Raw genomic sequence first — 283,240 nt, 5'->3', positions numbered from 1 at the left:
TCTGACAGCAATGAGCTTTTTCAGGCAGGCATTTTAAGCGGGGGGCTGAGGTCCTCCTAGGGACAAGGCCTTGAGTTGCTAGAAGCCGTGCTAGAGCTTGGTTAAGGAGAGTCTTTGTTACCTGGCACCTCTCTGCAGTGCCGTTTCAGTGCCTTGGAACAAGAGAGTGGTGGATGGCCAGTGACAGGGATTCATGCGTGCAATTCACAACTTGCATCAGCAACCAGGCAAAAGCAAGCGCTGCTTTTAGAGGCCTTGGGAAGAATTTCCACAAGTTGCCGGCCATTGGGATACAGGGGAAAAGGGACTGGAGGGAGGCTCATCGGGAACAATACACTTAGGTAATGTTGGGGTTTATAAATCGATACCCCCAAATGTAGTACATTGACATACTGAACCGAAGAAGCAAACTGAAGGTCTCTCTGACCTTCCCCGCTCCACACGGTCTCTCCCAAAAAGCTGAAGTTCCTTTATTTGCCTAAGATCCAGACCCTCCAAGGAGAACAGTAGGTTTCTTTTCCTCCTGTAAGACCAAAAATGTAACCACACCTGAACAGACCTTTTCATGAGTTAATGCCTGCTTCTCATAGTCATCTAAATTCCAAAGAAAACTATTTACAAGTTAATTTGTTTCCGGATCCAACCATTCTCTTTAGTAATCATTTATTGCCCATCAACAGAATTCCTTTTCTCCCGCAGGATCCAAACTCATTCTTTCTGTAACCTCACGATGGCGTATAAGCTTTTGCACCTCACTGGGAGGTTGGGTCTTCATTCTGAAGGCTTCTATGTATACATATTAAATAAATTTGTATGCCTTTTTTCCTATTAATCTGCCTTGCGTCAGTGATTTTCAGCAAACTTCAGGGAGCCAAAGGCCTTGGCTCCCACAGTGATAATAAGCAATATGACTTTTGGCTACCAAAATTCCTGCTGTTAGCTAAGGAAAAATTGTGACAGTTTCTGAAATGGACAAATACAGGCTTCCTTCCAGTGGATTACCAGGATTTGTCTAGACTAGAGGAGAGGATGCTTCTGGGGGTTTTCTGATTCTCTACAGGTCAGTATCCTTCCTTGTCTTGTACTGTTTTGCAACTCTAGAAAGAAAAGTTAAATATGTAGAAGCCTGACAGTGATACAAATGGTCCCTGTTCATATTAATACAAATGCAAATTGTTTGTCTGGTAGAGATACAATTGATTTTCTCTCTGTAGAAAAAAAGATGATCCCAGCCAGGCGCGGTGGCTCACCCTGCAATTCCAGCACTTTGGGAGGTCGAGGCAGGCAAATCACAAGTTCGGGAGTTCAAGACCAGCCTGGCCAATATGATGAAATCCTGTCTCTACTAAAAATACAAAAATTAGCCAGGTGTGGTGGTGGGCGCTTGTAATCCCAGCTACTCTGGAGGGTGAGGCAGGAGAATTGCTTGAATCTGGGAGGCGGAGGTTGCAGTGAGCCGAGACCGCGCCATTGCATTCCAGCCTGGGCAACAGAGTGAGATTACATCTCAAAAAAAAAAAAAAAAAAAAAAAAAAGAGTCCCAGAAATTAAATGTTTTATATTTTTGCCACAAGAAAACACGTGCAAGTATGAAACTTTTTGTAAGGTCCTCTGAGCTGGCTGCACTATGGTCAAGCCACGGTGACATTCCCCCACCCTTGTGATAATGTACTTTGTGATATTCCTGTCCTTGTGAATGTACTTTGTAACATTCCTCCCCACCCTTGTGACAATACATCCTCCCTGCCCTTGTGACAATACAGCCTCCCTGCCCTTGTGAATGTGCTTTGTAACATCCTCCCCACCCTTGAGAATGTACTTTGTAATATCCATCCCCTGCCTGTAAAAAATTGCCCCTGACTCCACCGCCTATCCCAAAGCTATAAGAACCAATGATAACCCCACCACCCTTTGCTGATCCCTTTCTCGGACTCAGCCCACTGGCACCCAAGTGAATAAACAGCCATGTTGCTCACACTAAGCCTGTTCAGGTGGTCTCTTATATGGACACGCATAACACTTTTATTTTTATTATTATTATTAAAAAAGTAATAATAAAAAGAGACAGAGTTTTGCTCTTGCTGCCCAAGCTGGAGTGCAATGGCATGATCTTGGCTTGCTGCAACCTCCGCCTCCTGTGTTCAAGCAATTCTCCTGCATCAGCCTCCCAAGTACCTGGGATTACAGGCACACACCACCTCGCCTGGCTGATTTTTTGTATTTTTAGTAGAAACGGGGTTTCACCATGTTAGCCAGGCTGGTCTCGAACTCCTGACCTCAGGTGATCCACCCGCCTTGGCCTCTCAAAGTGCTGGATTACAGGCGTGAGCCACCATGCCCGGCTGAAACTTTTATTTTTTATTTTTTTATTCGTTTGAGATGGAGTCTCTTGTTGCCTAGGCTGGAGTGCAATGGCATGATCTTGGTTCACTGCAACCTCTGCCTCCTGGGTTCAAGCAATTCTCCTGCCTCAGCCTCCCGAGTAGCTGGGACTACAGGCGCATGTCGCCACGTCCAACTAATTTTTGTATTTTTAGTAGAGATGGGGTTTCTCCATGTTGGCCAGGCTGGTCTTGAACTCCTGACCTAAGGTGATCCACTCGCCTCTGCCTCCCAAAGTGCTGGGATTACAGGCGTGAGCCACCTCACACAGCCGACTTTTATTTTTAATTGAAAAATACTAATTGCATCTATTTATGAGGTACAAGTGATATGTTGATACATGTGTACATTGTGGAATGATCAAATCAAGCTAATTAACGTATACATCACAGCAAATATTATTTCTTTGTGGTGAGAATAATATACCTTAAAACAAATTATCTTTCAACTACCTAATGGAAGCTGTCAGAGCTAGCAGTCAGCAGCAGGGTTCTCAGAAGACAGGTTTGGCTGGCCTGAAGTTCATTCGATTGAAGATTTATTTTTATATATTACATATATTTTGCATATGTAATATATATTTATTTTATATATATTATATATATTATTTATATATATTTTATATATATAATATATATATAGACACCATCTAGCTCTGTTGCCCAGGCTGGAGTGCAGTGGTGTGATCTCCGCTCACTGCAAACTCTGCCTCCCAGGTTCAAGTGATTCTCCTGTCTCAGCTTCTCGAGTAGCTGGAACTACAGGCACACGCCACCACGCCCAGCTAATTTTTGTATTTTTAGTAGAGACAGGGTTTCATCATGTTGGCCAGGCTGGTCTCGAACTCCTGACCTCAAGTGATCTGCCCACCTCGGCCTCCCCAAGTGCTGGGATTACAGGCGTGAGTCACTGACCCCGGCACCGATTGAGAATCTCTTTAAGAAAAAATACAAAATTGGGTACAGGACCTTGGATGGGGGCCTGAAGCTTCAGTTACTTTAATATTGCAGTTATTGTCCCTGGAGCCGTGGTTCACACCTGTAATCCCAGCACTTTGGTAGGCCGAAGTGGGAGACCCGCTGGAGTCCAGGAGTTCGAGCCTGCAGTGAGTTATGATCTTTGCCACTGCACCACCGCGCGATAAGAGCGAGACACTATACATTAAAAAAAAAAGGGGGGGGGGGAATCGTATTCTGCCTCTAATCATTGTTAAAAAATTAATTTTCAGAAAAGTCAAATCATGAATAAAAACAATATAGCGACATAAAAATGAACGCAGATGAAGGACCTTATTTTACTTGTGTGAGATAGCCAGGTAAATGTTATAACCGATTCAAGGGAGAACAGAAAAAACACAAATTTATACGGAGAGTAAAAGAATGTTGAATTGCGAATGGAGGCAAAAATTCGTTGGGGCGTGGGAAAGGAAGTAATACAAATTAGGTAAGTCACAGAATTTACTATCAATTACCTACGACTTAAAATGCAGTACCTCAAAGAAGGGACCTGGAAGGATGTAGACAATGCATTGAAATGCAGATTCTTTTCTACTTCAGCTTGAGACTGTCCCCGGTACCCCAGGGTTGTGGGTGTCTTCGGGATCTGGGAGAGACTCAGGCCTGACCTGGCTCGATTCCCAAAAGACAGACGAAGCTTCCATACCTGAGGTCCCTGCGAGTAGATTCGAGGGCGTTCTTTTTTATTTTTTTTGAGACGGAGTCTCGCTCTGTCGCCCAGGCTGAAGTGCAGTGGCGCGATCTTGGCTCACTGAAACCTCCGGCGCACTGAAACCTCCGCCTCGCGGGTTCACGCCATTCTGCTGCCTCAGTCTCCCAGCTGGGACTACAGGCGCGTGCCACCGCGCCCGGCTAATTTTTTGTATTTTAGTAGAGACGGGGTTTCGCCATGTTAGCCAGGATGATCTCGATCTCCTGACCTCGTGATCCACCCGCCTGGGCCTCCCAAAGTGCTGGGATTACAGGCGCGTGCCACCACGCCCGGCCTCGAGGGCATTCTTAAGATCCCACGGGGATCGCTTCTCACGGAGCTAGCGGAGCCTGGGGCTGGAGACTACGTCAGCTAATTCGCTTCCTCCTAAGGGAGGAGACCACCCCTCATATCGTCTTATGCCCAATTTCTGCCTCCAAAAAAAAAGAAGTAAAAACTGAAAGGCAGAAATGAAATCCACAGACAGACAGCCCGGGCGGCACCCTGGGCCTGGTAGTTAAAGATCAACCCCTGACCTAATCGGTTATGTTATCTATAGATTACAGACATTGTATAGAAATGCATTGTGAAAATCCCTATCCTGTTTTGTTCTGATCTAATTACCGGTGCATGCAGCCCCCGATCACGTACCCCCTGCTTGCTCAATCAATCACCACCCTCTCACACGCACCCCCTTAGAGTTGTGAGCCCTTAAAAAGGACAGGAATTGCTCACTTGGGGAGCTCGGCTCTTGAGACAGGAGTCTTGCCAATGGCCCCCGCTGAATAAACCCCTTCCTTCTTTAACTCCGTGTCTGAGGAGTTTTGTCTGTGGCTCGTCCTGCTACACTCGGAGGCCAATCTGGCCCTAAAGGGAAGCGCTGGGGCCAGGAAGCCTGCTGTGCCGCCCCACGGCCAAGTTAGGGAGGAACGAACACCAGGACCTCGCGGTCTGGCTGAGCCCCCCGTGGCCCTGGATACGGCTCAGGGGGACACCGAGTGGCCGCTCGTCTTCTTGCTCTTCCTTCGGGGCGGAAGACCTAATGGTGGAGGGGCTTTAATCTTCAGGCTTTGATTCTAAGAAGGTGTGGGTTCCAAATCTTTGTGCGAGGAGGCTCAGCCCCGTGGCGTCTTCAAGGCACGCGGAGGAGCCATGCGCTGGGCTTGAAGCGGGGCAGCGGGGACGCGCGGGGATGTTCCCTGCGCAGGGTTTGGAGGTGTGGGTGAGTGCAGGGGCGCCGCGGCGTCCCTTCCTCCAGGCTTCCCGATCCCATTTCTTTTTTTTTTTTTTGAGATGGAGTATCGCTTTTTCGCCCAGGCTGGAGTGCAGTGGCGCTATCTCGGCTCACTGCAAGCTGCGCCTCCTGTCCCCGACCCCATTTCTGATACCTTGCGGCGACTGCGTCCCACTTCCCATCTCTGGGAGAGTAGATTCCGGCCAGACCGGTTCTGAACTTTTGTGATGCAGAATTATACAAAGGGCAGAACTGAAAAGGCTGGGAGAGGCCAGCGCAAGGTATTTACGGGGAAGCTGACTTAATTTACATTACAAAGAGCGGGGGGCTGGGGACCCGCCCTGGGAACTAGGGTGTGAAATTGGATTTTGTGGGTTGGGGGAGCGGGATTGGAGAAAATGAGGGAGAAGAGAAAGGGGATTATAAAAAGTATTACTGGCTGGGCGCGGTGGCTCACGCCTGTAATCCTAGCACTTTGGGAGGCCGAGGCGGGTGGATCACCAGGTCAGGGGACCGAGACCATCCTGGCTAACACGGTGAAACCCCGTCTCTACTAAAAATACAAAAAAATTAGCCAGGCGAGGTGGCGGGCGCCTGTAGTCCCAGCTACTCGCGAGGCTGAGGCAGGAGAATGGCGTGAACCTGGGAGGCGGAGTTTGCAGTGAGCCGAGATCGGCCACTGCACTACAGCCTGGGCGACAGATTGAGACTCCGTCTCAAAAAAAAAAAAGTATTAATGAGATTAAGGATTTACCCCCTTTCAATGTCTTTTGGGAGGCAGTGTAAAGAGGGCTTTTTCCCTCTAATTATTTTGTGCTTATTTGGAACGTGATTTTCCCAATGGGATCCCTCCAGGAGACTTTTACACTTTAATGTCAAAAATTGTAACAAATATTATCACTAACACTGGTGTTTTGGGCTGAATTTTGTCCCCTCAAACCCTTAGGTTCAAGTTCTAACCTTCCAGTACCTTTGAGAGTGTGACTGTATTTGGACATGGGGCCTTTAAAGAGGTAATTAAGGTTAAATGAGGTCATTAGGGTGGGCTCGAATCCAATGTGACTGGTGTTCTTATAAGAGATTAAGACACTAATACAGACCAAGGGTCGACTGCATGAGGAATAGCAAGAGGATGGCCATCTGCAGGCCAAGGAGAGAGGCCTCAGAAGAAACCAAGCGTGCTGACACCTTGATCTTGGATTTCTAGCCTCCAGAACTGTGAGACAATAAATTTCTGTTATTTAAGCCACTCAGTCTGTGGTTGTGTTACGAATTGATACAGCTGTACTTAAGGATGACACCTATTGAATAGGCTTTTAATTTGTTGTTGTTGTTGTTTTTTATTTCTCAAAAAAATAGAGACGAGGTCTCACTATGTTGTCCAGGCTAGTCTCAAATTCCTGGGCTCAAACAATCCTCCTGCCTCAGCCTCCCAAAGTGCTGGGATTACAGGAGTGATCCACTGCCTGGCTGAGTATGCTTTTATTTATTTTAATTAATTAATTGATTTAGAGACATAATTTTGCCCTGTCTCCCAGGCGGGAGTGCAGGGGCACCATCTCCGCTCACTTCAACCCCTGTCTCCTGGGTTCAAGCGATTGTCCTGCCTCAGCCTCCCAAGTAGCTGGGATTACAGGCATGGGCCACCATGCCAGGCTAATTTTTGTATTTTTAGTAGAGATGGTTTTCACTCTGTTGGCCAGGCTGATCTTGAACTCCTGACCTCAGGTGATCTGCCTGTCTTGGCCTCCCGAAGTGCTGGGATTATAGGCCTGAGCCATGGCACCCAGTCTGGTTGAGTATGCTTTTAATTTGTATAGGAAATATAATCTAGGCATTACTCCATATTTCCATTAATCCTTGACAGTTTTACTCATAACTCGGTCTTACTTTACCCACAGTCTCTTGTGCCCCTTTGGATTTCTGAATCTTGTCTTGGAGTCAGAACCTACTGGGTCTCATACTTTACTTTTCTTTCTTCTTTTCTTTTTTTTTTGAGACAGAATCTCGCTCTGTTGCCTATGCTGGAGTGCAGCAGTGTGATCTCAGCTCACTGCAACCTCAGCCTCCTTGGTTCAAGCGATTCTTCTGCCTCAGCCTCCTGAGTAGCTGGGACTACAGGCGCCCACCACCAAGCCCGGCTAATTTTTTTTTTTTTTTTTGTATTTTTAGTAGAGACAGGGTTTTACCATGTTGGCCAGGCTGGTCTTGAACTCCTGGGCTCAAGCAATTCACCCGCCTCGTCCTCCCAAAGTGTTGGGATTATAGGCGTGAGCCACCACACCCGGCCTGGGGTCATACTTTTCTCAAGGACTATAAAGTTCTTTTTTTTTTTTTTTTTTTTTGAGAGACAGGGTCTTGCTTTGTTACCCAGGCTGCACTTCAGTAGTGCAATCATGGCTTGCTGCACCTTCAGGGCTCAGATGATCCTCCCATCTCATCCTCTTGAGTAGCTGGTAGTACGGGCACATGCCACCACAGCTGGCTAATTTTTTAGTTTTTTGTAGAGACGGAGTCTCGCTAGCTATGTTGCCTAGGCTGGTCTTGAATTTTTCGGGTCAAGCAATCCTCCCACCTCGGCCCCCCAAAGTGCTGAAATCATAGGCATGAGCCACTGTCCGACCTAAAGTTCTTTTTTTCCAAGTCAAAATCTGCAGCTCACATTTCTACTAGGCTGGTCTCATGCAGTTGAGAGTCATGTAGCAGTTCTGCTTTAGGAATCATTCTTACAAAGAAAGATTTCCTTTATTGAGATACAGATTTCACATACAAAAGGGTAATTTCTATGTTTGCAGTTCTCAAAATAATCAGCTCAAAATAATCCTTATGCCAAAAAGGCATGTTTGGGTGGCATACTCCTACAGTCATATTTTGGGGTGGCATATTTTCATCTCCTCCATGAGATTTTCATCTCCTCATGAGAATAGAGGTTTATATAGTCAGAAATGGCATGCTGAAATGTCAACTAAGTGTAGGGAAGGAAAAATGCCTTCTTCACCCCTCTAGATTCTGTAGCTGGTCTAAGAATTAAATTGATATTAGATTAACAGAAGAAAAACTATCTTATTTATTTATTTATTTATTTATTTATTTCGAGACAGCGTCTCTCTGTTTGCCCAGGCTGGAGTGCAGTGGTGGGGTCTTGGCTCACCGCATCCTCACCCTCCGGGGCTCAAGTGATCCTCCCACCTCAGCCTCCCAGGGAGCTGAGACTACAGGTGTGTGCCACCATGCCTGGCTAAGTTTTATATTTTTGTAGAGATGGAGTTTCGGCATGTTGTCCAGACTGGCCTTGAACTTCTGAGCTGAATCGATCCTCCCTCCTCGGCCTCCCAAAGTGCCGAGATTACAGGTGTGAACAAATGCGCCTGTCAGCCATGGCACCCAGCCTAAAAAAACAATCTTAGGGGAAGAAAAATAATCTTCTCTCTTAGTTACATATATATAAGTGGGAGTCTCACGAAAATATGAAAGGCCGGGTGTGGTGGCTCACACCTGTGTAATCCCAGCACTTTGGGAGGCTGAGGCGGGTGGATCACTTGAGGTTAGGAGTTCGAGATCAGCCTGGCCAATATGGGGAAACGCCGTCTCTACTAAAAATAGAAAAAGATTAGCTGAGCATGGCAGCACATGCCTGTAGTCTCAGCTACTCTGGAGGCTGAGGCAGGAGAATTTCTTCAACCTGGGAGGTGGAGGTTGCAGTGAGCCAAGATCTTGCCATTGTACTCCAGCCTGGGCAACAGAGCGAGGCTCCTTGTCAAAAAAATAAAATAAAATAAAAAGAGATTCAAAGTAGCCAGATGATTGAGGTTTACATGCCATCCTGAGCTACAGAAAGATATACGGGCTTGGGCTTCTATAGGGTGGTGGAGGCAAATTATAGGAGGGTGAGGAGAGGAAATGTATGGTGAGTAAAAGTTGCTTGATTATGCAGCTAGAAGTCTCTCAGGTGATTAAAGTTGTGTCAGATTAGCTCTCTTCCTGATACAGATACTTTTATTAATGGACATTTCTTCTCTTGCCCAGGGCCTAGTCTTGAACTCCTGGCCTTAAGCGATCCTCCTGCCTTGGCCTCCCAAAGTGCTGGGATTACAGGCTTGAGCCACCACAGCTGGCTGGAAATTTTCTTTTTAAATGTAAATTTCTCTTACTTAAGGGGAAACTTACACTTTTTTTTTTTTTGAGACAAAGTCTCCCTCTTGTCCCCCAGGCTGGAGTGCAATGGTGCGATCTCGGCTCACTGCAACCTCCGCCTCCTGGATTCAAGCGATTCTCCTGTCTCAGCCTCCCGAGTAGCTGGGATTACAGGTGCCTGCCACCATGCTTGGCTAATTTTTGTATTTTTCGTAGAGACGAGGTTTCACCATGTTGGCCAGGCTGGTCTTGAACTCCTGACCTCAGTGATCCGCCCACCTCAGACTCCCAAAGTGCTGGAATTACAGGCATGAGCCACCGTGCCCAGCCTTTTTTTTTTTTTTTTTTTTCCAGATGGAGTCTCGCCCTGTCACCAGGCTAGAATGCAGTAGTGTGATCTCAGCTCTCTGCAACCTCTGCTCCCAGGCTCAAGTGATTCTTCTACCACAGCCTCTTGAGTAGCTGGAACCACAGGTACACACTGCCACGCCCAACTATTTTTTAATATATTTTTTATTAGAGATCGTTTCACTATGTTGCCCAGGCTGGTCTCAAACTCTTGAGCTGAAGCGATCTGCCTGCCTTGGCCTCCCAAAGTGCTGGGGTTACAGATGTGAGCCACCGCACTCAGCCCAACTATTTGTACTTCTATTAGGTTAAAATTTACAAGTTAATATGCAATTTCAGAGTGTAGGCCATAATTAATAGTAAATAGCAAATAAAAAATATATACCTTAAGGCTGGGTGTGGTGGCTCGTGCCTGTAATCCCAGCACTTTGGGAGGCTGAGGCAGGTGGATCGATTGAGGTCAGGAGTTTGAGACCAGCCTGGGTGACATGCTGAAACGCCGTCTCTATTAAAAATACAAAAATTAGCCAGGCGTGGTGGTAAGTGCCTGTAATCCCAGTTACTTGGGAGGCTGAGGCAGGAGGATTGCTTGAGCCTGGGAGGTCCAGGCTGCAGTGAGCTGAGACAGAGCTGCACTGTAGCCCGAGTGACAGAGCGAGACTGTGTCTCGAAAAAAAAAAAATATATATATATATATACTTAAATATACATATAAACATATGTTTATATCACAGCATTCCTTTTTTTCTTACTAAGTCTTCAAAATCCAGTGTATATTTAACACTCACAGCTCATCTAAATTTGTATCCTAAACTTCCATCAGAAATAGTGATATAGGAGTTGAAAAGAAATTATTTAGGCAGATAGTGAGGGTAAGGAAGTCCTGGGTAAGGGTTCCTTTTAATGAAAAGCAGCCCCTAAATCATTTCTTTACTAACAAAGAGCCGCCTGTAAAATTGAGCTGCAGACACAGATAAGCAAGCTGCAAGCTTGCACGGGTGAATGTCGGCAGTTGTGCCAATAAGAAAAGGCTCCCTGGGGGCCAGGCTTGTTCAACATGGAGGTTCCATCTTCCCTTTTCTTTGTCAACAACGTGTACAGTAAGGAGCAGACAACATGGTGCCGGCCAGGTAGAAAACCATTTGCATAATAAAAAGATTAGGGTGAGGCTGGGTGCAGTGGCTCACGCCTGTAATCGCAGCACTTTGGGAGGCTGAGGCGAGCGGATCACCTGAGGTCAGGAGTTCGAGACCAGCCTGACGAACATGGAGAAACCCAGTCTCTACTAAAAATACAAAAATAGCTGGGTGTGGTGGCACATGCCTGTAATCCCAGCTACTTGGGAGGGTGAGGCAGGAGAATCGCTTGAACTCTGGAGGTGGAGGTTGCAGTGAGCCGAGATTGCACCATTGCACTCCAGCCTGGGCAGCAAGAGGGAAACTCCGTCTCAAAAAAGAAAAAAAAAAGAAAAAGATTAGAGTGGCTTGGCCAGCATCTTCCATGGCTATGTAAACATCACACCTGGTCCAACCAATCTTTGGGCCCTCCTCCTCAAGCTCGTCTGTAAAACCTGTGCATTTCTCCAGGAAACCAGAAGACCCAGCCAGGCGCCCCAAGACCTGTTCTCTTTTCTCTTTCTTCCGCCTATTAAACCTCTACTCTTAACCTCACTCCACACGTGTCCGTGTCCTTGATCTCCTTGGCATGAGGCAACAATCCTCAGGTATTACCCCAGACGAACGAGACTGCTTCAATAATTGATCTGCATTTAGATTTCATAAAATTTACAGTAGAAAAAGTTGTTCCAAATAAAAGTAAAAACATACTTAAAACTTTTCCAATAACTGAACAGAGTATTGGTTCTTAAAATAAAATATTTGGTGCCTTATCCACATTTCACGTGCTCAATAATCACAGGTGGCTGTGGCTACAGAATCAGACAGTGTAGAACTAGAGAATTCCATAATCCGTGGGCATCTCTGGGACCACACTTCTGTATGACATTGAAACAACATTCATTTATCCCTTTGCCTTTTTGCCAAGTTTAGGATAATTTTTTCTAAGAGTTCTGAGGGTATGTTATTTACCTTGATTTAAAAAAAAAAAAAAACAATTGGGATATAATTCCCATACCGTATAAAGCACCCGTTGTAAGTTACAACTGAATGCTTTTAAGTGTATTTACAGAGTTGTGTGACCATTACCCCAATCAATTTTAGAACATTTTCATCACCCTAAACAGAAACCACCTCCCCATTAGCTGTCACGCTCCGTTTCCCTTCTCTCCACCACAGTCCTAGGCAACTACTAATCTTACTACTTTGTCTCTGTGATTTGTCTATTTGTCTATTCTGGACTTTCACATGAATGTTTAGTCTGTTTTGTAGCATGTATCAGTGCTTAATTTCCAAATAATATTCCATTATATAGATTTGCCATATTTTATGTGTCTGTTCCTCCGTTGATGGACATGTATGTTATTTCTCTGGATTCTGTATATTGACTGCGTAACACACATTCTCAGCTGGGGTCACTCATGTGGCTGCATTCAGCTAGAAACTGGGTGGGGGTTCCTCAGCTCTCCACCACATGCCTCTGTCCATACGGTGTCTCGTCCTCCAGGGCCTCATTACATGGCCCCTCTTTTTTCAGCAATATAGCTTGGACTTCCTTACAGCATGGAGGCTGGGTTCTAAGAGAGCCAAACAGAAGGTACCACTTCTTATGGGCTGAACTGCACCTTCATTATTGCCATGACATTCTATTGGTCAAAGAAGGTCACAATGTCAGCCCATATTTAGGGAGAGGGAAAAGGACTCCACTTCTTTTCCTTTTTGAGATGGAGTCTCACTCTTGTTGCCCAGGCTGGAGTGCAATGCCAGGATCTCAGCTCGCTGCAACCTGCACCTCCTGGGTTCAAGCGATTCTCCTGCCCCAGCCTCCCAAATAGCTGGGATTACAGGTGCCTGTCACCACGCCTGGCTAATTTTTGTATTTTTAATAGAGACAGGATTTTGCCATGTTGGCCAGGCTGGTCTCGAACTCCTGACCTCAGGTGATCCACCTGCCTCAGACTCCCAAAGTTCTGGGATTACAGGCCTGAGCCACTGCGCCCAGCATGGACTCCATTTAATTTTTTTTTTTTTTTTAAAGACAAGGTCTCACTCTGTCACTCAGGCTACAGCCTCAACCACCTGGGCTCAAGCAATCCTCCTGCCTTAGCTCCTTGAGTACCTGGAACTACAGGCATGCACCACCATGCCCAGTTAATGTTTATTTTTATTTTTTGTAGAGTCAGGGTCTCACTATGTTGCTCAGGTTGTTCTTGAACTCCTGTCCTCAATCGATTCTTTCATCTCAGCCTCCGAAAGTGTTGGGATTACAGACGTGAGCCAGGGCACTGGCCAGGATCCTTCTCGATGGGAGGGAAGAGTGTTATGTGTGTATAGGGAGGGGAGAGATTGTGGGTGACATCTTTGGATTCCGTCTACTACATCGACATTTACCATTCCTCCTGCAATTAGGCGGGGACTTTCACTAGTTTTGGACAATGAGCTGTGAGCAAAAGCGACATATTTCATTTCCAAGCTGAAGCCAAAAAAAAAAAAAAAACCTGCACAATCTTCCAGATCTATTATCTCCTTCTGAAATCAAAAAGGTTTGATGGTAAAGTTACTGAGCTGCTCTATGGGAGATAGTTACCCTGGGAGTCACTCAGACCTGCAGCAGAGTTTGCATAAGCAACCAATAAACCTCTGTTATATTAAGCCTCTGGAGTTTTGAAGTTTTTGGCTAGGGCAGCATCACAGAGCCCATTTTTTTTTTTTTTTTTTGAGACTGAGTTTCGCTCTTGTTGCCCAGGCTGGAGGGCAATGGTGCAATCTTGCCTCACCGCAACCTCTGCCTCCTGGGTTCAAGCGATTCTCCTGCCTCAGCCTTCTGAGAAGCTGGGATCACAGGCATGCGCCACCATGCCCAGCTAATTTTGTATTTTTAGATGAGACCGGTTTCTCCATATTGGTCAGGCTGGTCTCGAACTCCCGACATCAGGTAATCCACTTGCCTCGGCCTCCCAGAGTGCTAGGATAACAGGCGTGAGCGATCGCGCCAGGCCGCACAAAGCCCATCTTGATGAAAACACATGGCTTATGTCCTTACTTTGCCTCTAACCCTGACATTGATGCTCCTACAGCTCTACAGTTTGGCTCCTTGCCTCACCTGTTGCCCCTTTATGCTGTTGCTTCCGACTTCTCTGGGTGAACTTTTGCCTAATACAGCTTGGTCCTGGGACTTTACACCCCTGGTGGTTGGTATACCTGCTAGGTTGGCCCTGGATTCTCTCCAGGACCTGTCATAGAGAACAGAGGGAAGTTGCAGCCAGGTAGTTGAAGGTTCTTATGGCTGAGTAGGCAAAGGGAGGCTGCCAAAGGTTTTTTAATTTGAAGAGGGATTTGAGGGAGAAAAGAGTTTGAAGAATAATTTGCTAATGAGAGCAGGATATATGGCAGACTGGCGAAGTTGAAGAATTATCAGTAGGTTCATGCCAAAGGTGGTAATAATTAGATTTGCATAATGCTTTTTATCTAAATTTTCACTTATAACATTCCTTATTTATCTTCACAGTCCTATAAGATAAGCATTATTCTCTCTTTGTAGCTTGAAAGTCAAGGGTTAGAGAGGCTAGTGTTTTGCAGTATGTAAGAGGCAAAACAAGTACTTTGATTACACTCATCAATTCATTTATGCAATCTTATTTAATTTAATTAACATCCCTTTTTTGAATCCTGCTAGACTAGAGCTCCCAAACCTTTGCATCATGGGACACACAGGAGGATACTCTTTGCCTGGTATTTCCAGGGGACATGCTCTTTGGCGTAGCCCATAGAGAACACTCTCTGATGGTGGGTGTTATGCCTAAAGTCTTTTGCCAAGATAATAACAACTGAATTTAAGAAGTATACAGAAGGAGCCACACAAATAATGTTTAAATATAATTTTAACTGGAGGAAAAATCTAAATGCCTATGAAAACACAATTTTAGATTCTGTATCACTATAAAAAATTTACAATTATCAGCATCTCCCGGGACACCTGTAACCTGTTTATGCCATACCAGGGTGCTATGATACATGAGCTCAGAAGATCTAGGCTAGGCACTGTACTCTGAGCTGACAGCACGAAGATGAAGGAGACAAAATCCCTATCCAGCAGAATTAAGTCCAACAGGCAAAAGACCAACAAAACAATTCTTACAATGGAGTTTAATAAATCTGGTGATAGAAATGTATTTAGGGTGTATCTACCTCAGTCTATGGGGGTGAGGTTGTATTAGCTATTCCTTTTATTTTCTGATACTTTGACATCTTCACCTTAAACCTTGCTGACCCTGGACAATCTCTCCTAGGTTTGGCTGATTCTTAGAGATAGCAAACAACTTGCCTGTGAGCATGCCTTTCATATGAAAAACGACCAATCCAGAGCCCATGCAACCACCTGCTCCAGCGGGGCTCATATTCTGGGTTGCTATGCATCTGCTCTAATCATCCAGTGCCAGATACCAGACAATGAGGGACAGCCCCTGTGCCCCAGAGCCTGATGAAATTATTCAAACTAGCCAGGCCTAAACTTGCTTACCCTCCCTTGCCTGTTCCTTTCTTCTTGTGGAAACCACAATAAAGGCTCTAGCCCACTTTTCCCCCTTGCTTTTGCTGCCTCCTGACTCACCCCAGTGTTTCCCATGTAGCTCTGCCTCCTACCATTTGCGTGGCATGGCCCCTTCCCTTGGGAACTGTGAGTATGACAATCTATCTTTCAAACCGCCGTTGTCCCCTGATCTATTTATCTTTCCATACCTAAATAATCATAAAAACCTATATTTTAACACAACTTGGCCGGGTGCCCTGGCTCACCCCTGTAATCCCAGCACTTAGGGAAGCCGAAGCGGGTGGATCACGAGGTCAGGAGATCGAGACCATCCTGGCCAACATGGTGACACCCGGTCTCTACTAAAAATACAAAAATTCCCTGGGCATAGTGGCGTGTGCCTGTAGTCCCGTCTGCTCAGGAGGCTGAGGCAAGAGAATCGCTTGAACCAGGGAGTCAGAGGTTGCAGTGAGCTGAGTGCAGTGGCGGGATCTTGGCTCACCGCAACCTCCACCACCCGGGTTCAAGCAATTCTCCTGTCTCAGCCTCCTGAGTAGCTGGGACCACAGGCATGCACCACCAAGCCCAGCTAATTTTTTATATTTTTAATAGAGATGGGGTTTCACCATGTTGGCCAGGATGGTCTCTATCTCTTGACCTCAAGTGGCCCTCCCACCTCGCCCTCCCAAAGTGCTGGGATTACAGGCGTGAGTCACCGAGCCCAGCCAAGAGGGGAAGGTTTAAGACTTTAAGTGATACGTAGGAAGCAGAACCAACAGGATTTGAACCTGAGCCTTCCAACTCATAGCTTGAACTGGTGGTCAGTACTATTCTTTTTTTTTTTTTTTTTTGAGATGGCGTCTTGCTCTGTGGCCCAGGCTGGAGTGCAGTGGTGCAATCTTGGCTCACTGCAAGCTCTGCCTCCTGGGTTCATGCCTTTCTCCTGCCTCAGCCTCCTGAGTAGCTGGGACTACAGGCACCTGCCACCACACCAGGCTAATTTTTTTTTTTGTATTTTTAGTAGAGATGGGGTTTCACTGTGTTAGCCAGGATGGTCTCAATCTCCTGACCTCATGATCCTCCCACTTTGGCCTCCCAAAGTGCTGGGATTACAGGCGTGAGACACTGCACCCAGCCAGTGGTCAGTATTATTCTTAGGCCCAGACAAGAAGGGCACCTGATTTGGGTCCTGTGCTTTAGAGGGCACTGCTCTAGTGTCCCTGGCCAAGCTCCTTTTCATAGAGTGAGGAGTGCATCCAGGTCCATCTTCTCTGCCACCTGGAGACAGCCTGCCTGCAGAAGTAAAGAATGGACAAGATAAGCAAAAAGAAGAGCTGGAGGTGGAGGGGCCTGATGATCTCATCTGAGTCTTGTACTTATCCCATCACACCCTGACTTTATTGCCAGAATGCTCAGTTACATAGCTAATTAATTGTGCTGTTTTTGTTTATGGTGGGGTGACATAGATTTATATTACAGATGTCTCCAGTGGTTCAACCTATGATTTTTTGACTTTATGATGTTCTGAAAGCAACATGAATTCAGAATATTCCTGGACTTACAGTGGAGCACTGTCTAAATAAACTCATTATAAGTTGAAAATATCATAAGTCTAAAACACTCCTTTGACTCATTATTATTTTTTTTTTTTTTTTTTTTTTTGAGACGGAGTCTCGCTCTGTCGCCCAGGCTGGAGTGCAGTGGCGCAATGTCGGCTCACTGCAAGCTCCGCCTCCCGGGTTCACGCCATTCTCCTGCCTCAGCCTCTCCGAGTAGCTGGGACTACAGGCGCCCGCCACCACGCCCGGCTAATTTTTTGTATTTTTAGTAGAGACGGTGTTTCACCATGTTAGCCAGGATGGTCTCGATCTCCTGACCTCGTGATCCACCCGCCTCGGCCTCCCAAAGTGCTGGGATTCATTATTATTTTTTTTTTGAGATGGAGTTTCGCTCTTCTTGCCCAGGCTGGAGTGCAATGGTGCGATCTTTGCTCACCGCAACTTCCACTTCCCGGGTTCAAGCGATTCTCCTGCCTCAACCTCCCAAGTAGCTGGGATTACAGGCATGTGCCACCACGCCTGGCTAATTTTGCATTTTTAGTAGAGATGGGGTTTCTCCATGTTGGTCAGGCTGGTCTCGAACTCCCAACCTCAGGCGATCTGCTCACCTTGGCCTCCCAAAGTGCTGGGATTACAGGCATGAGCCACCGTGCCCAGCTGACTTATAATATTTTCAACTTCCAATGGCTTTATTGGGATGGAGCCCCATGGTAAGTTGAGGAGCACCTGTACCTTTGATGAAAATTTCCTGACTACATAATCATTCAGTGGGTTCTTCCTGTCCACTGCACAGGCAAAATCAATTCACTGGAACCACAGCATTGCAGTAAAGAAAGAGTTTAATTGATGCAAAGCTGGCCATGCCACACGGGAGATGGAGTTATTACTCACATCAATCTCCCCCAAAATTTGGAGGCTAGGGTTTTTCAAAGATAGTTTGGTGGGCAGGGGCTGGGGTATGGGTGGGTGCTGCTGATTGGCTGGGGATGCAATGTGGAAAATGGTTCGTGCACTGAGTCTGCTTCTGGGTGGGGGCTATAGGACCAGTTGAGTCAAGAGTCATGAGTCCAGGTGGGGCCATCTGGTCATCAGAAATGCAAAATTCTATCCTAGGCAACACAGTGAGGTTCTCTGTCTACAGAAAAAAAAAAAAAATTAGCCAGGTATGGTGGTGCATGCTCGTAGTCCCAGCTACTTGGGAGGCTGAGACTGAGGTGGGAGGATCACTTGAGACTGGGAGGTTGAAGCTGCAGTGAACCATGTTTGCACCACTGTACTCCAGCCTGGGTGACAGGGAAGACCCTGTTAAAAAAAAATACATAATCATAAACATAAATTATTTTCATTATTTATTTATTTATTTATTGAGATGGAGCATCACTCTTTTTGCCCAGGTTGGAGTGCAATGGTGTGATCTCAGCTCACTGAAACCTCTGCTGCCCGAGTTCAAGCAATTCTCCTGCCTCAGCTTCCCAAGTAGCTGGGATTACAGGTGCCCACCACTATGCCCAGCTAATTTTTTTGTCTTTTTAGTGGAGACAGGGTTTCACCATGTTGGCCAGGCTGGTCTCGAACTCCTGACCTCAGGTGATCTGCCTGCCTTGGCCTCCCAAAGTGCTGGGATTACAGGCGTGAACCACTGCGCCCAGCCAAACATAAATTATTTTCCATAAGAACTTTTTATTGTGGTAAAAAATACATAACAAAATTTATTATCATAGCCATATTTAAGTGTAGAGGCGTTTTTTGTTTGTTTGTTTGTTTTTTGTAGAGTCTCACTCTGTTGCCCAGGCTGGAGTGCAGTGGCATGATCTCAGTGCAGTGCAACCTCTGCCTCCTAGGTTCAAGTGATTCTTGTGCCTCAGCCTTCCAAGTAGCTGGGATTACAGGCATGCACCACCATGCCTGGCTAATTTTTGTATTTTTACTACAGACAGGGTCTTGCCATGTTGGCCAGGCTGGTCTTGAACTCCTGGCTTCGAGTGATCCACCTGCCTCAGCCTCCCAAAGTACTGGGATTACAGACATGAGCCACTGCTTTAAGTGCCTTAAGTGTAGAGTTCTATCTCTTGAATCTGGGAGGCAGAGGTTGCAGTGAGCCAAGATCACACCAGTGCACTCCAGCCTGGGTGACAGACTGAGACTCTGTCTCAAAAAAAAAAAATATATATATATAGAGTTCTATGGCATTCAGTACATTTACATTGTTGAGCAATAATTACCAGTATTTATCTCCAGAGCTTTTCATCTTCTCATACTACACCTATTTTTTGAAAAACTGGGTATATTTTACCTCCAATCATACTATATCCTTTAATCAATAACTTCCTATTTCTCCAACAGTCCCACTACTAGGTATCTACCCAAAGGAAAAGAAGTCATTCTATCAAAAAGACATCTGCACGTGTATGCTTATTGCACAATTCACAATTGCAAAGACATGGAATTAACCTAAGTGCTCATCAACTGATGAATGGATAAAGAAAATATGGTATATGGGCCGGGCACAGTGGCTCATGCCTGTAATCCCAGCACTTTGGGAGGCTGAGGCGGGTGGATCACCTGAGATCAGGAATATGAGACCAGCCTGACCAACATGGTGAAATCCCATCTCTACCAAAAATACAAAAATTAGCCAGGCGTGGTGGCGGGTGCCTGTAGTCCCAGCTACTCAGGAGGCTGAAGCAGGAGAATTGCTTGAATCTGGGAGGTGGAGGTTGCAGTGAACCATGATCATGCCATTGCACTCCAGCCTGGGTGACAAGAGCAAAACTCTGTTTAAAAAAAAAAAAGAAGAAAAAGAAAAAGAAAAAGAAAATATGGTATATGTTTTTTTTTTTTTTTTTTTTTTTGAGACGGAGTTTTGCTCTGTCACCCAGGCTGGAGTGCAGTGGCGCGATCTCGGCTCACTGCAACCTCCTCCTCCCGGGTTCACACCATTCTCCTGCCTCAGCCTCTCCAAGTAGCTGGGTCTACAGATGCCCGCCACCACGCCCGGCTAATTTTTTTGTATTTTTAGTAGAGACGGGGTTTCACCGTCGTCTCGATCTCCTGACCTTGTGATCCGCCCGCCTCGGCCTCCCAAAGTGCTGGGATTACAAGCGTGAGCCACTGCGCCCGGCCTGAAAATATGGTATATGTATATAACATATAGACGTATACACTGTGGAATACTACTCAGCCATAAAATAGAATAAAACAATCTCTTTTGCAGCAATTTGGAGGGGACTAGATGCCATTATTGTAAGTGAAGTAACTCAGGAATCGAAAACCAAATAGTGCATGTTCTCACTTATGAGTGGGAGCCAAGCCATGGATACACAAAAGCATACAGAGGGGTAAAATGGACATTGGAGACTCAGAAGGGTAGAGAGTGAGAGGGGGTGAGGGATGAAAAACCACCTATTGGGTACAATGTACACTACTCAGGTGATGGGTACATTAAAATCCCAGACTTCACCACTGTACAATTCATCCCTGTAATAAAAAACCACTTGTACCTCTAAAGCCATTGAAATTGAAGAAAAACACCACACCTCCCCATTCCTGCCTGCCAATTCCAGCCCCTGTAATCACTGTTCTAGTTTCTGTCTTTGTGTATTTGATTTTTATAAGTACTTCCTATAAGTGGAATCATTCAGTATTTATCTTTTTGTTTCTGATTTATTTCACTTAGCATAATCTTCAAGGTTCATTCATGTTGTACCAACTGTCAGACTTTCCTTCCTTCATTGGCTGTACATGCCACATTTAAAAAAAATTATTTTTGGTTGGGCATATTGGCATATGCCTGGAATCCCGGCACTTTGGGAGCCTGAGGCTGGCAGATTGCTTGAGCTCAGGAGTTTGAGGCCGGCCTGGGCAACATGGCGAAACCCCATCTCTTTAAAAAAGCATATTCATGTTTATATTTATTTTTATTTTCTGTAATTTGTGAATCAAGGAACCTCCAGAACCAGAATATGTTCAGAGAGACTCCTAATACCATGCTTTGTTATCCATTCATCTGTTGTTGAATGTTTGGGTTGTTTACACTTTTTGGCTATTGTGGAAAATGCTGCTATGAACATGGGTGTACAAATATCTGTAAAATTGAAAGCCCTTGCTTTTAATTCTTTTAGTACATACCCAAAAGTAGGATTGCTGGATTATGTGGTAATTCTGTTTATTATTATTATTTTTATTTTTGGGACAGGGTCTTGTTCTGTTGCTCAACCTGGAGTGCAGTGGCACCATCAGAGCTCACTGTAACCTAAAGCTCCTGGGCTCAGGTGATCCTTCCACCCTCAGGCTCCTGAGTAGCTAGGACTATAGGCATGTGCCACCACACCTGGCTAATTTTTTTCTTAAAAAAATGTTTTAAAATAGTAATAGGGGTCTCACTACATTTCCCAGGCTGGACTCCAACTCCTGACCTCAAATGAGTCTCTTGCGTTGGCCTCCCAAAGAGCTGGGATTATGTGCATGGGCCATTGCACCCAGCTGAATTCTGTTTACTTTTGTGAGGACCTGCCATATTGTTTTCTGCAGAGGTTGCACCATTTTACATTCCCACCAGCAATTCATAAGGGTTCCAATTTCTCTACCTTCATACCAACATTTCTTTTTTTTTTTTTGAGATGCAGTTTTGCTCTTGTCGCCCAGGCTGGAGTGCAATGGTGCAATCTTGGCTCACTGCAACCTCTGCCTCCTGGGTTCAAGTGATTCTTCTGCCTCAGCCTCCTGCGTAGCTGAGATTACAGGTGCACACCACCATGCCCAGCACATTTTTGTACGTTTTTAGTAGAGACGGGGTTTCGCTATGTTGGCCAGGCTAGTCTCGAACTCCCGACCTCAAGTGATCCACCCACTTCGGCCTCCTAAAGTGTTGGGATTACAGGCGTGAGCCATTGTGCCCGGCCCATTCATATCAACATTTCTTTTTTTCTGTTCACCTCCCTCCCTCCCCGTGGTAATAACCATCCTAAAGGGTGTGAAGTGGTATTTCACTGTAGTTTTGATTTGCATTTCCCTAATGATGAGTGGTGTTGAATATCTTTTCATGTGCTTGTTGGACATTTGTATATCTTCTTTGAAGAAATGTCTATCCAAGTCCTTTGTCTATTTTTTTTCCAACAACATACTGTAAGTCCTACTTTGCCCAAATTTTTAATTGGGTTGCTTGCTTTTTTGTTGTTGAGTCATAAATATAAGTTTATAAAAGTTAAATGCAGGCCGGGCGCGGTGGCTCACGCCTGTAATCCCAGCACTTTGGGAGGCTGAGGCGGGTGGATCACGAGGTCAGGAGATCGAGACCATCCTGGCTAACATGGTGAAACCTCGTGTCTACTAAAAATACAAAAAAATTAGCCGGGCGTGGTGGCGGGCGCCTGTAGTCCCAGCTATGCAGGAGGCTGAGGCAGGAGAATGGCGTGAACCCGGGAGGCGGAGGTTGCAGTGAGCCGAGATCACGCCACTGCACTCAGCCTGGGTGACAGAGTGAGACTCCGTCTCAAAAAAAAAAAAAGTTAAATGCATGTTTCAATTGAATTTGTTTATATTGTTTGGGCAGTCTTCCAAACATTTTAATTTTGAGAAATATTTTTAAAATTGCAACAAAGTTTTGAAACAATTTTTGAACTCCAGTCAAAACATTTTTGTTTTTTTTTCTTTTTGAGATGGAGTCTCCCTCTGTTGCCCAGGCTGGAGTGCAGTGGCATGATCTTGGCTCACTGCAACCTTTGCCTCCCGGGTTCAAGGATTCTTCTGCCTCAGCCTCCCGAGTAGCTGGGACTACAGGCGCGCATCACCACACCCAGCTAATTTTTTTTTTGTATTTTTAGTAGAGATGGGGTTTCACCATATTGGCCAGGCTGGTCTCAAACTCCTGACCTTGTGATCCACCTGCCTTGGCCTCCCAAAGTGCTGGGATTACAGGTGTGAGCTACCGTGCCTGGCCCTTTTTTCTTTTTTTTTTTTTTTTTGAGATGGAGTCTTGCTCTGTCGCCCAGGCTGGAGTGCAGTGGCGCGATCTTGACTCACTGCAACCTCCACCTCCCAGGTTCAAGCAATTCTCTGCCTCAGCCTCCTGAGTAGCTGAGATTACAGATGCCCGCCAGCATGCCCGGCTAATTTTTTTGTATTTTTAATAGACATGGGGTTTCACCATCTTGAAGAGGTTGATCTTGAACTCCTGACCTTGTGATCCACCCGCCTCAGCCTTCCAAAGTGTTGGGATTACAGGCGTCAGCCACCGCGCCTGGCACAGTCAAAACATTAAAATTTTTTTGTTTTTTTAAGACGGAGTCTTGCTCTGTCACTGAGGCTGGAGTGCAGTGGCACCATCTTGGCTTACTGCAACCTCCACCCCCTGGGTTCAAGCGATTCTCCTCCTCAGCCTCCTGAGTAGCTGGGATTACAGGTGTCCGACACCATGCCTGGCTAATTAAAACAGTTTATTACTAACAAGATACTGAACTATTTTTACACCAAACCCAGTCTTGGTGAAGATCTGGCATTAATTAGCAAACACAAGGATCAATAAGTGATTCCTGGAAACAGGACTTTTCTGAACTACAAAGGAGAGCAGGAGAACCTAGGCCAGCAGGACACCTGCACAGGTCCAGCTTATCGCCTGTGCCCTTTCCCTCCCTCTCCTTCCTCCCAAGACTATAGCCCGTTTGACAAAGCAAGGCTCATTCAGGTGAGTTTGGGTTGGCTGAGGATTCCCTTTGATGCCACATTATCTGGGGAGCAGACATGAAGGAGCAGATGGTATGTTCCACAACTCCAAAGCGGTTTAATGTTATCTAGTATTTGTGCGGTGTTTTATAGGCTCTAAAGTATTAACACATGTCATTCCATTTGATGCTCATAATAACCCCCTGAGAGGCCTGAATATCTTCACTTTACAACTGGGGAAATGGAGCTTCCCCAAGGGAATGGTAAGTGTTTTCTTTCCTAACCATGCTACCATACTGTCTTGGTCCACTTTTTACTCCTGGGCCTTTATTTCTGGGTCTTTATCCCTGTTTGGGTGTGTGCTCAGAGGAGTCTCTTGGATCTGGGCTTTCCTTTGCTTGTGAGCCCAGGAATGGGTGCTTCAGTTCTATCATTCTTCCCCCGGTGCTGGATCAAGGTCCTTTGCCAGAAGGCTGCAGGCTCCACTGTGCTCTGTGGATAAGATGAATTTTAAAGGTCTTTGGCTGAGAAAAGTTTCTTCCAGCTTGGAGTAAAAATGGAAAATGTGTCTCCCAAATGCACTATGATGTTGCTTGAGTAAGAGTAATAAGAAGGCCGGGCGCAGTGGCTCACACCTGTAATCCCAGCACTGTGGGAGGCCAAGGCTGGCGGATCACTTGAGGTGGGGAGTTCAAGACCAGCCTGGGCAACATAGTGAAAACCCACCTCTACTAAAAATGCAAAAAATTGGCTGGGCATGGTGGTGGGCACCTATAATCTCAGCTACTCTGGCGAAAACCCACCTCTACTAAAAATACAAAAAATTAGCTGGGCATGGTGGTGGGCACCTATAATCCCAGCTACTCAGGAGGCTGAGGCAGGAGAATCGCTTGAGCCCAGGAGACAGAGGTTGCAGTGAGCCGAGATCACGCCACTGCACTCCAGCCTGGGCGACAGAGTAAGACAAAAAACAAAGAAACAAACAAACAAAAACAAACAAACATAAAACACAGCGAGAAAAGAGTAATAAGCATTTTTGGAATAACACTGAGAACACACTGTCAAATTCCTGCATTCCCTATCTTATCCTTAAAGGTTTCCTCATCTCACTTTGGTTTTCAGCAAACCCCTTATCTCTACTTAACAGGTGAGAATAGTAACTCCTGGAGAAGTAAAGAGACCAGTCTGAATTCATACGATTAACCAGAGGGAGGTATAAATCTTTTTCTCAGGCTCCTCTTTCCATTTCAACCACCAGTGGAAATGCACAAAAATTACAAGTAGAATAAGCTTTCACGGTGATTTGTTTTCCAGGAGAAATAGAATGGGTTCCATTTCCTGAATTTTCAGGGCACATTTTGTAATTTAGTACAACAATTAGCATTTCCCAGTTTTATCACAGCTAAATAAATAAATCAATAATATTGGGGTGGCTGGGCACGATGGCTCACACCTGTAATCCCAGCACCTTGGGAGGCCGAGGCAGGCAGATCACGAGGTCAGGAGATCGATACCATCTTGGCTAACATGGTGAAACCCCGTCTCTATTAAAAATACAAAAAAATTAGCCGGGCGTGGTGGCGGGCGCCTGTAGTCCCAGCTACTCGGGAGGCTGAGGCAGGAGAACGGTGTGAACCCGGGAGGCGGAGCTTGCAGTGAGCCGAGATCACGCCACTGAACTCCAGCACGGGTGACAGAGTGAGACTGACTCAAAAATAATAATAATAATAATATTGGGGTGATACTGAAACACATTTGATAACAAATATACTTCATTGAATCCTTTTTGCATGCTGTAATAATTTTTACTTATTTTTCATGCAGTTGTTGTCACTTAGTGTTTTTTCTTTTTTGTTTTTTTTTTTGAGACAGAGTCTTGCTCTGTCGTCCAGGCTGGAATGCACTGGCTCACTGTAGCCTCAACCTCCTGGGCTCAAGCAATTCTCCCACCTTAGCCTTCCAAGTAGCTGGGACCACAGACATGCACCACTATGCCTGGCTGGTCTCAAGTTCTGCTCCTGGCTTCAAGCAGCCCTCCTACCTCAGCCTCCCAAAGTGCTGGGATTAGAGGTGTGAGCCACCATGCCTGGCCATCACTTTACTTTTTAGAAGTTGTTTTTTTTTTAGATGGAGTTTTGCTCTTATTGCCCAGGCTAAAGTGCAATGGCGCTGTCTCAGCTTACTGAAACCTCCGCCTCCCAGGTTCAAGCGATTCTCCTGCCTCAGTCTCCTGAGTAGCTGGGATTGCAGGCGCCCACCACCACGCTTGGTTAATTTTTATATCTTTAGTAGAGATGGAGTTTCACCATGTTGGCCAGGCTGGTCTTGAACTCCCGACCCCAGGCGATCTGCCGGCTTTGACCTCCCAAAGTGCTGGGATTACAGACGTAAGCCACCTCACCTGACCTAGAAGTATTTTATATCACAGAAAAAAACTATAGAAATTTGTTTTATTGCCAGGGAAATATTTAGAAATTTGGATTTACATCACCATGATAATTTACAGTAATGGGAAGGCATTGACCTCAAGAACTTAGGGAACAATTGGTGATTCCTGGAAACAGAGCATTTTGTGACATGCAGAGTAAACTTTGGGCTAGCGGTGTTTTCCCCAGATCCTACTGTAATTTGACCCTTCCTTCATCCCAAGCCCACAGCCATTTGACACAAAAGGCATATTCAGGAGGGCTTCCCTTTGATGCCACAGTATCTGGGGAGCAGGCCTTAGGGAGCAGGTGGTGAACCCAACAATGATAAAGAAATTAATATGATCTAATGTTTTCTTAATGTTTTATAGTGTACAAAGTGCATGGTTATTTGAACCTTACAACAGTTTTATAAGGTCAGTGTAAGTCCACGATTCCTCATCCGCAATTCTAAAATTCCAAAAAAGCTATACCATATTCTATTACAAGGTTTGCCTTAGATTCTCTTGGAGATGTTAGCTCTATATGGTATGTTCAAACTGTTTCTTTTGCAAATCTTTAACTTTTTGAATTCTAAAACTCATCTGGTGCAGAGTTTTGGATAAGGAAATGTGGACCTGAATTACTACCCCTATTTTACCTATGAGGAAACACAGACTTCTTGAAGGGACAGCCTTTCCCCTAGGGCTCTTGGGCAGAGTGGGGATGATGAATTGTAAGTAGGTGGTAGTGAAGGTTGTGAAGGTTCCAGGTGAGGGTAACTTCTGTACACCCTGCCTCACTCTTTCTCTCCTGGTCTAACACAACCTCTAAAGACCAAGGTGCCTGTAGTTTAGGCACTCATGGGTTACTCCCTCTCTTAGCCTCTCCAACGATACGATTTCCAGCAGGAATGGCCTGCATCTGCAGGTGTGGGCTCTTCCTAGGAATTTTGCATTTCTCTTACCAAACAATTGAAACACCACCAATGGAGGAGACACTTAGCACAAAAGAACATAAGATTTATTTTTACAATCAAAGCAGTCCCAAATGGAATAATTAGTCTCGGGAGGCAGATTATTTTATTTATTTATTTATTTTGAGACAGAGCTTTGCTCTGTTGCCCAGGCTGGAGCAGTGGCATGCTCACGGCTCACTGCAGCCTCGACCTCCCAGGCTTAAGTGATTCTCCCGCCTTGGCCTCCTGAATAGCTGGGACTACAGGTATGCACCACCATGCCTGGCTAATTTGTGTGTGTGTGTGTGTGTGTGTGTGTGTGCACGTGTTTTTTTTGAGACAGTCTCCCTCTGTCACTCAGGTTGAAGTGCAGTAGCATGATTTTCACTCACTGCAACCTCACCTCCCAGGTTCACGCAAGTCTCGTGTCTCAGCTTCCTGAGTAGCTGGGACTACCAGCACAAACCACCATGCCCGGCTAATTTTTGTACTTTCAGTAGAGATGGGGTTTTATCATTTTGGCCAGGCTGGTCTCGAACTCCTGACTTCAAGTGATCCACCCAACTTAGCCTCCCAAAGGGATGGGATTACAGGTGTGAGCCACCGTGCCTGGCCGGATTTATTTTTTTTAACAAATTTATACAAAGATTCTACTGCAGACCAGGTCTTGTGATAGATTCCAGGAGGAGGTGGGTGGGTGGAAAAACAGAAGAGAATAACATTGATACCCTTCGCTTGTCTTCCAGATCAGGGGTTGGCAAACTCTAGACCATGGCCTGGTCTTGCACGGCCAGTGAGCTAAGAAGGGTTTCACATAAAAATTGTTAAAAATAAGCAAGCAAGCAAACAAAAAAGAAAGAAGAATATGCAACAAAGACTTATGTGGCCATGAAGTCTATTGTATTTGTTATCTGGTCCTTTGCAGGAAAAAGGTTGCTGATGCTTGTCCAAGATGAGCAAATGAGGAAATTAGACATATAAGGAAATAACTAGCTCTGAACTATATAGTAAAAAGGGTTATTATTATTATATATATTTTTTTGAGATAGAGTCTTGCTCTGTCACTCAAGCTGGAGTGCAGTGGTGTAATCTTGGCTCACCGTAACCTCTGCCTCCCAGGTTCAAGCAATTCTCCTGCTTCAGCCTCCTGAGTAGCTGGGACTACAGGCATGTGCCACCACTCCTGGATAATTTTTATATTTTTTGTAGAGATGGGGTTTCACCATATTGCCCAGGCTGGTCTTGAACTCCTGAACTCAAGTGAATCTGCTCACCTTGGCCTCCCAAAGTGCTGGGATTACAGGTGTGAGCCACCACACCTGGCCTGGTCTTTGATTTTTAAAGTTAGTCTGAAATAAATATACAAGGAAGAATAAAAAATAAACTTTTTTTTTTTTTCTGTGGCCCAGGCTGGAGTTTGGTGGCACAATCATTACTCACTGCCACCTAAACCTTCTGGGCTCAAGTGATCTTCCTGTCTCAGTCTCTTCCTGTCTCAGACTGAGATCTTCCTATCTCAGTCTCTTGAGTAGTTGGGCCTACAGGTGCAAATCTCCACACCTGGCTGATTTTTTTTTTTTTTTTTTTTTTTTTTAGAGACAGGGTCTCACTATGTTGCCCAGGCTGTTCTGGAACTCCTGGGCTCAAGTCATCCTCCTACCTCAGTTTCTCAAAGTGCTGGGATTACAGTTGTGAGCCACTGTGCCTGGCCCAAGTAAACAATAAGGTTTTGCATTTGATAAACAACTATTTTATATGTACGTGTAAATGTAGGCATTAGCCTTCTTGGAATCACAATATGTTGTTAAGCTGTAATAATTTTTTTTTTTTTTGAGACGGAGTCTTGCTCTGTTGTCCAGGCTGGAGTGCCGTGGCGCAATCTCGGCTCACCGCAACCTCCGCCTCCTGGGTTCACGCCATTCTCCTGCCTCAGCCTCCCGAGTAGCTGGGACTACAGGTGCCCGCCTCCGCGCCCGGCTAATTTTTTTGTATTTTTAGTAGAAACGGGGTTTCACCATGTTAGCCAAGATGGTCTCGATCTCCTGACCTCGTGATCTGCCTGCCTCGGCCTCCCAAAGTGCTGGGATTACAGGCGTGAGCCACTGCGCCCGGCCTAAGCTGTAATAATTTAAACAACATAGTACTGGTACAAAAATAGATGAATTGACCCTAAATAAGAACTTATTTAATGCCTACTAAAAGCACTAATTGTGATGGAAGGCCGGGTGGAGTGGCTCATCCCTGTAATCCCAGCACTTTGGGAGGCTGAGGTGGGTGGGTGACCTGAGGTCAGGAGTTTGAGGCCAGCCTGACCAAAATAGTGAAACCCTGTCTCTACTAAAAATAGAAAATTAGCCAGGCATGGTGGCGCATACCTGTAATCCCAGCTATTTGGGAGGCTGAGGCAGGAGAATCACTTGAACCTGGGAAGCAGAAGTTGCAGTGAGCTGAGATCGTTACATTGCACTCTAGTCCGGGCAACCAGAGCGAAACTCCATCTCAAAAAAAAAAAAAAAATTATGATGGAAAACAATCCATAAACAATGTTGGGAAAAAAAATTTGCAAGATGAAGAAAGATCACTTTAGATGTTCACCTCAGATTTACATGAAAATTAACACCAGAGGTATTAAAAATGAAATTTAAAATATCCAGAATTGGCCAGGTGTGGTGGCTCACACCTGTAATCCCAGCACTTTGGGAGGCTGAGGCAGGCGGATCATGAGGTCAGGAGTTCAAGACCAGCCTGGCCAACATAGTGAAACCCCTTCTCTACTAAAAATACAAAAATTAGCTGGGCATGGTGGTGCATGCCTGTAGTCCTAGCTACTCAGGAGGCTGAAGCAGGAGAATCGTTTGAACTCGGAAGGCGGAGGTTGCAGTGAGCCAAGATCATGCCACTGCACTCCAGCTTGGGCAACAGAGTGAGACTTCGTCTAAAAAAAAAAAAAAAATCCAGAATTTACAAAGAAAGTTACTAAGTGGATAATAAACATTTATGAATATGTAATGGAAGCCTCAGGTCCCCTTTCTTCCAGCTACATTTTCATTGCCATTCCCAGTAGTTCTGGTACTGCGGGAAAAATCTACTGTAGGAAATTACCCAATTCAACTGAAGAGTGCCAAGGAGACCTATTTTTCTCCTGTGTGTTTCTGCATTTCAACCAGTTCATCCATCTGTTTGGGGCTGCCATTGTTTTTCTCTGGTTTCCTTCGTCCTGTTGTTCCTTCCCAAACAGAACACCACATCTCTTCCCTTTTTCCTCCAAAGCATTGGTAAACAGCAAGCTGTTGCATGCATTCTAACTTTTATTGAAAATTTGATGGTGGAAACATGGCTTACAGTAATTACAACAAAGGGGAGAAAACTGTAAAATTTTGCATTGGCCATTTTCATTCCTAGAAATTTCTTTGGATTGGAGGAAGCGTTCATGTGTGTTTTTTAGTACCACCTGGAGTCAATTTCTTTCATTCAACTAACGCATATTGAAGGCCCACTGTGTGCCAGGCATTGTGCATAGGCCTGGACATCTGGTGGACAACCACAGAAATAGATTCTGTCTTTATAAAGAAGGAGACAGGTATTAAGCAAATACCCATATAAGTACTCAAATAAAAAAATTCAAAAGTTTCATGAGAAGGAGCTTACAAAATCTTTCCAATAGTAGCATCTTCGCATTCAGAGACAAAGGTCCATCAGAGTTGTATGACATCTTCCAAGTTTGTCCTCTATCCTTGTCTCCTTAGATTCTTGTCTGAGTCCGAGAGAGAGAGACTGCAAGAGACACTGAAAGAGCAGTGTCACTGAGGTCACTGAGACACTTGGAGACATGTCCCGGTCTGGTGCCCATCATGCAAGCAGTGAGGCGTTTCCCTTCTCTGGCACCCTATGAGGTGGATGACTTCCATGCCTTGAATAGCAAGAGATGTGCCGGAGGCCTGGGAGTGAGAGGAAGCAGTGCCTTAAACACCAGCAACTTGTCCCGACACCAGGTCCGGCATCAGAGGCAGCAGGGATGCCAAATCATACGGTTGGCGTTCAGCTGTGGTCTCAGCAGTAGGCAGTGCTGAAAGGAGTCAGGGTGGGCTGGGAGTATGTGTGGAATGGAGAAATGTTTGTTAGCACACACAAGATGTCCCTTGGGATTATGGACTTAAAAGGGGACCAGAAGTCTCCTTACAGTGGGAGGGCATGAAAGCCAGAGAAATTCCTGTCTCATTAATGCTAACTCACTATGACCCCTGGGCTGATGTACCAGTTACATTAAACAGAGTTAACAGGCTGGCTCGGTGGTTCACGCCCGTAATCCCAGCACTTGGGCAGGCTGAGGCAGGAGGATCTTTTGAGGTCAGGAGTTCAGGAGTAGCCTGGGCAACATGGGGAGACCCCGTTTCTATAGAAAAGAGTTTTTTTTTTTTTTTTTTTTTTTTTTGAGATGGAGTTTCACTCTTGTTGCCCAGGCTGGAGTGCAATGGTGCGATCTTGGCTCACTGCAACCTCCGCCTCCTGGATTCAGGTGATTCTCCTGCCTTAGCCTCCCGAGTAGCTGGGATTACAGGCATGCATCACCACACCCGGCTAATTTTGTATTTTTAGTAGAGACGGGGTTTCTCCATGTAGGTCAGGCTGGTCTTGAACTTTTGACCTCAGATGATCCACCCGCCTCGGCCTCCCAAAGTACTAGGATTACAGGTGTGAGCCACCACGCCCAGCCCAAAAAAAGAGTTTTTAATAATATGATGTTGATAATTGTATTGTGGTTATGCATGACATATTCCTATTATTAGAAAACACACAGTTGGCTGGGCATGGTGGCTCACACCTGCAATCCCACTTGGGAGGCCGAGGCGGGTGGATCACGAGATCACGAATTCAAGACCAGCCTGGCCAAGATGGCAAAACCCCATATCTACTAAAAATACAAAAATTAACTGGGCGTGGTGGTGGGTGCCTGTAATCCCAGTTACTCGGGAGGCTGAGACGGGAGAATCGCTTGAACCTGGGAGGCGGAAGTTGCAGTGAGCTGAGACCACGCCATTGCACTCCAACCTGGGTGACAGAGCGAGGCTCTGTCTCAAAAAACAAAACAAAATAAAAAAACCCATACACACTTATTTAAAGGTAAAACCCCATGATGTATGTAAATTACCCTCAAACGGTTCAGAAAAAAATTTTGTGTGTGGGTTGGTGTATTTTATATACATCTCTCTCTCTCTATATATATATAGAGAGAAAGAACATGAATGATAAAGCAAATAGGGTGAAATATTAACAGTAGTTGAATCTAGGTAAAGGGCATATGTGTGGTTTTATACTATTGTTATTTTTGCAACATTTAATAAACTTTAAATTGTTTCTAAACAGAGTTAATAAAACAATAAAATTACAGCAGGATGCGTACAATAATTAGTGTTTGGACAATGTATAGTGGGACAAAGGAAGGCTCCATCAGCTTTGTCTGGGGGTGGGGGTGTCAGGGAAGGCTTCATAGAGAAATTGGAGGAAAGATTGGAAGGATGATGTCTTCTTTTCATTTATTTATTATTATTATTATTATTGTTATTATTATTATTATTATTATTATTATTATTTTGAGACGAAGTCTTGCTCTGTTGCCCAGGCTGGAGTGCAGTGGTGTGATCTCGGCTCACTGCAACCTCCACCTCCTGGATTCAAGCAGTTCTCCTGTCTCAGCCTCCAGAGTAGCTGGGATTACAGGTGCATGCCACTGCACCTGGCTAAATTTTTGTATTTTTAGTAGAGACACGGTTGCACCATGTTGGCTGATCTTGAACTCCTGACCTCAGGTAATCCGCCCACCTCGGCCTCCCAAAGCGCTATGATTATAGGCGTGAGCCACTGCGCCCGGCCAATTATTATTCTTAATTAATTAATTTATTTTTCATGAGGTGTCACCTCAGTCTAAAAGGATGATTTCTTGACAGAGCTGTGTCTAGGGGGCTAGGGCATCTGGGGAAGGTGGGAGAGGGAGAACGCAGGGGAGGATTGTGACCTATCCATGAATCTGATTAGATACTGCTACATTGTATGGCCTGCCCTGGCAAAGCAGGACGTCCCTCCCCAGATGGCGACAGTCACCTGTGTGGCCAGGAACGCAGCTCCCTGCTCCTCCAGCCAGTTGCACGTCCTTTCTCATTTCTAGGGTCCCAGGCTCAGGTACCCTCAGAGGGAAGGGCATCAGAGGGAGGGGCTGGCAGCCTAGGCTGTTCAGGGCTGGGCTGGGCAGGGCTCAGGTGGTTTGGCTCTCCACAGCTCTCCACATAAAGGGACCAGCACTTCACCCCTCATCAGGATCCTCTGCAGGGGAGCTCTGAGTGTCCACCGGAAGGGAACTATCAGCTTCTGGCACCTATAAGGATGCTGTCCATGTTGGTGAGAAAAGTGTTTTTGATCCATGTGTGTGGGAGCAATGATGCCAGCTCAGGTCTCAGTTTTAGAGATTTAGAGTTTCAGGGAAATGAGCCCATGGCCCCTTGGGTATTTGTAGTGTTGGACAGCCGTGGGGGATATTCCAGGAGGTTCTAGAATGCTCATAAGCCCATCACTTTGCATTCGAGGATTCCTGACTCAGAAAGGTCAGGAAGTAAGAATGAGAGGATGACAAAGGAAGGGCCAGCCAGTGTGACCTTGTGCATCTTGTTTTTCCTTAGAGGACAATGACCAGACTCTGCTTCCTGTTATTCTTCTCTGTGGCCACCAGTGGGTGCAGTGCAGATAAATCGCTTCTGAGAGTAGGAGCTGCAGTTTCCTGGGCTCCCCTCTGCTGTGCAGGGCCTGGAGGGAGTAGAGCTGGGCAGGGCTCTGAAGTCAAGGGCCAGCGGGGATGTCCTGGAGGGGCATGGAACCCAGGCTAGGCAGCCAACTTGAGGTGTGGACTGGGTGCTGATTTCTGGCCTCTCCTGGGGTCTGGTCTGAAGCAGTCAGGATGTTAGCTCAGGCATTTCCCAGGGCTTGATTCTCTGCTTCTGTGGCTGTGAGGGGTTCATGGGGTGAGAGAGTAAGAACTGTGTCCCTGCTCAGCTGCTCTCGTGGCCTTGGCCTTGGGATCTCCAGAGGGAGCTGGGTGATCAGTGCTGTGTCCAGGGTACACCCTCCTCTAGTCGCCATCCTCAAAATTCTATTCTTCCAGCAGGCACAATAGTGATATTTTTTCATTGATACTGGGTTTATTGTTTATTTCAATCCATCAGTTTAAAAAAGCACATATACATATGTCATCTCATTTGATCTCCATGAGTATAAAGAAGTTATTAATGACATCTTAAAGATGAAGAAAAAGGATCAGAGATGTTAAGTGTCTGCTCAAGGAGGCACTGTCATCAGGGGTTGTCTGGGTTTTACCTTGAGTCCTGTAATTTTTTTTTTTTTTGAGATGGAGTCTTGCTCTGTCGCCCAGGTTGGAGTGCAGTGGCGCGATGTCGGCTCACTGCAACCTCCGTCTCCTGGGTTCAAGAGATTCTCCTGCCTCAGCCTCCCCAGTAGCTGGGATTACAGGTGTGCACCACCACACCCAGCTAATTTTTGTATTTTTAGTAGAGATGGGGTTTCACCATATTGGCCAGGCTGTTCTTGAACTCCTGATCTTGTGATCCACCCTCCTCGGCCTCCCAAAGTGCTGGGATTATGGGCATAAGCCACCGCGCCCGGCCTGGGTCCTATAATTTTACACTTTTTCCCACTCTTCCCAGGATTTTGGAATAATTTCTAGGCTTTTAGACTAATATACATGGCCCTTCATCCACTGGCCTCTGTTAATTTTTCAGCTTTGGTTTCCAGACCTGTTTGTATTACAATATATGTTCCAGCCACACTAAGTGACTGACCTGTAGTTTTTGGCAGGCTGGGCTGGGCTGGGCTCTGCTATTGCTTCAGGCCATCTCATGTGCTTTCTTCTCTTCCTGGGGTGTACTCTCTCCTTTCCTTCCTGTCCTGTAGCCAGCTCCCATTCTCCCATCAAAATCAGCCTGCTCTGAGTTACAGCTTGTCCCTTCCCCAGCAAGTTCCCAGGCCTCACCCCCGTCGGTGGGTTTGCCCTCCCATCTCAGTTGGGTCCCTTTCCATGTGCTCCTTCCCTGTAGAATGTAGTCTCTTGAAGAAATGTGTCAAATTGTCTTTGTCCGGTGTTTAGGTAGTTCACACAGTAGGTATTTAATTAAAGTTAGTCGAGTGGAAGATTCCAGGTGTTTAACCTGTGCCAGCTGTTGGATCAGACCGTCTTAGCATAGGGAATCCCTGACCTCCTGGGACTTCAGAGTGATGAGTTGATACAGGGGCAGAGGTTGGCCAGGAAAGATGGCCTCAGTGGTCAGACTGTTAATGAGAATCATTCTCACATTTTCTTTTCTTTTTTTTTTTTTTTGAGACGGAGTCTCGCTCTGTCACCCAGGCTGGAGTGCAGTGGCGCAATCTCGGTTCACTGCAAGCTCCGCCTCCCGGGTTCACGCCATTCTCCTGCCTCAGCCTCTCCGAGTAGCTGGGACTACAGGCGCCGCCACCACGCCCGGCTAATTTTTTGTATTTTTAGTAGAGATGGGGTTTCACCGTGGTCTCGATCTCCTGACCTCGTGATCCGCCCACCTCGGCCTCCCAAAGTGCTGGGATTACAAACGTGAGCCACTGCGCCTGGCCGACCTAAGATAATTTCTAACAGCACAGACTCCTTGGAAAAATCAGAGGAAGTGCCACAGACCCCATTTTGGGAAAAACCTTTTTTCCTCATAAAACCCCAGGAACTGAAAGCAGATAAATCCCTTGTATTTGTCCATTTTCTTGCTGCTGATAAAGACATACCTGAGACTGGGCAATTTACAAAAGAAAGAGGTTTGTTGGACTTACAGTTCCACATGGCTGGGGAGGCCTCACAATCATGGCAGAAGGCAAGGAGAAACAAGTCACATCTTGTGTGGATGGCAGCAGGCAAAGACAGAATGAGAGCCAAGCAAAACAGCTTTCCCCTTATCAAACCATCAGATCTCATGAGACTTATTCACTATCATGAGAACAGCATGGGAAAGACCTGTCCCCATGATTCAATTACCTCCCACCAGGTCCCTCCCATAACACATGGGAATTCAAGATGATATTTGGGTGGGGACACAGCCAAAGCATACCATTCCTCTCAAAATCTAAGGCTAAATGTACTTTTGGATATCCTAGTATATCCAGATACACTAGCCTAGGAGCTTGGTGTCCTAGGCTCCATACCTAGTTGGGTGTCCTCCTACCCCCCCCAAGAGGTAAGATTCCCATGGGGGATGGACTGATCAAAACTGGGTTGATTGGCTTTGGGTTGCTTTGCAATGAAATGTACAGTAAAACCATTGCACTCTCTTGTTCCACAGCATTTCTCTTTTGGGGATCCAGAATCCAGTATAAAAATGGGACCCTGAATTTTTGGAGATCTGTTTGCTTTCCAGCTGTGCCTGCTTATTAGGCCCTAGAAACTGCATGTTTTCCTAGCCCTGTTCCTCAAAGGACTCCACCCTGAATCCAGTAATCCAATTAAGAATCTTAAAAATGGGCAAATAAAAAATCTTACAACTACTGGATCTTCTTCTGTCTATATATTTATGTGTTGTGTGTGATGTTTATATGAAAAAGTTCTGATTAATTGGCTTAATAATAATGGCATTTAAATCAAATATTTTGTCAGAAAAGTTGTTTTAGTCCGTTTTCATGCTGCTGATAAAGACATACCCAAGACTGGATAATTTATAAAGAAAGGCTGGGCACGGTGGCTCATGCCTGTAATCCTAGCACTTTGGGAGGCCAAGGCGGGTGGATTACCTGAGGTCAGGAGTTTGAAACCAGCCTGGCCAACATGGTGAAGCTCCATCTCTTCTAAAAATACAAAAATTAGCTGGGCATGGTGGCGCATGCCTGTAATCCCAGCTACTCGGGAGGCTGAGACAGGAGAATTGCTTGAATCCAGGAAGTGGAGGTGAGCCATAATTGTGCCACTGCATTCCAGCCTGGGTGACAGAGATAAGACTTTGTCAAAAAAAAAAAATTATAAAGAAAAAGATGTTTAATGGACTCACAGTTTCACATGGCTGGGGAGGCCTCACAATCATGGCGGAAGGTGAAAGACACATCTTACGTGTTAGTGGGCAAGACAGAATGAGAATGAAGTGATAGGGTTTCCTGTTATACAACCATCAGATCTTGTCAGATATATTCACTACCATGAGAACAGTGTGCCCCCATAATTCAATTATCTCCCACTGAGTCCCTCCCACAATACATGGGAATTATGGGAGCTACAATTCAAATGAGATTTGGGTGGGGACACAGCCAAGCCATATCATTCCACCTCTGGCCCCTCCCAAATCTCATGTCTTCACATTTCAAAACCAATCATGCCTTCCCAACAGTTCCCCAAAGTCTTAAGTCATTTCAGCATTAACTCAAAAGTCCACCGCCCAAAGTCTCATCTGAGACAAGGCATGTCCCTTCCACCTATGAGCCTGTAAAATCAAAACCAAGTTAGTTACTTCCTAGTTATAATGGGGGTGCAGGCATTGGATAGGTACACCCATTCCACATGGGAGAAATTGGCTAAAACTAAGGGGCTAAAGGCCCCATGCAATTCTAAAATCCAGCAGGGCAGTCAAATCTTAAAGTGCCAAATGATGTCCTTTGACTTTGTGTCTCAAATCCAGGTCACACTGATGCAAGAGGTGAGTTCCTATGGTCTTGGGCAGCTATGCCCTTGTGGCTTTACAGGGTACAGCCCCTTTCCTGGCTGTTTTCACAGGCTGGCATTGAGTGCCTGTGGCTTTTCCAGATGGACGGTGAAAGCTGTTGGTGGATCTACCATTCTGGGGTCTGGAGGATGGTGGCTCGCTTCTCACAGCTCCATGAGGCAGTGCCCCAGTGGGGACTCTGTGTGGGGGCTTCAACCCCACATTTCCCTTCCCTAGCAGAGATGCTCCATAAGGACCCCACCCTGGCAGCAAACTTTTGCCTGAACATCCAGGTGTTTTTGTACATCCTCTGAAATCTAGATGGAGGTTCCCAAACCTCAATTCTTGACTTCTGTGCACCTGCAGGCTCAACACCACGTGGAAGTTGCCAAGGATTGAGGCTTGCACCCTCTGAAACCACAGCCTGAGCTGTACCTTGGCACCTTTAACCATGGCTAGAGTGGCTGGGATGCAGGGCACCAAGTCCCTAGACTGCACACAGCATGGGGCCCCTGTGTCCTGCCCACGAAACCATTGTTTCCTCCTAGGCCTTAGGGCCTGTGATGGGAGGGGCTGCTCCAAAGGCCTCTGACATGCCCTGGAGACATTTTCCCCATTGTCTTGGTGATTAACATTTGGCTCCTGATTACTTAGGCCAATTTCTGCAGCTGGCTTGAATTTCTCTTCAGAAAATGGGTTTTTCTTTCCTTTTTTTTTTTTTTTTTTTTTGAGATGGAGTCTCACTCTTCTCACCCAGGCTGGAGTGCAGTGGCACAATCTTGGTTCACTGCAACCTCTGCCTCCTGGGTTCAAGCAATTCTCCTGCCTCAGCCCCCCAAGTAGCTGGGACTACAGGCACATGCCGCCACAACTGGCTAATTTGTTTTGTATTTTAGTAGAGATGGGGTTTCACCGTGTTGCCCAGGCTGATCTCAAACTCCTGAGCTCAGGCAATCAGCCCACCTCAGCCTCCCAAAGTGTTAGGATTACAGGCATGAGCCATCGTGCCTGGCCAGGTTTTTCTTTTCCATTACATCATTGGGCTGCAAATTTTCTGAACTTTTAGGCTCTTTCCCTTTTAAAATTGATTGCTTTTCACAGCGCCCAAGTTACTTCTTGAATGCTTCACTGCTTAGAAATTTCTTCCACCAGATACCCTAAATCATCTCCCTCAAGTTCAAAGTTCCACAAATCTCTAGGGCAGGGACAAAATGCTGCCAGTCTCTGCTAAACATAACACGAGTCACCTTTACTCTAGTTGCCAACAAGTTCCTCATCTCCATCTGAGATCACCTCAGCCTGGGTTTCATTGTCCATGCATGTCATTATCAGCATTTTGGTCAAAACCATTCAACAAGTCTCCAGGAAGTTCCAAACTTTCTCACATTTTCCTGTCTTCTTCTGAGCCCTCCAAACTGTTCCAACCTCTGCCTGCTATCCAGTTCCAAAGTTGTTTCCACATTTTTGGGTATCTTTACAGCAGTGCCCACTCCTGGTCCAATTTACTGTATTTGTTTGTTTTTACATTGCTGATAAAGACATACCCAAGACTGGGTAATTTGTAAAGAAAAAGGTTTAATGGACTCACAGTTCTGTGTGGCTAGGGAGGCCTCATAATCATGGCAGAAGGTGAAAGGCATGTCTTACATGGTGGTGGACAAGGACAAAATGAAAGGGGTTTTCCCTCATAAAACCATCAGATCTCATGAGATATATTCACTACCATGAGAACATTATGGGGGAAACCACCTCCATGATTCAATTATTTCCCACCTAGTCCCTCCCACAGCACATGGGAATTATGGGAGCTACAATTCAAGATGAGATTTGGGTGGGGACACAGCTGAACCATATAAAAATTAAAAACTGTAATTAATGCCTTTTAGTTAATGTGACTTTGAGAAATGAAGAGTTTTTTTTTTGTTTTTTTGTTTTTGAGACGGAGTCTCGCTCTCTCACCCAGGCTGGAGTGCACTGGCGGAATCTCGGCTCACTGCAAGCTCCACCTCCCGGGTTCACGCCATTCTCCTGCCTCAGCCTCTCCAAGTAGCTGGGACTACAGGCGCTCACCACCACGCCCGGCTAATTTTTTTGTATTTTTAGTAGAGACGGGGTTTCACCGTGGTGTCGATCTCCTGACCTCGTGATTCGCCCGCCTCGGCCTCCCAAAGTGCTGGGATTACAAGCGTGAGCCACTGCGCCTGGCTAGAAATGAAGAGTTTTAAAGATTATTGGTAAAATAAAGCTATTTGGTCTAAATTAGGCACGTCAGATATTAGGTTTGCTAAATGCTTTAAGGTCATAAACTGTTTTGTCATTTGAAAATTGTTCAACTTACTCGCTTTGGAGCCATTACATTCTAGGTAAGCCCTGGGGACATGTGGAGTTAGCCATGCCCCCTGGCTATGCTGGAATAAATCAGACTTTATCTGCATTTCTTTCTGGTGTCCTAGGCTCCGTACCTAGTACGTAATTAAAATCACTTACCAGGTTTTTCAACAAAAATAAAAATTGCTAAGAGTTAACATTGTACCACATAATTGAGACTACTGAAAAAACAGTTTTACATGCGAGGTGTGTGAGGAAAGTAAAATGTGATTTTGGCAAAAGATTATAAGAAGGCAAGGGAATGTGGGTTTTGTGTGTGCCTAAATTAAAGGATTAAAGTATTGTTTTAAGTTAGATAGGATAAAGCTGAAGGTTTGAGCAAGTTGTGGAAGTTTTATAAAACATTAATATTGTAAAAGAAATTCTGTGTGGGAACATATCAGCTAAATTTAAAGGGGTATTATTTGATTTTTCCATAAATTGAACATTGGAATAAGCACAACAGGGTTTTCTTAGAGAACTGATCTGCTCTTCAACAAAAATTTGTAAAGGGTTTTAAGAGGCTTATGAGACTCTTACCTTATGGTCAAACTGATTAAGATTAGATAGATTTGCCTATAAGGTTTTATTAAAAATTGATGTTGACATTAATAGTACACAAATGCAAGGGTGAAATTTGACTTTCTCACACATGCACACTTATGTTTATTGCAGCACTATTTACAATAGCAAAGACTTAGAACCAACCCAAATGCCCATCAATGATAGACTGGATAAAGAAAATGTGGCACATATACACCATGGAATACTATGCAGCCATAAAAAAGAAGGAGCTCATGTCTTTTGCAGGGACATGGATGAAGCTGGAAACCATCATCCTCAGCAAAATAACAGAGGAACAGAAAACAAAACACTGCATGTTCTTACTCATAAGTGGGAGCTGAACAATGAGAACACATGGACACAGAGAGGGGAACATCACACACTGGGCCTGTTGGGGGGTGGGGGAAAAGGGGAGGGAGAGCATTAGGACAAATACCTAATGTATGCATGGCTTAAAACCTAGATGACGGGTTGATAGGTGCAGCAAACCACTATGGCACATGTATACCTATGTAACAAATCTGCATGTTCAGCACATGTATCCCAGAATTTAAAATAAAAAATTAAAGAAAGAAAAGAAATTTGGCTTTTCTCTTGAGTAAGATATTTATGTATATGAAAGAATAATGAAAGTTTTTTTTTTTTTTTTCGAGATGGAGTCTTGTTTTGTCACCCAGGCTGGAGTGCAGTGGCACAATCTCGGCTCACTGCAATCTCTGCCTCCCAGGTTCAAGCAATTCTCCTGCCTCAGCCTCCCGAGTAGCTGGGATTACAGGTTTGTGCCACCACATTCTGCTAATTTTTGTATCTTAGCAGAGACGGGGTTTCACCATGTTGCCCAGGCTGGTCTTGAACTCCTTAGCTCAGGCAATCCACCCACCTCGGCCTCCCAAAGTGCTGGGATTACAGGTGTGAGACCATGGCTGGCCATTAAAGATTTTTTTTTTTTTTTTTTTTTTTTTTTTGAGACGGAGTCTTGCTCTTTCGCCCAGGCTGGAGTGCAGTGGCGCAATCTCGGCTCACTGCAAGCTCCGCCTCCCGGGTTCACGCCATTCTCCTGTCTCAGCCTCTCCGAGTAGCTGGGACTACAGGCGCCCGCCACCACGCCCGGCTAATTTTTTGTATTTTTTAGTAGAGACGGGGTTTCACCGTGGTCTCGATCTCCTGACCTTGTGATCCGCCCGCCTCGGCCTCCCAAAGTGCTGGGATTACAAGCGTGAGCCACCGCGCCCGGCCTGATTTTTGTTTGTCTTTTGAATAAACTATAGGAAAGGGAAGAGAAAGACAACAGACAGAGTTTGGGAAACTAAGTCTTCCCTCTATCAATGAGTAGAGGTTTTTGCCTTTTAAAAATTGCTATCATTTTGGCTAAATGAATGACTTATAGTGACCTTGATATGGTTTGGCTCTGTGTCCCCACCCAAATCTCATCTTGTAGCTCCCATGATTCTCACATGTGGTGGGAGGGACTCGATGGGAGGTAATTGAATCATGGGGGCGGTTCTTTTCTGTACTGTTCTTGTGTTAGTGAATAAGTCTCATGACATCTGTTGGCTTTAAAAACGGAAGTTTAATCCCAGCATTTTGGGAGACCGAGGTGGGTGGATCATGAGGTCAGGAGTATGAGACCAGCCTAGCCAAGATGGTAAAACCCAGTCTCTACTAAAAATACAAAAATTAGCCGGGTGCAGTGGAGGGCACCTGTAACTCCAGCTACTCGGGAGGCTGAGGCAGGAAAATCACTTGAACCTGGGAGGTGGAGGTTGCAGTGAGCTGAGATTGCACCACTGCACTCTAGCCTGGGCAAGAGAGCAAGACTCTGTCTCAAAACAAAACAAAACAAAACAAAACCAACAACAACAACAACAACAAAACCCAAAAACCAAAAAAAAAAAAAAAAAAAAAAAAATGGGAGCCTGCACAAGTTCTCTGTCTTTGCCTGCTGCCACCCATGTAAAATATGACTTGCTCCTCCTTGCCTTCTGCCATGATTGTGAGGCTTCCCCAGCCACATGGAACTGTGAGTTCTCCATTAAGCCTCTTTCCTCTGTAAATTGCCCAGTCTCGGGTATGTCTTTATCAGCAGTGTGAAAATGGACAGATACAGACCTGCAATTCTATTTTATAACATTAAGTCTTTTAAAACTTTAACATATTTGACAGGCTTCCCAAAATCAAATTTTATCTTCAAAATTAAGTCTTTTTAAACCTCTAAATTTGGGATGCTACAGAGTACCCCCGAAGCATCCAAAAGAGAGGAAAACAGAATTATTTGACAAGTTACATAGGAAGCATTGTTAAAACAAGAAATGTCTATCTTTCTTCAGCTTATATTTTAGTGAATTTATTAATACATGTTCCCAAATCATACAGGATTTCTAAAATTCTAATATGTCTGAGTATATGCTATCAATAATAATTATGGTTATTATATTAAGATATTGTAGACCACAGAAATTTCCCTGTGAATTTTCTCTTTATGACAATTTAAAGTCATTTCCATAGTTAACTGCTTAATTCTGATGCAGTTTCTGAAAGCTTCATAAGCAGGCAAAATCCTAGAATATAGTGTCTTTTAGGAGGTTCGTGAAAGGATGAAAAGGACCCTGAAAAGCACTCTTGAATACAGGTTTCTGATGACTTTAGAATCATATCATTTGGACTGAATAAGAATTCCTGGCACTTTAATGAAAAGACTGACTGGTTTATAAAACTGCTAATCCAAGTAGAACAAAAATTATTTGAAAACCAAGAAAATACTTTGTCAGATTTTCATGCTAAATCAGCCAATACTGAAATTGTTTAAATATACAATTTGAATGAATTCCATGGCCTAAGTCAAATTACTTATGATAACCCATCAGTTATCAGTGCTATGTCCCTAAATTGGAGAAACAACTAGTATTTAAGGGGATATAAGTCCAGTTAAGCATGGACTCATGGAGAACTGGGACATCTGCCTTGTCCTTTCTGAGTGCTTAAAGCTTTTGTTATTAAAAGCTCTTCATTCCATGACTCATTACGGAAAAGATAAAATGATCCAAATTAAATACATATTGGTGTGGTGACTTCTAAATTGCTAAAATAGTTTATGACCAATGTTTGGTTTGTCAAACCCATATTCCTGGGAAGACAATCAAAGCTTCAAGCACATTCTGCTACCTGATGGGGCCACTTAAACATTTATGGAGAGAATTCATCTTGCACAGCCTTTAATCTATTTAACCTTGAGTTGACACAGCACATGTTTCAGGGAGCACAGGGTTGGGGGTAAGGTTACAGATTAACAGCATTTTAAGGCAGAAGAATTTTTCTTAGTACAGAAAAAATGGAGTCTTCTATGTCTTTATTTTTTATTATTATTATTTTTTTTTGAGACAGAGTCTTGCTTTGTCACCCAGGCTGGAGTGCAGTGATGCAATCTTGGCTCACTGCAAGCTCTGTCTCCCAGGTTCACACCATTCTCCTGCCTCAGCCTCCCAAGCAGCTGGGACTACAGGCGCCTGCCACCAAGCCCGGCTAATTTTTTTGTATTTTTAGTAGAGACAGGGTTTCACCATGTTGTTGAGGATGGTCTCGATCTCCTGACCTCGTGATCCACCCGCCTCGGCCTCCCAAAGTGCTGGGATTATAGGCGTGAGCCACTGCGCCTGGCCTCTCCTATGTCTACTTCTTTCTACACAGACACAGTAACAATCTGATCTCTCTTTCTTTTCTCCACAGGCTCACACCTGTAATCCCAGCACTTTGGGAGGCTGAGGCGGGTGGATCACCTGAGGTCAGGAGTTCAAGACCAGCCTGGCCTACATGGTGAATCCCCATCTTTACTAAAAAAAATACAAAAATTAACTGGGTGTGGCAGTGCACACCTGTAATCTCAGCTGCTTAGGAGGCTGAGGCAGGAGAATCACTTGAACCTGGGAGGTGCAGGTTGCAGAGAGCTGATATTGCATCGCTGCACTTCAGCCTGGGCAACAGAGCAAGACTCTGTCTCAAAAAAATTTTTTTTAATTTTATTAAAAAAATTGAGATGGGGTCTTGCTATTTTGCCCAGGCTGGACTCAAACTCATGGGCTCAAGCAATCTTCCCACCTCAGCCTTCAGAGTAGCTGGGATTATAGTTCTGAGCCACCATACCTGGCTCAGCAGTGGGCTTTTGAAGGAAGAGTTGTGCTTTTTCTTTCATTAACCGTGCCGGACTGCATGATTGGAGGATGTATTCCTGGTTGCAGGAGTCCTGCATGAACCTCTTTTTAGCCTTAGTTCCCCTGCAAGCCTTCCTGGACTCCAAGGTTAGCTCCTGAGAAGGGCCTTCACAAAGCTTCACAAAGAGTTACAGGCCTACATTTATTTTGATTGCTCTAATTTTCTAGACATTTTCATTTTTCTTCCTCTTTATTTTGAAAATGTTCAAATCTACAGTAAAGGGTATGGAAGGCGGAATAATGGTCTCCCAAAGATGTCCACATTCTAATTTCTGGAACCTGTGGATATGTTATCTTAGATGGCAAAAGGGACTTTGCAGATATGATTAAATTAAGGATTTTGAGATGAGAGGAGTGTCCTGGATTATCCAGGTGGGCTCAGTGTAATTACATGGGTCCTTTAAAGGCAGGCAAAGGGTCAAACAAGGGTACAGAAGGCAGGCAGAGGATACAGAAAAGGAAATGCGATGATCAGAGCAGAGGTTAGACTGATGTGTTTTGAAGATAGAGGAAGGAGCCACGAGCTAAGGAGCGTGGGTGGGGTTTGAATCTGGAAAAGGAAACATTCTTTCCTGAGCCCTGAGAAGAAACAGCTCTGCCAACACCTCTCAGCTCCATAAGGCTCATTTTGAATTTCTGACTTCTAGAACTTTAAAACAACAAATTTGTGTTCTAAGACACCATGTTTATGGTAATTTGTTAAGAGCAGAATAAGAAACAAGGTCTGCAGCTTGTAGCTGCAGCGAACGCGGAGAATGAAGTACTCAGACAATTCTAGCTAAGCAGGGCAAGTAGCAGCTCTTCTGAGAGAGTGCTGCTTTAAGATGGGTAAGCCAAGTATTTATTGAGAGGGCTTGTTAAACTACAATTTAGACAAACAAGAGACATCCGCTAGGTAACGATTTGCGGTCTGGTCACGAGGCACATATAGCCTTGTTTGTTACGTCTAAAAGCACTCAGAACACATTCTTAGGAGGCTGTTCTCAGCCCTCCTTATCACACAACTCCTTATTACACAGTTCCTTATCACACATTCCGTTCCTTGCCCTGTTTTCAGGGTCAAGGAATTTCAGTCTCATGCACAAACAACATACACACAGTGCCTCAGTATTTTTCCATGTCTCGACCTCAAATGCCTTGTACATAAGCTTGAATATGTTGCTGTGCACCCCCCACATCTCCCCCTTCTTTAATTCTTAGAGTATGTTTGTTATCTAATGCAAGGTAAGCTTCTATCGTTCTTCCCTGGTCGTAGATGCTTGGGCGGGGGGGCAGCACAGAGCCATTTGCAGATGCCTAGCAAACAGATACAAAAAAGAATAGGTATAGTGGCCATCCCCCAAATGCGTATGTTTAACCCAGACAACTAAGTGTTCAGGTTCAACCATTGAAAACCTTCTTGTAATTGCTGAAGGATATTTGTAATTGCTGAAGGATATTTGTAATTGCTGTGATTATTCTTTTTTTTTTTTTTTTTGAGACGGAGTCTCGCTCTGTTGCCCAGGCTGGAGTGAGTGCAGTGGCGTGATCTTGGCTCACTGCAACCTCTGCCTCCTGGGTTCACACCATTCTCCTGCCTCAGCCTCCCGAGTAGCTGGGACTACAGGCGCCCATGACCCGCCCGTCTAATTTTTTGTATTTTTCATAGAGACGGGGTTTCACCGTGTTAGCCAGGATGGTCTAGATCTCCTGACCTCGTGATCTGCCCGCCTTGGTCTCCCAAAGTGCTAGGATTACAGGTGTGAGCCACAGTGCCCGGCCAGCTGTGATCATTCTTTAAGTTGTTTCTTTAACTCGCACTCAAGAGTAGAAATTTGAGAGGATAAGTAGTCCTGAAAAGCCCCTTGTAGGTGTGCCTTCACTGTCTCCCAAGTATTTTGGGAGCTATTATATGGCAGAGGTGTGACACAGATAGAATTATATTGCCAATCACAATGTAAATTTTGACAAGTAATGAATACCTGCTGCTGATCCCCCAGCCATTCAACAGCGGCTTTAAGAGCCTCCAGGTGAGACAAAATAGTTTTATCAATATTTACTTGTTCTTGAAATCCATGGGTTACTTTGTATACCATGTGGTTCACTACCGAGGCTGTGTGAATAGATTCTGTCAGAGAAACAGCTGTAGTAGTGAGAGGTGACAGCGTGCTGGCAGTCCTCACAGCCCTTGCTTGCTCTCGGCGCCTCCTCTGCCTGGGCTCCCACTTTGGCGGCACTTGAGGAGCCCTTCAGCCCACTGCTGCGCTGTGGGAGCCCCTTTCTGGGCTTGCCAAGGTGGGAGCTGGCTCCCTCTGCTTGCGGGGAGGTGTGGAGGGAGAGGCGCCAGCGGGAACCCAGGCTGCCCGCGGTGCTTGTGGGCCAGCCGGAGTTCCAGGTGGGCGTGGGCTTGGCAGGCCCCACACTGGGAGCAGCCGGGTGGCCCTGCCAGCCCCAGGCAATGAGGGGCTTGGCACCTGGGCCAGCAGCTGTGGAGGGTGTACTGGGTCCCCCAGCAGTGCCAGCCCACCGGCGCTGCGCTCGATTTCTCACCAGGCCTTAGCTGCCTTCCCACGGGGCAGGGCTCGGGACCTGCAGCCTGCCATGCCTGAGCCTCCCACCCCCTCCATGGGCTCCTGAGCAGCCTGAGCCTCCCGGACGAGCGCCACCCCCGATCCACAGTGCCCAGTCCCATCAACCACCCAAGGGCTGAGGAGTGCGAGCACATGGCACAGGACTGGCGGGCAGCTCCACCTGCAGCCCCAGTGCGGGATCCACTGGGTAAAGCCAGCTGGGCTCCTGAGTCTGGTGGAGATGTGGAGAACCTTTATGTCTAGCTCAGGGATTGTAAACACACCAATCAGCACCCTGTGTCTAGCTCGAGGTTTATGGATGCACCAATCGACACTCTGTGTCTGGCTGCTCTGGTGGGGCCTTGGAGAACCTTTGTGTCGATACTCTGTATCTAACTGATCTGATGGGGACGTGGAGAACTTTTATGTCTAGCTCAGGGATGGTAAACGCACCAGTCAGTGCACTGTCAAAACAGACCACTCAGCTCTACCAATCAGCAGGACGTGGGTGGGGCCAGATAAGAGAATAAAAGCAGGCTGCCCAAGCCAGCAGCGGCAACCTGCTTGGGTCCCCTTCCGCACTGTGGAAGCTTTGTTCTTTCGCTCTTTGCAATAAATCTTGCTACTGCTCACTCTTTGTGTCCACACTGCTTTTATGAGCTGTAACACTCACCGTGAAAGTCTGCAGCTTCACTCCTCAAGCCAGCGAGCCCACGAGCCCACCAGGAGGAACGAACAACTCCAGACGCACCGCCTTAAGAGCTGTAACGCTCACTGTGAAGGTCTACAACTTCACTCCTGAGCCAGCGAGACCACAAACCCACCAGAAGGAAGAAACTCTGAACACATCCGAACATCAGAAGGAACAAACTCCGGACACGCTGCCCTTAGAACTGTAACACTTACTGCCAGGGTCCACGGCTTCATTCTTGAAGTCAGTGAGACCAAGAACCCACCAATTCCGGACACAGTAGTGGCAGTTGCTGGTATTGAGAAGTGAAGCCAGCTGGGCTTCTGGGTCCGGTGGGGACTTGGAGAACTTTTCTCTCTAGATAAAGGATTGTAAACACACCAATCAGCACTCTGTGTCTGCCTAAAGGTTTGTAAATATACCAATCAGCACTCTGTAAAATGGACCAATCATCAGGACGTGGGTGGGGCCAAATAAGGGAATAAAAGCTGGCCACCAGAGCTAGCAGCCACAACCCGATTGGGTCCTGTTCCACTGTGTGGAAGTGTTCTTTCCCTCTTCACAATAAATATTGCTGCTGCTCACTCTTTGGGTCCGCACTACCTTTATGAGCTGTAACACTCACCATGAGGGTCTGCAGCTTCACTCCTGATGTCAGCAAGACCATGAACCCACGGGGAGGAACAAACAACTCTGGATGTGCCACCTTTAAGAGCTGTAACACTCACTGCAAAGGTCTGTGGCTTCACTCCTGAAGTCACCGAGACCACGAACCCACCAGAAGGAAGAAACTCTGGACACACCATCTTTAAGAACTGTAACACTCACCACAAGGGTCTGTGGCTTCACTCCTGAAGTCAGTGAGACCACGAACCTACCGAAAGGAAGAAACTCTAGACACATCTGAACATCTGAAGGAAAAAACTCTGGACACACCATCTTTCAGAACTGTAACACTGACTGCAAGTGTCTGTGGCTTCACTCCTGAAGTCAGCGAGACCAAGAACCCACCAGAAGGAAACAATTCCGGATACAGTATAGTAATAGCTGAGACAAAAAAGGCAATTAAAGTGGCCAAAAATCTTTTTTTCGAGTATGTGATAGTGCTTTTCTAAATAACTGTAGGGTGGAATTCCCTTCCCAGCTCCAGGTTAAATTTACAGGAAGCCACAATTCTACAGGCCATTTTAGGATCATGACATAGGTTATATTTAACTGTGTAACATTTTGATGAGACAAGCATGTAGTGTACCAACTACTGGAAGAGAAAGTAATACTATAAAAGGATTGATTCTGTTCTATGTTAGGATTACCCTGCCCAGACAAAAGTATATAGGGGTCTGTAGTACAAATCAGGACTGTATCAGTAACATTATTGTGCAAGGAGAGAGTGTAGTTGCCACTGCTATAAATGTAATCACCATGAAAAACAACCCATTCAAAAAAGGGAAGACCTAGTCTCCAAATTTGGGTATGAGCAGGGCTTAAAGCTTGCTTCCCTTTTAGTTGTAATATTGTTCCTGAAAGCCCATAGTCCGACCAGGTGATGGAACCATTGGAGGGACTCCCAAATCCAACAGTCTGATTTGCAGACATAAGATTACCATGGGGACCCCAATCAAGTAAGGTGCCATTATTAAGCAGAGGCCCTTGTCGTGGCACAGGTTGTCTGCATGGGGATCACACTGGACAGCCCCAAACCTACATTGCCAGTCCCTTCTCAGACAGCATATAAGAAGATCAGGCACTCGTGTAGCTTCATTAGAGACCTTAGTGAGATTAATGGTAACAGCAGAAATAAAGGTCAAGTTTGTGGGCTTGGCATCCCTTTTGAGCTGACAGTAAAGATACTCCAGAGGAATAAGAGTAATGTGCTTATTATCATGGGCAATTGTAGAAAAACAAAGAAGAGGGTTGCTAGACAATAAAGTCAAGGAGTCATTGAGTTTAATCCATCCCAAATTTTCCATTGATGGGTAAGACAGGGGCATCCATTCACCTCCCATCCAAGAAGTATCATTAGATGACAAAGGTGGGTCAGCATCCCACCACATAATAACATTTAAAACAGGGGGATTCAGAATATGATTCCAGTAAACATGTTCTTGAGCTGATCCCATTTGGAAAAGGACAAGAATCACCAGCCACCCTAGCATCTATGTCTGTCTTACTTTCTCAAAACTTCCCCAATTACTGCCAGATACATAAGAAGCCAATTCTCTGCAATTGCAGGGGCTCCCATGGCAACAAGCCGGATAGTTGCCTGTTGATCCAATTTCTTTAGCTGTCCTCAGGTAATGTCAGGTGCCTTCCGAGTCATCACTATCATTGCTGGTTGATTCTCCAACGACAGGTCTTTCATCATCAGGAGGGGGTTGTTCAGTGCTCTCCTATCTGTTCTTGAGGAGAAAGCCCCATATTCCCCCTTTTTTGTTTATTAAGACATACTTTAAGAGTTTGATGAGCTCACTCAACATTGGCCTGACTGGTTGAGTTATAAGGAATGCCAGTCTTGTGTTGTATGTGCTACAGTTGTAAATACATATGTAAATCGAGCACTAAGATAGCAACGTCTATTATCAGTTTTTGTAATTTGTGGAAGGCCTAAAGTCATAATAGATTGAAAAAGATGAGCAATTGCATCTTTAGTTTTTTCTATAGTCTGGGGAGTAGCATATTTCAGGCCTGTATAAGTGTCTACAGTAACGTGGAGGAATTTGAAGCATCTAAAGGGTGGATGCTGAGTAATATCAGTTTGCCAGATAGCATTAGGCACCAGACCTCGTGAGTTGGCACCAAGTCCTAACGAAAAAGGGGAGAGAGAACGCCATTGGCAGTCAGGACAGATTTAATAATCATGCGAGCTTGAGCGAGCACCAAATAAAACTGTTGTTTAAGACTGTGGTTGTTCTGATAAAAAAAGGAATGATCAGCTTGAGCTTGCAAAAATGTAGGAGAGTCTTAAACCACTGAGCTTAATGTTAATATGTGACTTTAGACAACAATGTTTTTATATTTTAGGAAGCTTGAAGCTAACAATATATTAAGACAATGATCTCTTTATAAATTACAATAAAATAAAGTGAAAGTTTATATTTTATATTGTTTAAAACATAAGAAGATTTTATTTGAAAAGACTTTTAAAAAATATGAAAGCTTTCTCTTCAGGTAAGAATTATGTAATTATGTTGCCCAAGTAATACAGTGATGGAAACAAGACAATCTTTTATCTTTCTTTTCTTCAGTTAAATGCTAATTGACAATAGTTTTTTGCTTAGCTAGGAGCTTAAATACTGTTTGGGAGAAGTGGGATATTTATTAGTGGGTTGCAGGGAATAAATGAAATCACCTTAGTAGAGGATGCTGCTATACTTTTATCAATGTCCACTGACATTGGTTTGAAAGTGGAAATCTTTTGTGTAAAGGCCTGGGGACGTTTTGCCTATATCTTAAGTATATCTCTGGGCTGGCAGCCCCTTAATATCCTCAGAAAAGTAAAATATAGTTTACAAGATACTTTAAAAATTTATTTTGACTAGCGAGTTTGTTTCTAGTTGATTCACCTAATTAGAGATGTTACCAATCATTTTATATGATTAAACACATGTGAGTGTTGTTTTCCTGGAGACAGGGTTTCATTATAAGCATTCTAATTTGGGCCCCATTGGAGTTTTTCTTTGTCTAGCCCTTCTAACTAAGCTTTTTGGAACTCACTCACAAGTTGTATGAATTTTGACAGACTTTTATTTTGTTTATCTTCTTATTTATTCCATGTGCAGTGGATTTGAATAGCAGATTTTTTTAATAGCTCTGCTGATGTGATGTTGGTCACTACTTGCAGCTTGCAATCGGTTGATAAATTCAACGTATGTTTCTGTGGCACTCTGTTTAACTGTTATAAAGGAACCCTGGGATTGTCCCATGGGTATCCTCTTCTATGCCTGTATTGCTAGCTGCAAGCATTGTGGAAATAGATGGCTGTTTATCTGAGCTTGAGCCCGAGCTCAAGCAAAAGGCCCTGTTCCCAATAGCATATCAAGCTGTATCGGGATATTATTATCCAAATTTTGCAAGGGCTGCTGCCTGGATAGATCACTGTACTCACTCCACCACACAGTATATTCTGCAGCTGAAACCAAGACTTTTACTAAAGTTTTCCAATCATGCGGAGTCATCTTACAGCCATTTCCCAGAGCCTCAATCATCCCCTGGGTAAAGGGTAAATGTACACCCTTTTCACAGATACTTCTCTTTATCTCTTTAAAAACAGTAAAAGGCAAACTCTCCTGCCGTCTCCTATTGTTTTGAACAATGACAGGGAATGCGCCAAAAAGTGCCTAAGAGTCTCCCTTTTTAAGTGCCTCCTGGGGGCACCCCTCTACTAGGGAAGGTTGACAAGGAGTCGTCACTGAGAACACGTTCACCTGATCATATATGTCAGGTCTCTGAGCCCAAGCTAAGCCATCATATTCCTTGTGACCTGCACATATACATCCAGATGGCCTGAAGCAACTGAAGATCCACAAAAGAAGTGAAAATAGGCTAAACTAAACTGATGACATTCCACCATTGTGATTTGTTCCTGCCCCACCCTAACTGATATGATATATTCTCCCCCGCCCTTAAGAAGGTAATTTTTAATATTCTCCCCGCCCTTGAGAATGTACTTTGTATGCCTATCCCAAACCTATAAGAACTAATGATAATCCCACCATCCTTTGCTGACTCTCTTTTCAGACTCAGCCCACCTGCACCCAGGTGATTAAAGAGCTTTATTGCTCACATAAGCCTGTTTGGTGGTCTCTTCACACGGACGCGCATGACAATATAGATGTTCACTGACAGGGGGTCTTATCCAAGAACCGTCCCTTGGGTGGCCTCCAATCTCCTCCAGAGGGACGGGAGGCACTGTTGCCTGAACAGGGCCAATAGATCCAGATTTTTTTAGGGGTGGAGGAAAGGAGGGCAATGGCTTTTCTGTTGGGGGAGGAAAAGCTCCGGTCTGTCCTCATCATCACTAGATAGTGTCCTCCTTATGCCCTACAGAAGGGAATGAAGTAGGGAGAGGAGCCCCTCCCTGTTGTTCTGGTTCCTGTTTTTTTTTATATCTCCTGAATTCCCTTCAGGTGGAGCTAATGGGCAGTCTGACTCACCACAATCTGGCATATAAAGAGGGTACAATACAGAGCGTACCAGAGCCCAGGTGGTCAAAATGGTAACCTTAGTAAAGTGGCCCTGCTTAAATCCTCTTTTCAGGCAGTGATCCACCTGCTCCTATAACTCTAAGTCTAATGTTCCTTGATCAGGGAACCAAGGGCATTCCTGCTGAATAAAAAGCATAAGCTGATGCAAATCTTCAGACTCTAAGGTGCAGTGGATAGCCTTAAGTAATTGTTGCACCATTTTAAAAAATACTTTCTGCTCTTTGGTCAATTCCTGACCCATGATAACCCAACCCATGGTATTATATGCATCGGTTCCATCTTCCTGAAATGGGTTGGGACTGTTCCTTACTGGTATTCCCCGAAGGCTGATGAGTTTTCGTACTCCACGTGTAATTTCAACGCAGTTATGTCGGGGTCACCACTTGCAGCTTGTAGCTACAGTGAACGCCAAGAATGAAGTACTCAGAGAATTCCAGCTGAGCAGGGCAGGGAGTAGCTCTTCTAAGAGAGTGCCACTCTAAGATCTGTCTGCCAAGTATTTATTGTGAGGGCAACAATCCCTCTCTAAATTGTAGTTCTAATTGTAATTGTAATTGTAATTGTAATGGTACAAGAACTACAATTTAGACAACCAAGAGACATCCACTAGGTAACGATTTGGGGTTGGGTCATGAGGCACCTGGGACTACAGGTGCCTGCCACCACACCCTGCTAATTTTTGTATTTTTAGTAGAGAGGGGGTTTCACCATGTTGGCCAGGCTGGTCTCGAACTCCTGACCTCAAGTGATATGTCCCCACTTTGGGGCCCCAAAGTGCTGGGATTACAGGTGTGAGCCACCATGCCTGGCCTTGTTTTCTATAATTTCAATTACCTGAGGTCAACCATGGTCCGAAAATAGCTGAGTACAGTGCAATAAGGTAATGACAGACAGAGAGAGAGAGAAACCACATTTATATAACTTTCATTACAATATGTTGTTATAATTGTTATATTTTATTATTAGTTTTTGCTGATAATCTCTTACTGTGCCTAATTTATTTTTTATTTTTATTTTTAATTTATTATTATTTTTTGACACAGGGTCTCACTCTGTTGCTGGAGTGCAGTGGTGTGATTTCGGCTCACTGCAATGTTTACCTACTGGGCTCAGGCAATCTCCCTTCCTCAGCCTCCTAAGTAGCTGGGACTGCAGGTGCAAGCCAGCATGTCACGCTAATTTTGTTTAGTTTTTGTAGCAACGAGTTCTGACTGTGTTCCTCAGGTTGGTCTCAGAATCCTGGGCTCAATCTGCCCGCCTTGGCCTCTCAAAGTGCTGGGATTTCAGGTATAGAGTCACTGTGCCTGGCCTCTGTGCCTAATTTATAAATTAAACTTCATCATTGGTATGTGTATATAGGAAAAACACACTACGTATAGGGTTGGTACCATCATTGGTTTTGGGTATCCATTGGGATCTTGGAACATATACCCTGAAGATAAGAGGGAATGACTGTATTTCTTCTTTTACTAAAATAAGAGATAAGAATAAAATTATGATATTGGCTGGTGTGGTGGCTCATATCTGTAATCCTAGCACTTTGGGGGACCAAGTGGGAAGATTGTTTGAGCCCAGGAGTTTGAGACAAGCCTGGGCAATATAGTGAGACCTCATCTCTACAAAAAACTAAAAACACTAGCCAGGCATGGTGGTGCGTGCCTGTAGTCCCAGCTACTTGGAAGGTTGAGGTGAGAGGATCGCTTGAGCCCAGGAGGTTGAGGCTGCAGTGAACTGTGATCACACCACTGCGCTCCAGCCTGGGCAACAGAGTGAGGCTCTGTCTCAAGAAAAAAAAAAATTATGGTTTTCACTTTGGCAGAAGATTAAGATGTATAACAGTGTACAATTGCTTCACACTTTTGTCTAGTTTTTCATAAAATTTTGACTGGAAATATTGTCAATATGGGGTTCCTTTGAGATTATTTTTTCTTGTGGTCAAGAATTTTAGATCTCTCTCTCTCTCTCACACACACACACACACAATTCACTGAAGCAAAAAGAAATTTATTTTAGAATCTCAGAACTATTCTAGAATCAATGGAAAGTGGGAAGGCTGGCATGGCATCCTAGGCTTGGAAAATGGGCTGGAACTCAAAGGAAGGAGAACTTCAGGGAACACAACTGTGGTTGGTTGCAGCTCCAATCTTGTCAGGATGCTGCTGCTGGCTCCGTGTCTGTCAGGCTCTCTGAGGCTGCTCTGGGCTGCTGATGCTGCCACTACTGTGGTCATTACCGAACTGACTCTCTGACTCTGCTTCTCTGTCTCAAGATTTAGAATTCTGGGCTGCAACGCTGACGAGCCAAGCCTAGTCATCATCAGCCAAGCCTAGGTCATCAGCCTACATCATGGACTGTCCGGAGGGGTGCAAGGGAGAATCGGGACCTTCAGCTTCCTTAGTTAGCGATGGGGCTCTGCCTCCCTCCAAGTCTTACATGATACAGGGTGTGAGAGAGATTCCTCCAAAAGAAGAACAGTGTTCTGGTGTGGGGTAGCCAGAAAAGGCACAGAGGTCCACTCTACTCAGCCTCTAAAGGAGAAGGGTGCAGGCTTTTCCATGAATAAAGTAATTCTTCTAATTAATAGTATCTCCAGATAAAGGATCTCTGGCTCTGGGAAAACTGCAAATGAATAGTGAACATAAAACAGGTGCCATCTCACTATTCTACCAGTAAGTGGGAATTAAAACAGGAAGATGCCCTGAGAGGATTTTGAACAGGGGATGGATGTAGCCAGAATGCTCAGTTTCCAAGGGAGAGCCCCTTCATTCAAAGTGAAACTTTGACGCAGCGTATAACCTACTTGAAATGTCTCAACTTGTAAGTGATGTGGATTACAAAATAAGAAAATTTTGAAGTAATGGAAGTTTTATTTTTAATTTAATTAATTTTTTTTCTGCCAAAGGTTTTATTTTTTATTTTTACTTTTAAATTTTATTTTAGATTCAGGGGTACATGTTCAGATTTCATGTGTAGGTAAATTGCATGTTGTGGGGGCTTGGTGTACAGATTATTTTGTTACCCAGGTAATAAGTATAGTACCGGATAGGTAGTTTTTTGATCCTCACCCTTCTCCCACCCTCCACCCTCCAGTAGGCCGTGGTGTCTGTTTTCCCTTCTTTGTGTCCATGTGTGCTTAATATTTAGCTCCCATTTATAAGTCAGAAAATGTGGTATTTGATTTTCTGTTCCAGTGTTAATTTGCTTAGGACAATGGCCTCCAGTTCCATCTATGTTGCTGCAAAGGACATGATCTTGTTCCTTTTTATGGGCTGCATAGTATTCCATGGTATGTATGGGCCACATTTTCTTTATCCAGTCTACTGTTGATGGGCATTTAGGTTAATTCTATGTCTTTGCTATTGTGAATAGTGCTGTAATGAACATATGTGTGCATGTGTCTTTAGTAGTACCATTGATTTTCCTTTGGGTATGTACCCAATAATAGAATTGCTAGGTCGAATGGTAGTTCTGTTTTAAGTTCTTTGAGAAATTGCCAAATTGCTTTCCACAGTGGCTGAACTAATTTACATTCCCACCAGCAGTGTATAAGCATTTGCTTTTCTCCATAACCTCAACCACATCTATTATTTTTTGACTTCTTAATAATAGCCATTCTGACTGGTGTGAGATGGTATCTCATTGTGGTTTTGATTTGCATTTCTTTAGTGATTAGTGATATTGAGCATTTTTTCATATGTTTGTTGGCCACATGTATGTCTTCTTTTGAAAAGTGCCTGTTTATATCCTTGCCCACTTTTTTTTTGAAGAGAGATTTTATTCTTTGAAAGAGAAGAACTGCATCTGAATTCCAGTATAGCTCAGTAAATATCAAGTCACTACCTTCAACCCCACCCCAGGTTTCTGTTTTTTGTTTGTTTTTTTTTTAATTATACTTTAAGTTCCAGGGTACATGTGCACAATGTGCAGGTTTGTTACATATGTAAACATGTGCCGTGTTGGTGTGCTGCACCCATTAACTCGTCATTTACATTAGGTACTTCTAATGCCATCCCTCCCACCTCCCCCCACCCCATGACAGGCCCTGGTGTGTGATGTTCCCCACCCTGTGTCCAAGTGTTCTCATTGTTCAATCTCCACCTATGAGTGAGAACATGTGGTGTTTGGTTTTCTGTCCTTGTGATAGTTTGCTTAGAATGATGGTTTCCAGCTTCATCCATGTCCCTACAAAGGACATGAACTCATCCGTTTTTAAGGCTGCACAGTATTTCATCGTGTATATGTGCCACATTTTCTTAATCCAGTCTATCACTGAGGGACATTTGGGTTGGTTCCAAGTCTTTGCTATTGTGAATAGTGCCTCAATGAACATATGTGTGCATGTGTCTTTATAGCAGCATGATTTATAATCCCTTGGGTATATACCCAGTAATGGGATGGCATGGTCAAATGGTATTTCTAGTTCTAGATCCTTGAGGAATTGCTACACTGTCTTCCAAAATGGTTGAACTAGTTTACAGTCCCACCAACAGTGTACAAGTGTTCCTATTTCTCCACATCCTCTCCAGCACCTGTTGTTTCCTGACTTTTTAATGATTGCCATTCTAACTGGTGTGAGATGGTATCTCACTGTGGTTTTGATTTCCATTTCTCTGATGGCCAGTGATGAGGAACATTTTTTCATGTGTCTGTTGGCTGCATAAATGTCTTCTTTTGAGAAATGTCTTTTCATATCCTTTGCCCACATTTTGATGGGGTTGTTTGATTTTTATTGTGAATTTGTTTAAGTTCTTTGTAGATTCTGGATATTAGCTCTTTGTCAGATGGGTAGATTGTAAAAATTTTCTCCCATTCTGTAGGTTGCCTGTTCACTCTGATGGTAGTTTCTTTTGCTGTGCAGAAGCTCTTTAGTTTAATTAGATCCCATTTGTCAATTTTGGCTTTTGTTGCCATTGCTTTAGGTGTTTTAGACATGAAGTCCTTGCCTATGCCTATATCCTGAATGGTATTGCCTAGGTTTTCTTCTAGGGTTTTTATGGTTTTAGGTCTAACATTTAAGTCTTTAATCCATCTTGAATTAATTTTTGTATAAGGTATAAGGAAGGGATCCAGTTTCAGCTTTCTACATACAGCTAGCCAGTTTTCCCAGCACCATTTATTAAGTAGAGAATCCTTTCTCCATTTCTTGTTTTTGTCAGGTTTGTAAAAGATCAGATGGTTGTAGATGTGTGGTGTTATTTCTGAGGGCTCTATTGTGCTCCATTGGTCTATATCTCTGTTTTGGTACCAGTACCATTCTGTTTTGGTTATTGTAGCCTTGTAGTATATTTTGAAGTCAGGTAGTATGATGCCTCCAGCTTTGTTCTTTTGGCTTAGGATTGACTTGGGAATGCGGGCTCTCTTTTGCTTCCATATAAACTTTAGTTTTTTCTAATTCTGTGAAGAAATTCATTGGTAGCTTGATGGAGATGGCATTGAATCTATAAATTACCTTGGGCAGTATGGCCATTTTCACAATATTCATTCTTCCTATCCATAAGCATGTAATGTTCCTCCATTTGTTTGTATCCTCTTTTATTTCATTGAGCAGTGGTTTGTAGTTCTCCTTGAAGAGGTCCTTCACATCCCTTGTAAGTTGGATTCCTAGGTATTTCATCTCTTTGAAGCAATTGTGAATGGGAGTTCACTCATGATTTGGCTCTCCGTCTGTTACTGGTGTATAGTAATGCTTGTGATTTTTGCACATTGATTTTTTATCCTGAGACTTTGCTGAAGTTGCTTATCAGCTTAAGGAGATTTTGGTCTGAGATGATAGGCTTTTCTAAATATATGATCATGTCATCTGCAAACAGGGACAATTTAACTTCCTCTTTTCCTAATTGAATACCCTTTATTTCTTTCTCTTGCCTGATTGCCCTGGCCAGAACTTCCAACACTGCATCGAACAGGAGTGCTGAGAGAGTGCATCTCTGTCTTGTGCCAGTTTTCAAAGGGAATGATTCCAGTTTTTGCCCATTCAGGATGATATTGGCTGTGGTTTGTTATAAATAGCTCTTATTATTTTGAGATACATCCCATCAATACCTAGTTTATTGAGAGTTTTTAGCATGAAGCACTGTTGAATTTTGTCAAAGGACTTTTCTGCATCTATTGAGATAATCATGTGGTTTTTGTCTTTGGTTCTGTTTATATGCTGGATTACGTTTATTGATTTGCATATGTTGAACCAGCCTTGCATCCCAGGGATGAAGCCCACTTGATCATGGTGGATAAGCTTTTTGATGTGCTGCTAGATTCGGTTTGCCAGCATTTTATTGAGGATTTTTGCATCAATGTTCATCAAGGATATTGGTCTAAAATTCTCTTTTTTTGTTGTGTCTCTGCCAGGCTTTGGTATCAGGATGATGCTGGCCTTGTAAAATGAGTTAGGGAGGATTCCCTCTTTTTCTATTGATTGGAATATTTTCAGAAGGAATGATACCAGCTCCTCCTTGTACCTCTGGTAGAATTCGGCTGTGAATCCATCTGGTCCTGGACTTTTTTTGGTTGGTAGGCTATTAATTATTGCCTCAATTTCAAAGCCTGTTATTTGTCTATTCAGAGATTCAACTTCTTCCTAATGTAGTCTTGGGAGGGTGTATGTGTCCAGGAATTTATCCATTTCTTCTAGATTTTCTAGTTTATTTGCGTAGAGGTGTTTATAGTATTCTCTGATGGTAGTTGGTATTTCTGTGGGATTGGTGGTGATATCCCCTTTATCATTTTTTATTGCATCTATTTGATTCTTCTCTCTTTTCTTCTTTATTAGTCTTGCTAGTGGTCTATCAATTTGGTTGCTCTTTTAAAAAAACCAGCTCCTGGATTCATTGCTTTTTTGAAGTGTTTTTTGTGTTTCTATTTCCTTTAGTTCTGCTCTGATCTTAGTTATTTCTTGCCTTCTGCTAGCTTTTGAATGTGTTTGCTCTTGCTTCTCTAGTTCTTTTAATTGCGATGTTAGGGTGTCAGTTTTAGATCTTTCCTGCTTTCTCTTGTGGGCATTTAGTGCTATAAATTTCCCTCTACACATTGCTTTAAATCTATCCCAGAGATTCTGGCATGTTGTGTCTTTGTTCTTGTTGGCTTCAAAGAACATCTTTATTTCTGCCTTCATTTCCTTATGTACCCAGTAGTCATTCAGGAGCAGGTTGTTCAGTTTCCATGTAGTTGAGCAGCTTTGACTGAGTTTCTTAATCCTGAGTTCTAGTTTGATTGCACTGTGGTCTGAGAGACAGTTTGTTATAATTTCTGTTCTTTTACATTTGCTGAGGAGTGCTTTACTTCCAACTATGTGGTCAACTTTGGAATAGCTGTGGTGTGGTTCTGAAAAGAATGTATATTCTGTTGATTTGGGGTGGAGAGTTCTGTAGATGTCTATTAGGTCTGCTTGGTGCAGAGCTGAGTTCAATTCCTGGATATCCTTGTTAACTTTCTGTCTCGTTGATCTGTCTGATGTTGACAGTGGGGTGTTAAAGTCTCCTATTATTATTGTGTGGGAGTCTAAGTCTCTTTGTAGGTCTCTAAGGGCTTGCTTTATGAATCTGGATGCTCCTGTATTGGATGCATATATATTTAGGATAGTTAGCTCTTCTTGTTGAATTGATCCCTTTACAATTATGTAATGGCCTTCTTTGTCTCTTTTCATCTTTGTTGGTTTAAAGTCTGTTTTATCAGAGACTAGGATTGCAACCCCTGCCTTTTTTTTGTTTTCCATTTGCTTGGTAGATCTTCCTCCATCCCTTTATTTTGAGCCTATGTGTGTCTCTGCACGTGAGATGGGTTTCCTGAATACAGCACACTGATGGGTCTCGATTCTGTATCCAATTTGCCGGTCTGTGTCTCTTAATTGGAGCATTTAGCCCATTTACATTTAAGGTTACTATTGTTATGTGTGAATTTGATCCTGTCATTATGATGTTAGCTGGTTATTTTGCTCGTTAGTTGATGCAGTTTCTTCCTAGCCTCGATGGTCTTTACAATTTGGCATGTTTTTGCAGTGGCTGGTACCGGTTATTCCTTTCAATGTTTAGTGATTCCTTCAGGAGCTCTTTTAGGGCAGGCCTGGTGGTCACAAAATCTCTCAGCATTTGCTTGTCTGTAAAGGATTTTATTTCTCCTTCACTTATGAAGCTTAGTTTGGCTGGACATGAAATTCTGGGTTGAAAATTCTTTTCTTTAAGAATGTTGAATATTGGCCCCCACTCTCTTCTGGCTTGTAGAGTTTCTGCCGAGAGATCAGCTGTTAGTCTGATGGGCTTCCCTTTGTGGGTAACCCAACTTTTCTCTCTGGCTGCCCTTAGCATTTTTTCCTTCATTTCAACTTTGGTGAATCTAACAATTATGTGTCTTGGAGTTGCTCTTCTTGAGGAGTATCTTTGTGGTGTTCTCTGTATTTCCTGAATTTGAATATTGGCCTGCCTTGCTAGATTGGGGATGTTCTCCCGGATAATATCCTGCAGAGTGTTTTCCAACTTGGTTCCATTCTCCCTGTCACTTTCAGGTAAACCAATCAGACGTAGATTTGGTCTTTTCACATAGTCCCATATTTCTTGGAGGCTTTTTTCATTTCTTTTAATTCTTTTTTCCCTAAATTTCTCTTCTCACTTCATTTCATTCATTTGATCTGCCATCACTGGTACCCTTTCTTCCAGTTGATCGAATTGGCTACTGAAGCTTGTACATTCGTCACGTAGTTCTCGTGCCATGGTTTTCAGCTCCATCAGGTCCTTTAAGGACTTCTCTGCATTGGTTATTCTAGTTAGCCATTCATCTCTTTTTTCAAGGTTTTCAACTTCTTTGCCATGGGTTCAAACTTCCTCCTTAAGCTCAGAGTAGTTTGATCATCTGAAGCCTTCTTCTCTCAATTCATCAAAGTCATTCTCTTTGTTCCATTGCTGGTGAGGAGCTGTGCTCCTTTGGAGGAGGAGAGGCACTCTGATTTTTAAAATTTTCAGTTTTTCTGCTCTGTTTTTTCCCCATCTTTGTGGTTTTATGTACCTTTGGTCTTGCTAATGTTGATGTACAGATGGGATTTTGGTGTGGATGTCCTTTCTGTTTGTTAGTTTTACTTTAACAGTCAGGACCCTCAGCTGAAGGTCCACTCCAGACCCTGTTTGCCTGGGTATCAGCAGCGGATATTGGTGAACAGCAAATGTTGCTGCCTGATCATTCCTCTGGAAGTTTTGTCTCAGAGGAGTACCTGGCCGTGTGAGGTGTCCATCTGCCCCTACTAGGGGGTGCCTCCCAGTTAGGCTACTCAGGGATCAGGGACCCACTTGAGGAGGCAGTCTGTCTGTTCTCAGATCTCAAGCTGCATGCTTGGAGAACCATTACTCTCTTCAAAGCTGTCAGACAGGGACATTTAAGTCTGCAGAGGTTTTGGCTGCCTTTTGTTTGTCTGTGCGCTGCCCCCAGAGGTGGAGCCTACAGAGGCATGCAGGCCTCCTTGAGCTGTGGTGGGCTCCACCCAGTTCGAGCTTCCCGGCCACTTTGTTTACCTACTCAAGCCTCGGTAATGGTGGGCGCCCCCCCCCAGCCTCTCTGCTACCTTGCAGTTTGATCTCAGACTGCTGTGCTCGAAATGAGTGAGGCTCTGTGGGTGTAGGACCCTCTGAGCCAGGTGTGGGATACAATCTCCTGGTGTGCCATTTGCTAAGACCATTGGAAAAGTGCAGTATTAGGGTGGGAGTGACTGGATTTTCCAGGTGCCATCTGTCACCCCTTTCTTTGGCTAGGAAAGGGAATTCCCTGAACCCTTGTGCTTCCTGGATGAGGTGATGCCTCGCCCGGCTTCGGCTCATGCTCAGTGCACGGCACCCACTGTCCTGCACCCACTGTCTGACAATCCCAGTGAGATGAACCTGATACCTCAGTTGGAAATGCAGAAATCATTCATCTTCTGTGTCGCTCACACTGGGAGCTGTAGAGTGGAGCTATTCCTACTTGGCCACCTTGGCTCCACCAACAACCTCAATTTTCATTTTCAATGCATGTTTCCTGGTTGTGTAAGAGCTTTCCCATGGAAGAGGGCTGATGTTACAACAGTAGATTATCATGCCACAGGTAAAGAAAGCTTTTTATGGGAACAATCAACCCCTTCACAATCTAAAACCCGAAGATTGGATCTTCTGAGAACGTTAGAGAAAGACTGCCCTTGCCATCCATGCTGCAGCAAAACTTCGGGACTTCGAATCTTGGTTTCAGAATCTCACAACTGAGAAGGGTCCCTCCACACTCTTGGAACTGTATAGCCATTGGAATTCAATCAGAGAAGTTTCTTCCCAGAAGAAGATGGCATCCTTGATGTGAACAGCTTTTCCCAAGATCACGGATCCAGACTTCTCTACTATCATGAGACTCTGAATATTTTTTCCCCTCGCTAATGCCTCTATGAACAACAGAAGTGAAAAGAGCAGCTGGGCATGGTGACTCATGCCTGTAATCCCAGCACTTTGGGAGGCCAAGGCGGGCAGATCACTTGAGGTCAGGAGTTCAAGAGTAGCCTTGCCAACATGATGAAACCCCCATCTCTACTAAAAATATGAAAACTAGCCAGGCGTGGTGACACATGCCTGTAGTCTCAGCTACTCAGGAGGCTGAGGCAGGAGAATCACTTGAACCCAGGAGGCAGAAGTTGCAGTGAGCTGAGATCACACCACTGCATTCCAGTCTGGGTGACAGAATGAGACTCTGTCTCAAAAAAAAAAGAAGACAAAGAAAAAGAAAAGAAAACAGGGTCTGTTTTGTACACTCATGGGGTATACTTTTATTTGTGAAGGATTTTGTAGCAAGCCTTATATATGGATGATCTTATACCTTGATAGATGGAAGATGAAGGCCCAATATAGGTGAGAAATTTTAATGGTACATATGTTGCTTCATAATCAGTCAGAAACAGAACATTTGTTCACCCCTCTTAACCTACATCGTGGGTTAAAGAGAACATTGCCAGGAGGTCTTCACTCTTCTAGAAGGGCATCATTCGTTAGGTCCTTTTTTCCATCGTTTGGATTAAAAGAGGCATTAATTAGAAATGTATCCCTCATGATAGGCTCTACAGCAGATTCTACTGTAATGGATATGGTTATGCAACAGACTTTAAATTATCTCATGAAAGTTATGCTAAATAATAGAATCGCTCTAGATTGCTTACTGGCTAAACAGAGAAATATCTGTGCAGCTGCTGACACTTGTAGCCTATGGAGAAATACCTTGTCTTGGGTGTGATAGAGATTCGGTTGTAGGGGATTAACGAAGAGACTGCTTAGTTAAGCAAGTAGACTGTATATCTAGCTCATTCTTTGATCTATTTGATTTTAGGTGTTGGTTTATAGGGACCCTGAGTAAAGAATATACTCGAAACTCTTGGTATTATCCTCATGATTGTCATAATAGTAGCCTCCCTGGTGTGCTGTATTCTCTCAAAAGTTTTAAATGTTTGCATGCAGCCATCACTAAAATGTCAAGTGGTCTTGCTTCAACTGGAATGACAAGGGCTGAAAAAAATGTGTGACCACAGGCCAGGCATGGTGGCTCATGCTTGTAATCCCACCACTTCGGGAGGCCAAGGTGGGCGGATAGCTTGAGTCCAGGAGTTTGAGACCAGCCTGGACAACATGGCAAAACCCCATCTCTACAAAAAGTAGAAAAATTAGCAGGGTGTGGTGGTGCACACCCTACTCAGGAGGCAGAAGTGGGAGGATCACTTGAGCCCAGGAGGTGGAGGTTGATGTGAGCCGAGACCGCTCCACTGCACTCCAGCCTGGGTGACAGAGTGAGAGCCTGTCCGAAAAAAAAAGAAAGAAAAGAAAAGAAAAGAAAAGAAAGAAAAGAAAAGAAAAGAAAAGAAAAGAAAAGAAAAGAAAAGAAATGTGTGACTATGAGGGCACCATGACCTTTGAATGACATGGTGATACTGGAATCCAAAATGATGGCAACTGAGAGTGATGCTAAGTTTTGGTCACACTCTCACCTAAGTGAAGACTGAAATGGGGGAATTATTAAACAAATTTATGGGAGGCCATTGTTTTGGACTGAGCTCATGCACTAGGCCCAAACAGACCAGACCAAACCAAAATGGAGTCACTCGTGCTAAATGTGACATAACCTAATTAAGATTTTAAGGAAACACATAGATCCTAGAACAAACCAGGTTTTGTTTTTTTCACCTGTAAACAGGACATCTCAGCATAAGGAAGTGCCCTTTACCCTAACCCTTAAAAAAAAATAACCCGAAGTCCCACCTTGCAAAACCCACTGTTGTACTGTTTCCCAGTGGGTTTCAAGATCAAATAAGTACTTTTTTGATGGTGATTGTGACATCAATGACTAAAGTTTCAGTAAATCTCTCAAAATTGAGAGGATGACCAAAAGGGGGGAATTGTTAAATCAAGTTTAGCCTAAAGTGGCTTCCTTACATATTTTAAGTTCAGCCTAAAGGTTTCATCACGAACTATAGCCTAAGTGGAAATGTAAACAAACTGTAGTCTACTCTTGTGCCAATCACTAAGTTTTGACCAATCAAATGTGACTAAATGTTCAAACCATGTTCAAATAAGAGAAACGCCAAGCTATAACCAATGCAGCTGTTTCTGTACCTCACTTCCATTTTCTGTATTTCACTTTCATTTTTCTGTATTTCACTTTCATTTTTCTGTATTTCACTTTCATTTTTCTGTCAGTAAATCTTCTTCCACCATGCATCTGCGCTGGAGCCTCTAAGCCTACTCTGGCTCGGGAGGCTGCCCATTTTGGGAAGCATTCATTGCTTAATTAAACTTAAAAAAATTTAATTCAGGCTGGGGATGCTGGCTCATGCCTCTAATCCCAGCACTTTGGGAGGCTGAGGCGGATGGGTCATTGGAGGTCAGGAATTCAACACCAGCCTGGCCAACATGGTGAAACCCTGTCTCTACTAAAAATACAAAAATTAGCCAGGCATGGTTGTACGTGCCTGTAATCCCAGCTATTTGGGAGGCTGAGGCAGGAAAATTGCTTGAACCTGGGAGGCAGAGGTTGCAGTGAGCCAAGATAGTGCCACTGCACTCCAGCCTGGGCAATGCAGTGAGACCACGTCTAAAAAAAAAATGTAATTCGGCTGAAGTTTTTTAAAATCACCCTTCTGCCCATAATTCTTGACTTTTTTAAAAAAGCAGTTTACTCACCAAAGTAGGGTCCATATGTCTGTTTCAATCAATGATAGCAACACATTTATGGTGAGAAAGGCCTGCATTTATGCTGGAGTGGTTATTTTCTGAGGACGATTATTATTGGCCATTTTGTGCAGTTGTTGTTTTATGCACATCATATCAGTTTAACTAAAGAGCTTGAAACAAATTCACTATTTTCCCATCCTGTTCTGACTTTCATTTTTATTGGCTGATTAACATCAGCTTCCTTAATGCCATCAAAATAAAGTCTCTGAATTTTCTTTTGGCAGCAGTGGGCTTTAAAAACATTTTTAGGCTGGGCACGGTGGCTCACACCTATAATCCCAGCACTTTGGGAGGCTGAGGCGGGTGACCACCTGAGGTCAGGAGTTCAAGATCAGTCTGGCCAACATGGTGAAACCCCATCTCTACTAAAAAAATACAAAAATTAGCCGGGAGCTGGGATTATAGGCGCACACTACCACTGCCCGGCTAATTTTTGTAGTTTTAGTAGAGACGGAGTTTCACCATGTTGGGAGGCTGAGGCAGGAGAGTCGCTTGAATCGGGGAGGTGGAGGTTGCAGTGAGCTGATATCGCACCACTGCACTTTAGCCTGGGTGACAGGGCAAGACTCTGTCTCAAAAAAAAAAAAAATTAAAAAAAAATTTATTAAAAACATTGAGATGGGGTCTTGCTATTTTGCCCAGGCTGGACTCAAACTCCTGGACTCAAGCAATCTTCCCACCTCAGCCTTCAGAGTAGCTGGGATTACAGTTTTGAGCCAACATGCCTGGCCCAGCAGTGGGCTTTTGAAGGAAGAGTTGTGCTTTTTCTTTCATTAACCGTGCTGGACTGCATGATTGGAGGATGTATTCCTGGTTGCAGGAGTCCTCTGTGAACCTCTTTTTAGCCTTTGGTTCCCCTGCAAGGCTTCCTGGACTCCAAGGTTAGCTCCTGAGAAGGGCCTTCACAAAGCTTCACAAAGAGTTACAGGCCTACATTTATTTTGATTGCTCTAATTTTCTAGACATTTTCCTGATTTTTCTTCCTCTTTATTTTGAAAATGTTCAAATCTATATAAAAAGGTATGGAAGGCAGAATAATGGTCCCCCAAAGATGTCCACATTCTAATTTCTGGAACCTGTGGATATGTTATCTTAGATGGCAAAAGGGACTTTGCAGATGTGATTAAGTTAAGGACTTTGAGATGGGAAGAGTGTCCTGGATTATCCAGTTAGGCCCTATAGAATCACATGAGTACTTTAGAGGCAGGTAAAGGGTCAGACAAGGGTACAGAAGGCAGGCAGAGGATACAGAAAAGGAAATGAGATGATCAGAGCAGAGGTTAGACTGATGTGTTCTGAAGATAGAGGAAGGAGCCACGAGCTTAGGAGCGTGGGTGGGGTTTGAATCTGGAAAAGGAAACATTCTTTCCTGAACCCTGAGAAGAAACACAGCTCTGCCAACACCTTTCAGCTCCATAAGGCTTATTGCGAATTTCTGACTTCTAGAACTTTAAGACAATAAATTTGTGTTGTTCTGGTAATTTGTTAAGAGCAGAAATAAGAAACAAGGTGCAAAAGATTGGCAATGAACTCCTTCATCTAGACATTTTGCTACATTTGTTTTCTTTCTCTCTCACTATGGTTTGTTGAAGAATTTAGAAATGAGTTGCAAGTGTGACACCTTTTTTTTTTTTTTTTCTGAGAAGGAGTCTTGCGCTGTCGCCCAGGCTGGAGTGCAGTGGCACCATCTTGGCTCACTGCAACTCCGCCTCGTGAGTTCAAGCAATTCTTCCACTTCATTCTCCCAAGTAGCTGGGATTACAGACACCTGCCACCATGCTTGACTAATTTTTTGTATTTTTAGTGGGGAGGGGGTTTCACCATATTGGCCAGGCTGCTCTCGAACTCCTGACCTCAGGTGATCTGCCCACCTTGGCCTCCCAAAATGTTGGGATTACAGGTGTGAGCCACTGTGTCTGCCCTGTGATACTTTACCTTTAATTATTTCAATATTAATCTCCTACACAATACAAATATAACTAAGGACATTTTACATTAATAAAATACTAGTACTTAATAGTAGCTCATATTAAATGTCACTAATTATTCCAATAATGTTCTTTATAGCTTTTTGTTTGATCCAGAATCCAACCAGGGATTATGCATTGCACTTAGTTGTCATGTGTACCTAGGCTCCTTTAATCTAGACTAGTAACTGAGTTATTTTTGATCTTTAATGGTATTATCATTTTTGAAGAGTCCAGGGGGTCAACTATTTTGCAGAATGTTCCTTAATTTGGGTTTGTCTGGCTGCTTCCTTCAGGTTAAGTTCCAGGCTAAATATCTCTGGCAGGAATATATGTTGTTGCTGTTTTGTCCTTCTCAGAGCATCTAGGGGACAGACAATGTTGGCTTGTCCCACCCCTGGTAATTGATATAGGACCTTACCTAGCACATGCTCTATACTGGAAGAAAGAGGGCAGCCTGCTTCAGGAGAAAAGGTGTGTGCATTATACAGAGAAGTCTTGGGACAGTAACTGGAGTTTCAAATTCTTCTTTGATTTTCTTTTTTTGAAGCTGTTCTCTCTGACAATGGTGTCAGTAGCACAAAAAGATTGACTTAGCAATGTCATTTGAGCATCATCAGCAACTTTTTGTGCATCCACAGGTTTGTTTATACAAATAGTACCCCCTTATTTACAGTTTTGTTTTCTATAATTTCTTTCCTTTCTTGATTCTTTCTTTTTTTTTTTTTTTTTTTTTGAGATGGAGTCTCACTCTGTTCCCCAGACTGGAGTGCAATGGTATGATCTCTGCTCACTGAAACCTCCGCCTCTCGGGCTCAAGTCATTCTCCTGCCTCAGCCTCCCAAGTAGCTGGGACTACAGGCAACCACCACCATCCCCAGCTAATTTTTGTATTTTTGGTAGGGACGGGGTTTCACCATGTTGGCCAGGCTGGTCTTGAACTCCTGACATCAAGTGATCTGCCACTCTTGGCCTCCCAGAGTGCTGGGATTACAGGCGTGAGCCACTGTGCCTGATCTTGTTTTCTACAATTGCAATTACTTGAGGTCAACCATGGTCCGAAAATAGTTGAGTACAGTGCAATAAGGTAATTTGAGAGAGAGAGAGAGAGAGAAACCACATTTATATAACTTTTGTTACAATATATTGGTATAATTGTTCTATTTTATTATTAGTTTTTGCTAATAATCTCTTACTGTGCCTAATTTATTTTTATTTTTAATTTTATTATATGTTTTTGATACAGAGTCTCGCTCTGTTGCCCTGGATGAAGTGCAGTGGTGTGATTTCCGCTCACTGCAACCTTTACCTACTGGGCTCAGGCAATCCTCCTGCCTCAGCCTCCTGAGTAGCTGGGACTGCAGGTGCAAGCCACCATGTCTGGCTAATTTTGTTTAGTTTTTGTAGCAACAAAAGAATTCTGGCTGTGTTGCTCAGGTTGGTCTCGAACTCCTGGGCTCAAGCAATCTGCCCGCCTTGGCCTCTCAAAGTGCTGGGATTTCAGGTATAGAGTCACTGTGCCTGGCCTCTGTGCCTAATTTATAAATTAAACTTTATCATTGGTATGTGTATATAGGAAAAACACACTATGTATAGGGTTGGTACTATCATTGGTTTTGGGTATCCATTAGGGTCTTGGAACATATACCCTGAAGATAAGAGGGAGTGACTGTATTTCTTCTTTTTCTAAAATAAGAAATAAGAATACAATTATGATATTGGCTGACGTGGTGGCTCATATTTGTAATCCTAGCACTTTGGGGGACCAAGTGGGAGGATTGCTTGAGCCCAGGAGTTTGAGACAAGCCTGGGCAATATAGTGAGACCTCATCTCTACAAAAACCTAAAAACACTAGCCAGGCGTGGTGGTGCGTGCCTGTAGTCCCAGCTACTTGGAAGGTTGAGGTGAGAGGATCGCTTGAGCCCAGGAGGTTGAGGCTGCAGTGAACCGTGATCGCACCACTGCACTCCAGCCTGGGCAACAGAGTGAGGCTCTGTCTCAAGAACAACAAAAAAATAATGAGATTCACTTTGGCAGAAGATTAAGATGTATAACAGTGTACAATTGCTTCACACTTTTGTCTAGTTTTTCATAAAATTTTGACTGGAAATATTGTCAATATGGGGTTCCTTTGAGATTATTTTTTCTTCTGGTCAAGAATTTTAGATCTCTGTCTCTCTCTCTCTCTCACACACACACACACATACACACACACATACACACACTTCACTGAAGCAGAAAGAAATTTATTTTAGAATCTCAGAACTATTCTAGAATCAATGGAAAGTGGGAAGGCTGGCATGGCATCCTAGGCTTGGAAAATGGGCTGGAACTCAAAGGAGGGAGAACTTCAGGGAACACAACTGTGGTTGGTTGCAGCTCCAATCTTGTCAGGATGCTGCTGCTGGCTCCGTGTCTGTCAGGCTCTCTGAGGCTGCTCTGGGCTGCTGATGCTGCCACTACTGTGGTCATTACTGAACTGACTCTCTGACTCTGCTTCTCTGTCTCAAGATTTAGAATTCTGGGCTGCAACACCAACTGACAAAGCCTAGGTCATCAGCCTGCATCATGGACTGTCCAGAGGGGTACGAAGGAGAATCAGGACCTTCAGCTTCCTTAGTTAGAGATGGGGCTCTGCCTCCCTCCAAGTCTTACATGATACAGGGTGTGAGAGAGATTCCCCCAAAAGAAGAACGGTGTTCTGGTTTGGAGTAGCCAGAAAAGGCACAAAGGTCCACTCTACTCAGCCCGCAAAAGAGAAGGGTGCAGGCTTTTCCATGAAGAAAGTAATTCTCCTAATTAATAGTATCTCCAGATAAAGGATCTGTGGCTCTGGGAAAACTGCAAATGAATAGTGAACATAGAACATGTGCCATCTCACTATTCCACCAGTAAGTGGGAATTAAAACAGGAAGATGCCTTGAGAGGATTTTGAACAGGGGACAGATGTAGCCAGAATGCTCGCTTTCCAAGGTAGAGCCCCTTCATTCAAAGTGAAACTTTAATGGAGCATATAACCCACTTGAAACGTCTTAACTTATAAGTGATGTGGATTACAAAGTTAAAAAATGCTGAAGTAGGATATCGAGACCATCCTGGCTAACACGGTGAAACCCCGTCTCTACTAAAAATACAAAAAATTAGCCGGGTGTGGTGGTGGGCACCTGTAGTCCCAGGTACTTGGGAGGCTGAGGCAGGAGAATGGTGTGAACTCAGGAGGCGGAGCTTGCAGTGAGCGGAGATCGCTCCACTGCACTCCAGCCTGGGTGACAGAGCAAAACTCCGTCTCAAAAAAAAAAAAAAAAATCCTGAAGTAATGAAATTTCTATTTTTAATTTAATTGATTAATGTTTTATTTTTTCAGCCAATTTTAGTTTTTATTTTTATTTTTATTTTTTAATTTTTATTTTAGGTTCAGGGGTACATGTGCAGATTTCATGCGTAGGTAAGTTGAATGTTGTGGGGGTTTGGTGTACAGATTATTTCATTACCTAGGTAATAAGTATAGTACCGGACAGGTAGTTTTTTGATCCTCACCCTTCTCCCACCCTCCACCCTCCAGTAGGCCCTGGTGTCTGTTCCTTTCTTTGTGTCCATGTATACTTAATGTTTAGCTCCCATTTATAAGTGAGAAAATGCGATATTTAGTTTTCTGTTCCAGCGTAGTTTGCTTAGGATAATGGCCTCCAGTTCCATTTATGTTGCTGCAAAGGATCTTGTTCCTTTTTATGGGCTGCATAGTATTCCATGGTATGTATGGGCCACATTTTCTTTATCCAGTCTACTGTTGATGGACATTTAGGTTAATTCTATGTCTTTGCTATTATGAATAGTGCTGCAATAAACATACGTGTGCATGTGTCTTTAGTAGCACCGTGGATTTTCCTTTGGCTGTGTACCCAATAATAGGATTGCTGGGTCAAATGGTAGTTTTAAGTTCTTTGAGAAATTGCCAAATCACTTTCCACAGTGGCTGAACTAATTTACATTCCCACCAGCAGCGTATAAGCATTCCCTTTTCTCCACAATCCCAACCACATCTATTATTTTTTGACTTCTTAATAATAGCCATTCTGACTGGTGTGAGATGGTATCTCATTGTAGTTTTGATTTGCATTTCTTTAATGATTGGTGATATTGAGCATTTTTTCATATGTTCGTTGACCACATGTGTGTCTTCTTTTGAAAAGTGCCTGTTTATATCCTTTGCCCACTTTTTAATAGGGTTTTTTTTCTTGTAAATTTGTTTATCTTCCTTAGAGATTCTGGATATTAGACCTTTGTCAGATATATAGCTTGCAAGTATCTTCTCCACACTTGATCTTAGCCAAAAGGCCGAGAAGCGATGCTTGCAAGTATCTTCTCCAATTCTGTGGGTTGTCTATTTACTCTGTTGATAGTTTCTTTTGCTGGGCAGAAGCTCTTTATTAAATACTGTAATTAGGTCCCATTTGTCAATTTTTGTTTTTGTTGCAATTGCTTTTGGTGTCTTCATCATGAAATCTTTGCCAAGGCCTATGTCCAGAATGGTATTTCTTAGGTTTTCTTCTAGGGTTTTTATAGTTTTGGGTTTTACATTTAATCTTTAATCCATCTTTAGTAGACTTTTGTATATGGTGTGAGAAAGGCGTCCAGTTTCAATCTTGTGCATATGGCTCTCTAGTTATCCCAGCACCATTTATTGAATAGGGAGTCCTTTACCCTTTGCTGATTTTTGCCAACTTTGTCAAAGATTAGATGGTTGTAGGTGTGTGGCTTTACTTCTGGGCTTTCAATTCTGTTCCATTTGTCTATGTGTCTGTTTCTGTACCAGTACCCTGTGGTTTTGGTTACTGTAGCATTTCAGTATAGTTTGCAGTCTGGTAATGTGACGTCTCCAGCTTTGTTTTTTTTTTTTTGCTTAGGATTGCTTTGGCTATTTGGGCCCTTTTTTGGTTCCATATGAATTAAATTAATTAATTAATTAACTTTTTTGAAATAGAATCTCCCTCTGTTGCCCAGGCTGGAGTGCAGTGGTGTGATCTTGACTCACTGCAACCTCCGTGTCCTGGGCTCAAGTGATCCTCCTACCTCAGTCTCTTGAGTAGCTGGGGTTACAGGCATGCACCACCACACCCAGCTAAGTTTTGTATTTTTGGTAGAGACGGGGTTTTACCATGTTGCCCAGGCTGGTCTCAAACTCCTGACCTCGGGTGATCTGCCCACCTCAGCCTCCCAAAGTCCTGGGATTACAGGCGTGAGCCACTGCACTCGGCCAAGAATGTCATCAGTAGTTTGATAGGAATAGCATTGATTGTGTAAATTGCTTTGGGCAGTATGGCCATTTTAACAATACTGATTCTTCCTATCCATGAGCATGGAATGTTTTTCCGTTTGTTTGTATTGTCTCTGATTTCTTTGAGCAGTGCTTTGTAATTCTCATTGTAGAGATCTTTCACCTCCCTGGTTAGCTATATTCTTAGGTATTTTATTCTTTTTGTGGTTATTGTGAATGGGGTTACATTCTTGATTTGGCACTTAGCTTGGACATTGTTGGTGTATAGAAACGTTACTGATTTTTGTACACTTATTTTGAATCTTGAAACTGCTGGAGTTGCTTATGAGATCTAGGAGATTTTGGGCAGAGACTGTGGGGTTTTCTAGGTATAGAATTATATCATTTGCAGAGACAGTTTGACTTCCTCTTTTCCTATTTGGATGCCTTTTATTTCTCTGTCTTGCCTGATTGCTCTGGCTATGACTTCCAGCACTATGTTGAATAGGAGTGGTGGAGTGGGCATCCTTGTCTTGTTCTGGTTGTCAAGGGGAATGCTTCCAGCTTTTGCCCATTCCATATGATGTTGGCTGTGGGTTTGTCATATATGGCTGTTATTATTTTGCGATATGTTCCTTCAATGCCTAGTTTGTTGAGGGCTTTTAACATGAAAGCATGTTGGGATTTTGTTTTTTAAATTTGGTTCTAGCAGTCTCCTAGAATACCAAACACTTTCATTTAATCATTTAATCTCTAGAAGACCCTGGTTATAGATCCACTCGAGGTCTATTCGGGGAGTTGTAAACATTTTATCATTTTTTTATTTCAATAAATATCTTCTGAATCCTCTCATAAGCAATGCAGTGTGTAAGTATACCTTAGTATGTAGCAGAAGGGCTTATGTAAAACAAGGGGGCTTTTGCACAGGCCAAATAGGAAAGTAAAAAATCCATAAAGAATAAAATATGGGTGCTATACACACTTGTTGATTGAGTTTAGGGCTTCCCAGCTGAGGTGAGCTGCTGATGGCAGTGGTAGTAAAGAGAAATCCAGGTTTTTGAGATAATCTTTCTTAATGATAATCACACAGAGAGGTGACAGCGTGCTGGCAGTCCTCACAGCCCTTGCTTGCTCTCGGCGCCTCCTCTGCCTGGGCTCCCACTTTGGCGGCACTTGAGGAGCCCTTCAGCCCACCACTGCACTGTGGGAGCCCCTTTCTGGGCTGGCCAAGGCGGGAGCTGGCTCCCTCAGCTTGCAGGGAGGTGTGGAGGGAGAGGCGCCAGTGGGAACTGGGGTTGTGTGTGGCACTTGCGGGCCAGCTGGAGTTCCAGGTGGGCGTGGGCTTGGTGGGCCCCTCACTCACAGCAGCCGGCAGGCCCTGCCGGCCCCGGGCAATGAGGGGCTTAGCACCCGGGCCAGCAGCTGTGGAGGGTATACTGGGTCCCCCAGCAGTGCCAGCCCACTGGCACTGTGCTCGATTTCTCACCGGGCCTTAGCTGCCTTCCCACGGAGCAGGGCTCGGGACCTGCAGCCCGCCATGCCTGAGCCTCCCACCCCTTCCATGGGCTCCTGTGCTGCCCAAGCCTCCCCGACGAGTGCCACCCCCCCGCTCCACGGCGCCCAGTCCCATTGACCACCCAAGGGCTGAGGAGTGAGCGCATGGCATGGGATTGGCAGGTAGCTCCACCTGCAGCCCCGGCGCATGATCCACTGGGTGAAGCCAGCTGGGCTCCTGAGTCCGGGTGGAGATGTGGAGAACCTTTATGTCTAGCTCAGGGATTGTAAATACACCAATCAGCACCCTGTGCCTAGCTCAGGGTCTGTGAGTGCACCAATCGACACTCTGTATCTAGCTGCTCTGGTGGGGCCTTGGAGAACCTTTATGTCTAGCTCAAGGATTGTAAATACACCAATCAGCACCCTGTGTCTAGCTCAGGTTCTGTGAATGCACCAATCGACACTCTGTGTCTAGCTGCTCCAGTGGGGCCTTGGAGAACCTTTGTGTTGATGCTTTGTATCTAACTGATCTGATGGGGATGTGGAGAACTTTTATGTCTAGCTCAGGGATGGTAAACGCACCAATCAGCGCCCTGTCAGAACAGACCACTTGGCTCTACCAATCATCAGGATGTGGGTGGGGCCAGATAAGAGAATAAAAGCAGGCTGCCCGAGCCAGCAGCGGCAACCCGCTCGGGTCCCCTTCCACACTGTGGAAGCTTTGTTCTTTCACTCTTTGCAATAAATCTTGCTACTGCTCACTCTTCGGGTCCACACTGCTTTTATGAGCTATAACACTCACCGCGAAGGTCTGCAGCTTCACTCCTGAAGCCAGCAAGATCACGAGCCCACCGGGAGGAATGAACAACTCCAGATGTGCCGCCTTAAGAGCTGTAACACTCACCTCGAAGGTCTGCAGCTTCACTCCTGAGCCATCGGGACCACGAACCCACCAGAAGGAAGAAACTCTGAACACATCCGAACATCAGAAGGAACAAATTCCAGACGTGCCACCTTAAGAGCTGTAACACTCACCGCGAGGGTCCGTGGCTTCATTCTTGAAGTCAGTGAGACCAAGAACCCACCAATTCCGGACACAACACCTTTCACATATTCATGTACATTCTCATTTTGCTCTTGTCATTTCACTCCTCACAACAGTCCTGTGAGGTAGAGCTCATTACTCACATTTTTATTTTTATTTTTTGAGATGGAATCTCGCCGCATTGTCCAGGCTCATTGTAGTGGCAAGATCTCAGCTCACTGTAACCTCCACTTCCTGGGTTCAAGCAATTCTCCTGCCTCAGCCTCCCGAGTAGCTGGAATTACAGTTGGGCACCAACACAGCCACCTACTTTTTATATTATTTGGTAGAAATGGGGTTTCACCATGTTGGCCAGGCTGGTCTTGAACTCCTGACCTCAAGTGACTTGCCTGCCTTCGCCTCCCAAAGTGCTGGGATTACAGGCATGAGCCACCGCACCCAGCCTTGTTATTCACATTTTACTGCATGAAAACTGAAGTCCAGAGGGATGAAGTGGTTTGCCCAATGTCACATGTCTAGTACATGATCTTGGTTTGGAGCTCAAGTCTGTGGGCTTGCAGGAAGTTCTCATTCCAGAGTACCAACTCTATGCTAATGTCAGAGCTAGCATTTTTTCACCAAATCTAAGGTGTCATTAATAAAATGCACCATTGTTTTATGTACCACTCAAGATGAAATACAAACTATGATATGCCATTGAATGAAGGATGCACTCAATATCAGAGATATTAAAGTGTTAGACATAGTTTTATAGGAAGCATAAATTTTATTTGGACTGGGCACAGTGGTTCACACCTATAATCCCAGCACTTTGGGAGAATGGTGTGGGAGGATCACTTGAGCCCAGGAGTTAGAGACCAGCCTGGGCAACATAGTGAGACCCCATCTCTACAAAAAATTAGAAAATTATCCGGGTGTGGTGGCATGTGCCTGTAGTCTCAGCTACTCAGGAGGCAGAGGTGGGAGTATTGCTTGAGCCCAGGAGGTCAAGGCTGCAATTAGCCATGATTGTACCACTGCACTCCAGCCTGGGTGACAGAGCAAGACCATGTCTCAAAAAAAAAAAAAAAAAAAACCGAATATTTGTCTTGGACCTAGATACAGTCTATTTCCTTTTGTTAATATATCTGAGAATATATAGTTCAATATTTCCTCTCCACAAATAGATAAAGTATTAGCTTAACAAATATGGTGCCTCATAAACCTTTTCTTAAGAACTGCTGTGAGAAACATGTAAACGATGAAAAGGTCATGTTGTTGTGTTAAGATAATAATGGGCACAAGGGATGTGGCAACACCGAGGAGGAAGTGATCCATTCCATTATTGAGGGGGAAGAGGCATGAGGGACATTTATGCTCAGGAAATTGAGGAATGACACTGGGACAGAAATGGCAAAGCAGGTGTTGAAGCATCAGAGGAAGTTTGTCCTGGATCAGTGATTCCAAAATATAGCCTGGGGGCCAGTGCTACTCTACAATGACCCCCCCCACCACAAGACTGTTTTCATTGGTTTGTAGCAAAATGAGAAAAGTAAGAAAAAATATTATTTTTCATAAAACTAAATTTATTCAAGCTGAAAATTTATATTTATTTTGAGACTATGTCTTTCCTGTGCTGTCATTTATATATATATATATATATATGTTTGTGAAATCAGTTGTATTTCTATATATAAGCATCAAACAATTAGAAAATAAAATTTCAAAAATATGGCATTTATAATAGCATCAAAACTGTCAAACACTGCCAGCGTGGTGGCTTATGCCTGTAATTCCAGCACTTTGGAAAGCCAAGGGTGTGAGGATTGCTTGAGCCCGGGAGTTCGAGACCAGCTAAGGCAACATAGTGAGATCCCATCTCTACAAAAAATAAAACAATTAGTTGGCCATGGTGATATGTATCTGTGTTCTCAGCTACTTAGGAGGCTGAGGTGGGAGAATCACTTGCCTGGGTGACAGGGTGAGACCCTGTCTAAAAAAAGAAAAAAAAAGTCAAATACTAAGGAACGAATAACAAATCATACACAAAATCCCTATAAGGAAGCTATAAGATATGAAAAAGCAATAAAAACACAAATAAATGAAGAAACAGGCCACACTCAATATTTTAAAGACATAAATTATTTCTAAATGATCTATAGATTCAATGTAATTCCAATAAAATCCTAAAGGGTGTGTGTGTGCGTGTGTGTGTGTGTGTGTGTGTGTGTGTAGAGGCAAAGGACCAAGAATAACCAAAAAAGAAGAGCAAAGTGAGAAGCCTTGCTCTGCTGGATATCAAGACATTTTATCAATCTAAAATATTTGGAACAATGAGGTATGGGCACAAGGAAGTGCTGATTTCCATCACAGTCAGGCCAGTAATTACCTTTTGGGAAGGGAGAGGTCTGTTATCTGGAAGCAGCATATGGGAAGCTTCTGGGTGCTGCTAAAGTTTCATTGCTTAACTAGGATGATAATTACATAGGTATTTGCCTCTTTTGTAATTTATTAAACTGCATATTTAATGTCTTATATCTTTTTCTGTATGTGTAATTTTACAATAAAGCTTCTCCAAGTCACTTGGAGATGCAGATGTGGGGCTGGAGTGAGTTGGTGGGGAGGGGCTTTCTTCCACATTCTTCTATCTTCACGCACATCCATACTGTCACATACATACCTATACTCTCAGCACTTTGGGAGGCTGAGGCAGGAGGAAAGTTTGTGCCTAGGAGTTAGAGACCAGCCTGGCCAACACGGTGAGAACTCGTCTCTACCAAAAATACAAAAGTTAGCAGGGTGTGGTGGTGTGTGCCTGTAGTCCCAGGTACTTGGGAGGCTGAGGTGGGAGGATCACCTGAGCCTGGGAGGTTGAGGCTGCAGTAACCTGAGATTGTGCCACTGCACTCCATCTAGCCTGGGCAACAGAGTGAGACCCTGTCTCAACATAAATAAATAAATAAAATAAAATAAAATAAAGAGAAGCTGCTGTCAAGCAAGCCTGGATCTTGCCCTCTCTCTCGATTTTCTATTTCATGAGGTAATAGATTTACTTTTTAGAAAAGCCACTTTGAGATGGGGTTTCTATTAGTTACAGCTAAAAGGTACCGGACTGAACTAAATGAATGTCCAGAGCAGTGGGGTTTGGAGGAAGTTGTGTGGGGAACAGATTCAAGAGGAAGTAGGGGTAGACTCAATGGGACGCAATCATTGATTGGATGATGATGGTTAGAAGGGGTAATGTCCCTAAAATGGATGTAACGTTTTCCCAGTCTATTAGATGGCATCATGTACCATTAAGGATGAGATGCATAATGATATGAAAGATGTCAAAATACAAAAAAAAAAGTGTCTTAGAATCAGCTAAAGAAAGTAGTATAAGTATAAATTTTCTTTTTTTTTTATTTTTGCAAATATGTTACTGTTTTATTAAGCCATTAAGTTTTCAGGTGGTTAGTTACACACAGTAATGAACAACTGAGGGGATGTTTAATTTTTTTCTCTAGATCTTGGGCCCTTGGTGTTAACTTTTTTTTTTTTTTTTTTGAGATGGAGTCTCGCTCTGTCGCCCAGGCTGGAGTGCAGTGGCGCAATCTCGGCTCACTGCAAGCTCCGCCTCCCAGGTTCACGCCATTCTCCTGCCTCAGCCTCTCCGAGTAGCTGGGACTACAGGCGCCCGCCACCACGCCCGGCTAATTTTTTGTATTTTTAGTAGAGACGGGGTTTCACCGTGGTCTCGATCTCCTGACCTCGTGATCTGCCCACCTCGGCCTCCCAAAGTGCTAGGATTACAAGCGTGAGCCACCGCGCCCAGCCGGTGTTAACTTTATATACATGTATTTACTCTTGTGAACTGTAAACTTAGAGACCTCTTTTTTTTTTTTTTAGACGGAATTTCACTCTTGTTGCCCAGGCTGGAGTACAATGGTGCGATCTCAGCTCACTGCAACCTCTGCCTCCGGGGTTCAAGCCGTTCTCCTGCCTCAGCCTCCCAAGTAGCTGGGATTACAGGTTCCTGCCACCGTGTCCGGCTAATTTTATATTTTTAGTAGAGACAGGGTTTCACCACGTTGATCAGGCTGGTCTTGAACTCCTGACCTCAAGTGATCGGCCACCCTCGTCCCCCCAAAGTGCTGGGATTTTTTTTTTTTTTTTGTATTTTTAGTAGAGACGGGGTTTCACCGTGGTCTCGATCTCCTGACCTCGTGATCCGCCCGCCTCGGCCCCCCAAAGTGCTGGGATTACAAGCGTGAGCCACCGCGCCCGGCCTAAAGTGCTGGGATTACAGGCGTAAGCCACAGTGCCTGGCTGAGACCTCTATTTCTAAGAGGTTGTTGTTTGTAAATATGAAAGCTGAGTATGTTCATTTTGTTACTTATACTGATGAGTTAATTTAGTTTCTAATAGATTTAATTTTATTTAATTATTTTCCACATACACAGAGCAAATAGCTTCTAATAGATTTTAAATTTACAAAAGTATAACTTTTTTGCAGTTTTTCTTCTTGGGTGCTATTTTATTTTCTTCTATCAATATGTGAGTATTTTGTGCAAATCAGTACTTTGAACCAACAAATAGGAAATATTAGCTTAACAAAAAAGATATTCACAATCTTCGTAAGAAAAGATTGCAGTATCATTAATGCTATAATGACATTATGTATTAGGTGTATGATATCACTGGGGAAGAACCGAGCAATTCTATTATAACTGCAGGGTAGCATTTGAGAACTTCGTGGCATAGGAACAGGAATAAGACAGGGGTTCAAAGCATCAGAGAGGTTTCCTATTGATTCAGTTTCAAATGAAGTCTGTAGTAAATTTTCCCTAGTTTGTGGCAAAATGACAAAATTAAGGACAAAGTAGTGAGTCTTTGTATGAAACTAAATTTATTCAAACTAAAGGTTTATATTTATTTTTTAAAATTTTTTATTCGTTTTATGTATGTGTGTTTTGTATTTCTTCCCCCTCCATTCCTTTTTACCATTTTATTCAGAAATGATCACTTTCCTATTTTGTTAAAATTTCCTTTTTCTATTTCTACGAATGGATAATTATGGCCAATGATTAATTTCATTTATTTATTTATTTTGAGATACCTAAGCTGAAGTACAGTGGCACGGTCATATTTCACTGAATCCTCTATCTCTGGGACTTAAGTTACCCTCTCGCCTTGCCTCAGCCCCACCTGAAACTACAGGCAAGTACCACCATGCCATGCTAATTTTTTTATTTTTATTTTTAGTAGAGAAGAGGTTGCCCTATGTTGCCCAGGCTGGTCTGAAACTCCTGAGTTCAAGTGATCCTCCTGCCTTGGCCTCCCAAAGTATTGGGATTTGAGCCAACGTGCCAAGCCAACAGATGCTTAATTTAGAGAACGTTTTTATTTTGCAAGAAAAGAAAGGCACAAAAGCCCAAAACCAACACCAACTCTTGTTAGTCTCTTCGTCTACTTCCTACTTGACACAGGTCCATGAAACCCCCAGATCCGGGAACAACTCTAACAGGTGATTCTTAGGATTGGTTTTTTCTTTAGAACCTGTTAATTGCACTGTATAAATAACCTCCCTGAGATAACCAGAAGCCTCCCCTGCACTGGGCATTGTGCCAGGGGAGGGTGAGGCTGGAAACCTGGGTTGGCCCCATTGGGCTTCCTCCATAAAGCTTTCAGCGCCTCATTCCACATCAGGAGCGTTTTTGAAGAAAGCTGCACTCTGTTGCCCTCCAGGGCGCGGTGGAGGGAAGGAGGAAGTGAAGGAGCTCTCTGTACCCAAGGAAAGTGCAGCTGAGACTCAGGCAAGGTCTGTGAGTTGGGGGAACCCTGTTTTCAGCTTAGGTCTGCTTTTGGTCTCAGAGATGTGTGAAGTTTAAACAAAAGGCAAGGGGTTTTGGAGTCTTTGTAGGACTGGACAGGGGTGGGGCAGGGATGTAGAGAAAAATGATGGCCAAGATGGTGACCTTCATCTTGCTTTCTTTAGATTGCAATGAACCAACTCAGCTTCCTGCTGTTTCTCATTGCGGCCACCAGAGGGTGGAGTACAGGTGAGTCATGCTGCTAGGGAGAGCAGTTCCTTCAGCTGGGTGGCTTCCGGGATCCTGGTCTCTCCCAGGACACAGAGCATGTCTTTGAGATGCCCAGAGGCTGGCTTGCATGTAGACTGAGTGCTGATTTCTGGTCTCTGGCAGGATCTAGCCTGTGGCAGTGAGGGTATTGCTTGAGGCATGTCCTGGGTCCAGGCTCTGTGCTTTTGTGTGACCCTGATGGGGCTGTGGTAAGAACTGTGTCACCTCCCAGCCACTGCCCACTCCTGTGGCCTTGATCGTGGGATTTCCATGGGAACTACATGGTCTGCTTTGTGCCTGGAGAATGTTCTCTTCACAGTTTTCCTCTCTACAACAAGAATAACAATGACATTTAAAAATTTTTATTTTTCTTCACTGTTTAAAATTTTTTTTTAAAGAAAAGGCTGTTTCGAAATATCTTCTTACTTCATATTTGCAAAAGCACTGTTTATTAACTGTGTTTTAGGTATGAGGAAACTGAGGTCAATCACCTCTGACCTCAAAGCTTTCCCCTAGACTGTTCGAATAATTTGCAGACTTTTTGGAGTAGAGATTAGTCTCACCACTCCCTACTTCACACCCCATGTTTCAGCTATATTAAGCAGCTTGTAGTTCTACAGCTGGACTATGCTGTATTTTTTTTTCTCTAGGCCTTTGGATATGCTGTTTTTCCTGCCTTGGATTCTCTTCCTACCGATAAATCATGTTTATTCTCTCAGAATAAGCTGTCACCTGGACTGGAAGGTCGTCTGTGACTAAGACATGAGACAACCCCTCTTGCCTTCTTCTCCCAGGCAACTGCCCTGCTCGCTGTCTGGCCTTTCCATTCTCCATTCTTACCTCAGAGTCTTTCTTTTGTTCTCTTGAGTTTGCCTTTCTTCTACCATTTATTCTCAATACAATTTTCTGTTGACTTGTCAGCAATTCCCTCTAGAGGCAAGCTCTTGCTGGGGAAGTTTAATGTCTTTGATTATTCAGTGCTTAGGGCAGGACCCAGCACAAGGACAGGTCTTGTGGCGGGAGGCATGCTTTAAGCCTGTGCTGGCTGTAGGTTCGGATGGGCTGAGTGGATGTGATGCCGATAGGCTGAGTGGATGTGACACTGATGGGCTGAGTGGATATGACACTGGCTGTCTCAGGCCTTACCACCCAGGCAGCAAGGTTCTGCCACAGAGGTGGAATGAGTGTGGGACTGGCGATAGGAGAGGCTAGGTTTTTTGTCAGACCAGGAAAGAGAGTAAAACTCTGCGTATTCTCTAGGTGAGGCTAAAACTTACTCCGAGGAAAGGACCTGTTCTTCGTCTCCGTCTCTGCCCAGAAGCTGCAAGGAAATCAAAGACAAATGTCCTAATGCATTTGGTGAGTGATGAAACATCAAACAGAGCTCAGTCAGGGCATCAGGACTGTGTCTTCTGGGAGTCTTTTTGTCTTTTAGTTAAAAAATTATGGTAAAGTATATGTACATTATAATTTACATAGGATTTGTCATTTTAAGGAATATTAAATGTGCAATTCAGTGGCATTAATTACCTTCAAGGTTGTGCAACCATCACAGCTATCCATATGCAGAACTTTTTCAGTGCCCCAAACAGAAACTCTGTACTTAATAACATGGAGGGCCCGGGTGCGATGGCTCAGGCCTGTAATCCCAGCACTTTAGGAGGCTGAGATGGGTGGATCAGTTGAGGCCAGGAGTTTGAAACCAGCTTGGCCAACATGGTGAGTCCCTGTCTCTACTAAAATACAAAAATCAATCGGGTGTGGAGTGCACGTTTGTAATTCCAGCTACTTGGGAGGCTGAGGTGGGAGGATTGCTTGAACTCGGGAGGCAGAGGTTGCAGTGGGCCAAGATAGTGCCACTTCACTCCAGCCTGGGCAACAGAGTGAGACTCCATCTCAAAAACAAAAACAAAAACAAAACAAAACAAAAAATAACATGGAGTTATTAAGCAATAACTCTCTTCCCTCAGTCTCTGGTAGCTGCATTTTACTTTCTGTCTCCATGGATTTGCCTAGTGTAGTTACCTCATATAATTGGAGTCATATGGTATTTGTCCTTTGGTGTCTGGCTTATTTCACTTAGCACAGTGTTTTGAGGGTTTGTCCATGTTGTAGCGTGGGTATTTCATTCCTTTTTATCCACTGTAGATACATATATGCACACACCATATTTTGTTTATTCATTCACCTGTTGGTGAATATTCGAATTGTTTCTTCTGTTTGGCTCTTGTGACTAATGCTGCAATGAACAGTGGTGTAAAAGCATCAGCTTGAGGCCCTGTTTTCAATTCTTTTGGGGATAGACCTGCAGTGGAATTTCTGGGTCATACAATAATTCCATGTTTAACTTTATGAAAAATGTCACTGGGATTTTATACAATTCTATGTTCTGTCTCAGTTACAGGAGCATGATCTTCTGAACTCAGGGAGGCCCCAGCACCCCTGGGAGCACTTAGTGATGTGACTCAGGACAGGAGCCTTTAGGCCGTGTCTCTGGTTCCTAGGGCGTTCTTGTCACGGGGCTGAGATGAACCCTCAGCTCTCAGACAGGGAGGCTCTGGGCTGGTTCTCTCTACAGATGGCTTGTATTTTCTCCGTACTGAGAATGGTGCTATCTACCAGACCTTCTGTGACATGACCTCGGGGGGTGGCGGCTGGACCCTGGTGGCCAGCGTGCACGAGAATGACATGCGTGGGAAGTGCACGGTGGGTGATCGCTGGTCCAGTCAGCAGGGCAGCAAAGCAAACTACCCAGAGGGGGACGGCAACTGGGCCAACTACAACACCTTTGGATCTGCAGAGGCGGCCACGAGCGATGACTACAAGGTTGGTGCCACTTCTTACCCACTCGGGTGAGGGTGAGGAGTGGAGTGTGGCTGGCCACAAGCCTGCAGGAGGGATGGCTGGAAGGTAGGGATGTGGGATGGGCTGGAGAACAGGAGAGAAATACTTACAGCTTTTTTTTTTTTTTCTTGAGACGGAGTCTCACTCTGTTGCCCAGGTTGGAGTGCAGTGGTGTCATCTCGGCTCATAGCAACCTTTGCCTCCTGGGTTCAAGTGATCCTCTGCCTCAAAAGTAGCTGGGACTACAAGCGCCCACTACCATACTCGGCTAATTTTTGTACTTTTAGTAGAGACGGGGTTTCACCGTGTTGGCCAGGCTCGTCAAACTCCTGACCTCAAGTGACCTGCCCGCCTTGGTCTCCCAAAGTGCTGGGATTATAGGCATGAGCCACCACGCCCAGCCAACTTACACTTTGAATCACAACTTCCTCCTCACAAGGCTGTTAGGGCCCTGGGTGTGGTGGGATCATCGGCTGGGAGTGGGGTGTCTGAGTATGCTTGGCCATCTGCTCACCTGGAGTCCAGAGCTCTCAGTCCAGCTGAGGTTGCATGTGTGGACCTTCTGCCTCCTGGGACCTCCTGGCCCAGTCAGGCTCAGTGTCTGTTGCTTTCCAGAACCCCGGCTACTACGACATCCAGGCCAAGGACCTGGGCATCTGGCACGTGCCCAATAAGACCCCCATGAAGCATTGGAGAAACCGTGCCCTGCTGAGGTACCGCACCAACACTGGCTTCCTCCAGACACTGGGACATAATCTGTTTGGCATCTACCAGGTACAAAGGGCTGCTGGCTGGGACTGGTTTTCATGGGTGTACAGAGAAGCAAGTGTTAGAGGCTGGGCAGGAGTCATTTTTTAATGGGCCTGTCTCCCATGTTCTTCTAACCTAGATTTGCTGATGGCTTCTGTTTCTTCTCTTAGGAATTCTAAGCCAGGCAAGAGAAAAGACCTATTGGAGAGGACAGCTGGGGCAGGAAGAGTGTGGATGGGTCAGGGAGAAGGAGAGAGAGAGAGAATGAAGTGGTCTAGGCTGCCTCAGAAGCACAGCTCCCCCCTAACTGGCAGCAGTGTCATGGAAAGATTCTTATTTTGACTGGTTTTGAAGTAATCTCAGTTACTGAGAAAGCACTGTTTCCCCTCTATGAATGGCAGCATCCCAGGAGATGCTAGTAATGGCAAAGCTATTGTCTTTACTCCATGACTTTTTCTATGTTCTTTGTAGAAATATCCAGTGAAATATGGAGGAGGAAAGTGTTGGACTGACAACGGCCCGGCGATCCCTGTGGTCTATGATTTTGGCAATGCCCAGAAAACAGCATCTTATTACTCACCCTATGGCCAGAGTGAGTCTTTAATGATCCTCTGAACTCTTAGTAGGAAAGGGAATACATTCAACTATGCTAGGTAACAGTTATGCATCCGACTGAAGCCTGGTTCTCTTCTGTAATGTTCCCTGTATTGCCTCACTTGATTTGCATGGCTGCCTTTGAGATCTGAACTATTATTAACCTCATTTTAGGAAACTGAAGCACTGAGAGTTTAGAAACTAATGGAGATCACAAGGCATATGTGGAAGAATCAGCAATTGGGGTGAGGAAATTTGGCTCCAGACTTTTTTTTTTGAGATGGAGTTTTACTTTTGTTGCCCAGGCTGGAGTGCAATGGTGCAGTCTCAGCTCACTGCAACCTGTGCCTTCCAGGTTCAAATGATTATCCTGTCTCAGCCTACAAAGTAGCTGGGATTACAGGTGCCCACCACCATGTCCAGCTGATTTTTGTATTTTTAGCAGAGATGTGATTTCACCGTGTTGGCCAGGCTGATCTCCAACTCCTGACCTCAGGCGATCCGCCCCCTTCAGCTCCCAAAGTGTTGGGATTACAGGTGTGAGCCACCGTGCCCGGCCGGGCTCCAGACTCCAGACTCTTCACTCCTAACAACCCACTCTTAGCCCTGCAGGAGCTTGTTAGGACCAGGCCAGGTCTATGTGCACAGAACAACCAAAAAAATGGCGAGACTTTTTTTTCTATTGTGAGTTTATTTGTGTGAAGCCAAAGTTGGTAGCATAGTATGCTTCACAGAGGCTGAGCATACATTATAGAACTCAAAGCTGTTATTATTTACATTTGGGAGTTGAGATTTTAAAATAAAGGAGAAAAGAAAAATGTAAACAGGAACAGAGTGAATACATCTGTTAATTTCTGCAACTCAGCCCTTGGAGATGTTCAGTGGTGATCTTCCTGCAGAGTTGAATTTCTCTTCACAAGCCTCTGGCAGATGAGGAGCCCTCTCTGAGGACCAGCTCTTGGTCGCTGGGGTTGGGAAAAGGTCCCTCTTGGCCAAGTTTGAGGCAAGGATGCACCAGCCGTTGGCCACAGGGGTGATGGGCTCCACCAGTACAGCTGGAGTATTGGGCCATAGCCTGAGCTTTGGCATTGAGAGCCTCTGGGCTGGCTTAACGAAAGCGATTTCTAGCATCTTCCTTCAATGCTGTTTTCTGCCTCTTGTTTTCAGAGGAATTCACTGCAGGATTTGTTCAGTTCAGGGTATTTAATAACGAGAGAGCAGCCAACGCCTTGTGTGCTGGAATGAGGGTCACCGGATGTAACACTGAGCACGTGAGTCTCTGTGGGGACCACAAGGATGTGTGAGTAAGGTCGAGTTTGTCAGTGTGTGTTGGTATGTGTGTGTGTGTGTTGAGTGTGGTATGACTGGGGTGTGTGTGTATGTGTGTGGGAGTGTGACCTTCTCTTGCTCATTGCTGGGCTTCAGGGGCCAGGGCTGTGGGACCTTTCGTCCAGGTATACACATCCTGTCCCTTTGAAGACCAAAATCAAGGGGTGAGGCTTCAAAAGAACCATTACTGGGTGCTCAGCCTTTGTGAGAAAACACTCAGTCGCTTGGAGCTGGGGTGAGACTTGTGTGCTGAAACACTCTGTAGAAGTCTTTAGAGCTGAGATTCCTTGAGAAACACAAGTGTTGTTTTCCTTCATCTGAGGTTTATATTTCAGAGAAAACCTGGGCCTCCCCAACCCTAGCCATGGTTTGCCTAGATACACACTGCACTGGGGAGTTGCTGGGACAGTCCTGGACATCATCTCCTAGAAACTTCACTCAGGCCATCCCTTGTGTGGTTGAAATGTTAAGTCTCAAGAATCCTGAATGGTGGGATTGATAAATTCCAAAGATTTTAAATGGAATACCAGTTGTATTAGTCCATTCTCTCACTGCTATAAAGAAATATTGGCCAGGCACGGTGGCTCACATCTGTAATCCCAGTATTTCGGGAGGCAAGGCAGTTGGATCTCTTGAGTTCAGGAGTTTGAGACCAGCCTGGGAAACATTGCGAAACTTGTCTCTACAAAAAATACAAAAATTAGCCGAGTGTGGTGGCGCATGCTTGTGGTCTCAGCTACTTGGGAGGCTGAGGTGGGAGGATCTGCTTAAGCCTGAGGTGGAGGTTGCAGTGAGCCAAGGTCACACACCACTGCACTCCAACCTGGGTGACAGAGTGAGACCCTGTCTCAAAAAAAAAAAAAAAAAAAAGAAAAAGAAAAATCTGAGACTGGGTAATTTATAAAGAAACGAAGTTTAATTGGCTCATGGTTCTGCAGGCTATACCATAAGTATAGCGGCTTCAGCTTCTGGGAAAGCCTCAGGAAGCTGCCAATCATGGCAGAAGGCCAAAAAGGAGTGAGGTGTCTCCCATGGCAGGAGCAGGAGCAAAGGCAGGGGAGGTGTTACACACTTTTTTTTTTTTGAGACAGAGTTTTGCTCTTGTTGCCCAGGCTGAAGTACAGTGGCACAATCTAGGCTCGCTGCAACCTCTGCCTCCCAGGTTTAAGCGATTCTTCTGCCTCAGCCTCCCAAGTAGCTGGGTTTACAGGCATGAGCCACCACACTGGGCTAATTTTGTAGTTTTAGTAGATATGGGGTTTCTCCATTTTGGTCAGGCTGGTCTTGAACTCCTGACCTCAAGTGATCTGCCTGCCTCAGCCTCCCATAGTGCTAGGATTACAGGCATGAACCTCCATGCCCGGATGGTGCTACATACTTTTAAATGTCCAGATCTCATGAGAAGTCACTCACTATCACGAGGACGGCATCAAGGGGCTGGTGCTAAAATAATTCATGTGAAACCACCCCCATGATCCAATCACCTCCCACAAGGCCCCACCCCCAACACTGGGGATTGCAATTCGACATGAGATTTTGTGGCGACCCAGGTCCAAACCATATCACCAGTTGAATACAGTGGATGGGCAGGGAAGTCTAGAATAACAATGGTTCTCATTTGGGTGAGTGAGTGTCATTTATGAAGTCAGAGTGTCTGGATGATGAATAGGTTCTGGGTCAATGAGGGATATAATTAACTCTATCTTGGTCATTTGGAGCTTGAGATTCCTGTGTAGAGATCCAAGATGGACTTTGAGGTCTTCAGCATAAGAAGCATCTCACCAGGAGATGGAGATTTTGGGGCCATCAGTGAATTTTTGGTAATTGAGGCCACAGCGGTCATGCAGTTTATAAGGGAGAGGGAGATAGGTCCTCCACTACGGAGCAACGCTTAGAGGATTTATGAAAGAAGAGAACAGGGAGGGGCTCTGAGCATGAATATTCAGAAAAGTTGAAAGAAAGTCAAGACAATAATGTCTTGTCTAAAGGAAGAGATTTTTTTTTTATTTTGAGACAGGGTCTTACTCTGTTGCCCAGGCTGCAGTGCAATGGCGTAATCTAAGCTCACTGCAACCTCCACCTTCCAGGTTCAAGCAATTCTCCTGCCTCAGCCTCCTGAATAGTGGGACTACAGCTACCTGCCACCACACCTGGCTAATTTTCGTATTTTTTGTAGAGATGGGGTTTCACCATGTTGGCCAGGCTGGTCTCGAACTCCTGGCCTCAAATGATCCACCCTCTTCAGCCTCCCAAACTGCTGGGATTACAGGTGTGAGGCAAGGAAGAGAGGTTTTTATGGGAAGGATAGATCAACACTGTCAATGGAGAGTCTGATGAGGACCAAATAAATCACTAGATTTGGCTGTTAAGATGACATTGGTCTCACTGGCAGATCTCTCATTATTGCCTCTTCCTGTCTTTGTTTCCCAGCACTGCATTGGTGGAGGAGGATACTTTCCAGAGTCTAGTCCCTCACAGTGTGGAGATTTTTCTGGTTTTGATTGGGATGGATATGGAACTCATGTTGGTTCCAGCAGCAGCCGTAAGATAACTGAGGCAGCTGTGCTTCTATTCTATCGTTGAGAGCTTTGTGAGAGGGAACCCAGACCTCTCCTCCCAACCATGAGATCCCAAGGATGGAGAACAACTTACCCAGTAGCTAGAATGTTAATGGCAGAAGAGAAAATAATAAATCATATTGACTCAAGGCTTGGTGTTTCTGTGAATTCCTTTCCTGTATGGGTGAAGTACTATAGGAAATTTCAAAAGCATATGTATTGCTCTGGCTGATTGTACTTCAACTGCGTGTGTGCTTGGACTGTTAGGACTCAGGAATCCTGATAGAGAAACATGCCATCTCTACTTCCCTTTCAGATAGGCCTTAAAATAGCCAGAGGCATACAGGGCAAGGGGAAAGGAAGCATTTTATCCTAACCCTTCCTAACTCACCCACATGGACTGATCAATTTGTATCCTCAACCTGAACACTTGAAAGGAGAAAAGAGTCCATTTTCCTGGGGTTGCCCCAAAGAAGAAGGAGATATACCCAATATCTATATCTAGTATGTTCTAACCTTAGTGACTAGGCATTCTCCTTAAGGAAGAATGGGCTGGCATGTTATGATGATGGTGACTCTCCTTGTGCGGTGGCTTAACCATTCCTGGGCTCCCATCTGCAGGTGCTCGTTCAGAAGGAGCCATGTGGCCAAATCATCCCCAGTGGGTTATTGGTACAGATAGGATGGGGATGGCATCAGTTCTTATCCATGACTAAATATTAGGCATAATATTGTGTTTCCTCTACAATGCAAATTGGATTATGACAAGCCCTTCCAATGCTTCCCCACTCTAAGTGTCAATTACTTCTCACAGGCTAGAAAATGAAGTTTAAAGTTCTCAGGCCTTAGAGGAATTAGAAGAGGAGGGGGAGGCCGGGCGTGGTGGCTCACGCTTGTAATCCCAGCGCTTTGGGAGGCCGAGGCGGGTGGATCACAAGGTCAGGAGATCAAGACCATGGTGAAACCCCGTCTCTACTAAAAACACAAAAAATTAGCCGGGCGTGGTGGTGGGCACCTGTAGTCCCAGCTACTCGGAGATGCTGAGGCAGGAGAATGGCGTGAACCCGGGAGGCAGAGCTTGCAGTGAGCCGAGATTGTGCCACTGCACTCCAGCCTGGGCCACAGAGTGAGACTCCGTCTCAAAAAAAAAATAAAAAAATAAAAAAATAAAAAAAAAAGAAGAGGAAGGGGAAGAAGGTAAAGAGGAAGGGGAAGAAGAAGGGAAAGAGGAAGGGGAAGAAGTTTGCTTAGAAAATGTTTGAGAGGGGCGGGGTGCAGTGACTCACGCCTGTAATCCCAGTACTTTAGGAGGCAGATCAGGAGGTCAGGAGACCAAGACCATCCTGGCCAACATGGTGAAACCCCGTCTCTACTAAAAATACAAAAATTAGCTGGGCATGGGGGCATGTGCCTGTAATCCCAGCCACTCGGGAGGCTGAGGCAGGAGAATTGCTTGAACCTGGGAGGCGAAGGTTGCAGTGAGCTGAGATTGCACCACTGCACTCCAGCCTGAGTGACAGTAAGACTCCGTCTCAAAAAAAAAAAAATTGTTTAGGAGGGTTTTCTTTGTTGTTTAAACTAGATCTATTTAGACCTGGGTTAGCAATTGTTAGTATTCTCTCTAGAGCCTTTCTTTCTTTAGTTCTTTCTACCTTTTTAATAACTTGTTTTCTGTCATCTGTTCTTTCCTGCCTTCTCTCTTACCCCTTGTCCCCATTCTCTGTCCTGAAACACAGATGTCTCTGTCCCTCTTCACTCTCAGATGCCCTTCTTCCAACTAGAGGAGACAAATCTGAGTATGTTTTTATCTCTGGTTGGAGGTCCCCTGTATGTGACTCACCTTTTGTGTGCCAGACACTGTTGGCTGGGAGTGCACAGACGGTGGTGGGAGAGAGAGGTGAACAGTTTTTCTCTTTTATATATTCCTTTATGAATTAATTCCAACAATATTCATTGAGTGTGTACTAGTTCCTGGGCTAAGTGCTGGGGATACGGTGATAGAGAAGCGATAGAGAAGACAGACGAACCCAATTCTAAAGCTGCAGGTTGTGGAGCCCAGGGGCCCTTCAGGTGCAAGGTGATAAAGTCTCCCATGAGACCTTCCTGGGGAGCTGTGGAAACACAGGAGAGCGATCCCCAATCCAGAAAGGAATGGTAGGGAAGACCTCTCAGAGAAGGTGGCTTTCCCTTAATTCTCCCTGCCACCTTGGCATGACCACAGAGATCTCTGAGCTGGGAAAGTTTTCACCCGTCATTGTTTTCATTGTGCTCCACATCCAGAGAGTGAGGTTGTTAAAGGCCTAAATGAATCTGACCCTTGAAAAAATTTTCATCATCAGAATCTCAGTTTCCTTTTCTGTAAATTACAGATAAGAGTAGTAAAGTCCTCACATGTGGTTTTCATAAATATTAAATGAAATAACGTACAGCCTTTAAAGGAGTGCCTGGCTTATAGTTACTGCTTGATATATATTAATTATTGTTATTATTTTTTGAGACAGGGTCTTGTTTTGTTGCCCAGGCTGGAGTGCAGTAGTGCGAGCTCAGCTCACTGCAACCTCTGCCTCCCAGGTTCAAGTGATTCCTGTGCCTCAGCTTTCTGAATAGCTGGGATTACAGGCATATGCCACCATACCTGGCTCGTTTTTGTATATTTAGTAGAGACTGGGTTTTGCCATGTTGGCCAGGTCGGTCTCGAGCTCCTGGCCTCAGGTGATCCACCCACCTCAGCCTCCCAAAGTGGTGGGATTGCAGGCGTGAACTACCATGCCCGGCCTATGAACAATTTTACACCAACAAATTATATAACCTGGATAAAATGGACAAATTCTTAGGAACATAAAACCTATCAAGACTAAATCATGAAGAAATAGAAAATCTGAATAAATGTATACCTAATAAGGTGATTGAATCAGTAATAAAAAATCTCTTGATAAAGAAAGGCTCTGGACCTGATGGTTCACTGGTGAATTCTACCAGTGAAGAAACATTTAAATAAGAACTAACATCAATTCTTCTCAAACTTTTCCAAAAAACTGAGGAGAAGGCCAAACTCCCTAATTCTGTGAGTCCAGCTTTACCCTAATAACAGCCAGGTGAAGGCACTACAAGAAAAGAAAACCACAGATCAGTATCCCTTGTGAACATTGATGCAAAAACCTTTGACAAAATACTAGCAAACCAAATATATATATATATATATATATATATATATATATGTATATATATGCATATCACTATTTTTTTTTTTGTATTTTTAGTAGAGACAGGGTTTCACCATGTTGGCCAGTCTGGTCTTGAACTCCTGAGCTCAAGCAATCTGCCTGCCTTGGTCTCCCAAAGTGGTGGATTAAAGGCATGAGCCATCACGCTCAGCACCCCCCCACATATTAAAATAATTTTACACCATGACCAAGTGGGATTTATTTCTGAAAAGCAAGGATGTTTCAATATATGAGACTTGATCAATGTAACACATCACATTAACAGAATAAAGGAAAATAGCTATATGATCATCTCATTGGATGCAGAAAAAGCATTTGACAGAACTCAGCACTCTCTTGTGATAAAACACTCAACAAACTAGGAAGAGAAGAAAACAACTACAATGCATTAAAATAAAAGACATATATGAAAAACCCACAGCAAACATCATACTTAATGGTGAAAGCTTTTCTTTTATGTCAGGAACAGGGCAAAAATGCCCACTTTGGCTACTTCTATTCAACATAGTACTGGAAGTTCTAGCCAGAGGAATAAGTCAAGAAAAACAAATAAAAGTCATCTGAATTGAAAAGAATAAGTAAAATTATCTCTGTTAATGGATGATATGATTTTATATGTAAAAAAACCCTAAAGATTCCACAAAATATTGTTAGAACTAATAAATAAATTCACCAATGTACCAAAATACAGAGTCAACAAACAAAATCATTTGCATTTCTATACAGCAACAATGAACAATATGAAAAGTAAAATTAAAAATTCCAGTTACAATAGCACCAAAAAGAATATCACACTTCGGAATTAACTTAGTCAAGGAGGTGAAAGACTCCTTGCAAAACATTTCTGAAAGACATTAAACGAGACTTAAATAAATGGAAAGACATCTCATGTTTATGGATTGAAAGACTTAATATTGTTAAGTTGTCAATACTACCCAAAGTGATTTATAGATTCAATGCAATATCTATCAAAATCCCAATGATATTTATTTGCAGAAATAGAAAAACCCATTTTAAGATTCATATGGAATCTCAAGAGACTCCAAATAGCCAAAACCACCATGAAAAAGAACTAAGCTTGAAGACTGACATATCCAGATTTCAAGACTTGCTACAAAGTTACAGTATTCAAAGCAGTGTGCTACTGGCGTAAGATCAGGCATACAAACTAATACAATAGAATAGACCAGAAAGAAACCCTAGCGTATATGGCCAAATGATTTTTGACAAGGTTGCCAAGACCATTCAATGGGGAAAGGGCAGTGTTTTCAACAAATGATACTGAGAAGACTGAATATCCACATGTAAAAGAATAAAAGTTGAGGCTGGGCATGGTGGCTCACGCCTGTAATCCCAGCAGTTTGGGAGGCCAAGGCGGGTGGATTATGACATCAGGAGTTTGAGACCAGCCTGAACAACATGGTGAAACCATGTCTCTACTAAAAACACAAAAATTAGCCAGGTATGGTGGCGCATGCCTGTAATCCCAGCTACTCGGGAGGCTGAGGCAGGAGAATCACTTGAACCCAGGAGGCAGAGGTTGCAGAGAGCCGAGATTGCGCCACTGCACTCCAGCCTGGGTGACAGAGTGAGACTCCATCTCACACACACACACACAAAAATTAACTCCAAATAGACCCATAACTTAAATGTAAGACCTAAACTATGAAACTCTTAGATCAAAATAGGACAGAAGCATCACAGCACTGGATTTGGCAATAATTTCTTGACTATGACAACAAAGCATAGGCAACAAAAGAAAAAAATGAACAAATTGTGCTTTATGAAAATTTAAAAATGTTGTGCACCTAAAGACACTATCAGCAAAGTAAAAATGCACAGAATGGGAGAAAGTATTTTCAAATCATATATCTTATAAAGAATTAATATCCAGACTATGTGGATAACTCCCAAAATTCAACAACAAAATACCAAACAACCCAATTCAAAAATGGGCAAAGGACTTGAATAGACCTTTTCCAAACAAGATATACAAAGGCCTAATATGCATATGAAAAAATGCTCAGCATCCCTAATCATTAGAGAAATGCAAATCAAAATCCCAATGAGATACCACCTTACACCCATTAGGATGGCTATTATAAACAAACAAAACAAAACAAAACAGAAAATGACAAGTGTTAGTGAGGATGTGGAGAAATGGAAACTCTTATGCACTGACAGTGGGAATGTGTTTTAGTCTGTTCTCACATTGCTATGAAGAAATATCTAAAACTGGGTAATTTATAAGGAAAAGGGGTTTAATTGGCTCACGTTTCCACGGGCTTTACAGGAAGCATAGTGGCTTCTGCTCAGCTTCTGGGAGGCCTCAAAAAACTTACAATCATGGTGGAAGGCGAAGGAGCAGCAGGCACATCTTACATGGTGGGCGCAGGAGGAAGGGAGACAGGGGGGAGGTGCCACACACTTTAAAACAACCAGATCTTGTGAGAACTCCATCATGAGAACAGCACCAAAGGGAGAAATTCATCCCCATGATCCAATCACCTCCCACCAGACCCCACATCCAACACTGGGGATTACAAACGGACATGAGATTTGGGCAGGGACACAGATCCAAACCATATCAGAGTGTAAAATGGTATAGCATCTATGGAAAACAGTATTAGGTTCCTCAAAAGATTAAACAGGCCGGGCATGGTGCTTCACGTATATGATCCCAGCACTTTGGGAGGCTGAGGTGGGCGGATCACCTGAAGTTGGGAGTTTGAGACCAGCTTGGCCACCATAGTGAAACCCTGTCTCTGCTAAAAATACGAAAATTAGCTGGGTGTGGTGGTGCATGCCTGTAATTCCAGCTACTCGGGAGGCTGAGGAAGGAGAATCACTTGAACCCAGGAAGTGGAAGTTGCAGTGAGCTGAGATTGTGCCATTGCACTCCAGCCTAGGGGACAGAGCGAGACTCTGTCTCAAAAAAAAAAAAAAAAAAAAAAAAGATTAAACATAGAATTACCATATGATTCAGCAATTCCACTTCTGGGTGTATACCCAAAATAATTGAAAGCAGGGCCTTGAAGAGATATTTGTTCACCCATGTTCATAGCAGCATTATTCATAATAGCTAAAATGCGGAAGCAACCTAAGTGCCCATTGACAGACGAAGCAAAAAGTAGTATATATATATACATATATATACAAATATATGTATACATATCTATATCTATATATATATAGATATAGACAGGGATATTATTCAACCTTAAGAAGGAATAAAATTCTGACTGAAGCTACAACATGGATGAATCTTGAGAGCATTATGCTAAGTGAAATAAGCCAGTCAGAAAAAGACAAATATTGTGTGATTTCACTTTATGAGTACCTATAGTCAAATTTATAGAGATAGAAAAATGGAATGATTGTTTCCTGGGTCTGTGGGGAAATGAGGTTGATGGAGAGAAAGATTTTTATAGTGTGCGTGTGTCTGTGTGTGTGTGTGTGTGTGTGTATTTTTTTTCTTTTTTTGAGACAGAATCTCACTCTGTTGCCCAGGCTGGAGTGCAGTGGCATGAGCACAGCTCACTGAAGCATTGACCTCCCTGGCTCAAGAGATCCTCCTACCTCAGCCTCTCAAGTAGCTGAGACCACAGGCATGCCACCATAGCTGGCTAATTAATTTTATTTTTTTTGTAGAGTTGTGGTCTCACTACATTGCCCAGGCTTGTCTCAAACTCCTGGACTCAAGCAATCCACCTGATTCAGCCTCCCAAAGTGCTGGGATTACAGGGGTGAGCCTCCACACCCAGCCACGTGTATGTATTTGTGTGTGTCTTTATTGAAGATCATTTATCAATGAAAGCTTTCTTTACCATTTACCTGTTGAAGACACGGAGTCAGTTAGTTCTTTCATTGCTGCTTGCAAAACAGACCATCTGATTTTCCTTTGGGCCTCTCTTTTATAATATATTACCAAAGGCAGCTGGTACACAGTGTTACATTCTGTTTCCCTGATGTCTTCCCTTAGAGCTCAAGGGCTCTAGGTATATAACGCACTTCTTGAGTGACCAAAGGCAATGCTCTTAACATTTTCACTTCTTACGTAACATGGAGTGCCATCTTTCCAACCTTCAATATTAATTTCTTCATCACCAGTAAGCCTATTACCAAGCCAATGCTACGTGTTTTAGGTATTTACTGAAGCTGGAGAAGGGAGTGTGTTGACTGGTGCCTTGCTTCTCCTGAAGGCTTCAGCCTGACAGTGACACTTTCTGCTTACATTGCTTGGCCAGAGCAAGTCACATGGTCCTGTTTAACTTCAAAGAGAAGTGCAGCCTTCCATGTCGCCACCCTGCCCCAAAAGAGGAGAATTGTATCAGAGTGAACAACACTAATGATTACCTGAAAAGTTTCATCATGAGGTGGTATTAGTGGTCTTTCTTTATGGTTGTAACAAGCAGCCAGAGACGCATGGCAGTTAGGTCAGCTCCCTCTTTCACTCTTCTTCTACCCCCGTCCACCTCTCTCCCACCTTCCTTTCTTTCACAATGCAATGGACACTTATGATGACACAACCCAACAACTAGAATATTATTAATAATCTACACCTACCTCTGTGTTCCTCTATGTCACTCCATCCCTCCCTTCTTCCTTAGTTGTTGCCATTATCTCAATTTGTGGTTAAGGTCCTATTGCTTAAACTACTTTTTAACAATCATGCACACACATCATGCACATGCCCAAACATCATGCACATGCCCAAATAATGTGTTTAATTTGTTGTTTTTAAACTATATAAAAATACTATCATATTGTATATTGTCTTCTGGTGCTTATTTTTTTCCTTTGACATTATGTAACTACTGTTCTCCTTTGCTGTCCCACATTCATTTTCAATGCTATTGAATTTACATTTTATCAATAGATCACATCTTGTTTTTCCACTCTCCCATTGTCATTTGTTTTGTTTCCAGTTTTCTTCCCAATAAAAAACAATGCTGCTATGCACATTGCCATATGTGTCTCCAGGTATATATGTGCTAAACTTTCTCTTATATGTAGGTATATAACTAGATGTCGTATTGCTGGATCATTAGAGTTTATAAATATTTTACTTTACAAGATAACATCAATTTATTTCCACAAAATTGTACCAATTTACACTCCCATCAGCTGTATATAATTGATCCAATTGATCCATATGCTCTCAAATACTTGGTGTTACCAGACTTCTTTATTTTTGCCCATTAAATTCTTGACCTCAGCCTCCCAAAATGTTGAGATTACAGGTGTGAGTCATCGCACTTGGCCAGAGCCAACTTCTTAGCAGGAGAGGGTATGCCAGAAAAACCCAGAGAGCTTCACATGAAAATCATGTAGGGAGGTTGGATAGGGCATGGATAGGGGAAGAAGAAGAGGAACTCTTAGAGGAACAGGAAGCCAGTTTTAGGTTCTTCATCTTCTATAATCTTATATGTGAATGTGTGGGCCCATGCAACCTGTGTGGTAGATTCAGTGACACATAGAATCAGGGAAACTGTCAGCACTGATGAGGATTCTACGTGAGGGATTAACAGCAATAGAATAAAACAGCAATGTGATGTAGAATAAAATACTCCACAGTAAAGTTTTGTCATGTCAAAACAATTTCATGGTCAATTATGGATATTCAAACCATTAAAATAACAACTTGGTTGTAAGTTGTATTGGTCTGTTTTCACACTGCTGATAAAGACAGACCCAAGACTGGGAAGAAAAAGAAGTTTAATTGGACTTACAGTTACACCTGGCCAGGGAGGCCTCACAATCATGGTGGGAGGTGAAAGATACTTCTCACATGGTGGCAGCAAGAGAAAATGAGGAAGGAGCAAAGCAGAAACCCTGATAAACCTGTCAGATCTTGTGAGACTTATTCATTATCAAGAGAATAGCACAGGAAAGACCCTCCCCTATGATTCAATTACCTTCCCCTGGGTCCCTCCCACAGCATGTGGGAATTCTGGGAGATACAATTCAAGTTGAGATTTTGGTGGGGACACAGCCAAACCATATCATAAGTTTATCTGATTACACCATTAAACTTTGATCACATTCATTTCTTTTTAGGTGTCAACCTCGCACAAAAAAATTAAAAGAGAACATTGGCTTGCACAAATTACTTTATCATTATAACCCCAATTTTGATTTTCTGTATTTGTAATTCACAAACTAGATAAAATTCACAAACTAGATAGTAGGGCACTTAGAAGTCATTATGTTTTTTTTTTTTTAAATTGCAAAACACTTGGTCTACTAATATGCCAAACATAAAAATCTCAGAATATAATTTCATACTAAATCAGATTCTGATTTATACAATGTAATAAAAGATAGAAATGTATAAGACAAATTTATATTTAATTATCTTTAAATAGGAGGCTATTCTATGGTGCATTTCCCTTGCAATTTGGGAAAACTTTTTTGTTCGTTTTTCGTGTAGAAACATTTTGTTCCAACACAGGGAAGTAGAGATTGATTCCATTTCCCATACCACATTGCTAGTGTCAGAGAGATAGCCTGCAGTTCTCTGCATCGTCAAAGCTGTTTCTCACACTGAATCTGGGAACGGCAGATTTCCTGTTATGTTGAAATTCTGAGATGAGTTAAGACATGGATTGCACTCTTTAGCCCTTGCTCCTGGGGATGTGGGTTCTCTGCGTTATCTGATGTCCCATAAATTGTTTTGAGAGGCTCTATCTTCCATCTTCTTTATGAGACTGTTGCATCTCTTACCTTTAACCTGAACCTGAAAGTAATCACAGCCAATAAATAAACAATAACTGGCTACTTCTCTTCCAAAAAGTGAAAGCCCACAGAAGATAAATATACATGGAAGGGAAAGTGATTTTCTAGCCCTTCTGAGAAAAAGAGACAGAAAAAGATAGGTTGTGCTTATTAAAAGTGTCGTTATGGTTTCATTCAAACAGGAACACAGACAATATTCAGATGGTTAGAAATAAAGGCAATGAGTTCTCATTTAGTGTCTGGTGTTACAGAAGTTATTTATTGAATTCTTGAAAGATTGGTTGACTATACCTATAAGATCAGTTGGGTTCTTTGTGAACGGTTCATCTTTGACAACTTTAACAACTTGTTTCCAGTGGTGCAGTAAAGGATTAACCTTGTCCAAAGAGAGGCCCAACCTTTGCCCTTGGCTCCTGGGAGGTAATTTCTAAGCTTTGAAATGTCCTGCTTGATAAGAATATCTTCATTACTGGGGACCTTGTTAGCATTGTCAATGCTAATAATGTGATTTATGGTGGGAGCTCTGGCCACATAGAGTCAACTCAATTTCTGGAGGGGCCAGAGACTATGGTTAGCCACATAGATGGTCAGCCATGTCTATGTGACCAAGCCCCAGTAAAAACTCTGGACACCAAGACTTGGAAGAGCTTCCCTGCTTAACAATACTCTCTCTGTGTGTATTGTCACACATAGTTTCTGGGAGAAGTAGGCCCTGTCTGCACAGCTCCACTGGGAGAGAACTGGAAGTGCTGTGACTGATTCCTTTGTTTGGGACTCTCCTGGACCTTGCCTTAGGTACCTCTTCCCTTGGCTCATTTTCATCTGCATTTTTTGCTTTAATAAACTCTAATATTACAGAAGTTATTTGTTGAATTCTTGCAAGATTTGTTGACTATACCTGTAAGATCAGTTGGGTTCTTTGTGAAGGCTTAAGTAAAACATTTGTAAAACAGCTTTCAGTGAGTTTTGTGAGTCATTCTAGTTAATTATCAAAACTGAAGGTGGTCTCGGGGACCTCAGACTTGCTTTTGTCTCAGAAATGGGTGGTCCTGGGGATTCATGAAATTTGTAGTTGGCATCAGAAGTGGGATTTACTGGAATGACCTTGACTCACTGAAACTTGATGAAAGCATGGTTTGGGCAGGAGTTTGTGAAACTTTGATTCCCAGATGGCCGCTAACCTTTAAATGCCCCTGTCTGAGTCCCCTGTCCCAGACTTATAAAGACCTCGTGAATATGTATGGGAAATGTAGCTAAGGGAGTCTCTGGTTTATATTGATTTTGTAGGTCTCGGGTCCTTGCGCTAAAGTGGCTGAGTTGCACAGAAGGGCTCTCTGCACAAAAATTTGGCAGGGCAAAATAAAAACTCCACGAGGGCAGGGTCCATGGTGACTTAGCTAACCAGTCTATCTCAGGGGAAATAGAAATGTCTTCCTTAGGGAATTCATTCATTCCTTCAGCACTTGACAATCTACTAATCAACTCTGAAGAACCAGGCACTGGGTGAGGCTTGGAAACACTAAGCTAAGGAGAGCATAGACTTTGTGTTGAAGAGCTCAGGGCTGAGGAGGTCAGTGTGTAGAAAAAATGGCAGGTTTTTTTTTGTTATTGTTGTTTGTTTGTTTGTTTTTGCTCTTGTTGCCCAAGCTGGAATGCAACAGCATGATTTTGGCTCACTGCAACCTCCTCCTCCTGGGTTCAAATGATTCTCCTGCCTCAGCCTCCTGAGTAGCTGGGATTACAGGCGTGCACCACCACACCCGGCTCATTTTTTGTATTTTTAGTAGAAATGGGGTTTCACCATGTTAGCCAGGCTGGTCTCAAACTCCTAACCTCAGGTGATCCACCCACCTTGGCCTCCCAAAGTGTTGGGATTACAGGCGTGAGCCACTGCGCCCAGTATTTTTTTTTTTTTTTTTTTTGCAACAGAGTCTTGCTCTGTCTCCCAGGCTGGAGTGCAGAGGCATGATCTCGGCTCACTGCAACCTCTGCCTCCCGGGTTCAAAGGATTCTCCTGCCTCAGCCTCCCGAGTAGCTAGGATTACAGGCACACGCCACCACGCCTGGCTAATTTTTGTATTTTTAGTAGAGATGAGGTTTTACCATGTTGGCCAGGCTGATATCGAACTCCTGACCTCAAGTGAACCGCCTGCATTGGCCTCCCAAAGTGCTGGGATTATAGGCAAGAGCAACTGCGATTAGCCTACAAATAGCAGATATTGTGTAATAGAGTTTGTCAGGGACCACAAGACAGACACACACTAAGTGGTACAGCTGCTCTGAGTTCAGTTTCCAGGGGATGATAGGTCATCCGCATGCCTGGTGGGAAGCATGGAGCTGGTGCTGGGGTCACGATTGGAGAGGCTGATTCCTAATTCACATTCATTAGTGGGTTCCAAAAATTGGATCTTGTTTTCCACCTGGCATGTGAGGAATTTTACCCTTCTTTGTTATATCATGTCTTGTGCACCACTTCTCAACGTTAAGGACATGGCCAGATCAACTCTGAAGAAATTCCCCAGGGTTGAGGGCTGACCCTTGGGAGGAGACAAAGGAGAGAAGAGATGATAATCATTAGAACAGCTGGAAAAAGCTATTCAGAGCTTAAAAAAATGAAAACAAAACCACAAAAACTTCATGTATGTCCAGTGTTTTTTGTGTGCATATTCTCAAGTATCATTTTTAATTTGATCCTGAAAACTACCTTGTGAAGGTGGGGAGGATGTATTGTTGACCCCACAGGCTCAGACAGCAACATGGCCAGAATCACATAGGTTGTAAGTTGCTGAATGGGAGCTCGAAGTCCAAGTCTTTGACTCTAAATCCAGCGGTCTGTCCAGAGCCCCACTGCTGCCTCTGTTGGCAGCTGAAGCTGTCAGTCTGCTGCTCCCTGCCCAGTTCAGACAGGGTGGCTGGAAATGGACCAAAGGATGGAAAAAGAGAATAAGAGCGGACTTGAAGGGAACTGAAAGTATTTGTTAAGGGGAAAGCAGAAGGAAGAAAGAAAGAGGCATGAACCCTGGGGTCTGGCCTTGAAGCACAGTGTTCCAGGGAAGGGGGGATGCCACTGTCCTCACTCCTCCATGGGGGCCTGAGCAGATCCAAAGCTGCCTGGCCTTCCTGGAGGGTGGCGTCCAAGCATGGATGGGAAGGCAGCAAAAATAGGCCCATGCCACTTCTGGGAGAAGGCAAAAGAGGGAAGAGAGGACTACTACAGAAAAGTAGAAAAAGAGGAAGGGAGGGAATCTAGACATACAGATGGGAAGTGTGGAGCAAAACAAATTCTTTTTTTTTTTTTTTTTTTTTTGAGACAGAGTGTCGCTCTGTCACCTAGGCTGGAGTGCAGTGGCGTGATCTTGGCTTACCGGAACCTCTACCTCCTGGGCTCAAGTGATTCTCCTGCCTCAGCCTCCCCAGTAGCTTGGATTACAGGTGTACGCCACCCAGCCTGGCTAATTTCTCTATTTTTAGTAGAGACGGGGATTCACCATATTAGCCAGGCTAGTCTCGATCTCCTGACCTCAAGTGATCTGCCTGCCTCAGCCTCCCAAAGTGTTGGGATTACAGGCCTGAGCCACCATGGCCCGTGCGAAACAAATTCTTATGAAACCAATTTAATTTACATGTGCTTAAACTTTGGTGTCAACTTGCATGGAATCCCCAGGCTTGTTAGATTTTTCTAGTGCCTCCAGCCCTTAGGTCTCTTCCTATGTTCTCTCAGCTACTCCGCCTTTCCTTCAACACTGTTAGCCGCTTATCCAGGGCCCTACTTCTCAGCCCACTTCTTCTCCAGCTCCTCTCCACTCCACCTCCACAATGTTGGAATGGAACAGCCGGGGATACTGGCTGTTTGGCCCCCACGTGGGTCTCTCCACATAGGATTCAGAGAATTGGAACATTTCTTGGGCTGAAGCAGAGAAAGGGATGCAATTTTGAAACTGGCTTTGTGAGTCACTGTGAACTTCAAGCACCCTCCCACTTGAGGTAAGCTTCACCAGTTTGGCTTGTGGGAACTGTCAGACCAGCTCCAGGCGCTGGTGCTTTCTCAGCAGGCTTGTCAGCTCACAGCAGGCGTTAACAGCTTCTAATTGAGGAAACTGTGGCTGGACAGGTTGCAAGGCAGTTCTGCTCCCCATCGTCCTCTTGCTGACTGGGAACTGCTGAGCCCGTGCACGGCAGAGCATCTGGTGGGGTGGAGGGGCTGGCCTGGCCCCTCTGTCCTGTGGAAATGTTGGGGCAAGTGGTCACCCTCATACTCCTCCTGTTCCTCAAGGGGTATCAGGGCAAAGGTAAGGAGGTCCTACCTGGCGTGGGGTGGGGGATGGACTAGGAGCTGTGCCCCTCAGGGAGATCAGAGCCACAGCTTCTGCTTGTGCCACATACACAGTCATCTGGAACTTGACTCCGAGCAGCTCCTGACAGCTCTGACAGTCTAAATCAGACAGGACAGGCTGGCAGTGCACTGGGAGGTCTGTGAAAGGGGCATCTGGCCCTGCTACCAGCAATCCAGGAAGTCTTGGGTGAGGAGATTCCTTCCCACTGGCTTCAATTTACTCTTCCTGGTAGTGGAGAGAGAAGCCTCCTTCCAGCTGCCTGTAAAGATGAAGACAACTGCTTCCTCCAATTGTGGCATGAGAGAAGAGAAGCAGTCCCAAGGAAGTAGGTGGTTCTTGAGCTCAGAGACAGACGGATGGACCCCTGAGGCAGGAAAGCTGAGCCCAAGGAGGGGAGGGCGAGGCCAGCAGCCAGGGAGAGGCTGGATGGCATGGTCCTTCATTTCCCCGGCTTCTTCAGCCACCCATATGCCACAGGAGCCTGGAAATTATTAGGGACACGTTGGGTTGGGGCAGAAGAAGGAGACAATATGAGGAAGCTCCACAGCAAACCTAAAGCTGTCAGCCAGGCATGGAGCCATCTAACATTTGCTCCTGGGGATCCCAGCTGAGGGCTGCTCCCCTCTTTCTCCAGTTCTGGGGTCCAGGATGCTCTGAAACCTAGATCCCGCATTTAATTTAATTGAATTAATTAATTTATTTCATTTTTAATTTTTATTTATTTATTCATTTATTTATTTTTTGAGGCAGAGTCTCCTTCTGTCACCCAGGCTGCAGTGCAGTGGCGTGATCTCGGCTCACTGCAACCTCTGCCTCCATGGTTCAAGCGATTCTCATGCTTCAGCCTCCTGAGTAGCTGAAATTACAGACGTGCACCACCATGCTTGGCTAATTTTTGTATTTTTAGTAGAGACCAGGTTTCACCACGTCGGCCAGGCTGGTCTTGAACTCCTGACCTCAGGTGATCTGCCCACCTTGGTCTCCCCCAACCAAAGTGCTGGGATTACAGGTGTGAACCACCATGCCCAGCCAGGGTTCTGCATTTTAGATCAGTGACTCTGCAGGGGCTTCACGGGGGTGGAGAGCGTGGAGTTAGAGGAGGGTACACTCTGGGCACAAAGAGGGGAAACTGAGGCATAGTGTTGCGTGGTTCAGGGCCAGGTAGAAGCCCCATCTGCAATAAAGTCCCACGCCCAGGTACTCAATTCAGTTACCGAGTCCCTGAGCATTCTTGTGTCCTTCAGGAAGACACAGTCAAGGCTCAGGTGAACTCAACATTTGTAAGGATGCGGGCAGCCTAGGATAGAGCATGATGAGGAACAGGGAGCAGGGAGGGAGGTGTGGAGCCTGCAGCTCTTGTGGGTGGGTTGGGGGGCCTAGTGGCCCAGGATTCTGGGCAGGAGAGCTAGGTTGGAACCTGGTCTAAGGATCCTTGAAAGCAGCTCAGACAGCTGAAGGAGGACTGATGGGATTGGTGCCTGGCTGTGGGGATGAGAGTAATAGAGAACTGAGGTTATGACCCTGAGGTCATGAGACTGTGTGACAGAGGGTGATGCTCCCTCCACCCCCATTCCCAGGGCTTCAGCGCCTTAGCTGGGCTTGGCTATGCTGGCCCTTGCAGGGCGAAGCTGGTGAGTGACTCGTTAGGCACAGGGAGGGATGGACTTGGGTCTTCCTGAACTTCTTCCTCCTCCATCCTGTGTCTGTGGGGCTGGCCTGGCGTAAGTTGACTGAAGCTGCTCTATTTATTTAATTTTTAAACTTTTGAGTTTGAAATAATTGCGAAATTCCAGGGAAGCTGCAGGAATAGTTCAAAGGATTCTTGAATTTCTTTCATCTAGATTCACCAGTTAACATTTTATCATATTTACTTTATTTCTCTTTCTCTAGCTGTATGTATATGTGTGTATAAATGTATAATAATTTTTGCTGAACCACTTGAGAACAAGTTGTGACATTATGTCCCCTTACTCCTAAATATTTTACCACTTATATCCTATGAACAAAGACATTCTCATGTTACTACAGCACAATTGTCAAATTCAGTAAATTTAGCATTAATACCATCAAATATGCTGTCCATATTCACATATTACCAATTGTCCCAAGAATATGCTTTATTTATTTTTTTTGCTGACCCAAGATGCAATCAAGATCATGTATTACATTCAGTTGTTATGTTTCTCATGTTCCGTCTATGACCATACTTTAACCTTTCTTCATCTTTCATGATATTGCATTCTTGAAGAGGACAAGCCAGTTGTTTTGTAGAGGGTTCCTTAATCTGGGTTTGTCTGATGTTCCCTCATGTGATTCAGGTTACCATATGCATTTTTATTTATTTTCTATCATCATTATTGTTACTTTTTGGAGATGGAGTCTCGCTCTGTGGCCCGGGCTGGAGTACAGTGGTCCAATCTCGGCTCACTGCAACTTCTGCCCCCCCGGGTTCAAGTGATTGTCCTGCCTGAGCCTCCCAAGTAGCTGGGACTACAGATGCATGCCACCAAGGCTGGCTAATTTTTGTATTTTTAGTGGAGACAGGGTTTCACCATGTTGGCCAGGCTGGTCTTAAACTCCTGACCTCAAGTGATCCGCCCACCTCCGCCTCTCAAAAGTGCTGGGATTCCAGGTGTGAGCCACTGTGCCTGGCCTATTATTATTTTTCAAGAGAGGATCTGGTTCTGTCGCCCAGACTGGAGTGCAGTGGCACGCTCACGGCTCACTGTAGCCTCGACCTCGCAGGCTCAAGCCATCCTCCCACCTCAGCCTCCCTAGTAGCTGGAACTAGAGGTCTGTGCCACCATGCCTGGCTAATTTTTTTTTTTTTGGTAGATACAGGGTTTCCCCATGTTGCCCAGGGTGGTCTTGAACTCCTGGGCTCAGGCGATCCACCTGCCTCAGTCTCCCAAAGTGCTGGGACTACAGGTGTGAGCCATCATGCCTAGCCAATCATATGAATTTTTAAAATTATTTTTTCTTTAAAAAATTTTTTTTCTGTGCCCATTGACATAGATATTATATGCATTTTTGACAGGAATACCACAAAAGTGATACTGTGTCTTTCTCAGCGCATCCCATCAGGAGTCATATGATGACAGTGAAATTTAAAAAACCACTTTGTTTACTGAATAATTTAACAGGAGTACTATTTATGTAAGATGTGCATATAACTCTTGAGCTTTGCAAAATTCTCCCAAAGGCTTCTTCTTTCATGCAGAGTAAAAGCCATGCATTTTACAATGGTGCGTGACCTGGCTTCCAAGCCCCGCTCCTCTTTGTCTCTCCTCTTGCTCACAGCATTTCAGCCGTGCTGCCTGCTGGTCCTGGAGATCACTCTCTGTTGTATCCAGTTTTCTCTGCCTGGGATGCTGCTCCTTCACTGGCTACATGGCCTCTTCCCTCAATCCCTCAGAGTTTTGCTCAAATACCTCCTTTTCAGTGATGCCTTCCCCACTGAAAATGTCAGCCTGCCATTCTGCAACCTCTTAGCTCTCTCTCCACTTAATTTTTCTCCATAGTCCTCAACTCCATTTACGTTCCATCCTGTTTACTTATGTTTTTCATTTTCTGTCTCCCAGTCTCCTCTTCAGCCCCCTAGACTGTAAGATCCTTGAGGCCAGGGCTTTTGTCTGTTTTGCTCACCGTTGTCTCCTCAACATCTAGAGCAGTACCTGGCACAAGTCAACCCTCAGTAGATACTTATTTTCACAATAGCAGCCCCCTCTCTGTTCCCATTCTTTCTCTGGATATATTTTGAGTAGCTCTGAATCAGGGCTATTGAGGATTCAGTGGCAAGTAAGTCCAGGGCCCGTTTATTCAGAGAGCTTACACTAGATTGCCTGAGTCACTGTTACTACAGTTGTGATTTGTGCCTAGTGCAGTGCCAATGCAGTAGGTGTTCAAAACATGTTTGTTGAGTGAATAAGTGAATTATTTTCAGGCATCTTATGGGCAGCCCGGGATGTTTTTTGGGTTAGACATATTGGAAAGGAGGGATCTTCAAATCATTGCCCAAGGAATAGGCCTGGGCCCTAAAGTTCATTTTGGACCCAAAATTCAGGTTTCAGTTGTCTATTCTGAGGAAACCCCAAAGGACACACAGGCTGGAGGCTATGAATCCCCAGATGCTTTAGAGCCTGAGTTGAGATCTGCTGGACAATAAAAGGGCACAGGTGACACCTTGTAGATTAGCTCCAAGGGTTGCCAGCTGTTTGCGTAGATTGTGTTGGAACTGTCACTTCTCAGGGAGTGGTGTCTAACTGAGACTGCTTTGGCTGGGATCCAGGCAAGCTGTAGAAGGGCTGGAGTCATTTTTGCTCTTCTCTTCCTCATTGCACCTCCCCTCCAACAAAGGGTGAATGGCAAAGTAGCTGGACACAGAAAAGAGATTGGATCTCAGTGTACCCTGGGCTGCAGCACCATCCAGAAAGGAATCCACTGAAATCACTTCAAGGAGAGCCAGGGCATATCTTGTTTTATTTTTTATTTTTATTTTTTTGTGAGACAGGGTCTTGCTCTATCACCCAGGCTGGAGTGCAGTGATGTGATCGCAGCTCACTGTAGCCTTGACCTCCTGGGCTCAAGCAATCCTTCTGCCTCAGCCTCCTTAGTAGCTGGGACTACAGGCATGTATCACCACACTTGGCTTATTTTTAATTTTTGTGTAGAGACGGGGTTTTGCCATGCTGCCTGGGCTGGTCTTGAATTCCTGGGCTCAAGCAATCCTCTTGCCTTGGCCTCCCAAAGTACTGGGATTACAGACGTGGGCCACTGCACCCAGCCAGGCCGTTGTCTTCACAGACAAACCTCTCTTATTGAAGTGCAACATACAGAAAAGTACACGAAATTATAAATGTACATCTCAATGAGCTATTGTTAAATGAACACACTCTTGTGTCTACCACATGTTCTCTCCCATTCATTACTTCCTCTGTCTTCCATAAATATAGCCACAATTCTGACTTCTAACATCACAGATTAGTTTAGTCCATATATATGGAATCAAACGGTATGCACTCTTGTGTCTGACTACTTTTGCTCAACATCTTATGAGATTTATGCGTGTTATTATTTGTAGCAGATCATTTTCATGGCTGTATAGTATTTTGTTGCATGACTATATCATAGTTTATTCACTTATTCTATTATTGATGAACTTTTGGGTTGTTTTCAATTTTGTTTTTGCTATTATAACAATGCTGTGATGAGCCTTTTGTGCATGCATGTCTGTTGGGTATATCTCTAGGGGCAGAACCATGGAGTATGTGTACGTAACTCTAGCAGATGCTGTCAAACTGTTTTCCAAAGTGGTTGAACCAAATAGTGCATGAGAGTTCCATGCTGCTTTGGGGCCACTGGCTTTTGGTTCTGAAGGTCTGCAGATGGAAAATGAAATTGTGGGAATGTGGAGCTTGGCAAGAGGCCAAAGGCAAGGGAATTACAGCTCTGTGATTTCTCTGGTATTCTGCATGAAATTCTGGCAATAGAGTCATTTTTAGGAGTTATGGGCCGGGCGCGGTGGCTCACGCCTGTAATCCCAGCACATTGGGAGGCCAAGGCGGGTGGATCACGAGGTCAGGAGATCGAGACCATCCTGGCTAAGACGGTGAAACCCCGTCTCTACTAAAAAATACAAAAAATTAGCCCGGCGTGGTGGTGGGTGCCTGTAGTCCCAGCTACTCGGGAGGCTGAGTCAGGAGAATGGAGTGAACCTGGGAGGTGGAGCTTGCAGTTAGCCGAGATCGCACCACTGCACTCCAGCCTGGGCGACAGAGCGAGACTCCATCTCAAAAAAAAAAAAAAAAAAAAAAACAGGAGTTATGTGAGATGCATTGTTGAATTAATTAATTTAAACGGATTCATGAAGCCCTTGCTTGGGTTGTTCATTTTGCTGTTGTGATGTTTGAATTTCTTGTCTATTCTGCATATTAGTTGCCTTAGGATTCATAGTTTGCAATTTTTTTTCCTATTCTATAGGTTGCCTTTTCACTCTGTGAATTGTTTCCTTTACTGTACATGATTTTTTTTTAGTTTTCTATAATACCATTTGTTTATTTTGCTTCTGCTGCCTGTGCTTTTGAGGTCTTATTCATAAACTCTTTCCCCAGCCCTTATTATGGTCCAAGAACTATGCAAGGTTTTGTGGGGGAAACAAAGATGAAACAGATGTCTATTCTACCCTTAAGAATCTTTCAGACAGAGGAAAATAGGTGTGTATAATTACAACTATAAGGGAAGATGGAAATGCTATATGTCATTAACAGGCAAGATACATTTAGAATAACATTTAGAATAAAAAAGGACTAAGAAGATGAAGATTCCTTCCAGGTAGGAACACTGGGGAACTGGCCTTGAAGAATAAATAAGAGTTTAGGAGGTAGGCACAAAGTAGAAGGACAATTGAAGCAGAGGAAACAGCTCAGAAAAGCCGGGGATGCATGGGGTTTGGATGGCAAATAGGAAAGGCAGATGCACTTGTTATCATGGAGAAAGAGTATGACATATGAGATCATTTGGGTAACTGATGCAAAGAGTGGGACTTGGGCTAGGTGAGTTTTGACAGAGGTAAGGGGGTTGCATTGCCTGAGGAGGGGAGTTACTATGGTCAGTATGAAGCTAAATAGAGAGGAAGAAAGAAATGGGATGTGGGCCCTGTAGGTTACTTTATCTATCTTATGATTTTGCCCTGACTAGAGCTGGATTGCCCCAGTACTTTTGGAATCTCACTGGACTCTGTTCACTCAGTCCCCAGCAGGTACATCTTTTGATGCCTTCACCCCAAGCCTGGTAGCACAAGCTCTAACTGAGAAAACCTTAACGTCTATATGTTGGCTGGTGGAAGTTCCACTTGCTCTGAGACCCTCCCGTGCTCCTTCTTCCAGGTGCTCAGGCCCCACACCTTCCTCCGACTGGCAGATCCAGGTTGGAGGAAGCTGAGCTGACTCAGAGCTCTGCACATGGGCTCAGGGCTGAGCGGGACTCACTGCTGGATCAGATTGTCTCCTTCACCATCCTCTGTACTTGTCTCCTTGACCATCCTCTGTTCTTCCTGAGGCTGCAGTGGAGTTAATCATCTGCCCTCTGCCCTCCCTTTCAGAGTTACTAGTTCACCTCATCCGTTCTTAACCACCGGAAAGTGGCCCCCAAAGCTGCTAGTGGCAGGGGCCCGGGGCCCTTCCTGGACTGTGGCCTCTTTCCTCTAAACAATTTTCACTTGTTGAGTCCTCCTCTATGCCTCACTAAATGTGTGAGAACTTGTGTTGAAGTTATGTTTTCATAGTAGCATTTCGTCTCCCCTGTCTGGTGTGTGTACCCCTCTGGGACAGAAACTGAGGTCTTTTTGTATCAGTCACAATACCCTGGACATAGTGACTTGTCTACTTGCCTTTTCACCGTATCTGCTCTGCACCCCTGCCCTGGCACCCACCCCTTCAAGGCCGTCCATGGGAACTCATTCTAACCATCTTCCTCCTTCCCACACTGGACTGTTGGGGGCTGCAGGAGAAAATTCAGCAACAAACAGCAGCTACAGATTCATAATCTCCAACCCCAGCTGGACTCTCAGTGTCCTGGGAATCCTCATTTCTGGCCCACGGCTTCTTCTATTCCCCAAAAGGTGGGAGAATTCCACACCTTCATCATCTCTTCAAGGCCCTCTTCCACTATCTTGGCCTCCACAAACCAACAACCTCCTTCTTTAAGAAAACAGAAGCACAAGTTAGGGATTCCACCAACCTTGCCAACAATTCTCCAGTGTCAATGCACTTCATCTACTCCTGTAAATGGCCACATTTGCCTCTGCTGAGCGCAAGAGTGCTCTTGCCCTGTCCTTGACCAATACTCCCCTGTGTGCTCAGGGCACCAGAGCTTCTTTCAGAAGTCATCTGGGACCTGCTGTCTATGAAGACATCCCTGATCTTTCTTCAGCTGCTCCTTTTCTGTGGGCTTCCTACCTTTAGTACAGTTTCCTTCCAGTTGAAAAATCAAACCAACAAATCAAAACAACGCCTGGTGTTCTCTCTAGCTCCTTTTTATTTGCAGACAAACCAGTCTTAAATGTATAAACTAATATAATATTACATAAAAATAAAATATAACGGCATAATTTTTAAAAAGACCCCTGGCCGGGCGCGGTGGCTCACGCTTGTAATCCCAGTACTTTGGGAGGCCGAGGCGGGCGGATCACAAGGTCGGGAGATCGAGACCACGGTGAAACCCCGTCTCTACTAAACAAAATACAAAAAATTAGCCGGGCGTGGTGGCGGGCGCCTGTAGTCCCAGCTCCTCGGAGAGGCTGAGGCAGGAGAATGGTGTGAACCCGGGAGGCGGAGCTTGCAGTGAGCCGAAATCGCACCACTGCACTCCAGCCTGGGCGACAGAGCAAGACTCCGTCTCAAAAAAAAAAAAAAAAAAAAAAAGACCCCTAAGGCAGTATAGCATGAGGACTGTAGATCACACCTTTGTTCTTTAAGTATTTAGAAGTCTATGGCTGGGAGTGGTGGCTCACGCCAAAACTTTGGGAGGCTGAGATGGGTGGATTACTTGAGGTCAGGAGTTCAAGACCAGCCTGGCCAATATGGCGAAACCCTGTCTCTACTAAAAATACACACAAAAAAAAAATTAGCTAGGGGTGGTGGCAGGCATCTGTAGTCCCAGTTACTCATGAGGCTGAGACAGGAGAATCACTTGAATCTGGGAGGCAGAGATTGCAGTGAGCCGAGATCGCGCCACTGCACTCCAGTCTGGGTGACAGAGCGAGACTGTGTCTTAAAATAAACAAACAAACAAGAAGTCTAGACAATAACTTAACCATTTTCCTGTGTGATTCCTATTCAGTTTTATAATAGCAGAGAACAACCTTCTTCTACATAGCACTCTACATTCTGATCTACTGGTGGATTATATAGGAGTTTATGTTATTATTCATTATACACTACATTTATATTTAAGTACCTTTTAATATTTGTGCTACCTCTCACAATTTTATAAAAGATAAAAATAAAACCACCACAAAACACCTAAAAATTAAACTCATGTTCCATCACCCCATTCTCCAAACCTGCTCCATCTTTACCAGACCCATAAGCCACACGTGTGTTGTGTGTTCCCTTAACCATGCTACTGCTGTGTCCACAATACTCCCCTTCCCTGTTCCTTTCTGCATACACCACGCAGGCCTTGGCTTTTTCTTTCAATGGCAGCTCCCACCCATCTCCTCTGGGCAGCCACTCCTAACTCTGCAGGGCAGAGGAAAACATGTTTTCCTTATGCTTGTTTCACACCCTGGGTACACCTCCATAGCACATTCCATATTGCATTTCAGTTGGCTGTTTTAGGTCTATCTTCCTTTTTCACTTTTTTTTTTTTTAGGCGGGGTCTTGCTCTGTCACCCAGGCTGGAGTGCAGCAGTGGTGCAGTCATGGCTCACTGCAACCCCTGCCTCCTAGGCTTTTCTGATATTTAGCTAAGAGTTGGGTTTAGCTGAGATGAGTGAGGAAATCTACAAATTCACTAGCTATGGTAATGTTTCCACAATGGGCAAGTTGTACTTTGCTTTTACCAAAGTACATCTTAGTTAATGGTCAGAACAGTTCAGTGAGAGGTAGTCATTACTCCTTTTCTGCTTTTTTATCGAGATATAACTCACAGCTGTGTGCACAAAATTTAAATCAACAGCTTGATGAACTTTTATATGTGTAAGTGCAGATTAACCCTACCCACATCAAGATGTAACACATTTCTAGCACCCAGTTGTTCCTTTTAGGCCCTTCAAGTTGATGACCGCCCTCCTGCAAGGGTAATCACGTTCTAACCTCCCTCACCATAGATTAGTTTTTCCGGATTTTAAACTTTATATCAATGAAATAATTCACTTATGTACTCTTTGGAGTCTAGCTTCATTAATACTCATCATTGTGGTGAGATCCATCCACATTATTGCCAGGAAAAGTAGCTTTTATTTTTCATTGCTGTGTAATATTCCTTATAAGACTATAACATGACTTATTTGCTCATCTAATCGTGACAGACATTTGGGTTTTTTCTCACTTTGAATTATTATGACTAAAGCCATTATTAACACTCTTGTACATATTTTTAGTGGATATAAACACCAGATTTTCTTTTTTTTTTTTGAGACAGAGTTTCATTCTTGTTGCCCAGGCTGGAGTGCAATGGCATGATCTTGGGTCACTGCAACCTCCGCCTCTCAGATTTAAGTGATTCTCCTGCCTCAGCCTTCCAAGTAGCTGGGATTACAGGTGTGCACTGCCACGCCCAGCTAATTTTTTTTTTTTTTTGAGATGGGGTTTCACCATGTTTGCCAGGCTGTCCTCAAACTCCTGACCTCAGTGATCCACCTGCCTCGACCTCCCAAAGTGGTAGGATTACAGGCATGAGCCACCATGCCTGGCCCAGATTTTCTTGTGTATAAATTCTTCTGGATCAAAGGGTATATGTAAGTTTAATTTTAGAAGATACCGTAAAATAGTTTTCCAAAGTGCTGGTACCAATTTACACTCTCACTAGCAATAAATGAGAATCTCAGTTGCTCCCACCTCTGTCAACCCTTGGAATTTTCATTTATTTATTTATATTAATTTTTGAGACCAAGTCTCAGTCTGTCACCCAGGCTGGAGTGCAGTGGCGTGATCTTGGCTCACTGCAACCTCTGCCTCCTGGGTTCAAGCAATTCTTCTGCCTCAGCCTCCCAAGAAGTTGGGATTACAGGCGCCCACCACCATGCCCTGCTAATTTTTGCATTTTTAGTAGAGATGGGGTTTCACCATGTTGGCCAGGCTGGCCTCGAACTCCTGGCCTCAAGCGATCCGCCCGCCTCAGCCTCCCAAAATGCTGGGATTACAGGCTTGAGCCACTTCGTCCAGCCTTCAGACCTTTAAATGTTAGCTATTTTGGTGGGAATGTGAAATCTCATTGTTCTCTGATAACTAATTATGTTGGGCACCCTTTTGCATGCCTATTGGCTATTGGATATTCTCTTTTGTAAAGTGCCTGCCCAAGTCTGTTGCTTTTTTTGTTGTTATTGTCATCAGTGTATTTATTTATTTATTTATTTATCTATCTATTTATTTATTTATTTATTTTGAGACAGAGTCTCGCTCTGTCGCCCAGGCTGGAGTGCAGTGGTGCAATCTAGGCTCACTGCAAACCCTGCCTCCTGGGTTCATGCCATTCTCCTGCCTCAGCCTCCCGAGTAGCTGGTACTACAGGCGCCCGCCACCACGCCCAGCTAATGTTTTGTATTTTTAGTAGACATGGGGTTTCACAGTGTTATCCAGGATGGTCTCGATCTCCTGACCTCGTGATCCACCCGCCTCCGCCTCCCAAAGTGCTGGGATTACAGATGTGAGCCACCGTGCCTGGCCCCGTCGACTACTTTTCAATCCTTGCAATACTGGAATGCTGTCTTAATTTCTGAAGTTTTACAATACATCTTGATATTAGGTAGTGAAAACCTTCTAGCTTTGTTCTTCAAGATTGCCTTGGCTATTCTATGTCTCTTGCATTTTCATATAAATTTTAGAATCAACTTGTTAATTTCTATAAAAATAACCCGCAAGAATTTTTATTGGAATTCTATTGAATCTATAAATTAATTTAGGAAGAACTGACATCTTAGCAATATTAAGTCTTCCAATAAAAACCATGGTATATTCTCCTGTTTATTTAGCTCTTTAATTTTTTCTCAGAAATCTTTTGTTGCAATAGGTCTTAAATATTTCTTCTTGAAATTATTTCTATATATTTTAATTTTTTGTGCTGCTGTAAATAGTGTTGTTTTCAAAATTTCATTTTTATCTGTTTGTACTAATATATAGAAATAAAAATGATTTTTGTATATTGACCTTATATCTAGCAATTTTGCGAAACTGACTTCTACACTCAAATAATTTTTCATATATTCCTCTGGGTTTCCTATATACACAGGTATATAGTTTGTGAATAATGACAGTTTCGCATATTCATTTTTTTTTTGAGACGGAGTTTTGCTCTTGTTGCCCAGGCTGGAGTGCAATGGTGCCATCTTGGCTCACTGCAAACTCCGCTTCCCAGGTTCAAGCGATTCTCCTGCCTCAGCCTCCCGAGTAGCTGAGCAGCTGGGATTTCAGGTGCCTGCCACCTGCCTGGCTAATTTTTGTATTTTCAGTAGAGATGGGGTTTCACTATGTTGGCCAGGCTGGTCTTGAACTCCTGACCTCAGGTGAGCCTCCCAAAGTGCTGGGATTACAGGCGTGAGCCATGCGCCCAGCCTCACATATTCATTTCTAATTTTTATTCCGTTTGACTATTTTCCTTGTTTTGTTGAACTAGCCATGACCTCCAGTACAATGTTGATTAAAAGAGGTAATTATGGAATCTTTTTTTGTTCCTGAGTTTGCAGGGACATGGATGAAGCTGGAAGCCATCGTTCTCAGCAAACTGACACAGGAACAGAAAACCAAGCACCGCGTGTTCTCACTCAAAGTGGGAGTTGAACAATGAGAACATATGGGCACAGGGAGTGGAATATCACACACCAGGGTCTGTTAGTGGGTGAGGGGCAAGGGGAGGGAGAGCATGAGGACAAATACCTAATGCATGTGAGGCTTAAAACCTAGATGATGGGTTGACTGGTGCAGCAAACCACCATGGCGCATGTATACCTATGTAACAAATCTGCACGTTCTGCACACGTATCCCAGAACTTAAAGTAAAAAAAAAAAAAAAAAAAAAGAGATGGGTACAAATGTGAATGTTTGTTGTTTTGAACAAACCTCTCCAACCATGTTTTTCCTCTGCTCCCACATCAAAATAACAACAATCATCAACATAGAAGACTTCTGTGACCAAATGCAGGGAGGTGGATTTCTCCTCACAGCAAACTGAATAATGGATCCTGCAGTGGACACCAGCTGGGTGTTCTCCAATTCAGTTTAGACACTAACTGGAGAGAGTGTCAGACCACAGAGGTTGGGGGCTCATTCCCCAACACCATCCCTCCACCACACCAGTTGTAAGTCTGGGCCTCCAGAACTTCGGACCAACCAGCTTCCTCTTGGGGTTCTCACAACCCCCTCCTTGGGTTCAATTAATTTGCTAAGAGTGGCTTACATAAACCAGGGAAACATTTATGTCTGCTGGTCTATTATAAGAGATATTACAAAGGATACAGATGAAGAGATGGCATAGGGCAAGGTATGGGGGAAGGGACACGGAGCTTCCATGCCTTCCCTGGGCACACTGCCTGCCAGGAATCTCCAGCTATCTGGAGGCTCTCCAAGCCCAGTCTTCTTGGGTTTTTATGGAGACTTCATTTCATAGGCATGACCGACAACCTTGTAGAAATGTGACTGGACAAAAAGGGTATGATTCCATACTAATATGCTGAGTGGAGAAACCCAGCAAGGCCTGTCTGTTCAGATTCTTCTTGGTCTCTCTGTGTAGCATTTCTTTCTCTAGAATCTGAGGCAGGAACTTCTCTGGAATGAGGGTCTTTTGATTCATATCAGATTAGAGTTGTCTACACTCAGCAATGGTGATCTTCTTGCTGGTCTTGCCATTCCTGGACCCAAAGGGCTCCATCATGTCTACAATATTCATGCCCCCTTTCAACTTGCCAAATACCACACGCTTGCCATCCATCCATCCATTCAGTCTCAGCAATGTAGATGAAAAATTAGGAACTATTTGTGTTGGGTCCAGCATTTGCTGTGGACAAGATGCCAAGACCTGTACGCTTCAGGATGAAGTTCTCACCATCAAATTTCACCCCATAAATGAACTTGCAACCAGTACCATTATGGTGTGTGATGTCAACATCCTGGCACATAAATTCTGCAATAATCCTGTGAGAGCAGGAGCTCTTGTAACCAAATCATTTCTCTCTAGTGCTCAGAACACAAATGTTTTCTGCTGTCTTTGGAACTTTGTCTGCAAACAGCTCCAAGGAGACACGGTCCAAGGGTTCATGGTCAACTGCTATATTAATGAACACGGTGGGGTTGACTACGGCTGATAGCAAGAGACTCTAGGTGGTGAAGGCACCTCCAAAGCACCAGATATATATATTTTAACACTTTTATTTAATGAATTTACTTTTGGCTTTGCTAATTTTCTCTATTGTATATTTGCTTTTTATTTTATTGAGGTTAGCTCTTACCTTTACTTTCTCCTTTCTCCTTTCTCTGGGTTATCATCATCATCATCATCATTATTTTAATTACTATTTCTTTCTTTTTTTGGTTTCTTGAGATTGAATCTTGCATTATTGACTTGCAAACTTTCTTTTTTTTCCAATATACAAATTTAAAGCTATAAATTTCCCTCAAAACACTGCCTTAGCTATATTGCACATTTGATACTCATTATCACTTAGCTCTAAATATTTCCCAAACTTCATTTGATTTATTCTTTGACTCATGGGTTTTTAGAAATATGTTGCTTATGTTTTAAACATTCAGAGATTTTCTGGTTATTTTTCTGTTACTGATTTTTTATTTAATTCTACTGTGCTTAGAGGGCATATTTGGTATGATTTCAATACTTTGAACTTTGTTGACATGTTTTAATGCATAGCATATGATAATACTTTGGTAAATATTGCATGTGCACTTGAAAAGAATATGTATTCTGCAATTGTCAGGAGAATTGTTTTACATATAACATATATATTGGTTTAATGATCTTCAAATTCTTATAGCCTTATTGATTTTTTTATGTGCTTCTTGTATCAGCTAGAGAGACAGATGTAATAAAACTCTCCAACTATGATTGTGGATTTACTTCTCCTTTTAGTTCTATCAAATTTTATATATTTTAAACTTGTTATATGCATAGAAACTGAAGATGATTGTTTATTCCTACTTAATTGGTTCTTTTATAATGATGACATTTCCTTCTATTTCTGTATATTTTTTATACATTTTATGTATTTTTTGTTCCTCATTTTCTCCGTTATTGCCTTCTTTTGTATTTAATTGATACTTTGTGCTGCATCTTTTTGATTCCCTTCTCATTTCTTTTTCTGTACATTTTGTTATTTTCTCAATGGTTACCACAGGTATTACAATGAATACCTTCAACAATACAGTTTGAATTAATACCAATTCAGCCTCAATAGTATAGAAAACTCCTATACAGCTCTATTCTCCCACTTTTATTGTCACAAATTACATCTGTGTCTATTGCTCTTCACTTCTTGTGCCTGAGTCTCCATTTTCTTTATATCTAAAGAACATCCTTTGGCATTTCCTTTAGTGCAGGCCTTTTTGTGACAAATTCTTTCAGTTTTTTATTTTTTCTAAAAATGTCTTTATTTCAGCTTCATTTAAAAAATTATTACTATTTTTTTGAGACAGAGTCTCACTTTGTTGCCCAGGCAGGAGGGGAGTGCCACCATCTTGGCTGGCTGCTGCCTTGACTTCCTGGGTTCAAGTGATTCTCGTGCCTCAGCCTCCTGAGCAGCTGGGATTACGGGCACGTGGCACCATGCCCAGCTAATTTTTGTATTTTTAGTCGAGATGGGGTTTTGCTATGTTGGCCAGCCTGGTCTCGAACTCCTGACCTCAACTGATTCACCTGCTTCAGCCTCCCAAAGTGCTGGGATTACAGGCATGAGCCACTGTGTCTGCCTTCATCTTTGAAGTACTGAAATTCTAGATAGGCAGTTATTTTCTTTCAGCACTTTAAATATATCATTCCTTGGAAAACCAAACAACATATGTTCTCACTGATATGTGGGAGTTAAGCTACTGAGGATGCAAAGGCATAAGAATGACACAGTGGACTTTGGTGACTTGGGGTAAAAGTGGGAGGGGAGTGAGGGATAAAAGACTATAAATAGAGTGCAGTGTATACTGCTCGGGTGATGGGTGCACCGACTCACAAATCACTACTAATGAACTCTCTCTTGTAACCAAACACCACCTGTATGCCAATAACCTATGGAAAAATAAAAAAAAAGATACCATTCCATCATCTTCTGCTTTTTATTATTTTTGCTGAAATGTCAGCTAAGTTGTTTACTTTGTGAAGGGAATTTAGTTTTCCCCCACTCTGGCTATTTTACGATTTTTCTATTTATGTTTGGTTTCCATAATTTTTTTGATGTATTGAGAGGTTGTCTTTTGTTCATTGGTTTGTTTGTTTTCTTTTTGTTTTCTTGAGACAGAGTTTCATTCTTGTCGCCCAGGTTGGAGTGCAATGGTGCGATCTCGGCTCACTGCAACCTCCACCTCCTGGATTCAAGCGCTTCTCCTGCCTCAGCCTCCCAAGTAGCTGGGATTACAGGCGTGCACCACTATACCTGGCTAATTTTTGCATTTTTAGCAGAGATAGGGTTTTGTCATATTGGCCAGGCTGGTCTCAAACTCCTGACCTCAGGTGATCCATCCGCCTGGGCCTTCCAGAGTGCTGGGATTACAGGCGTGAGCCACCGTGCCCAGGTTGTTGGTTTGTTTTGATCTTGCTTGGGGTTTGTAACACATTTTACAAATCTATCTTGATGGCTTTTGTCAGTTTTGGGAAATTCTTATCTGTTATCTCTTTTGCTTAGTTCCTCTTTCCTCTCCTGTCTCCTTGCTTTCCGATTACACTGAGTTTAGGGGTTTTGTTTTGTTTTGTTTTTGCTATATCTCAAATATCTCTTAAGCTCCTTCTTGTGTATTTTTATCCTTTTGTTTTTCTTTACTTCACTCTGGATATTTTATAACAGTTTTCTAATTCTCTTTACAATAGCATCTAAATGGCCTTTTTAACCCTTCAATTGAGTTTGTTTTACAGTTATTTTAGATTTTATTTCTGTAATTTTCATTTAATTCTTTAAAAAAAATCCAATTTCACATAACTATTGCTGCATAATGACCCACTCCAAAATCCAGTAGTTTAAAACAACTACCTATTTAGTTAGTGGTTCTGCTAGTTGGCAATTTAGGCTGGGCTCAGTTAGGTGGTTCTTTTGGTTTCCTCTTGCGTCAGTCATGCATGTGTGGTCAGCTGCCAAACTGGGCATGGGTGGCTGATTCATTTATTTATTTTTTATTGTTTTTTGAGATTAAATCTTGCTCTGTCATGCAGGCTAGAGTGCAGTGGCATGATATCTCGGCTCACTGCAACCTCCATCTCCCGGGTTCAAGCAGTTCTTGTGCCTCAGACTCCCAAGTAGCTGGGGTTACAAGCGTGTGCCACCACGCCTGGCTAATTTTTGTATTGTTAGTAGAGACAAGGTTTTACCATGTTGGCCAGGGTGGTCTCGAACTCCCGACCTTGAATGATCTGCCTGCCTTGGCCTCCCAAAGTGCTGGAATTACGGACATGAGCCACCGCACCATGCCAGGGGTGGCTGATTTAGAATGGCCTTAGCTGTGTTGGTTTATCTCTGTATCATGTGAGCTCTTATTCTCCAGCAGGCTATTTTAAGCTTGTTCACATGTCAGCCAGATGAGGTTCCAAGAGAACAAGTAGAAATGTGCAATGCCTTTTCAGATCTAGGCTTAGAACTGGCAGAACATCATTTTTGCTGCGTTTCATCATGAAGACCAGCCCAGTTCCAAGAGACAGGGAAATGAACCCCATTTCTTGATGACAGAAGGAGCTGTAAAGTCACATTGCAAGGACATGGTATTTTTGCATTCTATCACACTAGTCCTCTGCTGAAATTCTTAAACTTATGTTTTATTTCCTTGAACATATTAGACATGATTAAGGTTTATGACTGACAACTCTATTATGTAGATGCCCTGTTTGTTGGTTTCTATTGTCTCTAGTCTTTTGGTTTTCGGACATGTTTCCTTTTCTTGTACTTCATTTCATTTTGGATATTGTGTATGAAACATTCTAGAAATAATTTAATGCTCTGGTTGATGTTATTTTCCTCTAGTCATAACTTATATTTGCCTCTAGTGGGCACCCAGGTTAGGGCTACTAGAGATTCCAGATCATTAGTTCAGTCCAGGGTTGTGTTGATTCAAAACTGAGCTTCAGTTCCCGTGAGGGCTGTTCATTTCTCGTTCACTCTTACTCTTAGTGTATAGCCCTCTGTGGTACCAACCTCAACACTGATGGATTTTAGGTATACCCACTTTCTAATAGGAGGGACCTGAACTTCATGTTCTCTTAGTCCTTGAGTTTTATTGTGAGCTCTGCTCAGCTTCTCAGCCTTTTAGCTGCCATTTATGGAATCAGAAGATGCCTCCAGGGAACAACAGTCAGAAATGTTGGTCTCACCTCTCTGAATTTCCTTCTTCCACATCTTGGCCCCATAATTTTTCACTGCTTTATAAACTCTCTGATAACTTTAACAATGTGCTTTTACATGTCGTTCATTTTTCTTCTAGTTATTTTTAGTGGGAGGATTGGTTACCATGTCTTAACCTGGATTTTCATTACATAATTAGAATTCCTTAGATGATTATTTATCTCAACAATTAAGGGGATGCTGTAGAATGAAAGTGTTCTGTTTCCAGATCACAAACTCTCTGGAGTCAGGAATCATGCCTTATACATGAAGAGGCCCTGCCTCTTCGGGGGCTGGATTAGAGTGGATTCAGTAAGGACTGAATAATCGATGAGGACAGTATATGTCCTTCTTGTAGGCTTAGTAATGATTTTTTCCATTCACCTTTGTTCTCAGGGTCTTTGTGCAATATTTGGTAGGTTGACCTGTTCTCATAAATAATGCTAGGATCGTGGGAGAGGGAGACACAGAGATGCACAGCACAGTCTCTGCTTTTGAGAAGCTCTGGGTTGGTAATGGGCAGAGCCAGTACAAGTCATATAAATATAAATGGGAACCTACGTGTTTTAGTCTTAGAAGCATCAAGATCAAAGAAACATATTTCATCAAACAAATAGTATTACAAGTCCTTTAATTGTTTACTTAGTCTCGAGAAAATGCCAGGGTGAATCTGTGGCTTGGAGAGAGTGCATTCATAAGGCACTGCACATCTAAAACCCCCTCTGTCTCCATTACTCTCTTCTTAATAGCCTCCATTTTAACAGAGCCACTTGTGAAACTCTCCCCATCTACTATTCTCTCTTCCAAATCCTCCCTGACCCTCCCCAACTCACCCAGAGAGACTTTTTAATTTCCTGCACCTGCTGGGCCATGCCGCATAGCTTTGTTACTAAAAATGGCTGTAGGAACTTCCAGTTTTGTACACTGACTGCACTGAATTGCTCTAGGTTGTCACACCCCCATATTCATTAGGTTTCATCTTGATCCCTTGAGAGGGAAGTGCTGGGATCTGCCTGGAAAGTGTAGTTTTGTTTTAAAAATTGTTTTCTAGGGAGAAATTTTTGTGAAGACTTTCTGATCACTGAAAAACTGGCAAACATCAATAAGCAATGATCAAAATCCAATGAGCCAAGTGCCACGAGAGAGGATTATGTATTTAGCTCTCTGAGAGGACGGTTGAGGGGCCATGAGTTCAGCTTGGAGGGTTAGTCTTCCTGGGCCTGACCATTCAGAATTTCCGACAGTCACTACTTGCCATTAGTAGTTGCCTCAGCACTGCTTGGAGGGAGTCACATGAGATGTGGTATTTATAACATCGTGGTTAAGAATTTATCCTCTCAAGCCAAACTGCTGTCTTTACAAAGAGTAAACAAATAAGCCGGGTGCAGTGGCATGCACCTGTACTCCCAGCTACTAGGGAGGTTGAGGTCGGAGGATTACCTCAAGCCCAGGAGTTCAAGGCTGCAGTGAGCTGTGATTGCGCCACTGTACTCCAGCCTGTGTGACAGAGTGAGACCCTGCCTCTAAAAAACAAGACAAAAGAAAACAAAAACATAACACCAAACTGACTAGGTTTCAGGCTCATCATTCTTTTAACTTATCATACCTTTTAACTTAAATAGTTAAAACGTATAAAGTGTGAAACCTGCCTGTCACATAGTAAGCACTCAAGATCTTAGCTATTGGTCTATGGGATCCTTCAGACTAGGGACATAGAGCTTGGGGACAAGGGGAGGCAGATGGAGGGGATACACTTTAAGGTGCTCCTAGGCTCTGGGCTCCTCATACTCATCCCCACCCTATTGGCTTAAGGGAAGTCACATCCAGCTGCCCACATTGCTCAGGCCTGACACTCTTCCCGCTACTTGCAGCTTGGGTTCTCTTTCCTAGGATGCCAGGGAACAGCTGACCATGTGGTTAGCATCTCGGGAGTGCCTCTCCAGTTACAACCAAACAGCATACAGATGAAGGTTGACAGCGTTCAGTGGAAGATGTGGCTGCCCTCACAAAATGCATTTCATGAGATATTGAAGTGGGAGAATGACTCTTTGCCTTCCAATACTTCCAACGATAGATTTAGTTTTACAGTCAAGAACTTGAGTCTTCTCATCAAGGCAGCTCAGCAGCAGGACAGTGGCCTCTACTGCCTGGAGGTCACCAGTATATCTGGAAATGTTCAGAGAGCCAAGTTCCAGGTTTTTGTATTTGGTAAGTCTCCAGGACTGTTCATACTGCCCTCTCTGATTCCTATAGGCCTCTAATTTCTGTATTTCCGACGCCTTTCTGATCAGAATCTCTGCTTCCAGATAAAGTTGAGAAACCCTGCCTACAGGGGCAGGGGAAGATCCTGGACAGAGGGAGATGCCAAGTGGTTCTGTCTTGCTCGGTCTCCGGGGATGGCAATGTGACCTATGCTTGGTACAGAGGGAGCAAGCTGATCCAGACAGCAGGGAACCTCACCCGCCTGGAGGAGGAAGTTGACATTGATAGCAAGCACACATATACCTGCAATGTCAGCAATCCTGTTAGCTGGGAAAGCCACACTCTGAATCTCACTCAGGACTGTCAGAATGCCCATCAGGGTAAGTGGAACACACTGGGCTGTAACAAGCGCTGAAGGTTTGGACCCCATGACCAGGCTCATGTGCAAGACAGATGTGGTATGAGATAAAATCCCTTGGCCTCCTCTCCCAGTGCCTTGTAGCCCTTCCCAGGGTAGCCCTGGCCTCCAGGCACACAGTTCCTGTAAAGCTAGGCCTATCCTACTCTGGAAAAAAATGTTATCCCTATTTCCTTCTGGGAGACGCAAGCTTTTCTTCTGCAGAGGGAGAGCATAGTTGTTTGATGAGTGACAGTCCTGAAATGGCTCCTGAACATTATTTTCTCCCTGGGAGAGGCTGATGGAGAACTGTCCTCTCCTCTTGAGTGATAACTTTCTCCAAGCCACATAGTTCAAGAGGTAACTACACTGTGCAGCAGTAGCCTGGAGCAGGAGCATCAGGATGATCCCAGGGATACCTAGATGAGTTCTTGGGCTGTTGCTTATGCTCATCCTAAGAGTTACCTGAGTTAACTTTCCACAACTTTTTATTACATAAACAGGGACTTAATGTGCCAGCAGCATGGGCATTATAGGAAAAAAAGCCATACAGCTCTCATTCATAAGGAACTTATAGCCAAATAGGGGCAACAAAAATAAGTACTTGTGGACAAAAAAGAAACAAGACTGAGGCAGGCCAGGCGCAGTAGCTCATGCCTGTAATCCCAGCACTTTGGGAGGCTGATGTGGGTGGATCACAAGGTCAGGAGTTTGAGACCAGCCTGGCCAACATGGTGAAACCCTGTCTGTACTAAAAATACAAAAAATTAGCTGGGCGTGTTGGCGGGCACCTGTAATCTCAGCTACTCAGGAGGCTGAGGCAGGAGAATCGCTTAAACCCGGGAGGTGGAGGTTGCAGTGAGTCAAGATCACGCCACTGGACTAGGACACTGGCTTTATCATTCAGAAGCTCTGTGATCTCTTAGAGGTTAGGTGTGGTGGCTCACACATGTAATCCTAGCACTTTGGGAGGCTGAGGTAGGTGGATCACTTGAGTCCAGGTGTTTGAGACCAGCCTGGACAATATGGCGTAATCCCATTTCTATTAAAAAAAAAAAAAAAAAGCTCTGTGATTTCTGGCAGGCTCATTAACCTCTCTGAGCCTCAATTTTCTTCCCCCCTTGAGTAAAATGGAGATGATAATAAGTACCTCACAGGATTGCTGTTAAGAGTAAATGAGATAATGTTTGTAAAGAGCCTTGTCAGCCCTTGGAACACGTAATTCCTTTTCCTTCCTCTTGTTGGCTGGATTATATATCAGGCTACATGTGTGACACAAATCTTTTAAGTAGAAGTTCAAATGAGGAAGAGCCATGAAGGAAGGAACGGTGGAAAACTTGGCTGTGCAATGAGTATTTTTTTTTTTTTTTTTTTGAGACGGAGTCTCGCTCTGTCGCCCAGGCTGGAGTGCGGTGGTGCAATCTCGGCTCACTGCAATCTCCGCCTCCCGGGTTCACGCCATTCTCCTCCTCAGCCTCTCCGAGTAGCTGGGACTACAGGCGCCCGCCACCACGCCTGGCTAATTTTTTGTATTTTTAGTAGAGATGGGGTTTCACCGTGGTCTCGATCTCCTGACCTCGTGATCCGCCCTCCTCAGCCTCCCAAAGTGCTGGGATTACAAGCGTGAGCCACCGCGCCTGGCCACAATGAGTATTTTTTGAGTTAAAAACAAAGGAATGGATAAATGTAACATTTGTTGTGCTACATGTCCCTCAGTATCCATGGTGAATTGGTTCCAGGACCCACCCCGCAACCACAGATGCCAAGATCCACAAATGTTTAAGTCCCTGGCATAAATAGGTGCAGTACTTGCATATAACCTATGCACACCCTTCTGTATACCTTACTTAAGTAATCTCTAAGTTAGTTATAATGCCTGATGCAATGTAAACGCTATTTAGATAGTTGTTATACTATATTGTTTAGGGAATAATGATAAGGAAAAAAGCCTCTACTATTCAATACAGAAGCAATTTTTTCCCTGAATATTCTGGATCCACAATTCATTGAATCCATGTTGTGGAACTCAAAACTTTGGAGGGCAACTGTATTAGATCATGTAATTAACCCCTATAGGTAGATAACGTTATCCCCTTTTACAGGTGAGAAAATCTAAGAGGCTCTGAGGCATCTTCCAAAAATAAGATGACTTAAGAGGCCCAGAGAGGTTAAATAAATAGTGCAGAGCTCACAGAGTTAGAATTTGAGCCAGGTCTGTCTGATATGTCCATGCTCTTGGCATCACTCAGAGGAGGTTAACCAAATGAGCAAAGAGAAAACTTTGACCGTCAGTTCACAGAGTGCGAGGCAATCAGCCACACCACAGAGAAAAGTGGGTTTTGAGGCAGCCCCTGCAGCAGGCAGGTGGGAAGGAAGAAGAGAGTGAGCTGACAGCTCGGTTCTCATGCCTTCTGTCTTCCTCAGAGTTCAGATTCTGGCCGTTTTTGGTGATCATCGTGATTCTAAGCACACTGTCCCTTGGCACCCTTGCCTGCTTCTGTGTATGGAGGAGAAAGAGGAAAGGGAAGCAGTCAGGTGAGCGGAAGGTCCTTGGGGTGGTGCTCCTGCCTGAGGCCTTGGATCCTGTGACTTTGTCCTGCGTCCAGTGGGATGTGTCTGGGAGCACAGCATCTCCTTTTCCTCAACGAGCTTTGGTATGTGTGCATGCGTGGTGGCGGGGGGAAAGCAGGCTGCTAGGCTCTCTCTCTCAGTTCATGCCTTCTGATCCCAAATGTGCAGACAGCTGGTTTGGGAGGAGGTGTGGGAGGGGCAGTTCGGTTGCTGCCTCTGTGCTCTTTGGGGTTCCTGGGAAGAGCACTAACCTGCCTCCTTTCTAGAACCTTTTTTAAGGTTTGGCCATTTGGGGTGGAAGTGGGACCTGTTAGAAGCAAAAGCCCTTCTGGAGGTTTCTGCGGCTCTGCTCTTTGTTTTCTTCCTCCCTCAGAGACCAATCCCAAGGAATTTTTGACAATTTATGAAGATGTCAAGGATCTGAAAACCAGGAGAAATCAAGTATGTCATCCTGGAGGCTGGGGTCTCTCTCAACTGGCTTGGAAAATGCTCTTTCGATGATGGTTATTCAGAGCAGAGGGACAAAAAGGACTGAACAACTGTCCTTTTGATGTGACCCTCAGCCCTTGCCCATCTATCTTTTCTCCACCTGCTTCCTAGTTCTGGCGTTGGAGGAAAAGAGGAAACAAAAGGAGCAGAGAAGACGAAAGGGAGACTGAAGGGGCATCTTGGTGCAGAATTGCACCTGCTGAGAAGGGATGGAGCACAACAGAAATCAATGGCAGAGGCAGAGTGCTGCTGTGGTATTTGTTGTCTGACCACAAATTCTTTTTCCTAATGAGTCAGGGCTTACATTCATGAGTCCCTTAATGGTGACACAGGCTGGGAAGTGTGACCAACCAAAGCGTAACAGTTTTGTAGCTGGCTCAATGGACTGCATTCACAGCCTTTTGGGAGAAGAGGCCTGAGTGTGGCTGAGGTACTAGAGAGAGTAACCGGCCTGGCACAAAGCCCACCAGCCTGAGTGGGCTCCTCCAAGAGCCTCTCACTTGCTCTCTGCAGCAGGCAATGGCCAACTCTGCCTGTCATCCAAGAATTAGAAGAGGAGGAAATTGTAGAGGGCCTGAAGATGCCCCCGCTGCTGTGTCTTGCTTAGGGCAGATGTGGTGACAGGCCCAAGGGAAAAGCTCTGATGGAGCCTACAAAACTGCTGGCAGGAAGTGGGGCGGGGTGGGCGAAGTGGGGCAGAAGTGCCTTCCTTCCACTGCCCCCTGGCGCTTGGCTGTGGAGGCCCAGCAGCACGCAGGAAGCACAAGTGGTGGGGCTCTTCCGCCCTGGCCAAATACGTGAGGCCCTGTGCAGCCTCGCAGAGCAGGCAAGCATCCTCTCCCAGATGCCTCTGGGTTCAGAGGCAGTTAGGGCAGCTCCCCATGCCTGTTTTTTTTATTTTTATTTTTATTTATTTATTTATTTATTTTTGCCCCAGCAGTGGCTATTGGAATGTGAAAAATAAAAGGGAACTTTGTTTCTCTCACTGCTACCAGACTCTGGTACAAATTCCTGAGAGCATGTGAATCTACCCACAGCCAATGATGCCCGGGTGCTTGCTAAAAATAATCTACTTTTCCAAAAAGAAGATGACTTGAGATTAGGAGACCACAGGGGGAAAAACAACTTAGAGCAAAGGAAACCTCTTTGGGATTCAGACCTATTAGCTTACTTCTTCTGACTCAAGCTCCTCCCCGTCTGGCCTCAGCCCTCTCTGGCCTGTCCCTGTTGTCTCAGGGTTCCAATTTGAAGGCCTAAATCTCAAGTTTCATGTGGTCTCACTTTGAGACCCAGCTCTAATCTTTCTAGAAACACTTCACATGAGTCTGGACAGGAGAGAAAAGCAACAAACTCCTGCAGTATTTTAAAACACAAATGAAGTTATTGACATTGTCAGATGCCCATGACTCCCCAGCCGCTAAGGACAGCTGACAGTTCTCTGCTTCTCTTAGCTTCTTCTTGCTTCCAGGAATTTTGCTTGCACCTTGCCTAATGAACCCTGCTGCCTCCACTGGCTCCCATTAAAACCCAAACTGGCAATATGCTTTCAGTGGCCAGCAGCATGAAATACCTCCATCACCGATTTCCTAAGGGGCAGGAACAAGAAAAGGGAAGCAGGAAGCTCTGCTCCCTGCTTTGGCCCTTGGGTTCAGGGCTGCACCCAGCACTGTAGCTGCCCAGGGGGCTGGCTTGAGGTCAAGGGCAAGGTGGCCTCAAAGATGATCTAGAGAGGGCTTAACTGTGTTTGGTCTTTGAAACGTTTAGACTTTCTGAATTTCAGTGCTCTGAGGTAAGGCTCAGATAACAGACCTATTCAGAGCTCTGCAAGTAAGGGTTTCTAAGTTACTAAAGGAAAGAAAGTGACAGCATTCTCTTTGGGCAGGGTTGCTGGAATCCCTCACACCCGGGTGGTTCCTTGCTCCTGATACTAATGGCTCCACTCCAAACTGCCCTTCTTCCTGTCTCTTCCCATCCTGGGAGGATCAATGACTCTCCTCAGTCTTGCCACTTCCCTCCCAGGCTCCTGAAAACCCCTCTTCTTTGTGCTATTTTTCCCCACTCAATCTAAATCTGGACAGACCCAACTGTTGCTTATGTTACCCCATCCCCATTTCTTGTGCAGGAGCAGGAGCAGGAGCAGACTTTTCCTGGAGGGGGGACCACCATCTACTCTATGATCCAGTCCCAGGTACCTCTCCAGTTTCTCTAGTCCATTCCATACCTATCTCTGGGGTTTCCTAATGCCCCCCTGAAACTCACACCATTGAATGGCAGAATAAGATCTTGGTGCTTCTAGAATCCAGAAGATAGCTTGGCTTCAGTTGCATTAACAAATTATTTGAAAAGATCCATGTGATTCTAGAGCATCTTAACACAGCTGGGAAGCCTGATGTGGACATTCCTTCTTCTTCCATGTCTGGCAGAAGGTCTGGCCCAGATAAAGTCTACAGGAGCAGAAACCTGGTTAGGGGACTCAACTTCTGCTTTCTTGCCCTGCTGCTGCTTCTAATACTTGGGGCCCTTGCACTTTTTATCCCTATTCCCTATTATATTTGTTTTCAGGAAAGAATGAATCTGCATTGGTCTCTTTTATTTTATTATGACTTAGCAATAATGTCCATTTTCTTTTCTTTTAAAAAAATTTTATTGTTTAGACCCAGGGTCTCTTTATTTATTTTTATTTCCATAGGATTTTTTTGGGAACAGGTGGCATTTGGGGTCATGAGTAAGTTCTTTAGTGGTGATTTGTGAGATTTTTGGTATACCCGTTATGAGACAGGATCTCATTTTGTCTACCAGGCTGAGTGCAATGGTAGAATCACAGCTTACTGAAGCCTTGAATTCCCGGCCTCAAGGGATCCTCCCACCTCAGTCTCCTGGGTAGCTAGGTCTGCAGGTGTGTACCACTGCACCCAGCTGTATTTTCTTACTAAATCTCACATAACAGCCTCATGAAAATAGTTCTAATACTTTAGAGGTGGTCTACATTCCATATCACAATGAGGAAACCGAGACTCAGGTCAACTGGTATCTCAAGGCTACATAGCTAGGTAGTGGCAGAGCTGAGCCAAAGGGTTTCTGAGTCTCCACTGCACCTCCTCATACTCCACCTCTTATATTCTGGGATTACAGAAATTCACTCATAAACTGGAGAAGCATCCTTTAATATTGATGGCTAAAATGACATTGATAACCCAGGCTGGGACATCTCTCCCAAGGGAAACACTGCCTCCTGGTGGCCAGTAATAAAAGACTTTCTGATAAAAATGGCTTTAAAAAAAGAAAAAAAAATTGAGCACCATCTTCAGTTTGGTGGCTGAGCTGTGGGGCAAAGAAAATCTGATTATAAGAGTGGTTGATATCTGGCAGTTCTCTAGTTTTAGTCACATTGAACTCCAATGAGAGGAGTTTCTATCAGTGCAACAAAGAGCTCCCCTCAAACTATGGTGTTGGGTGAGAACGAGGGTCGTCCTCTGGAGCATCTGAAAAGGAGAATGGTTACCTGATTTAGAGGACACCTGGTTCCAGTCCAGGGAAGGAAGGCAAGTTGCCAAAGGGAGGCATTGAGGTGTTGAGGAAAGAGCCCTGCTTCTACTGTGTACGCACTGCCTGACTTGGACTATTTATCCTTTTGGAGCTTTATTTGTGGCATGGGGCAAATTATGATCATTCCTATTTTATAGGAGTGTTAAAAGAGTTAGAGAAGAGGCCAGGCACGGTGGCTCACACCTGTAATCCCAACACTTTGGGAGGTCAAGGCGGGCGGATCACGAGGTCAGGAGTTTGAGACCAGCCTGGCCCACATGGTGAAACCCTGTCTCTAAAAATACAAAAATTAGCTGAGTGTGATGGCGGGCACCGTTAATCCCAGCTACTCAGGAGGGTAAGGCAGGAGAATTGCTTGAACCCAGGAGGTGGAGGTTGCAGTGAGCTGAGATCGAGACATTGCACTACAGCCCAGGCAATAGAGCGAAACTCTGTCTCAAAAACAAAAAACAGTTAGAGGAGAATATAAGATAAATGCTCAACAAATAGAAGCTTTCATTAATGACAGGGCGAGACTAGCACTCAGGTTGTCTGACCTCCTGGCTAGTCCAGGGCTCTTTTCACTAACACTTGAAGCTTCCATCTGGGCAGGGTTGAGGAGGAGGAATGGAAGAGATAAACTTCGTAGGGTTGTGCTGGATCTGTGCTTCTGAAATGATTTTATTTCTCTTCTCATTAGTCTTCTGCTCCCACGTCACAAGAACCTGCATATACATTATATTCATTAATTCAGCCTTCCAGGAAGGTGAGCCTCTTCCTGTGGTGGTGGTGGGCTGTTGTTGATGTAGATGTGTATTTTGCATGTGTTTGCAGAGAGAGTGTGTGTGCACATCCTGGCAAGTTGTTCTTTATTGTGCGTATCTGAGTAGCTTCTGTTAAATGACTGTATTTAAATGTCAATGGGCCAATGAGAAATGCCTTTCTGGTTCTGTCTGGAGAAAAATAACAGCTTCTAGACTAAGAGAACAGTAGATTAGATGAGTTTTTGGGAGTTTTTGTGGGAGGTAAAGGACAATCAGAGACAGAAAGGAGGTGCTTTGCACAGAGAGACTACGGGGTACTTAGTAGGCCAGCTGAGGCTATGGTGAGAAATACTGGAGGGGTTTGCAAGGCAGGGCGTATTGCCTGGAGCTGGAGGAGTAGACTGGATCTAGAGAGACACAATCTTGACCTTCAGAGACCAGAGAAAGGTCCTGGCCAGTCAGTCACCTGCTGGTGGAGGCCTCCGGACTGAGGCAACCCATCCTTGTGCACTGAAATCCTTCTCCAAGCTGGGCTCTAGCTCTCTTGTGTACTTGGAAACAGAGTTGGGTATCCTAGTACACGTGGTCATTGTTTTTCTCTTGTATGGAAGGGGATGGGAAGACTGGTGTTCCCAAGGCTGGAGCCACAGTATGAAGCCAGAAAGCCTTAACATGGTAGTATGGGAATCTGGGAGTTCACACAACTGTGGAAGTCCATGCAGGTCGGGGACCACAGGTCTGAAGGGGTTTAGGACAGATTTTCAGACTTTTCATTCAACCTCCTTCCAATAAGCCATTCAACCTACTTGGATCCCATCATGACAGAGATTTATTTTTAATTATATGCTACAATATAAGGCCATATAGATGTTCACAGGCACCGTGTTCACATGCTTTGGTATATGAAAACTCTATATGCTACTGAACGTGCCTCTGAATTCTAGTGCCCTTGGGTTGGCAATTATTTATATGCCTGGATTGTTTACATTAAGGGTGTGTGTATGCCATGCGTTGAAGAGATATGTGGTTTGGGGCAGTATTTGCATTAGGATTGCCTGAGGGATATGTGTGTATGTGTATGTGTGTGTGTGTGTGTGTGCTCTGGGAATCTGTATGTGTGTGTGTGTGTGTATATATATATATATATATACACACACATATATGTGTATGGGTTTTAGGTATATGTGGGTATGGAACAGTAAATTCTGATTTTGGTTCAGAAATATAGGCAAATACTGTATATATTGTGTCTTCCCCGGAGACCATAAACATCATTATTTGCTCCTGGGGTGACAGATTCTATTCGTTTTCTGGCTGAGAGTGCCTCAGAATTTTTCTGGGCCCTGACTCTCTTTTGGGACCTCTCACATCACTTAGGAGTGGGAGAGCGCTTATCTCGAAGTTAAGCATTCTTTACCTTCTGCATTTCTAGTCTGGATCCAGGAAGAGGAACCACAGCTCTTCCTTCAACAGCACTATCTATGAAGTGGTAAGATTCTGGAACTCCTCATGGGTTTAGTGTCTGTGGCATAGCCCTGAAATCTAGCCATGAAAGGGTACGCTTAGGGAGAGGTCATTCACACAGTCTCAGAGTTGTAGGGAATTTGGAGATCTTCTAATGCAAGTCTTTGTTTTAGAGATGAAGACATTGAAGGCCAAGGAGAGTGAGGGTCTGACCCAAGATCATATTGCGTGTTTAGATATGATACTTACTGGGCAGCTTGGGTTCTAAATTAGGGCCATCCCCAAGCTAGTTCCCAGGCTGTGGGCCACAAACTGGACATCTCTCCTTTCCAAGAGTGGTTGGAGGAGGGATCAGAGAGGGGAAGACAAAGGACTCTAAATGATTTTCTAAAATTAGCAAGTCTTTGGGAGCCATTCCAGGACACAGGTGATCTTAATCTTCTGCAGGGGTCAACACTATTCAAAGATGACCACTGAGCCTGGTGGTTGAATTGATTCCCATCAGAGCATTTAGGGACTGGAAAGGAGGGACTCAACATTTCTTGGGGGTTTATTATGGATAAGGTAGCCTGCCATATGGATTATTTTATTTAATCCTCACAGAATGCTACAAGATAGGTATAATTATACTTTGCATTTATACTCAGAGAAATTAAGGCATGGAGAGCATCCCCCAACCTCCCCCCCTACCCATTAGCCTGATACTACACCTGAGCCTCCCCACCTGTGTTCCGATAAAGATGCTGCCATTGGTCACAAGGGAGGGGTGGGTGGCTGCCTGCTGGAATTCCTGACACTTCAGCTATCACCCAACATTAAAGCCAACTGGACCACCTAGGGTCATAGAGGGCACTGTGTAGACCCAGGTAGCTTGTGAGGTCATGAAAAAGCATATGTGGTTAAGTACTGGAATTGGAGCCAGAAGAACTAGATTCAAGTCCCTCCTGCACTTCACACTAGTCGTGGATCCTGAGTAATTTGTTTTATCACTCTGAGCTTCATTTTTTTTTTTAAATCTGTAAAATGGGGATGGCAAGTCATACCTCACAGGATTGTGATAAGGACCTCCCAGTGGAAGGGTCTGAAGTTTCTCCTTTTCTTTTGCAGATTGGAAAGAGTCAACCTAAAGCCCAGAACCCTGCTCGATTGAGCCGCAAAGAGCTGGAGAACTTTGATATTTATTCCTAGTTGCTGCAGCAATTCTCACCTTTCTTGCACATCAGCATCTGCTTTGGGAATCGGCACAGTGGATGATGGCACAGGAGTCTCTATAGAACAGTTCCTAGTCTGGACAGGATATGGAAATTTGTTCTTGTTCTATATTTTGTTTTGAAAATGATGTCTAACAACCATGATAAGAGCAAGGCTGTTAAATAATATCTTCCAATTTACAGATCAGACATGAGTGGGTGGAGGGGTTAGGTTGTTCACAAAAGGCCACATTCCAAGTATTTGTAACCTAGAAAGTGTTATGTAAGTGATGTTATTAGCATCGAGATTCCCTCCATCTGATTTTCAAGCTGTCACTTGTTTCCTTTTCTCCCCAATCTGTGTTGACTGCATTTCTAGACTCTCCCCGGCCCAGGCCCATCTTCCAAAGCAAGAGGAAGGAATGATAATGGTGACTCAGGGGAAGAAGAAACAGCCCTCCTCTGGAAGCCTGGACTGTCTGGCTGTGAACTGGCTGGCGGGTTCTGCACAGGGATGGGGGCCAGGGCCTGGGTTTTACTCAATTGCAGAGAAAAAACTTTCCCCCTACATCTCACACCTTTACCTCTGGCCAGTTGGCCACCAGGGGGAGTGGGCTGAAGGGAGAGTAGATGGTGCAAAGCAAGGCCCATCTCTGAGTAGAAAAATCACCCAGAGCACATGCTGACCTGATAACTGGGTGTTGAGACCAGCTTTGTCCACGGTATGATGTTTGATTGATGAAGACATATTGTTAGAAATCCGCCTGGCTTCTTCATAGACGTGGCTTCCCAGAGGAAGAGGCCTCTCAGAAACCATGTTCTATTTAAGTTCTGAGACCTGATGAGGGTTCCCCAGGATGCACACTGAAGGGAGGGCTCAGGCAGCTGAGGGCTGAGAATGAGGCAGTTGGAATCTAGACACTATGCTGGGTTCCCTGAGTCGTCAGGCCAGACATTTCAACAAGGCCGTGGGGAGCAGGGCTGAGACTCTGGCTGAGCCCAGGAAAGCGACAAGGGTGAACTGGGAGAGGACTTACTCAGAGACCCCAACAGGTGATACTGCACGAAGCCTGGTTCTTCAATTGTCCTCCCCTGTATCTAACATAGGAGTTTCATATAAAACTGTGATATCACACAGATGCAGTCTGAATTCCTTGCCTGAATTAAATTTATGTATCCTCACCATACCCTGCATTTTTATTCTCTATAGCAGCCAAAGGGCACTTGTGGGCCATCCATAAACGTATGTCTGTTTGAATACTGCTGAAGAGGGTCTGACTTCCTGGTGAGCTGGCAGGGTCCTTCAGCCTTGTTCACACTGGGACAGCAGAGAACCAGACACTAGGGGCTATTCCATCTTGTGAAGGAGAGCCAAGGCACGCACTTGGTCACACCCTGCAGGATCCCTTTCCCCTGAGACTGTGCTGCTGGCCAGGCTGGTTTCCTCCTGGAGAGAAGTGTGAACAGACCACAGCTTAAAGCAAGTGAGAAGCTTAAAACCCAGGGAAATATATTCAGAAAGAGCCTGGGGGTCCAAGGCAGGTACTGGGAGTTGAGTTGCAGAGTCAAGGAGTTTAGTGAGTAGGAAATGACGGGGTTCAGAAATAGTCCAGATGAACACCAGGGACTCTGACCATTGACGGCTGCTGGCCTTTCATGTGTCCTGCATAGATCTTGAACCGGCCAGATTTATTTAAGGAGCAGAAGAGACCCTATGGTGTCAGGGCTTTTGAGGATGCTGTATTCTAGAAAGAAAGATGTACAGCATCATCATGTTATGTGTCTGATTGTTGAGCTTCCATGATAATGCCTCACAAAGATAATTATTCATGCAACAAGACAGTCAATGAACAAGCAGTAATTGAGCTCCTGCTGTGTATGAAGCACTGCCTGGACTCCTGGGAGTACCCACTGCAGGTGACAGAAGTCATATTGAGTTCAGGCTCATGTGCAGGAGAGTATGACAGAGGCAGCACACAATTAAACCTAGATGGGTTGCAATTAGACCTAGATGGGCTGCAAGGTGATGGTAATAGAAATGTACACTAGAGTATCATGAATATAAGTCAAGTATAGTGCATCTTACAGGTAGAGGAGAGGGCTGTGGCCACAGTCTTGGGGAGAGATACTGTGGGTATTCTGTGTCCAGACTGGACAATAAGGAGGGAAGTTCTTTTGGGTAAATATGGGAGGCTTATTTGAAACAGGCATTTTAAGCATCTTTACAAAATAGCAAAAGAGTAATACACACATATGGTTTAAAAAAAATCCAGCAGTACAAAAAATTGTGTAGTAAAAAATGTCTCTTTCCCAACTTGAGATTCCTAGTTCCTGCCCGGAGTCAGCCACTAATGTTTTTTGTATTTCTTTTCATAGCTTTTCTATGCCTATGTAAGCATGTAGACTTACATTTTTTCTTTTTTCTTTTTCTTTCTTTCCTTTCTTTCTTTCTCTTTCTTTCTTTCTTTCTTTCTTTCTTCTTTCTTTCTTTCTTTCTTTCTTTCTTTCTTTCTTTCTTTCTTTCCTTCCTTCCTTCCTTCCTTCCTTCCTTCCTTCCTTCCTTCTTTCTTTCTCTTTCTTTCTTTCTTTCTTTCTTTCTTTCTTTCTTTCTTTCTTTCTTTCTTTCCTTCTTTCTCTCTCTCTCTCTCTTTCTTTCTTTCTTTCTTTCTTTCTTTCTTTCTTTCTCTCTCTCTCTCTTTCTTTCTTTCTTTCTTTCTTCTTCTCTCTCTCTCTTTCTTTCTTTCTTCTTTCTTTTTCTTTCTTCAGATAAACTCTCACTCTGTTGCTAAGGGTGGAAGGCAGTGGCGTGATCTCTGCTCACTGCAACTTCCTCCTCCTGGGTTCGAGTGATTCTCCTGCCTCAGCCTCCCAAGTAGCCGAGATTACAGGCACACACCACCATGCCCAGCTAATTGTTTTTTGTATTTTTATTAGAGACGGGGTTTCACTATGTTGACCAGGCTGGTCTTGAACTCCTGACCTCAAGTGATCTGCCCACCTCGGCCTCCCAAAGTGCTGGGGTTACAGGCATGAGCCACGGTGCCTGGCCAACATACATTTTTTTTTTAAATCCAACTGGTAGCATACAATACACGTGGTCCTGAACTTTGTTTTTTCCACTCCATAATGTATCTTAGAGCTCATTCCATATTAGCACCTATTAGTCCTTGCTTGCTTTCCAAGTGGCAGGGTCTGCCATTGCATGGGTATATAATCATATATGTAACTGGATTCTCACTGAATGAATGGACATTTAGGTTATTTCCTGCCTTTTATTTTAAATAACACTGCAGTGAGCATGATATTACGTACATCTTGTGTCATGTGTGACAATTCTCTTGGGTTCATTTCAGCAGTGTTGAGAAGGTGGTGTAAAGGACAGCTGGTCCAGGCCCCTCAGCAACATTTGACCAGTCTTGGTAGAATTTCGAGGAGGAAACGCTGTGAGTGTGCGCGGTGACAAATGGGGCAAAGACATCTGAAGCCCATAGGCTCCAAGCAGGAGCCTGTGTCTGAACTATTAATGGGTTTGGGAGGCCTTGAGGGTGAGAAGGAGGGGGAGGGGCCACATCCGGGCATCTCTGAGGCACCGAAGGAAATTCTGAGGTGCTTCTGTCTGTGAGCCCCAGGCCCCACGAGGTCCAGCTGACTCTCCAACCCCACAGTCCCAGGAGAGAAGCAGCAGCTGCTTTTCCTTTCAGGTGAAATTTTCATAGGTAGGACTTTCAGGAATCTCAAGATCATTCTGTTGTAGTGGCGGCACCACCTGTGAGCCAAAAATCCACATAAGAATATGGTTAATAAAGCCTTGGAAGAGTGAGGCTGATGAAAGAGGAAGGCAAGGCCAGGCTATGACCGGTCCATCCTACAGAAGTAGAGTCATATGTGCTGACCCAGGGATGGCACAATCAGCCAGCCTGATGCCAAGCATTTATGGAGGCTCCTAATAGGAAAGGCTGTGGGCTGGACTCTCTGCAAGGCCAGTACAAGACAGTTTAGTGCAGCAAATCCAGGGGATAAAAAAAATGACAATGAAGGGGCTTGCCCTCAAGAAGCTACTGTCAAATGATTCCAATCTCCACCCTGGCTGGAGAAACAAAACAAACATTTATATGAAGATAATTTAGATGACAGAGGTTAAGTTCCAAAGTAATGGTCCAGACCATTAGTCCCCAAGCTGTTTCAAGGGTTCTTAGGCTCCCCTGTCTGAGAGTGTTCAGGGAAGGCTCTAAAGAGCAGATAAGCTCTGCGCTGACCCAGACGAGCGGGGGGTTGGGTACCAGCAACAGCTTGGGGATAGCATAAACCTTTGAGATGTTGTGCAGAGAGGCATATCAGAAATAAGAACTAAAGTAGGTTTGAGAATTTCCGGATCAAGTAGGCAATAATGGCCTTCAGAGATCCAAAGCCAGAATTCCTGGTCCTGACAGTTCTGAAGACAAAGGATATAGTTGTCAAGAGTTTGGCTCAGGAAATGCAATGATTTCCACTTACACTGTAGGTGGGGTGGTTTCAGGGGTTTCAGTCTCCAGGGTAGTGTGGGTGCCTTGCAGGACCGACCAGACACGTGGTGGTCATTTTGAAACTCAGAGCAGGGACTGACGTTCATGACATTAAGTTTGACCGGTATTGACCCAAACACAAAGGGCCAGGCCGGAGTAGAAAGCAGCTCTGGGAATGCAGTGAACAGCACAGATTTGGCCTTAGGTTCCAAGGCAAAGTCTCTAGCTGGCTAAGCATTAGACTACTGTCTAGAAGTCAGGATGAGATGGATGATGGTTGAACCAAACCACACATCCCAACAAGTGTTTACTGAGCAAATTCTATCCATCTTTTAAGGACCAACCCAAATTCCTTTTTCATGAAGTGTTTCCCCTTTACCACAGTGCAGTGATATCCCCCACCTTCAGTGTCTGAAAAACCCTTAGGAACTGTGCATACAATTTATTAAGCAGTCAAGTAACCTTAACCCATTTATGCAGGAGGTTGCAATTTTTTGAATTTGTGCACGAGTGAAAAATCAGACCTTGGTGATGATCTTGAACAGTAGAATATAAATAACTCCTACATGCTTAGTGTTCCAATAATGGAACACCAGGCATAAGTGCAACATATGTTTGAACTGCATGGCTACTTATATGCGGATTTTTTTTCAATAAACATCACACTGAGTGTGCCTGCCTCTCCTGCCTCCCCTTTTACCTCCTCTACCTCTTTTACCTCTACCACTCTTGAGAGAGCAAGACCAACCCTTCCTCTTCCTCCTTGGAGAGAACACCATGTATGCACAAGTGTTCAACTTATAGGTGAGCCCTTCTGATCGGATGAAGGTCTTCATCCTCACCTACTCAATGTGAAGGTGAGGATGAAGACCTTTACAATGATACAATTCCACTTAATGAATAGTAAACATTTTTATCTTCCTTATGATTTTCTTAACAATTTCTTTTCTCTAGCTTACTTTAAGAATACAGTATATAATACACACAACATGCAAAATATGTGTTAATCGAATGTTTATGTTTTTGGTAAGGCTTCTGGTCAACAGTAGGCTATTAGCAGTTAAGTTCTGGAGAGTCAAAGTTATAGAATGATTTTTGATTGCATGGAGTGGGGAGGCGTTGGCACTCCTAAACCCCTGAATTGTTCAAGGGTCAACTGTAGTCTTTTCTTTTCTTTTCTTTTTTTTTTGAGATGGAGTTTTGATCTTGTTGTCCAGGCTGGAGTGCAACGGTGCGATCTCGGCTCACTGCAACCTTCACCTCCTGGGTTCAAGCAATTCTCCTGCCTCAGCCTCCTGAGTAGCTGGGATTACAGGTGCCTGCCACTGCACTCAGATAATTTTTATATTTTTAGTAGAGATGGGGTTTCACCATGTTGGCCAGGCTGGTCTCGAACTCCTAACCTCAGGTGATCCATCTGCCTCGGCCTCCCAAAGTGCTGGGATTACAGGCATGAGCCACCACGCCCAGCCGAGAGTTTTTAAAAAAATATTTTTTTGAATATGTTATAGGGAGGGAATTTGGGGGAGATTTGGAAGCAAAAATATGAATGGACCTGATGTTTTCAGGAAAGTGAAAATGGAGTGGACAGTCAGATCAAGGTGAATTATTTAAGATTACTCAAGATGATCTTAAAAAGCCTCATGGTTCTTAGTACCGGAACTTCCAACTACTATCTTTGTGACCTTAGGCAAAATTAACTTCCTTGAATCTCAGTTTCTTCGGCTATAAAATGTGGATGACACCACTTTTCTAGAAGTATTACAAAGATCAGAGAAGAATGTGTATCAAGGTATTGTATCTGCAAAACTTCATATAAAAGCAAGTTAGTTATTATTATCATTATGATTATTTAATGATAAATTCTACCTGTAAGGGATTTTTTTTTTTTAAGACATGGTCTCACTCTGTCAACCAGACTAGATTTCAGTGGCTTGTTCTTGGCTCACTGCAGCCTCGAACTCCCCGGCTCAAGCGGTCCTCCCACTTCAGTGTCCTAAGTAGCTGGGACTACAGGTGTGTACCACCACAGGCCTGGGTAATTTTTTTTGAACTTTTTATAAAGACAGGGTTTCACCATGTAACCCAGACTGGGATATTTTTTTTCTTTGTTTTTGAGACGGAGTCTCGCTCTGTTGCCCAGGCTGGAGTGCAGTGGTGCGATCTTGGCTCACTGCAAGCTCTGCCTCCCGGATTCACGCCATTCTCCTGCCTCAGCCTCCGAGTAATTGGGGCTACAGGCGCCTGCCACCAGGCCCGGCTAATTTTTTTGTATTTTTAGTAGAGACGGAGTTTCACCGTGTTAGTCAGGATGGTCTCGATCTCCTGACTTTGTGATCCGCCCGCCTCGGCCCCCCAAAGTGCTGGGATTACAGGTGTGAGCCACCGCTCCCGGCCGGGATTTTTTTAAACACTAGAATAAAACTAACATACCGTAGGTGGTGGCATATTTTCCAAAAATTCTTGTTGTTAAACTGTTAGCTAATTTTCAATGGTTTTGAGAAGTTGCCATTTAGGTAGATTAGGATTAGGGTTAGAGATAGATTTAGAAAACTATAAAGACCCTACCTTGTTTGAGTTTATAAGCTGTCATTCAGGTCAGTGTTAAAAATAACCAACATAAGATATTATTAAATCAATTAGAAAAGTTCAGCCTTTGGTCACACAGATGTCAGGAATATTTGTTTACGCATCTCTGTTGACCATGGAATGTATCTGAGGGGTGCATAGTGGGTAGAATTTAAGATCCTTAGCCATGGGAATCTAGGATTTTCAGTTCAAAGGGTCTAAGGAATAGTTCTGCACTCTGTGGGCCTTGGGATACAGAGAATGTTGTTCTCACCGTCTGAGGTTTCTGTATGGAGCAGTAGATTGTGGCTGAGCTCTCTTCCTTCTGAGAAACTGGGGTCTTTCCCTGTAACAGACCAACAGCAGATTAGCCCTAGTGACCACATGAGAGCTTTTCAGTTTTACCCTCAACCCTTGAGGAGAGGGGATACCCCCCGGCTTCCCATCTCACACACAGGGTGGGAGCTGCCTTAGTGCAGTGGGGACGGTGCCTCTGGTTCTCCAACACCTTCCTTATTAGTGGCCCAAGAATGAGAGCTGAGGGACAAGTCCCTCGTTCCACAGGATCCCAAGGTTTGGTAAACATGGACACAGCCATGAGTCCCTGCCCGTATGCCACTAGTCCTGTTTTCAGGCCCCAGCCCCCAGTTTGGAGGAACTAGTCATCCAGGATCTCAGATGCCGCTAGACGTGGGAGGAGGAGGAAGGTGTATTGATCAGAAGGGCTCACCTGTAAGTTGAACACTTGTGCATACACGGTGTTCTCTCCAACCACAGACTCAACTTCTGTGACATATGGAGTGACAGGATCATCGTCTGCTTGGCCCTCAGGGGCTGGGTGATGTCCAGCACCCTCCTGAGTGACCTGGTCATACACCTCGTCTCTTCCACTGATGGGCTTGTGCACCTCGGGCCTGTCCTCATCCTCCTCAGTTGTGATGTTGCTGTCAGAGCTGCTGTCTGAGGTGGGCGTAGGCTGTTGCCTGGCAGGCCTGAGGGGAGTGTCCAGCTTCTCATACCCTTGGGAGAGCACAGAGTATAGCGTGTGGCCAGCTGTGGGTTCTGGAACACATTGTGCAGGGCTGATAAAAGTATGCCAACCCCACCTCTCTCTTGCTTTGCTGCAAGGCCCCAGCCTGCTCTGATGCCTGCATTAGATGAGGCCTAGAGAACTGAAGGAGATTGTTTTTTCCTGTCTTCCCTCAGGGGGTCCATTCCACTCTCCCTTCCTCCTTCCTTTCAAGCATTCATTTATTCATTCATTTGAAAAATATTAAGTATGACATGTGATGGACTTTAGCAACTCTCTGGCCCTGTGGGATAAACCATGCCAAGCATCATTACAGGTACTCTGGGGAAACACAAAGGTAAACTAGACCTGGTCCTGGAGGAGCACCCTGTCTAGCTGGGGAGTCAGGTGCATGTGTAAATCAGTAATGTAAGGCCAGCTTTGCCAAGTATCCTATGGAACGTATGAGGAAAGTGCAGAGTAGAGAGGAGATGACTCTGGTTAGAGAAACAGAGAGGAACTCATGAAAGTGGCAGAATTGAGGTGGGTCTTGAATAGGGATTCAATATTTCGATGAGTGGAAGGGTATTCTAGGTGGAGGAGGCAGCAGCATGATTAGAGGCAGGTGTAAAGCCTGGAGCAGTCTCCTTTTCCGAAAGGATGACATTAAAAATACTTAACAATTGCAATGGTCAGGGCTCAGGCAATCAGCATGGGCACCTGTGAACACTGGCATGGTGGACGTGCTGTGAGGGCCGATGTCAACCCTGCCTGTGGGGCACATGAAGTAGCCCATTTTGATACAGGAGTTAAGAAGAAATTACTTAGGCAGATAGTAAGGGTATGGGAGTCCTTGGTCAGGCTTTTCTTTTTATTGAAAAGCAGCCCCAAATCATTTTCTAACAAAGAGCAGCCTGCAAGCTGGGAGCTTGCATGGGTGAACACCAGCAGGGACTAAGGACTAGACATTTTCAAAATGGCGGCTCCATCTTCCCTTCCCTGCCAGCCACGTGTATTGAAAGGAGCAGATAAGATGGTGTGGATAAACTGGAAAATCCATTTGCATAAGAAGATTAGGGTGGGGAAACCAGCCTTCCCCAGGCATTACCTAAACGTCATACCTTATCTAACCAGTCTGTGAGCCCTAGGTAAATCAGACACTGCCTCCTCAAACTGGACTATAGAACTCAGCGCATTCACCAGCAGCCGGTCCCTACCCCTCTGAGACCCCTTCCTCTATGGAGGAAGCTGTTTCTCTTTTTCTTTTCTTCTACTTATTAAACCTCCGCTCCTAAACTCCTCGTGTGTGTCTGTGTCCTAAACTTTCCCGGCAGGTGAGGACAAACCCTGGGTTTATATCTCAGACAACATAGCCCCTTCAATTTGACCTGATCCTCATATTTAGTAAGTGCCTACTGTGTGTGAGGCACAGTTCTAAATGCTTTTCATGAATACGTTTATTTAGTCGGCAGAAAACCCCATGAAGCATAGATAATAACTATCCGTATTTATTTTTTGTAGATGAGGAAACCCTGGCACGTAAAGATTAAGCATTTGCCCGAGTAAGTGGTAGGGCCAGGATTTGAACACAAGTAGTCTTGTCCCTGATGCTCTTAACCGCTGCTCAATCCTGCCCCCTCCCGGCTGGCCCCTCTTTCTCTTTCGCTCAACACTGAGTGAAAATAGGTAGATACCTTTATTTTGGAAGGTAAGGAAACTGAGGCTTAGGGATTCATAAGGAGGAGAGCTAGGGTTTGAGCATGGGATTATCCTACCTCAGAACCCATACACTTGACCACTTGGTTATATTGCCTTTTGAACAAAGGCCATTAGGGGCTATTGAGGGTTTTAGAGAAGTCAGAGTTGAGCTTGGCAAAGTGATGAGAGGGAATAGTCTGTAAAGAAACTATTAGCGTATTTTAGGAAAGAAGTAACAAGGAATGAGAATGTCTGTTAATAAGGACTGGTGAAGTAAATTAGTTAAACAAATGTGTAGAATGGAATAAATGGGAATCAGTTTTAATCTACAAATGTTAATATTGCTGGGATGTACTGTTTTTTTTTTTTTTTTTTTTTGAGACAGAGTCAATCTCGGCTCACTGCAAGCTCCGCCTCCCGGGTTCACACCATTCTCCTGCCTCAGCCTCCCGAGTAGCTGGGACTACAGGTGCCCGCCACCATGCCTGGCTAATTTTTTGTATTTTTTAGTAGAGACGGGGTTTCACCATGTTAGCCAGGATGGTCTTGATCTCCTGACCTCGTGATCCACCCGCCTCGGCCTCCTAAAGTGCTGAGATTACAGGCGTGAGCCACTGCGCCCGGCCTTGGGATGTACTGTTAAGATCAGAAAGCAAGGTTTAGAAAAGTGTTATATAGATTGCTCCCATATGTGAAGTTAAAGGAGCACCCTCCCCATACAAATATGTATGAAACCTGCAAATGCATTAAAAGTTTCTGAAAGGATTCAGGTCTATAGAAATCTCAGCAGTGGTTGTCTCTTGGGGGATAGACTTAGAACTTGGAGATTGGAATTTGGAAAGAGAGCTACTTTTAACTGTATGTCATGTGAATATATGTCTTTTTTTTTTTTTTTTTTGAGCAAAGTTTCACTCTTTTTTCCCAGGTTGGAGTGCAATGGTGCAGTCTCAGCTCACTGCAACCTCCGCCTTCCAGGTTCAAGTGATTCTCCTGCCTCAGCCTCCAGAGTAGCTGGGATTACAGGCTTGTGCCACCATGCCTGGCTAATTTTTATATTTTTAGTAGAGACGGGGTTTCACTATGTTGGCCAGGCTGGTCTTGAACTCCTGACCACAGGTGATCTACCTGCCTCAGCCTCCCAAAGTACTGGGATTACAGGCGTGAGCCACCGTGCCCAGTCTGACTTTTGAATTAAAAAAAAGAACTATTCAATTAAACAACAAATTGGTGACAACATGAACTAAGGCAGTGGCAGTGGATCTAGGGAAGAGGAGACCTTGGAGAGGTTAAAGAAGCAGGCCTTGGAGGTTCAAGAAGGGTTCTGGGGGAGAGAGAAGAGGTAGGGAGGAGGTGGTGGCCCCAACATCTCTTTACCCTCTGCCCAAGGAAGGAGGGTTCAGGCTGGGGGACACCAGGGCTCTGTCCTGCCAGTAGGAGGGAGCTGATGGGGAGCTTCATAGTCCAGCCTAATTCCCTTCCTTGTCCCCTGTCTCTTGGTTATGCTTTTCCATCAGAAAAGCCCATATCGTCACATGCTCCCTGCCCAGTCCTGCCTCTGAGTCCATCTCCATGGGAAATCCCCGCCATGAGGGGTGACATACAGTTTTTTTGTTTTTTTTTTTAAAGCAGGATTTGGTTAGAGTGAGCATAGGTTGGGGATTCCTTAGCACTCCAGAGCTCCAGAGTTTAAGGTGAAAATTTAGGACACTGTGGCATGGGAGTGGGGGAGTAAGGGCAGGCATCTCAGCTCCCCACACTAAAACCTGTGAGAGCAGTTCCATTTCCCGCAATGCTCTTAGGTAATAGGTGTTGTACAGTCTCCTGGGGTTTAATTTTAATTAAGTTTTAAATATTTTTCTACCACAGATTTACTGTTCCATCTGGCCTTTGTTTGTCTGTTCTCAGAATGGAGACAATAACTCCATCCTCATTGTAGGCCATATTCAAATAGTGACGGTTAATGCCCAAGGAACCCTGGAGACCCTGGGGGACAGACTGCCTCTCCTAGCTCTGGTGACTATCTCTAAGGAGTCTGTCTTGGCTTTTGTTTCTATGCTACCTTCCTTTTCAAACTTCAGTGGGCATATGAATCACTTATGGATCTTGTTAAAATACAGGTTTGGAATCAGTATTCTGAGATGATGCCCAAGATTCTCTCCCTGCCTCCCTCCCTCCCTTCCTTCCTTCCTTCCTTCCGTCTTTTCTTTCTCTTTCTTTTTTTTTTTTTTTTTTCTGAGACAGAGTCTTGCCCTGTTGCCCAGACTGTAGTGCAGTGGCGTGACTTCGGCTGACTGCAACCTCCACCTCCCAGGTTAAATAGATTCTCATGCCTCAGCCTCCCGAGTAGCTGGGATTACAGGCGTGCACCACCATGCCCAGCTAATTTTTTCTATTTTTAGTAGAGACAGGGTTTCACTTTGTTGGCCAGGCTGGTCTTGAACTCCTGGCCTCAAGTGATCTACCTGCCTCAGCCTCCCGAAGTGCTGGGATTACAGGTGTGAGCCACAGCTCCTGGTCAGATTTTGCACTTCTAACAAGCTTCCTGGGTGATGCCCACATTGCTGGCCAGCAGACCACACTTTGAGCAGCAAGACTTTAGAACTTCCATTTGGACCAGAAACGCCATAGCCTGTGTCATGGGTGATGTTACCTGGTGTATCCGCTGGGGCCTCAGCTTGGCTGGAACAGAAGGCTGGGACTGAACCTGAGAAACCAAGTTAGACAAGGTTTATCAAGAGGGCTGTGAGGTGAGAGGTGTCTTTCATTCTGTGAGAGTCAAATGAGAAGGGGAGAGACTTCTGGGACATAGAGAGGGAAGAGGCTTCAGGAAGGAGGATGAACCCTGATGAGAAGCCAGGCCTGTGGGAAGGGGTGGCCAGAGTCTAGGGCTACTTTCTGCAGAGGTGGAGGCTCTGGAGCTTCCTGCCATCCCTCCAGAAGGGAGAGCTCCTCTGCCATAGCCACTGCTCAGAGTAGTTTGCCTGCAATTCAGTAATTCTTCCAGGGACCTCATGTGTTCTACCCATTCTGCTCTTTTTTGGCAACTACTTCATTTCCACTCCAATACTGGGATTCTAGAGGAGCTGTCAATCATAATAGCGTATCTTCTTGGCTATAGAAATTGGTCCAAGCAGCAGCCACATGACCTTAACTTGGGCCAATCAGAGCTATTTCTGACACTCTTTAAATTGGAGTTAGAGGGAAGCACATTTTCTTCCCTGTCTGGTGTCGGAGCTGTTAGTATGTGTGGGTCTGGAGCTGCCAGCTGTTGTGTTGTGGTACACTCCTCCCCTCGCTCCCAGCCCTCTCCTCAGCTGGCTGCAGTAGGAGAGTTAAGCTGACTCAAAATACATAGTAGAGATGAAAGGTGGAGAGCTCTGGTGACTTTTGAGTCTCTGGTGACATTTCTCCATTATGCCAGCTCTATCCCTGCCTTCCCCACAGATTGATTATTTAAGTGAAAAAATAATAAATCACTCTCCCTGCCCCCACATGCCTTTTTTTTTTTTTTTTTTGTCTAAGCTAGTTTGAACTGGGCTTCTATTATTTGTAAGTAAAGAGTCCCAACTGACAGCCCTCCCCCATTGCTCTGAGAAGAAATAAGATGCTGGCAGGGAGGGGTAGCACGGGATTGTGTGAGGGCAGAGAAGCCTCCACAAGTCCCAGGGAAATGGCCTAGCGCTGGCGGACAACACTGATCTCGGAAACTCACACCGTCCTTTTCGCTTCCAAATGCACCAGCTGAAGATCCCAACGCACGGAAGGCAAACCATCAGGAACAACACAATCCAAAGCTTTGTGTTTCTCTCAGGTCCTTTGAGGAGGAAATGAGTGATGTTAATACAAATAATGACAAGACACACTAGAGCAAACAATGGACAGAACGTGATGGCCATCCTACCTGCCCCTTAAAATCCATGACATTGCGGAAAGTCTTTCTTTTCATTCATTCTACAACCATTTTTCGAGCAAGCATTACTCTAGGCAAGAGGTTATAGCAGTACCTGAGGCAGACAGTCCCTGGGTAGAGAGGTTTACGGCTTGCCCAGTGTCACAGAGTTTCAAGTGTCTGACCTGAGGTTCGAGTGCAGATCCTACAGCGCCCTTAATCGTCACGTTACACTGCCTCTCTGTAAATGATATGAGGGGAGTTCCAGATTCCTGTTACGCTGGACTCTAGATCTGTCTGCCAGACACAATCTGACCCAACATTGTCAGATCCTGGGTAGACCGTACCTTTTTTCTGCTTCCTTCTACAGAAGAGCAGAAGATAAGAGCTCAGGGTTCGAAACCAGCTTTTATGGTGTAAGCTTGGATAAGTCCCTTATCTTTTCTGAGCCTCAGTTTCTTTATCCATATAATGGGGAAAAATGAGAAAATCTACTCTGTAGGATTGTTGCGAAGATTGTACAAAAATGCCTGAAGGCCTAGAATAGTGCTTGGCATTTAGTAAGGGCCACTGGGGCTTCTTTTCTAGCTCCCACTCACACAGCCTTTGTTCCTGTGTGGTCCACATCCCTTTCCATATCAGCTTCCTATCGGCTTTTCTCCACAAGCCTCTAACTCTGTGCTGTTCAATATGGTAGCCATAAGCTATGCATAAGCCCTTGAAGTGTGGCTAGTATTACTGAGACAACAAATTGCTTCTTTTATTTAGTTTTAGCTTAAATTTAAAAATGGCTACTCAATTCCTTCTGGAAAAACTGATAAGTATGCTTGGAATAACTTGGGTGCATAAATCTATTTTTTCAACTGTAAATTTTACAAAGTCTGAATATAGATTAAACACTTTCAGTGAAAATTTAGCATCGGAATCGAGACGTGCTGTAAGTGTAAAATACATACTGGCTCTCAAAGACTTAGTACAAAATAAAATGTAGTGTCTAATGAATGTTTTTTGTATTGAATACACATTGAAATAATGATATATTGGATATATTCAGTTAAATAAAACATATTATTAAAATAACTTTATCTATTTCTTCTTGCTTTTTCTTTCTTTTTTTTTTTTTGAGACGGAGTCTCGCTCTGTTGCCCAGGCTGGAGTGCAGTGGCGCAATCTCGGCTCACTGCAAGCTCCGCCTCCCGGGTTCACGCCATTCTCCTGCCTCAGCCTCTCCGAGTAGCTGGGACTACAGGCACCCGCCACCACGCCCGGCTAATTTTTTGTATTTTTAGTAGAGACGGGGTTTCACCATGGTCTCGATCTCCTGACCTCGTGATCCGCCTGCCTTGGCCTCCCAAAGTGCTGGGATTACAAGCGTGAGCCACCGCGCCCGGCCTTCTTCTTGCTTTTTCTAATGTGGCTATTAGAACATTAAAATCACATGCGTGACTCATGTATCTGTGGAAGCATGCCACTCTAAAGGGCTCTCACCCGTAGCCTCTCACTGCACTTCATAAAGAATCAGTCAGGATGCAAACTCTTGGAGGCCCCAAGGCCCTGTGACCTGAATAAATAGAGATGGAGAGAAACCTGAACAGATGTTCTCAGAAAGAAACTGGTGGGAACTGTTGCTGACAGGGTTGCTGGCTGTGCATGTGAGGTTGGGGTGATTTTCACCACTTCTCCATGAGACATTGAGGTGTGATTCCCCTTGGGACACAATAGCTTCCTTCTGCAGCAGGGTCCATGTGTACATGACACTGTTTCCCCTGTCCTCCATGGAGCAGGTCAGGCTGATCCTGCAGATGCCATCCTCACTGTGCCTGAGTCTCCACGTGATTTTGGGCTTCCTCAGCCTCTCTGTGAGGAGAGAGGCAGACTCCATATGGAATCAGGCCTGCCCCCTGAGCAGTCACCTGTCTTCATTCATTGAAAATATATTCATGAAGCTGAGTGTTGATACTGCTGGCAAAGTGCCTCCAGGAGCCACAGGAATTTTGGAGTATACCTGGCATTTTCCTCACTACTTGTGACATCTCAGACACACCTCTTTACCTCTTGGTGCTCAGGTGAGAAACAAGGGAAATGATGAAAACTGAAGAAAGATACAACCTCATTCTATACAGTTAGTTACAGCTGTGAAAGCAAGCAAACCAATCAACACAGATGAGCGCAACACTTCCATGTGCTGTGAAGACCCTTCAAGGCTTGCCTTTGAGGCTGATTTGTTTACTTATGTGAGATAAGGGATGCAGAGAGGTGAGCGCTGTACCTGACACACAGTAAATGCTCAATAAATGTTAGCAACTTTAAAAGAAACAGTAAGACTGACTCTATTTGTTTCCTGTTTATTCTTTTTTTTACTTAACCTTGTGGGTTCTTTTATATTTGAGGCACTGTGGGCAATAGGCATGGACTTGGCCGACTTGCTGCATATTTTAACAAAACCATGATGGTGACTCTTCACAGATACCTAGACACTAACAAACTCAGGCAGGGGGTATGCTGACCATGTCTTCTGAATGGCACAAGTGAAGGAACAGGTAAACATAAACCATGCAAATTGCCAAGCCAAGCTCCTGCGAGGCCCAGGGCTGACGAGGTAGAATGCAAATTCTGTTCCTCACGACAAGGGGAACTGAGTGGCCCACCTTCTTGGAGACCACAGTGTCTTTGGACACCAAGGGCTTCTCCTCAGTCTTCTCTGATTTCACCCCAGCCAACTCTGGCCTTATTCAAAATGATAATAGTTTATAAAAATGCAGGTTGGGGCCAGGCGCCATGGCTCATGCCTGTAATCCCAGCACTTTGGGAGGCTGAGGCAGCAGATCACCTGAGGTCAGGAGTTCGAGACTTGCCTGGCCAACATGGCAAAACCCTATCTCTACTGAAAGTACGAAAATTAGCTGGGTGTGGTGGCATGTGCCTGTAGTCCCAGCTACTTGGGAGGCTGAGGCAGGAGAATCCCTTGAACCTGGTAGTTAGAGGTTGCAGTGAGCTGAGATCGTGCCACTGTACTCCAGCCTGGGTGACAGAGCATGACGCCATCTCAAAAATTTAAAAATGCAGGTTGGTGAGTTCCTAGTCCCTTTGTTTCTTTTTTTTTGTTTTTAGACGGAGTCTCGCTCTTTCTCTCAGTCTGGAGTGAAGTGGCATGATCTCGGCTCACTGAAACCTCTGCCCCTTGGGGTTCGAGTGATTTTCCTGCCTCAGCCTCCAGAGTAGCTGGGATTACAGGTGCCCACCACTGCACCCAGCTAATTTTTGTGTTTTTAGTAGAGATGGAGTTTCACCGTGTTGGCCAGGCTGGTCTCAAATTCCTGACCTCAAGTGATCCACCTGCCTCAGCCTCCCAAAGTACTGGGATTACAGGCGTGAGCCACTGCACCTGGCCTCCTAGTCCCTTCTGACACTCAGTACAGAAGGACCGGGGCAAGCACCTGAAGTTGGGTGGTGGAGGCCTAACTGGCAGCCTAGAGTCAGGGGCACTTTGGCAGGTAGACTTGTCCAGCAGCTAGTCATGAGTTTTCCTCCTGTGAATCAACTGGTGTGAACTGAGCAGCTGTCCTAGTGGTCTGAGGCATTTCAGTATGAGGGAAGACCCTTGGAGAAGGGGGAGGTGGAGAAGGCAGCAGAGGAGAAAGCTTTCAGAGAAGGAATCTGGTGATGGGTGCCCTGCCCAGAGACTCACGGTAGATGAGCAGGGTGACATGTGTCGTGCTGGTGACTCTGGAGGCCTCTGAGCACACGTAGGCATGGTAGGGGCCGGCGTCCTCTATCTTCAGCCGGCCGATCTTCAGGGAGCAGTCCTGGCTGGAGACCCACAGCCTGTTCTTGTAAGGATCCCTGGATTTAATGAGCGGATCTGCCGTTGCTGCTGCTTCCCTCTCTTTGCTGATGACGGATGTGTTAAACAACCAGACAACCTTCTCTGTGTCTCGGCAGGCTGGGAGTGCCAGTGGCAGGGTGACTGGCTCCCCCAGGACCCCTACCACAGTCTCCCCCGTCGTTCCTCCTCTGGAGGCTCCTGGATCTGGTGTCACAGATGAGACATTGCAGCTTCAGTCACTGTCCCTACTCCCTTGGCCCCCAGGCATCCTAAAGGGGACTGAGGGGACTGAAGTCCCTCCTCCTCTTCCTCTTCCTCCTGGCCTCCTCCTCTGAGGGGCATGCCTGCTACTTCCCCATGACCACCTGTTCCACTGGGCTCTGCCCACTGAATACTTGGACTCTCATGTCCCCTCTCTGGCCTTCTGAGGGTACCCGGAAACACCTCCACCCAAGCAAAGACCAATCTGGACTCCTGTATCCATATTGTCTTCTCCTCCCTTACTCTAACCTTACAGTATTACAGTGTTCTGGGCTTTCCCAAGTCCTGCCAGCCTCTCTCAGGCCCCTGAGAATAGAGAATAAGGGGTTTTGGGGCCTGTCCTCTTGCTTCCCCACCCGCTGTGTGTCCGACCAAGACCCTAGAGTTTAGACTCCACAGCTGCTCCTATTGTTTCTGGAATTCCCTCAAGGGCCAAATTGGAGCCAGGTACCTGTACAGAACTGCCCAACGTGGACGGGGAGGGAGCTGCTCTGGCTGACGGGGTTCTGGGCTGTGCAGGTGTATGGCAGGTCTGGGTCACAGGGCGTTCGGGAGATGGTAAGAACGGAGCCTCCATTGGACTCAGAAGCATGGGGGTCCCTTGGTGTCCAGCTGTACAGAACACTTTTCTCTGCCCCCTTCACGGAGCACATTAGAGTGATGTTACAGGAGAAGTTCTCAGACACCTTCACAGACTTCATGGTGACTTGGGGCTCCTGTAGCTGCTCTGCAGGGACAACAGCATGGGAAGATGCTCAGATCCTTTTGCCAGCAGGAAAGCGCTGAGAGAAGAAGGGAGTGATAATAGGGGACTTGGGGGCAGCAGAGAAAAGCCAGCATTACCTGTCACAGGGACATCTTCTCTGCAGGCTGGGTTGACAGCCTCTCCTCTGTGCTCCCATAACATCCTCTACAGGTGTTATCACCATGACTCAGCATGACTAATAGTCTGATTACTTCTCTCTCTCCCTGACCAGTATAAGAACTCTTTGACGACAGGGCTGATTCCTGTGTCTGAACATCTAAAACCCAGCCTGCCGTATGAAAAACACTCATGAATGTTCAATGAATAAATAGGTGAATGGCCCAGCCCCAAACACTATGGAGTGGGGAACTCTGCCTCTAGAATTTGAGTTGCCCGTGTCTTTGGTCTGAATTTAGGATGCATTGTGCTTCTAGATCTTCTTCCTTGTCTTCTCCTTTCCTTTTGTTCCATCTCCACTGTTCACCATGTATGTGCACATGTGTGAATGTTTCATTAAGTTATATTTCTTTTTCGAGACAGAGTCTCACTCTGTTACCCAGGCTGGAGTGCAGTGGCGTGATCACTGCTCACTGCAAATTCTGCCTCCCAGATTCAAGCGATTCTCCTGCCTCAGCCTCCTGAGTAGCTGGGATTACATGCACACACCACCACACCTGGCTAATTTTTGTATTTTTAGTAGAGATGGAGTTTCACCATGTTGGCCAGGCTGGTCTCGAACTCCTGACCTCAGGTGATCTGTCTGCCTTGGCCTCCCAAAGTGCTGGGATTACAGGCATGAGCCACTGCACCTGGCCCAATATTTCTTCTTTTGAATAGGTAATACATTAAAAAATTGAGAAAATACAAAAGGTACATAATGAAAAAAGTAAGCTTTCTAGCCTCCAGCCATTTATTTCATCTCCCTGAGAATTACTATTCCTGGAGGCAACTACTGTTATGGGTTTCTTGTTGATCTTTCCAGAGGTATTCTAGATATAGACAGATATATGCACACTTTACACACTGTTTTGAACCTTAAAAAATTAACAATATATCTTGGAAATTATTGTATGTCATATGTCAACACATGTTGAGTTGATTCATTCTAATTCTATTAACTGCACAGAATTCCATTTCCTTAATAAATACAGAATACCCTACAAATCAATGAAAACGGTCAAGCTGTCTGATAGAAAGATGGTGTTATGAGCTAAACTGTGTCTCTGCAAAGTTTAGATGTTGAAGTCTTAACCTCCAGCACCTCAGAATGTGACCGTATTTGAAGATAGAACTATATTTGGAGATAGAAGTGATTAAGTTAAAATGGGGCCATTAGGGTAGGCCCTAGTCGGATATGAGTGGTATCCTTATAAGAAGGTGAGATTAGAGCACAGACAATACAGACAGAGGGACACCCATGTGAAGACATGGAGAGAAGGTGGCCATCTGGGAGCCAAGGAGAGAGGCCTCAGAAGAAACCAAGCCTGCTGATACCTTCATTGGCCTCCAGAATTGTGTTCTGGAGAAATGTGGAATGCATTTCTGTTGTTTAAGCTAGTCAGTCTGCAGTATTTTGTTATGGCAGCCCTAGCAAACTAATACAGATTTTGATACCAGAAGTGGGATGAATCTCTAACAATCTAAAAATGTGAAGTGGCTTTGGATTGGGCTGATGGATAGAGATTGGAAGAATTTTGAGGTGTGTGCTAGAAAAATCCTAGATTGTCTTCACGAGACTCTGGGTAGAAATATGAATGTTAACGAGAATTCGGGTGAGCACTCAGAAAGAAAATAGGAACACTGCAGGGAAAGCTGCTATTACCTTAGAGATATACATATGTCATCATGAGCAGAATGTTGGTAAAAATATAAATATTAAATGTATTGCTGGTGAGGTCTCAGACAGAAATTAGAAATATGTTACTGGAAACTGGAGGAAAGGATATACTTGTTATAAAGTGGCAAAGAACTTGGCCACGTTGTATTCTAGTGTTTTGTGGAAAGCAGAATATTTAAGTGATAAATTTGGGTACTTAGCTGTGGAGATTTCTAATCAAATAGTTGAGGACACTGCCTGGTTTCTCCTTGCTACTTATATAAAATGTGAAAGGAGACAGAGAGGTTAAATCAGGAATTGTCAAGCAAGATGGAGCCAGAACTTAAAGCTTTGAAAAAATTTCAGCCTATTCATATTGTGAAAAATGAGAAAGTGTGTCTGGAGAGAACACAAAGATTGTGGCTTGGCAATGTTTGCTAAAGAGGTTATGAGATTGGACCACCTCAGCAGAAATGCTGCCAGTTTGGACTGTAAGGGACAGAGACAGGACAAATGAAGGAGTATGTCAGGCTTCTGGGATTTTATGAAACAAGTCAATACAGATGTACAGCTGCAAATATGTATTATCCTTCAAGAAAAGGGAAGAGTGACCCCACAGGCAGTTCAGAAGTAGGCAGAGCTGCCACTGCCACCATAGGCCTAGAGGGCGCAAGCCTTGGGTAGGGTGAGGTGGTTTCCTCCTTGGTTCCAGGGGGCAGAACTGCCACCCAGGGCCAAGGAGGTGAGGCTGCTACTCCAGTGGGCCCAGAGGATAGAGCACTGAGCCAAAGAGGATTATGCTTGAGCCTTAAAATCTAATGGAATGTACCCTGTTAGGTTTTGGACTTGTTTGGGACCTGTGACTTTTTTCTTCTTCCCAATGTCTCTCTTTTGGAATGGCAATGTCTATTCCATACCTGTTCCACCACTGAATTTTGGAGGCAGATAACTTGTCTGGTTTTGCAGGTTCACAACTGAGGAAGAATTTTGCCTCAGGGTGAATCATATCTCACGTCTCACCCATACCTGATTTAAATAATATTTAGATGGATTTTGGACTTACAGTTGATGCTGGAATGGGTTAAAACTTCTGGTATTGTTGGAATGGGGTGAATATATTTTGCATGTGAGAAGGACATGAATTTTCAGAGGCCAGAGGGTAGAATGTTAGGGCTGAATTCTGTCCCCCCACAACATTCATATGTAGAAGTTCTAATCCGAAGTACCTCAGAATGTGACTATATTTGGAGACAGGGCATCTAAAGAGGTAATTAAGTTAAAATGAAACTGTTAGGGTGAACCCTAATACAATATGACTGATGTGCTTATAAGAAGAGATTAGGACATAGACAACACAGACAACAGAATGACTGTGGGGGCACAGTGAAAAGGTGGCCAACTACAAGCCGAAGAGAGAGGTCCCAGGAAAAACCGAATCTGCCAACACCTTGAACTTGGATTTCTAGTCTCCAGAATTGTGAGAAATAAATTTCTGTTGTGTAAGCCATCTATTCTGGGGTATTCTGTTATGGCATCCCTATCACACTAATACTGGTGAGTAAAGAATATTAATAGAGAGTTACAGAAAAGAGAATACAAATGGCTATTCAATACATGAAAAGATGGCTAGACACAGTGACTCACGCTTATAATCCCAGCACTTTGGGAGGCTGAGGAGAGTGAATTGCTTGAGGCCAGGAATTCAAGACCAGCCTGGCCAACATGGCAAAACCCTGTCTCTACTAACAATACAAAAATTAGCCAGGCATGTGGTGCATGCCTGTAATCCCAGCTTCCTGGGGTGCTGAGACAGGTGAATTGCTTGGACTCAGAAGGTGGAGGTTGCAGTGAACTGAGATCGCACCACTGCATTCCAGCCCGGGCGACAGAGCAAGACTCTGTATCAAAACATAAAACATAAAACATGAAGAGATGCTCATCTCATTCGTAAGAAAAATATAAATTTAAACCGTGAAATACTATTGTAACTACTCAATTTATCAACAAAGAAATGTTTGACAACACTTTGTAATTGAGAATATAAGGAAATGTTCTCTCAAACATTGCTGGTGGGAGGGTTACTTGTTAACATGGAGGGAAATTCAGCAATATCTAGCAACATTGAAAATGTATATACTAAGCTAGGTGCAGTGGTGCGTGTAATACTAGCTTCTTTGGAGGCTGAGGTGGAAGGATTGTTTGAGGCCAGGAGTTTGGAATCAGCCTGGGCAACATAGTGAGAACCAGTCTCTACAAAATAAAATAATAATAAATAAAAATTTAGGATTTTAAAGCCAGGCATGGTGGCACATGCCTGTAGTCCCAGCTACTTGGGAGGTTGAGGGAAGGGGATAGCTTGAGTCCAGGAGTTTGAGACTAGCCTGGACAACAAAATGAGACTATGTCTCTATGAAATACTGGTAATAGTAGTAGTAGTAATAATAATAATAATAATAATAATAATAATAATAATAATAAATTCAGGATTTAAAAGCTGGGCATGGTGGCAAGTACCTGTAGTCCCAGCTACTTGGGAGATTGAGGCAGGAGGATCACTTGAGCCCAGGAATTGGAGGCAAGCCTGGGTAATGTAGTGGGATGATGTCTCAAAAAAAAAAAATGCATATACCATTTGATTCAGTAATTTGACCCCATGTATATATTCTAGATTTACCCATCAGAATATAACCTAGTCACATAAGCGTGAAAAGATAGGTGCACAAGAATATTCATTGCAGCATTGCTTATAACAGAAAATATTGGACACAATATTTCTATAAGCAGAAACAATATTTCTACAAGTAGGAGACCAGTTACATGAATTATGGCGGTTATATAACATGTAAGGAATTTACGGGTGTGTCTTTTAATCTTGACACCTGTGTATATGGAATTAGGTGAAAAACGATCAATATAGTAGTCATATTTATCCTAGAGAGAGAAATTCCTGGAGAAAAAGAATGTCTATTTTTAAAAATAAAAGATCAAGAGAAGGGGCTTTGAAATGGCTGACTAGAAGAATTTAATGCCTACCTCCTCTACTTAGAAGAACAAAAGTAGTATACAAACAGTCATATTTCAAATACATTTTCCAAGGGAGAATGCTGGAATTCAACAGAGATGTGACAGGAAACACTAAAAGCAGGGAATGAGAAGGAACAGAGGCAGCCTCCCTGGCTGGGATCTGCTGGGAGCTGGGAATGATTTCCCAATAGAGGTAAGCAAGAGACCTCCAGTGGCCCACATCCCACTGCAGAATCATGCAATCCTGGCCACATGAGACCCCTTTGACCCTCCCAATCCCTGAAACTACCATAGGGAGCTGGTGGGAGACTGTGGGGGGCAGAACTGCTCCAGGGAGGGAGCTTCTACTGGGTTCCATACTCTTTCTGAGACCTCTGCAGTTATAGTAAGGGACCATTTCCAAACTTAGCCTTTGGCAGAATGCATGCTGTCCTGGGGCCCAACAGTGCTGGGTCTGAGGTGTTAGGAAAACTAAAACTGTTGCTGCTGAGACTAGAGTATGAACTGGGAGCACTCTGCAGGTAGAGCTAAGTAGCAAGAGAGGTGTGGGCTGCAGTTTCTGGTCCTAGGAAGTGAATGCTGCTGTGACTGAGACTGGGTAAAGCAGTGGGCTGTGAGTTGCTGCTGCAACTTGGTTGCAAGCTGGGCAAAAGCTCCTGCAGCTAAAGCTGGCTTGGGAGAAGCCCTCCGAGGACCGAGGCTGAGAGGGATGCATATGCCCCATCTGCCATCCAAGGCTGTGGCCACTGAACCTGGCCTCACCTTCTCCAGTGGCAGGGCCTCACTGTGGTGGCTACTGTCCTCACCTGAGCACTCTGCCTGGGGCCTGAGGATGGCCCTGCTTCCACATAACATAGCTAGTGTCTGCTTTCACCACTGGGGGGCCTGAGCGCAAGCCCACTCAGCCTGGCTTCCCCCTTCCCCCTTGGAAAGAGAACACATAGGCCAGCATCTTGGGGATTGCCCAACCCAATCCACTGCTTTGGGCACCTGAGCATTTTTCCACAGGGGCCTAGGGTGGGCCTAACTCCCAGCCACTACCACCTACCTGCAAGTGCCACCTGTGGTCCTGGAGACTGGTCTGCCCAGGCCATTGCAGCCACCATCAACATCAATGCATACTGTTTGGGACCCAGAGAATCATCCCACTACTGTCATTGCCCATGACACACTGACTGCCTGGGGGCCTGAGAGCCTGCTCACCACCCTTCAGCCCACTGCTGCCATTATCAGTATCTGAGCAAGCCACGTGGAGACCTAAAAATTGGCCTGCTGATAAGCATAAACACAAGTGACAGCATACACTGCCTTGAGGCACAAAGATAGGTATGCTGCCACCACTGTGGCCTGATGACTGGTCCACTTGACATTTCAATCCTCAGCACAACTTCACCACAGCCTCTGTTAATAACCACACCCTGACCTACTGAGGAAATCACACATACCACTAATGTTATTTACAGCCAAATAAATCATACAGAGACTATACTACTGCATGCACCCAGAATCAAAGCCAGAGTGCCCTACCCCAACAACACAATAGACACATTTTTAGGAAAAAGACCGCCCCATGAAAGTAAATTAAAAAATAAGAAGAAGCTCAGTGAGATACAAGAGAATTCTGAAAAACAATACAAAGAAATCAGAAAAACAATTCTGGATACGAATGACAAATTAACCAAAGAGATAGATATTTAAAAAACAGAATCAATAGAATTCTGGATTTGAAGAATTCACTGAAGGAAATACAAAATATACTTGAAAGCTTCAATAATAAACTAGATTAGGCTGAGGAAAGAATCTCACAACTTGAAGACAGGTCTTTTGAAATAATTCAGCCAAACAAAAAGTAAATAAATAAAAAGAATAAAAAAGAATGAGCCAAACCTTTGTTACATTTGGGACAACATAAAGTGATAAAATATTCAAATTATTTCATCCCTGAGGGCAAAGAGACAAAGAGCTGATTAGAAAATGTATTTAATGAAACAATAGCAGAAAACTCCCCAAGTCTAGCAAGAGTCTTAGACATCCAGATACAGGAGACTCAGTGATTCCCAGGAAAATACAATGCAAAAAGGTCTCCATGACACATCACAGTCAAACTGTCTGAAGTCAAAGAGTAAATCATAAAAACAGTAAGAGGAAAACATCTAGCCACCTATAAATGAAAGCCCAGCAGGCTAATGGTGGATTCTTCAGCAGAAACTTTGCAGGCCAGAAGAGAATGGAATAATATATTCAAAGTGTCAACCAAAAATACTATATCTGGGAAAATTATTCGTTTTTTTTATTATTATTATACTTTAGGTTTTAGGGTACATGTGCACAATGTGCAGGTTTGTTACATATGTATCCATGTGCCATGTTGATTTCCTGCACCCGTTAACTCGTCATTTAGCATCAGGTATATCTCCTAATGCTGTCCCTCCCCTCTTCCCCCACCCCACAACAGTCCCCGGAGTGTGATGTTCCCATTGCTGTGTCCATGAGTTCTCATTGTTCAATTCCCACCTATGAGTGAGAACATGCGGTGTTTGGTTTTTTGTCCTTGCGATAGTTTACTGAGAATGATGTTTTCCAGTTTCATCCATGTCCCTACAAAGGACATGAACTCATCATTTTTTATGGCTGCATAGTATTCCATGGTGTATATGTGCCACATTTTCTTAATCCAGTCTATCATTGTTGGACATTTGGGTTGGTTCCAACTCTTTGCTATTGTGAATAGTGCCGCAATAAACATACGTGTGCATGTGTCTTTATAGCAGCATGATTTATAGTCTTTTGGGTATATACCCAGTAATGGAATGGCTGGGTCAAATGGTATTTCTAGTTCTAGATCCCTGAGGAATCGCCACACTGACTTCCACAATGGTTGAACTAGTTTACAGTCCCACCAACAGTGTAAAAGTGTTCCTATTTCTCCACATCCTCTCCAGCACCTGTTGTTTCCTGATTTTTTAATGATGGCCATTTATCTGGGAAAATTATTCTTCGTAAAAAAGGAGAAATAGCTTTTCTCAGAGAAGCAAATGCTGAGAGAATTTGTTACCACTAGATGGGGTCCTACAAGAAATGCTCAAGGGAGTCCTAAACCTGGAAGCAAAAGATGACATTTACCATGATGGAAACACATGGAAGTATAAAACTCATTTGTAAAGCAATCACACAAAGGGTGAAGAGAAAGGACTTGAATGATGTCACTACAGATACCCACCAAACCACAATGACAAACAATAAGAGAGAAAGAAACAAAGAATATATGAGACAACCAGAAAACAATTAAGAGTATACAGGAAAAACTTCACATATCAATGGTAACTCTGAATGTAAATGGATTAAATTATCCATTTAAAAGATGTAGAATGGTGGAATGGATTTAAAAACATGATCCATCTATATGTTAATTACACAAAATTCACCTTAACAGTAAAGATATATAGACTACAAGTAAAGAAACGGAAAAACAATTCCATGCAAATGGAAACCAAAAGCAAGCAGGAATAGCTAGCTATATTTATATCAGATAAACAGACTTTAAGTCAAAAACAGTAAAAAAAAAAAAAAAAAAAGACAAAGAATGCCGTTATATAATGATGAAGGGATCAATCCAGCAGGAGGATATAACAACTCTAAATGTATATGCACCCAACACTGGAGTACTCAGATTCATAAAGCAAATATTACCAAAGAGAGAGTGAGAGTAAGAGTGTGTGTGTGTGTGTGTGTGTGTGTGTGTGAGAGACAGACTGCAACAGAACAATAGTGGAGGTCTTCAGCACTCCACTCTCAGCATTAGACAGAGCTTCTAGATGGAAAATCAACAAAGAAACATTGGATTTAAATTGGAGTTTAGACCAAATGGACCTAACAGATATTTACAGAACATTCTATCCAACAATTGCAGAATATACATTCTTTTCATTAGTAGACGAAACATTCTCCAGGATAAACTATTTGTTAGGCCACAATACAAGTCTCAACAAATTTTAAAAAATTGAAATCATATCAAATATCTTTTCAATTCCAATGGAATAAAACTAGAAATCAATATTAATAGGAACTTTGGAAATGATACAAATACATGGAAATTAAACAACATGCTCCTGACCATTGGGTCAACAAAGAAATTAAGATGGAAATTTAAAAAATGTTCTTGAAACAAATGAAAAAGAAAACACAATGTACCAAAAGCTATGGAGTACAGCAAAAGCAGTGCTGAGGGAAGTTTATAGAAATAAATGCCTACGTGAAAAAAGTATAAAGATCACAAATTAATAATGTAACAATGCACTTTAAGGAACTAGAAAAGCAAGAACAAACTAAACCCAAAATTAGCAGAAGAAAAGAAATAATAAATATCAGAGCAAAACTCAATGAAGTAGGGACTAAAAAAACGCAAAGAATCAATGAAACAAAAAGTTAGCTCTTTGAAAAAACAGACAAAATTAATAACCTGCTAGCTAGGCTAATTAAGAAAAGAAGAGAGAAGACCCAAATAAACAAAATCAGAAAAAGTGGAGACATTACAACTGACATTACAGAAATACAAAAGACCAAAATACAAAAGACCGTCAGAGACTATTATGAACAACTATACTCTGACAAACTGAAAAGCCTAGAGAAAATGGATAAATTCCTAGAAACATACAACCTACCAAGACTGAATCAGTAAAAAATAGAAAATCTGAACAGACACCAATGACAAGTAGTGAAATTAATCTGTAATAAAAAAGTCTCCCAACAGAGAAAAGCCCAAGACTGATGGATTCACAGCCAAATTCTACCAAATATACAAATAATAACTAATATCAATCCTCCTGAAACTATTCTTAAAAATCAAAGCAGGGGGAATTTTCCTTAACTCATTCTATGAGGCCAGCATCATGCTAATACCAAAATCAGACAAGGACACAACATCAAAAAGAAAACTACAGGCCAATATTCCTGATGAACATAGATGCAACAATCCTCAACAAAATACTAGCAAACAGAATCCAACAGCATATCAAAAAGATAATACATGATCAAGTGGGATTTATCCCAGGGATGCAAGCATGGTTTAACGTATGTAAATCAATAAATGTGATACATCATATCAATAGACTGAAGGATAAAAACCATATGATCATCTCAATGGTTATAGAAAAAGCACTTGATACAGTCCAAATCCCTTCCTGAAAAAATTTCTCAACAAACTAAGCATAGAAGGTATATATCTCAAAATAATAAAGCCCATATATGACAATTCCACAATTAATATTGTACCAAATGGGGAAAAGTTGAAAGCCTTTCTTCTGAGAACTGGAACAAGATAAGGATACCCATTTTCACTACTTTTATTCAACATAGTACTGAAAGTTCTACTCAGAGAAATTAGGCAAAATAAAGAAATAAAAAAACATTCAAAGTGTAAAAGAGAAAGACAAATTGTTCCTCTTTGCTGATGATATAATTTTTTTTTTGAGACAGGGTCTCATTTTTTCACCCAGGCTGTAGTGCAGTGGTATAGTCATGACTCGCTGCAGCCTCAACCTCCTGGGATTCAAGCAATCCTCCCGCCTCAGCCTCCAGAGTAGCTGATACTACAGGCACATGCCACCATGCCCAGCTAATTTTTGTATTCTTTGTAGAGATGGGGTTTTGCCGTGTTGCTCAGGCTGGTCTTGAACTTCCGAGCTCAAGCAATCCACCTGCCTTGGCCTCCCAAAGTGCTAGGATTACAGGTGTGAGCCACCACGCTCAGCCTGATGATATGATCTTATAACTAGAGAAACCTAAAGACTCCACCAAAAAACCCTTAGATTTGATAAATGAATTCAGTAAAGTTGCAGGATAGAAATCAATGTACAAAAATCGTAGCATTTCTATACACTAATAATTATTTAATCAAGAAGGAAATAAAGAAGTCAATCCTATTTACAATAGCTATTAAAAAACCCTAAGAATAAGTATAACCAAGGAGGTGAAGGATCTCTACAAGGCAAACTACAAAACACTGATGAAAAAAATCATAGATGACACAAACAAATGGAGAAATATCCCATGCTCACGGACCAGAAGAATCAATATTGTTAAAATGACCATATTGCCCAAAGAATCTACAGATTCAATGAAATCCCTATCAAAATACCAACCTTACTCTTCTCAGATTAGAAAAACAATCCTTAAAAAAAATTTTTTTTTTAGACACAGTTTTCACTCTGTCACCCAGGCTGGCATTCAGTGGTGTGATCTTGGCTCACTGCAACCCCTGCCTCCCAGATTAAAGTGATTCTCCCTCCTCAGACTCCCAAGTAGCTGGGATTACAGGCGCCCGTCACCACCCCTGGCTAATTTTTGTATTTTTAGTAGAGATGGGGTTTCACCATGCTAGCCAGGCTGGTCTCGAACTCCCGACCTCAAGAGATCTGCCTGCCTCAGCCTCCCAAAGTGTTGGGATTACAGGCATGAACCACTGTGCCTGGCCACAAAAAAAAATCCTAAAATATATATGGAACCACAAAAGACCCTGAATAGTCATAGCAATGCTAAACAAAAAGAACAAAGCTAGAGGCATCACATTACTCGACTTCAGTATACAGTATATGGCTATAGTAACCAAAACTGCATGGTATTATAAAAATAGACACATAGACCAATGGAACAGCATAGAGAACACAGAAATAAAGCCACAGATTTATAGCCAATTGACCTTTGACAAATCCAACAAAAACTTACACTGGGGAGAAAAGACACTTTTTATTTATTTATTTATTTATTTTAATTTTAATTTTTTTAGAGACCACGTGCAGTTTAATTGTGGGGAGGCTGAGGAGAGCAGCATTTTTACCAAATTGGTGTAAAAATGAAATGGGGTCCAGACGTGTACGCTGGCAGCTACAGTAAATTTAAAAATCTGAGCAGCAATTTGAACCATTTCTTGGAAAAACAAACACTGACAAACACTGAGTTGGTGCCCCGCGCGGCCCGCAGGGTTGGAGGCCAGCTCCGCATCATGGGTGCAGCCTCGCACTGTGGGCCTGCATCCCGGGGATCCTGGCTCCTTGGGGAGTGGCCGGTGACCTCCCACGCAGTGGGGCTGAGCCAGGCCTGGCCGAGGGGGCTGCAGCCAGCAGGCTCGGGTGGCCGCCCGCGCCCGCAGGGGACATCGGGGAAATGGGTGCAGTGTGCGGGACCCGCATGCTGCCCGAGGAGTCTTTGCAGGGTGGACAGGCCTGGGGGTCTCTACTAGCAATGCAATAAATAAGCAAATCCAAGCGGAGAAAGACCAAGCACAAACCCCACAGGCACACAAGGCCCAGCCCGGTTCCTGCGGGCGTCGCCGGCTCTTCACAGACCAGGAGTCTCCAAGTTGGCGGCTCCGGTGTTCCCGACGTGCCATGGGAGGCGGCGGGTGGGTGAGACACGCCTAACGCCCGCGTCTAGCAGCTTCGGGGGGCAGTGACACTGGGCCAGGCAGGGTCCCATCGGCAGGACCCTTCCAGCCCCGCTGCACGGCGGTGAGGTGGGGTTGGCGGAGTAGTCTCCAGTGGCAGGTGGGGGCGCGGGCCTAGCCCTCCCGCACGCTCACACGTGGCTCAGCCAGGGTGCGGATGATGGACTCCAGGCCGCTGCCCTCCAGGAGCGTGCGGTGGTCACCCTCGATGACGTGGACGGACACCTTTTCAATAAATGGTGCTGGGAAAATTGAATAGTCGCATGCAGAAGAATGAAGTTGAACCCCTATTTCTCATCATATAAAAAAACCTCCTCAAAATCAGTTAAAGACTTGAATGTAAGACCTGAAACTATAAAAATACTAGAAGAAAACCTAGGGAAAACTCTCCTGGACGTTGGTCTGGACAAATAATTTATGACTAAGACCTCAAAAGCACAGGCAACAAAAACAAAAATAGACAAATGTGATTTAAACTAACAAGCTTTTGCACAGCAAAAGAAATAATCAACAGAGTGAAGAGACAACCAGTTGAATGGCAGATGTATTTGTAAACTATTCATCTGACAGGGAACTAATATCCAGATTATACAAGGAACTCAAATAACTCAACAAGAAAAAAATAATTCCATTAAAAAGTGGGCAAAGGATATAAATAGACATTTCTCAAAAGAAGACACACACATGACCAACAGATATATTAAAAAATGCTCAATATCACCAATTATCTGAGAAATACAAATCAAAATCACAATGAGATATTATCTCACTCCAGTCAGAATGGCTGTTATTTAAACACTAACCACATGTTGGCAGGATGTGGAGAAAAGGGGAACTCTTAGACACTCTTGGTGGGGATGGAAACTAGTACAGCCACTATTCAAAACAATATGAAGATTTCTCAGAAACTAAACTTTTAATTAGCATTTGATCCAGTAATACCACTACTGGATATCTACCCAAAGGAAAAGAAAAGAAATTGATACATGCAAGGAATACCTGCATTTGTATGTTTATTGCAGCACTATTCTCAATAGCAAAGATATAGAATTAATCCGTGTCCCTTAGTGGAAGAATGGATAAAGAAAATGCAGTATACACATACATACATATATTTATACACATCATGGAACACTAATCAGCCATAAAAGAATGAAGTCATGTCTTTTGCGGCACCATGGATGAAACTGGAGGCCATTATCCTAGCTGAAATAACTCAGAAACAGAAAGTACAATACCATACGTTCTCACCTATAAGTGGAAGCAATAGGTACACACGGACATACAGAGTAGGAATAATGGATAGTGGAGCCTACAAGAGGTAGGAGGGTGGGAGAGGAGTGAGGGTTGAAAAATTATCTATTGAGTACAACGGTCACTCTTTGGGTGATGGGTACACTAAAAGCCCAGACTTCCCCAGCATACAATATGTGCATGCAATAAATCTACACTTGTACCCTCTAAATATATTTAAACAATTTAAAAATCCATAAAAAAGAATGAAATCATATATTTTGCAGCAATGTGGCTGAAACTGGAGGTCATTATCTTAAGTGAAATAAGCTGGGCACAAAAATACACATATCACATGTTCTCACTTATATGTGGGTACTAAAAATTTTGATCATGTGGAGGTAGATGGTGGAAAGATAGCAGAGGCTTGAGAAGGGTGGGTGTGGGGAGTGGGTGGTGGGGGGATGATGAAGAGAAGTGGGTTAAAGGTTACAAACATATAGTAAGATAGAAAGAATCAATTCAATTTTTGATAGCAGAGTAGGGTGACTATACTTAACAAGAATATATTGTACTCAGGCAGCAGACACACTGAAAACCCTGACTTGATCAGTATGCACTATACACATATAACAAAATTTCACACATACCCCATAAATTTGCACAGATAAAAAAAAGAAAAGATCAAAACACAGACGCTCTCTGGAACTCACCATAGACGAACAGGGTGAATTCCTCCTCAGTGGTGACTTGAAAATTCCTTTGGTTTATCTGGGCTTTGTAGGACCCTGCATCATTCAGAGTCAGATTTCTGATGTACAGGGAGTAACTCCACTTGGTAATGTCCAGTCGGCCCAGGTAGCTTTTGACCATAACAGTTACATTTTCTTTTGGACGTGCGAAAGCAAGAGCATTTTTGGGACCAATCCAGATGACGTGCTCAATCTCTGTGTCTACTGAGATGTTTAGGGGGAGAGTCACAGAACCCCCTAGGATGCCTGACACCACTGTTGGGGCTGAGTCCTTTCCAGAGGCTCTTAGTCCTGCAGAGATAGAAGAGGGACTTGGAGGAGCAGCTAGACTCCTTGAGCTAGCCTTCTTTCTTTCACTCTGTGAATATACATTGGGCATAAATGTCAGATGCTGAGAAATGAAATGAGATTCTTGTCCTCCTTCTTCTAGGTCCATTGTCTAGCAAAGTCATTAATTCCTCCATTCTCCAAACACTGTCTCCCTTAAAAGTAGCCACAACAATCTGTGAAACAGATCTTCTGGGTTTCTGTTCCAGTAGGGGAATTAGACTTGTGACTTTGGGTACATTTCTGAATTTTTCAGTGAATCAGTTTACTTATCTAAAAGATTGAAATGCTCATACCTGCACCATTTTATTCAAGGGATATGGTAAAAATGAAATGAAAGCAGGTTGCTGCAAATTGTGAAGAGCCAATGAACTAAAAAGGAGCATATTTTTAAAAATATGGGTGGGTAGAGGGATGGTTAGATGGGCAGGTGAGTGATAAAGCAAGCAAAGTAAAACGTTTGTGTTAGAATCTAGGTAGTAGGCATACGAATGTCCAGGGTAAATGCTTCAACTTTTCTGAATGTTTGAGAACTCTCATAGCAGTGTCGGGAACTAAAGGAGCTTCTCCTACCTCTACCTCACCCTACTTTTCCCCTCATTGTCCATGGGATCTCAGATTGACTTTGGTTTGGCCAGGTTTAGGGGTGGGAATAGCTGGTGGTACCAATACAGTTCCTGATTTCCTCATCTTAGGCAAGATCATATTCCTGATAAACATTGTTACCAAGGCATCTAGGAAGCTGGTATTTGGCCAAGGCAGTTAATTTTCTTGTAGGGACCCTATGGGTGTCTTCTGGGTGACCCTGGCTTGGATTCCCAGATTCCAGGGCTTCCGAGGCTCTGGAGAGCACTTTGGAAATTCTAGACCAAATCAGATGGGTTTGGGACCCAGACTCCACCAGGAATTCTGGGTGGGAAAATAAGTAGAAAAGGTTAGAGATAAAAAAGGAGCATAAGCATAGCCTGGAGGGGCAGAAGAAAGCTGAAGCAAGCTCTGAAAACCCAGAGGTTACAGAATATGCAGACATTGGAAGGAGAGAGGCTGCTTGGTGCAGGTCATGGGGGTTCTCTGCTTAGACCTCCATCAGCCAAGCACTTGCACCTTGTGGAGAGGCAGCTATGGAGCATGCAGGGCTAGGGATCCTGGATATGAGAAGGTCGGGTCAGGTGGATTCTTTAGGCAGATTCAGGCTGAGTTGATGTGAGGTTGGTTTGAGGTTTTCTAAAAGAGAGCTCTTCCCATCTGGAAGACACTGCTTATGATTGCTTTGTGTGCATTAGATACTTTATGTAAATTATCTCATTTAATTCTCATAACTATACTATAATCAGCTCCTTTTTACAGATGAGGAGCTGAAATTTAGAGAATTTAAGCCACTTCCCTGAGATTACAGAGTTGATCAGTCACAGAGTCTAGATCCTATGTCCATGATGCCCCGGAAGTAGGGAGGCCAGGAGTACTGTCCGTCTGTATCCTGGAAGCCCAGGAGCTGCTGGGTCTTGACTGGGTGCATATGACTTGTTTTGACTTCAAATTTTCTTACATCAGACAAAAACCATAAACAAAGCCTCACAGACTGTCAGTGGAGGGGGCAGGATGTGGGCCTCACAGGGCAAATCTTGTTGCAGAAGACAGTGCAATGCAGCTCCCAGTACAATGACAGGTTCCCAGTACCAGTCATTTTATTTTGAATTGCACCATAGGACAAATAATAAAAGAGGATTCAAAGATTGCAATAAGTGAATTTGACTCACCTGTCTCTTAATAGTTTCCAAAGAATGCACATAACAGTAATTATAATAACAATCATAGCTTCTGCCAACTATGTGCCACTATACGTGTGTGTGTGTGTGTGTAGATCATCTACAATCTGTAAGAGTGTTGCGTGATGCATCCTACTAACTATATTTTACACTTAAGAAATAGAGGCCCATACCACTAATAAATGATGGAGCAATGATTTAATTTCAGATGTTCCTGATACTAAAGTGAGAGGGGTCTTTTCACTCGACTGCCTTTTAAGTTCCTGAAATGACTCTTTGGAGATACAAAAGTATCATACTTTCAGACCAAAAGAGTAAGATTTGAGGTCATCCTAATCAGTGGAGCCAGACCGAAGGAGATGCCTCTTTGCTCTGAACTGTTTGAAATTCACTGCATTGATCATTTGAGGCTTGGATGATGACCTTGAATGTAGCTTATTTCAGGTTTGCTCAACACAATCAAGGAACACCCCAAAGGTTGGACGTAAACATAAACAGCCTTGCTGCTTTCTGTGTGTTTTGATGAGCCAAGATAAAATTGAACGTGAAGAGAGGTCAGACTGGACCTCAGCCCTGTGGCCTAGGCTCCTCGTTCACCCATATCTGCATCTAGGAGTGTTTCTAGAGCTCCCTTCAGGCACCAACAGCCAACCCCCACTGCTCTCAGATCTCTAGTGCTACCTGCACCGTCGTCCCTGAAGCCCTGGAGAAAGCGGGACCACAGAAGGACAGTAGCTGCCACAGTCCCAGGTGGCAGAGATCCTCTCTGGGGTACTGGATTGGCTCTATCTGTTGGACAGTGGGGTTCCGGGCCAGGCAGCGGAGGGATGTTTCCCAGGAGATGGGCCTTGATAGGGAGGAATAAGGTTGAGGAGAAAAGGATATCCAGATAGATGCCACCTTGCCCAGGGTCACCTAACTGCCTCCAGGTCCCCAGTTAAGCCTCAGTAATGAAGCCAGCATATATGATAACCAAGTCAGGATATGTAGAAAGAAGCTCCAGAAGTTCTCTCCATCCCTAGGAAATTGCTAGGTGGCTTCTCAGCAGGGGATTTTCCTGGATCCCTCTGTGGGTTTTATCCACACTATACAGGAAGCAAACTCATTATGTACTTGGCATTTCTTAGGAAAGTGTGAGGGTGAGAGAAATGTAGTTTAAGCCCAGAGCTATTTGAGACCGGGGCTAGAATGTTACCCCCTTCATAGTACAGGAATATGCACACATGCAGAGTAATTTCCAGCAAGGAGAGGAGCTTCCTGATTTTACCAACAAGAACTGGGCTCACGCCTATAATCCCAGCACTTTAGGTGGCTGAGGCGGGCAGATCACGAGGTCAAGAGATCGAGACCACCCTGGCCAACATAGTGAAACCCTGCCCCTACTAAAAATACAAAGATTAGCTGGGTGTGGTGGCATGCACCTGTAATCCCAGCTACTCAAGAGGCTGAGGTAGGAGAATCGCTTGAACCCGGGAGGCGGAGGTTGCAGTGAGCCGAGATTGCACCACTTCACTCCTGTGTGGCAACAGAGCGAGACTCCATTAAAAAAAAAAAAAAAAGAATCTCCCAGGCAGGGAATGCGACCGGCCTCAGAAGAACCCCAGTAGCAAGAAGTGGTGGCCATGAAGTGGACTTACCCATGAGCAGGAAGAGGAGAGAGGTCTGTAGAACAGAAGAGAATATTTGCAGCTGACTCCTCTGTGGCTTGCTGGAGAAAGGCCCAGGAGCCCAGTCATCTGTGTGACTCTTTGGTGCCACCATGATGATCTATTTTCAGAAATGAGACTGAAGGAGGATGCACTTACCACAGCTTCCGCACTTGTCACAGCTTCCGCATGTGTATGTGCGTGTGTGTGTGCATGTGTATGTGTGTGTGTTTCGGAGGGAGGGTTGTTTATACAAAACACCACAGACTCTTCCCATCTACGCAGGCAGGTAGAGGTCCCAAGTCTATTCAGGGCCTCATTTGTGACTGATGTGGGGCATCACTTGCTTTGACATCAAGGGACTTGGGTTCTAAATTTGGCTTCTAAAGGTGACTGCTAAAGATCTGTACCTCCTGGCATTCATGCCTCTGTGTAATCACCTCTTCTTGAGTGTGGCCTGGATTTAGTGACTTGCTTCAAGTGAATAGAATGTGGCAGAGATGTGGGATGGGTCACTTCTGAGATTAGGTTACAAAAAAGCTGTGACTTCCATCTTGGGTTAGCATGTGTGTGCATATGCGCTCTCTCTTTCTCTTGCCCTCTCTCCCTCTCTCTCTTTCCCACTATCTCTGTCTCCCTACCTTACACTGAGGGGAGCCAGGTATTATTTTGTGAGATACTTTATGGAGAGGATTCCAAAACAAAGAACAGAGGGAGGCCCCCAGCCAACAACCGGCGAGGAGCTGATTCCTCTGCCCAACAGTCCATGAGGACTGAGGCCAGCCAGGAATCACATGCGTGAGACTGGAAGTGGATCCTCCCCAGGAGGGCCTTGAAATGACTGCAGCCCTGGCTGACACCGTGATGTTAGCTGTGTGAGTACCTTAAGCCAGAGGCACTCAGCTAAGCCATGCCCAGATTCCTTATCAAGAGAAACTGTGAGATAATAAATGTTTGGTTTTTAAATTTTTTTTCAATTTTTTATTTTTCATCAAAAATGCTTATTGTTTTTAGCTGTGAAGTTTGGGGCAATTTGTTACACAGCAACAGATAACTAATACAGTGACCCAATACATTTTCTGTTTTGCTCAAGGCAGTTTGTGCTAGCTTTCTGTCACATGCAATGAATGGCTTTTAAAAAGCATCAGGGAGACTGCAATGGGGGTGGACATCGTATGTGACAGTGTAGAGGTGACTGAGTTGAAAAGGTAGGCAGGAGAATGGCATGATTCCCTATATCCTGACTTGGGAAGTTGTCTTTTTCTCCTCCTTCTTCTTGTCAGTAGTGTAATAGCTGACCATGCTGTAGTTTGTGTTTTGGGCTTCAGGTCATTTGTTTACTTAGGCTGTAACATTAAGGGGACTAGGCAGGAAAACTTGAGGCTGGCAGAGTGTGTAGTTTTAGCTAATATTCGATGAAAGCTTACAGAGTGCTAGTCCATCTTCTGACACTTTAACATATTCACTCATTTGATCTTACAATAGTTTTATGAGATATCTTTTATCACCCCTATTCTATAAACGAGAAAACTGAGGTGGAGAGGGGTTAAATAGCGTACTATATAAGTTTTATAGTTAGTAAGGACTTGAACCCAGGAAGTCTGGGTTCAAAGGAAGAAGGGAGAGAGAGAGGAACCATTAAGATAACAGGCTTCTGTCCACGGAAAGCATCTTTAGAGGCTGGTCATGATCTGATGTTGCACAATATTGAAAGTGACAGAATCTTGAAAATCTTTAAATTTTGTGCACTAGGAGAGTGTCTTGTTTCACTCTAGCCTTGGTCCTGTGACTAGAACATGGGCTGTCTAGAGGGGATTGCAGGACTTACAGTCAGGAGAGGTTACCAGAGCCCAGATAAAGCATCCTGTTACCAAGCTAAAGGCAACAAGAATCCAGTAGGAGTAGGAAGCTTCCTGGAGCTGCAGAGTGGAGGGAGAATGGGTGGAAGGGATGAGCCTGGGGATGAGAAGACAGGTGCGGAAGCTATTGAAGGAGTCTGGGTACAGAGCATGAGATCAGGAACAGTCTGCATGGGAGGCGAGGGCAAAGGCAGAAGGGAATTCAGAGAGATTGGTAATAATAAAAATCATCACTAACATTTATTGGGTAATTACTATGAGTGAGACTGTGTGTTTAGAACTTTACATATGTTTTCTCCTTTAATCCTAAGATAGACCCTATTTGGATGATACTCCGATTATCCCCATTTTAGAGATGAGGAAACTGAGATTTAGGAAAGTAACATCACTGAAATGACCTCCTTTGAAGTTGTGACCATAGGAGGACACAGTCTTATGATACACAAAATCCAATTTAAGTATTATCATTTAAGTATAGTAAAACCTAAATTAATATAAATTTTGGTACAATGCGTTTAAGTGTGCCCTGTTCTCACGTGGGCAGGGCTAATATTCTCATCAGGACAGGGAGGCAAAGGCACTAGCATTGAGAATCAGGGAGCAACATCCAGTGATGTTGGCCCCGGCGTCTCCAGTGTTGTCTTTCTCAGTATCCTTCAACCAGCCTAGCAAATGGGTGTGACTGACTGGAAAATTTTTAAAATCCCTGCTACTGTCCTGGGAGTCCAGCCAGCTACAGGCCCAGAATCACCCCCGTCAACTGGGCATTGCCTCCAGGTAGCATCAGACTCCAGCCTGGGTTGAGATTTGGGTCTGGCAGCCACAACCACATACTCAGCTGTGTTGCTTCACCACCAGCCCCCAACCAACCCTTCATTCACTGTGCAATTAAGACGACCCTGCATTTTACACAATTGCATTTTTTGGACTTTATTTTTAATGTTGTATTGACTTGCAGTATATATATGCTACTACAGATTGGAAGAATATGAAAGACTGTAGAATTTTGACAAGCTCAAAGCTTTTTACACTTAGATGAAAAGACAAATATATCGTAGGAGCTAAAGAAATTCAACATCAAATCAACTGCTGCAGCCACAGTAGAGGCAAGAATTAGGGAATGTCACAGTGTTCAAGTGGAATCTAGGGATATAGGCTATGAGACCAGCCTTTTAGAGGGTAGCAACAAAGCAAGCAAAAAGGGGTGCTGTCAGCTGGGCGCAGTGGCTCACACCTGTAATCCCAGCACTTTAGGAGGCCAAGGTGGGCGGATCACGTGAGGTCAGGAGCTCAGGACCAGCCTGACCAACATGGAGAAACCCTGTCTCTATTAAAAATACAAAATTATTGGGAGGCGGAGGTGGGCGGATCACGAGGTCAGGAGGTCGAGACCATCCTGGCTAACATGGTGAAACCCCGTCTCTACTAAAAAAAAAAAAAAAATTAGCTGGGCGTGGTGGCATGCGCCTGTAATCCCAGCTACTGGGGAGGCTGAGGAAGGAGAATAGCTTGAACCTGGGAGGCGGAGGTTGCGGTGAGCCGAGATTGTGCCATTGCACTGCAGCCTGGGCAACAAGAGCAAAACTCCGTCTCAAAAAAAAAAAAGGGGTGCTGGTAATACCATTAGTTAACATGTCAGTGATATTTCTGGTCATTAAGCAACTTTAGCTACTTGAGAAGGTACCTCAGGAAATGGCTGTAAATGGCATGACATAATTGTTTCTTTTGTGGTTATGAATCTTTCAATCCTGGGAAAATAAGGAATACAAAATAGAAATGTTCAAGGTAATCAGTTAATATTTTTTAAGTATATGTATTGTTTGAGGAAATTTAGTTCATTAAAATTGTAGTAAACTTTGTTGCCATGGTTTGAATGTATTTGTCCCTCCAAAATTCATGTGTTGGAAACTTTTTTTTTTTAATGAGACGGAGTCTCACTCTGTCACCCAGGTTGGAGTGTAGTGGTGCAATCTCGGCTCACTGCAAACTTTGCCTCTTGGGTTCAAGTGATTCTCCTGCCTCAGCCTCCCGAGTAGCTAGGACTACAGGCACGTGCCACCACACCTGACTAATTTTGTATTTTTAGTAGAGACAGGGTTTCACTATGTTGGCCAGGCTGGTCTCGAACTCCCAACCACAAGTGATCCACCTGCCTCGGCCTCCCAAAGTGCTGGGATTACAGGCGTGAGCCACTGTGCCTGTCCTATATGTTGGAACTTAAACCCCAAGGCAATAGTATTGAGAGGTGGGGCCTTTTGGGAAATGATTAAGTCATGAGCACTCTGCCTTCATATATGGGATTAATGCCCTTATAAAAGAGACTTTAGAGAGTTATCTGGCCCTTTCTTGCCCTTCCTCTCTTCTGCCATGTGAAGACAGTGTTCATCTCCTCTGGAGGATGCAGCAACAAGGCCCCACCTTGGAAGCAGAGAGTGAGCCGTAACCAGACCAAGAGTCTGCTGGCACCTTGATCTTGGACTTCCCAGCTTCCAGAACTATAAGAAATAAATTTCCACTACTTATAAATTGCCCAGTTTAAGATATTTTTGTTATAGCAGCCAGAATGAACTGAAATATTTGTGTTTCTTATTTGAACTATGTAATTGATTTACATTTGTGCATTTGTGATTTTATTTGGAAATCTTAATTTACATTAAGTATTGAATAATTTAAGACAACTTAAGAATTACCACACTTATAAGTTTAATGTATTAGGTTTACAAGCCTTTAAGTATTTTGGAAGGTTTATTTGCTGATTAAAATACTTTAAAACAAAACTAAATATATTACATTTATTAGTTAGAATAATAAGGGAATCAAATTATAAATTTGTAAAATGAGCCAAATTATTACTATTATTATTATTATTATTATTTTATTTTGAGACAGGATGTTGCTCTGTGACCAAGGCTGAAGTGCAGCAGATCTCGGCTCACTGCAACTTTTACTTCCCTGCTCAAGCGATCCTCCAGCCTCAGCCTCCTGAGTAGCTGGGACCACAGTCATGAGCCACCATGCCCGGCTCATTTTTGTATTTCTTGTAGAGATGGGGTTTCACCATGTTGCTCAGGCTGGTCTCAAACTCCTGAGCTCGAAGTGATCAGCTTGCCTCGGCCTCCCAAAGTGCTAGGATTCCAGGTGTGAGCCACCTGGAATCTTATTAATCTTATTAATAGATTAATTAATAAGTTAATCTTAATTAATTAATAGATTAATTAATAAATTAATCTTAATTAATTAATAGATTAATTGATAAGTTAATCTTATTAATAGTCCTCAAGAAGGGTAGTTAAAACTTGCCTAATTTGTAAGCAGAACAGTAAGATTTGTAAGCTGAACTGAACTTAAGGCTGACTTAGGTTTTAAATTTATTTATTTAATAAATTGAATATGAGTTCTTAAAAGCAATATGGCCTATGGATAAATTTTTATGTGCAAAAACCATCTTCAAGGAAATAAATTATAATGGAGAACTCCTAACTCTTACTGATTGGCAGGTAGTTTGCCAAGGTCACACAACTAGCAAGCAGCAGAGGCAGGATTCAAACCAGAAAGCCTCATACCCAACCAGAAAGTAAAACCGCCTGCATTACTTTATTTTTTATTGACACAAATTTTCTTTCCCACTAGACTGTAAGCAACATGGTTGCAGACACTTCCTTTCATCTCTGTAACCCCAGTCCTTAGCACAGAGCCTTTGTGGCACCTAGCAGGAGCTCAACAAATACACACTGAATGAAGGAGCGAGGAGAGCAGGGGGGGAACAGTATCCTGGCGTCCAGGAGGAGAGAGTATTTCAAGTGTCAAATGCCACAGGCAGTTGTGTTAGCCAGGGATCTTCAGAGAAACCATACCTTGAATATATATATTGTTTCCTTTTTTCTCTTTTAATAGGAATTGGCTCACATGATTATGGAGGCTGAGAGGTCTCATGATCTGGTGACTGCAAGCTGGAGTACCAGGGAAGCTGGTGGTGTAGGTCCCAGCCTGAGTCAGAAGGCCTGAGAACTGGGAGGCTGGTAGTACAATTGTCCTGACCCATAACCACAGGCCTGATGTCCAACAGCAAGAGGGAATGGATGTCCTAGCACCATCCTAGCCTGGGGCTTCAGGGAGGCCTTTCCCAAGGTGGTGATGACTGGAGATGGGCAATAGGAGAGTGTTAGGGTGAGGTAGGTGAGGTAGATGACAGAGACTAGGGCAATCCAATCAGTAAGATGGCCTGAGGGAGTAGAGCTGCATTTACAAAAATGACAAATCCCAAGGGGACTTCTTTAGAAGCAGTCTGTGGTGACTGGAGTCCAAGCTGTGAGACTTGGTGACAGAGTGCGGCCAGGTAGGTTGGCAAGGCACAAGCCAATCATGAAGGGCCTTGTCCACGAGGACTTTGACCCCAGACTTTAGCCTTGTGGGGGTGGTACACTCCTGAGGGGTTTAAAGCAAGGCTGTGATGTCACCGGCATTGGCTTTTAAGTAGCTCGTTCAGGCGCTTCATACCCTTCTTTCTTTTGCATCCCGTCATCTTCATATCTTGTGACACATAAACCACATGTGATTAAAGTGGTGACACTAAAAACAGGAGCTGGTAGTAGGCTGACATTTACGCATGCATAGTCCGTCATCTGCTGCCATGTGACAAGCAGTTCTGCAGGTGCACTTTATGGCCCATTCTCTACCATGGTTCTTGCTCCTCCTTGGTCTTTTCATAGGTAAGTCCACCCCTCCACTGCCTCCCAGGCTCGTCTATTTGCTGCATACAACTGGTTTACTCTAGGAATGTGCAATTTTCATTGAGGTGCCGCCTCTATGGGAGCCAGGCTCTGTGTGTGTGTGTGTGTGTGTGTGTGTGTGCACGTGAGTCTGTGCCCATGTGCTATAATCTCAGGTCACACAGCTCTAGACAGTGTCCTTGTGACCCTCACATCTCTTTGACTAATGTATCACAAGGAGTCTGAGCATTTCCAGAGAGGCTGAATTGTGGAGGCATGAGATGGAGGATCAGCCACAGTCAGTTCCAAGACGCATGTAGTCTGCATCATGCCATTTCAGTCATGTTTCCAGAGATGTCCAGGTTTTTAAAGACCTGTGGGGATGTAGTGCCTTGGGATTTGTGTTTTGTATCTGGTCCTCGTGCATCTGTTTCCCCTTCCTCCCTCTCCTGCCAGCCACTGGGAGTCACCCTTCACCCTGAGTTGGGCCTTTCATGTCCCATAAGTGGTTTCAGTGGGGGAGCTCAAGCCTGGCACACAGTGGTAATTCCTGTCCCTGTGGATTCTCACTGCTCACCTCTACGGACCTGAGAGATGGCAGGGAGATGGGCCTGGGACTTGGAGGCTAGGGGAACACAGATCTTGAGATATTCATGATGAGGTGACAGGTTCTACTCTTAGCCTCCAGAGTTTCAAGCTTTCACTTTTATTCTCCATCAGGGGAAAACCAGCACGTTCTGTTCTTAGAGTCACCTGCGTTCAGGGTTTTTTTCACCCCAGCCTTTAGGGCTCTCCTTTAACAAACTGATGAATCCCCTAGATGTGTTTAAACCTTGATAGTTCATCAAGAACTTTAACTTAAATCTTTAAAAACGTGATCCCTGGCTGGGTGCAGCGGCTCACACATGTAATCCCAGCACTTTGGGAGGCCAAGGCAGGCGGATCACCTGAGGTTGGGAGTTTGAGACCAGCCTGATCAACATGGAGAAACCCAATCTCTACTAAAAAATACCAAATTAGCTGGGCATGGTGGTGCATGCCTGTAATCCCAACTACTCAGGAGGCTGAGGCAGGAGAATTGCTTGAATCCAGGAGGCGGAGGTTGCGGTGAGCTGAGATCGTGCCATTGCACTCCAGCCTGGGCAACAAGAGCAAAATTCCATCTCAAAAAAAAAAAAAAAAAGTGATCCCTGTAACAGTCTTGTGATATGGATAAGGCAGGTAGCATTTCACCCATTTTATAGATGATAGACTGAGGCTCAGAGAGATTACGTGGCATCTCCCGGTGATCTGTGAAACTGAAAGTCAGCACAGCCCAACTGTAGAAACGTAGGAGCAACAAGGAGTGTCTCAGAGAACCACAGTGTCCCTGACCAAAAACAGAACTGAAACCAAGAAGCTGGATACTGCAATGTTTCTCACACCTGCGCTTTTCCTCTTCCACTGTGGAGCATGCGTATCGGTGTTCTCCTCCCTCCACAGCATCTGGGCCAGGCCCTTGGTAGTCACTGAGCACAGGGGCATCTCTCGGGCCCATGGCAAGAGATTGAGTAAGACGAGTGTGGCCTTAAAAATGTTCACGGTTCCTCAGTTCAGTTCTAGAAACATCAGTTAAGTCCTCTTGTGTGCCAGGTCCTATGCTGTGTGTGGCTAGGGAAAAGTGGGTGCCAGTGTGACACAGGAAAGAATTTGGCATGGGAAGGCCTGCTGCTGGCAGCTGGTGTAGTAAACAGAGCCTTGATTCTGGGGACAGACACACCTGGGTTTTAACCTGTACTCTGCTGTTCCTAGCTGGTGACTTTGGGCAAGTTCCTTAAGCTCTTTGAGTCTCATGGTCTTCCATCTATAAAGTGGAGATAAAAGAATACCTACCTTACAAGTTTGTTGGGAGGGTTAAGGAAAGTAATGTGCATAATATGCTTGGCAAAGTGTCTGGCTTTTGGGATTTGTGCCCTGCATTTGATCCTTCTCTGTCTCTTTCCCCTCCTCCCTTGAATCCAGAAAACAGGATTCACTGGATTCCCCCAACTACACCTAACTATGAGGCTAAACCACTGGCCTTACTTTACCTGGTTACTCAGATATTAATTCCCTCCCAACTTCTCTCCGTGGGTTGCTCATGGGCTCTAGGGAAAGACACACAGCACAGCTATTTGTATGAGGCAGAATGAAGTAAATGCTTGAAACAAAACAACTCAACAAAAGCACAGGCCAAAGGAAACTAAGGGGAAGGCATGGCTGGACCAGAAGTATGGAGCTCAGATAAGGCTGTAACAAGGAAGCAGAATGGAAACCGGGCTAGCGAGTTACCACACTAGAGGGTGCAAGCCGGGGGCAAAGCCGCTTGTTCCAGGTGGAATACCTCCAGCTTAGGTTTCAGGCCTGGGCTGTATTTGGGGAGAGGAATAACTATCTGGTGTCAGCAACACCCTGTGTGAGATGCTTCCTGCTGCCCACTCCAGGCAGAGCCAGAATAGTTAGTTCCATGGAAGAACAAAACATTGGGCCAGCCAGTGGAGTCTGGTGAGTGCATCAGGACACTGCATGTCCCCTGGCTTGGCGCACACACCCTCACAAGACAGCAAACACCCTCCCACTCCTCGTGACCACAGCTATTGTCACAGGACCCCTCAGTTCAGCTTGGCAAGGAACCTCATTGCCCAGCCTAGGAAGCAGTTATGTAGCCAGTGCTTCCAGATTCCAATTTCAAATCAGACCCTAGACCCCATGCTGCCTTTTCTCTCTATACACAGCTGTATAGAGAGAAAAGTGTGTAGTAGACCTTGGTCAGCTTCAGCATTTCTGCCTCCTGGGACTGCATGTCTGTGCTGCAGAAATACTCTGACAGAGATAGGTCATGCTACTGAGGAGTGGTTTTCAAAATTGCTCTACAAAAGTTCTGACTGGTTTTGGTGAGGATGCAAACAAGGTGCATTCACTAATTTATTCCAGTGATGTAAAGTGTCTTTAATAATACTAATAGTGGATTGAAGTGAATTATAATAATTCACAATACTTATAGTGAATACTAATAGTGAATAGTATTTACTTGCATTATTTCATTTAACCCTCACAAAATCCTAGAAGATGGCCTTTCCTGTTTTTCACAGGTAAGAAACCGAGATTCAGAGAGTTTTAGCACCTGCCCAAGATCACACAGCTAGTACCTGGTAGAGCAAGTTTGAACTCGGGCAGTCTGACTGGTTCCCCAGTGCTTACACTCTTCTCTTAAGTATAGGTTGGGATCCCAACAGCTGCCCCCTGAGCACCCTTAAACTGGTTTGGCCAGCACACCACAAGTTCTCCTGCTCTAGAAAGATGTGTTCCCAGGAATCCTGGCTAGGCCTCAGAGGATGTGACATCTGTTTCAGAAGTGGCTGGACAAAGCCTTCTGGGGATGTGGTCTCTAGCAAGTCACCTAAATTCTTTGTCACTGTTTTCCCATCTATAAAATGGGGATAACAATCCCCTCTCAGGCCTGTTGTGACCTTCTGGCATAGTCAGGCTACCCCCTGAAGCCTCCGTTCTGTGTCTGCAGGACCAGGGACTTCCAGAGGGACCACAGCACCCCTGGTGGTCACTGGGACCTAGGAGGATCTGTCATTCTGCCCCTGCAGCCGCTCTGGACAGCAGGTGGCGACCATCTCCTGGATATCGCGTTCGATCCCAAGGAGATCGCCACAGTAACCATGGGAGAAGCTGGGGGCCCAGACATCTTTTACCAAGTGGAAACCTGGTCCTCGGGTCGCTTGAGTGTCATGGGTCCAGGTTTATCCTTGCATGCAGATCAGCAACCTGAGCTGGGAGGATACAGGGCCCTATCGAGCCCATGTTAACCTGAGGATTTCCTGCAGCACCCTCACCTGGGAGTACCATCTGCAAGTCTATAGTGAGTGTCTTAGAGATGGCAGCAGTGGGTGAGGCAGCGTCAGCCTCTCAGTCATTTCTACAGCTTTAGTAACATTCGCAATTTGCAAGACTAATTTATGTGCACTGTTTTGTTTTTTGTTTTTAAAGATATGTAAGTTAGAGTTGCCTGAGAGAATCTCCTGAAAAATGTCAAGCCTCAGGACCTACCCTAGACCACCTGAAGCAGAGTTCTTGGGACAGTAGTGGTCAGAGAATGGGATTTCAGGCCCTGAGAACTGAGTTTTTCCACAACCTCCTCTTGTGGCCTGGAGCTTCCTCATTACTAAAATGGGAACAATACCTTCTTGTGAGAGTGAAAACATATGAAAGTGCTTTGGAAAGGCCTATGCAGATGCAGAGGGATGCTCTTATCAAATTCCTTAAAGAAATTTAAAAAAATTTTTAGCAGGAGAAACTACAAAGGAAGCAATGAGGTGGGTATCAAGCACACACAGCACCGAGAACAGCCTATGAAAGATGCTACGCTGAGCCACTTTGAGATTCAGACAGTTGATTATTCATATAATGAATGGAAGAGTAGCCAAGGGTTCCAGATCCCTGGGCACTTGTCCCACACCAGAAAGGATGACATTGAAACAGAAGGGGCCAGATGGCTGCAGTGGGAGCCGTGGAATACCCGGATGCCGAGGGGCCAATTCTACCTTCAGCAAAGAGGACTTAGAGACCGCAGCTGTGTTCTGAGGACAGGAAGTCCCATACTGCATCAGAACCCCAGGGGTCAGGGGAAATAGTCTCATGACAGCCTCCCAGGGGCGATGGCTTCAAGGCTGTGCCTCACACACCACCTGAACTCTCGTGTTTTGGGTGGATCACAAGGCATTTTGCCAAGACCCAGTTTAGCAGAGGTTGAAACCTTTACCTGAGAGAGATGTGCAAGGTCTCGGGGTGCTATGGCAGAGCCGTTTCCCTGCAGTGAGCGAGGGGGACAGGTGATGAGTGAGGATGGACATGGGAAGGCCGGCAGAGAACCTTCGCAGACATTTTTCTTGGATTCTGTGATAGGAAATCTTCCTATTAGATGAAGGCACTCTTTTAGTGGAGTTGATGGGGCTGCTCTCTGGTCAGGTCCACATGGCTGGGGAGAAGGCGTGTCTGCCATAAATCAGGCCTGGGCTGGCTATGGCCTGCTTCTCACAACAGGACCAGGGTACAATGGAAGTGGGTTGCTGGGACTTGCGCTTGGGTTGCTCACTGGGGTAGGGTGGTCCCAAAGCTGGTGGGAGAGGCCCTTTGGCCTCTCTGATAGTCATTCTGATAGCACTAACTTAGTGTGGTATGGTGTCAGGTGGATTCTGGGTTGAGGATAGGGTTGTGCCAACCCGTCAAGGGTGGGGTCTTCCAGAGAGCACTTCTCTCTCTGGGCTGACATCCCAATGGCAAGGCGGTGCTAATGGTCAGGCTCCATCCTTCACAGGGTGTTTCCCGTCACTGCAGCCTCACAATAGCCCTGCCAGTATGCAGGTCAGGAGTTTTCATTTCTAGGAAGGAAACTGAATCTTAGAAAGGGAAAACAAGACACCTATGACATGGACTAGAAAGTGGCAGATTTGGGAATCGAACTCAGGTATCCCGATGCTGTACCCTGTGCCTTCGTTCTCTGGGTTTCTGGTATGTCACCATATTTATTGGATGAGAAAAGGGCCAATAGAATTCAAAGGGCTTGCATCCCAGGGCCTGATCTATAGGAGACACATTGGGGAGAGCCAGCAGCAAGGTACCCACCCATGGGAATGTCCAGGCTGCCTTCTCCTGGGGGACACGCTGGGCCTGTGTGGTCCTACTTCGCAGAGTTGAGCTGCCCCTGGGGCTGCAGTCGTGTGGGCCACAGGGCTGAGGCTGAGTAGCAGAGTAGCCTTGTTCTATGCAATATGACTTTGTTGAGTCTGTTTCAGGCCTGGTGTCTGCAGCTGCTCTTCTCGCCTCCCCCAAATCCTCCTGGGTCTGGCCTGGGAGGCTGGAGGACAAATAATGGCGATGTGGACACCTCAAGCACTTAAGAATATCTGGGTCATGGCCCTGGGGCAAGAGGAGACGGGGAGCAGGTCCAAGGGAGTGCAAGGGAGTGGGAGAAACCTCAAAGGCACACAGCCACCTCCTCTGGGACTCTTGATCAACACCTGGAAGCTCAGTGTATGCTGCAGAGCCCCCTACGGGGAAAATATGTAATTACAACATAGCTCCGTGCTTGCATTCCTTTATCTGTTCAGGGCAGGGTTGGGGACCTCAGTTTTGGGGTCGAATTCACTGGATTTGGGTTTTGGCTTTACCACTTAACTAGATGAGACTTTGGGCAGGTTATCTAAGCATTCTGAGCCTGTGAAATGGAGTTGATATAACATCTTCCCTGTCTAGTTCATGGAGTTGTTCTGGAAATCAACTGAGATATTAAGTGACATACCACAAAGTTCTGGAACAGATGTGGGCAGATCCTGCCTCTGCTGTTCCTTCTGTGTATTCAAGGTGATGCAAGGTTTGGGCACCAATGCCGTGCATTTTCTGTCCTGTGAAGTGGAGGCCCAGAGCAGTTTCCCAGTCCTCAGTTTATTCCCTCTTGCACACACAGAGCAGCTGGCCTGGCCTCATGTCACACTGAGCTCCAGGATTAGTGAGGATGGATGCTGCATCGTCACTCTCATATGTCATTTACATGTGTGGCAGACAGCAGAGGAGGCAGTGTGACTTACAGCTGGACACCCCTGGGACCCCAGACTGTTGTTGAGTCCTGTGGAGGGTCTGTCCTCTGTGTCTCCTTGAGGCTTGGGGACAGTGCTCTAACTTTTACCTGCGTGGTCAAGAATCCATTCAGTAACAGCAGCTCCCACCCTATCTCAGTGCCTCACTTCTGCATAGGTACCTGGCTCCTCAGTATGCCCAGGGGCCTGAGCAGCTCTGGGGTTTACAGAGAGGGTGGAAGAAGAAGTCCTGGTTCTCTTCAGACCCTGGGGCAAGGGGGCTAACACCGTTGGGAGGGTGGGAGTCTGGGGTGGGTGGGTGTTGGTCTGTGTGGTCATGGCAGTGGGAGGAGAAGACCCACTGGAGCTGGTGGAGAGGCTGGAGGGACTCACATGGGAGGAGCTGGGTGGAGCCTGTGGCTTTCCCGACTGGGTGGGGAGACACTGACACTGAGGTTGTGGGTTCTCTTCTTTGTCTACAGGGTCAGGAACACTGGGAGAGGATACAGTGGGGAAGATATCCTTGGGGAGTTGGCCACTTGGGCCCTGGAGGTCCCAGCAGAGCAAGAGGTAGAAAGTGTTACATGGAGCTCTTGAGAGCGTGTTGCTGTTTTACAACAAGGACGAACAGGCAAACCAGTTCTGGTTCCTGAGACTCAGGGACCCGACAGTGGATGACTGAGCATTCCCCACCACAGCTACTCTCTTCAGATCAGCCCCCTGAGGCTGCAGGACTATAAGCCTATCAGCCTGGGTAACTCTGCATACTTCCTCAATCATTATCACCAGGGATTTCACCCTGCTTGTCTATGATAAGGAGGGCTGGAGGGCCCCACATTTGAAATTGAGCTTTCCTCTACCCTATTTGGCCAGACCAGAGCCTTCTCATAGCTCAAGCTTTCCCTTCTTGGTTCAGAGAGGCTGCAGGAGCTGAACGTCTTTGCAGCTCCCAGATCATGAAGGATGGGACCTGCTTCATCACCCGGCCTGCTCCCTGGAACAGGCTGGAGAGAATGTGCAGAACAGCTGGGAGCCTCCCAGTCATGGGGCAGTTGTGTCCCATGGGGGGATCACTCTCAGTGTCCCCTGGATATCTGGGGAAAGTGAGAGCTACCACTGCACTGCCAGGAACCCCATCAGCCAGAGCTCCAGCTCTGTCCTTACCAGACCCCTTTGCTCAGGTAATATTTTTCCTTCTCTGACTCTCTTCTTCCTGGCAAGCCTTGGTCTCGTTTCTTAGCATCCCTGCCTCTCTTCCTCTTGGATCCAGGAGCAATTGAAGAAAGGGAGGAGCCAGATTAGTTGGCAGCAGGAAGTGTCTCTGGGGTAGCAGGAGACGAGGGCTCTGGAGCCACCATCCCAGGGCCCGCTTCGGTCCACCTTTTCTCTGTTGGCCTCGGTCCTCTGTGCCTGACCTGCTGCAGACTCAGCAAGGCATTCAGCTCATTCTTGGGACTCCCTGAGGAAAAGTGCTGCCTCACCCACACTCAACCCTGCACAGCCCACTGAGGAGAGCTTTGAAACCCCTTGTCTGTGTTCTCAGAGAGGCGTTACCACCTCCCCTTGCCTGGAGGTGCTCTGAGAGACACTTGAGGCTGTGCTCTTCTGGCAGGCAAGGGGAGGCCTCTCATGGCGTCCCCGGTCCCATTTGGCTTAGTCATAGGTCATGGCTGGAAACTGTCTTAGTCCAAACATATCCTGTCTCTCCTCTTCTCAGTTGCCTTCTGAAACAGTTGTCTTTCCTGACTCCAGATCTTCAATCATTCATTCTTTACCCGCTTGCTGCTGGTCTGCCCCTCCAGCTACATCCTGATTGATAAATTCATTGGCCACTTTTAAATTCTATTATCCTTGGCTTCTCCCAGCACTTGACACATTAACCCGCTCTCCTTTGTCACCTGGGCTGCTCTCTCCTGGGACATCTTCCCTTGGATCAGCATCCTTCTCAGGACTGGTGCCTCAGGCCTTTCTCCACTCCCCTTGTTTTCTTTCTGTTGCCCAAGGCAGAAATGCCAGTGTCATTTAGGGCCCCTCCTCTTCTCCACCACATCCTGCCGTTGCTCACCCTTTCCCTTTATTCCTTGCCTGGACCACTCCACAGACTCCTAACCACTCCTTCTTTCCTTAGTCTTTTCCTTCCCAATCATCTTCCAGATTGCACTGCCAGAGGTCTAATTCTAAGTTAAGAAATGCTTGTGTTACTTTTCAGCTGAAAACCTTATGACATGAGAGGGAATGTGGAAGTGTTGATTAAAGGGTAATAGTTTCAGATAGACAGGAGGAAAAGGTTTTGAGATCTATTGCACAGAAGGTGACCATGGTCCATAATAATGTATTATATAGTTCAAAATAGCTGAGGGAGTACATTTCAAATGTCTCACTGTAAAAAATGGTAGGTAAGTGGAGATATGTTAATTAACTTGATTTAATCATGCCACATTGTATACATTATCAAAAATCACATTGTTCACCATAAATGCATGCTGCTGTGATTTGTCAATCAAAAATAGTAAATATTTTAAAAACTAAAAAAAAAAGCCCTATGATGTCTGCCCACTATCTAAGGTATAAGTATTTTAACAATTATTCATTCATTTGAGCCACAGGTATTTACTGAGCATCTTTTATGAACTCTGTGCTGTTCTAATCATTGTAGATACAATGAAGAAGAGGTCCAGGTCAATTTCTACCCTTCATGTAAATCACTGTTACAATCATCACAACCTGCACCTGACTAGCTTTTCGGCCATTTCGTCTTCCAGTCAGCCCTGGGAAATGACTTTGGGAGAGTTCTGTATTTTGTTGTACAAAGACAACATTGAATGTGTTCTGTTATGGGCTTTTTGTGTCTGTGCTCTCCACTGAACTGTGAGAAAAACACATTCTTACTGTTCTCTGCATCCTAATACACAACAAGTAATAAGTATCAAAAAATGTGGGTCTGACAAGTATTTAAAAAGCATCTGCGCTGGGTGATATGGGACACATGGAGACATGATAATTGGCTGTAGACGTTCACAGTCTCCTTCTCTCTCTACGGGGCCTGATGGACATTTCAGCTCCACCCCCACATTCGGCTTCCTGAAGGGGCCTCCAGCCCACCCATGCCTCTGACTTGTCCTTCAAAATCATTTTCCCTGTTTCTCTGTCTTCCTCTCTTCCTTTTCTCCCAGTTCCTAACCTGTGGTCATTGTTCATTCAGCCTCCTTTCTACCCCACTCCCTGAGGAAAGAATTTCTTCCTTTTTTGATTCTGGGAGTTTTGGGGATTGAACAGATTTCACCTGGACATGTGGAGAAGCCAAGAAGAGAAGTTTGAGATGGCGGCCATCCTGTGAGACACAGAGTTAAAGAAGTTCGCATGTGGAATGTTGCCTGAGGCCAGCATTTCCTGGTGTGAGAGAAGGACATTGACAGTGATTAAGGCATAAACCCCATTTCATGTGCAAACTTAGTTCAAAATTATCAGGAAACTGCTACATGTCTTCTGTTTAAAATAATCTGTTTATGTTTTGTCGAAGTGTGTATTTAAGTGTTCAGAAAAAAAGGAGCTTATTTATTAAAGAAAAATTGAATGGAACATAAAAACATTGTTATTGTCACACATATATACTATTAAGTTTTTGTTAATGTTTAAATAACTAGATTCTGCCCAGCTTCAGCTTGAATGTCATCTCCTTGGAGCAGCCTTTGCCACTGTACTTAAGTAGATCTTTCCTCTCATTCATAATTAATGTATGTTTAAAAAAATTATCTGGAGGCTATTAGGCTGAGACGGCCCTAGCAATCTGGGATTCTACACAAGCAAACAGAAAACCAACTCAGAATAACTCAACCAGTCGGAAACCACCAGTTAATCTCCAAATGGGGAATTCCATTTAAGCCATCAAATATTTTCTTTTCTTCTTTTTATTTTGCATGGAGACAGGATCTAACTCTGTTGCCCAGGCTGGTCTCAAACTCCTGGTCTCAAGTGATCTTCTCACCTTGGCCTCCCAAAGTGCAGAGATCACAGGCATAGACCACCATGCCTGGCACACTTATTTGTTGGTTTACTTATTTATTGTTTATTTCTCTCACAAGATATTCAGCTCTATGAGGATAAGAACTATTTCTATATATTTTTTTCACAACTAAAAACCCAAAGTGTTATAGTGTTTGGCTTATGATAGATACTTCAACATTTATTGGATGAATGGAAGAATGAATTGGAGTTGAGAATATTATTTCTTAAGATTTGAAGAGTATTGGGAGGTTTTACAAGGATCTGGGGCCTACACCATTGTCTGTTTTCTCTTTCTGCTTTTGATGGAAAGAAGAAGGAAATTAAATCTTTATCCTAAAAGTTTCCTAGAATGCTCAACAGTTAGCAAAAGAAAAGGTTAAAATAAAAAATGTCATTTATGTTTTGTTTTGACAGCAAGCTGCTCTGCAGTTCTAGATAGATTAATCTAGAATTTGAACCATATACAAATAACTGAACCAAAAGCAAAATGCAGGTGGGAGAGAAACTTTGAGCTTCTCTTTCTTTTTTCTTACTCTCAATTGATTAGCTCATTTCCTAGTTCATTCACAGGATTGACAAATATCACCCATTACACACAAAGCTTCCAATCAAGTAGTTAACGACTTATTTGGAAATATAAGTGGGCAGACAGGATCACAAGATATTTGGGGAAAGCCTCTAACATGAAAGACAATCTCCAAACCAAATGAATCAGGGGAAAAAAAGAAACTTGGAAGAAAAGAGATAATACAGGGAGCAGGAGAAAATTAAATAAAATCCCTCAAACTTAATATTCTTCGAGACATATAAAAAGATTTTCACTTAAAAACAGAAACAGGGTGCCAGAATAAGAAAAACTGAAAAGTCAGAGAGTAAGAAAGAGCCCTAGTAACAATAAATACATACATAAAAAGCAGAAAACTTCTAAAATTCAATGGAAGTGTTGTAAAATCAAATGGAGAAACTCTCTCAGAAAGTAGAACTAAAGACAAACAGATGAAAATAAAAGAGAAAAGATAAGGCCATTAAAGAATCAGCCCAGGAACTCCAACCCCTGAATAACACGGTTCCAGAAAGGTACATGTCTTAGTCTATTTTGTGCTGCTATGCCAGAATCCCACAGATTGGGTAATTTATAAACAGTAGAATTTTATTTGTCTCGTGGTTCTGGAGACTGGGAAGTCCAAGATCAAGGGGCTGCATCTGGTGAGGACCTTTTTGCTGCATCATAACATAGTGGAAGGCATAACATGATCAGAAAGTGAGTGTGTGTGTGTGTGTGTGTGTGTGAGAGAGACAGAGAGAGAGGGGAGGGGGCTGAACCCATCCTTTGATTAGGAACTCACTCCCACAATAACTAACCCACTCCCAAGATAATGGCATTAACCTATTCATGAGGGCTCTTAAAGTTCCCACCTCTCAACTCTGTTGTACTGGGGATTAATAGAGGCAGCAGGACCAGAGCACCCTGTGAAAGACATTATCAACTACAGGAAAAACAAAGAATTGTTAGGAAGGAAATTGAATCATTGTACTCTACATGGCTCAAATGCGAATACTTATTGTCATAAATGTTAAATACAGTTTAGCAAAAAGCTATGTTACAACATACTCGGGCAGGATGGGCAGAAAGGCCTGTGTGTTGCTGAGTGGCTAAAGAGTGTGGAGGACAGTGGATAAGACAGCCAAATATCTATCTCCATAGCAGGAAGTCAATGACTAATGTCTAAAATCAAGAAAGGGCAGAACAAATGTATCATTTCTAAATATCAAGGAAGTATCAAGAGAAAAAACAAATAATTGACAGCAGTTGCCAGCACAGCAGTTCTGGGTGTAGTGTGGCAGAAGTCTGCTGTTTTTTTTTTTTAAATTTATTATGTCTTATGCTATTAGTTGAATTTTATAACTATATATATGTAGTATTTTGAAAAAAATTAAAATATTAGAAAGCACATGCACCAAGAGATGAAGAACAATAACAAAAAAGAGAACTCAAAGGTCTAAGAACTTGGCTGGGTGGAAATGGGAGGATTTCAATGGGCCACGGGGTTCTATAGGAAGAGTGAATGGTTTAAACAAAGAGGCAGAGACTCATCAGTCAAATTTTAGTCGAAACAAAATTAGAGTTGAATATGTTTTCTCCAAATCTAGCTCCAATTATACATTCAACAAAATTCAACATTACTGACTAGTTAATATTTATGCTTACTTACAGATATAACAAAATTTCATAGCTAGGGAAGTGGTTCTGGGGCTGTCAGTGATCTTGCTTGTTGTTCCAGACAACTGTCATTCAGGGACTCCAGGTATCATGATCCTGAGAGCAAATGCACCATTGTTAAAGGCGTAGACGTATAAATACAAACCTCTGCCACAGAGCACTATTCACTCTTTGCGTCTGAAGAGAACCAGAACCCCTTAACTCTTGGGCGGCAGCCTGCCATCTGAATGTGAAGGAGAAGGAAGAATTAGTACAATACCTATTTTTGAGCTCTTCAAGTCACCAGCATTTTGTAGGAGTGGAATGCTTCATCTCCTGGCCCCTAACCTTGGGGTAGCAAAATGAGAAGCTAATACCTGCTGGGAAAGGTCCCAAGATACTGAAAGCTCTGAGATTGCACTAGAAGGGAAGTGCTCAAATCCTGCCACTTACCCACAAAAAGCCAGGGAAGTGGGTGTCTACTGGAAATTGTTTTAGGTGTGAAGTATGAACTGTATGTATCTGAAGGCTTCCTGCCTTGGTGCTGCCAGATGCCCTTGCTGTGTGACAGGAGGAGGTGAGAACAGGTAGAAAGAGGAGGAAATGACTAACGACCCTCAGGAGCAGATCGATTACCACCCTATGAAAGAGTAAGTTGACAGCTCAGACTATGCAAAACCAAATTGTTGGAAAAGCCCCCTTCATTTTTCTTAGCCAAAAAGTAAACAGATTGCTACAATCTGGCATCTCTGTAGTTTTACCCACTCTCTCCACACCCCAAAGTACAGCCATTAAAGCCCCATGGTCACTACACATGTCTCCGTGTTGTGACCTTGCTTTTCTTTCTCCCCGAGGGGACTCGTTGACCTTTCTCCATCTGGCTCAATCTGTGTCAAGCTGCTTCTTGACCCATTTGTTTTTCCATCAGTTGTGAGCTCTTTGAAGTTAGGAGTCATGCTTTATCCATCCCTGCTTCTTGGCCATAGCACATAGTTGGTGCTCACTAAATACTTGCGGAGACACTTGTCAACTAAAGAAAAGCCAAGTTTTTAAAGAATTAAAGTTAGTTTTATTTAGTCTTACTGAGGTTGGCAACCCAGGAGAGTCTTTCAGAGAGTTTCTGTTAGACTGCTCCAAAGCAGTGTTTCAGCCTACAGCTTATACATAAGGTGACAGACATTCTGCCTGTGCTCAAAAGTTATGTAAGAGCAAAATTTCACCAAAGTTTGGGTGCAAGGGTACATCTAGTTATAGATTACAGAGGCATAATGATTAATCCTGTCAGCCATTATCTTATGTACAGCAAAAAGACAAAGGCCAGGATCATTGAATTTATCTTTTCTAAAAATGCAGTGCTTTAGGTAAGAGATGTGGTAACCTGGGCTCCATCCTTCTTAGCATCTTCAGGGCATCCTTCTGAAGGGCTGTCCTCAGTCACTGAGTCAGGGGCTTTGTGAAATTCTGCTGGCAGCTGAATGAGCAAACATGGCCTCTTATGTTTGCTACTTTGTCTTACAGAGTAAGTGAATGTAAAACAAAAACAAAAACAGAATGAATGAATGAAAGTCTCTGTGAGAGAAGCAACCTATCCATTTCTGTTTGCCTTTCCCACAGTTCTGGGTTTGGCTAGGGAGAGTTCACATCCCTGCTGATGTTTATTTTAAATTTCGAAGCAATAAGGAAATTCAAAAATGGACACAAAATTCAGGGGTATCTATTTCCTTTCTATTCATACACCTTATATTTTGCCTTCTAAGCTATTCTTTTCCTTGTATTCTTTTTAGACTCTCATTCAGATTATATTACCTCAATATTCTTCCCTTAGAAGACTTTAAGAAGCAGATTCCATTCAACAGTTTTACTCTACAGAAATACTGTGTGTAAGGCCGGGTGCGGTGGCTCATGCCTGTAATCCCAGCACTTTGGGAGGCCGAGGCAGATGGATCACCTGAGGTCAGAAGCTTGAGACCAGCCTAGCCAACATGGTGAAATCCCATTTCTACTAAAAATACAAAATTTAGCTGGGTGTAGTGATGCACACCTGTAATCCCAGCTCCTCAGCTACTCAGGAGGCTAAGAGAGGAGAATTGCTTGAACCTAGGAGATGGAGGTTGCAGTGAGCCAAGATTGCACCACTGCACTCCTGCCTGGGCAACAGAGTGAGACTCCATCTCAAAAAAAAAAAAAAAAAAAAAAGAAGAAGAAGAAATACTGTGTGTTTTCCTCAGTGTTCATGAAGCTTAATGTGCAGGTGTTTTCATAAGGTTCTATATTTTATTGAAAAACAGACAACAAAACAAGAAACAGACTAATAAAACGGCTGAATATGTGCACGGTTTGCCAGCTGGGCCGAGAGGAGGCAGCAGTGAGCTAACCCAGGGCTTGCTGTGTGGCTTGGAGGACCCTGTTACCACCAGCCTGCATTGTGACCTTGCTTTCATTTTCTCTCTCTGAGATGAGGGAGTTAGACTACAAGATCCTTAGAGTCTCTTCCAGCTCCAAAATTCTCTGTGTAAGTTTTAAATAGACGTTTGGGACTGATTTAGATCTGGGAAGAGAAAAGTGAAGGAAACAGACAAAAATTCCCTACGTTTATGAAGCTTACATTCCCATGGGGCCTTCCAGACCCTACGGTTGTCATAGTGGCGAGGAGGCTGTCCGGATTGGAGGGTATGAGGCTGGGTAGGAAGTCAGACCAGGGCTTGACCAGTAGGCATCAGACAGATCCAGGGACCAGGCAAAGCAGGAAATGAATGAAATTCACTGGGGCCAAGTGAGATGGGAGCAGGGAACAGGCTCTCCACAGGGCCAGGCAATCAGAGGGATTGTGCTGGGTCCCTAACTGACCAGGAGGAGACAGGCAGAGTTGGGCCTGCAGCACCTCCAGAACCAGAAAGTCCGTTTAGCAGCCTGACTCAGCAGGGCTTGCTTCTGCTCCTGGGGAGATGCACAGGTCCCAGCATGCAAGTGACTGGGAGGGAACATGGAGAACACAGCAAAGAGGAGGAGCTAGAAAGAGCACCAGAGAAGTGAGGGGAGGAACAGCTCGGAGCCTTATAGCTGACAAGCCTTCTGTAAGGGTGGCATGCATGAGTGAATGACACAGAGGGGAGTGTTTGCTACTTTGTTTGATCTGTGAGCACTGGTCAGCTGCCTCTTATTATATGCCTCAACTTTATAATGATATGATTAACTGCTATTCTCAGGTCTTCAGTCACTCTTTATACTTAAAATTCCAGAGGCTCAGTTCTGAATGGAATCTATATAATTAGCCAGTACTCTCTTTATGATGAGGTAACTTCTGTCGAAGGACTGTGATGTTATACTCTGCTGAACACTTTATGTGTATGATTATCTTTACCTTTAATCTCACTACAATCCTATGAGGTAGAAAGTATCTTTCACATTATAGAAGAGAAAACTGAGGTTCCAAGAAGCTAAGCATTTTGCTCATGGTCATAGGACTAAGAGAAGATACATGACGTCCAGAGTTGCTTTTCTCTTTCTCTCTCTTTCTCTTTCTCTCTCTCTCTCTCTCTGCCCCCCCCCTCTCTCCCCCCCTCCCCTCCCTGTATCTCTTTCTCTCTCCTCTCCAAGTTTTCAGGGTGGTGAAAGTAATGCAGATTAGTGACTAACCACTGTGGGTAGCTTGGGTTTTTTCTTCTTTTTCCCCTTTTTAATTACACATCCTTTCCATTGGTTTTCCTGGTGCTCTAAGCCAGCTCACCCCTGGTTTTTTATTCTGCCTTGTTTGGGTTGGAGGTGGTATGCATGGAAGAGCAAAAGCAAAAACTTTAGGTAGCCTCAGCCCTAAAGTGGAGCCAGGATCCACACCACTGTCTCTTCTTAACTTCCTCGACCACTCAACCACTTGCCTTGCTGTCTGCCTATCTTTGAAGTTTAGATCTTAGTGGTTAGCCTCTGGGCCTCACCTTCATCTCTCCCTGTCCTCATCTTGTTTGCTTTCTTCCCAGACTAACTCAGCTCCAGGATTGTTCCTTCTGGAAGCTATCCCATGGGGCTGTCCCAGCCTTATACAAGATCTACCTTGGCAGAGGGAAAACACCTCTTGGTCCTTGTCATGGTAAATTTTATGTGTCAACTTGACTGGGCTAAGGGATGCTCAGATACCAGATAAAACATTGTTGCTGGGTGTTTTCAGAGGACATTAGCATTGGAATCAGTAGACGGAGTAAAGAAGATTGCCCTCACCAATGAGGGCAGGTATCACACATCTATTGAGGACCTGAATAGAACAAAAAGGCAGAGAGGAGGGATAAGGAAGGACTTGTTAAAGATTACAAAATTATAGCTAGATAGGAGAAATAAGAGGAATAAGTTATAGTGTTCTATACCACTCTAGGATGACTATAGTTAACAATAATGTACAGTTTTATATAACTAGAAGGAGGATATTGAATGTTCCCAACACAAAGAAATGATAAATGTTTGAGATGACAAGTATGTTAATTACCCTTATGTTATCACTACAAATTATATGGCTCTAAACATCACTATGTACTCCATGAATATGTACTATTATTATTTGTCAATTAAAAATATATGCATACCATGGAATACTATGCAGCTATAAAAAAGAATGGGATTATGTTTTCTGTGGGAACATGGATGGTGCTGGAGGCCATTATCCTTAGCAAACTAACACAGGAACAGAAAACCAAATACTGCATGTTCTCACTTATAAGTGGAAGCTAAGTGATAACTCATGGACACAAAGAAGGGAACAACAGAGACTGGGGCCTACTTGAGGGTGGAGGGTGGGAGGAGGGAGAGGAGCAGAAAAAAATAATGATTGAATAATAGGCTTAGTATCTGGGAGATGAAATAATCTACCTGACAAACCCCCATGACACGAGTTTACCTATATAACACACCTGCATATATACCCGTGAACCTAAAATAAAAATGAAAAAAAAAAAATAAAAACAGAAAGGTGAAGGATGGAAGGAAATTAGTTTCTTTGCTTGAGCTGAGACATTCATCTTCTCCTCCCCTCAGACATTGACACTCCTGGTTCTTGGACTTTTGGACTCAGACTGAGGCTTACACCACTGGCCTCCTAATTCTAAGGTCTTCAGGCTTAAATGGAATTATACGACTGGCTTTCCTCGTTCTCTGGCTTAGTAGACAGCAGATCATGGGACCTCCTTGACTTCCATAACTGTATGAGGCAATGCCTATAATAAATCTTTATACATGTATATATCTCCATCCTATTGGTTCTGTTTCTCTGGAGAACCCTGACTAGTATAGAGTTTGGTACTGAGAGTGGTTCTACAGGAAACAATTTTAAGAATGGTTTTTCTGAATTGGCTCTGCAGTCTCTGGAATTGGCTCTCTAATCTGATTAGATTTAAAGATACTAATGACTCTATTTCTAGTAGTAAGGAAAGCAGTGATAGTCTGTGACATACACTATTTATATAGAGATAGGAAAAATATCTGCACTGAAGACTTCTAATCAACTTATATCTAATCACTTATATGAAGCAAGGAGCTCATTTACTCTGTATATGATACTTCTAAACATTTTTAGAAAATGAGAGAATATAATGACATTGGTTGGTTTCTCCTAATATCAATGGACAAAGTGGTGAAAGAAAGGGATGAGCTTGGGGATTTAAATTCCCCACTGGAGGCTGGGCCCAGTGGCTCATCCCTGTAATCCCAGCACTTTGGGAGGCCGAGGTGGATGGATTACCTAAGGTTAGGAGTTCGATACCAGCCTGGTCAACATGGTGAAAGCCCATCTCTACTAAAAATGCAAAAATTAGCCAGGTGTGGTGGCAGGCACCTGTAGTCCCAGCTACTTGGGAGGCTGAGACAAGAGAATTGCTTGAACCTGGGAGGCGGAGGTTGCAGTGAGCCGAGATGGCGCCACTGCACTCCAGCCTGGGTGACAGAGCAAGACTCCATCTCAAAAAAAAAAAAAAAAAAAAAAAAAAAAATATATATATATATATATATATATATATATATATATATATATCCCAACTGGAGCATGGCATAAATGACCTAAAAGCTTGTAGTGTGCCCTGAAGAAGAGATTTATCTCCTATAGCTGAAAGGCTGAAAACCAAATGCAGAACCTCATCCTGTGATTGGCTGAATTACAATACAAGTTGAACTCCCAAACTTGCAGGGTGTCTACTGTTAAAGTGATGGCATTCATTGGGAAAGAATGATATCCTGTAAGTTGAGAAAGAGACATTGGGAATACCATGATAGAGCTGGGGATATTCAGCCCCTATATGCTTATGAATCTTCTTTGCCAGTGGAAAAGTCCTCCTTCATCCCCAGTGAAAGTAGCCTCCCCACCCACAGTGGTCTTGGCCTTTCCACCTCCTTCTGAGGTGCAGCATTGCCAAAGAAAAGAGTAATGCCTTCCCCTAAGGCAATTGCCATGCAAAACACTGCTGATTCAGGACCCACTCTCCCCACCCCTCTTTGCTGTGAGACCTATAACTAAACTCAAGTCCCAGCAGGCTCCTAAAGATGAGGTACAAAGTGGGACCCATGAGGAGGTACACTATACTCCAAAAGAACTACATGAGTTTTCTAACTTATATAAGCAAAAATCTGGGAAACCTGTGGGAATGGATAATAATGGGGCAACGGTAGAAGGAAGATAAAGTTGGGTCTCACTTTATTTACTAGTTAATATGCTGACTAAGCAGAGATTCTACTTTTAGTGTTGCAGCTCATGATGTTTGAAAGGGCCCAAGAGGTTGTCTGGTAGATTGAAATCATGGACCAAAAATTTACCCACCGTGAGAATTGGAAATGCCTGACCTCCCTTATTTAGTGTAGAGAAAAGGATCAGAGACTTTGAGAGATTCGAATGTTAGAGTGAATATATTATTTAAGACTTACTCACCCACACTGGGAGTATCCAGAAGATGTAACTTTTATAAATTATGAGAAATAAATTTATGAGGGGAGCCCCAGCATCCTTGGAGAGCTCCATGATCACTCTTCACTTTGATTAGATCTTACAGTGGGAAACACAGCCACTCAGTTGGAAAACCTAAACACAACGGGAATAATTGGACCTTAGGTAGCAGGAGCCAAGTGTGGTATTGAACCGCCAAAGGCAAAGTGGGAGTAGTTACCATAATAGACAGCAGAGTCAAAGCAGCCATCAGAATAGTCTGGCTTGTGCAGACCTGTGGCACTAATGAGGTCATTATGGTGTTCCTAGAAGAAAAACAGATAGGAAGCCTACTAGATTCTTACTTGATTTATATAAGAAAAAAAAAATTAGATCAAGTGAACAAAAGTTTAACTAAGTTCATAAAAACAGTCACAGTCCCTGAATCAATTCCCAGACTTGAGCCAGTTTACAGATCCAAAACCTCTTGAATAAGGGGGAGGCCGAGTTCTCTGGAGGAAGGACCCTGGTATACAACAGAATATTCATATTGTTAACCTTTCTCCCAGCCTTCTCCAAAAGGACCTACAGCCTTTAACTATGGTAACAGTGCATGGGGGAAAAGGAAATAGTCAGATCTTTTGAGAACTATTGGACACTGGCCCTGAACTGACACTGATTTCAGAAGACCAAAACATCACTGTGGCCCTTCAATCAGAGTAGGGACTTATGGAGGCCAAGTGTGTTTCAGCTCAGATCCATTTCCCAGTGGGTCCAGTGGGTCCCTGAGCCTATTTTGTTATTTTCCTAGTTCCTGAATGCATAACTGGAATAGACACACTGAGCATCTGGCAGAGTCCCCACATTGGTTCCCTGACCTACGGAGTGAGGGCTGTTATGGTGGGAAAGACAAAGTGGAAGCCATTAGAAATGCCTGTACCTAGGAAAATAGTAAATCAAAAGCAGTACCACATCCCTGGAGGGATTGCAGAGATAGGTGCCATCACTGAGGACTTGGAATATGCAGGGGTGATGATTCCCACTACATCCTTGTTGCTCTCCTATTTGGCCTGTGCAAAAAACAGGTGAATCTTGGAGAATGACAGTGGATTATCACAGGTTTAACTAGGTGGTAACTCCAGTTGCAGCTGCCATACCAGATGTGGTTTTATTGTTTGAGTAATTAACATACTCCTTGGTATCTGGTATGTAGCTTTTGTTTTTAAATTGACAAATACCTTTTTTATTTTCTTAAGGCAAATGCCTTTTTCTTCATTCTTATCCATAAGACCCACCAGAAACAGTATGCTTTTAGCTAACAAGGCTAGCAGTACACCTTCACTATCCTACCTTGGGGGAATATCAACTCTGTGGCCCTGTGTTATAATCAAATTCAAGGGAATCTTGATCGCCTTTCCCTTCCACAGGATATCACACTGGTCAGTTACATTCATGACATTATGCTGATTTGACCTAGTGAGTGAGAAGTGGCATATAGTCTAGACTTATTGGTAAGACCTCTGCATGTCAGAGGGTGGGAGATAAATCTGACTAAAATTCAGGGGCCTTCTATCTCAGTGAAATTTCTAGGGGTTCAGCAATATGGGGCAGACAGAGCTATCCCTTCTAAGGTGAAAGATAACTTGTTACACCTGGACCCTCCTGGAACCAAGAAAGAGGCACAATGCTGAGTGATCCGCTTTGGGTTTTTGAGACAACATATTCCTCATTCTGGCCCATTTACCTAGTGATTTAAAAAGCTTCCAGTTTTGGGTGGGGCCCAGAAAAAGAGAAGGCTCTGCAATGGTTCTAGGCTGCTGTGTAAGCTGTTTTACCACTTGGGCCACATGCTCCAGCAGATCCAATGGTGCTTGAAGTGTCAGCAGCAGACAGGGGTATTGTTTGGAGCCTTTGTCAGGCCTCTATAGGTGAATCACAGCACAGGCCTTTAGGATTTTGGAGCAATGCCCTGGAGTCAGCTGCAGATAACTACTCTCCTTTTGAGAAAGGGCACTTGGCCTATTACTGGGCCTTAGTAGCGACTGAATGTTTGACCAAACTACCATATGATCCTGAGCTGCCCATCTCAAACTGGGTATTATCTGATCCCCTAAGCCATAAATTTTGGCATACACAGCAACAGTCCATCAACAGGTGGAAGACTTATATACATAATGAGGCCAAGCAGGCCCTGAAGGTACAAGTAAATTACATAAAGAAGTGGCCTAAATACCCATGGTCCCCAGTCCTGCTACACTACTTTCTCTCTCCCAGTCTGAATCTATGGTCTCATGGGTAGTTCCATATGCTCAATTTACAGAGGAGAGAAGATTGGAGAAGATTCAGGCCTGGAATACAGATGGTCCTGCATGACATGCAAGCACCATCTGAAAGTGGACAGCTGTAGCACTGCAGCCTTTTTCTGGGATATCCCTGAAGGACAGTGGTGAAGGAAGATCCTCCCAAGTGTGCCAGACTTGAACAGTGCACCTGGTTGTGTACTTTGCTTGCAAGGAGATGTGGGCAGATATATAATTATATACTGATTCATGGGAAGTAGCCAACACTTTGGCTGAGTGGGCAGGAACTTGGAAGGGTCATGGCTGGAAAGTTGGTGACAAAGAAATCTGGGGAATAGGTATCTAGATAGATCTCTCTGAATGTGCAAAAGGAGTGAAGATATTTGTGTCTAATGTGAGTACTTACCAAAGGGTGACCTAAGCAGAGGATGATTACAATAATCAAGTGGATAGGATGACCCATTTTATGGATACCAGTCAGCCTCTTTCCCCAGCCACCCCAATGGGCTCATAAAAAAAGTGGCCATGGTGGCGGGGATGGGTTTTTCATGAGCTCAGCAACATGGGCTCCCACTTACCAAGGCTTACCTGGCAATGGCCACTGGCTGCGTTCTTTGTCAGTAGCAGAGACCAACACTAGGTCCCCAATATGGCACCATGCTCTAAGGTGATAAGTCAGCTACCTTGTGGCAGGTTGAATACATTGGACCACTTCCATCATGGGGCAGTGTTTTGTCCTTACTGTAATAGACACTTATTCTAGATATGGATTTGCCTTCCTTGCATGCAATGCTTCTGCCAAAACTACCATCTGTGAACTTAAAGAATGTCTTATCCACCATTATAACATTCCACACAGTATTGCTGCTGATCAAAGAACTCATTACACAGCAGAAGATTGCAGCAATGGGCTCATGTTCTTAGAATTATCTGGTCTTGCCATGTTCATCATCATTCTGAAGCAGTTGGCCTAATAGAACAGTGGAATGGGCTTTGGAAGACCCAGTTACAGCATGAGCTAGGTGGCAATACTGTTTTAGTTTGTTCTTAATGCTATAACATGATGTCTTAGACTGAGTAATTTATTAACAACAGAAATTTATTGCTTACAGTTTTGGAGGCTGGGAAGTCCAAGATCAATATACCAGTAGATTCAGTGTCTGATGAGGGCTCTCTGCTTCATAGATGGCCCCTTGTTGCTGTGTTCTCACATGGTGAAAGGGACCAACTGGCCTTCTCAAGCCTTTTTTTTACAGGCACTAATCCCATTCATGAGGCTAGATCCCTGGTGACCTAATCACTTCCTAAAGGTTCTACCACTTAATACTATCATATTGCAATAGGTCCCAAATATGAATTTTGTTGGGATACCAACATTTAGACCATCACATACCTTGCAGGACTAGGGCAAGGTTCCCCAGAAGGTTGTGTCTATGCTTGGAATTCACGTTCAACATATAGTGCTCTTTCTTCCAATAGCCAGTATTCATGGGTTGTGGAATCAAGGAGATGGCAATTGGAGTGGCACCACCCACTATTACCCCCTAGTGACCCACTAGCAAAAATTTTGCTTCCTGTTCTTGCAACTTTGTGTTTTGCTGGCCTCAATGTCTTAGCTACAGAGGGAGGAATGCTTCCACTAGGAGACACAACAGTGATTCCATTGAACTGGAAGTCAAGGCTGCCACCTGAGCACTTTAGCCTCCTCATGCCTCTGAATCAACAAGCAAAGAAGGGAATTTTGGTGTTGGCTGGGATACTGATCCTGACTGCCAAGGGAGAAATTAGACTAGTATTTCACAATAGCAGGTAAGGGTTTGGAGTACAAAGAGCGCCCTTAGGGGCATCTCTTAGTATTATCATGCCCTGTGATTAAGTTCAAAGGAAAACTATGACAATCCAATGCAGCCAGAACTGCTAATGGCCCAGGCCCTTCAGGAATGAAGGTTTGGGTCACCCTACCAGGTAAAGAACAAAAACCAGTTGAGGTGCTTGCTGAAGTTAAAGGAAATACAGAATGCGTAGTAGAAAAAGGTAATTGTAAATTTCAGCTACAACCCTATGACCAGTTACAGAAATAAGGACTGTAATTGTCATGGATATTTCCTCCTTATTTTGTTATGAATACAATTATGTGTATGTATGTTAGGCAAATGTATTTGCTTTCTTTCCTGTTGTCTTTTCTTATCATGTAACACAAGATGTATTAAATTTATATCAGTATTTAAGTATTGTTAATTTTACATCATTATATGTACATTACAGCTATCAGGAGAAGAGTAAATATTACTCAAAGACTTTACCTCCTCTTCTGGGGAAGAGGCTAGTGTGTTTTCAGTTGCATGCAAGATTGTTGTATCACGCTAGATTGAATTATGGCCTTGTTATTCTCTTTATTTGGAGATTAAGTATGAGTTTTAGGAGATTGGTATAGGTGCCAAATTGACAAGGGGTGGACTCGTGATGATGAATTTCATGTGTCAACTTGACTGGGTTAAGGGATGCTCAGATAATTGGTAAAATATTATTTCTGGGTGTGTCTGTGATGATGTTTCCAGAAGAGATTTATTTTTGAATCAGTAGACTGAGTAAAGATCACCCTTACCAATGTGGGTGAGCACCACCTAATCAGTTGAGGGCCTGAATAGAACAAAAAAGGCAGAGGAAGGCCAGATGCAGTGGTGCACACTTGTAATCCCAGCCACTTGGGAGGCTGAGGCAGGAGGATCACCTGAGCTCAGGAGTTTGAGGCCAGCCTGGGCAACAAACAACTCCATATCAAACAAAACAAAACAAAAATGTAAAACAAACAAACAAAAAACCCCCCCAAAAAAACAAAAACAGAGAATGAGCAAATTTGGTCTCTCTGCTTGAGCTGAGACACGCATTGTCTTCTGCCCTTGGGCATTGGTAGTCTCAGTTCTCTGGCTTTCTGGGTCATACTGAGAGTTACCCCATTGGCTTCCTAATTCTCAGGCTTTCCAAGTCATAAACTGAATTACTCCTTAGGCTTTCTTGGTTCTCCAGCCGCAGACGGAAGATCATGAGACCTCTTGGCCTCCCTAATGCATGAGCCAATTCCTATAACAAGTCTCCTTTTATATATATTTACAAATATCCTATTGGTTGTATTTCTCTGGAGAACAATGAGTAATACAACCCCCTATATATCTTATATATGCCTTTATTTTCTTACCTACCATTTTAGCTTGTAATGTCTGTTGATATCCCTGTCTCCCACTTGATTGTGAACTCCTAGAAGTATGGGAAGCACATTGTAGACGCATAATAAGTTTTAATTGAAAGAAAAAATAACTTTTATAATTAGTAAAGACAAGCAGTACCAGCATTTATTTTAAAATAATATATTTTAAATAAATTAATCAATTAATTAATACTGCCTAGGGCAGTAATACATATGAGCCGAACAAAACAAAACAAAACAACCCACAAAACCCAACTAGACAAAAGACAATCTTGGTCTCAACTACCTCATCTATCAAATGGTTGTGTTTGTTATGAAGATTAAATAAATGTACATATGTATATACATGCACACGTATACATATATATTGTTTAGAACGATGGTTGACATATTGTGACTGTGCTAAATATTAAATATTATAAATGATCATTTTATGGTTTATCAACTCTTCTCTGTTACTGGCTATATTCTTGACAGATTGCAATAAAGAGTATGCTTAGGACTATAGTCAGATAGAACTCCAAACATCTTTAAAGTCTGTCTACAAGTACATGAACTGAGGAGGTTTGAAGTTCCTCCTTCCATCTTCTTGGGATGAAATGAAAGGGAAGTGGGCTGGGCTGCATCCTGGGCTACAGTCTGTGATAGGCTGTCCCAACCAGGAGGGTCTTGCTCGTGGGTCTCCTCATGGAGGAGGATGATCCTCATGGGCCTGGATCCTCCTCATGGGCCTGGATATCTCTGAACATATGATGAACATTGCTTATGAAAAATTATTTGTAGGAAAATTGTGAGGCCTAAGAATGTTATTTTCTTTTAGTGATGGTCTTTGTTTGTTTCTGTAAGGTACTTGTGGGCACTTGTAAGCTTGGATCTCTTTAATCTAATACCAGTTTTGAGATTTTCTTGGCCCCATAGATGAATTAAACTGGTGACTTCTTGTTTACAAGAAGGATAAGTCTCCTAGGGTAAGTCTTTTGGGGTCCCAGGTCAAAAAGATGAGTGATTTACCAGTTCTCTAACCTGGTAGCCCCAGACTCCAAACTTTGTCCTTCTAGTCCCAAGAGGCTATCAAAAGCAAAGACCCATCTTCCCACCTCCTTTTCCAGATCAGCACATATTCCCAAGACAGTACTGAAAGCAGGAACTTCCTTATCCCTTAGATACCTCTTGAGAGCATCCTTCCCTCTCTGTCTGCATCCTACCATGCTTGTCCAACCTACCATCACCTCTCTCCTGGATAACTGTAAGAGCCTTCTGACTCAGTTTGCCTACATCCAGCCTTGACCCCCTACAATCTGTTTCCGATACTGCAACTAATGAAATTTTAAAAGTGCAACTCTCTCTGCTGGCCACACTGACTTTCGTTATTTTAGGTCCTCTCACCACAAGGCCTTTGCACCTCTGGTTAGAAGGGTTTTATTTTCCCTTCCCACTTCTTGTAAGTAGCTCCTACTCATCTTCGGATCTCAGCTCAGTCTTCATCACTTTGGAGATACTGTCTCTGACCACAGGAAAATTTGCCATTCTTGGCTCCACACACCTCTCCTTCATAGCAGTCATCACTGCAACCATGTTATTTAAAGGATATTTAAGTGTTGGCCTCTGTCATTAGAATGTAAGCACCCTGAGGGCAGAGACCTCTGTTGTGGCCCACTGCTGTATTCCCTGAGTTCAGCATAATGTCCAGCACTTAGTGGTGCTAAGTACTGCTGAATGAATAAATGAATGAATGCATACATGATCAAATGAATGAGTGAAAGCCTTACTGAAATGGTACATATACCTTCTTTACTTTCCACCAAGGTTTCAATGTTTACGAATTTGTTATTTGCACCTCACAAGTTGCAAACCACACAGTTCTGGAGGCTGCATGTAATGGGGCTGTGAGGTGATGTGACTTCTCACCTTAAAGAGCTGGTGGTTTCCTTTGCCTACTGGTTGAGCTCATGAGGGGAAGCTTCTTTCTGCAACCAGCTTTGGGACAGAATTTATTGAGTGTCCAGACTCCAGATCTATTGGTCTCCCTGAAACAGGTTTCAGTCACTGGTTTAAAAAACCCCAAAGTATGATTAACCCTAATTATTTATCATCTGAATGGGCTCTGAGGAGAGAGGGGAAGGCAGAACAGATGCATCCTCAGTCCCAGCATCCCCCTCTCCATGCCTCTGTCTTCACACACTGTGAAACTCCCCTCAGCCTCCAGCAGCCCTCTCTGAGGGAAAGTCATCTTTTCCTCTGTCATTATGTGGAGGGTTTCCTCCTTTCTCCCCACCCATTCTCACTCGAGGAGGTCTTTCCATCCTCCCCCACACCCTCACCATGAGGGTCTCAGACTTTCCCCTCAACCCCACATAGTGGGTAGTGCCTCGTTTTTCTCACTGAACATCTATTTAAAACTTCCTCTACTCTATTATGCAATACATACTTTCTCATTAAGGAATATTCAGAAAATGAATGAAAATAGGAAAAAACCAAACCACCTAAGCTTTCACCCTCCCTAAACAACTGGTGTTACTATTTTGATGTTTTTTCTTCCAAAATTTTCCCTGTAGAGATTTTTTCTAAAACACAGCTGTAATCATATAGCACATTAAATTTGCATTCTACTTTTTACATTTGTGATGTCCTAACATTTTATAACTTGAAAACCCATAGTTGTTGTTTTTGTTGTTGTTTTGTGAGTCAGAGTCACTCTGTTGCGGAGGCTGGAGTACAGTAGCATGATTATAGCTCACTGCAGCCTCAACCTACCAGGCTCAAGCGACCCTCCCTCTTCAGCTCTTTCCTAAGTAGCTGGGACTACAGGCATGCACCACCATGCCTGGCTAATTTTTGTATTTTTTGTGGAGATGGGGCTTTGCCAAGTTGCCTAGGGTGGTCTTGAACTCCTCCGCTCAAGTGATCCTCCTACTTCAGCCTCCCAAAGTGCTGGGATTACAGACATGAGCCACCACTCCCAGCCAACCTATAGTTTTTTTTAAACAATTTTTTTTTTTTTTTGAGACAGAATCTCACTCTGTCACCCAGGCTGGAGTGCAGTGGTGCGATCTTGGCTCACTGCAACCTCCACCTCCCGGGTTCAAGAGATCCTCCTGCCTCCACCTCCCAAGTAGCTGGGACCACAGGCACATGCTAAAAATTTGTTATTTTTAATTTGATTTTCGATTCAGAAGCTACACGTGTAGGTTACATGGGTATATTTCATGATGCTGAGTATAACCCATAATTCTTTTTTTGAGATGGAGTCTTGCTCTGTTGCCTAGGTTGGAGTGCAGTGGCGCGATCTTGGCTCACTGCAACCTCCCTGTCCTGGGTTCAAGCGATTCTCCTGCCTCCGCCTCCCAAGAAGCTGGGATTACATGTGTTTACCACCACGCCTGGCTAATATTTTTTGTATTTTTAGTAGAGATGGGGTTTCATCATGTTGGCCAGGCTGTTCTTGAACTCCTGACCTCAAGTAATCCACCTGCCTCGGCCTCCCAAAGTGCTGGGATTACAGGCGTGAGCCACTGCTCCCGGCCTAACCCATAATTCTTAATGTCTATGTATGAACAGACCTTCACCTGTGGTGGTCAGGTTCTTAGGCAGTTTCCAGAATTTCACTATTGCAAATAGCAAAATAATGCATCTTTTTGTATGTGAATCTCACAATATCTGTTTTATTAAGATAGTAAAGAAGACTTTTTTACTACAATAGGGTTTTGCAGTAAGGGAGAGAGATCTGGCTCAATTCCTTCACAATGCCTTTTTGAGAGAAGATAATTCTCAATCCCATTCTTGCCCAACAAGCATTTGTTATTAAGTTTTTCAATACCTCAACACTTGGTAGGGAGGTCTCCATTCAAGATATGTGTCAGGGAACATATCAAAAGCAGCCATCCCCCTTTCCCCTCCCCCTATGTTTTTCAATTAAGTATAAGAGATGGTGAGCTCTGTGTTGGCAGGGATGTTCATCTTACGTGCCAGACTGACCTAGCACAGGTGTTTGTTTGTTTGTTTGTTTGTTTGTTTGTTTGTGATAGAGTTTTGCTCTTGTTGCCTAGGCTGGAGTGCAGTGGTGCCATCTCAGCTCACTGCAACCTCCACCTCCCAGGTTCAAGCAATTCTCCTGCCTTGGCCTCCTGAGTGGCTGGGATTACAGGTACATGCCACCACGTTCAGCAAATTTTTGTATTTTTAGTAGAGATGGGGTTTCACCATGTTGGCCAGGCTGGTCTTGAACTCCTGACCTCAGATGACCCACCCACCTTGGCCTCCCAAAGTGCTGGAATTACAGGTGTGAGCCACCGCACCGGGCCGTATAGGTTCTTAATAAATATCTATTGAATGAATTAACCATCTTTAAAGGTTTACAAGTACCCATCACCCCCTGTGCCCCACCAGTCTCACCGCCTGACTCCAAGTCTGCTACACTAGATTTACAATGTGACTTCAGACTCGGTATCTTTATTGGGATGGGTTCTGGCACAGCCTTAAGACCTAGACTTTTCTTTTGCAGCACAAGTGCATAAATGAAGCCTGGCTGGAGGTCCTTGTCCTTGGGCCATGCACACTTCTGTGTCTCCATTATGGTATCTGCCAAACATGGTTAGCTACTCTGATTCTTCATCTTTGTGAACTTTGACCTTCAAGTCCTGTGGATCCACACATGGCCCTCTGGGAATCTGTGGTCAGGCCTGCTACAACTGCTCATGAAAGTAGTTCCTTCATTTGGAGCCAATTTCATGAGAGCAGAGAGCATGTCTGACCAATTAGTGTAAGCTCAGCATAGTGCTGGGCACATAGTTTACGGAGCCAATTAATACATCCATTTTTGCCGGGTGCATCTGCTTCTGCTGGACTTGTCTGTCTGTTCTGGTCTTCTTGCCCTCCTACTAACAAGGCTCTTGGTATAATCCTGACATCCAAGCCCTGGGATGGAATGAAACTCCAGACACTGACCTGGAGCCATCATTAATACAACAGGCTGTCATTAATATGTGTGACCTTGCATTTACATTTTTATAGGAACACTTCTAAGGACTTTTCTTGTGGTTTGCTGACATTCACAATCCCATTTTTGGGATGGGGTAGTTAAACCTTCTGGGTTTGAGGAGATTTCTCAGCAGTGGATGGAATTATGAACTCTTAAATCTAAAGGAGCATCAAAGATAGTTTATCCTAGAAAAAAGTCAATGTTCTTCATTCTTCCTTGATGTTTCTAGTCAAATCAGTGAATTTTTTTTTTAATTTTATTATTATTATACTTTAAGTTTTAGGGTACATGTGTACAATGTTTGTTACATATGTATACACATGTATGTTGGTGTGCTGCAACAGTTAACTCGTCATTTAGCATTAGGTATATCTCCTAATGCTGTCCCTCCCCCCTCCCCCAACCCCACAACAGTCCCCAGAGTGTGATGTTTCCCTTCCTGTGTCCACGTGTTCTCATTGTTCAATTCCCACCTATGAGTGAGTACATGTGGTGTCTGGTTTTTTGTTCTTGCAATAGTTTGCTGAGAATGATGGTTTCCAGTTTCATCCATGTCCCTACAAAGGACATGAACTCATCATTTTTTATGGCTGCATAGTATTCCATGGTGTATATGTACCACATTTTCTTAGTCCAGTCTATCATTGTTGGACATTTGGGTTGGTTCCAAGTCTTTGCTGTTGTGAATAGTGCCGCAATAAATATACGTGTGCATGTGTCTTTATAGCAGCATGATTTATAATCCTTTGGGTATATACACAGTAATGGGATGGCTGGGTCAAATGATATTTCTAGTTCTAGATCCCTGAGGAATCGCCACACTGTCTTCCACAATGGTTGAACTAGTTTACAGTCCCACCAACAATGTAAAAGTGTTCCTATTTCTCCACATCCTCTCCAGCACCTGTTGTTTCCTGACTTTTTAATGATCACCATTCTAACTGGTGTGAGATAGTATCTCATTGTGGTTTTGATTTGCATTTCTCTGATGGCCAGTGATGATAAGCATTTTTTCATGTGTTTTTTGGCTACATAAATGTCTTCTTTTGAGAAATGTCTGTTCATATCCTTCACCCACTTTTTGATGGGGTTGTTTGTTTTTTTCTTGTAAATTTGTTTGAGTTCATTGTAGATTCTGGATATTAGCCCTTTGTCAGATAAGTAGGTTGAGAAAATTTTCTCCCATTCTGTAGGCTGCCTGTTCACTCTGATGGTAGTTTCTTTTGCTGTGCAGAAGCTCTTTAGTTTAATTAGATCCCATTTGTCAATTTTGGCTTTTGTTGCCATTGCTTTTGGTGTTTTAGACATGAAGTCCTTGCCCATGCCTATGTCCTGAATGGTATTGCCTAGGTTTTCTTCTAGGGTTTTTATGGTTTTAGGTCTAACATATAAGTCTTTAATCCATCTTGAATTAATTTTTGTATAAGGTGTAAGGAAGTGTTCCAGTTCCAGCTTTTTACATATGGCTAGCCAGTTTTCCCAGCACCATTTATTAAATAGGGAATCCTTTCCCCTTTGCTTGTTTTTGTCAGGTTTGTCAAAGATCAGATGGTTGTAGATATGTGGCATTATTTCTGAGGGCTCTGTTCTGTTCCATTGACCTATATCTCTGTTTTGGTACCAGTACCATGCTGTTTTGGTTACCGTAGCCTTGTAGTATAGTTTGAAGTCAGGTAGCGTGATGCCTCCAGCTTTGTTCTTTTGGCTTAGGATTGACTTGCGATGTGGGCTCTTTTTTAGTTTTTTCCAATTCTGTGAAGAAAGTCTTTGGTAGCTTGATGAGGATGGTATTGAATCTATAAATTACCTTGGGTAGTATGGCCATTTTCATGATATTGATTCTTCCTACCCATGAGCATGGAATGTTCTTCCATTTGTTTGTATCCTCTTTTATTTCATTGAGCAGTGGTTTGTAGTTCTCCTTGAAGAGGTCCTTCACATCCCTTGTAAGTTGGATTCCCAGGTATTTTATTGTCTTTGAAGTGATTGTGAATGAGAGTTCACTCATTATTTGGCTCTCTGTTTGTCCGTTATTGGTGTATAAGAATGCTTGTGATTTTTGTACATTGATTTTGTATCCTGAGACTTTGCTGAATTTGCTTATCAGCTTAAGGAGATTTTGGGCTGAGACAATGGGTTTTCTAAATATACAATCATGTCATCTGCAAACAGGGACAATTTGACTTCCTCTTTTCCTAATTGAATACCCTTTATTTCCTTCTCCTGCCTTATTGCCCTGGCCAGAACTTCCAACACTATGTTGAATAGGAGTGGTGAGAGAGGGCATCCCTGTCTTGTGCCAGTTTTCAAAGGGAATGCTTCCAGTTTTTGCCCATTCAGTATGATATTGGCTGTGGGTTTGTCATAGATAGCTCTTATTATTTTGATATATGTCCCATCAATACCTAATTTATTGAGAGTTTTTAGCATGAAGGGTTGTTGAATTTTGTCAAAGGCCTTTTCTGCATCTATTGAGATAATCATGTGGTTTTTGTCTTTGGTTCTGTTTATATGCTGGATTACATTTATTGATTTGCATATGTTGAACCAGCCTTGCATCCCAGGGATGAAGTCCACTTCATCATGGTGGATATGCTTTTTGACGTGCTGCTGGATTCGGTTTGCCAGTATTTTATTGAGGATTTTTGCATCAATGTTCATCAAGGATATTGGTCTAAAATTCTCTTTTTTGATTGTGTCTCTGCCAGGCTTTGGTATCAGGATGATGCTGGCCTCATAAAATGAGTTAGGGAGGATTCCCTCTTTTTCTGTTGATTGGAATAGTTTCAGAAGGAATGGTACCAGCTCCTCCTTGTACCTCTGGTAGAATTCGGCTGTGAATCCATCTGGTCCTGGACTTTTTTTGGTTGGTAAGCTATTGATTATTGCCACAATTTCAGAGCCTGTTATTGGTCTATTCAGAGATTCAACTTCTTCTTGGTTTAGTCTTGGGAGGGTGTATGTGTTGAGGAATTTATCCATTTCTTCTAGATTTTCTAGTTTATTTGCATAGAGGTGTTTATAGTATTCTCTGATGGTAGTTTGTATTTCTGTGGGATCGGGGGTGATATCCCCTTTATCATTTTTTATTGCATCTATTTGATTCTTCTCTCTTTTCTTCTTTATTAGTCTTGCTAGTGGTCTATCAATTTTGTTGTCAAATTAGTGAATTTTTTGATTGATTTCTTTGGGCTGAGAATTGTTTTTTTTTAGCAGAGACTTACGGGAGTGCACTGCTGTCTAGATAACATTCTCATAGGCAAATGGCCTTGGTGTGTCTGGCATCGTGAGCAGTGAGTGGGGATTTTCCATCTGAAGACAGACAAAAAGAAAGCAGAGTGAGGGAGGTGAGCAGAGCTCTGGATCTTCCATGGAGACCCTGACATCCAGGAAACTTTATTTCCAAGGTTAGCCAACCCAAACTGGCTGGCATGCTGGCTCCCATTGTTTAATCTTAATCACCCCTAGCTTAGAGAAACTATTCTTTAAGTTTAACCCATATTTATCTTGCTGAATGCTTAATGAACTGAACTTTCCTTGTTCAGTTGTAATAATTCACTAAACCAACCTTTTCTATTACTAAGCAAACTGCTTTAATGATTCTTATCTTTTTGGATCTGTTTGGGAGAGGAAGAAAAAGCAGACAGAAAGATACCATTACTGCTGCCAACCGTACCCTGTGAAGGAATAAGCATTAAAGCTACTGCATTAGTAGTTTAACTGAGGGGAGGGTGCAAACCAGATGTAACATAGCTGGACCATGGGAGAAAAGTAGAGATCTCTCCCTCCTACAGTTTTCCGGTGTCTCAGGAGCAAGCTGGGGTCTCTTCCCCACCTATTCCTCTCTTCATTCCATGCACAACCTAAGCCGTGGTCTTTCTCCTTGTCTGCAACTTCAGTCAGAAGCCTTTTGATTTTCTCTATTATTCCTATCTAGAACCTCTTTCCTACTCTATTTGTTCCAGATTACCCAATTTGACTCCTAAAACACAATTCTCTTCCATCCCTCGTGTTCTCGTATAACCCTAAGCAAAGGGAATGGGGAACTACTAGGGTACTCCAGAGAGTATGAGATCCCTGGGTCCAAGAAATTTTGACCTAAACATGAAGCAGGAAAAGAAATGGAACCATTAAGATGAAATTAAGCTCTGAAGCTTCTTACCTTTTTTGGTATTTCCACAGTAGAATAAACCGTATTTGCTGGATCTTCCTTTAGGATCGTTCTCTATTAAAAACAAACAACAAACAAAAGAAATCATCACCCACCTCCTGAATCACATAGACAAGGCCAGAGAGACATTCAGAATCCAGACAGGGGAAAGCAGAGATGGGAGAAGATGCGAGAGGAAAGGAGGGTTCTGGAACAGGGAAGGGCGGTAGGGAGTTCTCTTGTTGGTGACTGCTATTATAATAAATTTTGATAACTTTTTTCAGGAAGCCATTACATTATTTTTAAACTGTATTGTGTTTAAATGAATTTCAAAAATATTATATATATATATATAGAGAGAGAGACAGAAAGAGAGAGAGAGAGAGAGAGACATCTCTAGAGAAGTCTTCTGATACCATGATTCAAACGTCCTGTCAAAGTCACACTCTTCTACCCACTGCCTTATGCAAAAGGAATCTGGCCTTTTGTGTGGCCGTTATGAACTGTGGAGGGGAGCAGGTGATTTCATAGACCACAGCATGAGCATTATGAGTCAGAACCAGGTGCTCCAGAGACCACCAGCTTCTTCTGCACGGAAAAGAATCCATGAAGACTTGGAGGAGGCACAGGTGCATTGAGTTTTAAGGCTATATATCCTCACTCCCCTCTTCATTCCCATGTTGTCCAAACCCACGGAAAAACCTCACAAGGAGAGCCTCAGAGACAGGATCAGTCCTCAGGAAAGATGAGAAGGGACTCACATTAGTGTGAGGGATTGTGTCGTACTCTGTGTTCTCTCCAGAATGGGGGCATATGTTAGGAGTTTCCCGACAAATGTCTGCTCTCTTCTTCTCTTCAATGGACTCTAAAAGCAAGTTGGGAGAGAATCAAAGCCACCTCTCCAACCACTCACCACTTCCACTGGCCCACCATTTCTCCTGGATGACCCACTTAGGGTGACCAACCATCCAAGTTTCCCCCTTAATGGAAGGGTTTTCAGGATAGAGGACTTTCAGTGTTAAAACTGGGAAAATCTAAACAAATCAGGATGAATTGGCCACCCCCATCATTTCACTTCCTGATCTCTCCATCAAAGTGGTCAAAGTGGGAAGTAGAGAAAGTCAAAGACACTTTCAGAGGGGCTTCCAGGAGGGAAGGGAGATTTCAAAGTCTGCAAGTCATACCCAACCAATGTTAGGTCCCTCCCCATCACCCACATGGACAGTGGGAGCCCAGAAGACCAATCAGCAGGGTTTAGGAACACAGGATGGGGTGCAACTGGAGAGAGACAGGGAAAGGCTTCCCCAGGAGCCATGTGTCTAGTGGGCAGTAAAGCGAGGTCTTGAGTTGATCCTGTGGAAATGGCGTGAGTGGTTTGTGGGCTCTGACAGGCATAGGAAGGATTGACTAGAGGATGCTGGTCTGTGGGGACCTCGGAGTTGGAGGCCATCACCTCCCAGGTCAGGTGAGCAGAGTCAGCAGTGTGGGGCTTGTATCAACAGAAGAGGCACATCAGGATGTCCCTCTGGGAGAAGGAGAGAAGTGAGCCCTGGAAAGGGAACTGAGAGAACCGTGTCCTCAGGAAAGACCTCCAGCACTTTCTCTACTCCAGAACTAAGGAGGTCAGGCTGACTATGTGCTTCTTGAGGGCAGAGACTGTGGCTTCTTCATCTCTGCATCTTCAACACCTCATGCCAAGTCTGGCACACAGCTCTATATGTGCTTGTTGAATCAATGAAGGAGAAAAGCATGAATGTGGGTGAGGACAAAAATAGTACACGCTCTACCTTCTTGTCTCTCTCTCTTCAGAAACCAAAGAAATAACCCCAGTACAAAGAGACTGAGCAGGAGGGGCACCAGCAGGAGACACAGGAGGGCGATGGAGGAATCTGAGTCATCAGCAGCACCTTCAGAGAATGGGTGGGGCACAGGGAAGGGAGAAAAGTCAGCTCAGGAAAACGACCCAGGTCTTGGAGCACCTGCCACCTTCCTCCCAGCCTGGTGACCACCCAGTGGCCTCCAGTTTCCATACAGTGTCTGTTCCCATGGGGTCTAGGAGCTGAAGATGGTGTAGGTCCTGGGCAGAGCCTCCTATGGAGAGGGGAGAGGCAGTCACCTTCACAGAGCTTCCTGGCAAGGATGGGGCTTGAGAAGTTGCTGCTGACAGGGTTCCTGGCAACGCAGATGAAGGCCGTATCACTTTCTCCCCATCTCCAGGAGATGGGGAGGATGGGCCCATTGTGGGACTCATTGGCTGCTTGCCCCAGGGCCTTCCAGGTGTAAATCACATCCTCTTCCCCATGTTCCATGCAGCATGTCAGATTGGTCACACAGGTGCCATTCTTATTGCTCTGCAGACCCATGGTGACTTTAGGCTTTGACAGGTGCTCTGCAAAAGAGGAAGGACAACCAGAGGTGGAAACTCTGCCTATAGCTCTCCATTCTCTGAATTATCCTTGGATACTTTGGACCTGAATCTCCCTGGGAGCTCCAGACTGGAGAGAAAGCAGTAATTCAGAGCCGAATCTTCATTCTTATCTGGAAAAGAGAACTATCTAGGTCTGCTTTACCACAGCTATATAATAACAATAATAACAATAGAAATAATAGAAATAATAATGCAATAAGAATGTAACTGCCATTTACTAAGCATAGCCACATGGCAAGCACTGTGCTAAATGCATGTTAGATGTCCGCTAATATTATCTATTCTAGAGGTTCCCTAGTCTCTGTCCTCAGGCTTCCCTTTACTCTCTAGGAGAGTTCACTTTACTCTCTAGGAGAAAATTGTATTGGTGTAGCCCTTCTGGTGCCCTTCTCTACCCTGTGTTCACTCCCCTGCCTCAGAGAATGAGTAATTGTTCATTGGTGAGATGGTAGGAGTCTGACATTCACCATTTACCTTTCTCTACTCATGGGTTTGAGACGTTAAAGATTGCAGTTCAAATGTGGTTTGCCCTTTTCCTTCCTCCCCTGACTAGTTAGCCTGCAGAATACATATCTTCTGTTCCCTTCAACCATGTCTATATGGAAGACACACCTGGATCAGGTGCAGTCCCTACCTCCTACAAGCAAGTCTGGAGGCCCATCTCCTAACGTTCCTGATATTGTGGCTCAGTGAGTGAGGCAGCTAGTCTTCTTGTAGATGTTTGAGTCATTGTTTCATAATTTTAACTTCCCTGGATGAGTGCCAAGGTCTAGAATTCAAAGGAAGCATTTCTCCTGTCTAGATTTACCAGAAATAATGCTGATATTTTAATCCTCTCCTTCTTGCATCTATTTATCAATTGGTTGTAACCTGTAGATAAAGAGGTGTGATTGATATTTTGCCCAAAAATCTTCCTAAGGTAGGCATTGCTTTCCTCCCCACTACAGATATGGAAACGAAGACTTGAAGAAATTAAATAACTTGGCTAAGGTCATGTGACTAAATAAAGAAGACAGCATTTGACCTTGATCTATGCAATGGCCACTGCACATATCAGCCATCGACTGCACCACGCTGCTTCTTATAGCATCTCTGAGTAGGCAGGGACCTCAGGGGTCAGCTACATCTACTTCATGCATGCATAAGTCCCCTCTCCCACATTCTTGCCAAGTGTTTATCCAGCCTCTGCTTAAACATCTCTCATGTCAAGGAGCTCACCACCTCACCAAGGCAGCCATCCACCATTGGAACTGATTCTGCTCACCATAGACACGCAGCACATACTTCTGAGTGGAGGGATGCTGGAGGGATGAGCTGTATATCTCCACGTTGTAGATCCCTGAGTCATTCTTCTTCAGTTTGCTGAGCTTCAGGGAGTAGCCTCCATCTGGGAAGTCTACTCTCTCCTTATTACGATTTTGGGTCACTATGATAGCGCCTCCTGGCTGTGTGGTGACAAGAGTGGTTGTGTTGAAAGTCCAGACAATAGAGTCAATTTGCTTTACTTCGGACTCCAGGGGGAAAGTCACGGCCCCACCAATGGAACCGACGAGCTCTTTCACGGGTCCAGAGGCTGCTGACCCTATAAACACAGAGAACCATAAAATAAGCCTGATTTCCTGTCCTTGTCACCAATTACTCACCCCCTTTGGGTCCTGGAGAGATCTGAGAAACCCACTCAGTCCAACACAATCAGCTCCTGGAAAAGCCTTTGGAACCTCATATGGAGGTCTCTCACATGTTACCCTGTTATGTAAGTGCTCACATGGAAGCATTGATATTAGAAATTTATGTATACAACAATCTTAGTTCACTCCCAGAGAGTATGACTTATAAAAAATCATCATTCGTTATGTGGTTGTAGGTGAAAAACAGTTAAGAATGTCTGCTGAAGAAACTTTCAGAAGTGGCCAGCTGAGCACTACCAGTAAACAGGTGTGGGGAGTAAGTCATCTTATTCTTACCTATTAAACTTGAGAGACAGACTCTGGGAATAGCACAGAGCAGTGAGAGAATTTAGTTTGGGACTAGCAGTTTAAAAGCACAAATTATAATCTTGATTAACACTTCTTTTTTTTTTTTTTTGAGACAGAGTCTCACTCTGTTGCCCAGGCTGGAGTGCAGTGGCACAATCTCAGCTCACTACAACCTCCACCTCCTGGGTTCAAGTGATTGTCTTGCCTCAGAGTGATTGTCTTGTTTCAGTCTCCTGAGTAGCTGGGACTCCAGGTTGGCGCCATCCTACCTGGCTAATTTTTGTATTTTTAGTAGAGGCGGGGTTTCACCATGTTGGCCAGGCTGGTCTTGAACTCCTGACCTCAACTGATCTGCCCGCCTTGGCCTCCCAAAGTGCTGGATTGCAGGCATGAGCCACCACACCCAGCCTTGTTTAACTCTTAAAACAACTTTTTGAGGAAACATTCTTTATATTCCTATCTTACAGATCAGGAATGTGAGACACAGTGTGGGTAAGTGACTTACTCAAGCCACCTAGTAAGAGGCAGAGTACACACCAAAACCCACAGGGTCGAGACCTTGAAGGGCATATTTTATAGATGAGAAAACTAAATAGTAGAAATGAAAAGAACTTATTCAAGGCTGATAGAAATACAAAAACTAAGACTAAATCCTTAAAGGTGAGGCAGGGTAGGTAGTCAAGGAAGTAACAGTGTTCTCAGGAGGCAGTAACTCTGGTGACCCTACAGTCAATACAATAAGCCTCAGCATTCGCATTGTAATTGAGCTCATTTAAGCAAAGCTATCTTCAGTGACAACTTTCCTCTGTACAGAGCATGCAGATTTTGATTTTACTTGTTCTCAAACTGACCCTTTGCTCATTATAATAGTAAAAAACACACCCATGGGTGGAGAGTTAAGATGCTAATGAGACACGAGATTTATGAAGAAGCATGTATAGCTACTGTGCATGTCCACCCAGAGGACCACCAAGAACATGGTTACTAGTAACACCTCTTCCCACCCTCTTATGATAATCATGTAAGACTCCCATAAAGGGAGTCTCCCCAGTGCCAGTCTTTGCTGTCTCATCCTTACGGGCAGCTCACCCTGAATTTTCCTTCTCTCAGAATATACTGTCTTTTCTGCACTTAATGTCAAAATATTCTTATTCTTTTGCAATCAATTACTCTATGCTGTATTTCCTTTGCTGTGTGTCTCTCATATAAATTCTTTTAAACTAAGTAGACAAGAACTGAGATCTCACATCAGCTGTCAACAAAGGTGTTCTCCTTAAAAGTACAAAACCCAAAGTTATTTCCCCTTCAGCCTCTTAACATAAAGTGTCAGGGTGAAATTTTTAAATGGAATTTTTATTAATTCAGTCACGAAAAGCACAAATGAAAGAAGCAAAGCCAACAAAACAGCCAAGCTATAGGATCCTGACAGTTCTAATGATGCTACTGCAAGGCTACATGGTGACTTTTGTGGTTCCTGTGTACTTTTGACCTTGTTGGTCCTTCTTCCATAAGAAATATTAAAAATCATATTTCATGACTGTGTTGGTATAAAATGAATGTGATCCAGGCTGGATTCATTATATATTCATTGTTATTGTTATTGCTATATTCATTTCTCTTCCGATTTTAGAAGAAATTAAAATTAAAACTATTTTGGGCCTTATGTACAGTGTCTCTTGTGTCTAATTGGCCCGGTGAGACTGACCAAACATCCAGGCTCTGTTTCATTTCACAGCCTGCTCTCTTAGACACAATCTTTTCTTCTACTCCAGTACTGATGTAACTCATGCCTTTGCTAGTAAAAAGACAAATTCCTATACAGACATATCCAGATATCAAAAATTGCTTCATTAGAGATTTATTTCTTTGGTGCCTGTTAAAATCAAATATCTTGGCAAGAGTTTCCAAATTATAAGAGTTGTCATGTATTAAAAGTTTATTCTGCGCCAAACATTTATTGTAAAGAGTATGCCTAACACTCAAAGCAATCCTGCAAATTAGGCATTTTGACCCTTTTACACAAGGGTCAGCAACCTATAACCCATAGGCTAAATCTGGTCCACTGCCTGTTTTTGTAAATACAGTTGTACTGGAACACAGCCAGGCTCTTTCATTTACATATTGTCTATGGATCCTTTTTCACTACAAAGGCTGAGTTAAATAATTGTGACCATGATTTATTGTCTGTAAAACCTAAAATATTTATTCTCTGGCCCTTTTCAGAAAAAATTTGCTAACTCCTGACTTCATGAGAATATTGAGATTCAAACAACAATGACAACAAACAACAAAACCTAAGTAACTTATCCAAGGGCACAAAGCTGGCAGGTGATGATTTGAGGATTTAACCCAATGTCTGTCTCTCCAGCTCTGGGACCTGGACTCTTTTCACTATGGCTCAATTTGAAGGCCCCCTGGCGTTTGTACCAGCTCCAGCCTTCTCCCTCACTCCCCTTCTCCGTCCCCCTAAGGGGCTCTAGTGTCAATTTCAAAGCCCTTGGGTGCCATTGAACCATAATTTCCTTCTTGTCCTTTGGTGACCTTCCCTCAAGCACAAACTGCCCTACCAGTGCCCCAGGGTGAGGAAATCTGATGCTACCAAATGGTGACCCACTCCCTTGCTTACAGATCTGAAGTCTCTGCCAACTGATTCCTCTTCTTGGGTAAGTATCTTTTAGGAGGTGATTATTCTTTTCAAACATTTTTCCCCCTATAATGTATCAGTTGGTACATATATACTTTGGATTACTCAAGCTTTTATCAAATCATCCCATTAAGTAATCTGATTTTTTTAAAAAAACTATTCTCTCTGCTTCCTTAATAGTAAGGCTGGGATGGTTTTCCGACTGCTCTCTTTGTTCATCTTTAGGAGTGTCAAGTCAAAATAGTGCCGGGAAATGTTACAGACAAAATCAATTTTATTCTGAAATTTTGATCAGTTAATGCATTTGTTCTTTTACTTCAACAGCAAAGATGAAAGGGGTGAATATTATGAAATCAAATAAAGATTGGGTATCATTTGGTCCCAAATGGGTATAGTTTCTACACTTAGGGCAACCTTCAAGTAATTTCATTTTCACATTTCATTTTGAAGCTATATTTAAGGTGAGGAAGTAGCAAAACTACAAGGATGTGGCTTTAATTGCTAGCATGTGTGCAATTACTCTTTTCACCCTTCCACACACCTAGTGCTGTATTCTCAGGGTAAATGCCAGGGGACATGACTTGTGTGGGATATAAGAAAATGTTGCCAAATTCATTGTTTCTTGTTAGAATACAATTTGAGAGTGACACAGGGCAAATTACCAACACGAGCCTACAGATGGAGTATATTGTTCTATCTTAAATATATCTTCAGGGTGAGACAAGGGATAACAAAAGAAAACAGTAGCTCCATGCCATTCTGGGAATGTGGGTTCAGAGGACAGGGGCAGGGTTGGAGAGTCCTAACCAGTTTTGCTTCTACTTCTCAGCTGACTATGAAAAGGGATCCAGAAACAAGACACTTCTTTTTTCAGTTGTCCAAGGCTGAATTGAAGCTCTTCTTTCTGTGACGGCTTTGCACCTGCGGTGTGTGACCCTATAGAGTTTTACCATATCTAAGCAGGTCACACTTGTCAGATTCAGTCATTCCTTCTTTTAACAAGAATTTATTTAGTTCCCATTGTTTAGGAGCTGAGGGTATAACTGGGGAGCAAGACAGTCATAATTCTGGCACTTATGGAGTTGGTAGATAGTCATTAAATAAATAACTACATGTGTTATGAAAAGGGAAGATGCTGGAATTGGTGGCTTTTGCCTGTAATCCCAGCACTTTGAGAGGCTGAAGCAGGAGGATCACTTGAGGTCAGGTGTTAGAGACCAGGCTGTGCAACATAGTCAGACCTTGTCTTTACAAAAAATGAAAAAATTAGTTGGGCCTGGTGGCATTCACCTGTGGTCCCAGACACTTGAGAGGCTGAGGTGGGAGGATTCCTTGAACCCAGAAGGTGGAGGCTGCAGTGAGCCGTGATCATGCCACTGCACTCCACCCTGGATGACAGAGTGAGACCCTGGAGACAGAGTGGCTACCAACCTCTACCCACAAGACTCGAGAGGATTGGGTCCCATGATACTCATCCACTCTCCTCAGGTGCCAACCTTCTACCTGAGTCGGTGCAGTGAAGGTTGTAACCTGCCTCTTTTACATCCATTTTACCCCTTCCTCATTCTGTACAAGCCAAATGGTTTGGCCTACCCAGTTCAGGTGGTAGCCCTTCTCATGTACAGTAATTAGTTCAGGGGTGTCACATGACATGGGTTGATTGTATAAGGCCAGGATGACAATGTATTGCTGTGGAAAGATATGCAGCTGGGACTGCCACTCACATGTGGCCACCACACAAGCATCCCGGCCTCCTCCCTCCCCGATCCTCAGCTCACTTTCTACCTCACACTCTTGTTTGTGCTTTATCCTCCTCTCTCTTCAAGTACATCTTATTCAAACCCCGTATCTAGTTCAAAGCTCTTCCCTGAGGAAGCCTCCAACTCTTCCTCACACACATCTCCTGAAAATTTATCACTAATTTCACTTCATTGACACTTTAAATTCTCCAGAAAGAAATATCCTCCCTGGGTGGTCGCTGGATATATTATTTTGCTGTGGATTAGCCAATGATTGGTCCACATGATTAGAGGCCAGATCACCCAATGATGGGGTCACCAAGTCCTGCCCAGAGAGGGGTAGAGGTGGCTTCTCCTCCTCCAGCACATGGCAGAGGGAGAAAGGGCTCTGGCCTAACTGGGAGTCAGGACCCTGGGTCCATTCTGGTGCCTCCGTAGTCATAACTCCAGCAGCAAACACCTGGTGTCACACCGTGGTTTGTAAGCCAGATCAGTGGGCATCCTCTCTCCTGATCCTTAGAACAGCCCCGTGAGATAGAGCTTAAGCCCTGCTTTATAAATTAGGACACTGGAGTTTTGAGAAGTGGGGTGACTTTCCTAAAGCCCCAGTGAAGAAATGTTGGAAGAGGGAAGAGGAGTTAGCTCCTCTGCCTCAGGGGTCTGTGTTGTTTCCACTACTGCTTCACCACTTACCACTTCGAGTTTTGGTTTCTGAACCCTCATACAGGAAATAAATAACAACATTTAGTTTCCAGGCATTTGGGGAAGATGAAGTGTAAATACAGATTTGAAAGCATTTTGAGAAGTACAGAGTAGCCTAACAAGAAGGTGGGAGGCGGGTGACAAGGTCGGGAAATGAGAGCATGAGAGTCAGGCCTTGAGGAGGCTTCCCATCTTTTGGTTTTATTTCTGCACAGATAGCTAAAAATGAGAAACAGAGATACCCCAAAACACCTTTGGATGGCTTCTCAGCAAAGTGAGCCAGAAAGTTAAGATGGCCATGAGCATTCCCCACTACATCCCCTGCCTGCCTTTGAAGGTGGAGGGAGCTGGGGCAGGAGACCCTTTGTCTTTTGCCCCAGCCAAGACTCAGATGTCTTTGCATCAGGGGGAGTCAGCTGTGAGATTCCCTCTGTAACAGGAAGGGATAACAAGTCCTACCCTTCGCCACCTTCCTTTCCTCTTGGTTGTCACCTCCTCCCCTGTCCTGTCCCCTAGAGTCTCAAGAGTTGAGTGGAGGGAAGGAGCCCGATTATGAGGAAGGTACATTATCAGTGCAGCCATAACCAAGGGATGGTGATACAGCGGGAAGACTTCGGGGGAGGGGAGAGTGGAAAAGCCTGCCTCCTGCTTGCCAGCCCCGTCCTCAAGCACTTCTTCGAACACTTGGTGCCTCTGTCCAAATGTACCAACGTGTTGTGGCACTCTCCTCATGAAAACCATGGACCAACCCAAATGTCCAACAACGATAGACTGGATTAAGAAAATGTGGCACATATACACCATGGAATACTATGCAGCCATAAAAAATGATGAGTTCATGTCCTTTGTAGGGACATGGATGAAACTGGAAAACATGATTCTCAGTAAACTATAGCAAGGACAAAAAACCAAACACCGCATGTTCTCACTCATAGGTGGGAATTGAACAATGAGAACTCATGGACACAGGAAGGGGAACATCACACTCTGGGGACTGTTGTGGGGTAGGGGGAGGGGGGAGGGACAGCATTAGGAGATATACCTAATGCTAAATGACGAGTTAATGGGTGCAGCAAAACAACATGGCACATGGATACATATGTAACAAACCTGCACATTGTGCACATGTACCCTAAAACCTAAAGTATAATAATAATAAAAAAATAAGTAAATAAAATAAAAAAAACAAAACAAAAAACCATGGACCAGAGCATCTCAGAGCTGGGAAGAGTCTTAGGGATTACTTAGACCAATCCCATTTCACAGATGAGAAGGCTGATATTCAGAAGGTTATGGTGATGTTTCCCAAACCAGTGGAAGGCCAGGATTAGGAGCCAAGGCTCCTAAGGCAGGATTTTACAGACCGTGCCCCCCAGCCCCGCCACCTTTGGAGGCTGTGGCAGTGCCTCCGTGTATTTCTTGGGAGCTCAGGAGATGGTTTAAGGGGTGAGCGTAGGATAGGAGGCCATGGGACTTGCCTCCGTTAGAGAGGTTTCAACTCTATAGATTGGAGTCATTTATTTGTTTTTTTCTGTGTAAAATTTCATTCCATAAAAGGAAATCATGGATTAAAAAAAAAAAAGCAAAAAAACCCCAAAGTGGTTTGAAATCTATTGCACTTTACTCAAGTCACCCTTAACGAATGTACTCACGAAAGAGCAGTGTAATTCAATGCCACACAAGGCAGTCACAGACAGAGGCTTGAAAATTTGCTGCTTCACCACACACCTTTCCCATCACTCTAGCCCTAACCTATCACATTCACATTTAGGTTGCTCACCACTCTGCTCCCCACTCATCTCCTGCCCCCTCTTCCTTGTTTCTTCTGGTTCTTTTCAACACTCTCCCAATTCCCCTCACCCACTTTTTTGTTTTCTTTTTATTGATTGTCTCCTCAACACTACTGTATCATCAAATCATTGGCAGATTACTGTGCCCATTTTTCAGATGAGAATACTGAGGCCATGAGAACTGCTCCTTGGACCCTCTGAGTTTAGCCAGGGTGGCCCCCTGTTGGTACACCCATATCCCAGAAACAGAGCTACCTGTTCTTGGGCCTTTCCAGTTTCTACCTCAGATTTATGTACCTGGAGAGGGAAGAAACCCCAACTGGTACTCCCTGAGGAAGATTTGGCTCAAATGCACATGTAGTGAGCATCTCTTTGGTGCCAGGTCCAGTGATAGATGGCTTGTTGTGATTAAAAGAGCACTAGCTTTCAAAACTCAATCTCTGGCTACCTTATAAATGTCATCTTGCCCGAGAAATGTGATCTCTCTGCTGAGCCTAAGTTTCCACAGCTGTAAAACGGATAATGATATCTGTCTTACAGACTTATGAGGAGGTGGTATGAAAAACACCTGGGATGTAGTAACTTAATAAATGGTGATTATTTTAATAATTATTTTGCATTTGATATGTCATTTAAAATGTCACAATAATTCTGCAACTTAGATTTCATTCTCTGTTACACACCTGAGAAGAGCAAGGCTCAGAAGGGAGGAGTAATTTGCCCACAATAATACAGCTACTAAGTCAAAGCCGGGATGCGCTTGTCCAGTGCCAGGATTTGTTCCACTGCCCTGCCCACTGGAAGTTCCAGGACAATCTCTGTCTCCTTTCAGCCTCAGGAGGTACACTACACAGGCTGCCTCTGGAGCAGGGCAGAGGGGGACCTGCATGGCTGACCGATTTCAGGTGGCCACCTGTAGCTTTCAAAATCTCTGCTATTTTCCCCAACCCCTCCACCTTATCTCCCTCCAGTTCCATTTGTGCTCATCGTTTCTGTTCAGGGAGTTTTTTTTTTTTTTTCTTTTTAAAGTGAGAGCCTATTCCAGAACCACCTGGTTAGACCCAGGTACTTCCCAAAAATACAAACTTCTGATGAATTCAAAGCGGGTAAGAGTCTGCTGATGCTGACCACTTAGCGAGGCCAGATGATGCAGGAGAAAATATTGGGGGCACTAGCTGCCTGCGTGGTCTTTGGCAGATCACTTCAGGCAGGCTCAGATACACATAATGACGCAGTTAGTGAAGTCCTCATAGAGTGACCTCATAGTAGTACTCCATGAGATTGATGACAGAAGAGATGTTTCTCACTTATGGGGCTCCTGATCCTTTTTGAGAGCCCTTAGGATAGAAAAATCTTCAAAGACTAGAATAACAGTGACAGGTGCAGAACCATCCTCTGTCCTCCATGGGATTAAACATAAAGTGCCTATGGTATGAGTTGGTTCTCTAAGTAGAGACTGATTAGATTGCTTGAGTAAGGAAAGAAAATTCAAGTGGTTCTTTCCATTTATATTACTGTTATGCATAACCAGTTTTATAAATACATTTATAAGTAAACAAATACATACCTGTATAGTGTCATTTTGTTCTTAAAGTTGCCCTCAAAAGGAGAAAAGGCTAGAATCTAAAGTTTCTGAGGCCCAGGAAAAGTTTAACATTCCTTATCTAACTCATGGCAGAACCTGGATTAGAAAAATGGTTTCTGATACCCAGCACCACTTCTTTCAGCTCTTTCATCCCTGGGACAGTCAGTAGGGAAGTTAGTTCCCAGAGCCATTTTTCCCCCTCCCTCTAGTCTCTTCCTGACCTGAGAATCAGAGATCAGAGATTGGTAAAAAGCAAATGTTAGATGAGAACACAGAGCCTCCTGAATTGAGCCAGAGGCCCAGAGTGGAACAAGAAACCTGGAACTATTCAGGATGGGGTAGACATGAGAGTGGAAGAGAATCCGGCTGGACTCACCTGTGAGCTGCCAAAGGATATAGATGACGGTGAGGCATGTTGGGGAACCAGCCATATTGCTCTCTGGAAGTCAGCCACTGAAATGAACCACTTCCCTCTCAAGTATTACTCAGACCTCTTCCCCAGCTGATATTTAAAGAAGTGGGAGGGGTCATGCCACAGACATGTGAGACTGAGTAATTGCTAAATTATTTTCAGAGTGAATGCAACATTTTACCTTGCCGCCAGCAATCTATGAGAGATCTATTTTCTCCCCATCTTCATCAGCATTTGGTATATTCCCATTTTATATTTTAACTGTTTTAATAGGTGCTGCAGTGATACCTCATTGTGGTTTTAATTTGCATTTCCCTAAAGCCTAATAATGTTGAACGTCTTTTCATGTGCTTATTTGCCATCTGTATATCCATATCCTCCTTGGTGAAATGTCTATTTATGTCTTTTGTCCATTTTATAATCAGATTCTTTTTTTTTTTACTGTTGAGTTTTGACAATTCCTTATATGTTCCAATTATAAGAGAGTCATTTGTCAGATATGTGGTTTACAAATATTTTCTCTTGGTCTGTAGCCTGTCTTTTCATCTTCTTAATGGGGTCTTTTGCAGAACAAAAATTTTAATTTTGATGAAATTCAACTTATCAGTTTTTTTTCTACCCACACTAGGGCCCAAAGGTTTTCTCCTGAAAGTTTTATAGTTTTGTGTTTTACATTTAAATGTATGATCCTGTTTTAATGTCAGGTGTGAAGTTTAGGTTGAGATTCACCTAAATATATTGTCTCTATTCATTGAGAACCATATCAGAAATATGGTTGACAGTTTTTTTTCTTTCAACACTTGAAAAGTGTCATAACGCTCCTCCCCTCCATGGTTTCCAGTGAGAAATCAGCCATCATTTAAATTGTTTTCCCTGTAGGTAATGTGTCATTTTTCTCTAGCTGTTTTAAAAGTTTTTTGTTTGTCTTTAGTTTTCAGAAGTATGATTACAATGTGTTTTTTTTTTTTCTTCTGCCTGTGGGTGTTCCATTGTTCTACTACCATGTGATGGAAAAGATGATCTTTCCTGCATTGAATTACTTTTGTATCTTTGTCAAAAATCAGCAGTTATACTTGTGTGGGTATATTCTGGAGCTATTTATTCTATTTAACTGACTTACATAATATAATTATTTATATATCAGAGCTTAAGTTTGCTATGCTATTATTTTCTCTTTGTTCTTCTGTAGTTTTGTTTATTTTGTTCCTCTGTTTCACTTTCCTGGCCATCCTGTGTGTTACTGAAATATTTTTTATAATTCCATTTTGATTTATCTATAATGTATCTTTTTGAAGAGTTTTTTTACTGGTTGTTGTACATATTACATTTTATATACATAACTTTTGATCTACCTATCAGTGTTGACATTTTACCAGTTCTACTAGGTATAGAAAACTTAACCTATATTATGTTTCTTTATTAGTCTATCTTTATACTTGTCTTAAATATATTGTCTATATTCATTGAGAACCATATCAGGTAATATTAGAAGTTTTGCTTCAATTGTTGAACATAATTCAGAACACTCAAGAGGAGAAGGACAATCCATTATATTTACCCATATTTTAACTCTTTTCATTGTTATTTCTTTATTTCTAATGTTTCAAGTTTCCTTCTTTTTTTTTTTTTTGGACAAAGTCTTGCTCTGTCATACAGGCTGGAGTGTAGTGGCATGATCTCGGCTCACTGCGATCTCTGCCTCCTGGGTTCAAGCGATTCTCCTGCCTCAGCCTCCTGAGTAGCTGGGACTACAGGCTCATGCCACCATGCCCACCTACTTTTTGTATTTTTAGTAGAGATCAGGTTTCGCCATATTGGCCAGGCTAGTCTCAAACTCCTGACCTGAGGTGATCCACCCACTTCGGCCTCCCAAAGTGCTGGGATTATAGGTATGAGCCACCATACCCAGCCTTCAAGTTTTCTTCTTTAATCGTTTCTTTCTGTTTCAAGATATTCTTTAGGAATTGTTTTATGATAAGCCTGCTAATAACAAATTATCTTAGTTTCCCTTCACCTGAGAATGTCTCAATTTAACCCTCATTCCTGGGTATAAAATTCTAGGTTGACAGTTTTCTTTCTTTCAACACTTGAAAAGTGTCATGACACTCCTCCCCTCCATGGTTTCTAGTGAGATTTAAATTGTTTTCCCTGTAAGTAATATGTCATTTTTCTCTAGCTGTTTTAAAAGTTTTTTGTTTGTCTTTAGTTTTCAGAAGTGTGATTATAATGTGTCTTGGTGTGAATTTCTTTGGATTTCTCTTATTTGTGATTCATCGAGTCTCTTGAATCTGTAGGTTTTTACCTTTTGCTAAGTTTGGGGAAATTTCATTTTTTTTGAATACTTTTTTTCAGCCTCACATTCTTGCTTCTTTCCTGAAATTCTGATGACATGAATGTTATAAATCTTTTGTCATTCTCCAATAGGGCTCTGAGGCTCCATTTTGTTTTTTTTTGGCCTATTTTCACTCTGTTTTCAGATTGGGTATTTTCTATTGTTTATCTTCAAGTACACTGATTCTTTCCTTTTTCATCTCCATTTTGCAATTTTTTATTTTTTTTGAGAGAGAGTCTCACTCTGTTGCCCAGGCTGGAGTGCAGTGGTGCGATCTCAGCTCACTGCAGCCTCTGTCTCCTGGGCTCAAGTGATTCTCCTGCCTCAGCCTCCTAAGTAGCTGGGATTACTGGCACCCACCACCACACCTGGCTAATTTTTATATTTTGGTAGCAACAGAGTTTTGCCATGTTGGCCAGGCTGGTCTTGTACTCTTGATCTCAGGTGATCTGCCCACCTTGGCCTCCCCAAGTGCTGGGATTGCAGGTATGAGCCACTGCCCCTGGCCTCCATTTTGCTATTAAGCTCATTAAACTCATTCAATTAGTTTTACATTTCAATCATTGTATTATTCAATTCTAAAATTTCCCTTTGGTTCTTCTTTATATCTTCTATTCCTTTTTTAAAGACTTTCTAGTTTTTTTGTTTATTTGTTTTAAATGTGTTCATAGTTGCTAGTTGAAACATTTTTACTATGGTTTCTTTAAAATCCTTGTAAGATAATTCTAACGTCTGTGTCATCTTGGTTTTGGTGTCTGTTGATTGCCTTTTGTTCATTCAAGTCGAGATTGTCCTGGTTCTTGTTATGATGAGTGATTTTTGACACAGTGATGATAAGGTAGGGCACCACATTACTGCTGAGCAGTGGTAAAAATCCAGACCCTCCATTTGGCCTTTTCTGACACCACCCAAAGCAAGAATTGGGAGGAGTGCCTCATTTCTTCAGGGATGGAGTGGAGGTTCAGTCTTCCTACTTAGCCTCTTCTGATGTCACCCCAGTGGGGAGTGGGAAGTGGGGAGGGATGATTCCTTACTGCCAAGGGGTGGGGTGGGGGGTTAAAATATAGGTTTTCCACTTGGCCTTTGCTGGTGAGGGGGGTGTCCCAGATTTCCACCTGGTGTTTGGCTAGAATATGGTGATTATTGTTTAAAGGCTTCTATTCCAGCAGTCCCCTTTCCAGTCTTTTGGCAGGAGAGAACAGAAAATCCTCGGGATTGGCATTTCTAGATTATATTTTTATCTAGCACACAGCCTAGAATACACAGAGGACAAAAAGAAAACATGGGTAACTCATTGTCATGTCATTCCTCATGTCCAGATGTTCCTCACCACCGCTTCATCTCTCAACTGTTTAGAATCTTCTTGTTTTTGTGTTTTATACATTATGTCCAGGGTTTTTTTTTTAAATTTGTGATTAGTGGTAAGAATAGAGATAAATTCACTCACTCCATCTTGTCTGTAATTTCTCATGTCTGATCACATGTTTTTATATCCATTCTCTCCACTGACTTGATTGAAATAATGGTCAAATCTTTTAAAAAAGACTTTCTGTCAAGTGGCAAAACGAATCCATGTGGACTTGAAAAACAGTAATGATAGATAAAACATTTTCAAATGTATTAAAATGTATGGCTTTGCTCAAAACTAAGGGAAAAATTTCTGTGAATGAGAAACAGTGCAGAAATCCACAGCACATGAAAAGGGAGGGCATATGTGCTAAAAGGAGTCTTGATACACAAATCCTGCAAATACAGGAAAAGAAAATTACACACCAGCATCACTTATGAAGATAGTTGCAAAGATCCTAAATGATACTTTAGCAAATCAAAGCCATTGGCATATAAAAACACACCATGACTAAAAAGCATTTATCCCATGAATGTGAGAATGGGCCAATATTTCAAAAATTTATCAGCATGGTCCATCACATTGATTAAATGTAAAACAACATATGATCATCTCAGAAGACATAGTAAAAACTTTGACAAAATTAAATATGGATTCATAATTTCAAAAATGTTTAGTAAACTTTGGCAAACATCATACTTAATGCTGAACCTTTAGAAGAAGTGGTATCAAAGTCAAGACTAAGACAAGGATTTCTCTAGTCACTGATAGTATTTATTAATTAACTGGTGTCTCGGCCAAAGCAATGAGACAAGAAAAGTAAAGAAGATGTAACTGGATTAGAAAGAGAGACAAATAATTGTTATTTGCAGACCATATCACTGTGGATGTAGAAAATCCAAAGGAATCTGCAAACAGTGAGAACTAAGAGACTGAGCATAATGTCTGACCATAATTGTAAACAAGACATTTTTCTAACTTGGGTCACAGGTTGACAACTGGTTTACTAATATTGACCTTATTAAGAGCCAGAGAGGTATTTTCCCCAAAGTTACACAGCATTTTATTAGCACAGCAAAGCCAGAAACTAAAATATTGTGATGACCTCAAACCCAGTAATGTTTCCATTATGAGGTATCACCCATTTGTGCACCATACTAGTACAAATGTGGCAATGGCAGAAATAGTAGTTTTAAAGTGCCATGATTATGAATCCTGAAAATCTTGGCAAACAGAATGAGGATGGAGATGAGATATCCTGTATAAATTGACCTAGAGGTGATTTTGGAGCAGATATTTCATTCTCATTCAAACAACTTTACTCGTTTCATGTCTCAGCTTTCCTTATTCCTGAAAATGACCAAGCCAAGATTTCTGGGAAGATATGGAGAGAAAATATTATGAAATGGAAAGGGGCCTGAACTGGGTGGAATGAGATCAGTGAAAAGTCCTGGGGGTACCCCACCAAAAAAACATCTAGAGAGGAACTGAAAATGAAAGTAAAGCCTATGTTGAATTAGAAAGTGACTGCCTTTGTAAAATAAAATTTTATTAAAAGCATTTGGTAGTTAATCATTCCCTCTTTCTTGAGACACTTTGGCCCATGAGACTCTACTCTCTCTTGGTTCCTTCCTTCCCAAGTGATATGGTTTGGATATTTGTTCCCTCCAAATTCACATTGGAATGTGATCCCCAGTGTTGGAGATGGGGCCTAGTGTGAGGTGTTTGGGTCATGAGGGTTGATCCCTCATGAATGGCTTGTTGCCCTCCCTATAGTAATAAGTGAGCTTTCACCCTATTAGTTCATGTGAGAGCTGGTTGTTTAAAAGAGCCTGGTACCTTCTCCCCTCTCTCTTTTTCTCCCTCTCTCACCATATGACATGCCTGCTCCCCCTTCATTTTCTGCCATGATTGTAAGCTTCCTGAAGCCCTCACCAGAAGCTGAGCAGATGTAGGTGCCATTCTTGTACAGCTTGCAGAATCATGAGCCAAATAAACCTCTTTTTTTAATAAATTACCCAGTCTTGGGTATTCCTTTATAGCAATGGAAAATGTCTCTGGGTTTAGTCCTTACACTTACTCATTTTTTAATCTATCCTGATTCCTTAGGTGATCTCATTCAGTCTCTTCGTTTGAAATACCAAATTTTATTTCCAACTGTAACCTTTTTCTTGAATTCAAGTCTTGTATATCCAGCTACCCACTCAGAATCTCCATTTGGATATTTAAAAGGCATCTAAAACTTCACATATGCCAGATCAAACTCCTGTTTGCCTACCTTCTACCTCCTCCTCCATCTGTGTTCTTCAACTCAGTAAACTGCAGCTCCAATCACTCAGGTTTTCAGGACAGAAAATTATAATTATCCATGACTCCCCTTTCTTATCCCCATATCCATCCATCAGAAAATTCTATTGACTTTGCCTTGGAAAAAATGCCTAGAACCCGGTAACTTCTCATTGCCTTCGCCACCTTCGCCACTACCATCTCTCACCTGCACTATTGCAACAGTCGCCTAACTAGTCTCCTTGCCTCTATCTTTGTCCCCTATAATGTATTTTTCACAGACTACTAAAGTGATTCTTTAAACACGTAAGTCAGATCATGTTATTCCTCTGCTTGCCAGTTGTCTCCCATAGCTCTTTGAATAAAATACAAACTTCTTCCCAGGGCCTCCGGGACCCTTATGATGGTTCTTGGCTACCCTTTTAATGTCATCTCCCATCACTTTCCCCTGGCCTATTCCACACCTGTCACACTAACCACCTCAATGTTCTTGAATATTCCAAGCACACTCCAAAGCTTTTGCACTAGAGGAGGGCCCTTCCCCAGATGGCCATATGGCTATCTCTTTCTTGAGATCTACTCGGTGTCACATATCAGACAGGGGCTCCTGTGCCCCTATAAAACATCACTGCCTGATCTTTTACTCTCTATCCCCTTACCCTGCCTTATTATTATTTTTTCCTTCTAGGATCTGCTACCCTAAAATCTAAGAAGCATCAGAAGGACTTTGTCTGCTTTGTTCGCTGCCCTATCCCCAGTAACTAGAACAGTGCCTGGTATATAGCAGACCTTCAATATGTACATCAAATGAGTAAATGAGTGTCCTGAGCAATAAAAATTCAGTAATTATGAATGATATCCAGCATTTCCTTCCTTGTATTTGGAGAAGAAAGTTAGGAGCACAAAACAGTCTGATTTCTCAGGCCCACATGACTCCATCTTTTGTGAGGTTGGTATGATGGTAGAGCAGAGTGTGGGGGAAAATTTAGAAACTCCAGAAAGTTGACAGAAAATTTAGAAAGAATGCTTCTGCTTTTCTGGGGGTAGGGGGAATTTGTGTCATCTCAAATTGAGAAACTGTTGTTGTTTATTTAAGCCATCCTTAACAGTACTGTAAACAACTAGTGTAGTTTTAAAAATAGCATTTCATGCAAATCAAAACCACAGTGAGATACTATCTCATGCCAGTTAGAATGGTGATCATTAAAAAGTCAGGAAACAACACATGCTGGAGAGGATGTGGAGAAATAGTAATGCTTTTACACTGTTGGTGTGAGTGTAAGTTAGTTCAACCATTGTGGAAGACAGTGTGGCCATTCCTCAAGGAGCTAGAACCAGAAACACCATTTGACCCAACAATCCCATTACTGGGTATATACCCAAAGGATTGTAAGTCATTCTACTATAAGGACACATGCACCTGTTATGTTTATTGCAGTACTGTTCACAATAGCAAAGACTTGGAACCAACCCAAATGCTCATCAATGATAAGATTGGATAAAGAAAATGTGGCACATACACACCATGGAATACTATGCAGCCATAAAAAAGGATGAGTTCATGTCATTTGTAGGGACATAGATGAAGCTAGAAACCATCATTCTCAGCAAACTGACACAGGAACAGAAAACCAAACACCTCATGTTCTCACTCATAAGTGGGAGTTGAACAGTGAGAACACATGGTCACAGGGAGGGGAACATCACACACTGGGGCCTGTCAGGGGGTAGGGGGCTAGGGGAGGGATAGCATTAGGAGAAATATCAAATGTAGGTGATGGGTTGATGGGTGCAGCAAACCACCATGGCACGTGTATACCTATGTAACAAACCTGCATGTTCTGCACATGCATCCCAGAACTTAAGAGTATAATAATTAAAAAAAAAATAGCATTTCAATAATCACTTGTTTTTCAAAACACCCATAATTAGAGTATGTTATATAGCAAGCACAGCAGTCACCTTCTTTTCATTTTTTAACTTTTAAGTTCAGGGATGCAAGTGCAGGTTTTTTACACAGGTAAACTTGTGTAATGGCTGCATAGTATTCCATGGTGTATGTGTACCACATTTTCTTTACCTATTGATGGGCATTTAGGTTGGTTCCATGTCTTTGCTATTGTGAATAGAGTGCAGCCATCTTCTTATGAATGTGATTTTGCACTCAATTATCATCTAAAATTATTCTTTAGGCTAGATGCATCATACCTGTAATCCTAGCACTTTGGAGAGGCTGAGGCGGGAGGATTGCTTGAGGCCAGCAGTTTAAGATCAGCCTGCGCAACACAACAAGATCCTGTTTGTATATAAAAATTTAAAAAAATAGTTCATCATGGGGGTGCACACTTGTATTCTCAGCCACTCAGAAGGGTGGGGCAGAAGGATCACTTAAGCCCAGGAGTTCGAGGCTGTCCTGAGCTATGATTGCACCACCATACTCCAGCCCTGGGTGACAGAGCAAGACTGTCTCAAAACAAACAAAACCCAACAACTATCTCTGTAAAATAACTAAGTTTGACATTAAAACATGAAATAGAGAACTTTAAATTTTAAGCTAAAACAAAGTACAGGAATATTTGAATACCTTACATATATACATATACATATACAGACACATATACATATACATATATATATATAATTTTTTTTTTTTTTGAGACAGGGTCTTGCTCTGTCACCCAGGCTGGAGTGCAGTGGCATGATCATGGCTCACGGCAGCCTTGACCTCCCAGGCTCAGGTGATCCCCCCACTTTAGCCTCATGGATAGCTGGGACTACAGGTGTGTGCCACTATGCTGGGCTAATTTTCGTACTTTTTGTAGAGATGAGGATTTCCCCATGTTGGTCACGCTGGTTTCAGACTCCTGGGCTCAAGTAATCTACCCATCTTGGCCTCCCAAAGTGCTGGGATTAAAGGCGTGAGAGACCGTGCCTGGCCACTAATATATTTTAATCACTATTTAACCAACGTTTGGACATCTTGAATAGAATACTTCTTCCAATCTTCTGTGAAATATTTATATTGATGTTAAAGCCTTCCTGAGAATGCACGTAACCTTCATGAGACTTCACGGACACCAGCCAAAGACCTGATAAACTGTTATTTTCCTCCTTGACTGGTGGGCGTGCTGCATCATAGCCACAATCTACACTCCTGTTGGCAGCGCTGCACATTGAAGCCTTGAGCTTGCTGCCTGAAGCTGTAGCACACTCCTTCTCTCTGGGTGCTTTGGTTCCCCTCCAGCTCACTCATGGGTCTAAACTTGATCGTCACATGCTGTTTAGCTCAGCAGGCTATGAGTCTACTGTGCTTTTCTTAAACTTCTCCAGTTTCTACAAGCCACTTCTGAGTGGGCAGAGGGGGTAGAACTATTTTAGATCTCACATCTCTATTGTGCATTCTGGTTTCCAAGCTCCTTCACTCACACATTCTGTCTGGGTCCCACCAATCACTCAGCATGACCTTTGGGAAGGGAGATCCAGGAAGGAAGGTTACTCCTTGCTTGTGTCAAGGACAGTGGCTGGTGTGACACGCTGACCCCAAGCACCTAAAGATCATCTCAAGTATGGTGGAGGGCCTTGGACTGAAACCAAAGAACATTGTGTTTAGAAACTCATGCAAAATGGTCTGAAGTAGGATACAACCGCTGCAAGAACTAAGATATAAGGCATGATGCTAGACCAGCACAAAAGGGAGATGATATATTTACTGGATCATGTAAGGAATTTCCCTCCTGAAAATATAACAGCATAATCAGAGTTATAAAACGTTCTTCTCAAATAATGGAAACAGTGGAGGGCAACCAAGAGAACAGCGTAATAACTGAATGCAATTTAATCTCTTACAGTACATTGCCACCACCACAGAAAAGTAGTTTCAACTTAACTGTTATGAATCTCCACCTCTGATGATCGAGTTTGCCTGCAACTCTGTAAGATCCAAAAGGGGAGGAGGCGATTGTACCTCTTTCTGTACTCCCTCAACCTGCAGAAAGAATCTTCAAAGTTTAGTCAAATGTGAAATTAGTGGGTATTCCTCAAGAACTCTCTCACTTCTAACATTAATTTGCAAGTTCAGGGATGATATGGTTTGAATGTATGTCCCTTCCAAATGAAATGTGACCCTAGTGTTGGAGATGGGACTTAATGGGAGGTGTTTGGGTCACGGGGTTGGATCCCTCATAAATGGTTTGGTGTCCTCCCTGCAGCAATTAGTTCACACAAGAACTAGTTGTTTAAAGAGCTTGGAACCTCCTTCCCCCTCTCTCTTCCTCTTTCTCTTGCATGTGGCGTGCCTGTTCCTCCTTCACCTTCTACCATGATCGGAAGACTCCTGAGGCTTTCACCAGAAGCAGATGCATTTGACCCATTTATCATTTCTTCCACAGAACTTTATGTTATCTGGCTCTCCATGGTACCACTCCTATTGTCTTTCTCCACTGATTCTATTTCCCATGTTCATTCTTACTACCTCATCAGCCTGGCCTTCACTGTTCATAGTTCTGTCGGCATTTTGGTCATAATCATTTAACAAGTCTCTAAGAAGTTCCAAACTTTCCCTCATCTTCTAGTCTTCTTCTGAGCCCTCCAAACTCTGCCCACCCCAGCCCATTACCAGGTTCCAAAGCCACTTCCACATTTCAGCAATTGCTTTACAGCAATGCCCAACTCCTCAGTTTTATTTTTTTGTATTAGTTCAATTTGCATTGCTATAAAGGAATACCCGACACTGGTAGAGCCACTGGCTACTTATGTCCTCAGCCTGTAAAAGCTGCAGGCACTCAACACCATTAACATCTTAATTCCTCAGATTCTTTAATTTCCTTTAAAATGCTCTAATTTTCTTTCTTTCTCTCTTTCTTTTTCTATCTATCTATCATCTATCATCTATCTATCTATCTATCTATCTATCTATCTATCTATCTATCTATATCATCATCTATCATCATCTATCTGATGGAGTCCTGCTCTGTCTCCAGTCTGGAGTGCAGTGGCACGATCTCAGCTCACTGCAACCTTGGCTTCCTGGGTTCAAGCAATTCTCCTGCCTCAGCCTCCCGAGTAGCTGGGAATACAGGCATGCACCAGCACCCCCAGCTAATTTTTGCATTTTTAGTAGAGACAGGGTTTCTCCATGTTGGCCAGGATGGTCTTGATCTCTTGAACTCATGATCCACCCACCTTGACCTCCCAAACTGCTGAGACTACAGGTGTGAGCCACTGCGCCTGGCCAAAATGCTCTAATTTTCTTTCTTCTTTTCTAGTAAATCTTTGTCAGTCTCATTCGCATATGCCTCATCCTTTGACACCCCCTTAAATGTTGGTATTACCAGGGGATTCCATCCCCGACCTCCTTTCACTTTACATATTCTTTCTGAGTAAGAATTTGTGTGCCATAATTATCTGTGTGCTGGCACATAGCACAGGTCTCTCTCCTGAGCCCCAGATACATATATTCATCTGCCTCTTAGACATCTTAATCTTAATATATTCAAAACTGAACTTATCATCTCTCATGTCCCAACTTGTCCCTTATCCTATCCACTGATGTGACCACACAAGCCAGGAACCAGACTCTTCCTCTTCCCTCTTCCTTTACCCCCATATGCAACCAGGTATCAAGTTCTGCTCATTCTGACCCCTGCCCTTCACACCACCACCTCTGCTTCAGCCAAGTTGAGCAATAATGAAGGCCTTGGCTGGATCCCCCCAATAGCCTTAAAATGTCCCCCCTTGCTTGTGGTCTCATTCTCCTGTTTACCAGAATATTCTTTTTAACTTGTGAACCACAGTATATCACTAATCTACTCAAAACCCTTTAATTACCTCCCTTTACGAGCCTTCAGGATAAAATCTAAACTCTTCATCATGTACACTAAAACATTAGTGATCTGGACCAGTCTGGAAACTGGACCTGCTTTCTGTATCCAGTCTTTATTTCAGCCACACAGAAATATCCTCATTTTCCTGAACTGGCCAAGTTCTTTGGGTAGCAAAGGTATAAAAATAAACCCTTTGGCCAGGTGCAGTGGCTCACGCCTGTAATCCTAGCACTTTGGGAGGCCAAAGGCGGGAGAATCGCTTGAACCCAGGAGGTGGAGACTGCAGTGAGCCGAGATCGTGCCACTGCACTCCAGCCTGGCAACACAGCGAGACTCCATCTCGAAAAACAAACAAACAAAAAAACCCTATTGTTATTTGATTTCGTGTATATTTCGTGTATAAGAAAAGATTTTACACATGTTCATTACAGCAACCTCCTCTGATCATACACAGTTTGCATTAGGCACCCTTTCTATGTGACACCACAGTTTCTCATTTTGCAGCTTCTCAATGTTTTGCTTCTGTTTTCTCCATGAGACTGTGAGTTGCTTAAGAGCAATATTATGACTTTCATTTCTTTTTTTTTTTTCTTTTTTTTTGAGAAGGACTCTCGCTCTTTCACCCAGGCTGGAGTGCAGTGGCGCGATCTCGGCTCACTGCAGGCTCCGCCCCCCGGGGTTCACGCCGTTCTCCTGCCTCAGCCTCCCGCGTACCTGGGACTACAGGCACCCACCACCACGCCCGGCTAATTTTGTGTATTTTTAGTAGAGACGGGGTTTCATCGTGTTAGCCAGGATGGTCTCGATCTCCTGACCTTGTGATCCGCCCGCCTCGGCCTCCCAAAGTGCTGGGATTACAGGCGTGAGCCACCGCGCCCGGCCATGACTTTCATTTCTACATCTCCAGATGCAGCTCAAGAAATATCCAACAGGGAGAAAGGAAGAGAAGTGGGGATGAGAAAAAAGGAGGAGAGAAATGGAGAATCCGGCTTCTGCCTCCACTGAAATGGCTCTCATCATGGCCAAGGTGGCTACTGACTACACAATTGCTAAATGAAATGGAAGCACTTTTTGTTAATCTGGATATAGTCTTGAAATTTTTGCTCTCACATTTTGAGACCACCTTCTGCCTGCTATCTGACTGATCCTCCTTATTTTCCTCTTCAGGATCCCTTTTTTCTATTGTCTCTTAAATGTTAAATTTACCCTGGGAAATCGCCCTCGAGTCTTTTAGTCTCCCTGGGGAATGGCCTCCAAGCTAGAGCCTACTCAGGCAGTGTTGTACTGCCCCCTCCTGGTGTAACTGAAAAGCAGGTTAGTCGCTTGCCACATGTAGAGTCCAATTAACAAGAACGAGGCCTGGCACAAGAAAAGTGAATGTATTTCCAAACTAGTTTGGGAGGAGGGAGGAAGTATCCCCCTTTAAATGTGCCACTTTGCCTTTGGAGCAAAAAGTGAACACTTCTATAAGGTAAAGGAAGAAGTGGGCAAGGGCAGAGAGGTCTGCCTGTTACTGGGCAGTTAAGTACTGAGCAGTTGAGTTGGTGCCTTCCCGGGCAGGAGTAAGTTGTAAAAGTGGCCAAATAGGCATGCTTTCCACATGCTTTTCTGAGGCAACCCCCGCCCCCGCCGGAAGGTAGGAGTTCCATAAGGACATGCTTTGATGTGCAAATCAACAGATCTGTCTTGGAGCACATAGGTGAACTTGCCCTGTAGGGAGTGTCTGGTGAGAGGTTATTTTGCATTTCAGAAAGGGCTAAGTAGGGAGTAGAGGGAAAGGGGAAAGGAAAAAGGGAAAGGAAAAAAAAAAAACCACATAACAACAATTAAATTATCTCTTAGGATAATGGGGGCACTTGGTTACACTGGAACCAGTGAAAAGCCAGCCAGGAATAGTAGTGGCCCCAGTCCTAGTGGGGTTGAAAATAGGTTTTATTATTCTCTGCTGACCAAAACCTCAAACGTCTCAGCAAAAACACTGGGCAGTAGACCTTCTGAACACGCACGACAGGAGGACTATAATTCTCTGGCTGGGCTCTTCAATCTCCGTTTTCTTTTACCCTCTGGAACCTGGAGCTCAGAGGTGGCAGGTGTCTTTTTGCATCTTAGTTTTAGAGGTGGTGAATTCATATGGGTTTTCAGCAACCTCAATTACTGTCTCTTCAGAAGAAAAAATTCAACCATGGGGCATAAGGCAGAGGGAGAGAGCAAGGCAAGTTTTAGAGTAGGAGTGAAAGCTTATTAAAAAGCTTTGGAGCTGGAATTAAAAACAAAGTACATTTGGAAGCGGGTGGCTTGAGAGACCAAGTGCACTGTTTGACCTTTGACTTAGTGTTTTATATGTTAGCATGCTTCCGGGGTCTTGCATCCCTTCTCCCCTGATTCTTCCCTTGGGGTGGGCTGTCTGCACACACAGTGGCTTGCTAGCACTTGGGAGGGGCTGCGTGCACAGTGTGTTCACTGGAGTTGTATGCATGCCCACTTGAGGTGTTCTTCCCTTACCATTTGAGTGTTCCTAGAGGAAAGTGATATACCAGTTAAATGCTGCCATTTTGCCTTTTAGTATGCATGTGTGAGCCCACTTGCCCAACTCCTGAGATTTTAATGGGAAACTGCTGATCGATCACCAGCTTCAGGTTTTGTTTTATCTATTGGGAGACTGCCTTTCCCTTATGCTGGCTGTGACTATTATTTTAGAGAGACAGCTTAACAACTGTCTGATCATCACCTGAAGCTTACCTGACATTCCTAGGGGGTATCCTTTCCTGCCCTGCTCATGTCTGCCTGACTACCTACTGTAATATTTCCCCCTCAAGAGTCCAGTACCCCAAATTTTGGGGAAAATGGACAAAGACCAGTCTTCTATAAACTGCTCCCTGCTCACAGAGGGCCGATGGTGGTTGTTCTGTGAATCTTGGCCTCCTGCTAGCTGTTAGAGCAGATGACTCTGTGGGTTCATGAAAGCAGTTTCCAGCCAAGTCCAACGGAGAAAGGGGCAGGATTTAACCTCTGTCATGTCCCACTAATGGGCAGTCTAAGGGTCCAGTGTAGAAGGATAACTCTTGAATGTTGAGAGGACGTATTCCTCAATTAGGATCATCTGGAGCTTGATGCCCTGAAGATGAGCAGAGACAAATCAGGTTATTAGATATAGAAGACGTGGACCAAAAAGGACAAGTAGAGATGTCAAAATGAAACAAGGAGGTGAGGGCAGCTCCAAAAAATCCCGAGGCTGCTGACACACCCAGGTAGCTGGTGGCTACATTCATGCCTGCTAAGACTTGGATGCATGGGGTTGCTAGCCAATTCCAACGTGTGCCCAGTGTAGGGGGCACACAACATATTCAGGCTTATGTACAAGGCATTTGAGGTTGAAGAAATACTGAGGCACTGTGTGTGTGTTTTTTGTGCATGAGACTATAACTCCTCGACCCTGAAAACAGGACAAGGAGCAGAATGTGTAATAAGGGGCGCTGAACACAGCCGCCTAAGAAGGCGGTTTGAGTGCTTTTAGACGTAATAAACAATGCCATATGTGCCTCATGACATGACTGCAAAAAGCCATCTGGTGGATGTCTTTTGTTTGTTGAATTGTAGTTTAACAAGCCTCTCAATAGATACTTGGTAGACAGATCTTGGAGCAGCACTCCCTCGAGGAGCTGCTCCCTGCCCCGTTCATCAGTAATTGTCTCAATACTTATTTCTCGGCGTTCACTGCAGAGCAAGCTGCAAGTGGTGACCCCGATGTGATCGCCTTGAAATTACTCGTGGAGTCGGGCGCGGTGGCTCACGCCTGTAATCCCAGCACTTTGGGAGGCCGAGGTGGGCGGATCATGAGGTCAGGAGATGGAGACCATCCTGGCTAACACGGTGAAACCCCGTCTCTACTAAAAAAAAAACACACACAAAAAAATTAGCCGGGCGCGGTGGCAGGCGCCTGTAGTCCCAGCTACTCGGGAGGCTGAAGCAGGAAAATGGCGTGAACCCGGGAGGCGGAGCTTGCAGTGAGCTGAGATAGCACCACTGCATTCTGGCCTGGGCAAAAGAGCAAGATTCTGTCTCAAAAATAAATAAATAAATAAAAATAAAAAAATAAATTACTCGTGGAGCAGGATGACACACCAATCTTCGGGGAATACCAATAAGGGACAGTCCTGACCCATTTTCTTTTCTTTTTCTTTCTTTCTTTTTTTTTTTTTTTTTTGAGATGGAGTTTCACTCTTGTTGCCCAGGCTGGAGTGCAATGGCGCGATCACGGCTCACCGCAACCTCCGCCTCCCAGGTTCAAGGGATTTTTCCTGCCTCAGCCCCCGAGTAGCTGGGATAACAGGCAGGCGCCACCACGCCTGGCTAATTTTTTTTGTATTTTTAGTAGAGACGGGGTTTCTCCATATTGGTCAGGCTAGTTTCGAACTCCTGATCTTAGATGATCTGCCCGCCTCAGCCTCCCAAAGTACCGGGATTACAGACATGAACCACTGCGCCTGGCCAGTCCTGACCCACTTTCAGGAGGACAGGACCGATGTGTATAATACCAGGGCTCGGGTTACCACGGGTCAGAAGTTGACCAAAGAGCAGAAAGTATTTTTTAAAACGGTGTGACAATTGCTTAAGGCTATCCAGTGCACCGTAGAGTCTGAAGCTTTGCATAAGCTTACGCTTTTAGTTCGGCAGGAATGCCCTTGGTTCCCTGATCAAGGAACATTAGACTTAAAGTCATGGGAGCAGGTGGGTCGTTGATTTGAGCAGGGCCATTTTACTAATGTTACCATTTTGACCACCTGGAGTATGCTCTGCGTTATACCCGCTTTATATGCCAGATCGCGGTAAGTCAGACCGCCCATTTTTCTCCACCTGAAGGGAATTCAGAAATTTTAAAAAGAAAAGAAAAACGGGAACCAGAACAACAGGGAGGGGCTCCTTCCCCCACTTCACTGCCTTCTGTGGGGCGTAAGGAGAAAACTTTTTCTAGTGATGATGAGGACGGACCGGAGCTTTTTTCTCCCCCAGTAAAAAAGCCATTGCCCTTACCTGTCTCATAACCCCTCTAAACACATACAAAAGACCACAGATTTAATAGCTTCTCTTCTCGTAAAGGAAAGCTGACGTTGCATCCAATTGTCAGAATATGACCCTGCTACTCTTTTCCTACCTTTAAGCAAGGAATAATTTCATACTCTCCTAGCTCGTGATCTTGATTAGCAAGTAGCAATGGCCAACTGTATTGGTAATATCAGCTTCCATTTACCAGCCTCTAAGCTCCTGAACATTTTACAAATGTGCCTGTTAGATTTGTATCTATTGTCTCTAAGCCCTTGCTTCATGCCACTATTGTCTTCACAGATGGCTCAGGAAAAACTAGAAGGGCACCTATAGTGTGGCAAGATGCCATGCAAAACTGGCAGCACAAAATCCAAGAACATTTCAAAACTGCACAACAGGCGTAGTTAAGTGCCCTAATATTGGCCTTAGAAACTTTTCCTCACCAAGACATAAATATAGTTAGTGATTCCGCTTATGCAGTGTATCGTATTACTCATTTAGATCTTGCATATATGAACAGCGTTACTAATGAACTCCTACTAGCTTTATTTCTTGCAGCACGAGTTCTTCCATGCCTGTTGTCACCCTCTTTACATCACACACATTCACTCTCATTCTAGGCTACCTGGTCCCTTGTCAGAAGGAAACGCTTGAGCCGATGCTCTGGTACAACCACAAGTGTGGTCTGCAGACTCTCCTGCCTTTTTGCGAGCTCAAGCTAATCATTCCTTTTTTCATCAGAACGCCCGCAGTCTTAAACAACAGTTTCATTTGATGCTCGCTGAGGCTCGCATGATCATTAAAACCTGCCCTGATTGCGAATGGCATTCTCTCTCCCCTTTTTCGCTAGGACTTGGTGCCAACCCACAAGATCTAGTACCTAATGCTATTTGGCAAACTAATGTTACTCAATATCCACCCTTTAGATGCTTCAAATTTCTCCACGTTACAGTAAACACTTAAAGGGGCTTAATACATGGTATCCCCCAGACCGGAAAAAAAAACTAAAGATGGAATTGCTCATCTTTTTGAATCCATTATGACTTTAGACCTTCCACAAACTATAAAAACTGATAATGGACCTTGCTATCTTAGTGCTCGATTTGCACATGCATTGCAACTTTGGCACATACAACACAAAATCCAGATTTAAAATATGAATCCAGATTATTACATGACCCAACCTTCTTGTTTCTTCTGACCCGCAGCCAGAGATTACTGGTTGGTTCAAAGGAATAAGCAGAGTTAACTTAAAAACAACTGATGAGACTAGAATCTAATAACAGGTGTACCATCATTTTTGAAATGTAATTTTTCTCTCTCTGGTCCTAATCTTTATTAAAAACAAATCACAATAGGGCATATTTGTTTGTAAAATAAGCTTTAGTATTATTATGCTTGGCTTGATTACTTGCATAAAGCACAGCAAGAATAATTGTTTGCCATATAGGTTCCTGTTAAAATTGTCTTTGATGGAACTTTGTTTCATAAGGAATTTCAGATAAGATGTTTTTAAAGCCTGGAGCCCAATCATGGGTTTGTGCCATCAAATATCTATATTAATTGGGTAAATTTCTCTCCTTTTGAGGTCCCAAGATAACTTGGGTCTCCTGGGCCTGTCAGAAAGTGACATTCTTTACTTACTACAGGACTGGAACCCTGTACAGGGACTGTGTAGACAAGGTATGAGGCCAGTTTTCCCAAAGAGCTTTTATTGGCTTTCTAAGTAAAATTTGATTCTTTAAAGGAAAGCACACCATTCCAGTCAAAGCCTTGGTAAAATATCCAGTTTCTCCAATTGTGTTTTGTTGCAAGAGAAAACAGATTCTTATTGTACTTATGCAAATAACTATATTGCCATAAGTTAAGAATACTCACAAATAGTTTCCAAATCCTGGAGAAATCCAGTAGAGAGAAATATGCTCTAAACTTTGTTTATAGGAGTATACTTTACTCAATTGTTAAAAGCTATAAATAGATGGATTATTTCAGTCTTGTATTACTTCAGTCCATGCAGTTAACTTCTGTTCTGCCTGATATTCATAAACATCTCAGGTATCCATGAGAGTCCTAAAAGTTTTTCCTTTATTCTACTGTCACAGTCTCCAGAGTTATTAAGAAGCTGCATTCAAGAGCACCTGTCAGAGTTCTATAGATGATTATAAAGCCACCTTCTAAGGGGATAAAAACAAGACAACAATTGTCTATATAAATAACAAGAAGTCTTAGAGCAGCCACAGTCAAAGACACAATTGACCAAGAAATTTATTACCTCTGTGGCACCCAATAATTTAATGATTATAATTATTACTAATAACATATACTAAGTTATATCAGAATCATAGGAGTTTCACGTAATTTGGAATATGTACCAATAACACATTTGTAAAGAGCAGGTTAATGCTTTAATAGAACTCTGTTGTGCTTTTATTCCAAAGTTCAATTTACAGAAAATCTAAATAATATATCCCTTTAATTTTTAATCTGAAAAGAGGATTTGAGCAGGGCCATTTTAATAATGTTACCATTTTGACCACCTGGAGTCTAGTATGCTCTGCGTTATACCCCCTTTATGTGCCAGATTGCAGTAAGTCAGACTGCCCATTTTCTCCACCTGAATGGAATTCAGAAATTTTGAAGAGAAAAGAAAAACAGGAACCAGAACAACAGGGAGGGGCTCCTCCCCCCACTTCACTCCCTTCTGTGGGGCATAAGGAAAAACCTTTTTCTAGTGATGAAATTTAATTTTAGCTAATATGCTCACACACAGAAATTCTTTTACAAGATTAATCTTTCATAAGCCTTCTACCACTTGCTTAAATCTTCAGCTTTATCTTAGCTAACTTAAAACTATCCTTTCACCTTCTAAACTAGGCAAAAAAAATCCATATTCCCATGTCTTCTTATGATCTTTTACCAAAAGCACATTCTACTTTCCTTAAATGCCTTGCATGTAAAATTTTTTTTCCAGTAGTCTCAAGCCTAGAACACCAGAGAGGAATGCAGATAAGGTCTGACTCGTTCCCACATAGTTAGGGGGCATGGCTAACTCTATATGTCCCCCGGCCTTAACTAGCTTGAAAGTAGGCCAGATGCACCATTAAGAGTCATGGTAGCAGTGTATGAATGCTTAGTAGGCCTAATAACCTTTAAAACTGTATAACATTTCTTTCATACATCCCCTTTCACAACTTACACAGACCATCTATGCTTTGACTTTTGGACTTGTCCTAAATGTCCTTCTTTTTAGACAATGAGTTATTTTACTTTAGGACAAGAATTTACCATACAAGACCCTTGTCATACAAAACATATTTTCTTTTAACGTTCCTTACCCAAAATACCCGTTTACCTTTATAACCTTTGAATTAGACAAAAGTCATTTTCCTTCTGTTAGAAAGTTAAGGTTTGTACTGCATGTTGCTGAGTAAGTCCTGTGAAGGGGAAGCAAATTAGGAATTTATCTGCATACTGTAGAAGTTATCCCCCCTTAAGAGATTGTTCATTTAGATTTTTCTAGGGCTTGTCTGAGTAAGTGTGGGCTATTTCTAAGCCCCTGAGGTAGAACTGTCTAGATTGAAGTTACTGATTAAAGATTTAGGTAGCTTCCCCAGGAGAAATAGGGATAGAGAGAAAGATGACTTCAGAGGTTGGGTAAATATTCAACAGGCACTCATCTTGAAAAGCATATTTTTGCCCCAAAGAGGTGTGGGGTATTTAGACATTACCAGGGACTGGTGGGAGAATGGCATTTAGCCCCTTAAGTAATATAAAGGAGTGTGAATCTTTTCTTTTGGAGGGAGGGGGTGCCATTTGTCCCCTTTACCTGACAGAATTTGGAGGAGAGTTGCTCAGAGAAAAAGATTAGCACAGAGTAGGCAGTTGTTGAACCCGAAAGGGAATTATAATTGTACTTGCCACCTCCAGAGTTTCCCTTGACTTTGTCCTATTGATGGTGATGTCTAACTTGGAAGCCAGGCAGAGTAGAGAGAGCTCAAGGCCGTCAGGGGTTGGGATTCTGTCCCAGGGGCCCTTTAGCCTTAAAGACAATCCTTTTTCCAGTGGCTAAGCTTGTGGTAGAGGGGACAAGCTGTGCAGGGATTTTTCCCATTTATCCCATTGGGGCAGTTTGCCTTCCAGCGGCCTGTCTTCTTGCACAAATGGCAGTTACCTGGAGGGGGCTGGAGAGCTTGTAAAGCAGCCAGTATTTGAACCTGCCTCTTGCCCCTGCATTTCTCCTTTTTCTTGGTTCTGTCCTCCTTATTCTGCTCTCAGTTATAAAAGACTGAGGATGCTAATTGGAGAATTTCATGCATATGGGGACTGGGTTCTAAGGGTGACTTTTGTAATTTTCTCTCAGTTTATTTTTAGGCCAGACAATATTACAAAGGAAAACTAGTTTTTTGTTTTAAGGGTTGAGGAAATCAAACTTTTGTCAGTTTTGGGGGATGCATCCAAAGGTCATGTCCTGTGGTATGGAGATGTGATTACCTGTCTGTGAAAAGAGAACAGAACAGAATAAAAGGAAAAAGAAAAAAGAAGATGTCCCCTCTTACTTCCTTTTATCCTGAATAAGGTATTCCCCCATTCATCCTTAGGGTTCTGGAATGAACCAGTCTTACCATGTACCCTTAACCTTGGTCCCGTCTCATCACAATTACCCACTTGAGAACAGAGGAGATACTGGAGTGAAGAAGGGGCCTCCTGTTCATTCTTGGGGCTCCATAATAAACTGGTCTTACCATGTGCCCCTAACCTTGCCTTTATCTCTGTTCTAATGGTAATCTGTTAGCCTGGGACCAACCTTCATCTCTGTCCTATGACTCTCTTACTCCTGTGGCCTTGGGCCAGCCTATATCATTGTCTCCATGACCTTATAGTGACTCTTGCTTGGAGCATTCTAGCAACAAAATGATGCTCTCTTTTCTCAGATTCCCATTTCCCACATTTTTTAAGTAGATAAAAAGACTTTTTTTGTTTTATTTTGTTTTGTTTTGCTGTTGTTTGTTGGTTTGAGACACAGTCTTGCTCTGTCATCCAGGCTGGAGCGCCTGGCATGATCTCGGCTCACTGCAACCTCCACCTCCCAGGTTCAAGCAATTCTCCTGCCTCAGCCTCCCAGAAGCCTGTTTTTCAGCTAGTCAGCAAGTAGCTGGACTTCCCTTTCTTTGAATAGGACCTTGAAGGCTTTGATGAATGTTGTGAAGGGCGTGGAAGTGATTAGAGAAATGGAGGCTACTGGAGGAAGTGGGAGGAAGTGAGGGAGATACTCACGGAAAGGCTTCATGTTCTCACAAAAACAGCAGCCTTTGGATTTGAAAGGACAACATTTATTTGCCCTCTTAACATAAAGTAGTAACCTCTGGAGGACTTGAGGCTTGGAGTAAAAACTCACAAATGGCAAAGGAAGAATTTTCCCTCCTCCCAAAGGGGTGCTAACTCAAAAAATCAAGTAGGCAGGGTTCTTAAAGGACCACAGAGTGAGGTCCTACGCAGGTGGACAAACTGCTTCAGAAGGCACCAGAAAATTTGGCCCTGGGGCATAATGGGAATAAAAAGCATATAGTAAGTCAGAAGGAATTGGCAGAGCTGAGGTTCCCATCAGTGTCTGTCATGGCAATGTGCCAGCAGACAGGGGAAGGGTTGGAGGTCATCTGAGCTGGTAGGGTAAGAACAAATGTAAATCTCAAGGGATATCCAGAAGGCAGCCCATGTCTTTGCTGCTACACAAACACAGCAAGAGCCACGGGCCACAGCAAGAGCCACGGGCACAAGAACAACAGGGAGTGTGTGCCTAAGAAGTTACATGGCATGCAAAATGAAAACAGAGGAAAGGCAAACTTGCTCCTGAGGTGGATGGTTCAGTGGGTGCGCAAGGTCACTTCAGAATACATCCAGAGAAAACAGGAGAATAGGCATCGGGGGTTTTGGGGAAAGAGCCAATTTTAGCTGAAAAAGCAAAGGAAACCCCAGAAATTGCACAGTCTCAGCTTTAGCCCAATCACTCTTGCAAGCCTCCTGTCCGGGACGGCTGAGTGGAATTGTTTTAGGGGTTGGTTAGTAAGCAGGAGAGCAAAAGGGAGAAGAAAACCACCTATGTGGGTTGAATGACTCCAGCCAAAGAAGGCGAGGTGTAGAGATCTCTTACGACCAGAGAACAAATCTGAGTCATGGAACCAAAGTATGTTAGTGTCCCTTCTCCCTGATTCTTTCCCTGGGGTGGGCTGTCTGTGTGCGCAGCGGCCTGCTAGTATTTGGGAGGGGCCACACATTCAGTGTGTTCACTGGAGTTGCATGCACGCTCACTTGCGGCGTTCTTCTTCTGTTCTTTCTTTTTTCTTTGAGACAGAGTCTAGCTCTGTCGCCCAGGCTGGAGTGCAGTGGCGTGATCTTGGCTCACTGCAACCTCTGCCTCCTGGGTTCAAGCGATTCTCATGCTTCAGCCTATTGAGTAGCTGGGATTACAAGGGCTCACCATCATGCCTGGCTAGTTTTTGTATTTTTAGTAGAGACGGGGTTTCACCATGTTGGTCAGGCTGGTCTCAAACTCCTGGTCTTAAGCGATCCATCTACCTTGGCCTCCCAAAGTGTTGGGATTGTAGGCATGAGCTGCCATGCCCTGGTGCTGGCTGCGACCAATTATTATTTTAGAGAGGCACATTAACAATTGCCTGACCATCACCTGATGGTCGCCTGTCATTGCTGGTGGTGTGGGAGGCTCTCTGCTGCCCTGCTCATGTCTGCCTGACTACCTACTGTAGCATTAGCCACCCGTTCTCATCAATTCTATCTTCTGGGAGATCGACCCTGTTCCTATCTTTGCTCTCATTGTTTTCGGGGAAAATTTATTGGAATGACTTCGCTTTCTCTCACTCTCCATGCACTAGCAAAGCTGTTCCTATTGCGGCATTCAAGGCCCTGCTTAACCTACCAGGGGTCTGTCTTCCATCCTCAGCTCAATACCATAATCCTCGTTGAACATTTTTGGGCTACTCAAGGCCCTATGTTCTCTGAGTTCCTAATTTCAGATTGGCATGACTCTCATAGTGTTTCTTATGTGTTCTCCATTTCTTGTAGGCATATTGCAGACCCCTTGATGCCCAGAACCTTGATAACCCCAGAGTCTGTGTGCATAGTAGTTAGGCATGCCAGCTGGAGCATCAGACAGACATAGATTTGAATTTTGATTCTGGCTCTAATTAGCAAAATGCCATTGGGCAAGCCATTTGACTTGTCTGAACCTCAGTTATCTCTTCTGTAAAATAAGAATAGTGTTTATAAATATCCTCATGTGCATGTTGGAGGATTATTATTTTGTTGTTTTTGTTTTTGAAACCTGCTCCTTCTGTAAAATGTTGAAGGATTAAATGAGATAATATAGGCAAAGGTCCTGGCAAGTACTTGACTTAGTAGATACACAGAAAATAATAGCTTCTGTCATTACTATTGCTTTGTCAAAGTCAGGCAGTAGATCGAGTGCCCACCAGATTAGATACTGAGAGGAGTGTGTATTTTAATTCACATCATGAGGTTTGTTGACCTGTACTTCATCTTCTAGGGTCTTTGCAGCCCCACCTCTGGGCATGCCCAAACTTTAGGGATTTCTGCAACCAGGGCTTTGGTGCAAGAACAGCTGATTCACCTAGGGCAGGGAGAGGGCTTTTGAGCCTTTATTGGTCACCTGTCTCAGACTTGTTTTTGAATCGATGCAGAAGCCTAACTAGCTAGTCCTGAACCTCAGAACGGGCACTCATAGTACTTCAGTGCCCACTGTTACCATGCAAAAGGAGGAAGATTCCTTGGCTTAAGTTTATATTTCATCCTTTGTTTTAACATCAGCCCATATATCCCATGGCTATTAATTCACATCTAAGCAGACCGTTGAGAATTATATAGCTGTTTACTTGTCAATCTAAAAGGAAGAGGCTGAAATACAAAATATGATTTGAAGATTTTACTTGAGCCAAAGGGAGGACAGCTGCCTGGAAGACTCAGACCCAAGTAACCTTGGATTTGAGCTCTGCTCAGCCTTTGTTACAAGCAGGTTTTTAAAGGCAAAAAAAGTGGGACAGGGAGTGGGCTGATACAAAGTTGTTTTTTTGGAATTCTCATTGGTTTACAGAAATAACATTAATTAGGTGATTGGTTACATATTGTTAAGCTGTAAGGTGTAGGTTATATGTCCAATGCAGCATTATTAGATTAATTTATGGTTACTTGCAGCAATAGCAAGTAGTTTTAAGAGATGAATACATAGCCCAAAGGTGGAGTAGGGGGAAGTAAAATGTGATTTCTGTCTCATTTAAATGTCTCTCTGATAATTTGAAAGGGCTCACATTCTTCAGATAAAAGTTCTTTCCTTTCTTCAACTTTTCACAACAATCTTCAAAGGAGATATTTTTAACATTTATTTTTATTTTTACTTTCAGTAGAGATGGGGTTTTGCCGTGTTGTCCAGGCTGCTCTCAAACTCCTGAGCTCAGGCAATCTGCCCTCCTGGGCCTCCCAAAGTGCTAGCGACAGGAGACAGACAAATTCCTGGGCAGAAAGGAAAGGGTCCCTGGGAAACCAGACTTTCAAGCCAAAGACAGTTTAAAGCCTGAAAACTGGGCTGCCAGTTCTGGGTAGAGTCCACAACCAGAGTGAGAACTTCCTTGATACCTTTTAGCTAATCGAATGGTGCTTTTTCCAGGCCTGCCTATGGACAAATCTGAGCCCATGAAAACCCCAGACTCAGCCTCACAGAGGGCTACCTGTTTTTGGGCCCCTCTCACACAGAGGTCTACCCACTGTCAGGTCCCCTCTTTGCTGAGAGCTTTCCTTCTGTCACTCTATAAAATTATTCTCTGCCCTATTCACTCTCCGTTGTCTGCATGCTTTCTTCCTCTTGGTTGCAGGACAAGAACCCGGGACCTGCTGAGCTGCAGGTGGCAGGAACAAGCTGTAACATACCCCTATTTGCCGAGCTGTGGGCACTGGGACCAAGTGAGAGCTGTGACACAACCCCATTGAACTGAACTGCAGGCATTAAGACTAAATAAGAGCTGTGACATGCCCCCATTTGCTGAGCTGCAGGCAGTGGGACTGAACAAGAGCTGTGATGTGCCCTCGTTTGCTGAGCTGCAGGTGGCAGGAATGAGAGAGAGCTATAACATTTCTTGAGGTCTCAGACCTTGGGAGTCCCCAGGCAAAACTGTTAACACCCCTTGGGGCTCCACAGTTGCTGGCATCTCCGAGTTTCTTAGTGCCACTGTGTTCCCCTCATTTAGACACTGGTGCCCAAGGTGGAAGCAGGTCACAGCACGCCCAGTCCTGCCACTGGCTGAGTGTGGATCCCATGGCTCAGGAGTTCAAAACTAGCCTGGGCAACATGGTGAGACCTCATCTCTACAAAAAAACTTAAAAAAAAAATAGCCACGCATAGTGGTCACTGTACTCCAGACTGGGTGACAGAGTGGGAGCCTGTGTCCCCCTCCCCCCAAAAAAGAGAATGTAACATTAATTTACAGGGTCTCTTTTAAAAATTTAACACAATGTTATCTTTTTCTTGCTGAAGGAGCAGGGTTGTGTCCTAAGGTTAAATCAATTTACTAGGAAAAATATAACATCCAGTTCCAAAGTGTAACCAATTTGACCAAGAGGAATTTAATTCTGGTGCTGCTTCAAATTTTGCTTTGCAGGGTTCTTTCTTTTCACTTTTATGTTTTTTCCCTTTTATTTTTAGTTGACATATAATAATTATACATATTTATGGGATACAGAGTAATATTTTGATACATGTATTCAATGTGTGATGACCAAATCAAAGTAATTAGGATACCTATCACCTCAAACATGGATCATTTATTTGTGCTGGGAACATTCCAAATCCTCTCTTCTGGCTTTTTGAACATATACATTAAACTATTCTTAATTGTATTCACCCCATAGTGCTATAGGACGCTGGAACTTATTCCTCTTCTCTAGCTGTAACTTTGTATCCATTAACAAATTTATCCCCATCCTCCACTTCCCTCTACCCTTCCTAGCCTCTGATAACCACAATTTTACTCTGTACTTCTATGAGCTCATTTTTTAAGCTTCATATATGATTGGGAACATGTGGTTTTTATCATTCTGTGCCTGACTTATTTCACTTAACATAATGTCCTCCAGGTTTGAGGATTGAGAAGAGCAGACATTTTATTGTTCATCTCCATGTTGAGAATCAGAAATGTCCCCAATTAAAAAATGATTACAAATATGTTATATCAGGAACTGTGGCTTGCCTATGGGTCCTGGGTGGGCAAATAACTAATTTAGATTCAGTAGGAATGGGCCTGAAATTTCCTAGACCATGATATGATTTGGCTGTGTTCCCATCCAAATCTCATCTTGAGTTGTAGTTCCCATAATCCCCACATGTCATGGGAGCGACCCAGTGGGAAGTAAGTTAATCATAGGAGCAGTTACCATCATGCTGTTCTCGTGATAGTGAGTTCTTACTAGATCTGATGGTTTTATAAGGAAGGGGTTTTCCCCATTGTTGCTCAGTGCTTCTCTTTCCTGCTACCATGTGAAGAAGGACTTATTGGCTTCCCCTTGCACCATGATTGTAGGTTTCCTGAGGCTTCCCAAGCCACGCTGAACTAGAAGTCAATTTAACCACTTTCCTGGCCAGGCACAAGCTCATGCCTGTAATCCCAGCACTTTGGGAGGCTGAGGCAGGTGGATCACTTGAGGTCAGGAGTTCGAGACCAGCTGGGCCAACATGGTGAAACCCTACTAAAAATACAAAAATTAGCTGGGCATGGTGATGCTTGCCTGTAATCCCAGCTATGTAGGAGGCTGAGGCAGGAGAGTTGCTTGAACCCGTCAGGTGGAAGTTGCAGTGAGCCGAGATTGCACTGCTGCACTCCAGTCTGGGCTAGAGAGTGAGACTGCATCTCAAAAAAGCAAAGCAAAACAAAACAAACAAAACACAACAAAACCCGTCTCTTTCCTTTATAAATTACCCAGTCTGGGGTATGTCTTTATTAGCAGTGTGAGAACTGACTAATACACACCAAAAGGGTGGGAAATCCATTCTTTTGGGCCAAGTAATCTTACTTTTCTTCTAATGTTCAGTGGATAGGCTGATGTCAAGCTTCAAATAGTGCATTATCATAAAGGAAGAAGAGTAGAGGGTGGTGCTGGGGGTAAGAGATGCAGCACAAAGGCTATGTGGGTCTGATTTCCCAGACTTCCTGCTCTGAATGACACCTACCCACTCTTGACTGGGCACCTCCTATGTCTTAGCCCCTGAATTAATCAGAGCGATTGCTGTCTGGGAACAAAAAGCAGATATTCTCTGTCAGGGTCCCTTAATCTTTTCTGAGTACTGGCCCTCCTGAGAGTACAGTAGAAGCTATGAATCTTCCCCCTACAAAAAAGCACTCATGTACCTTGAAACAAAATTGTTCTCAGTTTCCGCGATGCTCTTAGATAAAAAAATTTACAAGGCCTCCTGCTTCTGGTTTCTGGGGCCCCACACAAGTGTGCTGGGTGGAGAGAAAAGCTCAGTGGTTTTTTTTATTTTTTTCTCTAACCCTGTTTGGTTAGTTCCGTTTTTAGCTCCGGCCTCTTTCTAGCCAGGCTCTCAACTGTCTCCTGCGTTGCTGGGAAGATCTGGAAGGAAGCATGTGCTCCATAGGTTGGGATTCGTGTCTGGCTCTGGAATTGCTACTGCTGCCTGTGTCACTCCTGGCGACCAGCATTCAAGGTACTTTCCACCAACTCTCTGCCTGTGATTGTGCACTGAAGGCATGGTCAGTTGGGAAAGGGGAGATGGGATGTAGTTCAACCCTAGAAGCCAGATCTGGTGTCTGGAAAGCAGGTATTTCCATTCCAATAGCATGGCCATGGCATGGTTGGGGAGCCCTTCTTAGCACTGACGAATTGAGCTTCATCTCCTTTCCCAAGGGGATGTGACCAGAACAGGAACCTGGGGAGAAAGAGAAGTAGGCTCCTCATATTTTGTCCCATGGTTGGTGGTCCATGAAGTTGTGGAAAAGTGTTTGTTTTTTCATGTTGAATAAGAAGAACCTCTACACTGACAGCTGCCGCATTTTATGCTCAGACACACTGTACTCCCTTAGGCATTCTTTGAGACCTCTGTACATGTGAGGTGTGTCCTCAGCCAAGGTAAATGATGTTGTCATTGACCCAAAGAAAAGATAGATCAAAATTGTAGGAAGAAAAGCTTGGAAAGGATTGCTGTCTGGGGTATCTGAATGAGGGTCTGAGAAGAGGCTGGAAGTGTGTCAGCATCAAAGGAACCTTAACACATCTGATTGCTAAGAGTTAAGGTCCATTCCTCTGCCACAGCCTGTTTGGTCCCCGGCATGTGACCAAGGGCTGAGCTAACTTTCCTTCTCCTGTTGGAGCTGCCTTACCCTCTTTCTTCATCCAGTACCTCTCTTCTTATGCCAGCTGAGAAACAGCAGTGAAGCCTTTGACTTTCTTGCTATTCCCCCAAGTAAATACTCAAGTCTTTTTAAAGGGCTTTAATGCTCACCACTCTGAGTAAAACAGTAAAAATGAACAAACATGCGGTAGTTACACAGTGGCATAAAATGATGATAGTTTGTAACTTTTGGAGAGATGAGGTAGAATGTGTGGAGGATTGGTCTCTCACATACTCTACCTCTCAGGTAGAGTCTTTTGGTTCATGACTGTGTGAGTCTACAGCTATATGGGTTCTGTGGGCCTGACTCAATGCATAGGACATTGGTATGACCTTGGGAGTGGGGGCTGACATGAAGTATTCATCTAACTATTGGGAAAAACAGGGTTGCCAATGAGAATTGGAATATTTTAGGACTTCCTCTAGGCACACTGAAAACATCCTGACAGTTGGTCTTTCTCTGACTTCTTTTCTAGGCTTCATCTTGGTCATTTATTCTTCTTTGAAACAATCAGACCACACCTGATTATGTTATCCTTTGAATGGATAATACTGGTTTTGATGAGGTTAGGTTATCTATTTCTATAACCTGGGTTAGTAAAATACAAATTAAGCACTTACTGTGTGTCAGACATTGTGCTAGGCCTTTTGCATACTTTTTCATTTAACTTTCATTAGAAAATAGTGAGGTGGCTATTATTATCTACATTTTTCAGATGAGAATACTGTCTTGCAGAGAGATTAAGAAATTCTCCTAAGGGCACACAGGTCTAACTTCCAAACCATTTTATTATGATTATGCCTTTCCTAGACTAAGGCGAGGGAATCTTGAGGAAGATCAATATGTCTAAATCTCTTAATTTTACCGTTTGCCTTAAAAGAGGCGTTTTCTCTTACCTCTGGGCTTATGTACATGCCTTCTTTCCACCTAGATTTCCCTCCCTCCTCCTCTCTCCCTGTCTCTATTTTAGGCTTCTGTTTTCATGTGACTTCTTCTTGGACTGTCTGCCTGTGACTATGTTCCGAAGGCATGGTTAGACGGGAACCTCAGGCTCCAGATTATGGTTTGTGATTTGCTTGGTTGATCATCTGTTTCCTTGAACTTTTTGAGGACAGAAACCATGTGCAGTGTTGTGCTGCTGAACTTAGCACAGGCCTGGAGTGTGGCATGTGCTCAATAAATAATTGTTACACAAATGAATGAACAACTTCAAAAAACTTCCTTTTGGACTACGCATCCATATCTTCCTGAGAAGTGCAAGTGGTTCTCTCCTCTGCAGTAAGGGATGCTTCTTTGGAAAAGTTTGAGAAGCACTCTTAGCTCTCTTCTTCCTTCTCTCCTCAGACTTGGGTTTCTCAGTTCTTTGGTTTCAAGGCAATGATTTAGGGCATGCTCCACAACTAGCCAATTCCCCATCTGTCCACAACACTTAACAGGATGAAGTAGAAAGAATATTGTACTAGAAATGAGGTGACCTATATTCTATCTGGGTTTCATGCTGTGGGATTTTCAACAAGTCATTAAACCTTCCTGAGCCTCAGCTTCCTCAACTCCATAATAGGTATAATAATCTGTTCCTCATTTCTTCAAGGGGTTGCTATTAAGATCAAATAAAATAAAAAATGTGCAATTGCCTTGCAATTATGACACACACAGAATCTTATACAGATGAAAACCTGGGAAGAGCATCAGTAAATTCTTAAGCCCCAAGCACTCTCCTAAGCCCAAGACCAGAACTTCTGTCTCTTAAACATCTTCTCTAGACTCTCCAGACACGTGTCTAAAACTTAACTCATCATCTCTGTTTCCACTATGTATTGCTATTTAACAAGCTGCCACAATATCGTGGCTTAAAATAATAACAATAATTTACTTTGCCCACAGATCTGGGGGAAGATTGTTCATCCTGTCTCACTTTCATGTGCTTTTCGTGTGCTTACAATCAGATCATGGTGTGGCCTAGAGTCATGCAAGGCTCTCCACTCACAGGGCTACTGCCTGAACTGAGGGAGGCTCAAAGAGCTGAGTTGCTGGTACCACTCAGCAGAAGCCTCCCAGAGTTGGTGTCCCAAGAGAAATATGCAAATGCTATATGGTCTTTTCTAAGCTAGCTTTGCAGGTCACACTTCTGGTGTATTCCCTTCACTGAAGCCATCACCAAGCCTACTCAATTTCAAGGTGAAGGGGCACAAAGTCCATCATTTGATGAGAGGACCATCAAAAAATTTACAGACTTAAAAAAAAATTACAATCCTTCCACCAAACCTACTGCTCCTCCACTGTTCCCCACCTCTATAAATGACATCTCCACTTGTCTAGTTGCTCAGGCCAGAATTCTAGGAGTCATCCTTGATTCTTTTCTTTCCCTTGCTTCTCATGCCCAGTGAGTAAATCCTGTTAATTCTACTTTCAAAAATATCTCTCAAATATGTCCAATTCCATCCAGCCCCATACTACCTATCTTAGATCAAGCCACCATTTTCTCTTATCACCAATTTCCACAATGATCCGCTATCCTAACTGCTCTATTTACTGCGTTCTTTCTAGCTAACCTGTTCTCTACCCTGATGTCGGTATACATTTTCTAAAATGGTTCTCTGTTTGCTTCACTCTTCTGCTTAAAATCTTCAGTAGCCACTGTGGGAAATGAGAAAGCAGAAGCTGTGAGCGTAAAGTTCACATTTCATAGTAAGCTCACTTCCTACCCTCCTTAGTCTATGTTCTAGCCAGTGAGCTACTTCCTATTCCGCAAATGAATCTCATTTTCGTATTTCTGGGCGTTTGATTCTTCTTCCCTCTTGTTGGAATATTCACTACCCCCAGTCGTCATCTTTCCCTGGTTTCATCCCACTTAGGCTAATTCCTCGTACAGAAGCCATTCTCAACCCCCAAATTCAAGTGGTGTGCTCCCTTTTATATGCCCTCTAAGCATCCCGTATTTTCCTTTTCCTAACACTTATCACCAATAGCGGAAGAATCTGATTAATTGTGTCGATTCACTGGAATGAAGCTCAAGGGAAGGAGCTGCATCTATCTATTGTATCCTTACAGAGCCAAGCACATAGTAACTGCTTACTGTGTAGTTATTCGATGAGTGAATACATGAGGAAGTTCATGTACACATGTATGCATGGAGGGATGAGTGGATGGAGGGAGGAAGAGAGCAAAGGAAAGAGGGAAGGAATAAATTTTGAGTCATTGTTTCAGTCAAGCTGAGGTCTCAGAGTAGCTCTTACTGGCCCTGATAAATTCTTTCTCCCATTTCCCACAGTGGCTATTTCAAACTTTCACCCTATCCTCAAGGCCCCTTACCTCACTCCTCTGCCCTCTCAGCAAAGCATGTGCTCCTTCTTTGCAGAAGAAATCGAAACTAGAGACCATTAGGCAGGAAGCCCTTCAACTTCCTGCCCACTAGCTTCAAACTGGTAACTTTTCTCCACCACCAGCTGTCTTTCCTCCTCCTCTTTTCCCTCAGAGGATGAAGTATCCCTCCTCCCACCCAAGACCTGTGCCATCAACTCTGCTCTGAGCCCCACTAGCCCAGGCTCATCAATCACCTCCCTTCTCTTCATGTCTTCCCTCCACTGAATCCTTTCCTTGGCCTACCATAGCTTAGAGCTTTCCCTACTTGAATAACAAAAACAAAATACTCTAGTTTTTCAGGACCCTTTACATACTGCCCTACCATTCTTTTTCCCATTCAAATTGCAATGTCTGAAGAGAAGAGTCTATTTTTATTGTTTCTCCTTCCTCACCTTCAGATTGCATTGCAGTGTTGCCCACTGAACTCATTATAGTTCCCATCTCAAAAAATAGTAGCCTGCTCAGCTTCTCACCAAGACACAAACCTGAGGTCTTGGTAGCTATTGCAAAATTACTTCCTAAAAAGGGTTGTACAGGCTTGTTAAATATTTAATCTTATGAGAGAGCTCCAGGTAACTCTGTCTCCACATCCTTAACAGTCATCTTCTTTTCTTCCTTAAGAGTTTTACTAGAAACCATGTGTTTTGTTTTTATTATTTTTATTTTTCTCAATATACAAGAAAACCAAAGAAGCCAACCATGTGTCTTGTTTTGTTGGAGTAACCAGAACTTACTCTTTAAAACCTTTCTCTTTCCTGGGGAGACTCTTTGGTATGGGATTACGACTTCCTTTTATCTGAATTTTTTCCTGTTACAATTCTGTTTTTCTACAGACAAGAAACATGGGTGGGCACAGGCAGGATCTGGTTCTATTTCTTCTTCTTTTTTTTTTTAAAGTGAAAGCGAGTTTATTAAGAAAGTAAAGGAATAAGATCCAGCTTTGCTACTTTATCCCAACCATCCAGACATATCACCAAATACTTGCTATTAGAATTAAATCAAAATAGTCGTTTTTTAAAAGGTTGCTTCAGCTACTTCCTAAAAGATGGAATTGTTAAGAAGGCAAATCAAGATTTTATCAGCAGTTAATCACTTCTTTATTTCTCAGTAAGAAGTTACAGGCAACGATCAGGACAGCCTTTTTGGAATTGTTACACATGGGTGGTTAAGGAGGGAGAGAAGAAAGATACAATACTGTATGCTTACCTGTCATCAGCACTCATAATATACTGAAATGTGCTGGGCGTGGTGGCTCACACCTGTAATCCCAGCACTTTGGGAGGCCGAGGCAGGTGGATCACCTGAGGTCAGGAGTTTGAGACCAGTCTGACCAACATGGTGAAACCCCATATCTACTAAATACAAAAAATTAGCCTGGTGTGGTGGTGCATGCCTGTAATCCTAGCTACTTGGGAGGCTGAGGCAGGAGAATTGCTTGAACCTGGGGGGGGGAAGGTTGCAGGGAGCTGAGATTGCACCACTGAACTCCAGCCTGGGTGACAAAAGCGAAACTCCATAAAAAAAAATTATATATATATAAATGATCTGTCTGGTGTTACTACCTGCCTCTGTCATCAGACAGTGGATTGCGCTATCTTCCTGAGTGTATGTCTGAGACATGCTGGGGAGTCTGCCAAGGATGACCTAGCTCAGTACTTCTCAACCAGGGTGAACGTGGGAGAATTTTGTCCCTCAAGGGACATTTGGCAATATCTGGATACATTTTTGGCTGTCACAACTGGACAAGTGTTACTGGCACCTAGTGGGCAGATACCAGGGATGCTGGCAAACATCTTACAATGCACAGAACAGCCCCCTACAAAAAAGAATTATGTGGCCCAAAATGTCAATAATGTCAAGACTGAAAAACATTGATCTAGACTGCCCATTATGACCACCTCTATTAATTCATGTGGAAACAAGTAACAGAAGGAGAACAAATCTGGGATATGTCTAGTGATTTTAAAATCCTAGAAGGAATGTCCTCCTAGGCTGTATGCTCAAAGAGGCCAGAGACTGTATCTGCCTTGCTGACAGCAGAGTCTAGCACAGTGCCAGGCATGTTGTGGTTGTGCAATGACTGTTGCTGGCTTGAACTGATTCTGTAAGAGGTATTATAGGGCATGGGCCGGACCAATCAGAAGCACTGTAGAAATGAATGCGTAGGTTATTTCTGTGTACAAACCAGGACAGGGTAAGTGCTTAATAAATGTTTGTTGAATAGATAGATGAATGTTTGGAAGGCTGAATGAACAGGAACTTGAAAGCCCTGGGGTCACAGACATTTTTATCTTTTAGTGGTTGAGAATGTTTTTGGAAATGATGGATATGTGGAAAGTGAACAGCTAGTATATATCATGTGGAAGAGTACAACTGAGTTTTTGTGTGGCAGCATATGACACCAGAGTGATATAGGACATATTTCCTCTTCTTCTACCTTTAGCTTTCATTCCACAGCTCTTTTTTAGCCTTTGTATACGTATTCTAAGTTCCCCCTCCACAAAAAGGACCAATGGACCACCCTTCATCTTGTACTTTGTCCTGATCATCTTTTCTTTCTCCTTATCTTACCAAACCAGGTTTTTAAAAATAACCCGAGGCTTATACAATTTGGAGTATTCTCGTGAAAAAGAAAAATAAAGAACAAAACTGTAAATACAAATAGGAACAAAAATAAATTCAATTAGAATTAAAAAGAAAAGAAATCCCAGGGAATTGGTTCAAGTTTAAAAAATACAAATACTACAAAGAACATATCAGCAGAAAAAATAGCACCATATTTTTAGTTAATGAAATGCCTTCATGCTTCCATAATACTTTGCTACTGAATAGCTCTGGCTGTTGTTCACTTCCAACCTGCTTTCTCCTCTGCTTCCCACTTGCAGCCCGATTGCAACATGTCCATGGCCATTGCTGGTGAGTCAGTGCAGAGGCCAGCAGGAACATTCCTGGATGCCATTTCTTCACTGAAGTGGGTAGAAGGAACTTCACATACAAGAGTTTGCAACCCTCATATGTGTGTCCCACTAACCCCAACTAAGTACTTCCCATTTCTACTTCCCCTTGGCCGGACCTCAAAATACCCATAACTGAGACACCACCCAACAAAAATGGAAATATGATGAAGTAGACAGAGGCCGTGGTCTAATTAGTGTTTAAGATATGTTTTGTAAAATGGATTACATGGATACTGCTAGGGCTCCTACAGGGCCATCCAAGAAGCCCTGAAGCTTCAGCTTCATCACTTTCACAGGAAATCTGCCTCTGATCCAAACTTTGTGAAATAATAGTTTATACAGTCTCCACTTTGTTACCTTCTAATAACTCGCTTCTAAATACATTGTAAATGCACACACAAGACATGAGCCACTTTTATAGGAAATCTTTTTTTTTTACAGGACAAGACATTATTAAAAACTAAAATGTCTTCATCTACTCTCCCCAATCCCACTCCCTCTCTGATTGTGTCTCTCAACACCCAATCCCCTTGTTCATTCCACACTACCCACTCACCGCCTCCTTGCTGTTGTTTATGTATGGGAGGCAAATCACTGCCCCAGGGCCTTTGCTCTGGCTCTTTCCTCTGTCTGGGTCCCTCTTACCCCCGATATCCTCTTGGCCACCTCTCTCCTCCAAGTCTTTGCTCAGATGTGACCTACTTATCACCTTATAATGAAGTTCACCCTTTTACCCCTACCAGTACTCGTGACTCCCCTTACCTTATTCTAGGTTTTCTCCTCTGTCGTGGCAATTATCATCTCCTTACATACTATATAGTGTGTTTGGTTAGTGTGTTGATGGCTTACGTTTTTTCACCCCACTCTAACGCGAGCTCTGTTAAGGTAGTGATGTTTGCTGCATGTACCATAGGTATGCTAATTCTTCTCTCTTCAAACCTCCAGCATCAGCTAATGGCTCCAGGACCAAACTACACTTTACCTATCATTCTCCAGGTCCTCCCCCGTCCACTACAGCCCCTCACCCTCCTGTCGTTTCAGTTCCTCAACCGGTCTGCATCGATATGCGCCATTCAATCTTACCTTTTTTAAAAGAATTTAAGGATGCTTGTACTCAGTACGGTCCTGCTTCTCCTTAAGTTAAGATGGTTTTACAAACTTTTTGTACTGAGGTCACTTTACTTCCTTTAGATTGGGACCTTTTGGCAAAAGCTGTTCTAACCCCATCTCAACATTTACAATTCTGTATTCCGTACCTGATGGTCAGAGGAGGCCCGTTTGCAGGCTCAGCTAAATAGCAGTAATGACATTCTAATTACTCAGGCTCAGCTCACAGGCTCCAATAGTTTCTCTGATGCTTATGCCCAATTAAACTTTGATGCCCTTACCACACAACAAGTAACAAAGGTGTGTATAAGAGCGTGGGATAAATTACGCGCTCCAGGCCAAGCTCCTGTTCCTTTTACCACGGTTCAACAAAGTCACTCTGAATTATACCCTGATTTTTTGGCTAAATTACAAGATGCTGTTCAAAAATCTGTCTCTGATGAGCGCACTCAAGGCATTCTCCTTTGTATGTTAGCTTTTGAAAATGCAAACCATGAATGTAAAATGGCCATGCGTTCTGTCCAATGGCAAAATTTACCTGATCACGAGGTGTTGCCTGCATATATTAAAGCTTGTGAAGGCATTGGATCAGATACCCACAAAACTATTCTGTGGGCACCGGCCATGAAGGATGCCAACCAAACTGGTCCCATTAATTCTTCTCTTGGAGCCCGCTATAATTGTGGCCAACTTGGTCATATTCAAAAAAAATTGCACTGTTAAAAACTTACAAGTGGCCAAGTCGGTTCAACAAAAGGCCAAATGCTGCTCCTACTGTTTGCCCACGTTGTCGCAAAGGTAAACATTGGGCAAATGTTTGCCACTCTAAGTATGATATAGATGGAAACCCCCTACCACAATGCCACAGAAGCAGGGAGCGGGGCCTGGGATGGCCCCAACATCAAATAGGACACTTCAAACTCAGACTAACGTTGCGTTTCCGCTTCAGGTGGTCCCAATGCAACCCCCAGCACAAACAAATCTACCTACAGCCAAACCAAATAGGTCCCAGCCTCTACTTCTGTCTCAGTACAATGCTTGTCCACCTCCACAGTAGGAGGCGGGACGGTTGATCTCTGTAGTACTATTCCTCTAAATTTACTTCCTGATTCTTTGCCTTTGATTGTCCCCACGGAGGCCACTGGCCCTTTACGTCAAGGTTTGGTGGGCCTGGTGTTAGGTAGGGCATCCACCTCTGCTAAAGGAATCACCATTTATACTGGTCTCATTAATTCTGATTCCATTGATGAGATTAAATTAATTGTGTCTGCCAAGGTTCCTATTTCCATTCCGGCCGGTGAATCAATTGCTCAATTGCTTTTACTACCTAATATCGTTTTAAACAAAAGAGATAAGACACGTGGCCCAGTGATAGGCTCCGGCGGTGAAAAGGCTGCTTATTGGATTAATGTAATTTCTAAACGGCCCACCTGCACCATACGCATTCAAGGAACAATGTTTGAGGGCCTAGTAGATACTGGTGCTGATGTTTCTGTTATTTCCTCTAGTTTATGGCCTTCCTCTTGGCTTAAACATCCCGCTAATGTAGGACTAGTAGGTGTTGGAAAGGCCGAGGAAGTTTATCAGAGCACATTTATCTTGCCTTGCACTGGACCTGATGGTCAAAAAGGTACAATTCAGCCCTATATCATGCCAATTCCCACTAATCTTTGGGGTAGAGATTTACTGGCACAACAGGAAGCTGAAATTAATATTCCACATAATTCTTTTAGTGCTCCCAGTCAGCATATGATGGAAAATATAAAGTTTGTTCCTGGACTCAGTCTTGGTCCAAAGCATGAAGGGATTACTAAACCCCTCCCAGTTACTATAAAAGAAAACAAGGCTGGTTTAGGTTATCCATTTTAGTGGTGGCCGCTGCCACGCCTCCTGATCCCATTCCCTTACAATGGAAATCTAAAACTCCCGTTTAGGTTCAGCAGTGGCCGCTTTCTTTTTTTTTTTTTTTTTGAGATGGAGTCTCGCTCTGTCACCCAGGCTGGAGTGCAGTGGCGCGATCTCGGCTCACTGCAAGCTCCGCCTCCCGGGTTCACACCATTCTCCTGCCTCAGCCTCTCCGAGTAGCTGGGACTACAGGCGCCCACCACCACGCCTGGCTAATTTTTTTGTATTTTTAGTAGAGACGGGGTTTCACCGTGGTCTCCATCTCCTGACCTCGTGATCCGCCCGCCTCGGCCTCCCAAAGTGCTGGGATTACAAGCGTGAGCCACCGCGCCCGGCCTAGCAGTGGCCGCTTTCTAAAGAAAAACTGGAGGCTTTAAATCAATTGGTTTCTGAGCAGTTGCAACTCGGAAATGTGGAACCTTCTCTTTCCCCTTAGAATTCTCCTGTGTTCCTAGTAAAAAAGAAATCAGGCAAATGGCAGATGGTCACTGATTTAAGGGCCATTAACGCTGTAATTAAACCTATGGGGGCCATCCAGCCTGGCATGCCTGCCCCTGCTTTAATACCTAAAAATTAGCCTCTCATAGTTATTGATCTTAAAGATTGTTTTTTTAATATTGCTTTACATAAATCAGATTGTGAAAAATTTGCTTTTACTGTACCATCTATCAGTAATCAGGAGCCTGCAGCTCATTATCAATGGAAAATATTTCCTCAAGGAATGCTAAATAGCCCTACAATCTGCCAGCTTTATGTTGGACAATTGCTTTCACCAGTTCGAGCCCAATTTCCTGAGGCCTATATTCTTCATTATATTGATGATATTTTAATTGCTGCCCCCACTGATAAAGAATTAATTGACTGTTACCAAATTTTGAGCTGCTGTTTTATAGAGGCTGGATTACACATTGCTCAAGATAAAATTTAACAGACAACTCCTGTTCAATATTGAGGAATGTTGGTCAATAAACAATGTATTCAACCTCAAAAAGTTCAAACTAGGAGAGATTCTTTAAAAACTTTAAATGACTTCCACAAACTTTTAGGTAACATTGATTATTTAAGACCTACTTTAGGCATTCCAGCCTATGCACTGTCTAACTTGCTCTCTATGCTGCGGGGAGATTCCGATCTCCACAGCGCCAGGATTTTGACCCCTGAGGCTTTACTAGAACTGGAATTTGTAGAAGAAAGAATCCAGACCACCCAGTTATCTACAGTACAGCCGTTTCAGCCTTTTCAGCTTCTAGTTTTTGCTTCATTACACTCCCCTACTGGACTAATAGTTCAACATAATGATTTAGTGGAGTGGTGTTTTCTTCCTCATTCTGTGTCAAAAACTTTGTCTGTTTATCTAGACCAAATAGCCATATTAATTAGACAGGCTCAGTGCAGAATACTTCAAATTTCTGGATTTGATCCAAATATAATTGTAGTTCCTTTAAATCGGCTTGAAGTTCAAGCTGCCTTTCAACATTCTGTACTGTCGCAAATTCACTTGGCTGATTTTACTGGTGTTATTGACAACCATTATCCAAAAAACAAATTATTTGATTTTATAAAAATGACGTCTTACATGGTTCCTCGATCAACCAAAAATCAAGCCATTCCTGAGGCCGTTACAGTGTTCACTGATGGCTCCAGTAATGGCAATGCTGGCTATATAAGTCCTGCAGACAAACTTATTTCTACCTCTTATACTTCTGTTCAAAAGGCAGTTAATTGCTGTGATTACTGCCTTACAGGATTTCCCCAAACCTTTAAATATTGTCTCAGATTCCGCTTATGTTGTACATGCCACTAAAAATATAGAAACTGCTACTATCAATCATATTGATAATTCTGAATTGACTTCTTTATTTTCAAGGTTACAACAGGCAGTTCGCCAATGTAGACACCCTTTCTATATTACACATATTAGGTCTCATACCACTTTACCAGGACCCATGTCTGCTGGTAACCATAAATTCGACTGTTTGGTCTCTTTTACAACCCAAGAAGCTCAGGAGTTCCATAATCTCACTCATGTCAATGCCGCTGGCTTAAAAGATAAATTTGCTTTTACCTAGAAACAGGCTAAGTTTATTGTGCACAGCTGCCCTCAGTGCCAGGTCTTCGAACTTCCAAATCAGGAAGCTGGTGTTAATCCTAGAGGCCTAACTCCTAATGCTTTATGGCAAATGGATGTGACTCATGTTAGCTCATTTGGCAGACTGTCATATGTGCATGTCTCAGTAGATACCTTCTCAGGTTTTATCTAGGCTACTTGCCAAACAGGGGAAGGCATGGCCCATGTTTAAAAACATCTGTATTCTTGCTTTGCAGTTATGGGGCTTCCACATGAAATAAAGACAGACAATGCCCCTGGATATGTTAGTAAGGCTTTCAATTCATTTATACAACAGTAAGGAATTTCCCATATTACTAGAATCTCTTACAATCCTCAAGGACAGGCTGTGGTGGAACAGGCTAATCGCACTTTAAAAACCCAATTGTCCAAACAGTCTGAACAACCAAAACATGATTTAACTACTCCACACTCCCAGTTACATTTGGCATCGTTTACTTTAAATTTTTTAAATGTTCCTAAAGATAATACTCTAACTGCAGCCAAACGCCATTATACAGGCAAAAAATTTTCCTTAAACAAAGGCAAGCCAGTGTTATGGAAAAACTCCCAAACCAATACCTGGGAACCTGGCACAATGATGATAACGTAGGGAAGAGGCTATGCTTGTGTTTCACCAGGAGATCATCAATCCCGTCTAGGTACCCACCAGAAGACTCAAGCTTCAGGTGAATACTGACAACTAAAACCACAGACAAAAAACGTCTGTGTCAGAGACTGCCTTCAGATGTGGTGAGATCTGTGCCGACTCCTCAGAAACAGGCACACCAAATCACAATAGGTGTAAATCAATCCTCCCTGATGGCAGTGGAGACCCATCTAACTAATCCCACTTCTCCTGATTACTTTTCTTTTTCTCCTTACAAACCTAAAAATCTCACCATTTCCATTAGCCTGAAAATAACATCCCTCTGTTCTTCTCTTCCTCCTTCAGCACTCAATCTCGCTTACACTAGGTTTTATTTAATGATTCTCCTCCTTATACTTTCTGTCTCACCAGTTTCCTCTCACACTGATTTACCTGCTACACATAATTATTCTTATTGGGCTTATGTGCCTTTTCCTCCACTTATTCGACCTCTCACCTAGATAGATGCTCCTGCAGAAATCTACACTAACGACAGTGTGTAGATGCCTAGAGCCATAGATGGCCATTGCCCTGCTCAACCAGGAGAAGGAGGCACTGCATTTAATGTTACCATGGGTTATAAATAACCCCCTCTGTGCCTCAGACATGCATCTGGTTGCATCCATCTAGAAACTCAATTCTAGGCTGCTTATCTTCCGAAAACATAAGCTACAGATAAAACAGGACATTTAGTCTCTGGCCTCTCCCTTTCTCCTTTAAAACAAATGAAAGGAGGAGTAATGGGAGATACCCCATACTTTCAATATAAACCTGCAGGAAAACCATGCCCTAAAAATTTTGAGGGCCCATCTAAAACTTTAATTTAGGAAGACTGTGTTAACTCACATGCAGTAATGTTAAAAAAATGACTCATATGGTTTAGTAATAGACTGGGCACCAAAGGGCTATTTAAAAAACAATTGCTCCTCTAGTGGAAGGGAATGCCTGGAGGCTACTTATTTTATTTCTTATCAGGAGAACGAGAATCATCATTCTACTTTGCATAGGAGGATCAACTCATTCTTTCCCTTAAAATGGGAAGATAAAGGCATTATCCCGCCCCCCCCCCCCCCCCCCGCCAGGCCTCGTATGATACTCCCCATTCTGAGCCCAGAACACCCAGAACTTTGGAAATTGGCTATTGCCATGTCTGGACTGTGAGTATGGGAAGGGAAAACTATTTTGACTGTTGTTCCCACTACTGTCCCACTCTCTCAGTATCAACCTATACCCAGATATTCTGCTTTACTTACCTCCAACCTGACTATTCCCATACAGAGTTGTGTTAAGCCTTCTTACATGCTGTTAGTAGGAAATATCAAAATTTGGACAAATAATCAAACTGTCCAATGCATTAATTGTCATCTATACACTTGTATTAACTCCCATTTTGACTCCAGGAAAAGTGTAATGTTGGTTCGAGCTCGAGAAGGAATCTGGATTCCAGTAACTTTACCTAGACCTTGGGAATCCTCCCCCTCAATACATTTAATTAATGAAGTGCTACAGCAAATTCTAAAAAGATCTAAGAGATTTGTTTTCACTTTAATCGCTGTTATCACGGGCCTAATTACAGTCACTGCAATGGCCACCACTGCTGTTATGGCATTACATCAATCTATTGAAACGGCTCATTTTGTTAATGATTGGCAAGCCAATTCCACCCAAATGTGGAATTCTCAACAAGGCATCGATCAAAAATTGGCAAGTCAAATTAATGATTTAAGACAGTCTGTTATTTGGCTTGGAGATCAGGTAGTGAGTCTCAAACATCACATGCAAATGCAGTGTGAGTGGAATACTTCGGATTTCTGCATCACCCTGTATTCCTATAACGAGACTGATCATTCATAGGAAATGGTCAAAGGACACCTTCTAGGTAGAGAAGATAATTTATCATTGGACCAAACTAAATTAAAGAAACAAATTTTTGAAGCCTCTCAAGCTCACTTATCCATCGTGCCTGGAGCTGAGGCGTTAGATCAGGTGGCAGAAAATATTTATGGATTAAACCCCATGACTTGGATTAAGTCTATTGGGGGCTCCACTGTAGTAAATTTTGGAATTATGTTTCTCTGTTTAATCGGCTTGTTTTTAGTGTGCCGGACCACTCAAAGAATCCTGTGTCAAAATCGAGAGAATGAACAAGCCTTCATCGCCATGGCACATTTATATAAAAAGAAAGGGAGAGATGTTGCAGGAAGTCAGGGACCCCCAAATGGAAGGACCGGCTGAAGCCATGGCAGAAGAATGTGGATTGTGAAGATTTTATGGACATTTATTAGTTCCCCAAATTAATACTTTTATAATTTCTTATGCCTGTCTTTACCGCAATCTCTAAACATAAATTGTAAAGATTTCATGGACACTTATCACTTCCACAATCAATACCCTTGTGATTTCCTATGCCTGTCTTTACTTTAATCTCTTAATCCTGTCAGCCGAGGAGGAGGTATGTCACCTCAGGACCATGTGATAATTGCATTAACTGCACAAATTGTGGAGCATGTGTGTTTAGACAATATGAAATCTGGGCACCTTGAAAAAAGAACAAGATAACAGCAATGTTTAGGAAACAAGAGAGATAACCTTAAACTCTGACCGCTGGTGAGCCAGGCAGAACAGAGCCATATTTCTCTTCTTTCAAAAGCAAATGGGAGAAATATCGCTGAATTCTTTTTCTCAGCATGGAACATCCCTGAGAAAGAGAATACGTGCCTGGAGGTATAGGCTTATAAACAGAACCCCCAGGTACGCCTGTCTCTTATGGTCAAAACCGCAGAGGTGAAATAGACTCCAGTCTCCCATAGTGCTCCCAGGCTTATTAGGAAGAGGAAATTGTTGCCTAATAAATTTTGGTCAGACCAGTTGATCTCAAAATCCTGTCTCCTGATAAGATGTTATCAATGACAATGGTGCCCGAAACTTCATTAGCAATTTTAATTTTGCCTCGGTCCTGTGGTCCTGTGATCTCGCCCTGCCTCCACTTGCCTTGTGATATTCTATTACCCTGTTAAGTACTTGATGTCTGTCACTCCACCTATTCACACACTCCCTCCCCTTTTGAAAATCTCTAATAAAAACTTGCTGGTTTTTGTAGCTTGTGGGGCATCACGGAACCTACTTACATGTGATGTCTCCCCCAGATGCCCAGCTTTAAAATTTCTCTGTTTTGTACTCTGTCCCTTTATTTCTCAAGCCAGATGATGCTTAGGAAAAATAGAAAAGAACTTATGTGAATATCAGGGCAGATTCCCCGATAGCTGCTTAGTTCATTGATGTATCCCAAGTGTCTCAAATAGTGCCTGACAGATAGTTCTCAACAAATATTAACTTTTAATCATCCTTTGGCTTACCCTAGTGGTCAACTCCTCCAAAGAGATTTTTCTTAGTATTTTCTCCATTTTCTATCCCTACTCTCCAGATAGGAATATATTCCCATAGCATACTGTGTTTATTGTCAGGACTCAGGAAGCAATGCCCCAAAATGATGGCCTCAGAAGCAGCCTCAGAAGTGAAAGTTTTTCTCTGACCTTCTCCTGCCCTCCTATCAGTCCCATTCTCCCCTAGGCTAGGCTAGCCATAGACACTGGAATCCCTCTTTCCCAAGGTGGGCCATAGAAGCAAATACCCCTTTTCCCCAAAGCCAGCCATAAAACTTAAATATACCACCCTAACTTTCCTTGAGCCTTTCTCTGTAAAAAAAAAAAAAAAAAAAAAAGCTATAAAGAAATTATCTGACCTATCTTGTTTGATTGTGAATTATAAGACCCCCGTTCTAGAGAGGGCCTGCCCCATATGCAGGAGGAAAGAAAGAATCCGGCACAGAAAGGCCAAGCAAAATCTAGAAAGACAGGCCTTACTGGGTTTCCCCCAGTCAGTCTATTGGCATTCGATCATACCCTTTTTGTCCAATCATATTTCTCCATGACTGTCCATACTTTGTTGAACCTAAGCATAAAAATGGACAATTTGCCCTGTATCTTTGGCTCTTCATTCTGAAGGCTCTGCTTACACGTTAAGTTCATCTGTATGCCTTTCCTCCTTAATCTGCCTCTTGTCAGTGATTTTTGGCAAACCTTCAGAAGGTGAAGGGGAAGCTTTCTCTTGGTCCCCATATTACCTTTATTATAGTCATCAAGATAATATATTAGGATTATTTGTTTGTGTGTCTGTCCTCCCACATTGGTATATTAAGTATTTTTAAATAGAATCATGTACTTTTTATGTCTATGCCTCTAGGGACTAACAAAATGCTTATTTTTTTTTTTTTTTTGAGACGGAGTCTCGCTCTGTTGCCCAGGCTGGAGTGCAGTGGCACAATCTCGGCTCACTGCAAGCTCCGCCTCCTGGGTTCACGCCATTCTCCTGCCTCAGCCTCTCCGAGTAGCTGGGACTACAGGCGCCCGCCACCACGCCCGGCTAATTTTTTTGTATTTTTAGTAGAGACGGGGTTTCACCGTGGTCTCGATCTCCTGACCTTGTGATCCGCCCGCCTCGGCCTCCCAAAGTGCTGGGATTACAAGCGTGAGCCACCGCGCCCGGCCACAAAATGCTTATTGAACTGAGAATAGACAGGAACCACAAGACCAGAGAGGAGATATGACTTGTCATCAGTTTATTTGAAAGTCTACTGGTATGAGAGTAAGGGAGAGAGCCAGGCCCAACCTTGGTTGGCCTTACTCAATTCTTTCATTTTCTGGGGACAGTACTAGATTAATTATAAGCAACATCCCCTTCCCCCATGCCCGCTTTTCAAGCTCCAACTTTTCTTGAATTCCTGAGTAGGAGACCTGGACCTCCAGTGAAAACCATACTCACTGCTCCTAAGCAGAAATCCCTTCCTTCTCACCTGTTCCACCAGCCCAGGCTATACCCTGGGCCTGTCAGCAACACTGCCTTCTCTAGGGCAGGTCTCACTCTGACTCTCATTGGCAGGTCACTTTGTACATATGACCATGGTCTCCGGCAGCAACGTGACTCTGAACATCTCTGAGAGCCTGCCTGAGAACTACAAACAACTAACCTGGTTTTATACTTTTGACCAGAAGATTGTAGAATGGGATTCCAGAAAATCTAAGTACTTCGAATCCAGATTTAAAGGCAGGGTAAGACTTGATCCTCAAAGCGGTGCACTGTACATCTCTAACGTCCAGAAAGAGGACAACAGCATCTACGTTATGAGGGTGTTGAAAAAGACTGGCAATGAGCAAGAATGGAAGATCAAGCTGCAAGTGCTTGGTGAGTCAGGGGAGCCAAAGAGCAAATCCCCACTCCAGTGGCCCCGGATGGACCACTGTGGGGCTTCCTGGGAGGCATGGGGCACTCTCGGGGAGGAGGAGAGAAAAACCCCAGGACAGGTTTGATTCATTTTTCCTTGATCCAATTCTATTTGGGAGTGAACCTAGGTCAACAGATCCCCAAATTAATAATCTTAGGACATTTAACACCTCTTCTGAAGTTAGTGAGTCTAAGCTTTGAAGAGAAGGAAAACTAAAGATTTTTCCTATTTCCTTCATTTTGTCCTGTGATCAACCTAAATCAGCTCAGCTCATCTTAATTATATCTCTGAAATTAGGCTTCATTGGACTTAAGAAAAAAAGAGAATGTATTAATATAAAGAATGGGGCAGGAGGTATCAGGAGAATTTTTCAACTTTCATAATGGGCAGGACAAAAAAACTTCCACTCATAGCTCCAGTCTAACCAGTGTATATGGAATAAGGACTCAGGCATTATACGTGGAGCCAGACAGACTTGGGTTCAAAACTCCGGTCAGTGGCTCACTAGCTGTGCAGCCTTGAAAAAAGATCTTCACATCTCTGTGCACATATTAGGTAAGATTCTTTTGATAGGAAGTAACAGAAACTAATTCAATGTACCTTTACCAAAAAAGGAGAATTTAATTTAAGAAACTAGGGCTATTTAAAGCAATTCAAAGAGTTCAAAAGAGCTAGGAAGGGCTGAAGGGGAGAAGATTGAAAACCAGGTTCAGGCCAGAACCCCTAGCTTCAGGAATCTGTGGACTGTGCCTATGGATTTGGATTCCTGCCATTTTACATGTTATCTCTCAAAACTTAGACTTTTGCTCCTCTGAGTTTCAATTCTCAGGGCAATTTAAAGAGAGAGAAACTGATAGTCCCAATTTAGTTCAGGTATGTGTACCTGATCTAAACATTTTTGGTGAAAGGATCGGATTATAAGGCAGAAACATGGATATGGGCAGGGCTCCAGGGGTTGGGGTATGCAATTCTTGTAGAAGAGCGGGGCTAAATAATCCAAGAGTGGTGTTCGCTTGAGAGCCTTGGGTTCTTCATCATATTGTGAGAATAATTCAACTTACCTTTTAGGATGTTTTAGAGTCAAAGTAGATAAGGAAAGTGAAAACATTTTTTAAAATGTCAAAACATGCAAATGAAGAGTGTTGTATACATTCAAGCTCCACCAGCCAGACAGTCCCTGATCCAAGCAGTCAGATTCCCCTTCTAACTCTTCTTCCATGTCATATAGGCTGAAAAATTCAGAAAGTTCTGGGAACAAAAAGATTCCAGGTCTCTTACAGTGGTGTTCTGTTTAACAAGCTCTACAAGATTAAAAAAAAAAAAAAAGCCCTCAAGTGTATCATTTACCAACTTTGTAATTTCTGTAGTTTAAATACCACTACCACAGTTGATTTCAATAAACTAATGGTTTCACAAAAAGCTTGCAAAATTTCTGAGTACTTAAAAATCCACAAACTGGCTTGGGCTTCAGCACATCCTGCCTGAGGGTAAGATTTCCAGGATGTGATTAGCAGAAAAAATGGTCCTGTGGTCCAGCCCAAGCATTTCTGACAGCTCAAAGTGAGCATCTTGGAGCTGGACAACCCAAGCTGGCTCAATTAATTCCATTAGCAAAGTGCCCAGTGCTGTGCTGATCACCATGGGAAATGCAGAAGGAGTGTAAGATATGAGGCTAGAACACAGGAAATGGTGAAAACCAGGATAAAAATTACTCAATTAAGACATATAGGGGAAGTCCAGTCAATTTTTATCACCTCTGTAGTCTGAGCAATCTCTTAGCAATCTGAGATCATCTTCACAGAGGAGGCAAAACTAGAGTTATAGAGACCAGATTGGTAGAGCTTCTAGAGCCTCTCCACACATACAACCAAGTGGCAAGCTCTGATCTGGTCAATTCTGCCATCTTTTAATCTTATGGGGTTTGAGTTGCATTGATTCTGCAGATGTTTTGCCCTTGACCAGAATGAAAAGATCTCAGAGGATTGCAGGTAAACCAGCCTTAGCCAAGGAAGGACCAGATGCTGGGACTATCTCTCATTCTCTCTGGCAGCACTACAACAGTGATAATGGTAAAATGACCTCTAGAATGTATGCAATACTTACACTCTGCAAAAATCAATTATCAATGACAGGTGATATTTTATCTTACTAACATTGTGCGATGAGGTAGAGTCAGTTTACAGATGACAGCAAGGGGGTTAACTACCTTGCCTCATGTCACTCCACTAGACTCAAGTCCAGGACCCAGGCTGGTCTCACTCCAAAACTAGTGTTTTTGTGCCTGCTTGCCTCCCTCCCTCCTTTTTCTTCTTTTCTTTTCTCTCTCTCTTCCTTTCTTTCTTTTTTTCCTTTCTTTCTTTTTCTTTCTTCCTTTCTTTCCCTCTCTCTCTCTTCCTTCCTTTCTTCTTCTTTTTTTTTTTTTTTGAAGGTCTTCTCCTTACCCAGGCTGGAGTGCAGTGGTACAGTCATAGTTTATTGCATCCTGGAACTCCTGGGCTCCAGCAATCCTCCTACCTCAGCCTCCTGAGTAGCAGGGACTACAAGTGCACACCACCACACCTGGCTACTTTTCTTTTCTTTTTCTTTTTTTTTTTTAGAAACTGAGTCTCTCTATGTTGCCCAGGCTGGTCTCTAACTCCTGGCTGCAAGCAATCCTCCTGCCTCAGCCTCCCAAATTGCTGGGATTACAGGTGTGAGCCGCTGCACCCGGCTGTGTTTTATCCTTTCTGTCTCATAACTACTTCATTCATCCTTTCATGAGATACTTATAGAATACCTGCCATGTGGCAAGGATTGTGCTAGACATGGAGATACCAAAGTTAGCAGACCAATCTGTTTATCACAATTGATGTGGCTGGAAGTTACATGAAGTTCTTCTCTGTAGCTCTGCCAGAGTCTAGAAGGCCGGCACCTGCACTGGATGGTTGTGCAAAGGACTTTGCCACGCACAGGCAGGTACCTCTCACCTTAGGAATCTTGCTGAATCTGAGCAGGATAATTGGAGAGACAGACCAGCCAAGGTGCCTGCCATGAACCATTGCTAGAGAAGGGTCCCTGAGCATCTCAGACAGTTGGTATACTGCCTGACCCCAGCAAGTCTCTGGGCTGTGCATTCAGGCTCACACATGATCATAACCCCATTTTGTTCCCAGAGCATATAATGGACTGTGGCGCCCCCTCCAGGACCCAGCTTAGCTTCACTGCCTAGGAGCCGCTCTTGCAGTCTGTGCGGCCTCAGGAGGTCAAGGCCGCTCAGTAGCTCCCTCTGTAGAACTTCCTCTTCATGACTCTGCCTCCTGCGGCACTCAGGCCCCTTCCCTGGATCCTTTGGTTCTCTGTTGGCTAAACCTTCACAGCATGAATGCTTCACTTTCTCATCTTATAACATCCTCCTCACTTTCAGACCCTGTACCCAAGCCTGTCATCAACATTGAGAAGATAGAAGACGTGGATAACAACTGTTATCTGAAACTGTCGTGTGTGATACCTGGCGAGTCTGTAAACTACACCTGGTATGGGGACAAAAGGCCCTTCCCAAATGAGTTCCAGAACAGCGTGCTTGAAACCACCCTTAAGCCACATAATTACTCCAGGTGTTATACTTGCCAAGTCAGCAATTCTGTGAGCAGCAAGAATGGCACGGTCTGCCTCAGTCCACCCTGCACCCTGGGTAAGAAGGACCTCTGGGAGCTGAGGGGGGCACAGGGTAACTGGAGTTCTTTTGAACGAAGAAAGGCTGGGTGTCCTACTCAGCCTCCTTGCACAGTGTGGTGGTGAATCCCTAAGGTGTCTGGGAGAGCTGGGAGATGTGGGTTCTGCCACCAGCTCTACCACTACTTCCCAGCCAGCTCACCTCAACTTTGTGGGGCTCAGTGTCCTCACCTGCAAAGGACGTTTGGCAGAGATCTCTGATACGCCTCTTCCCTCTCCCGCTCTAACAAAGCATAGTCCTACCATCTGATGCCAGGGTCATCGTAGAGTAGTCTGAAACATCAGGGTGAGCAGGGAGAAGGAAGGGCAAGTGGGCGAGCAGCTGTCTAGAGGGGCTTCTTTAGACAGCCGAAGTCAGCCAAGGAAAGAGGGAGCGAGGAGACGGGTCTGAGAGAGGCCATCGAGCAGGCGTGACAGCCTGAGCCTCAGGTGAAGCTTCTCCTCCCCAGGCTGGCGTTCCTAGATGAAGTTAGGAAGCCAATTTCCCCTGTCTCCTGGGAGGATCCACTCATTGGAGTGTCACACCTGGCTCTAGATCACGCCTACACTGGTGCTAGCATGGGACAGCTAAGGCTGTAGGTTTTACAGTCAGTCATACCTGGGGTCTAGGACTGTCACTTACTAGCTAAACAAGTTACTTAGCTTCCCCAAGTCATGCTCTTCCTAAATAAAGGACAAAATAACAGTTCTTATCTCGTGCTAAGGATTCAATGAGACAAGACACGTAACCTATCACAGTGGCTGACAAGTCCTTAGTAAGCAGGAGCTAAATGAGATATAGTCTTTTAGAGTTTTGGAGACCCTTAATAAACTTGGATCAATATCTCCAGCACTCTGGGCCCCCTACCCTCCGCAATCCTGAAGTCAGATCCCTGAGCCCTAGCATACACATTCTTCTAGAATAACTCAGACCTGAGGTGCTCACGTTCACCTGTGACCCCTGTCATGCCCAGTCATCAGGGATCCTGGCCTCTGAGAACGCTGCTGTTTTGTGGTCTTCCTGGGCTCTGTTTACCCTCCTTATCTGCACTGATTTCTTTATCTCTACTCCCACATGTGGACTACGGAGACTGTATGCTCTTCCTTATTCTTCGTAACTAATTGGCCCTGTCTCTACCAGCCTCTCCTGATATGCCCTGCTCTTCTGCCACCACAGACCCACTGTGACAGTTTGGTATCTGACCATGAGAACACAATTTGGCTGGTGGTTCATACACCACCCTCATCAATATCACATCCTGAGATCCAGAAAAAGGAAGAAGCACATTCCCTGTCCTCTATAAAATGGGCGTGACCGTTCATCTGAAGAGAGGATAAAAGCAATAATAAATCCATTTTTTTTGGAAGGATAAACCCTTCTGTCATTTTTTAGTCACCCAAATTATCCTAGAAAGCCCCCTCAAACTCCCTTCCCTATTGTATCACTCATTCCTTTTTTGTTTTGATTTTCTCCAGCTCAGCCCTTCCCCACCCCAGCATCTAAGCTTTCCTTCTATCCTTTTTCTTTTTCTTTCCTTTTCTGTGTTCCTTTCTCTTCCCTTCTTCCTCCTAGTTGGTGCAGATACTTAGTGGGGTGGAGAAACAAGGAAAGGAAATGGTCCTTTTCTCTCTAAAGTCAGCTGTGCATTGTATCATGGGGTCATCTGTCTGTACCTGAAGATCTACCCTACCTCGTTGATGTCCAGAGTAGGGGAGCAATGCTTTCCCAGGTCACAGATATGTCGAGGTAACCTTTGAGCACAGGACCCAGGTAAGCCAGTGATATTTAAGGAATTTCTGCACTTTTTAGAGTTTATGTTTGGGGAGATTGAGGAAAAGAATGTCCCAGGCAAATAGGATGGGATTCAGGGAAGAAACTCATTCCCCTGCTCTGTGAGCTCCCACATCAGTGTCCAGTACCCTTGCCCCTTCTCAACACATTAGTCAAAATAAAGATACCTAAGTGTATAGGGTTTTCTTGCTCTTTCAGCCCGGTCCTTTGGAGTAGGATGGATTGCAAGTTGGCTAGTGGTCACGGTGCCCACCATTCTTGGCCTGTTTCTTACCTGAGATGAGCTCTTTTAACTCAAGCAAAACTTCGAGGCCAGAAGATCTTGCCTGTTGGTAACCATGCTCCTCACCAGGACAGAAACTGTATAGGCTGACCGGAAGTGTGCTACTGAATTATCAACGAGGATTTTCAAGTTAACTTTTAAAAACCGTTATTATTTAATTTTCTATCCCTTTGTTGTTTTCTAGTACACATATAGAGATATAGAGATATGCATGCTTTTTTCCCACCAAAAATTGTGACAACATTATGTGAATGCTTTATTATTTTTTAAAATAAACATTTGGCCGGCCTTCCTTCCTTCTTTCCTTCCTTCCTTCCTTTCTTTTTCTTTTCTTCCCAGGCTGGAGTACACGCGGCTCGCTGCAGACTCCCTGCATCCGGCTCCCGTGGTTCTCCTGCCCTGGCCTGCGGGCTGCCTGGTATTGCTGGCGCGCGCCAACACCCCTCCCTGCTTTTTCTCCTTTCGCTGGAGGCGCAGTTTCGCCATGTCGACCAGGCCGCTCTCCAGCTCCTGACCTCCGCTGGTCTCCCCGCCTCGGCCTCTAGAGGTGCTGGGACTGCAGACGGAGGCTCGCCCACTCGGTGCTCGGTGTTGCCCGGGCTGGAGTGCGGTGGCGTGGTCTTGGCTGGCTGCAGCCTCTGCCTCCCAGCCGCCTGCCTGGGCCTCCCAGGGTGCTGGGATTGCAGCCTCTGCCCGGCCGCCGCCCCGTCTGGGAGGTGGGGAGCGTCTCTGCCTGGCCGCCCATCGTCTGGGTTATGAGGAACTCCTCTGCCCGGCCGCCCCGTCTGGGAGGTCTACCACAGAGGCCGGAAGCAATGTGGGGGCTGGACGTGGTGGCTCACTTCTGTAGTCCCAGTACTCTGGGAGGCCGAGGCGGGTTGATCACTTGAGGCTAGGAGTTCGAGACCAGCCTGGCCAACATGGCGAAACATATGAAAAATACAACTGACCGACCAACCAACCAAGCGACAACAAAACAGGTCTACCCTGGAGTCATACTCTAATTTTTTCTATTTTCCTCCCTTTCCGATCTTTTATCCCACTTTCTTTTTCCTCCTCTTCCTTCTCCTTCTTCTTTGTCAAATAGAGGACTGAGTTATTATCATTGATCCATACAAAGTCCCTCTCTCATTTATTTTCTTTAATTCCCACCCCCCATTTCTATTCCGTCTTCCCATGTGCAACCTTCCTAATATGTTTGATATGCATCTTTTTGTTTGTATGTGCTTTTAGAAAATGTTTATTGTTTTGTGTGCAAAAAAAAATAAATAAAAATTGAATAAAAAAAATTTGATATAATTGTCAATTAACTGAATTCCTGAAGTTGTCCCAAATCTGTCAGACAGTGCCTGCTCCATCAGCTGGGAGAAACTGGACTCTGGAGACACAGAGGGGAGAGCCTGGAGCCACCAGCCCCTGTGTGTCAACACAGCTGAGGAGCCAATTTGTGCTACCTCTGACCCTTATTCCAACATCCATGCTAAGCTTCCTGGGGCTCCAGCTCGCCTGCCAAGCCTTTGCCTCCTTCCCAATGGCTTGCCTTGCTCTGGCCCCTCTGAGGAACACTCTCCTTAAGTCTGCTGCAAACATAGGTTCAGGCTTGCTCTCTCAGAAGGAAGGATGCAGCTTTATCTCATAAGAAGCCTTCCTGCCCCACCAGCCTCGCATAGGGAGCTGAGTTCTCTCTCCTCTTTTCCATTGACTCTGTGTGGGCAACTCTTCAACTCCTAGTTGTTTCATGGGATCCAAAAAAACCATCAGATCGACACAGTGGTCTCACCAGAGTTGTCCACTATATGCAGGTAGGCGCCCCCAGGCCCACCACTGACATAACACCTGGGATTTTTGCTTAATGTTCTCTCCTCTAAGTCTGCTCATGTGCCTGGAGCTGAGAGGGTCACTACAGAATGCACTTCGCCTTCAGAAAACTGCCCACCACAGACTGCTTGCCTTTCAAACCAGACCAGCCTCCCCCACCTCCCTCGTGGCCCTTCCCTCCTCACCCCATCTCCTCGGTGACAGAGATAGTGCTGTGTGTTTGCCAAACCTTCTCATTTTCCCCTGGGTGGGTGAAAAAGCTCCTTTTCCCAGCTACTTTTGTGTTTAGCTGGAGCCATGTGATGAAATCTGCCCAATAGAAAGTGGGTGGCATGGATGTGGCAGGAGTGAAGGACTTCAGAAAGTCTGACTATATGATGCAAGGAACTGCATCAGAGTCATTGTTTGGAAGGCAGCTGCCTGCCCTGCATTGCACAAGCATGATAAGAAAGGTAGGGTTTTGGCCGGGCGCGGTGGCTCACGCCTGTAATCCCAGCACTTTGGGAGGCCGAGGCGGGCGGATCACGAGGTCAGGAGATCGAGACCATCCTGGCTAACACGGTGAAACCCCATCTCTACTGAAAAATACAAAAAAATTAGCCGGGCGAGGTGGCGGGCGCCTGTAGTCCCAGCTACGCGGGAGGCTGAGGCAGGAGAATGGCGTGAACCCCGGGGGACGGAGACTGCAGTGAGCCAAGATCGCGCCACTGCACTCCAGCCTGGGTGAAAGAGCGAGACTCCTTCTCAAAAAAAAAAAAAAAAAAAAAAAAGAAAGGTAGGGTTTTGTCTTTTCCACAAGACAGCCTGGGATCCCGAAGAAACCCACCACCTTGAGCCCAGCCTGTAGTCCCATCCAAAATCACCTCTGAGCAGCCTGCATCCCCATCCAAACTCACTTCTGAGCAGTCTGCATCCCATCTGAACTCACCCCCGAGTAGCCTGCATCCCCATCTGAACTCACCTCTGAGCAGCCTGCATCCCTATCCGAACTAAGCCCTGAGCAACCTGCCTTCTCATACAAACTCACCCCTGAGCAGCCTGCATCCCCATCCAAATTCACCCCTGAGCAGCCTGCATCCCCATCCAAGCTCACCTCTGAGCAGCCTGTATCTCCATCCAAACTCAACTCTCAGCAGCCTGCATCCCCATCCAAACTCACCCTGAGGAGCTGGTATCCTCATCTGAACCCACCCCTGAGCAGCCGGCATCCCCATCCGAACTCACCTCAGAGCAGCCGGTATCCCCATCCGAACTAAGCCCTGAGCAATCTACCTCCTCATAGGAACTCACCCCTGAGCAGCCTGCATCCCCATCCAAACTCACCCCTGAGCAGCCTGCGTCCCCATCTGAACTCAACTCTGAGCAGCCTGCCTCCCCATCCAAAATCACCCCTGAGCAGCCTGCATGCCCATCCGAACTCACCCCTCAGCAGCCTGTATCCTCATCTGAACTCACCCCTGAACAACCTGCATGCCCATTCGAACTCACCTCTGAGCTGCCTGTATCCCCATCCAAAATCAACCCTGAGCAGCCTGCATCCCCCTCAGAACTCACCCCTGAGTAGCCTGCATTCCCATCCTAACTCATCCCTGAGCAGCCTGCATCCCCATCTGAACCCACCCCTGAGCAGCCTGCATCCCCATCTGAACTCACCCCTGAGCAGCCTGTATCCCCATCTGAACTCACCCCTGAGCAGCCTGTATCCCCATCTAAACTCACCTCTGAGCAGCCTGTATCCCCATCTGAACTCACCCCTGAGCAGCCTGCATCTCCATCCAAACTCACCCCTCAGCAGCCTGCATCCCATCTGAACTCATCTCTGAGCAGCCTACATCCCCATCTGAACTCACCCCTAAGCAGCCTGCATCCCCATCTGATCTCATCCCTGAGCAGCCTGCATCCCCATCCGAACTCACCTCTGAGCAGCCTGCAGTCCCATATGAACTCACCTCTGAGCAGCCTGCAGTCCCATCCAAACTCACCTGTGAGTATCCTGCATCCTACAGGTGGACCATTTCCATCCCCTTTCTGTAAGCAGCACCCTTTTCCTTCCCCTCACTTTTCTCAGTGGAAGAAGAGGGTTTTGGGGGGAATTTCGTACACACACACACATACACACACACGTGAGCGTGAATGGGATAAACAAGCAGTAAGAAGGAAACAAATGCCACTTTCTGTCACAAATAAGCACATTCCTCAGCTGTTAAGGAACTAGCGCACCTCTGCGGACATCGTATTTGTATTATTTCCAGTTACTTGGAAACCTGAGGTAAATCTCAGCTTAGACGGCTCAGGTCACAGACACCAACAGTTCCCTGTTCCTCCCATCCCTCAAGGCAGTGCCAGATACATAATTTGTGGGGCTCAGTGCAAAATGAAAATGTTGGCTCCCCTTGCTCAAAAAGCAAGGAAAATGTGCCAATAAAAGTACTGAAATATTAAGCCTTTTCTTTTCTTCCACAGTCTGTCTACTTGAGATGGTATTTTTTTATTTGCTTGCTATTTAATGCTGTTCTAAGTAAAGACAAATTAAAAATTTAAATTATCGTGAATTTTACTTTCTATATTTTAAAATGTTAGTTTTAAATGAAAATAGAATATTTAATTCATATTTGGAATCATTGCAATTACTCAATTTATATTTCGTGGCTCATGCATGCATATATATTTTGTTCTTATTGGAAGTGTGAAAACGCTGCAAAAACCCACCTTAACTTTTTCATTTTACTTCTTGTTGCATACACATTCTCCCAACACTCTGTGAAAGCCAGTGGCTCCCGTAATGTGACTACTTTGCCCTTGCTTTGAATTTCACT

The 283,240-nt window shown here is 43.8% G+C and overlaps 5 protein-coding genes and 2 long non-coding RNA genes across 33 annotated transcripts; 4 read left to right on the top strand and 3 right to left on the bottom strand.

The window, feature by feature from the left end:
- The first annotated feature begins 46,020 nt into the window (after positions 1-46,020).
- ITLN1 (intelectin 1) lies at positions 46,021-90,553 on the top strand. Of its 2 annotated transcripts, none has more exons than XM_063627111.1 (8): positions 46,021-46,096; positions 82,245-82,308; positions 83,590-83,688; positions 84,908-85,155; positions 85,789-85,947; positions 86,395-86,515; positions 87,685-87,788; positions 90,277-90,553. In XM_063627111.1, exons 2-8 carry the CDS (start codon positions 82,251-82,253, stop codon positions 90,427-90,429), a joined length of 942 nt encoding a protein of 313 aa, XP_063483181.1. In that variant the 5' UTR covers positions 46,021-46,096; positions 82,245-82,250; the 3' UTR covers positions 90,430-90,553. The 2 variants fall into 2 exon arrangements, with proteins under 2 accessions (XP_063483181.1, XP_063483180.1); XM_063627110.1 differs by lacking the exon at positions 46,021-46,096 and adding an exon at positions 81,846-82,067.
- A 13,790-nt stretch (positions 90,554-104,343) lies between these two features.
- On the top strand, positions 104,344-136,722 carry CD244 (CD244 molecule). 8 transcript variants are annotated; one of them, XM_063627075.1, is made up of 9 exons: positions 104,344-104,655; positions 124,826-125,143; positions 125,242-125,517; positions 127,959-128,069; positions 128,479-128,546; positions 130,717-130,782; positions 132,820-132,885; positions 134,316-134,372; positions 135,455-136,722. In XM_063627075.1, the coding sequence occupies exons 1-9, from the start codon at positions 104,595-104,597 to the stop codon at positions 135,533-135,535; spliced, it is 1,104 nt and encodes a 367-aa protein (XP_063483145.1). In that variant the 5' UTR covers positions 104,344-104,594; the 3' UTR covers positions 135,536-136,722. The 8 variants fall into 8 exon arrangements, 7 of the variants coding, with proteins under 7 accessions (XP_063483145.1, XP_063483149.1, XP_063483144.1 ...); XR_010117606.1 differs by lacking the exon at positions 135,455-136,722 and adding an exon at positions 128,706-128,848 and having other exon boundaries at positions 104,375-104,655; XM_063627074.1 differs by having other exon boundaries at positions 104,375-104,655; positions 125,227-125,517; positions 130,723-130,782.
- A 2,073-nt stretch (positions 136,723-138,795) lies between these two features.
- On the bottom strand, positions 138,796-172,368 carry LY9 (lymphocyte antigen 9). 7 transcript variants are annotated; one of them, XM_063627033.1, is made up of 10 exons: positions 172,032-172,218; positions 168,263-168,592; positions 153,742-154,017; positions 152,892-153,233; positions 150,791-151,060; positions 149,027-149,128; positions 147,965-148,018; positions 143,338-143,669; positions 142,882-142,953; positions 138,796-139,303 (listed from the first exon to the last, which is right to left on the bottom strand). In XM_063627033.1, the coding sequence occupies exons 1-10, from the start codon at positions 172,153-172,155 to the stop codon at positions 139,235-139,237; spliced, it is 1,971 nt and encodes a 656-aa protein (XP_063483103.1). In that variant the 5' UTR covers positions 172,156-172,218; the 3' UTR covers positions 138,796-139,234. The 7 variants fall into 7 exon arrangements, with proteins under 7 accessions (XP_063483103.1, XP_063483104.1, XP_063483109.1 ...); XM_063627034.1 differs by having other exon boundaries at positions 143,338-143,627; positions 172,032-172,184; XM_063627039.1 differs by lacking the exon at positions 150,791-151,060 and having other exon boundaries at positions 143,338-143,627; positions 172,032-172,368.
- Positions 172,369-178,497: 6,129 nt separating this feature from the next.
- On the top strand, positions 178,498-188,802 carry LOC134734488 (uncharacterized). The gene is made up of 3 exons (XR_010117609.1): positions 178,498-178,608; positions 185,693-186,391; positions 187,867-188,802. It is a non-coding gene; the product is annotated as an uncharacterized lncRNA (long non-coding RNA).
- A 913-nt stretch (positions 188,803-189,715) lies between these two features.
- LOC134734486 (uncharacterized) lies at positions 189,716-199,470 on the bottom strand. The gene is made up of 5 exons (XR_010117607.1): positions 199,248-199,470; positions 198,549-198,633; positions 198,314-198,463; positions 195,463-195,661; positions 189,716-191,532 (listed from the first exon to the last, which is right to left on the bottom strand). It is a non-coding gene; the product is annotated as an uncharacterized lncRNA (long non-coding RNA).
- Positions 199,471-209,510: 10,040 nt separating this feature from the next.
- On the bottom strand, positions 209,511-226,455 carry SLAMF7 (SLAM family member 7). 10 transcript variants are annotated; one of them, XM_063627095.1, is made up of 7 exons: positions 226,181-226,455; positions 216,633-216,950; positions 215,057-215,329; positions 214,728-214,847; positions 213,702-213,805; positions 212,953-213,015; positions 209,511-212,102 (listed from the first exon to the last, which is right to left on the bottom strand). In XM_063627095.1, exons 1-7 carry the CDS (start codon positions 226,233-226,235, stop codon positions 212,031-212,033), a joined length of 1,005 nt encoding a protein of 334 aa, XP_063483165.1. In that variant the 5' UTR covers positions 226,236-226,455; the 3' UTR covers positions 209,511-212,030. The 10 variants fall into 10 exon arrangements, with proteins under 10 accessions (XP_063483165.1, XP_063483166.1, XP_063483167.1 ...); XM_063627096.1 differs by lacking the exon at positions 213,702-213,805 and having other exon boundaries at positions 226,181-226,442; XM_063627097.1 differs by lacking the exon at positions 214,728-214,847 and having other exon boundaries at positions 226,181-226,307.
- A 27,733-nt stretch (positions 226,456-254,188) lies between these two features.
- On the top strand, positions 254,189-279,895 carry CD48 (CD48 molecule). Of its 4 annotated transcripts, none has more exons than XM_063627009.1 (4): positions 254,189-254,787; positions 272,499-272,801; positions 276,245-276,511; positions 278,522-279,895. In XM_063627009.1, the coding sequence occupies exons 1-4, from the start codon at positions 254,706-254,708 to the stop codon at positions 278,599-278,601; spliced, it is 732 nt and encodes a 243-aa protein (XP_063483079.1). In that variant the 5' UTR covers positions 254,189-254,705; the 3' UTR covers positions 278,602-279,895. The 4 variants fall into 4 exon arrangements, with proteins under 4 accessions (XP_063483079.1, XP_063483081.1, XP_063483080.1 ...); XM_063627011.1 differs by having other exon boundaries at positions 254,321-254,787; positions 277,709-279,895; XM_063627010.1 differs by lacking the exon at positions 278,522-279,895 and adding an exon at positions 277,673-277,905 and having other exon boundaries at positions 254,321-254,787.
- The last annotated feature ends 3,345 nt before the right edge of the window (positions 279,896-283,240 follow it).

The sequence above is a fragment of the Symphalangus syndactylus genome, chromosome 12, assembly GCF_028878055.3.
Source record: "Symphalangus syndactylus isolate Jambi chromosome 12, NHGRI_mSymSyn1-v2.1_pri, whole genome shotgun sequence".
Taxonomy (NCBI): domain Eukaryota; kingdom Metazoa; phylum Chordata; class Mammalia; order Primates; family Hylobatidae; genus Symphalangus; species Symphalangus syndactylus.
Note: the sequence above shows the minus strand (reverse complement) of the source record. Positions and strands in the feature narration are given on the sequence as shown.

Excerpts from the sequence above, each read along its gene's own strand:
- ITLN1 (XM_063627111.1), top strand. The coding sequence starts at position 82,251 with ATGAACCAACTCAGCTTCCTGCTGTTTCTCATTGCGGCCACCAGAGGG. Across the intron at positions 86,516-87,684 it reads TTACTCACCCTATGGCCAGA|AGGAATTCACTGCAGGATTT; the intron begins GTGAGTCTTTAA and ends TCTTGTTTTCAG. Across the intron at positions 87,789-90,276 it reads CCGGATGTAACACTGAGCAC|CACTGCATTGGTGGAGGAGG; the intron begins GTGAGTCTCTGT and ends TTTGTTTCCCAG.
- SLAMF7 (XM_063627095.1), bottom strand. The coding sequence starts at position 226,235 with ATGGCTGGTTCCCCAACATGCCTCACCGTCATCTATATCCTTTGGCAG. Across the intron at positions 213,806-214,727 it reads GAAGAGAGAGAGACAAGAAG|AGTCCATTGAAGAGAAGAAG; the intron begins GTAGAGCGTGTA and ends ACTTGCTTTTAG. Across the intron at positions 212,103-212,952 it reads CTGTGGAAATACCAAAAAAG|ATGGAAAATCCCCACTCACT; the intron begins GTAAGAAGCTTC and ends GTCTGTCTTCAG.
- LY9 (XM_063627033.1), bottom strand. The coding sequence starts at position 172,155 with ATGGTGGCACCAAAGAGTCACACAGATGACTGGGCTCCTGGGCCTTTC. Across the intron at positions 148,019-149,026 it reads TTGGAAGCGAAAAGGACGGT|GTTCAGTCCCAGCCTTCTGT; the intron begins GTGAGTTTCCGA and ends TTGGTTTCTCAG. Across the intron at positions 139,304-142,881 it reads CCATACAGAAACCTCAGACG|GTGGTGCCGCCACTACAACA; the intron begins GTGAGAACAACA and ends TTTGGCTCACAG.
- CD48 (XM_063627008.1), top strand. The coding sequence starts at position 254,706 with ATGTGCTCCATAGGTTGGGATTCGTGTCTGGCTCTGGAATTGCTACTG. Across the intron at positions 254,788-272,498 it reads CCTGGCGACCAGCATTCAAG|GTCACTTTGTACATATGACC; the intron begins GTACTTTCCACC and ends TCTCATTGGCAG. Across the intron at positions 272,802-276,244 it reads GATCAAGCTGCAAGTGCTTG|ACCCTGTACCCAAGCCTGTC; the intron begins GTGAGTCAGGGG and ends CCTCACTTTCAG.
- CD244 (XM_063627073.1), top strand. The coding sequence starts at position 104,595 with ATGTTGGGGCAAGTGGTCACCCTCATACTCCTCCTGTTCCTCAAGGGG. Across the intron at positions 125,518-127,958 it reads CTGTCAGAATGCCCATCAGG|AGTTCAGATTCTGGCCGTTT; the intron begins GTAAGTGGAACA and ends TGTCTTCCTCAG. Across the intron at positions 130,783-132,819 it reads ACTCTATGATCCAGTCCCAG|TCTTCTGCTCCCACGTCACA; the intron begins GTACCTCTCCAG and ends TCTTCTCATTAG.